At 55.2% G+C, this 264,747-nt stretch overlaps 12 protein-coding genes and 1 long non-coding RNA gene across 43 annotated transcripts; 5 read left to right on the top strand and 8 right to left on the bottom strand.

Annotated features, from left to right (window-relative positions):
• Positions 1-7,071: 7,071 nt before the first annotated feature.
• Positions 7,072-29,835, top strand: PLEKHH3 (pleckstrin homology, MyTH4 and FERM domain containing H3). Of its 3 annotated transcripts, XM_050934584.1 has the most exons (14): positions 7,331-7,388; positions 12,593-12,763; positions 13,736-13,791; positions 20,058-20,146; positions 20,799-20,993; positions 21,386-21,543; positions 21,846-21,969; positions 23,055-23,352; positions 25,098-25,305; positions 25,696-25,832; positions 26,392-26,512; positions 26,870-27,319; positions 27,763-27,954; positions 28,371-29,835. In XM_050934584.1, the coding sequence occupies exons 4-14, from the start codon at positions 20,080-20,082 to the stop codon at positions 28,566-28,568; spliced, it is 2,148 nt and encodes a 715-aa protein (XP_050790541.1). In that variant the 5' UTR covers positions 7,331-7,388; positions 12,593-12,763; positions 13,736-13,791; positions 20,058-20,079; the 3' UTR covers positions 28,569-29,835. The 3 variants fall into 3 exon arrangements, with proteins under 3 accessions (XP_050790540.1, XP_050790539.1, XP_050790541.1); XM_050934583.1 differs by lacking the exon at positions 12,593-12,763 and having other exon boundaries at positions 7,072-7,388; positions 25,696-25,823; XM_050934582.1 differs by lacking the exon at positions 12,593-12,763 and having other exon boundaries at positions 7,072-7,388.
• A 2,411-nt stretch (positions 29,836-32,246) lies between these two features.
• TUBG1 (tubulin gamma 1) lies at positions 32,247-42,411 on the bottom strand. Its single transcript, XM_050934625.1, has 11 exons — positions 42,252-42,411; positions 41,745-41,857; positions 40,683-40,850; positions 40,332-40,400; positions 38,864-38,943; positions 38,158-38,284; positions 37,343-37,429; positions 36,697-36,846; positions 34,585-34,737; positions 33,894-34,055; positions 32,247-32,997 (listed from the first exon to the last, which is right to left on the bottom strand). The coding sequence occupies exons 1-11, from the start codon at positions 42,370-42,372 to the stop codon at positions 32,800-32,802; spliced, it is 1,428 nt and encodes a 475-aa protein (XP_050790582.1). The 5' UTR covers positions 42,373-42,411; the 3' UTR covers positions 32,247-32,799.
• Positions 42,412-42,462: 51 nt separating this feature from the next.
• Positions 42,463-62,237, top strand: RETREG3 (reticulophagy regulator family member 3). Of its 3 annotated transcripts, XM_050934627.1 has the most exons (11): positions 42,617-42,862; positions 48,838-48,944; positions 51,101-51,131; positions 53,102-53,228; positions 54,068-54,152; positions 54,594-54,731; positions 55,285-55,364; positions 55,987-56,119; positions 58,101-58,548; positions 61,024-61,109; positions 62,139-62,237. In XM_050934627.1, exons 1-10 carry the CDS (start codon positions 42,669-42,671, stop codon positions 61,079-61,081), a joined length of 1,401 nt encoding a protein of 466 aa, XP_050790584.1. In that variant the 5' UTR covers positions 42,617-42,668; the 3' UTR covers positions 61,082-61,109; positions 62,139-62,237. The 3 variants fall into 3 exon arrangements, with proteins under 3 accessions (XP_050790585.1, XP_050790584.1, XP_050790583.1); XM_050934628.1 differs by lacking the exon at positions 42,617-42,862 and adding an exon at positions 42,463-42,539 and having other exon boundaries at positions 61,024-62,225; XM_050934626.1 differs by having other exon boundaries at positions 61,024-62,225.
• A 1,098-nt stretch (positions 62,238-63,335) lies between these two features.
• On the top strand, positions 63,336-76,080 carry PSMC3IP (PSMC3 interacting protein). Of its 2 annotated transcripts, none has more exons than XM_050934666.1 (8): positions 63,336-63,596; positions 64,384-64,490; positions 64,948-65,037; positions 65,728-65,839; positions 66,071-66,216; positions 67,025-67,078; positions 67,979-68,038; positions 74,788-76,080. In XM_050934666.1, the coding sequence occupies exons 1-8, from the start codon at positions 63,563-63,565 to the stop codon at positions 74,875-74,877; spliced, it is 693 nt and encodes a 230-aa protein (XP_050790623.1). In that variant the 5' UTR covers positions 63,336-63,562; the 3' UTR covers positions 74,878-76,080. The 2 variants fall into 2 exon arrangements, with proteins under 2 accessions (XP_050790623.1, XP_050790624.1); XM_050934667.1 differs by lacking the exon at positions 74,788-76,080 and adding an exon at positions 68,219-68,769 and having other exon boundaries at positions 63,487-63,596.
• Positions 69,125-78,280, bottom strand: MLX (MAX dimerization protein MLX). 2 transcript variants are annotated; one of them, XM_050934661.1, is made up of 8 exons: positions 78,192-78,280; positions 76,284-76,320; positions 75,632-75,721; positions 74,675-74,781; positions 73,952-74,051; positions 73,114-73,213; positions 72,401-72,602; positions 69,125-71,179 (listed from the first exon to the last, which is right to left on the bottom strand). In XM_050934661.1, exons 1-8 carry the CDS (start codon positions 78,234-78,236, stop codon positions 71,123-71,125), a joined length of 738 nt encoding a protein of 245 aa, XP_050790618.1. In that variant the 5' UTR covers positions 78,237-78,280; the 3' UTR covers positions 69,125-71,122. The 2 variants fall into 2 exon arrangements, with proteins under 2 accessions (XP_050790618.1, XP_050790619.1); XM_050934662.1 differs by having other exon boundaries at positions 69,125-71,214; positions 78,192-78,252.
• A 484-nt stretch (positions 78,281-78,764) lies between these two features.
• On the bottom strand, positions 78,765-79,989 carry LOC127040481 (uncharacterized). Of its 3 annotated transcripts, none has more exons than XR_007771444.1 (3): positions 79,729-79,989; positions 79,255-79,368; positions 78,765-78,834 (listed from the first exon to the last, which is right to left on the bottom strand). It is a non-coding gene; the product is annotated as an uncharacterized LOC127040481 (long non-coding RNA). The 3 variants fall into 3 exon arrangements; XR_007771443.1 differs by lacking the exon at positions 78,765-78,834 and adding an exon at positions 78,939-79,008; XR_007771445.1 differs by lacking the exon at positions 78,765-78,834 and adding an exon at positions 79,041-79,110.
• Positions 79,990-90,509: 10,520 nt separating this feature from the next.
• On the bottom strand, positions 90,510-95,126 carry LOC127040469 (coenzyme Q-binding protein COQ10 homolog B, mitochondrial-like). Of its 2 annotated transcripts, none has more exons than XM_050934664.1 (5): positions 93,720-95,126; positions 92,536-92,697; positions 92,104-92,296; positions 91,299-91,400; positions 90,510-90,992 (listed from the first exon to the last, which is right to left on the bottom strand). In XM_050934664.1, the coding sequence occupies exons 1-5, from the start codon at positions 93,794-93,796 to the stop codon at positions 90,825-90,827; spliced, it is 702 nt and encodes a 233-aa protein (XP_050790621.1). In that variant the 5' UTR covers positions 93,797-95,126; the 3' UTR covers positions 90,510-90,824. The 2 variants fall into 2 exon arrangements, with proteins under 2 accessions (XP_050790621.1, XP_050790620.1); XM_050934663.1 differs by lacking the exon at positions 93,720-95,126 and adding an exon at positions 92,984-93,100.
• Positions 95,127-96,296: 1,170 nt separating this feature from the next.
• COASY (Coenzyme A synthase) lies at positions 96,297-105,881 on the bottom strand. Of its 4 annotated transcripts, none has more exons than XM_050934615.1 (10): positions 105,801-105,881; positions 104,214-104,882; positions 102,974-103,188; positions 101,630-101,761; positions 100,725-100,914; positions 99,036-99,100; positions 98,637-98,721; positions 97,876-97,973; positions 97,640-97,786; positions 96,297-96,972 (listed from the first exon to the last, which is right to left on the bottom strand). In XM_050934615.1, exons 2-10 carry the CDS (start codon positions 104,875-104,877, stop codon positions 96,925-96,927), a joined length of 1,644 nt encoding a protein of 547 aa, XP_050790572.1. In that variant the 5' UTR covers positions 104,878-104,882; positions 105,801-105,881; the 3' UTR covers positions 96,297-96,924. The 4 variants fall into 4 exon arrangements, with proteins under 4 accessions (XP_050790572.1, XP_050790575.1, XP_050790574.1 ...); XM_050934618.1 differs by having other exon boundaries at positions 105,809-105,830; XM_050934617.1 differs by lacking the exon at positions 105,801-105,881 and adding an exon at positions 105,707-105,735.
• Positions 105,882-116,605: 10,724 nt separating this feature from the next.
• On the bottom strand, positions 116,606-122,081 carry HSD17B1 (hydroxysteroid 17-beta dehydrogenase 1). 2 transcript variants are annotated; one of them, XM_050934650.1, is made up of 6 exons: positions 120,964-122,081; positions 119,961-120,122; positions 119,158-119,337; positions 118,591-118,684; positions 117,339-117,522; positions 116,606-116,884 (listed from the first exon to the last, which is right to left on the bottom strand). In XM_050934650.1, exons 1-6 carry the CDS (start codon positions 121,058-121,060, stop codon positions 116,714-116,716), a joined length of 888 nt encoding a protein of 295 aa, XP_050790607.1. In that variant the 5' UTR covers positions 121,061-122,081; the 3' UTR covers positions 116,606-116,713. The 2 variants fall into 2 exon arrangements, with proteins under 2 accessions (XP_050790607.1, XP_050790608.1); XM_050934651.1 differs by having other exon boundaries at positions 119,158-119,240.
• An 89-nt stretch (positions 122,082-122,170) lies between these two features.
• Positions 122,171-130,810, bottom strand: NAGLU (N-acetyl-alpha-glucosaminidase). 2 transcript variants are annotated; one of them, XM_050934602.1, is made up of 6 exons: positions 130,431-130,810; positions 127,339-127,486; positions 126,734-126,880; positions 126,288-126,373; positions 125,421-125,677; positions 122,171-124,881 (listed from the first exon to the last, which is right to left on the bottom strand). In XM_050934602.1, exons 1-6 carry the CDS (start codon positions 130,808-130,810, stop codon positions 123,665-123,667), a joined length of 2,235 nt encoding a protein of 744 aa, XP_050790559.1. In that variant the 3' UTR covers positions 122,171-123,664. The 2 variants fall into 2 exon arrangements, with proteins under 2 accessions (XP_050790559.1, XP_050790560.1); XM_050934603.1 differs by lacking the exon at positions 130,431-130,810 and adding an exon at positions 128,937-129,669.
• Positions 130,811-145,651: 14,841 nt separating this feature from the next.
• Positions 145,652-164,527, top strand: LOC127040458 (serine/threonine-protein kinase 17A-like). The gene is made up of 7 exons (XM_050934634.1): positions 145,652-145,927; positions 155,206-155,418; positions 159,216-159,360; positions 159,599-159,725; positions 160,064-160,112; positions 161,578-161,757; positions 162,053-164,527. Exons 1-7 carry the CDS (start codon positions 145,833-145,835, stop codon positions 162,342-162,344), a joined length of 1,101 nt encoding a protein of 366 aa, XP_050790591.1. The 5' UTR covers positions 145,652-145,832; the 3' UTR covers positions 162,345-164,527.
• An 8,160-nt stretch (positions 164,528-172,687) lies between these two features.
• ATP6V0A1 (ATPase H+ transporting V0 subunit a1) lies at positions 172,688-217,073 on the bottom strand. 9 transcript variants are annotated; one of them, XM_050934568.1, is made up of 23 exons: positions 217,010-217,073; positions 215,054-215,214; positions 214,652-214,730; positions 214,189-214,286; positions 212,467-212,595; positions 206,319-206,422; positions 205,257-205,383; positions 203,669-203,751; positions 202,782-202,875; positions 201,085-201,297; positions 199,204-199,354; positions 197,406-197,545; positions 196,432-196,589; positions 195,716-195,806; positions 194,704-194,822; positions 194,039-194,255; positions 193,098-193,205; positions 192,290-192,364; positions 189,223-189,330; positions 188,423-188,440; positions 185,164-185,281; positions 182,988-183,159; positions 172,688-173,161 (listed from the first exon to the last, which is right to left on the bottom strand). In XM_050934568.1, the coding sequence occupies exons 2-23, from the start codon at positions 215,168-215,170 to the stop codon at positions 173,068-173,070; spliced, it is 2,613 nt and encodes an 870-aa protein (XP_050790525.1). In that variant the 5' UTR covers positions 215,171-215,214; positions 217,010-217,073; the 3' UTR covers positions 172,688-173,067. The 9 variants fall into 9 exon arrangements, with proteins under 9 accessions (XP_050790525.1, XP_050790527.1, XP_050790528.1 ...); XM_050934570.1 differs by having other exon boundaries at positions 206,319-206,404; XM_050934571.1 differs by having other exon boundaries at positions 206,319-206,401.
• A 13,780-nt stretch (positions 217,074-230,853) lies between these two features.
• Positions 230,854-261,606, top strand: CAVIN1 (caveolae associated protein 1). 9 transcript variants are annotated; one of them, XM_050934644.1, is made up of 4 exons: positions 230,854-231,460; positions 257,851-259,579; positions 259,751-259,775; positions 260,049-261,606. In XM_050934644.1, exons 1-2 carry the CDS (start codon positions 231,041-231,043, stop codon positions 258,514-258,516), a joined length of 1,086 nt encoding a protein of 361 aa, XP_050790601.1. In that variant the 5' UTR covers positions 230,854-231,040; the 3' UTR covers positions 258,517-259,579; positions 259,751-259,775; positions 260,049-261,606. The 9 variants fall into 9 exon arrangements, with proteins under 9 accessions (XP_050790601.1, XP_050790598.1, XP_050790599.1 ...); XM_050934641.1 differs by having other exon boundaries at positions 260,008-261,606; XM_050934642.1 differs by having other exon boundaries at positions 259,751-259,781; positions 260,015-261,606.
• The last annotated feature ends 3,141 nt before the right edge of the window (positions 261,607-264,747 follow it).

Here is a 264,747-nt window from a genome sequence, read left to right as displayed (position 1 = left end):
TGTGTGTGATTCTTCGTTAACTCCCCTGCTCCAGCTGCCCAGCTGCAGTGTTGTGGTGACTGGCCCTTTAAAGGGAGCCGGTTCTCATGTGCTCTGCCTTGCTCTCTCCTCTGGGACAGAGAAGGGAAGGGAAGGCAAGGCAAGGCAAGGCAAGGCAAGGCAAGGCTCGGCTCTGGGCCTGAGAGATACATGGGGCTTCTGCAGGGGCCTGGAGTGTGCAGAGGACTTGACTCCAGCCAGGTGGGGCTGAGAGCAGCTTCTGGGGAAGGAGCAGGGAGTGACCCACTGGGGCCAGGCTGGGAAGAGGGAGAAAGGAAAAGGAGCCTGGGGAGACCAGCTGGGCAGAAGGGTGTGAGGCGATGTGTGACTGGCAGAGCAGTTCCTCAGACTGGAGGTGTTGGGTGCAGCTGCCCAGAAGACTCTGTCTTGTGTTTGTACCTGTACACCCCAGCAGACCAGACAGCCAAGTCACTGAGGGGAAACTGAGGCAGGGATGCTGCATGGCTGTGGCACAAGGGGGTGTTTGGAGGTGGTGACCCTGTTACATGCCGTCTCATGGTCAGAGCCAAGGACCAAGAGTCAGGGAGCTCTGGACAGCAAGGCCCTGAGGCCTCTAGGGCCAGGACAGGCAGCTGGCCAGATGCTCTGAACCGTTCCCCCCGTGTCTGTTAATGGTCTATGGCAGTGTCAGCAACAATGAAGGATGGGGCCACATGTTCCCAGCCCCCTGGTACCAACTGCCCCTTTGCCAGCCAACCTGTGGGCCGGGGCTGGGAGTAACTGTCGGTGGTCTCACTGGAGCTGCAGCTGCAAAAGGGGAGTGGCGGCAGGTGGGATGGGGTGGCTGGCTGGCTGGGCAGGGAGGCTGCTTAGAGGCTCTCAGGGGGGCTAGCAGTGGTCTCATCATTCCCTTCCAGGACCTGGCGAACCTACTGGGAGCCTCTCTTGTCTCTGCCCCAGGTCCTGGCGGGCAGGGGGCAGAGTTGGGGCATCTGTGCTGTGTCACTTTGCCCCCTTTGATCGCGCTGACCCCTCGTGGCCCTAGACACTCAAAGAGCTTGTCCGGTGCTCCCCCGCCCTGGGGCCTCTGGGTGGGGCCAATGCTTGGTCGAAAGAGAGGGTGGCGCTGGCAGGAGAGCAGTGGGCTTGGGGTCAGGGTGAGCCTGGGGGGCATGGCCAGTCCCACGTGGGGTTTGCCACTGGGGTGAATGTCTCTGAACCTCTGGCCAGGGGTGCCCTGCAGGGGGCAGCAGAACCAAACTCTTCAGCCCAGACCCTTCCCGCACCCTGTGGTTAGGGGCCCAGACAGGAGAGTCAGTAACATGCGGGAGCATCTTGCAGGGGGAGTCCAGCCCCCTGCCCAGGCCTGTGCCCAGCCTGCTCCCGTTTGTCTCCTCTGGCCCCATCCCCCAGGGCTGGCAGGGGGAGGGTGTCCTCTTCTGCCCTTGATCCCTGGCTCTCTGCTGGCAGACATGGCTACCCACACCCGTCTATGGGAGTCACAGCTCAGCTGTAGTTCCGTCCCCTCCCCCTCCTTGCACGTCAGAACTTGCCCTGACAACCCGTCAGGCTGGCAGAACTTCTAATCTCGGTGCAAGCCCCCCGCGTCCCTGGGGAGAAGGGACAACCAGCCAAGCCTCCCTGCAGTCCTATGCTCTGAGTCAGCCAGGTTGGGAGCCCAAGGTCTCTCCCTGGATGGCAGCACTGGGGGGACTCCCCCACCTGAGGTGACCAGTTTCACTCCCTCCTGCCCCTTTGGGACTGCACTGCCCGGCTGGTCGGTTACTCTGCAAACGCCTTGCGATAATGGTGGCACTGGGCTAGCAGAGCCCCAACGCCCTCTTTCAGTGGCAGATGTCACACCATGCTCCTGTGAGATGCACCACAGGCACCCATCCCTGCTGCACCCTCTCCTGGCACCGGGGCTGGGCACGGGACCTCCCAACGGGAGTGGCACCACACTGACAGTGCCACCCCTGCAGCAGCGGAAGTGAGCTCATGGCTCAGTTTCCTGGGCTGGGCATTGGCTCCTGGGGTGGATTTCTGCTATTGTCCAAATCTGTGAGGATTCCCGGTTTGACCAGGGCAGGGGCAGCATCTCTCCTGCCCAGCAGGGCAGCTGGAGACCATGGTCACACACAGACACTTGACACAGGACTGCGCTTCTCCCTTGGCTTGTGGGCAGCACCTGGGATATTGGCAAACACCCCTCAGGGCTGGGGGTGGGGCAGGAATGCCACAGCCTCATGGGGGGGATAGGCCAGCTGTGGTCTCCACTCCCAGAGCGTTCGGGGCAGATGGACCCAGCAGGGTCTCAGCCCCCACACCCACCCCACAAAGTCACCATGGCCTAAACCAACCCCTCCTTTGTGATGCTGCTGGCGGGTTCCCAGCCCTGCAGCCTAAACTTTCTGGTCACCACCTCCTCCAACCACCAGGACAGGAAACTCCCAGCAGGACCCTGGCCATGGGGATTCCCCCCAGGGAAACACCCACTGCCATCACTGTCACCATGGAAACCCCCCTCCCAGATGGAGGCTGAGAGGGACTTTTTGCTAGTTTCACTTCCTGGATCCCTCAGTCCCACAGGCAGCACTTCCCAGTTGCCCGCAGATGCCATCCTGGGCAGCCTGAGAGACACCTGTTCACTCAGCCACCCCGGCTGGCACACCCAGGCAGCACTACGCTGTGCCCTGCGAGGCACTTGGAAGGGTCACAGCCTCCCAGGGGGCATTTCCCCTCTGCACGGCATGACGCTAGCCAATCAGGGCTGCAGCAGTATCTGTGCCAGCTGGAACTGACACAATTCCGGAGCCAGGCAGCAGTGCAGGGACCAGCTAGGGGCTGCGGGGCTGACAAGACAATCCCTGCACTGCGATTGTTTTTCCTTCTAACTTTGAGCTGGTGCATGGGGCAACTGCCAGTCCCCCAGCCAGGCCTAGTCCAGGGGGGATGGTGCTGGACTAAAGACAGAAAACAACTGGTGGCCACGTCACCGTTCCCCTGCCCGGCACAAACCGTTCTCCAGGAAGCTGTGCTGCTGGGCCTTGCACGGAGGGGGCAACACCAGAGGCTGCTGGGCCCTGGCACAGTAGCAGGATGGCAGCTGCCAGCTGGAGGGCAAGGGGTCCAGAGGGACAGGGCACTGAGCACCAGCAGGAACTGGGCTCTGGCCCCTCGCACGAGGCTCCTGCTGCAGCTCAGCAACTGATGAACATCAGCGAGCAGCTCCGGCAGCACCCGCCCTTTTACTGAGCCTCGGGGGGGAGCTGGAGCCCAGTCCCCAAAAGCATCCTCCCCCCTGCAGACACACACGTGCACACGCACACACGTGTGCACACACTCCCCCCCCACGTTTCCCCCTCACACACTCGGCTCCCTCGGGCTGCCAGGATTACTGTAGCTCTGCTGGGCCCAGACCCTTCACCTAGTTCTTGGCAGGAAACCAAATACAGCTGAGTCAGCAGATCTGGCTGATTATTCCTGGGCTGCTATTCACAGAGCAGCCAGGGCCTTGGTTCTCCCAGCCCGGCACTTCCCCGGGCTGGCTTCTCTGTGCCGTTTCCTAGCCACAGGGGGGCACCTGGCTAACAGTAAGAGGAGTAGGTAGCTGGCACTGGGAACAGGCAGCTCGGGGGGTGTTGCCCAAGGGGGATAGGCAGCCAGAGCGGGGGGCTTCCTGCAGAACAGCCTCCCTCAGTGTTGTAGAGCCTGGGCTGCGTGTGCTGCGCTGCACAGAGCAGCAAGGAGGCTCTATCGCCCCAGGACGGGTGCCAAACGCTCAGAGGGGGGCGGGGGCAGGAGACAGATCCTCTTTGGACAGCAGGTCCCCTTCCCCATGGCTCAGCGTGGGCTGACGTGGAACTGAAGGTGTGTCTTTCACTCGGGTTAAAGGAGCAGCGAGGACATGGCCACTAGCCTCTAGCTCGGGGTAACAGCTTTAACTCACACTGCCAACCCAAGTTAAAGCCAAGTTCCACCGTGTCTTCACCGCTTTAACCCCTTGTGTGTAGTGCGGACCTGGCAGCCAGAAGGGGGGCATGGCACTAGCAAGGCAGCAAGCGGGTTAAAGTGCCTTTAGCTGGTTATCATGCAAGCTGGTGGCTGGAGACAAGGAGAAGACCCAGCAGCCTGTGCACAGCCTATTCCCCAATGCCCTCGAGTCCCACTCCCTGCCCCACAGCCCCTAGCAAGAGCCGAGACCCCAGCCCCTAGTCAGTGCCCAGCTGCTCTGCACAGCCCCAGCCTGTCCTGTCTCTGCAGCCCATGGGAGTCTGCTGCACAGCTGCTTAGCTCCCTGCCCCACAAGCGAGGCAGGATAAAGGCCCAGTGGCCCAGGCTGGCTCAGACCTGCTGGGAGCCGCATCTCCTGAGCCGCCTGGGAGAGTGGGAGGAAAGCTGGCAAGCCCTGCTATTTCCTGTGTGTGCATCCCGGCCCCCACTGGCTGCTCCCAGAGACATTTCTGACCCAGCAGCTGTAGGAAACCCAGTGCCAGAGGCTGAGGGATTTAACCCCTTCTGAGCCAGTGCGGGATTCGGGAGGAATAATACAGCTCGGAGACCAGCCGAGCACACACAACCCAGGGGTTCTGTTCAAGGAGGCCAGCCCCAGTCACAAGGCGCCACAGCCTTAGCTGCTGTGTTTGCTGCAAGTGGATCCTGGAATCTGAGCACCATTTTGGTCCCTAGGGCCCAATCCAGCTGAAATTCACGCAACTCAGGGACTGTCTGCTTGGGAGGTAACCCAGGGGTTGCTGCCTCGCTGCAACCACCAGTGTAAACACCTGGCACCAAGGCAAAAAGGGACTTGAGCTGTTGCAACTTACCCTGGTGTCAAACTGCTTTACCCCGTGCAGGGCATGTACCCTACAGTCTGTATTACCATAACAACCCCTGGAGGTGGTCTCAGGATCCCCGATCTGCCCCATTGTATTGCTGACTCAGTCACTGCCCTGGAAAGGAACTCTGTGAACAACCCTCAGAGGCCTAGGCAGAGATAACTCCTTCCTCTTCACCTGCTGGGGGTTCTGGGGAGAGTTCCAGCCTCTTCCAGTGGGAAGGGGGGAGAATGAAGCATCTTCGCTGGAAACAATTGTGTCTCGCTGGGGGTTTGTTCTCGCTAGTGTTTCCCACTCTCGTTGCTGCTTGGAGCTTGTGGAGTTGGTTCTAAACTGCCCCAGTGCACGTGGGAACCGGTCACTGCACCTCCCAAACATGTCCGGTGCTAGCTAACATGGTAACAGATGTCTTGCAAAAGACGCTTAGCTAGAAAAGGGCCTGGGGATGGACAGAAGGGGTGTGTGGGCCAGGGACAGATAAGAGACCGATTGTTGTGTTTTGCAATATTTTAGATTTGCTGAATATTCCTGCCACTGTCTGGAATCTGCCAGTTTGTCACATTGGGCAGATCTTTGTGATGATGTCCCTGGCAGAAGAACTGGGTTGAGTTTCCTTTACTCTGGGTTTTCAGAAAGTCTTTTCCTTCAACTGGACCTTTGGAAAATTGCTGCAAGTGTTTGCTTGTTACACATGAACACATGCTCACACACACATATGCACACATACACCTGCATTTAGATGACACTAAGGGGCTGCTGACAGGAATGTAGAGTGAAAGTAGCTGCTACCGTCTATCTCAACATAGAGTAACGTGGGTGTTTGCTGCCCCAGTGAGAGGTCTGACGGACCCTGCTACCCCTAGGTACCGCAGGGAGAGAGCAACAGTATTGCGGGGTCAGTTTACATTGGATTTGACATTACTTCAAGAATTTTTAGGATTTTTGCATGTTGATTAAAGAGTATCTTGGTTTTGGGTCTGGGTCAGCTAGTAACCCTCTCCCCTGCCATCTGGTGCACCAACAGCCACAATTCTTCTCCCATTGTTGTGTGTCTCCTAGCTCTGGCCCAGGCAGAAATCCCACAAGCTGCAGCCGGAGTCCCTGCTAACCCACAACTTTCCCTGACAGTGCTACAGGCAGAAAAGCATGTAGCTCTGCTGAGCGACTCAGTCAGCTGATTCTGGCTCCTGGGGTCAGTGTTGTTTGGTTCTTGTGCACAATGTGTATTTGAAAGCCATCCAGAGGTGGGGGGTGGCTTACAGCAGTGGGTGGGCGAGGTTCTGCGGCCTGCAGGTCAGACTGATGATCATGATGGTCTCTGCTGGCCTTAAAGTCACTGAGTCTCTGAAAGCAAATAAGCACCAGCATCCAGTGCTCTCCTGGCTGCACGAAGCATTTTGGGAATGGTCACTTTAAACAAATGGATTCAAGGGAGCCAGTGAAGCCAGCGGGATCAGCAAAGGAAGCACTTTGTTTGTTTCTCTTGCCTCTTAAGCCATAACCTTCTAACCAGGGGCTGCTGAGAGTCTGGAGGGGGCTGGATTTCTCCTCCCCTTTGATAGCACCAGGCCCTTTATGGGAGTCCAGCATCCTTCTCCTGCCCAGTGATGTCAAAATCCTCTGCCTGTGACATCAGTCATCTCCATGGCAACCAGCAGTGAGGTCACAATAAGCGGATTGTGGCCTCACACCAGCAGGCCAGGGGCTGAAGAGACCTTTGCACAAAGCTGGGGGAAGGAGAGGGCTAGTGGGTGGCTGTGAATTCAAACCCTGGCACCCTCTGCTCTGCAGGGCTCTTAGGGAGCGGGGAACGTGTCCCCTTCCGCCCCAGGGCACCTGCCTCTGGGCGCAGGGGGCGGGTAGAAGGGCTAGTGCTGGCTTAGGGGGTTGCTATGGCAGGGTGAGCTGCCCGGGGGGGTCCCAGCGCTGGGAGCCAAGGGCCCTACCCAGGACCAAGCTCGCCCCCTGCCTGGAGACCCCGAAAACTCAGAGGCTTTTTGCTTGGCCCGGGGTGGGGGTGTGAATCACAGACACAAGTGCCCAGATTTTCCGGCGGGGAGCGCGCTGGGGGGCGGGGAGGGGGTCACCATCCCCAGCAGGCGCAGGGCGCGGCAAGTCCCCGCTCCGGCGGGGCACATGATGCAAGAGGCCGCGGCGGCAGGCGGGGCTCCTCGGGCACCTGCCGAGCGATTGGCCGGGTCCCGTGACGCGCCTGCCCCCTCCCCGCCCGGGGGCGGAGGGAACCGGGCCGGGTGCCCCCAGCCGGAGCTGGGGGAGCGGCCCGCGAGAGGCCGAGGGCGCCCGGGCGGATCAGGGCTTCGCAGCGCGCAGGGCTCCCCGGCCCGACGGGCGCGCAGCGGCTGCGCCCGCCCTGCCCGGAGCGGCTGGTGCCCGGGCGGGGGGATGCCGTTCCCGGGCGGGCTCTGGTGGCTGGTGTGCTGCCGGCAGGGCTTCACCCTGCTCCGGCGGGACTATGGCGAGCCGGACAAGGAGCCGGACGGGGAGGCCGAGGAGGAATCGTCCTTCGAGCTGCGGAGCAAAGGAGCCCAGGTGGGTGCCCAGCGCTCTGCGGCCCCGGGGCTGGACGCGGCTCCTTCGGGCGCTTTCCGGGGGCAGGGGGCGCAGCCCCGGCCCGGTTCTCCGGCCCTACAGTCCCGCACGCTGGGGCCGGGACGTGGGAAGGTCCCGGGGCCAGGCCCCTTCCCGCTGCCCCCGCCGTCGGTGCGCGCTGCTGGCTCCCTCCTTTGGAACGTGTCCTGGCCCGGGATGGGGGCGCGGGGGGAAGTCCCGGGACGGCTCTGCCCCAGAGATGGGCCCGGCCAGCCGCAGCGCAGGGCTCGGGTGCCCGACGCCCCCTGCACAGCAGGGCTTGGCCCCAGAGGGGGCTGAGCGCGCGGTGTCTGGGGTCCCTGTGCTCTGCAGGGAGATGCAGCCCCGGATCCCTGCCGTGTGCGGCGACCCCCAGCCCCGGCTCATGGAATCCAGGCACCCCCGGCCTGCCCCGTCCATGGAGCCTGGCGCCCTCAGCCCTGCGGTGCTGTTAGCCTGACAGCTCCTAGCTCTTTGGGGAAGGGGTAGCACAGATCCTGGGCCATCCCACTCCCAGCACCCCTATGAAAGGGAGGTGGCATCAAACTGTATATCAGGAGAGTTGGGCGTCCGTTGGGTCCTAGCTTCCTTGAGCGCCTGCCACTCCAATAGCGTGGCTCGTGCCACCCTGTCAGGGGACCCTGCTGGGGGTGAGTTGGAGCTCAGAGGTCTCCCCAAGGCTCTGTTATGCCTGTCCCATCAGAGGTGGCCTAGGAAGGGTCATGGGCCCTTCTGGCAGGTGGAGCTGAACGTACAGACCCTTCACCCTGGCTTCTGGCACCAGCTGTGGCTGCAGGGAAAGTCTGGGGCTGTCCCAGCGCCCCTGGGTTGGGCATGCAGCTCTGTATGCTGCAGTTCCTGCAGGCAGGTCAGTCTGGCACTGAGCTCACTGCTGGGGGTTTGATTTGCCCCCAGATGGGTTACACCATGTTTCTTTCAATTGGTTTCCTGTCCTTTCCCAGTAGCCTGCACTAGAGAGCCCTCTTCACACCTTCCCTGGCAGGCAGTGCCATTCCCACCCGGCTCCACAGAGCCGAGGTGCTGAGGCGTGCACCCCTGAGCTGGCTGCAGGCTTTCAGCAAATGTTGCTGAACTTCTCTCAGTGGTTAGAGGGGCTGGCTGGGCCCTGGGGGCCCTGGCTCGATTTCCTGGCTCAGCCCCAGGCTCCTAGTGCCACCCTGGATAAGTAGCTCCTGGCCAGATTTCCAGAGAGCCCCGGGGCAGATTTCCATAGGCTCAGCCCCAGCAGATGGGGCCGGGTTTACAGCCTGCTGCTGAACTCTCCTGAAAACTGTGGCCTGTCTCTCTCTGGGCCTTGGTTCCTGTTCCTGTGCCTGCCTTGTTCCCGCAGACAGGTCTTCGGGGGCAGGGCCTGTGTCTCACTGTGTCTGTGCAGAGCTTAGCTCTGATCTGGGGGTGCTGGTAGCATGGCTGAATCCTGCCCCCCTATCTCAGGGGGGTCTGTGCAGAGCCTGGCACGACAAGGCCGGGGTCTGTCTGGGGTCTCTGGATGGTACTGCTGTTGCTCACTGGCAGTTTCCCTTCCAAGAGCCCAAAAGGGGAGAAGTCCCAGGCCTGTTTCCTTTGGGAGGGACCTTGGCCCAGGCTTTCTGGAAGTCCGTGTCTGCTGTCCATTGATATGCCCTTGGCCATGGGTTAGCCGACCCCCTGGGGGAATTCTCACAAACCGCCGAGATAGAGAGGCTGTATGCAGGGCGGCTGTTATGCCCACCTAAGATCACGGTGCCCTCCCGTGATGGGGTGTGCAGAAGGGGCACGGGATCCTGGCTGTGGCTCTTGTGGTTGGTGCGGTGTGTGTGTGTGTGTGCGCGTGTCCGTCCGTCCCCAGGACCTGGCCCAGCCCAGCAAGGTGATCTCAGCGGAGATGTGTGTGGTGCTGGTGATGGGGTGGGGAGGGGAGCCCTGTGCTGCCACCTCTCGTCTGGGGTTCCCCAGAGACCTGGCTCATCCTGGGCCTTAAATAGAGGATTCTGGGCTGTCAAAAGGGGCCAGAATCCTTCATGTAACCCCAGAGCAAACAGTGTCTCCCCCTTCTAGCTGCCAGCACCCCAGTCCACACCAGACAGCTGCCCCCAGCCAGGGGAGGGGGCGATGGAGGGAATTGGGGCCAGCTCTGGAGGATAGAGAGGGCTGGTCTTTGTACCCTGAGTTCTGTGTTCCAAGCCTGCGCTGGGCCAAGCCCCCGCCCCTGACTGCTGCTCACTGGCTAGGGAGACTGGGGTCTGTTCTGCGTGCAGGGGGAGTAGGAGCTGCTTCTTCCCTCCTGGAAGGACCCAGGTGATCCTGCCCCTTTAATGCCACTTGGTGCTGTAATTCGGAGCATGTGAGAGCTGGCTCGGGGGCCCCAGTGCTGGGCCCCTGGGGGCTGAACGCATGAACTAGGAGCTAATCCTGGACCCAGCGACGCTGGGGAGTGAGCAGCCCCACATTGCCCATCTGATCACCCCATGCGGCCTCCTCTCAGTGCACAGTTCTATCTGCCCGACGGAGGAAGGGGGGTGGAGGGGAAGGAGGGGTGCCCCTGCTGCCCCAGGGCTGCTGCTGTGAGGTGCTGGTGGATAGAGCCAAGTGCCCCTGCAAATTCCTGGCTAACCAGAATGACCAGGGGGCGGCGCTGTGCGTATGAGTGGGCCCGGGGTGGGGAGGGGCAGGGGGCATGTGAGTGGGCCCCAGGGGGGGCAGTTGTGGTGCTGGGCATTTGAGTGCGGTGCGGGGGATGGCGCTGGGCGTGTGAGTGGGGTGGGGGAACGGGTAGCTCTGTCCCTCTTGGCCCAGACCTGCTGGGCCCAGCAGCTGGAGAGTGCTGGGAGTCCCAGGTACTGAGCCAGGGTTCTCCCATTCCCCAGCCTGTCCTGGGGTGTGAGCCCTGGGCTGGCGTGTCTCTCCCAGCGGGGTCCTGGCTGGGCCGAGAGTCCCTGCGTGCCAGCAGCTCTCTCCCACGGTGACGGCGGGGCTGCCAGCAGGGCCCTCGCCAGGGTGCTGCCATGGAGGCTCAGGATCCGTCAGACGCCGGGGCCCAGAGTGGATTTGCTGAGGCCTTGGCTCCGACAGACGAGGCAGAGCCTGTAGGAGAGGGGAGCTCACTGGAGAGCTGCCCACCCCACTCTGGGGCAGGGAGCAGCAGGGCTGGGGTGCCAAATCCCAGGGCAGAGGCCCATGGTTGTGGGGAGGCTGCCCGCAGTGCAGCAGAGAGACCGGCCAGGCCTGTGAAATGCCAGCAGCAACCAAACGGCTTTGCAGGGTCCCAGTGGCTTTACGGTGCTCCTGGCCCTTGGGCTGCCCCCGGGCCATTCGTGGAGCTGCCGGCTCCGGGGGGTTGACAGGCCATGAGGCTGTTGTTCCTCGTTGCCATCAGAGCATGGCAGGGTAAGGCTTAGTGCCAGTGCGGGCGTGGCGGGGCCGTCCCAGGGGTGCGTGGAGACAGGTCGTATTGCAGTGCAGGGTCTGGCAGCGCCTGCGGCTGCTTCCGCTGAGCCTGGGGAAGCTGCTGCTTTGCCCTGGGGCTGCCCTGTGTGGAGGAGGCTGATAACACTGGGGACTCCCTGCTGTTTGATAAGGAGACTTAGTGCTTCCTCTTCCCCAAGGCCTGTGCACCTCCGCGGTCTGGGCTGAGTAGCACACCAGGCTCTGCCCCCCCGTGCGGTCTGTGGTGAAGACTTTATCAAACCACGATGGGTCATGTGCTGCCTGGGGCGTGGCTGCCCGCGCTGCCCTGCCGGGGCCCCCGTGAGCACGTCTGTGCACAGGCTGATACATGTGGGGCTGTTGCCTGGCACACAGGGCTGGGGAGCTGGGGTCCAAGGCTCCCTGCTGTGCAGCTGGCGAGGGTGCAAAGGAAACTGGTGCCCCTCTGTTATACACACCTGGGTACCTGCTACCGTTCAGCTCCCCAGGACTTGCCATCGGTATGGGCCATGATACTCCTCGTCGCCCCGGGGGCAGAGGCCAGCAGCAGCTGCCCAGATGTGGCTGGGGGGTGGTTTTAGAGGGAACTGTATCTGTAAGGTGGTGGGGGGGGGGCTATGGGTTTGTAGGGGCCATTTCTCTGGGGCTGATGAGTGTTTGCCCAGAGCCAGAGGAGTGACTCCTGCCTGCCCTTGGGGAGCTGGGCTGGATGCTGTGACTGGGTCTGGGCAGCAGCCTCGCCAAGCAGCCCATGGACCAGCCCCAGCTGTGTTGGGACCTCCCCCCCATGGTTGGAGCAGCTGCCCCAGCCCTGCACGCTGAGGCCTGGCTCCTGCCTGTTATTTATATCGCTGGAAAAGAGCCCGCGGCTCCCCCGCAGCTGGGAGGCAGCCAAGGCCCCGCGGCTTGGCCGAGGATCTTCCGGGAAGCTGTTCAGGGAGCGGGGAAAATCCTCCCCTGCTCCGTGGCTGGGTGCAAGGGGCCCCCAGACAGATCCCTCCAGTGCTGCTGGGTGGCTGGGACTGAACCGAGCCAGGCTGTCAGTGCAGGGGCTCCGCTTATATTGGTAACAGGTGCTGCTAATGCCACAGGTCAGCCGAGCGCTGGTCCCCCAGGGCCACCGCTCAGTACCTGCTGGAGCCCCCCCCCCTTCTATTTTTAGCTGCAGCGTCCTTTGCATCCAGTCGCTAGTTTGCGCCCCGCCCCCCAAACTGTGAATGGCCCATTGTCACGGAGTCCCGGACGATGCTCTGGAACTGCTCCCCACAAAGCCAGGCAGGACTCTGGGGAGCCTCCTCTCCCTCGGAGCAGACTGTCTGCAGGGCAGGAAGCTCACACGTCTTCACCTCCTGGGTCTCTCCTTGGAGCATTCAGCATCCTCTGCCCCTCCGTGCGCTTCCCACAGCGAGCCCACCCCAGCGGGGTTCTGGGGAAGCCACAGGGTCCTGCACCCCCACTTTGCAGTCAGACGTGACAGCCAGCCAGCCAGAAAAACAGAGGTTTATTAGCTGACAGGAACGGGGTTTAAAACAGAGCTTGTAGGTACAGCGAACCGGACCCCTCGGCCGGGTCCATTCTGGGGGGCAGTGAACCAGACCCCCACGTCTGCACTTCACTCCTCGGCCCCAGCCGGCTCCAGACTGAAATCCCCTCCAGCCCCTCCTCCTCTGGCCTTTGTCTCTTTCCTGGGCCAGGAGGTCACCTGATCTCTTTGTTCACCTTTAGCTATTCCCTTACAGGGGGGAAGGGCCCCAGCCATTTGTTGCCAGGAGACAGAGTGTCGGCCATTTATGCACACTGGAGACTTAAGAAATTCACAGGGGAAACTGAGGCACCCACATAGTATTCAGAGGAAACATTAAGAACAGTCCCACTTCGTCACACCCATCAACTCCTCCCTTGCAGACAGGGTAGGGGGCTTCCTCATGGGGGTTTGTTCTTACTCTATCTACATCTGCCAGTACCTCTCCCTCCAGACCTGCAGCCCCCTGGTGTCCCAGCCCTGGGCTTCCCCCTCCCTCAGCTCTGACTGGACTGGTGCCCCTCATTCACAGCCCAGCCCTGGGTTTCCCCCCCAGCTCTGCCAGTGCCCCCCAGTCCTGGCCCACAGGCCATTGGTATCTGAACCCTGGCCTTCCCCCTACATTCCTCCAGCTCACCTGGTGCCCCTCAGTCCTGACTTGCAGCCCCTGCTTTCCCTGCCCCTCTCCCCCTCCACTTTGGAACAGTAGGACTTTCTGGTCTGGGGAGTGCCCTCCAGCTGAGCTCTGCTGATGCCCCTTGGTGCTGCCGGCAGTGTTGTTTTCCCACCCGCACATCTCAGCCCAGCAGTCTGGGATGTCCCAGGTCCAGAGCAGGGAAGGATGGGGCATCAGTAAAGCCAAGCCCTGCAGATGAGGAGGATCCAGCACCTGTCTGGCTGCTGGGCTGGGGACTCTGCCGGTGGCTCTTGCTGCGCGGAGCCCCCTTGCTGCAAGCGAGAAGTTGATGGCCCCAGTGACAATGGGGCTTTGTGCCGTCAGGTCAGCGTCTTGTGCAGTGCTGCATGGGACAGAGCCTGGCTGGGTTGGCTGAGGATACTGGGCCAGCTCACCTGGCCGCAGCCTGCAGGCCTAGCCGGGGTGCGGGCTGATGGACTGGCTTTGTGGGTCACTCATCTCCTTCTTTCATGTGGAAGTGGCTTGGGGTGGGGACGTGCGGGCTGAGTGTTGCCTGCTCCCAGCCACCCTCCTGGGAGGGGCAGGACCTAGGGCTGAGACCTCTGGCAGATGCTTGTGTGAGGCCTGGTGTGGGGAGAGTGGGGGGGGTAGGTGGTGGTGGGGGTGTCACACACCTGGCTGGGGATCTGGAACTCTAACGGCGCCTCTGCCTTTGCTCCCCAGGGGCCATTGCAGCTGAGCCTGACCCAGCCTGTCCGCACCAGCAGCGGCTCCGAACGGTGAGTGACCTGGGCCCGGCAGCCCCCATCTCTCAGGCACCCAGCTTGGCTCCTGCTCCCCTGGAATGGCCCGGCAGTGTCAGGAAGCTTGGCTCGGGGCCCAGATTAAACGCAGCCAGGAACGGGCACTGGGTTGGCCCCTTGGCTCGCGTGCTGCTTGAGCACTGGTCCCTACTCCCGCGGCCCGGCCCTGCCGATAACCAGCTGCCATGTGGCTGGCCCCTGCCATGGTGCCCCCTTCCCAGGAGCCTCGCAGCCAGGCTGGGGGGCTGGTGGAGCAGAGGGGGGCTAAGGCCCTGCTCCTTGGCCCTGGCCCTGCCCTCTAGTGATGATAATCTTAGCCCATGTCTGCCATCCCCTCTGGGCCCCTCTCCCCAAGGTGGAGCTGGCTTGCTGTGGTACCGAGCCCTGATCCCATGTGCCTCCATCCCGGGCAGATCTCCTGGCCTGTGTCCACTCCCAGGTGGTCTGAGCTCCCCCAGGCTCTGTCCTTGCTGAGCTGGAGCGGGGGTCACAGGGCACCCGGCGGGCACTAGCTTTGCCGGAAGGGGAGGCTATCGCGGGGCAGTGCCCAGGCACTAGCCCATCGGCACTTGGCTCTGCGGGCAGCCCAGGCTGTCTGCAGCGGATCCCGCTGCCGGGCCCTCCGGAAGTGACTCACAGCTCATCTGGGCCTTGGCTGTGTGTGGGATGGAGGAGGGGAGCAGCTCCTTATCCAGATGGCAGGCTGAGGGGGGGAGAGATAGGGCCCTGCGGTGGGAGGGGGGGTCTGGTTTGGGTGGCAGGGTCAGGGCCCCACAGTGGGGTGGGGGTGAGGGGCGGGTGGAGGGCTATGTCAGGGCCCTGCGGTGGGAGGGGGGGGTCTGGTTTGAGCAGCAGGGTCAGGACCCCACAGTGGGGGGTGGTGGTGGAGGGCTATGTCAGGGCCCTGTGGTGGGAGTGGGGTCTGATTTGGGTGGCAGGCTCAGGGCACTGTGGGGGTGGCGTGGGGGGCTGGAGGGCTGTGTCAGGGCCCTGCAGTGGGAGGGGGGGGTCTGGTTTGGGCAGCAGGGTCAGGGCCCCACAGTGCGGGTGTATCACGGAGTCACTGGGCGATGCTCTGGAACTGCTCCCCACAAAGCCAGGCAGGACTTTGGGGAGCCTCCTCTCCCTTGGAGCAGACTTGTTCAGGGCAAGAAGCTCACACGGCTTTACCTCCTGGGTCTCTCCTTGGAGCATTCAGCATCCTCTGCCCCTCCATGCGCTTCCCACAGCGAGTCCACCCCAGCGGGGTCCTGGGGAAGCCACAGGGTCCTGCACCCCCACTTTGCAGTCAGACGTGACTCTCAGCCAGCCAGTAACACAGAGGTTTATTCGATGACAGGAACAGGGTCTAAAACAGAGCTTGTAGGAACAGAGAACCGGACCCCTCGGCCGGGTCCATTCTGGGGGGCAGTGAGCCAGACCCCCACATCTGCACTTCACTCCTCATCCCCAGCGAGCTCCAGACTGACCCCCCCCCAGCCCCTCCTCTCTGCTCAGCCCCTTTCCTGGGCCAGGAGGTCACCTGATCCCTTTGTCTCCAACACCTTCAGCTGGCACCTTTGCAGAGGAGGGGCCCAGGCCATCAGTTGCTAGGAGACAGAGTGCCAGGCATTTAGGTGCACTGGCCCTTTGCTCTGCCAGATACTTAAGAACTGCCATGGGGACACTGAGGCACCAACACAGTATTCAGAGAAACATTAAGAACATTCCTAGCGAGGTCACTCCAGCCAGTGACCTGGGGAAGTTCAAACCCACCAAGGTTCCCATGGATGCCCCAGCATCTCTCCCATTCCTCGGTGTGAGTTACACCAGGACAGTCCAGTCTCACGCCCTCCCTTAGGTCGGGTGTGCTTGATGGCACTTGCAGGCCGCATGTGGGAAGGTTTATGCGGCTTGAACCCTTTTGCTACCCCAATACCCCTGGGGTTCAAACTGGGACGGGGTCTTCTCCCAGCACTCAGGGCTGCGATTCGGGCTCTCTTGGTTAAGAGCCCCCATCTTGGCCTTGGCCAGCTCTGGGCTTGGGAAGCTGCTCCCCACCTTGTGGTCCAGATACAACACCTCTGCCATCCCCACCTTACGCTTTCCAGCTTTTACCGTCAGACCCACCTCCTTGAGGCAGCCCAGCCCCCTCTTCACCTGGGACACCTGTTCCTCCCAGGTCTGGCTAAAGATGCACATGTTATCAGTGTCTGCCCGGGCCAAGTTCTCCATCGCCCTTTGCTTCTCTAGAAACTCCCCAGGCCTAGGCATGGGGTCGGCATCGGACACTGTGATGGCTTTAAGCTTCTAATAGCCCCCACAAAACCAGATCATCCTGTCTCCCTTGGGGATTAGCCCAGCTCCACGGGTGAGGCCCATGGGCTGTAAAACGGCTGGATCCCATCTAAAGCCAGCATGTTCCTGACCTCTCTCTCCAGGATCTGGGCTGCTTTCCCAGTGCCTCTGAACGGGCAACACCTGATGGGGAGATTGGCTCCCACCTCAGGGAAGAGATCCCCCAGGGGGTCTTCCCCCTTCTCCTCCCAATCCTCCCCCTTTCAGGTCCAGGGGTCCCCTCATTCTCCTCCCATCCAGCAGCTCAAATGGGAAGAACCCTGTGGATTCCTGGGGCACCACCAGCTGCCTCCTGATTCCCCCCGCAGTTCTACTTTCCATTGGCGAGCCCATTCCCGGGACAGGAATCCCTTCTCCTGCAGGACTCTGTCCCTGCAGCCTTCCCCAAGGGGATTTGCAGCCCTGTGGCCAGCAAGTTCCCTCAGCTTCTCCAAGGAGGGATCCCTCTGCAGCTCGGTCTGGGATTCAGCTGTTGGGGCAGGGAATGGGACCTGCTCCCTCTCGCTGGCTGGGCCTGGGGTCACAGCCCCCCTGAGCCTTGTCCCTGGTAGCTCCCTCCCTGCTGTGTAATCACTTCCCAGCAGCACGTCTGGACCAGGCAAACCTGGCTGGCAGCCGACCTGCCTTTCCTGGGTATGTCCCCACTCAGCTGGGGTCTCAGCTCCCCCCGTGCTCAGCGCTGCCCTTGCTGTCCCAGTGGGGGCAGGCAGTGAGCTCTCTGCTCTGGTCACAGCATCAGAGCCTGTGTGAGCCCCCTCTCCGGTGTGCAGGGGGCTGGGGAGCATCTCTTCCTCCCACTCAGCCCCAGGGGGCTGGTTACAGGTAGCCAGGTATCCTGAGCCCAGCAGCCCCTCCCCACTGCCAGCCAGGTCATTTGCATTTTCACTGACCATTTCCATCCTAGCCAATTGGTTCCCTGGATTTGAATTCAAACCCTCGGCCGTTACAGGAGCAGGGCCTGGATCCTGTCCCAAAGAGACACAGTCACCCCCCAACAGGGTCTCCCAGCTGATATCCTGGAGAACCCCAACGACCAGCCAGCCCGACCCCTCCTGGGTCTGCACAGGGATCTGGGCGATAGGCAGGGCAAGGGGCTTCACCCCAGGGACCTTCACCCAGGTCCCACAGCCCCTCAGCATCTGCGGCTGCACCACCACAGTTCTCTCTGTCCCAGGGTCTCGCCCCCGCAGGCGTGTTTCCCCACTGACCCCTGGGCAGCCCCCTATGTCTCTCCGCTCCACCATCGCCAGTCCGTGCTGCTGCTGCTTCTCCTGCAGCTTTTTCTCAGGCTCTTGCTCTCTGTCCTCTCGCTGTCTTGGGCTCTGCTCCCATCCCATCCGTCTCCGATCCCCTGATGGGGAACCCGATCGTGAAGACCCTTGTCTGGTTGGGGACCAGACTCTCAGGGATGCCTGACTGCTGCTCCTGCGGCTCCCAGATCCTCTTGTAGCCCCATCTGGGTCAGGAATCTGCTCCTCAGAGCGGTCCTCCTCCTCCAACTGCAGAATTAACTGTGCCTTGGTAAACTTCCCCATGCGTAACCCTCTCTTTGTGCACAGGATCACAATGTCCTTCTTAAGGGGATGGTGATAGGCCATCACTTCACCATTCCCAAGTGGCTCTGGACTCACAGGCCTGTGTGCTCTTGGCTCCCCCATGGTTTCCAGGAAGAACCCCTGGTGTGCCAGCCCTTCTCATGATCCCCACCTCTTTGCCAGGGTCGAGCTGCAGACTCCTCCACCCCTGGCACTGCTCCTGCAATCCCCAGGGGAACCCTGCTACTGCAAAAATCCTTCTCTCTCCCAGGGTCAAGCGGCAAGCTCCTCCGCCCCTGAGACTGCTCCCTGCAGTCCTCAGGGGGACCCCGTTACTCCAACAGTCCTCGCTGGTCGCACACTCCCAGAGGTTAACCGCCCCCTGAAACCGTCCCACTCTGAGCCTTCAGCATGCCTGGTCCTCATTATCCCTCCTTTGTTTTACTGCTCTCCAGTCATTTACTGCAAGCAGCGCCATTCACGGGGTGCAGTACATCCCGCCGCTGCCACCAGTTGTTACGGAGTGTGGAGGAGTCTGGTCCTGCACCCCTCTTCCTGGGACTCACAGAGACTCTCAGCCAGCCAGTAAAACAGAGGTTTCTTCGATGGCAGGAACAGGATCTAAACCAGAGCTTGTAGATACAGTGAACTGGACCCCTCGGCCGGGTCCATTCTGGGGGGCAGTGAGCCAGACCCCCACACATTTGCACTTCACTCCTCGTCCGCAGCCAGCCCCAGACTAACAACCCCCTCCAGCCTGTCCTCTCTGCTCAGCCCCTTTCCCGGGCCATGAGGTCACCTGATCTCTTGGTCTCCAACACCTTCAGCTGGCACCTTTGCAGAGGAGGGGCCCAGGCCATCAGTTGCTAGGAGACAGAGTGCCAGGCATTTAGGTGCACTGGCCCTTTGCTCTGCAGCAATCACACACCCTTATTCCACCACCCAGATACTTAAGAACTGCATAGGGGACACTGAGGCACCAAGACAGTATTCACAGCAAACATTAAGAACATTGCCAGTTCATCACTGGATGTGTGTGGAGGGCTGTGTCAGGGCCCTGCGGTGGGGGTGGGGTCTGGTTTGGGTGGCAGGGTCAGGGCCCCGCAGTGGGGTGGCATGGGCAGGTGGAGGGCTGTGTCAGGGCCCTGCGGTGGGGGTGGGGTCTGGTCTGGGCGGGAGGATCAGGGCCCTGCAGTGGGGTGGGGTGGGGGAGTGGAGCGCTGTTTCAGGGCCCTGCGGTGGGGGTGGGGTCTGGTTTGGGCGGCAGGGTCAGGGCCCTGCAGTGGGGTGGCATGGGGGGGTGGAGGGCTGTGTCAGGGCCCGGAGGTGGGGTCTGGTTTGGGCGGGAGGATCAGGGCCCTGGGGTGGGGTGGGGTGGGGGAGTGGAGTGCTGTGTCAGGGCCCTGCGGTGGGGGTGGGGTCTGGTTTGGGTGGCAGGGTCAGGGCCCTGCAGTGGGGTGGCATGGGGGGGTGGAGGGCTGTGTCAGGGCCCTGCGGTGGGGGTGGGGTCTGGTTTGGGTGGCAGGGTCAGGGCCCTGCGGTGGGGTGCGGTGGGGTGGGGGAGTGGAGCGCTGTGTCAGGGCCCTGCGGTGGGGTCTGGTTTGGATGGCAAGGTCAGGGCCCTGCAGTGCCGGCGATGCTGCCCACTCAGCTGCTGCCACCAGCATTTTTCTGGTGGTTCATTGTCCAAATTCCTTGGCAGGCCATGAGTGTGAACGGGTTATTTTTAGCCGGGGTTATCTGCATCCGACGGCTCGGCTGCTTTCCCACCAGGCGGGAGCGGGGGCGGGGGGGTCTTTCCCCTCTGGATTGGACTGGGTCACCCCACGCCCCCGCATTGCTGCGTGTGAGCCATGCACAGTCACTGGGGGAAGGGGGGGTTATCAGGGGCTAAGGGCCCCTCTTCTAGTCTCGGCAGAGGCCAGCTGCTTGGGGCTAGACACCCCCCCAGGGTGGGGCTAGCTTTGCAGGGGTTTGTTGGGAGGGCTGGGATGACGTGAGGTATGAATCCCCCTCCCGTGCCAGGGCCCGTCCCAGACTCCTTGGTGAGCCCTTGGGAGCTGGGGTGTTGGCGGGTCTCCCAACGTGCCCATTGCGCTGCAGTGGGGGTGCCACCTGTCTCCTCTCAGGCCAAGGCGGGCTGCTGCCCCCTCTGGGGCCGGTGCTGCCCCCTGAGCTGCTTTCTCTGCACCCCCTGCCTGCAGCGCCAGCCTAGCCGTGAGCCCCAGGGGCTGAGTGGTGCTGCTGCCACGTGGCCTGTGCCAGCCTGGTACCCCCAGGCAAGGGAGCTGAGCCCTGGCTGTGCCAGGCCGGGTGTGCGGGAGCCTAGGGGACTGGCTGGCCCTCGCTCAGCCCCTGTCTTGGTCCCAGGTCTCTGCCTGTCTCGGAGGAGATGCGCAGCCTCATCACGGAGAAGGGACCGGGGCCAGTGGAGGAGGAGCCAGATGCCATCGTGAAAGGTGGGTGAGGGGCTGGGGGGAACTCAAGGGGCAGTTCCCTGCTTCCTGCAGCGGGTCCCTGCGGGCGGGGAGGGCTCCACCCTGGCCCAGACCCTGAGCCAGCCCCACTGGGATTTGAACTTGGGGCTCCAAGATGCGTGGGGTCTTCAACCTGCTGTTCAGACACTCCCCCTCCTCACGGCTCCCATTGCTCTGGACTGAGGCTGCAGGCGCTGGCCAGGGGCATGGAGGCCCTGAAGGCCCCAGCACGGCCATGTCATGGCCCAGGACTAGCCAGCTTCCTGTGGTTGCATAAGGTGCTGGCCAGACATGAGCAGCGGCTCCCCAGCTGGAAACCCCCCCCCACCCCCCGGAGCTGTAACGTGGAGAAGCCACAGCCAGGCCGGCTCTGCCTGCACCCTGCCCCTGCCCCCCAGCTACCTCAGGGGCTGGACTGTGCAGTGGGTACATGGAGGGTGGGTCCTGGCTGCCCACTGCCCCCCAGGTCAGCTCAGTCCCTTCCCCTGCACCCTCTCCCCAGAGAGCCCCCTATGTGGCAGGGGCCCGAGGGGCTGCAAATGGCCAGAACTTCCCTGGTGGGGGGGACAGGCCGGCGGGGAGCTGGGGCAGTGCTGGGCCCTGGGGGAGCTCACTCCATTCTCTGTCTCCGCAGGCTGGCTGCAGAGGGAGGTGCGGGGGGGCGTGAAGGGCCCGTGGATCCGGCCCCGGAAATACTGGTTTGTGCTGACCCAGGACTCCCTGGATTACTACAGCAGCAGCGAGGTGGGAGCCCGGCGCCTGGGGACCCTGGTGCTCACTAGCCTCTGCTCTGTGCTGTGGCCCGACAAGCAGACCTACAAGGAGACCGGTATGGGTCCCTGCCTCCGGGCTAGTGGCGCAGACGCCAGGGAGGGGTTGGGGGGAGGGCTCATCCTTAAGAGGGGCTCGGGAGGGCGTCAGTCTGGAACACAGACCTCATCAGTGTCCCCGTGCAGAGCTGCTGGGAAAGGCCGCGTCTGGCTCGGCGTCCAGTGCTTCCTCCCGGGTTGCATGTGGCTCCCTGGCGGGGGCTGCTCTGGATGCTAGCCTCCACCCCTGGGCCGAGCCGCTGGTGCAGAGGGCCAGGCCTGAAGGGTGCATCCTGCTTTCTGGAGCTGGCTTCTGGCTGGGGGGAAGCAGGAGCTGCCTGGTGCGCGGGAGGGGGCTTGGGGCTGGTGGCCTGGGGCCCCGCGGCCTGTGTGAGCGCTCTGCCCTTCGCAGGCTACTGGAGCGTGACAGTGTTTGGCCGGAAGCACTGCTACCGCCTGTACACAGAGCACCTGAATGAGGCCGTGCACTGGGTGTGCGCTGTGCAGAAGGTGATCCACAGCAAGGCCCCCGTGCAGACACCCACGCAGCTGCTCATGCACGACATCGAGGTAAGGCCGGGAGGGGACGCGTTTGGCCAGCCCATGGCTCCCCAGGGACCCTCCCTCCTCTCTCCTTGCCCGGAGGCCTTGCCACAGCCCTGACCGACTCCCAGCCCTTGGGTGAGGAAGCTGCTGCTGGGCGATCACTGGCTCCCGTGACCCCCCCAAACCATGGCCTGCAGCACATGGTGCCTGGCTGCAGAGCAGAGTCCCCTGGTACTGGAACCCAGAGCCCCAGCACCTGCCTTTGCTGCAGCCGTCTGTGCCCAGCCACCTGCCCTGCATCCCCGGCCGCTCCTTTGTCTCCCCAGGAGAACCGCGGGAGCCCGGAGATCCTGGAGCAGATCTATCGTTGCAACCCCATCCTGCGCTACACCAGCAGCCCGCTCTACGCGCCGCTGCTGCCCTTCCCGTACGGCTGCTCTGACCAAAGCGGTGAGCGGGTGGGGGCAGGGCTGAGCTCTGCGGCTCCCTGGGAGGGGGCTGAGGGCTGGATCTGCTGCCTGGGGCTCCATGGACCGGGATGGAGTGTCCCTGCCCCATGAGCACGGGGCTCCGTGGATGGGGGGGCGGGGTGGGTCCCTGCCCCATGAGCACGGGGCTCCGTGGATGGGGGGCGGGTCGGGTCCCTGCCCCATGAGCACGGGGCTCCGTGGATGGGGGGCGGGTCGGGTCCCTGCCCCATGAGCACGGGGCTCCGTGGGCGGGGGGGCGGGTCGGGTCCCTGCCCCATGAGCACGGGGCTCCGTGGGCGGGGGGGCAGGTCGGGTCCCTGCCCCATGAGCACGGGGCTCCGTGGACGGGGGGGCGGGTCCCTGCCCCATGAGCACGGGGCTCCGTGGACGGGGGGGCGGGTCCCTGCCCCATGAGCATGAGGCTCCGTGGACAGGGCAGTGCTACCTCATGAATGGGGGGGCTCAGGGAGTGGGGGGTGCCGCGGAGGAGTCTCCCCCTTGCGGGCCCAGCAGACATGGCTGCCATGTGTCTCCAGGCTCTTGGCTGGGCTGCTGCCCAGGCCCTTGCGTGTCTGTCTCACGATTCTCACGTGGCAGCTCTCACGGAGGGTGCTGCCTGGGCCCTGCGCCCGGCAGGGGGGCAGAGTCCCAGCCAATGCTGCCCTGGGCTCCCTCTGTCCCTGGGGCTGGGCACCATGTTCCTGCAGGGTAGGAAGAGGCTGGGGTTGCTGCCAGGAGCCGAGCTGGGCTCTGACCCACCCACAAGCCCAGCTCTTTCCTCCCCGCTCTGAGCTGCTAGGGGAGCAGGCCCAGCGTCTGTGCCCGGAGCGTGCAGGGTGTTCCCCTCTGGGTTGCCATGATGACACTTGTGCCTGGTAGGGTCTGGGCGGGTGTCTGGTGATGGGAGGGATCCCCATTGTGCCAGGTGCCCCCCAGGTCCGAGCTGTCAGGGCCGAGCCAAGGCTCGGCGAGATCCAGGGACTGGCCCCTGGAAGCACTTGGCCAAGCGGGACCCAAACCTGACCTGCCTGGTTCCTGCCCTGTTAACCGAGCTGTCGCCTCCAGCCCCCAGCCCCCGCGGCTACATGACCCTGCGTGACGAGGCTGTGAAGCTCTTCAACTCTCTGCAGCAGCTGGAGTCAGAGCGAGACCCGGTGCCTCTGATCCAGGGCATCCTGCAGACGTGCCTGGATCTGCAGCCGCTGGTTGACGAGATCTACTGCCAGCTGGTCAAGCAGACCACGGCGCCGCCGGTGCCCGGGGGGCTGGGCAACCTGCGTTACTGGCAGCTGCTCACCTGTATGAGCTGCACCTTCCTGCCCTCCCCGCCTGTCCTGCGCTATCTGCACTTCCACCTGGGCAGGCAAGTGCAGGGGTGTGGGGCGTGCACCCCAGGGGAGAACGCTGCTGGTGGGGGTGTGCATGCTGGGCCCAGGGGAGTGGGGCATGCACCCCAGGGGAGAACGCTGCTGGTGGGGGTGTGCATGCTGGGCCCAGGGGAGTGGGACATGCTGGGCCCAGGGGAGTGGGGCGTGCACCCCAGGGGAGAACGCTGCTGGTGGGGGTGTGCATGCTGGGCCCAAGGGAGTGGGGCATGCACCCCAGGGGAGAACGCTGCTGGTGGGGGTGTGCATGCTGGGCCCAAGGGAGTGGGGCATGCTGGGCCCAGGGGAGTGGGGCATGCACCCCAGGGGAGAACGCTGCTGGTGGGGGTGTGCATGCTGGGCCCAAGGGAGTGGGGCATGCACCCCAGGGGAGAACGCTGCTGGTGGGGGTGTGCATGCTGGGCCCAAGGGAGTGGGGCGTGCTGGGCCCAGGGGAGTGGGGCGTGCACCCCAGGGGAGAACGCTGCTGGTGGGGGTGTGCATGCTGGGCCCAAGGGAGTGGGGCGTGCTGGGCCCAGGGGAGTGGGGCATGCACCCCAGGGGAGAACGCTGCTGGTGGGGGTGTGCATGCTGGGCCCAGGGGAGTGGGACGTGCTGGGCCCAGGGGAGTGGGGCATGCACCCCAGGGGAGAACACTGCTGGTGGGGGTGTGCATGCTGGGCCCAGGGGAGTGGGGCGTGCACCCCAGGGGAGAATGCTGCTGGTGGGGGTGTGCATGCTGGGCCCAGGGGAGTGGGGCGTGCACCCCAGGGGAGAATGCTGCTGGTGGGGGTGTGCATGCTGGGCCCAGGGGAGTGGGGCGTGCACCCCAGGGGAGAACGCTGCTGGTGGGGGTGTGCATGCTGGGCCCAGGGGAGTGGGGCATGCTGGGCCCAGGGGAGTGGGGCATGCACCCCAGGGGAGAACGCTGCTGGTGGGGGTGTGCATGCTGGGCCCAGGGGAGTGGGGCATGCTGGGCCCAGGGGAGAATGCTGCTGGTGGGGGTGTGCATGCTGGGCCCAGGGGAGTGGGGCGTGCTGGGCCCTGGGGGAGGGGTGGCAGGGTGCACTGGGCCTTGGGGGGTGGGGGTGAGGCAGTGCACGTGTCTCCGGGCCGTGTACTGGAGGGGTGACCTCCTGGTAAATAATTCACCTTGATTTACAGGCAGAAGGATATGAAAACCAGTAGCAATTTTTTTTAAAACGCTCTAAACTAGCCCTAAATTTGGAACAAGGCCTGGAGCAGGGGGCTACATGCCCTCTCCACGGGGCTCTGGCTGCCCTCCTCCCTACATCTGTGTCTGAGCCCCTGTAGGATCTTCTGAGCCCTCGGGCTCAGTGATCTTGTGTCGTGGGCTAACGGTGCTAGGTGCCATGTCTGCCTTCCCAGCTCTGGTGCGGGAAACCTGACTCCCATCAGCAGAGAGCAAATCTGGCTGCTGAAATAGCCTGTGAGCTTCCAGCCAGGCCGGTGGGTGAGGGGCACTGTAATGCGGGTGGGATCCGGGCACTCTGGTCCTGCAGCCCCCGGGGAACTGCTGGGGATGGAGTGGCCGTGAGGGCTGGGTGCCAGGTGCCCTTGGTGCAGAGCGAGGGGCAAGGTCCTGGCTCCAGGCCGCCCGTGTTACATCCCGTGGCAGGGCTCTGGGGATCGGGCGCGATGGCGGCAGGGCCCCAGAGGCTGGGTTCTGGGCAGTATGCTTGGTGCTGCTTATTCCCTAATGCTCCCGTGTCCTCTCCCACAGGACGGAGAGTGAGTTCCCCGGCTCGGAGATGGCAGAGTATGGACGCTTCATCGCGGCGGCCCTGGACAAGACCCAGGTGCGGGAGTGCGTCCCCTCGCTGGATGAGATCGTGGTGCTGATCCAGCGGCAGGACATGCTCTGCACCGTGCACTGCCCTGGCACCTCCGCCTGCACTGTGGCCATCAGCTCCCACACCACAGCCGAGGAGGTGAGCAGGGAGTGGGGCAGGTGTCTGGATGTGGGGGGACCAGCATGGAGGGGAGGCTCCCGATGTGGGGCCAGCTGGAACCACAGTGCCCAGGCTGGGGCACCAGGTTTGAGCTGTGAGGGGGCAGGTTTCTGCAGAGTGGAGGGAGCGGGTGACTTCTGAACACCAGGCCCTGTGTGGGGAGCAGTTGGGCTCAGGGCTGCAGAAAGCAGGCTGGGGGCTCCTGTGCAGACCTTGGCTCTGGTGCCCCGGGGCGAGTGGAAGGCGGGTGGGAGACGCTGGGGGAGCGTCTGGGATTTCTCGCCGTGACCTGTCTGTGTCCCTTTGCAGCCCTGAGCGCCGTGGCCCGGGGCGTGCAGTCACCCCTTGGTTGCCTTTGTCTCGCCCCAGGTGGCCCGGGAGCTGGTGGCTCGGCTGGGCTTGTCTCAGAGCCCCAACGTCTTTGCACTCTACGAGCAGAGTCGGAACCACGAGCGGCCCGTGGGCAGGGCCATGCTGGTGGCCGACGTCCTCACCAGGTTTGAAAAGTAAATGTCCCCTCATGCAGCTGTCCTAGTGGGGCCTGGGAGGGGAAAAGGGGTGGAGGGGGCTTGGGGAAGCCAGGGGGAGGGCGGCTTGGGGGGATCCAGGGGAAGAGAGGGAGGGGGGCTGGGAGACGGGAGCCCTGAGCTGGGGGGAGCCAGGGGGAGGGGGGCAGAGTGGGGCTGAGGGGGAGAGGGAGGGGGGCTGGGAGACGGGAGCCCTGAGCTGGGGGGAGCCAGGGGGAGGGGGGCAGAGTGGGGCTGAGGGGGAGAGGGAGGGGGGCTGGGAGACGGGAGCCCTGAGCTGGGGGGAGCCAGGGGGAGAGGGAGGGGGGCTGGGAGACGGGAGCCCTGAGCTGGGGGGAGCCAGGGGGAGGGGAAGGCAGGCGTGCCCATTGGGGCGGGAGGAGCCAGTGTGTGTGTGGGGGGGATGTCAGTTGCCTGGGTCCCATGACGATAGCACAGTTCTGCCTGGGCTCGGGTGGCTCATTTGCCCCCGGAGGAGGCTTGGGGGCTGCATGGCCTGGTGCTAATGGGCACTGTCTGTCCCTTTGGCCTCGCCCAGCCTGGCAGGGGAGGAGAGGACGCAGGACTCGACCTGGAGACTCTGCTTCAAGCACTACGGCTTCCTGGACACGGAGAACGTGCCCCGGGACAGCGTGGAGTTCGCCCTCCTCTTCGAGCAGGTAGGAGCCGGGCCCCGGCCTGGGCTGAGCAGGGCAGCTGCTCTTGACAGGGCTCCCAGTACCCTGCCCCAGGGTGCCAGGCGAGTGGGGCAGTGCTGCAGCTCTGAGCTCCTGCCACTGCATCACCCCCCGCATCCTGGCCCAGGACCCCCGGTGCTTCCCGACGCAACAGCTGCCGCAGCCCACCCCAGGGGGTGGGATGGGTTAATGCATGTGGGGTATGGAGGGCAGGCGAGTCACCCCCAGGGTGCTCCACGGCTGAATCCCCCCCCAAGCCCTTGTTCCTTGCTGGGTCTGCTCCCTGGCTCCCCCCTCCTCCCTCCGGACCGCTCCCTGGCTGACCCCCACCCCCCACAGGCCCACGAGATGGTGATCCGGGGCTACGTGCCCACGTCGGAGGACACGCTGCAGTCCCTGGCTGCCCTGCGCCTGCAGACTCTCAACAGCGACTTCTCCACGCACGCCCCCGTGCCCCGCCCGGAGGAGCTCTTTCCCGTCCACGCGCTGCACTCCCGCCTCCGGGCCTCCTGCCAGGGCCTGCCCAGGTGCCCCGGCGCCCGCCTCCGCGCGGGGCTGCTGGCCGGCACCCTGCCCTGGGGCCACTCGCTGGCCAAGCAGCAGGCGGAGCAGGACCAGAAGCTGCGGGGCCGCCTGCGCGAGGAGGGCGCCAGCGTGATGGCTGCCATTGTGGACAGGTGGAAGCTGCTGCAGGGCATGGACCGGGCCGAGGCCATGGCCGCCTACCTGGCGCTGGTGCGGGAGTGGCCGGGATTTGGCTCCACCCTCTTTGACGTCGACTTCCACACGGTGAGCCCCTTCCCTGGGCTGGGGTCCCTGGAGCAGGCCCTGTACTCTCTGCAGAGCCAGCACCAGAGCACAGCACATGCTTTCTGTAGGACCTACAGAAACAGGAGTTGCTCCGTGTGAAAGGGCAGCCATTTTAAATTTGCTCTCCTGGGGTTTTGCATTGGGGGTGGGTCACAGTCAGGAGATGAGCATTTCCTGGGGGTCCACCCCTCAAGCGGGCCCTGGCAGCCACCCCACAGGACACTGAGCCCCACTTGGGCTGGGGGCAGCTGCAGCATCCCCCCATCATTACCCTGAACTTCTCCAGGGGCAATAAGCAGCCTGACTGGGGTCGGGGGGGCAGGGGATGGAGCTGGGGGGTAATGGGGGATGCAGGACTGGGAATGTGGCTGGGGGGAAGGGAGGGGCCGTGGGGCTGCCCCTGACTCTCCATCTGTCTGCAGAGCCTGGAGGGCAGCTGCCCCCAGCGCTTGTGGCTGGGCGTTGGGGCCAAAGCCGTGTCTCTGTACAAGCCCGGGGAGGCTGAGCCCTTCGACAGCTTCTGCTACAGCCGCATCTCGTCCTTCAGGGTGTCTGACAGCAGCACCTTCCACCTCTCTGTGGGGGACAGGGACCTCCTCTTCGAGTGCCCCCGGGTAAGGCCCCGAACTCCCTCCCCTCTCCATGCAGACAGAACGCGGTCTCCCTGCAGCACAGGCTGGGAACCCCCCACAGGAGCCCATGCTGGTGGCTTGGGCTGTGCAGTGAAACCGGAGGGCTGGGGAGCGAGGGCCAGGGCCAGGGGCCGAGGCACGAGGGCTGGGGAGCCAGGGCCAGGGGCCGAGCGCGAGGGCTGGGGCCAGAGGGCCAGGGCCAGGGGCCGAGCGCGAGGGCTGGGGCCAGAGAGCCAGGGCCGGGGAGCCGGGCTGGGGGCCGGGGCACTGGGGAGCAAGGGCCGAGGAGCCAGGGCCGAGGCCGGGGTACTGGGCTGGGGGCCAGGGTCGAGGCCGGGGGCTGGGCCTAGGCTCCAGGGCACTTCGAGTGCCCCTGACTGGCCTTTGCTCCCATCCAGGTGGATGAGATCGTCCAGCTCCTGCACACGTACCTCACCAGCCTGGGCACCAGGCAGACACCCCTGCGGGAGGAGCTGGCCGACAGCTGCCACCCTGGGGACTCACTGGACTCGGGCCTCCCTCCCCTGCAGCAGAGACTGTGTCCAGCAAACGCGCCCTGGCGGGGCCAGCCCAGCGCAGGCTCCTTCCCCATCTAGCTTGCTGGCCCCATATGCCAGCCCAGGTGATGTGCCCTTTGGCGGGCCCCTCCTGCACCAGCAGTGGCCTTGGCGTGTACAGGGGGCCGGGGCTGCCCCGAAGCGGCTCGCGCCCTGCTAGCACTGAGAATCCTGCCCGCCGGCTGGGGAGCTGAGGTGTCGGCGGCTGGGGTCTGCTTTGGGCCCTAGAGTCAGAGCCCTGGAACTACGTGGTCCTGAGGAGTTGGACACTCTGTTCCCAATGTGGCATCTATAGCTCCTGGCTCTGAGCAGGGGGTGGAGGGCGGGGAGCGGGCAGAGACTTGCTCCCCTCACTCAGCTGTTGGGTTGCTAGTTTATTTCCTTAATTTATTTGTAGAAATGCCAGCTCCCTGCATCCTCCCTGGCACCCCCATCTGGGTGCTGTGGGTGCCTGGCCTGGCACGAACGTGCCAGACGCTGCTTGGCACCTTATTCCTGGCTCTGCCTTGGGGTGCTGGTGTACTGGTGTGTCATGCCCAGGCTGGGGATTCACCCTTGCAAGTCCTGCTCGGCTGCTGGGAAACGTTGGGGTGCCCGGCGGGATCTCCCATGCAGCCCCTGGGGTCTGGTGATGACCTAGGCACCAGCACAGGTGGGCCAGGCTGTGCAGCTGCTTGGGGGCCCAGAGGTTGGCCAGTTGCTGTAGGGGTGGGGTTGGCAGTCTGTTTTCTAGGACCAGGGTGGGAGATGCTGGGGCTGCTGTCTGTGCTGGTGCTGGCCAGGTGTGTCATCTCTGGGCACCTTGGGCTGGCACCACCTGATCCCAGAGACAGTCACTGTGGTGACTTCTCCCAGCACTTGAAGGGTTAAGGGGCTGCTCTCACGTCTGCCCGCCTGGGGCCGAGATCCCCTTGGGCAGGTGGGTCCCAGGTGCCTTCACGCTGCTCTGTGCCATGGCACTGGGCCCCCCGCGGAGCAGAGTCCTGCCCTGGGCCTATTGGTAACTTGCAGCAACTTTCCCCAGGGCTTGCGAGCGCTGGCAGCGGCAGCATCCTGCCTTCCACCCCCGTCCGTCTGTCTGTCCTGTGCACCAAGCACCTTCCTCCTCTCTGCCCCAGAAAGCTGCAGGCGGCCTCTGAGTGGCGGCTTGTTCCTGTATGGGCCTGTTTCTGTGCTGTGCTGGCCATGCTCCCTGCGGGCATGCTGAGGGCCAGGCCCATGTTGTGGCGGGGGCCCTTCATGAGAGTGGGGGCTCAGGCCTCTCTCTGTGTTCTTGTTTTTGTATTAAACACCCAAGGAAAGTGCAGTGCCTGCTCTGTTCTGACACGCCGCTGGGAGCAGGGCTCCCTCAGGGCAAGGGAGGGACGGCAGCCTGGCATCCCTGCTGAACTGCTGCTTGTGTCCAGAATCGGGGCCTGCTTTAGTGACTTCCCGTCTCTGCTTGTGATAAAAACGGGACCAGAGCGTAAGCAGCACAGTAGCTCCTGCCTGAGTGTGCAGAGAGCCTGTGCCACGCTCACTGAGAGGGAATTGCCCTGGGCTTCCCAGGCAGCTGGCGACCTCGAGCCTAAAGCTTTCAACATCCCATGTAGTGCCCTGGGTGTGCCTCGTGGCCAGACAGGACAAGGGGCAGGCTCCCAGCATGACAGTGGCAGGATCAGCATCTCCCCTGGGGGCCATGCGTGGGTAGCCCAGCCGGGCTGTTTGCCCCCCATGGGTCTAGGAGTCCTGCACCAGCAGGGAGTGCACTGGGGGGCAGGGTTGATGTGCAGGGGAAGGAGGGGTATTGCCCTCTCTGCCACCATGCTCAGTACTGGGGGCTGGGGCCCTGGCTCAGCCTGCACTGGAGTTCAGCTGCCCACTCACCCTGAGACTTTCTGAGGAAACTGGTGCCTTGTCTTGGGGGTCCTCCTAAGGGCTGCTCCTTGGGAGGAGGAGATGCAACTCCCCGCAGGCTGCATGCCCCCAAGGGCCCGGGCTGGCAGGGCCCATGGCCAGGTCCCTTCCCCCAGCCAGAGACCCCTGGCGTGGAGGCAGTGTGCCAGGGCTGCTAGGGACTGGTTCCTAGCCTTGCTTTGCTCTGACCTCTGGCATGTAATCAACGCTGCAGCCACCTCTCCCAGCCTTGGTTCCAGCTGGGTTCCTGCCCAGGGAGCTGGGGGAGGAGGCAGCCCCCAGTTTCCGCCTGTGCCCAGCAGGGCATGGGAGCTGGGCTGGGCACATGGCAGGGGAGTATTTTTAGCTCCCATCTCTATGCTGCTGGACCAGAGGAAAAGGCTAATTCTTCCCTGGGCTGGAGCCAGTGACCCCCTACCTGGCTCAGCTGCTTGCTCCCGGGGGGGCGGGCTCTGGGGTGAACCAAGCCCCTCCCTTTAACTGCAGGGAAATCCAGCCCCAGCTGGGGGCCTTGCTGGGGTGCCCTGGTACTCTCTGCCTTAGCCTGGCAGGGAGGGGGTTGGTGTCCCAAGGGGCCCCAGGCAAAGTGCTAGGAGTCAAGGCCATGGGGGTGGAGCCAGGCCCCTGGCAGGGGCTCTGGGAAGGAGGGCTGGCAGAATCAGCCCCCAATAGGGGTGCACTGCTCTGGGGGAGGGGAATGCTGGCTGTCAGCTCTTGCTGGTTGGGTCTGAGCCCTGGCATTTGTGGCTCTGCTGTGCTAGTCCCATCAGCTGGGCAGGTCTGGTACCTGTGGCCCCATGTCCCTTATTGCTCTGAGCTGGCTCCTCCTGCCCCAGAGCCTGCCCCCCTCACCTTATGCCTGGGCTGCTCCACCCTAGGGAAGGTGCAGGTGGGACGTGTGGTTTAGCAGTGGGGCAGGGGCTTTCACCACCCACCTTTGACTTTCTGGTGCTAGGCACATTAACCCTCTGCACGCTCCAGAGACTGGGACCTTTCCCCCCCACCCCAGGTCTGGGGCCACAATTCCAGATGGACGGTGATAAACTGGAGCCAGGACAGGGACACAAACGATTAGAAACCTGCCCTAGGGACAGACCCCAGGGGCTCGGTCTATTCAGCAGGGGTTCAGGGGAAGCCGATCAGTCTGTAAGTACCTCCCTGGGCAACGGATATTGAGACCAGACCAAGCAGAGCAAGGGCTGCTGTGGGCCCATGGCTGGAATGCAGGGGAGCATTTTTACAGGAGTAACTAACCCGTGGACCCCGCCCCAAGGGCGATTCTCTCTTTACATCAAGACTGCATGGTTTGGAAAGCTTGACTCTAGCAGGGGCAGGTCCCGAGAGGGGTCTGACCAGATGGTCGCATTGGTTCCTTCTGGCAGCCCCAGGCCACTGACAACAGCCTTGTGCGCTGCCTGCAGGGAGCCCCAGGCCTGCTCCCCTGGAGCTGCCACAGCCCCAGCCCACCCTCCCCATACACAGCACAGCCAGCTCCTGCACCGCCCTTGCGCCTGGGTTATACGCAGCGCTGGGCCCTGTTCACACTCCAGCGCAGTGAGCTCCCAGAAGCGAAGCAGGGCTGGAATCCCCACTCCCCAGGGTGCTTTGGGGCCTCTGGTTGCTGCTGGGGGAAAAGCCCAGGGCTGACCTCCCCTGGGCAGCTTGGGGGCAGCTGGCTCTGCAGGGCCCCCCCCGACCTTTGCCCCAGCATTGCAGGCCTGGGCAGATCCGGCTGGGGGGATGGGGCTGTTGTCACCCGCTCCATGCCCTTGTTCCAAGCTCTGTCATGCCCCGGCAGCAACAGCGAGAGCTCAGGGCAGCAACAGCCTTTATTGAAGCAAAATAAGCTACAAAAATAGATACAGCCCCTGCCAGCGCCTGCTGCTCTCGGCACCAGCTGCCCAGGCTAAGGACTGAGGGTAGCTGAGTGGCCCAGCTTAGCTCAGCCAGGTCCTACACGCTCCCTGCTTGACTGAGGTCTTAGCCCTGGCCCATTCGAGGCTGGGGCCTGTGGCTTTCGCCCTCCCTGAGAAGGGGAGTACTTAGGGCAAGGATTCCTGCTCCCACACACCACCCCCATGGGCGGCGAGCCACTGCCCCTGACCCCCGGCAGAGGAAAGGCCCCTGTACTACAGGAGCCACCAGCCCTGGGGCTGGGGTCCTGCTGGGAGGAGGGTCATACGGGCTCTGTCCCGCAATAGGGTGACTCCAAGGGTGCAGTGCTGCTGTGCCAGGGAGCCAAGCCCACACTCTCCCTCCTCATGGGGTGAGCAGAAGCCATGAGGACTAACATGTAGAGGGGTGGCTTGTGGCCCCTGAAGTTACATGGAAAGGGGCCGTGCTCTGTGTGCTCCCTCGCAGAGCCTGTGAGCCCTCACTGCTCCTGCGTGCCCCAGGAGATGTAGTCGGGGCGTGTGGCCGCGTGGTACTCGTCAATAAGCTGCTGCACGATCTCCCGGGAGTTGTCCAGCTCGTCGAAGTTGTCCTTGAAGATATCCTCCTTGCGGAACTGCTCCAGGAAGGCCTCCCTCTTGCGCAGCTTGTCGTACTGCCGGCACGTCCGCTCGAACAGCTGTGCCGGCCCCAAGTCCCCGTGAATATGAGGGCACGGCCCGTCCCTCACCCCACACGCCAGGGGAAAGTGCTGGATGGGCGCTGGGGCGTTCCCCTGGCCGTGGCTACCCAGGGCAGAAGGAGGGGCATCCCCATGGCTACCCTGGGAGATGGGATGTCCCTGTGGCCACCCTGGCTCACTCCCTGGGGGTGATGCAGAGCAAGCCCATGTGAAGGGCTCTCAGAAAACCTGCGTTTGGGGCTCCACCACAGCCAGGCTGTGATCTGGGGAACACCCTGCGCTCCCCAAGCTGCTTTCAGCAGAGGGCTTTCCAAGGGGCTAGGTGACTTTGTCAAGGTCCTGGAGGCAGTGGTAGAGGCAGGAAATAGAACCCTGGAGTCCTGCCTCCCGGCCCTGGGCTTTACTCTCCAATGGCAGCATGGCCCTGCAGGGCAGGACGAAGGGAACCCACTACTGGGTTAATGGACAAACCTAGCGGACACCGTCTGTTCCTGCCAATGGATTCAGCAGGCCAAGTTTATGGGGTCAGAGGCTGGGGGAGGGGCTGGGAGCTGCGCCCAGAATGACTTTCTACTGAAGGAAATGCTGCAGGACAACCAACTGGCCCCATCCCCCAATTCCAGTCACTGCCTTCTCTAGCCTGGCTGGGCCTCCGCTGTCTGCAATGCCACCCGCTGCCTTCTCTGGCAGGGCTGGGGCGGGAGGCAGCCATCGCCTTCCGCTCTCCTGCAGATCCCCCGGCAGATGCAGCAACAGCCAAGTCAAAAGGATACATGAGAGCAACTGAAGGTGAAAGCCCCTGCCTCCCTGCTAAGGGCACTCGGCAGCAGAGAGGGCAGGGCATGCCCCTCTGGCAGGTGGGTGGGGGAGCAGGGGGCCGAGCCCGTACTCACCGAGGAGATGTTGGTGTGGTTTGCCATCATCAGGCCGCTGACGCGGTGAGCAGATGGCAGGTACGGGGACTTCCTGGACAGCGCCACCTGGATGCTGGCAGGGCCCCAGGGGATGAAGTTGGCCAGTTTCCTCTCTCGGATCCTCTGCAGGCTCTTGTGAACCTAGGGAGACACGAGCAAGAGCTGGCAGTGGTGCACCAGCCCCCTGCCCTGGCGAGAGTCACAGCATCAGAGGGGCAGGGGCCTGGTCCCTCAGCTAACAACGTAAACCGGAACAGAGCAGCGTGAACTCCCCACTGCTGTCCCAGCTGCTCACCTAGGCGCTCTGTGCAGCCCAACTGGCAGGACACCGCACGCCCAGGGGCTCAGGCCCAGGGTTGCTCGTGGGGCAGGCGGTTCCTCCGACTGGCAAACGCCTGCTGGCAGAGGACGTGACGATGGGCAGCCTTTCCCAGGGCAGCATCCAAGCAGCTAGGCCCCTGCAATGTTAACCCTTTGGCTGGCTCTGCCAGCAGCTGTTTCCTGCATGGACCCTGCAAGCCTGGCTGAGGTGGGTGGGCGTCTGAGCCCACTCCCCACTGCAATGCCTGGCCTGCTCCCACGCCCAGCCCTATCAGCATCTGCCTGCAAGATGCCCACGGCCACACGACTCAGCCAGCCCCGGCTTGGGGCAGGGTTGCAGCTTCCTCACCTGCGTCGGGTCCACCTCACCCTGGATGATGTTCAGGATGGCGATGTAGCAGTGGTTGGTTTGTCTGTCCCTCCCCGTGGAGACCATGACGTTCTTAGGCTGCAACAATCTTCTCATCACGTCCAGGACTGTGGTTTTCCGCACGCTGGCCACCTGCAAACGCCAGCACGGAGCAGTCAGGAGGAGACCACCTCTGCGCCCTGTCCCCAGAGGGTGGCGGAGCCACACACACTGCACACGCATGGAGTAGAGGCTCTGCCACCCTTGGCTGAAGTTAGCAGAAGCAAATCCCTGGCCAGCCAGCGGGGAGAGAGAGAGAGACACACACACACACACAAGCCCTGTGGAACGGGCCAGTCACATGCACAGGCACAGAGCTGCATGCAGGAGGTCACAGGACAGCGGTGGCCAAGCCTGAGGGCTTGTAGTGATGCCCTTTCCATGGGGCACTAGGGAGCCAGCCTCGTCTCCCCTCCCCCTGCCCTGACAGCGGAGGAGTTGAGTTCAGTGGAGCTCAGAGAGAGCCAGCAAAGGCCTGGGAAGCGGCTACTGGAGACTCAGTTGTGTCCCAGACAGCAGTGGCAGGCTCCCGTGCAGGGCCTGGGCTCCCACTTCATGGGGGACTTGCTGGGAGCAGAGCAGCCAGGCTCCCCACAGAACCAAGGCCCCGCTCAGCCGGTCCCCAGGGCATATCACCCGGGCCTGTGCTGCCTGCTGCCCCCCTCAAGCACAGAGGGATGGGACGGGGCAGGGAGCTCGTATGCTTGGAATGCGGCCAACAAACCCTCCCCCATCCCCACCCTTCTCCAGAGAGTGCCCAATTAACCCCTGCGTGCAGCAGGCATGGCCGTAGCACTCCCTACCTTCCCATAATGCATCTAGTTTGGCTGCCGCTCTCTGCAGCTGGGAACATGCCCCAACGGGCAGAAACTGAAGGGTTAATGGTCGTCTGCTCAGGGTGAGAGAGGAAGCTGCATGCCAGGCCCTAGGCTGGGAGAGCTGCAGGTGGCTGCTCTGGGTGACTGGCGAGCGCTGGCCGGGCTGTTGTTAAATGCCAAAGCACCTGGGCACTAGGAAAGGCTGGCCCCAGTGGTGGCTGGCAGGGGGAGAACAACCAGCCCCACAGCTGCTGCAGCCGCTGAGCACGCTGGGAAGGCAAACCCGCTTTCTCGCTCGCTTGGAGGAATGTGAAGGCCCATCCCCTCCCACCCCCAGGCTGGACACGGCGTGCTCTGCTGGCCAGGCTTCCGGGGACTTGCAGAGAGGTGGCCCCAGGCTGGAAGTGGGGAGGTTAAGTCAGACACCTATTAACTACTGCAGAGTCCCTCCCAGCACAGGAGAGGTCAGAGCACACATTGGGTACCCGTTTCAGAGCCAGCAGCCTTTCCGATTTGCTTCTCTGAGCAACGTCCTGGGGAAATGCAGGTCGACAAGAGGAGAAAGGGCCCAGTTAGCTGAGCAGAACGGTGCCACGGAGCCAGTCCAGCAGCCTCTCCTGCAAACCCAGAACACTGGCCCAGCCGCCCTTCACTACAGCCCAATGGAGTCCTGGATCCGGCTGGGAACCGTGATCAGGGACAGCACAAGTGTCCTGCTCACCTAGCCCCAATGTAAAGCCCATGAACCCCTGCAGGAGGGGGCTGGTGCCTGTGTTTGCCGGGGGGCGGGGGAGGAGATCTCGGGGGCTGGTATCCAGTACTCCCACCTGGAGCAGTGCATGGCAAGGTACCACAGCGTCCCAGCGGGCTGGATCTGAGCACCTGTTGCCTGGGAATAACCCCACTGCACTTCCTGGGATGGACAGGGCTGCCGGCAGAGAGTGAAGACAACTTGGAGCACCCAGCCTTACCATGCATGGGAGAGGGACATCCCCTCCCCGAGGCATTCACAGCAGCTTGGGGGGGGCAGGCAGGGGTCCGGCCATGCCCAGGGCCAAGTGAGGAGGGTGGGGGTGCATGGTAGTGCATGTGAGGGGAGAGGCAGAGAGCAACTAAGCTGCAGGGAGCCTCAGGGCCACAGCAGAGGAGCTTGGCTGGGGTGCAGGAGGCAGCCAGGAGCCAGTGTAGGGATGGTGCAGGGCTGCCCATGTGCCTGGAGAACTGCAGCACCTACCGACTGGTCTGTGGTGAGTGGCGTGTACCCTGTCATCAGGAAGTGGAGTCGGGGGGTGGGGATGAGCGAGGCGATCAGCCCAATCAGGTCATTGTTCATGTAGCCGGGATACCTGAGCGTGGTGGTGCTGGCAGACATGATGGTGGAGACCTGGTGCAGAGAAGGGAGAGAGAGTCGGGTGCAGGCTCTGGAGGGATTCCCTGGAGCCAGAGCTCAGCTGTGACTCTCTTTCACTAGGCAGCAGAAGCAGAAGCAGGGGCGGCTCTAGTTTTGCCGCCCCAAGCATGGCAGGTAGGCTGCCTTCGGCGGCGCGCCTGCGGAAGGGCCGTTGGTCTCGCGGCTTTGGCGTACCTGCTGCCGAATCTGCGAGACTGGCGGACCTCCCGCAGGCAAGCTGCCGAAGGCAGCCTGACTGCTGCCCTCGCAGGGACTGGCAGGGCACCCCCTGCAGCTTGCTGCCTCAGGCACACGCTTGGAGCGCTGGCACCTGGAGCTGCCGCTGAGCACAAATGCGGCAAGGGAAACATCCCAGCTCCACACCCTAAGTCTCCCATCAGAGCTACTCATCAGCCAGCACTGACAGGAGCCCTGGCCCAGACATGTGACTAAGTCGCCAGAGTGAGCGCTCCCCAGTGGGGCTTCTCACCAGCTGGTTGATCTGGGAGAAGGACGGGTTTTGGATGTGCAGCCGGTCTGTGGCGATCCGATTCAGGGCTGTGTTGTCCAGAACCACCTAAAAAAAAAAGAAAGTCGGCCCCATCAGAGCAGCTCTGGGAGGCTGCAGAGAGGGCTCAGAGGAGGCCAAGCGACTGACTGCTGCCAGCTCCTTGGGTGAGAGCACTGATCCATACAGTCTCAGCTCAACAGGTCTGGATACCACAGCACAACGGGGCCAGCAGACACATGAAAGCATGAGCTGACTCATTCCTGGGGCTGGCTACCTCGGGGCGTAACTGACACTGTCAATAGAAAGCTCTTCTCCTCCCGGAGCCCTTCCAAGACAACGCCGGCCCCCAGGCCAGCACATCCATCCTCTAGACCCAAGCAATCTTAAAGTAGTTTTAAAAAAGGAGGGTAGGGAGAGAAGGTGCCGTCCAACAGGGACTGCTCTGCCAATGCAGCTGTGCCAGTTCCTCCGAGTGCCAGAGACGAGGAACGCCCGAGAGCAGGCATCCTGGTTAGGATGTGCCCATAGGCCCATGATGGTGCCTGCTGCTGGATCCTTGGCTTCAAACCCAGAGGCAGATTACAAATGAAGCTGCAGGAGCCCCATCCTCACCCATGTGAGTACGCCAGAGTAGCAGGGAGAGCAGAGAAGGCAGCCATGCCATGGAAATACAGAGGGTGATCTACTGACATGTCGGTCTGTGCAGGTTAGAGCCTCAAGGGCCCCCGTACTGAGTGGTGGGCCGTTGGGGCTGGCTCCAGGGGTCCCGCTCCGGCTTGCAGCAAAACTCTTACCACACAGTCAGCGTTCTGAGTCAGCCTCTTGAGTGTCAGCAGGGAGTTGTATGGCTGGACCACCACATCGCTCATCTCATCCTGGTTGGGGAAGACGGAGTAGGTCTGCACCAGCTTCTTGGGATACCTGAGTGAAGAGAGCGCCCCGACACTGAACTGGTTAATGTCCCAGAGCCACCGCCTAAGCGCTCCCCTCCCATGAGCTCCCCGGCAGTCTCCAGCATGCCGGGCGGCAGTGAGTCACCGCGCAGCATGCCAAAGTCTGCTCCCAGGGAAGAGAGGAATTTGTCCCAGCACAGGAGGAAGCTGCCAGACAAAACCATGGGTGAGGCTGAGCCATCCACCGGCTGATTAAGCAGCTGCTCACCAGCCTCTTCTCGAGGCTGCATGCTGGGACAGGCGGGGCGGCTGCACAGGGACCTTGGCTGCAGCCTCCTGCCTTGCCCGGCGCGGGCAGAGCTTCAGAAGGCAGCCATCCGATCAGAGCGGCTTGACAGGCGACAGGGAGGCTGCAGAGCAGGGGTCCAATTGCAGAGCCTCCCTGGACACAGCAGGAGCCGGCCCATCCCCTGGGCAGCCTGCCAGGGATTGCACAAGACAGTGTTTGGGTGGGGGACCGGGGCCCTGGCTCTGAGTCAGCGCTCTCCAGCTTCATGCTCTGGCAGGACGCCCAGGCAGGGCCAGCCTCCCCCAGTGGGGGACTCACCTGTCATTCAGTCGCTCCAGCAGATAGGAGCCCAGCCCTGAGCCTGTTCCACCAGCAATGGAGTGGCACAGCACGAAGCCCTGGAACCAAAGGGAAGGCAGCTGAGGCGGGGGGCTTCCCCTCACAGACAGAACGGGGCGAGCCACGCCACCGGCTAATGCCAGAGCCTAGGCCAGGTCAGATGGTGGCTGCCTCTCTCTGGATCTGCGCCAAGAACCGCTGGTGCGAACAGGCAATCACCAAACACCCCGAGCGTAGCCCCGTGGGCACGGAGAGCTGCAAGCCAATCGCAGCACTCTGGCCGGAACTGCAGGACCTCACTTCTCTGCAACCACTGAGAACAGCGCCAGAGCCAGAGCTTCCCAGGAGCCAGGCAGAGGCTGGAAGGGGCCCTCCCCGCCCCCCCCCCCACCTGTTCTGTTAAACAAAACGAGCTCAGCCCCTCCCCCCACCTGCTCCTTAGTACCCTGGCCCACTGTTATTTCCCAATCGCCCTTTCCCTTCCCCTATTGCGTTCAGCAGCCACATGGAAACAGCACAGGGCTCTCTCTGTGGGGTAAAGGTGCAGCTGACGACAGCCCAGGTGGGATCTGACGCCCAGAGTAACCCACTCAAATACTGAGATTCCCTCTTTCAAGTGTCACTGGGAGCAACAGAAAGTTCAAAGAGTTGGGCCTCCACCTCGTGTCTGACTTGCCGAGTCCCTTTGAAACCAGCTGCCACGGACTCTTCAGAGCCAATTCCAACGCAGGCAACAGCCTCCGCTGGCCCAAGCCCTCCTGAAAACAGCTGCATGCTGCCCCCCGCGGCACCAAACTGAACACCCGTCAGACTGCAAGGCCCAGACAGAGCAGGCAGATGGCCACTTCAGCAGAGCTTTTCCTAACTGAAGCAGGAGAGTCATTGGAGGCCAACCTGGAAAGACGGTTGCCAAGAGGTGCAGACAGCACAGGTACGGGGCTAGCATGTTCTCCTTTCGGAAGCAGAGAGAGGAACTGTTCAGGCTGATACTAGGGGAGACAAGCAGGAGAGTGGGACGAAATGACGAAAAGGTAAATGGAGGCCAAATATCACAAATCCTTCCTGGAGGTGAGCTCAGGTAAGTGCTGACCATGTCCCCTGGGAAGAGTCCAACGTTGGAGTTCTTTTTAACTGGATTTGGAAAACGCACCGTAAGGGTGACTCCTGCTTGCCTCTGGAGGGCCTGGAGTCGAGGGGAAGGTCAAGAGGACGTGGCAGAGATGGGAAAGGCCTCCTGTCTAGGATTAACCCTTTCCATGTGCCTGTTGCTTAGCACCTTGACCCCCAGAGGTCGTCACAACTGCCAGGCTTCCCTAGAGACTTCAACTCCATGCAAACAACACGGCAGAGACCTTAGATTGGGCTCCTGCTCCGAAAAAAACAAACAGTCTGGCTCAGAAAACAAACAAGCCAGGGAAGCCAGTCTGAGGCCTCTTCATTTCTTTACCTCTAAGCTGTCGCTCCCATCAGCCTCTCTGTCTATGATATCAAAGATATCTTCGTGGATTTTTTCCCCCTGCAAGATAAAACCAAAGCAGGCTTCAGTCCACGTACTTTCCCCAGAGGGAGCTGCTTCCCAGGCATAATGCAAAGCCATGTCAGCTGGGAGACAAGGCTTCCAGCCATACCAGCAGATCCTGCTGGTGGTGAGCTGTCCCCAGTGCGTCCCTGCCGAAAGGTACGGTGCTTGCTCCAGCAATCACACACCACCGCCTGCTGGGAGACGAGGCGTCCCTGATAAAATCTCAAGCCCAGGGATCTGAACTACGGTTGCACATGCCAACTCCAGCCCTGTTACCTGTGAGAAGCCGCTGGCCCAGTTGTTCCCAGCCCCGCCGCCATGCTCGGACAGGTAGATGTTTTCGGGGTTGTACAGGTTGGCGTAGGGGGAGTTCAGAATGGAATGGATCACTCGAGGCTCGAGGTCCAGCAGCACAGCTCGGGGGATGTAATGTTCATCATCTGCCTGTAACAGGGTAGGACAAGAGAGCCTAGGACCATGCCAGGGCACGATTCCAGATTGCAAAAGAGAGCGTGACAGAGGGTGCCCCCCACTGGCCGGAGAGAGGTATAACACCTCTACTGGATCCTGCCACAAAGGACAAGATAAAGAAACTATTATGTATTGTCTGTATTATGGGAGCACCTGGCTCGCAGCACACTGGGGTCATACCTCACAGAACAAAGAGATGAGCCCTGACCCAAACAGCTCACAATCAGAGAAATTATGTAACAAATATGAACTGATTCTTGAGTCCTCAGCACTCTGCACCCACCACGGCACACCAGGCTCCAGGCCACGACAACATGCTGTTAAGCAGTAGATCTCGGCCGAGATGCCACTGAAGGAGATGAGCTGGGGCTGGACTGAGCTCGCCAGCCCCTTTCACAAACTGAATGTGGGTTGCTGGCTAAACAGAGAAATGGGGTTGCCAGAGACTCCCCAGTGCGTCCTCAGCAAGAGGAGTAGCTACAGAAGGGGTTTGTTTTCAATAGAGGAGATAGGATCCATCAATAGAGAAGGATCCAGACTTAGGGATGGACTTTGTGAATTGAAATAACAACAGGGTCTTCCTACTGCTGACCCCAAGCGCCAGTCTGGGCTCCAGCTGCAGAGAACAGAGAGGAAATGTGAACCAGAAACTCTTGACTAAGGTCCCACCTTGACTCTGGGAGGCTTTTGGAGATACCAGCATTATGTCAGCGAGGCGGCTGGCAGTGCCAGACCTCCAGGGCTTTGTCCCTCTGGAGGAGGGATGCCTTCGGTTTGTCCAAGGGAAAGGACACCCGGCCCAGCCTAGGCTGGATCTAAGCGATGGGCTCCGGCTGTGGGAAGGTGCAGAGCTGGCGCCTGCTGTACCTGGTAGAAGAAGACGTCTTTGCGATCGGTGCCCTCGGTGGCAAACTCTTCGACGATGCCCTCGGGGCTGATGCCGTGCTCGGCACACAGCTGCTTCCAGAACTCGAACCCGACTGCAAGAGAGACCAGCCGGGGCTCAGGGGGGCTGGAGAAGGGGGGAGACCCACCCCGCTGCCCCCAGAACCCCCCACCCCAGCCAGGGCTCAGGGGGGCTGGAGGAGGGGGGAGACCCACCCCGCTGCCCCCAGAACCCCCCACCCCAGCCGGGGCTCAGGGGGGCTGGAGGAGGGGGGAGACCCGCCCCGCTGCCCCCAGAACCCCCCACCCCAGCCGGGGCTCAGGCGGCTGGAGGACGGGGGAGACCCGCCCCGGCGCCCCCCTGCTGCCGGGCCAGGACGCCTGGGTTCTATGGCCGGCTCTGCCGCAGCCTGGCTGAGTGACAGGGGAGGGGGCGGGGCCCGCTCTGTGCCTCAGTTTCCCCGCTGTACGCCCCGCCCCCGGCCTCACTCTGGTTGCCGCACTGGCCCAGCTGCAGGGTGATGATCTCTCGCGGCATCTCGGCCGCTGCCGCCCGGCTCCTCGCTGCTCCCTTTGCGTCCTCCCGCTCGCGTCCAGCGGAACTGAGCATGCGCGAGCTGCGCGTCCCGGGAACCGCCGTTAACCCAGCCCCCGGGCTTCATCCTGGCAACGCGCATGCGCAAAATAGAGCGCACGGACAGCTTTTTTTTTACGCATGCGCGGTAGGGAGACACTGCTTTTCCGTATAGTAAGATGGCTGCGCCCTGCATTTCCCCAGTGCGTTCCGCCATGCCAATCGCTGCGCGCGCGGGTGGCGGTTGGTAACCCCGCGACGAGGCAGGGCTGACCCGGCCCGCCTGTGACGTCCCGGCGCGGAGCGGATGTTGATCCCCTGACCGGGAAGCGATGGAGGCCGCGGCCGGAGGGAGCCAGGCGGGCGGCCCCGGCGAGCGGGAGCGGCGGGTGCGAGCGCTGAGCGCCGCCCTGCGGGCCCGGCTCGGGCCCTACGAGCCGCTGCTGAGCGCGCTGCAGGCGGCGCTGGTCTGGGAGCGGCCGGGCCGCGGCGCGCTGGGCTGGGCGGGCGCGCACGGCGCCTTCTGGTGAGAGCGAGCGGGGGGCCGGGCCGGGCCGGTGTAACGTCACCAGCGCCGGGCCTCTCCCCGCTGGGCCGGGCCGGGCCGGGCCTCTCCCCGCTGGGCCGGGCCGAGCATCTCCCCGCGCCGGGCATCTCCCCGCTGGGCCGGGCCGGGCCGGGCCTCTCCCCGCTGGGCCGGGCCGAGCATCTCCCCGCGCCGGGCATCTCCCCGCTGGGCCGGGCCGGGCATCTCCCCGCTGGGCCGGGCCGGGCCGGGCATCTCCCCGCTGGGCCGGGCGGGCCGGGCCGGGCCGGGCATCTCCCCGCTGGGCCGGGCGGGCCGGGCCGGGCGCCTTCTGGTGAGAGCGAGCGGGGGGCCGGGCCGGGCCGGGCCGGTGTAACGTCACCAGCGCCGGGCCTCTCCCCGCTGGGCCGGGCCGGGCCGGGCGCCTTCTGGTGAGAGCGAGCGGGGGGCCGGGCCGGGCCGGTGTAACGTCACCAGCGCCGGGCATCTCCCCGCTGGGCCGGGCCGGGCATCTCCCCGCTGGGCCCGGGCGCCCCCTCGCCCTTAGCAGCTCGGAGAACGAGGCTCGCAGGGGCCGAGCTCTGGCGAGCCTGCCGGAGGCGCGCCGGGCCAGGCTGGTGTGAACGTGGAAACCTGCCTGGCTGCCAGTACCAGGCGTGCTCCGTAGCTTCGGTTCAACGCGCTTGTTGCGGGTGCCTGCGCTTTATCCATTGCGGGTTTGATTTTTGCTGTTTTGTAGTGTTGCCGCAAGAACAACGTGTGCCGCGTTTCAGTTGTGAGTCTGAGCACACCACCTGTGGACATGTGCTAAACGTGGGTTTGTAGGTAGGATCCATTCCCAGTGGGAGTAGTTTTAGGGACTGACCAGGTCTAGGACCTTAATGTCCTGTACATACAGTTTTGACAGTATTTACTGGTTTCTACTTAAGTCTAAACTAAACCTAGTTTAATGTTTGTGTGATTAGAGTCAAAGGGTCTGTTGCATCAAGTGGATTCTCATGAAATGAGTAAACAGGTCGTGAAGTTCTAGAGTCTGGCAGTTGTGCTGGCTAGTTCAAGTAAGTAGCCATTTCCTCTTCTCCTACAGAGAAACAAGTGCATTGTCTTTCTCCTGGAGACAAACAGGAGAGTTTGAGCTGCTCTCATAAAGAGGAGCATGTAATTAGTTTAGGTCAGTGGTGTATGTTTCTGGTAGTCTGTGGCTCTATGGAACTACTTCCTTAACAGGGCCCTGTGCCAAGAATGGATGTTCAAGTGTGTTATGTTTTCATAGCTCTGGCCATGGGCTTCCAACAGCCTCATGCAGCTGGGGGAGAGGAGGGGAGGAGGCTGACTTGAAACAAAAGAAAAAGCTTTTGTGATGATTGTAGCACTGTTCTCTTGCTCCTTCCCCGCACCTCCCTGGGGATTTTCCACATCCTACATCAGTCACCAACCTTCTAATGGTGAGAGAATGATGAGGTCCAAAGGGAGCATGAGCCAATGCTAATAAGTTAACCAAAGAGGATTAATGTCTGGGTAATTATAAGTGTAGATCCTCCCTCCAGGGGCTGAGCATAAGAGTTGTGGGGAACCAGCCTTTCATGGTGAAATGGAGTACAACTTAGGCCACTGGGTCTGACTCTACATCTTCTAAATAACAAAGAAATGGGAGATTGTATTACTTTATCTCAATAGGTGAAGTCAAGCAAAGTTCATCTAGCTGTGTTCTAATGGCAAAGCCTTGGCCAGCTGGCAGTTTCATGTAAGAAACAATTCTCAAGTTAGACTAAAAGCAGTAAAATGCAGCAGTGTAAGTGTGAGTATTGTCAATGGGGGTCCCATTCCTGAGGTGCCTGGAACTCTTGAGTAGGCTCTGACTGGCCAAAGTCACACGATTAGGAAGAGGGAAGATTCAAAGTGGCTGACATTGGGAACCCTTTCTAGCACATAATGTTCGGGTCAAGGTCTCCACTGTGAAATAATCAGAGGGGGAGCCGTGTTAGTCTGGATCTGTAAAAAGTAACAGAGAGTCCTGTGGCACCTTAAAGACTAACAGATGTATTATAAGCGTGCGTCTGACAAAGTGGGTATTCACCCATGAAAGCTCATGCTCCAATACATCTGTTAGTCTTTAAGATGCCACAAGACTCTTTGTTACTTTTTACTGTGAAATAACATTCACAAAAAGTAGGGAATGTGTAACAGGGTTTCCTGATGTTCAGCTTGGGCTTCCAGATGTTTAGTTTGTTAATCAGAAGGCTGTCTCATCTGGCAGTTTTCAGAGTCTGTTTCATCTCCAGGCAGTGTTACAAAAGCAATGCTGTTTGAACTCCAGTTCTACAGTGGTGGTAGCAGGAGGATGAGCACATAAAAACACATTCAGAAGGTTTTATTGTACAATCTCTAACAGTACTGGGTAGTAACTTGTTTTCTGAGTCAGTGTGACTGTTCAAAATTGGGAACTGTTTCCAAATTAACTATTGAAATCAGTTAACTTGCTTCTATATTGACTGGTTTTTGCAGTGGTCTCAATATCCAGCTCCGGGGGCCCCACAAAGGACTAACTGGGAGTCATATGTATGGCAGAGAACGAAGTAGTGAGACACAGTAATTATTCAAAGTTGCCACTGCCTGGCGGTACCATTGTCATTCTCCAAACACTGACATGGACAAAGCAAGTAGCAGCTGCAGTGGCAGGAGTAGCTGTAGCACATTGTAATGGACAGGATAGTTGGGAGGGTAATGGGGAAGTAATTCCCAATGCATGTCTTGCGAAGAAGCTACTGAGCTTCGTGTTTGTTTAAAGCAGAGGTTCTCAGACTTTTGTACTGGTAACCCCTTTCACACAGCAAGCCTCTGAATGTGAACCCCCATACAGTAAAAGCACTTTCTAATGTATTTAATACCATTATAAATGCTGGAGGCAAAGTGGGGTTTGGGGTGGAGGCTGACAGCTCATAACCCTCCATGTAATAACCTTGCAGTCCCCTGAGGGGTCCCGACCCCCAGTTTGAGACCCCCTGGTTTAAAGTTCTAATATAAAAATGCCTAAAAGATAAGTTGTCTCCATATGTAACCATAACTCTGCTGGTGTTCTTGGACATGCTCTTGTTATGGTGTTTGTACAGAAAACGTGGCTATGTCAAGGGAGTTGAAATAATCCCTGATATTTAAGATGCAGGCAATTATCTTCATAGCTTCATGCCCTGTGCTTCTCAGTGGCATCCAAATGCCTCATTAGTTTGGTTTTACTCTTCCATTGCGATTTCCATCTGCATTGCCTCCAAGAGGGAATTGTGAAGTGACCTTAGCGAGGGGAATCAGCATGCACTGCGACTGTCAGGTGGAACTGCTTTCCTTGGACAATCAGCCACTTACGGTTATGAAGGGTCACATGCTCTTGTTTTGACAGCACTTAAGTGTGGTGTTTGTCTAATACCGGCCCTAGTAGGAAGGCTTATGTGAAATTACCTCTTCTATGCAGTATCTGTTTCTCTGAGTTTTCAACAAATAATCTCCAGATTTAAACCACCATTTGGGAAAGGGATAAACTGTTAGCATGTGCTCCTAATCAGATGGCTGCCTAGACCCACTTAGCTGTAGTTAATGATTGCTAGGCTATAATTGATGCTTTGTGTGTTTTCTGACAAAAACAAAAATACCCTGCATGCTGATGTTTGGCATAGGATGGCATATCTATGTCCTGCTGCTGTATTTTTGGTCATGTTCCAGTCTGATTCTTCTAGCCATTTAGCTAATCTTCAGAACAGAACCATTTCTGTTGCTCTCCTTTGTGCATTACCTCTTGCACTGTGTGTTTGTCTGGATGGATTTCAGTGCAGGCTTGTTCATGTTGCCTTATTGACTGCTGAGTATTTGAACCTTGGGCTGTGGAATTTAAAAGAGCCGCTCTTTTCCAAAGCTGGATTCACAGCTTACAAGATATCGAGGGGGTAGGGGAATCTAGTGTAGAACTGGGCCAGAACACAACATTAGAATGGCCATACTGGCCAGACCAATGGTCTGTCTAGCCCAGTATCCTGTCTTCCATCAGTGACCAGTGTCAGATACTTCAGAGAGAATTGAATGTGGGCGGTTATTGAGTGATCTGTCTCCTGTCATGCAGTCCCAGCTGCTGGAAGTCAGCAGTTTAGGGGGACACAGAGCATGTGGTTGCATCCCTGGCTTGATGGCCTATCCTCCACAAACTTATCTAATTCTTTTTTTCAACACAGTTATACGTCTGGCCTTCACAACATCCCCTGGCAATGAGATCCAAAGACCGGTTGTGTGTTTTGTGCAGAAGTACTTCCTTATGTTTGTTTTTTAAACCTGCTGCCTGTTCGTTTCATTGGGTGACCCCCTGGTCCTTGAATGATGGGAAGGAGTAAATAAGATGTCCTGATTCACTTTCTCCAGGCTAGTCATGGTTTTATAGAACTCTGTCATAGCCTTCTCCTTAGTTGTCGCTTTTCTAAGCTGAACAGTCCCAGTCTTGTTAACTTTTTTTGACTTTGTAGAGGGTTTAATTCTTTAGTCTCAAGCTACTGGACTGTCTGCTTGTTTTGGTTTGGATTTTAAACACTAACTGGCATTGTACCATAGTCTGGCCATGCTATTTGAGCACAAGTGGGAAAATAGCCATATGGAGATGAGCTGCACAGCACTTCTGAGTCCATCAGTTTTCTGTCCTTACTCAATCCACAACAAACTTTTTAATGCTCAATGTAACTTGTCTTTTTCTCTGATCTTTGCCCTGGGAATTCCCTCCCTGGGACCTGTCACTTGCTTGGCCCTACCAGCTGATGCTTGATGCTAGACAAACACATGTCTGGAACAGTCCAGATGACTGTGATTCAAAATAGATAAGAGCTTTGGTACTAAACCTTACTACTGTCATAACTAAGTAATAATCCCTACAAAATCAGCTAGTCTTACCATTGACTGATTTAGGTAATAGCCTGAGGGGAAGTTGAAGACTGGACAGACACTGAGTTTGTGAGCTATTTCAGCAGCTGAGAATGGGAATTGGGGGTACTGGTGTAAAAATGTTAATTACTTTTTTAGAGTCTTTTCAGCAGCGGACAATTCCAGATGAGCACCATTAAGTTCAGGATTCTGTGTAGGGAGTAGGAGACTGGTAGGGAGGGACCTGTCTGCAAGCAGAAAACCTCAATTCTCAAAACAAACTACGTTTTAAACTGGAGAGTGAGGAGGAAGGTGACAGTTTGTGCCTTGGGACCACTGATGGCTTCCATCAGACTAGCTATAAACCAAGGCCGTGTGGCACAGAAACCCTGAGCGAACATGAAACATTTCTTTAGGGTTCTAGAAGCAACTTGGTGTAAAAACAACCACTCCTCCTGCCCAGGCTAGCTGAGTGGAGGACTGGTTTGTCCTCCCTTCCTCCATCCTATAACTCTTTTTCCAGGCTGGCTGGTTAGTCCAAGGTGTAATGAATACAAGACAAAGAACACTCATGAATAAAGATATTTTGCATCTCCCAGTTCCTGATTAATTCAAAAACCACTTTGACTCGGAATTGGAGGCATCCGCCAGATCCTGAATAGTGCACAAAGCGAGGCATCTTTAATGTCAGCGTGACTTGTGGAAATGCTGGCAGACTAACTACAGTGATGCAAACATCACTCTTCTCATACTGCCGTGCTGCAGTTGTTAGTTGCTGCACTCCCTGGTCATTCAAGAGAGTAAGAGAAAGCTGATGTCTTTTAAGTAAATATAAAATTATTTTAGAAATAAATTGGGATAAGCGCAGAACATCTGAGTAACAGGAATATCCAGTTCTATGGATCTGATACCAGTTTTGATTCGAAATGTCTGCTGCCCCCAAAGACCAAATGAGCTATTTTCTTATTTCACCCAACCCAGTTGGTCAGTGCATTTAACTAGAGGTGCTCATTTGAGAGGCCTGGTACAACAGTAGAAGCAGACCCACGTGCTCACTGCTGATTCATTCTGCTTCTCTTTTGCAGTTTTTTGGCACTGACTTCCCTTCGGCTGGTGTTCTTGGTTGCATTTGGCCTGATAATAATAGTTTGTTTAGATCAATGGAAGAATAAAATCTGGCCTGAAATTAAAGGTAAGATGCAGCAGTCAGAACTGGCCCCTGAAAATGACACCTGTTTCTCAACTTCCCACCATGTGCTCTTTCTCTTCATCATTTGGCTTTAAATATGTCTCGAACAGAGTCACAAGGGGGTAGATTCACAAAAGGACTTATGTGGGCAAATCCCAGAACCAGACCCCATGGGGATTTGCAAAACCCCTGCAGAGCTGCTGCCAAACCCTGCATGTGTCTAAACTCGCTTGGCACCTAACCTTTTGCAGTAAAAGTTTGCTAGGTGCCTATGTTTTTGCCCCTGAGCATGTGCACTGCAGTCCCATGCTGGCATGTAAACGCCTTAGCCCCACTTCAATGCCTGAACTGGGGAAAGGAGATCTGCCCTCTGTTTAGCTTGCCTGTGGAGCCTGATCCATTAAACTACCTCAGAGTAGGCCACGAATGTGGACAGCTGGTGGAGGGCTTCCCTCATAACTTCTAGGCCAGTGGTTAGGCTGCTCACCTGGGATGTGGGAGAATCCCTGGTTCAAGTCCCCCCTCTACCTCTGGGAGAGAGAATTTGAAGAGGGATCTGCTACCTCTCAGGTGAGTGCTCTAATCTGTGGGCTGTGCGATCCTGGTGGGAAATGCACGCTCTCTCCCTCTCCTAATGAAGCTGTTCCACAGTGAATAAATAATGTAAAAAGTTGTTGGAACAGGACGACTGAATCCTGGGCCTCCCACATCCTGGATGAGTGCTCGGCCCACTAGGGTGCAAGTCATTCTCATGCCTGTGGACTTGTGTGGGCAGTTTTGTTGCTCTCTGGCCCAATGACTTTTTAATATTATTTTTGTACAGTGAGGTAGCCCCACATCAGAGTGTCCTGTAGCCCAGTGTTTATGGCTCTTAGTTCAAATCCCTTCCCCCCTGAGGTGGAGGGGGGACTCATCGGGGGTGTGGAGACCCTCAGTTCGAGGGCCCTAACCATTTGGCTAAGAGTTCTGAGGGGGGTCCTCGTCCTTCTCCTCTTCCTCTCCTTGCACAAGGTGCCTAGTGCCAAGAGCGGGTTTGAATCAGAGGGGCTGGGCTTAGCACAGACCCCCCCCTCCGCTTGGCATCTCCCAGTGGCTAGCTTGTGTGAGGAGCCTGTCAGTGACACACTTCGATATTCCAGTAGTGCCCACAGTGGATTGACTGCATAGAAGACACAAGTCTGCCCCAACGAGCTTCCAATTTAAGAAATCAGAGCTTGCAGGATAGGACTGAATGAGTTTTTTCACTTGAACACACTGGAAATTGTTTTCAGAGTGTTTGTAAGGTGATAAATGGTGGTTGTCAGAGACCCAGCCTCATGGAGATTCTGAGAGGGGTGGAATCTTCAAGAACTGTCAGTTACTTGAATACCAAAGTGTTTAGTAAATCACCAGCTCTAACGTAGAACTCCACCATCCTTGCCTTGAACACGGGATAAGATTTGATGCACAGCCCATTCACCATCTAAAAACAGATCGGTGTGTGATCTGCAGGCTCCCAAGGGGTAACTCCCTGGCTAGCTAGTTGAAGTTAGGTAGAAAGCGTTAATATTGTCTTCCAAGAAACAACACAAGCTGAGGCATAGAAGCTGGCAGTGATTCCTGGCATCACCTTTCTTTGGAAGGTAGGCAGGCTTATGGTGGCTGTGTGCTGCTAATTGTTTCTACTTATCTTGAGGGTTATATATTCAAATCCCGCAGTAACCCTGAGCTGTGCCAGTTCTCTAAGCTAGCTTGTCCTTGGGTCACTTATCAACTCCAGTCCAGGAAGTAAGGCTCTCCTGAATGTCTCCAAATTATGAGCAAATTGTCCATCCCTCAGCACACCCAGTACAGTAACAGGTGTGTAGGCTGTATGTTGAAACAGGACTGGTAGTTCTTGCTTTTGGTTAAGACTAAAATGAGCTATTAGTAATTTGCAGAACAGAATAGCCATCCACTCACTCTCTCTAATGGTACCTGTTGTGACACTGAGGGGAGGACTGTCTCAGGCTATCCTATGAGAATATGATGCAGAGCAACAGATTTTTGGTTAATCACCTTTATCAATCACACTGGTTGTTTCTCAACCTCATACAAGTTTTAGTTAAACTCCCATTAGCTAAACATTCTTACAGCAAAATTCCTTGCAACTAATTCACTGTCTGTTCTTAATATTTTAGTGGCAAGATCTGACGAATCGGACAATGAGAGGTACGGAACACTCATTAAATCCTTTTGTTTTGTTTTGTTTGCTGCTGTGTTGTTACTTTGTTATGATGACAGAACTTACTCATTTTTTGCACATGCTTGTCACATCTGCTCAGTTTCAGAGGAAGCATTGAGTGTGGGTTCTGTTCTGCCTCTGCCACAAGCTTTTGTTGTGACCTTGAGCCAGTCACTGAATCTCTCCCTGCCCCCACAGCCTCTTATGTAAAATGGGGATAATCTTCATGTCAGCTTTGTAAAAATCCCACTATGTTAAAACAGTTTTGTAGTGCCTTTAAAGTGTATTGAGAGTTTCCTTGCAAGTGACCGAATAACTCTCCTTGAAACAAGAGAAACTTGTCAAACTTCTCTGACCAGAGCTGGATGCACTGCAGGCTTCCCTGGTAGTTAGTGAGACCCTGAGTGCAGCATTAACAACAAAACTAGAACTCTCTTGGGGTTTTGTCCTCCATAACAGTTCTTTCCTCTCTCCAGGCATACTTACATAGGAATGGCCAGACTGGGTCAGACCAATGGTTCATCTAGCCCAGTATCCTGCCCTTCAACAGTGGCCAATGCCTGATGTCTCAGAGGGGATAAACAGGGCAATTTCTGTCAGTCCCGTGCAGTCTAGTCCCAGCTTCTGACAGTCAGGGTTTAGGGACAGCCACAGCATCGATTCTGTCCCTGGCCGTCTTGGCTAATAGCCATTGATGAATCTATCCTTCATGAACTTATCTAGTTTTTATTAATTGAATTGTACTTTTACCTTCACAACATCCCCTGGCAACGAGTTCCACAGGTTGACTGTGCAAAGAAATACTTCATTTTTGTCATTTTAAACATGCTGCCTGATAATTTCATTGGGTGACCCCTGGTTCTGGTGTAATATGAAGGGGTAAATAACACTGCCTTTTTCACTTTCTCTACACTGTTCATGATTTTATTGACCTCTCATATCTCCCCTTAGTCGTCTCTTTTCTAAGCTAAACTATCCCAGTCTTTTAAATCTCTCCTCATGTGGAAGCTGTTCTACACCCCTAATCATTTTTGTTGCCCTTTTCTGTACCTTTTCCAATTCTAATGCCTTTTTTTTTAGATGGGAGGACCAAAACTGCACACAGTATTCCAGATATGGGTGTACCATGGGTTTATATAGTGGCATTATATTTTCTGTCCTCTTATCTATCCTTTTGCTAATGGTTCCTAATAGTCTGTTAGCATTTTTTGTCTGCTCTGTTGTTCATGTGCACTAAATAGCTAAATCAATCTTGAAAAAGTTACATTTTAAAACTCCTCAAATGTTAGAAAAGCACCTCAAGTGTCAGAAAAGCACGTCTCTCTTGCAAGTGACCTGGCACAGGCACAGATACCATGTGACCTACGGTTAAGTGACAACAAATTTCTACCAACCAGGTCACAGGGTTCCTTGGAACCTTGGCACTGAATTCTTACAAGGGGTGGGGAGGTGTAAACACCAAGAAATAACTCTACTGTACTGGCTAAATCCCTGCCTCAGCCGTAGCTGAACTAAAAGGTGAAACTTCAAGCAGGGCTTTCCTTCATTTCACTGCAACTCATTCTAAACTGTGTTAGTGATCCCCCAAATCCTTGTGTGCTCTAGTCGGATGCATGTGATTGCTACGGGAGTTTGCACAACATGGGACCTGCCAGCTGCCTTTGACGTCCAACAACTTGCAAGTTCTTACATTCTAATTGCAGTACTCAGCTAATTGATTAGCTGTCTGTAATTTATAGAAAAATGGGATGTGTATTGAATGGCATATGGCTCTAGCTATTTGGTTTTTCCAAGTACTAGGTCTGGTCTTCCAGACTTTGGGCAGCTGGTGGAGGGGGGAGGAAGTGGTCTTGAAACAATGCTTCTGAGGTGAAGAGTGCCCTATATTAAGGTCAGTTTAGTAACACCGTGTGGCTCAGTAGACACCTGCTCACTAATTATTCTGCCTTCTCTGTAGCTGGGGCTATGTTCACCCTCAGTTGCTGAGTGTGCCGGAGCTGTGTCACCATTTAGCTGATGGATGGGTTACTGGGGTCACCTTCTTAAGGAATCTCTTCGTTTTCAAAAGGCAAAATCCCGGCAAGGTAAGAGCGCACTTGCTTGAGCAAACTAAACACTCGGCATCTAATCTTTGATGCAGACAGCCACTCTGTGTATTGCAGGAGCATCTGGAATGAGTAAGTATCCCAAACATAAGATGTTCCCTGCCCCTAAAGAGCTCCCACTTTGAAAAAGCGAGGTGGGAAGGGATCGAATGTAGGAGTGAGCAGGGCCAGGAGGTGGCAACTTTGCTTGTTAATTTCATTTTGTTTTATTTAGCAGTCAATGTAGCTGTTCCCTCTGTGGGTGCTGGTCTGAAGTGTCTGCTATTAACCTCACAGTTCTTTCCCTGAGTCTGGCTTTTAATAACTTAAAAAGCAAACCAGGAAGTGGTTTGAGAATCTTTTTTTCCCCTTGCGTCCTATAAAACCAGTGTTAGCCAAGTGACAACTGTGATTGTATGGGTAGTATGAAGAGGCTGAATATTTAGATGTTTGTTACTGTGATCGCAGCCTCATGAAACATGCCCCTAATCCCTCCTTTGGAGGGGACTGTCTCCCACAACCTTACATCTGCTTGTCAGCACAGACATTGTAGAATCCTACCCTGCCTATAGCAGTGAGCAGTAACTTAAGTTCTCTTTAAATTGCCAAGGTGTCTTGGGATGATAGACAAAAACTCTTAAAATAAGACTGTTTTGGTACCTATCCTAATGAAATAGGATCGCCTAAGAAGACTGGAGTATTCAAACAGTGTTGCTGATATTTGAGCTGTTATTTCTTGGCTGGAACTCTCTAGAAAACAATCCAGTTACACCAGCTGAAATCACCTGATTTGGTTATTTTAATGCTATGGAAACTCATACTTTCTCCTATGCCTCCAGTTTTGCCTTTTAGTGTGTGGAGTCTTTACATTCTTGGCTGTTCTGGGCCGATACATTCCTGGACTCTTGCTCTCATACCTTATGCGTAAGTACAATATTCCTCAGTCAAACGAGGTGTTGTGTACAGAGGGCTGGGGCAGTATCGCTAACGTAGACTCAAAGGTGCAGCTGATATGAAGGGCTAAAATTCTGACAAATATAATATAAAATGCCGTTGCTCTTGTGCTAGAATGTTAGTGTTAGGACAGATTGGCCAGCTAGCCCCAAACAGGCTGTATGTTCATGTCTGTCTAGTCAGATATATGCACGAAATGCTCTAGTGTGTTGGTTGCTATCTTAGTTCTAGTCAGTCGGCACAGATCTGCACTGCTCTCTGCCTAGCTTCTGATGCATTGAATTGTGTGCATACGGCAGAGCAAAACTGAGTCTTGTATTTTTGTACTGAATCCCAAAACATTTGATTGACAGATCTGTTAAGTTGCACAGGCAGGTTTCTAACCAGCTTCCCCATTTACATTTACCTCAGTGCTGTTCATCCTGCTGTGGCCTCTCGCAGTGTACCACAGCCTGGGGCAACGCATGTACACGAAGCTGGAGCCAGCTCTGCAGCGGCTGGACTTCAGTGTTCGAGGCTACATGATGTCAAAGCAACGAGTGAAGCAATGTAAGACTCCAAGAGTGTCTGTCTGAAACTAGCCAGACAAACAGCCCGCCCTTGAAATCTACAAACAGTTGCTGACATGAACCCCCAATCATGGGGCGTGACAGCAACCCCATGTGTAGTTCAGCATTCATTTCGAGTCCTCTTGTCAAATATTCGCAGCCCCTCCACAGAGATGAAACTGTGCAACTATACTGGGTCCCTGCTTCAGATGAGAGCTTTCTACAAATTCCCAATGGCTCCCAGCCTTTCCCCCTTTCTCAACTATGGGAACACAAGGGCACTAAGTGCTGCTTGTTGAAAGCTGATTTTTGCCTGTAGCATCTCTCTCCAGTGTGAGGTTGCTGCTGAGCATCTTCCATTTGGCACTAGATCCGCAACAGCCCAAACCAGAACTAAAGAGCCCACGTTTAACACAACAGCTTTTTGATCCGGGATAGATTGACACCCTTTGGTCTACATTTGAAGTGACTTTCTGCTGTGTCTAATGTTATGCTTAAATGTTGCCTTCTCTGCCCTGGCAATAATGGGAGATTTCTGCTTTGACTCATGGCAGTGCGCCAGCGAGCGCTGAACCAGGAGCCTGCTGATGCTGGGACTGACAGTGAAGAAGAACTTGCTGCTTTCTGTCCCAAGGTAACCAGGCATCTCTGCAAATTTCAGAATTCAGCAAGAAAGCCTCCAGTGCACTGATGGCTTTTGTGTGTCTGAATCAGGTTTGTGATAAAACTGCAGCCTTGGAATGCTCTCTGGCCCCAAACATAGGGTATCAGGTGGAGAGGAATATCTAGGCAGAGCCTGGCTGCAGGCTTTCAAACACTGTCAAGCCTTCCTGTGCTCCGAGATTAGTCTGCTGCAGTGCTCCCAGCCCACTTAATTAAACCCACATCTTTTCTGTGTATCTTAAAAGCTTGAACTTTCCAGTCCTTCAGTCTGAAGGACCCAGCTTCCAAAGGTACATCTGTTACCTTTTCCACACCCCTGCTACGAATCCTGTCCAAAGTCAGATGTTGCAGCTGTATTGGCCATCAGGGTATTGTGGAGCAGTGTTCTAAGTATCCCACACCCCTTCCTCTTCCAACACCGTAGGGACTAATGCCCCTCCTTCACCTGCCTAGGGGTAGCAAAGCAGCAAGCAAGTCTCACGTGGGAGCCTGTCATGCTGGGTCATCAGAATCTTTCTAGCTTGGAGCACAGAAACAATCTTAGCCAGTAGCGCTGATGTTCTTCTAACTGTATTTTCTTCTCTGCTTCAAAGCTGGATGATTCTGCAGTTGCTAAGGAACTGACTATCTCCGACTCTGAGCATTCAGATGCTGAAGTTTCCTACACTGAGAATGGGACGTTTAATCTGTCAAGGGGACAAACTCCACTGACTGAGGGATCTGAAGGTGAGAGAGAAGAAACAGCCTCCTAAAGGCAAAGGGACTCTACTCTTCCCTCCTCAGCATGCAGCCCCCTGAAATGAGGACAATAGATCAGATGTATTCCCTGAGAATTGAGCTCTGGTGTATAATGTTCACCTGCTACCTGCCACAGGATGACAAGCTCACTGTCCTGTCTGAATAGATCCAGTTTCCACGTACGGTGCCTAGATATAACACAGAGTGCTTGGGAAGAGCAGCATAACCTGATGCTGGTACCACGTGACGGCGTTAGCATGTTTCCTATTCACACCATTAGTGAATGGAGGCAGCTAATTCTCTGCTTTAAGGAATATTCATATTCTGTTTACAGCTACCCAAAGAGGGAATGTGAGCTGTCAGACTAGGCCTTCTGCAAGATGGTCTGACTAGAAAGTGTCTGCCAGGGCAGGCACACAGGTGATCTAAGTCAGTGGTTCTCAAACTTTTGTACTGTGACCCCTTTCACACAGCAAGCCCCTGAGTGTGACCACCCCCCCTTATAAATTTAAAAACTCATTTTCATATATTTAACACCATTATAAATGCCGGAGGGAAAGCGGGGTTTGGGAGTGAGGCTGACAGCTTGCGACCCCCTGAGGGGTCCTGACCTCCAGTTTGAGAACCTCTGATCTAAGCCTTTTCCATATGGAAATGTAGCACTGGTTTAACTAAAGGTGTCGTTTTAAACTAAGGCAGTTAAACCCATGCAAATTCCTGGGTAGATGCTTATTCTGGTTTACCTTAATCAGTTCCTAATTAGTTTGAGAGAAACTGAAGTAAGCCTGGTTTAAACCAAGATGAGTGTCCACACAAGAGTTTGTACCAGGTTAGTTAAATCAGTTCAAAATGCAACACCTATAGCAGTGGTTCCCAAACTGGGGTTCTTGAACCCCTGGGGGTTCATAAAATGTTACAGAAGGTTCTTGAGGGGGGAAAAAATTCCCTAATGGCAGACTGCTGTTTCTAGAGACCCCGGCAAGGGGCCAGTAGCCCAGAGCCCCTGGACTTCCAAAAGCTAAGCAGATCAAAGCAAACATCTCTATCTCACTGAGGAGATTTAAACTTCAAGACTCATAAGAAATGGAAAGGGAGTTGGATAATTTTTGCTGTTTTTAAAATTAAATAGGCAGTTAGTATTTTTTTTTAAATTATTATGAAGAACAAGTTTAAGCTTTGTTGTAACATGCATTGTTTGCCTGGACTGCTCAAGACCTGAATGCTTGTGTAGGAGGAACTTGAGCTGGCTTCTTAAATACCTTCCTGCTGTTTCACATCTGATGCTCCTTGATGAAACATAGGAGCCTTGTCTTATAATAGGCTTATTCAAAGTGATACAAGCTATGAAAGAGTGTTGCCGTTTTCATAATGTAATAAAAATACTGTCATGATAAATAATAAATAGTGTATAATAAGCATGTCATAAAAACAATTTTTATATTTCCAAGATCACTGCTTTTATAATATATACTCAGGTAAAGGAGAAAATCCCTGGAAATATTCATTTTTAGGAGGGGGTTAGCGAGACTTGACATTTTAGTGAAAGGGGTTCACAGGTTGTTAAAGTTTGGGAACCACTGACCTATAGTAAAACCAGTGCAATATACTCTTATAGCTGAGCCCTTAATCTCAGAGCATTCAACATCTGAGCACCCTCTGCTGACTGACGGTGAAAGAAGCCTGGAAGGACATGCTTTCTCTCTGCACTAGCTGCCCCTTGCAGTATCCTCACTCTCTTGGATAAGAAAGCAACTTTTGTCTGTTGTGCCTGCCAAAGGAAAGTGACACTAAGTGTAGCTTGGTCAGAGGAGGCAAGCGGGTGGTGTGTTTGGGGACCAGGATAATGGTTTCTTTCATCAAAGATGGCTGAACTCTGCAGGGGATCCATATGACACTGTCTGTGGCACTTGCCTGATGGGTTTGGATAGTCCGTGCTCTAAGCTTACAGATGTTTCTTTTTCCCTTCTAGATCTTGATGGTCACAGTGACCCTGAAGAATCTTTTGCCAGGGATCTCCCTGACTTCCCTTCCATAAATCCAGAGGTGACTGGAATAGATGACGAAGATGACACCAGCATTGGGATTCCCAGCCTTGCTTACCGCTCGCAGGGCATGGAAGATCTACGTCACCCATATGACCAAGAAGAAGCTGTCCCTGCACTCCTACTAGGGGCACTGCCCTCTGCGCACAATCTTACAAATAACTTAGCTGGATTTGTCACCAGAGGCATGATACAATTAGCCTTGTCAGGAGCCTCTCAGCCAGGCCCTGTATGCAGTGACAATCTGCAGAGAGGCACAAAAACCTATCTTAGAACCTCCAGCTCTGACTTGGACACTGATGCAGAAGGGGATGACTTTGAACTGTTGGATCAGTCAGAGCTGATCCAGCTGGATCCAGCTGGCTCTCGAGGCCAGTAAGCAATCACACTTCCTTTCCTTCTGATTTTTCTGTCATGAGTAGCAGAGGGGAATCTTCAGAAGAAAAAGCGTTGTACAGTAATCTAAATTTGTCTCCTGTGGGTGCAAGTAGTACGACAACCAATCCTGGCTGGCTACATCACTGTGATGTGAATTTGTAGGGTTAACTTGGATTTCAAAATAAACCATGCTTTGGTAATTCACAGGGCAGAGGCTTTTGATGCTATAGCCCCAGTAGCACCCACACATCACTCTGCATTGTCTACTGTGATGCTCCTTGCCCTAAACCAAACCTGCTCACTTGAAATGATAACTGCTGAGTGTGTCTGCAGCTCTAGTGCCCCTTGGCAGACAGACTTAATCTCAGTTAGGAATGTTCTTGCCACCAGCCCAGTCTCTCGCATGCAGACACTCAGCAGAAGGTGAACAGGACTGGTTTCCTCTTAGAAACCTGGATTATGCTATTTTCATTTAAAAAAAAAAAAAATTTCCCTACTCCTAAGTCATGCATAAAAACAGCTGACATTTCTCCCTCCTCCCTCAGCAGTATCCAGCTGTCTTGGGTAGAAAAAACAATCTAATGGCAAAAGCAGTTTCCTCACAAGTAATGACATAATTCATATTGCTCCCCATCAAAACTCAAGCTTTCCAGTGACACTAGTTCATAAAAGTCATAATGGCAATAACTCCTCTACTGTGCTGGTTCCAGTCCTTCGGGGAGCATCGTTGCAGCACCCGCTGTTGCATTGCCTTTCTAAAAGGAAGGGGCTTAGTGCTGGATTGACACTCTGCAGAACTAAATTCTCCCACTTTACTCTAGAGCAGCTACCACCTGGGCAACAGCAATACTACATTCCATACCCTGCCCTGGCATGGAACTCCTGAGCTGCTGTGGAGGGACTGCCTGAGGTGGGGGGTGGAGGGGATTCAGTCTCCATGGCCCATTTAGTTCTTGGCCTCTGTGACATTGCCCAGTCTGAGGCAGTATTGTGCAGGGAGGACACCTGTCCACTAGGCCACCAGCTCGTGTCACACAAGCCACCAAACAACTGGGAGATGGTGACTATTTTGGTCACTTTTAGACTTGAGCCAGCAACCTGAAGGGGAGGCTCTGTAAACTGACTGGCCTGAGCCATCCAGTCCCTAAATTTCCCAATGCTTTTCTAAGCCATAGAAATTGATACTGATTACACTTGTGCAGCAAGCAGCTTCTCTCTTCAGGGAAATTCTCTTGTTCAATTCAATTCTAGCTTTCATTTTATTTGCGCATTTTTAAGTCAAAAGTTAGGCTGAATGTAGACTACCTGTCTGGAAATCGTGGCCATATAGAAATGTAAGCTATAAAATGGACATGTGTTGGTATTGGATTTAAATTCAGGAATTGGGTGACCTTTCTTGGTTATGAATAAGAAAAAAACTAAGGATGTTTTATCCATAATTAGTATCAAATCAACCTGGTAGGATAAAAATCAACCTTAGCTATGGTGCAGCAAGGGCACCCCATAATAACCAAAATGGACATGGGCCTAAATTGGCATTGAAAACAAAATATAGAAATAGCTCCAACCCCAAATCCTTAATTGGGTTAGTTTGGACGCTGTATGTAGTTGGCTATTGTACAGTGTTAAAATTCTTATTAAAAATACAAAGATCTTGTTCACGGAGCTTTGAAAAGAATCTGTGCCCTTTACCTACGATCAGACCTGCTTCTCGCTGCCTCTGACGACACTCCTGCCTCAGTGCTGCGGTATCCAGTCTGGCTGGGGTTAGTCCAGTACCATGGATATGACTACAGAAAGTGCTCTGTGTAGGCTGCCTTCTCAGGAGTCTGTCACTGCGTACTGCTTTCATGTCAGTAAATGGCCTTTTCTCTTGGCTTGCAGGCTACATTAACACACGCAAAAGACTAGAATCTGCCCCATATCACTTGAGAGCAATAACTAAATGAGCCACTAACTAGCACTTTAAATTGTTTGAAACCATTAATCTGGGACCAGATTCTAAAATCTACCTAGTATAGTCATTCTGCTTACCTGCAAGGCTCTGATGCTGTCCTCCTCAGCTGATCTAGTGAAATTTTAATTCTTATTGGTAAGGGAATTTCTGGGAATAATTATTTAATGTAAGAGGAGCATATTGCAGGAAACTACCATGTTACTGGAACTGCCTTTCACCAAGGGCATGGAATGGGTGTAGAGAGCAGATCTCAATCTGTCACCCTGGACAGGTTGTCAGTCTCACTTTGGGGGTTGAGAGATTTCTGAACTGGTGATGGGAGGCCTGTGATATAGGGAAGGAGGAGCTGCCTATTACAATGTCAAGCATTAGATTCTGGAACAAGCACAGCAGGAGCCCAGGTATGCATAGCTTTAGTACAGCCCTGATGCAAAAGTTTTATTAAACAAAAGCCCTATGTGAGCACTTTGCAAACACTGAAATGAACCTTGTCATTAAGTCTTAATGTCTTGCAGGTTGTTTGAAGAAAATAGATTCTCACTGTGCCAAACTGTGCAGCTATTGCATGAGTAACTTACAGCATCAGAGGTTCAAACTTCAGGTACAACATGACACGTTGACTTTTTTTAATCCTGGAAAAAGTATTTCTCTTATGTGATATCTTGTTTTTCCTACTGTTTCCTCTTCTCTGCTGTGAGGAAGAACAACCGTGTATGAAATCAGCCTTTTACACGCCACATTGGTGTTAATACCATGCTGTAAAACTGTTCAGAAGTTCTGGTGTCCCTAAGTACTTAAAAACAAGATTTGCAGCTCCCCAAGTGAGAGGAAGTCCTCTAAACTCAGTTGGCTTTATTAGACACCTGGATAGATTAATTGTATCAAATCAGGGTAAAACAAGTAGAGAGGTGGTGGTCTCTGAAACATCCCTGTTTAATTGCATCTATTTGTAAGCAATCAGCATAATCAAAACTAGAACTGAAAAAACAATGCTCAGTGCTAATGATTAGTCTATTTTCAGATGCATCTACTAGCGATTTAAGAGTCTGTGAACACCCAGTTTATTCCCTGAAGCACTAACAACACTTCCTGTATCACGGACTCATTTCTTCAGCCATTCCTTTGACCCCAACCCCCCAGAAAGGCTGGGCGTTATAGGGGAGTGTTGTGGTACGAGCAGAGCTAGGACATGGGTGTTCTGAGCATGGATCTCCTATGGATGGCCGCCTCTGCCACTGGGCAAGTAACTTTACTTCTCCATACTTCATCATTCCTATTTAGAAGTTACTAGCCTCTTATGGGGGCAGTCAAGGAGGAGAAAATAAACCAATCCATGATGAGCAGTGTAGGTTTTCCCAGACTATTCCCACTGCTTTTACCAGTGCACCTCCAAAATGAAGCTTCCTACACACCATGTTGTGAATTTTTGGATCCATATTTCCATGCTCATTACAACCTTCCTTGTCCATTGTGTAATCACCACCATGGCTTTTAAGGCTGAAGAAGAATGCCATACTGCACTTAAATCTCTGAAAATTCTTATGAGTTATGCCTTTACTAGTTGTAACAGTGTTGGTCCAAGGATATTTTGTCTTTACTAGTGGCAGTCTACCTGTCTTTTCTCTTGTAGGGCCAGATAGAAAACCAACACCTTCTGCAGACTTTTGTGGCAGAACCCCTCCAAATGAGATATAACTATGGATGGGTGACAAGCATCTCTAGGTCAAAGTGCTTTCTTTGCTGCCGTGCAGAAAGGGAGAGCTAACCCATTGTAACTAACAGGGATGTCTATTCTCAGCTGTGGCACAAGTGATACTAGGGCTGCTTAAGTATAAATCTTTGGAATACTCCTGACCTGGCCAGTCTTCTTCCCCTCCCCCCCCCCCAAAAAAAACCCAAAAAACTATTGAAGTGCTGCTGCTTCCTAAGGATGGAAATGCAGAATCCTCTGCAGCAGTCAATGTTTGAAAATAGCCTCTGTTAACTTTTTAACATTCTTTCGGAGCAGGGCCTGTTAATTTCTAGTAGCATTAACAGATGCTGTGCCCCACATTAATGAGCTACTTTGAAACAGGTTGCTTTTTCTTAGTTGGTTAAAATATAGGGACCGCTGTGCTGTGGTCCCCACCAAAAATGTAAATTTGTAACTCCACCTAATGCCAAATCAGGTTTGTAGGCCCCCCCAGGAGCAGAGTTAATCTGGTTTTGTGAACAATGTGAGAGGTGGGGGAATCTTGTGATTTTAAATTTGAATGGCTCTCTGGGAGTTTCCAAGATCTTTAGTAACTTGTGAAAACGTGTAAATTTGCTTAACTGAAACTTTCTGTAGACCAGCATATCCACTGTGAAAGCATCTAGTTCCAGCTGAAGTTGCACCGTCTCTAGAGTTCATTAGTTCAGAATTTCATGACTTTAAAGCATAGTGTTTTAAGACAGATGATACCACCCTGCCCTTTTTTGCCAAATAATGTGAAGTCAGTAGTCACAAAATCAGTGACGTTTCTAGTGAAACAATGCCCCCCAAGGCTCGCCTAGGACAGCGTGCAGGGCCTTGTAACTTCTCAGTGGGTTGGGTTTGAGATCAGGGGTGTGGCAATATCATCCTGTGTTTCCAGTAGCCACCCTTGTGAACGTTTCTAGTCACTTGTCACTGCAGGTTTTTGAAGTGAGTTCAGTAAAATGTTGATACAAACTAAGCGTGTGTCTGGTGTGTTGGTTATTCTACGGGCCGGGGCAGGTGCAATCCACCAGCCGGTTCGTCCAAGGAGTGTCCCTGTGGGGCTGTGCCCGGGGGGCGGGGCTGGGCTCATGGGGGTCACGGCCCGGGCACCGCCTGTGCTAACCAATCAGAGCCCAGTTCTCCTGTCACACTGCTCACGTCTAGGCTCCGCCCCGCCCCCCAGCCGAAGCGCGTTCTGATTGGTGGAAAGGGGACTGTGGGCGGTGTACCGGAAATAGGGACGGTAACCATAGCAGCAGTCGAGCGGGCTGCTGGGGCTGCGTTCCTTCCGCTTCCGCCTCCCTCTCCGCGGGCCCCGCACAGAGACCGAGAGGATGAGCAAGGTCCGAGAGAGCCCCGCGGCGACAGGTGAGGAGAGGCCCCGCCCCCTTCCTCCACCGCCCCCCCCCCGGCCTGATCCTCCCTCGCTGAGCCGGGCCCCTTCGTCCCTCCCCCTCCCCAGGGACCCCCCCCCTCGGCTCCCTTCCTCCACCGCCCCTCCCCCCCGGCCTGATCCTCCCTCGCTGAGCCGGGCCCCTTCGTCCCTCCCCCTCCCCCTCCCCAGGGACCCCCCCCGGCTCCCTTCCTCCACCGCCCCTTCCCCCCCGGCCTGATCCTCCCTCGCTGAGCCGGGCCCCTTCGTCCCTCCCGATCCTCCCCCGCCCCAAGTCCGTCCCCCGCTCCCCAGGGACCCCCCCCCCGGCTCCCTTCTTCCACCGCCCCTTCCCCCCCCCCCGCCTGATCCTCCCTCGCTGAGCCGGGCCCCTTCGTCCCTCCCCTCCCCAGGGACCCCCCCCCCGGCTCCCTTCCTCCACCGCCCCCCCCCCCCGCCTGATCCTCCCTCGCTGAGCCGGGCCCCTTCGTCCCTCCCCCTCCCCAGGGACCCCCCCCCGGCTCCCTTCCTCCACCGCCCCTCCCCCCCGGCCTGATCCTCCCTCGCTGAGCCGGGCCCCTTCGTCCCTCCCCCTCCCCACGGACCCCCCCCGGCTCCCTTCCTCCACCGCCCCTCCCCCGGCCTGATCCTCCCTCGCTGATCCTCCCCCGCCCCAAGTCCGTCCCCCGCTCCCCAGGGACCCCCCCCCGGCTCCCTTCCTCCCACGGGCTGGGCCGCGCTCCCTGACGCACTGTGCCTCTTGTCCCGCTCTCTTCCCCGCAGGAGGAGCCGCCGCAATCCTGCTCCGCTACCTCCGGGACCAGAATCGGCCACACAGCGCCCAGGACGCCTTCGGGAACCTGCAGCGGGAGCATGGGCTGGGCAAGACGGTGAGAGACAGAGCTAGGCGCCTGCCCGGCTCTATAGAGGCTCTGCCTCTTCCCCCCTTGGCTGCTTGGAGCAAGGCCCCCGTGGCACCAAGGCGGGTCAGAGCCTTCCACCCAAGCGAGAAGCTGGTGGGGGGCATGTTAGTGACCCCGCCAGATGGGTGGGAGCTCACTCTGCCACTGCCTCCCTTCCCCAGAGATTGTCCCACAGCAGCACAAGAAACCCCCAGCCTTTCACTAACCCATGTCACAGGCAGCTGGGAGGTGGCAGCGACAGCCCCCTGGATAGATGCACAGATGGTTGGCTGCGTGGGCAGATACCATACCTGCAGCTATAACAACACACAGAGCCCTTAAGGCCTGTCTAGTTCATCTCTTCCCCTGCCCAGCTTAGTCCACAGGGTCGCTTTCTGGTGCTCTGTCCAGTTCTCATGTGGACTTCTGTTCCTCTTTGCATCAGGCTGTGGTGAAAGCATTGGAGCAGCTGGCTCAACAAGGGAAAATAAGAGAGAAGGCTTATGGGAAACAGAAAATATACTTTCCAGACCAGGTGAGATGAATCTGTTCAATTTCCCTAGGAGACAAAAACAATGTTGGGTGAAAAACTAAACAGACCAGCCCCAAGTAAAGCCCTTTGGCAAGGTATGGCCTTCCCTGCGGTCTTTGTTAATGTGCTGACAGCACTTTTGGTGCTGCATCAGGCACAGAAGAGACACTGGGAAGAAGCTTTTATTTACATAGTGGTTCAGCACAAAATGCACTAGGAGAGTCCAGTATGTGTGTTTACCTGGGCACCTGCGGCTTTCCTCACACTTCAAAGCAACGTGTTGTTCTGCGTTTATTCCGTTCAAGTGCTTTGGTTCTTCCTTTTACTTTGGATTATTTGTTTAAAGGAACCCAGCACTCTGCTGTTCAATAACATAAAACCTGCTGTGTCTGTAACATCCTAGACAATGTCACCAGTTTAGACTATAATGTAATAAATATGAAATTTTGTTAATATTAACAATGACCAAAGCTATGCCATTCTATCCCATTTATCAGCACTCTTCCCATCCCCTCTTAACCAGTGGAGATGATACCTTTAGGAGCACACTGTGTGTGGCAGATCTCAAGAACTGCAGCAAGCTGTCATGGAAACAAATGTCTCTAAGATCTCTGTCAAAAATGGGTGGTGGTGACTGTCCAGGGAACATCTGTTTTCTGTAATTCATAATGTGTCATCTTTCTTTTCTCTCAGGATCAGTTTCCCACAATGAGTGACTCTGAGCTTAAAGCCTTGGACAATGAAATCTCGGAGCTTTCTTCAAAAGTACAAACCCTTCAACAGAGCTGCCGCCATATGGAATCAGGTGTGTTTGAATTTCCACTTCTGCTGCCAGGTTTATTTCAAAGTAGAGTAGCTCTGAAGCTGAACCAGCATGGAGTGTGTGTGAGGCAGTGCAGTGTGGCACCAGCATGGAGCGTGTGTTTTGAGGCATCGCACTGTGGTGCCAGCATGGAGTGTGGCGTCATGCAGACATTAATGCTAGCTGTTGAGCTTTAGCTGTGGGCATCCTGGGTAACTAGCGATTCCATTCCAGAACTGAAGGATCTGAATGGCTCAATGACAACCCCAGAGATGATTAAAGAGATTGAAGAGTTAAAAAAAGATTGTGCCAGTTACACAGAGAAACTGGAGCGAATTAAATCTGCAGCAAACCATGTGACTCCTGAAGAGAAAGAGAAGGTAAAGAGCTGGAAGGGGCTGTGCCACTGAACACAGCAGCCAAGAGCCCAGCTCAATTCTACTTGTCTTAACAAAATGATGAATAAATTATCCTTAGATGTAGACAAGGAATAGCTTGTCCCTTCTGGACGAGTCCTCTATTTCTGTAAGCAGGTGGTGTGTCTGAATGTGAGGATGAAAGGCACCGTAGAATGCTGACAGACGTTTTGAATCTGACATCAAACGCTGAAGAATTGGAGGGGTTTGAAACTCCAGCGCAAACTGTCCTCTTCTCAATTAACTTCCCAATGTTCCTGTCATAGCTTAGGGTGGTGCTTTTGTGACCTCCTCTCTGAAGTCTGATCATGCTACCCCGGCATTACCTGCCAGGCATGCTGCAGTGCTGGTCAGCTTTAAGTATGGCTCACTCCAGCATGGAGCCAATCCGAGTCTGATGTCATTGGAAATGTCCTGCTCCCTAACGTTCTCAGCAGACCCTTCACTGTGTTCCTCCTTAGGTTGTGTGTGTATCTAGGGGGAGCAGCTATAAGGCTGGTTCCTGAGTGACTCTTGCCTGCAGCCCTTTGCTCTGGGTTGTCATTTTACTAATACAGAAATTCAACATTTTAGCCTCTCAAATCATCCATTTTAAAAGAAATCCCACTGCCAAAGAGCTTATTTGTCAGTCAGTTGCCTGCACTGTGCGATGGTCCTGAACACTAAATAAACATCTTGCTCTGGCCTGGCCTCCCCTCCTAGCAGTAGTTCCTTGGTTCACACTAGGGAGTGGTTGGGTTTAATGTTACTCACTCAGTCTTGTTGGTTGCAGGTTTACAACGAGAAAAAGCTGTACTGTAAAGAATGGAGGAGGAGGAAGAGAATGGTAGTGACTTTTATTATGAATACTGGGTAGATGGGCACCATTGGGTGGTGGCAATAATACCCAAGAGGCGACATGGTGTTTCATTCAGGGAAAAAATGCTAGTGATTTAATGATTTATGGAGCAGCCCTGGGGGCCTGTGCTAGCTGAGCATTTTGCTTCAATAGCCTGCTGCCAAGGTAGCCAAGAACTACTTGACGTATGAACCTCTGTAGCACACTCAGCTTATGCTAGTTTTGAATTGTGATGCCTGGGCCCTTCTGGTGTCACCCAGGAGGAGGAATCACAAGGCTACTTCTCCCCACTCTAATGCTGCTGTTCTCCAGCTTCCATCCCGTAGTTTCTAGTGCTGGGAGAGCAGCCATCCTGGCAGGGAGACCTCTTCCTGGGCTCCGATATCTGCTTTCCAATGTATGGACATATCAAGACAAGCTCCCAACCATCCTCTGGCTTTCCAGTGGCAGCTCCCTCTGTCACTCACCAGAGTCATCTTGTTTGGGGGTTTACAGTCTAATAGTGATGCCAAACTGCCACTTTCAATGGACCAGTGGGTGATTGCAGCAAAGCAGATTATCACTTAGAGCCCTGAAATATATGGGGTGAAAGGAGCCCCACAGCTGTCTGGTAGGAGCCATTAGCCTCTCATTAGTGTGTAATGGCTAACTGGGAGGAGACCTGACTTCAGCAGCCTGGGTAATGGTGTCTGTTGAGGAGGGGTGCATGGCAGGCATGCACCCTAGGAAGCCTCACTGCTTGTGACCATGGGGGCTAATGCTCTGGCCTTTGCTAAGCTGCATACTTAAGGCTTGTCCCACTGGTGAGCTTGCCCAAGTTTCACTTAATGTGTCTGTTTCCTGAAGAAATGTAACTAAATATTCTTTCAAATTATTTTGTCTTACCAGGCAACTGAGCTACTTGATGCAATTCTGGAGGGCTACCCCAAAAGCAAGAAACAGTTCTTTGTAAGTACGACCATCTCCACCTGCCTTTGACTAACACAAATCTGCAGTTATTCTGCTGCAAACCATCAGCAAGTCCCACAGTGCTGGAAATGGCCCTGTCTCTGAATTCTCTCTGTGCTGTACAGCCAGCTTAACTCTCCTTTGTGCTCTTGGTAAAGAGGCTGCATTGTTCTTGTGCAGGAGGAAGTTGGGATAGAGACGGATGAGGATTACAATGTCACTTTGCCGGTGGCTGTCTGAGTTGCTGACAGGGGCCACTGCTCCAAGGGAGAAAATTGGTCAGTGTGGAACCCAACAGAAGCTGCTTCTGAAACTTGCACTGTTTGTAGGGCTTGGTTTTGTCCTGTGTCTTTTATGTATGTTTATGTTTTAAAACGCTTTGCAGTCAGGAGGGTGGCTAGAGGGGTTGAGGCAGCTCCAGGCCCCATCATATTCTTTGCAGTGGAGTCCCGTTTTTATCATCCTTTGTTGCAATGAGCAGTTGGGATGGTGCCTCTCCATCGGGCTAGGGGGGTGTTGAATTGCCAACAAGTAGGTGAGTTTGTTCTAGCAAAGGGAGGAAAGGAGAGTCTAGGAGATGGGAAAGAAACTAGTTGTTCAACTGTGTAGGGATGTTCTAGCATCTCAATGTATTTAATAGAGAGGGTGGGAAATGCTTCCCCCAGCATCTACCATGCCGTAATGCTGCATACAGGGGTGTGATTCATTAAACACCACAGTATCTCATCTTAGCCCTGCTTCTTCCATAATTATTTCTCACCCTGCATGTCCTGGCGGTAGCAAGACTGGCTTCCTAACTGTTCTCTGGAGTCTTGGCTGCTTTGCTCTCACAAAAGGGAGGTTGTTTGTATTCCAGTCTGGTTTAACTACGGCTTTGAGAACAGTCGGAGTCAGGCACCCAGATAACAGGAGATGAGCAGGTGGGGAGGGCTGTTCCAATACAGCTGCCATAACACTGGCTAAGGGGTCACGCTGGGCATCCTGAAATCATTAGTCACTTCTGGAAAATTGGCCCTTGCCTCATCACCTCTCATAGCAAACCCAGCAATTCTGTGTAAGAAATAAACAAACTGAGGGGGACAATCCTTAAAATGCTTAGCAAAAATTTATTATAATTACTTTTCATGATAGAAAAATATTTCACTTCCACCTGAGTGAGGTCTGTAAAAAGCAATGCCCTTTGAGAAATACACAAGCCACTTATTAGTAAACAGCACAGGCTAGCGGTTCTGCAAACAGGGTGCTTTCCTTACAGCAAAGCAACATCTTACAAGAGTTACATGTCTGTGCTTGAATACAGGCCTAGCGGCAGCTTCCCCTGTTATGTGCAGTTCACTTCAGCAGTTAGACATGTCACTGCAAACAAACTCTTGAACTTCATGGGGCTGTATGCTGCATTTGGACTGACAGGGACACTCAATGCAAGCCTTGTAGAAGTGCTTTGTCTTATAATATCCCAGACCAATGAGAATATTTCCTTGATTAAATGGAAACATTATGCCCCTGCTTCAGTGTTAGTTGTCTGCCTTTTAAGCACCAAGAAACTACCATACCCAAACTGACAGAAATGCACAACAGCCATTAACATGGGATTTTTAGAGGCGTGGTAGGAACATTATTGAAAATTGACAAATACTGTTGTAAGAGAGTCACTTTGCTGGGGTAATTCCAATAGTGTCACCTTGTTTGAGTAGTAAAATGCCTTTGCTGCTTTAACAGACAGCTGCCATCTGCTGTTAATAGACCTGTAGGGCTACAGGGAAAGAAACAGGATGTAACTGATTTAAATTGTCCCAGACAAGCAGCTGTCTGCAAAACGTAAACTGGTAACATGTTAGTGTGATTTTTTTTTCAATACATTACAAAAATCAAGGCTTTATTAGATATAAAACTATCATTCTAAACAAGAGCAGACGTCTACTTAGAATTCACAGCAGCTCTGTGCTACGCTATTCTACTTTCCCACACAGTGTGACTTCATCAAAAAGTGCCAAGTCATATAAAGCCCGACAGAGATCAGCCTGTGTGCTGAGAAAGCTGGAGAAGGCTGCACTTGTGTTTGATTGTTTAGGAAACATGGCTCAGTCCAAAAGGCCAAGTCAGCGGCTGGCTCAAGCAAAGGTAGACGCCATGGAGTAAGTGCCTCTCCTTGTGGCAGTGAGGGGCCAGCCCACCAGCTTCCTTTGCATGGCTTTTTTGAAAGTCATTCTGCACCAGTAAAGGAAGCACCCTTCCATCCCTAGGCAGAACTAGACAATCAGGATTGAGACACACAGGAATTGCTAGACTAGAACCAGCTGCTTCAGAGGAAGGTGCAAGAAAGCCTGCAGTGATGGGAGGACCTGTGCCAAGGGAAGCTTCTTCCTAACCCCCCCTTTTGTGGAGGACAGATTGTTGCCTTTAATCTTAAGGTGGCAACTAGCTGTGGGGGGGGAGAGGTCGCCCTGCATTGCTCTGTGGAAAGGTGCCTGGGTAGCTGCAATGTCAGCAAGTGCTTACCTCGAAACCAAATAGCCTGTGTTCCATCTGTTCTACAGCTCACGCCCAGGCCCCGGTTTTCAGGGCATGCATCCCACCAAGCAGTAGATGTGCAGTGCTAAGATGACCAGGCAGTAGTTAGACTCCATGCCATCCCCCGCCTACAGGGAGCAGGACAATCTGACAGCTACAGAGCAGATCCCTCCCACCAGCTGAGCTACTGCCACTCTTGCAAAGAGTCAGGGGCCCAGGCAAGGTCCGTTCACTGCCATGCCAGTTTGGGTGAGAGCCTCTCTTGCCTTCCTTTGGGGCAACGAGAAGTGTATTTAATCATATCTAAACTCCCTTCTCTGCTGACTGAGTCCCTACACAGCCTCTAGTGCTACAGACTGCAACAGGGTCTGTGGAGAGGTACGTACGGCCCAGTTTTGGTTTTTGGTCAATACAATAAATAATCCAGAGAGAAGCTTTAAGAACAACCCCAAGGGAAACAGACCAGCCCTTCCTGGAGTCTGTTTCCCAACTCCCTCCCTGCTGGGCGGCACCCCACAGCAGTGTGGATGATGAGCGCAGGCCTGTGCTGCTGGGGCAAGGGCAGGGAGAGAGTCAATAGAGCTGATTCTTCAGCTGATGCAGAACCCCAAGCACGATGTCCCGCAGAGTCTGAGGAGAACAAGGAGGAGGCAGAATCAGTCACTCTGCAGGATGAAGAAACATTCACCTTGGCAATGCCTCTGTAGGTTCCAGAACAGGCCAGGGAACTCTTTTTACAGAGGGGACTGTGTATGTAGAAAGGCAGCTAGGTACCAGTTGTGTCAGCCACGCACAGGGGTCTTTATGGGAACAGACCTCGTGGTAGGGGGTACATGGCTTCAGTGCCTCAGTATTACTGGGAGTACAGCACCTGCCAGCTTGGATCAGACCAAGGGCCAGTTTTCTGTCTGACAGTAGCAGAACCAGCTGCTTTAGAGAAAAAGCCTAGTGCAAGAAGGTGTGGTATGACTACCTGCCCCTCAGGGAAGGTTCTCCTTAGCCCCCATGAGCTAGAGCCTCATTTATGCTCTGAAACTGGAGGGTTTCTATCCCCCTCAAAGCTTGTGTTTGCTGGTCTCATGCTGGGGCTCTTGTTCACCAGGGTATGTATCTCTATGCTGAGAAAAGAATGCCACAGCAGCAAGTTTCAGAGCCTGGGTCAGGTAACTCAGGCTTGCAGAGCTTGCGCTATGGGGCTCAAAATAGCAGAGTAGATGTGCCCACTCAGACTAGAGCCTGGGCTCTGAAACACCCCCTCTGCCGGTTTGCAGAGCCTGGGCTCTGAGCCTTGCTGCTGCAGGGGTTTTTGCAGTGTAGATGTACCCTTGGGTTTGCCTGATCTCCTGTGGCAGACAGCACTACCCTGCCAGCTGCACGTTGGGGGAAAGTTTCTCCCTCTATTCATTCTGAATTTGACGCTTTCAATTGCACACATGGTCCCTTTGCTCATTAAGAGACAGGGAGAACAGAAGTTCCCCATCTCCGTCCTCAGCTCCAGGCACTATTGTGCATCTCTTTATCATGTCCCCTGTTCTGCCTCTGGTAGATAGTCCCAGGCTTTCCAGGCGCCTAGTCATTCTCATCACTTGTCTCTGAACTGTCTCCTTGTGCTTCGTCCTCTTTGAGATGGGGTGACCGGAACTGCAGTCACTATCTCCATCCTGGTCTTTAAACCTCCTAACGTGTTTGGACTGCTGCCAGGTGCTGAACTGGCCCTGGTGCTAGTGAATTAGAGCCCAGTAAGGTGCAGGAATAAATCAAGCAGTTCCCTCCAACATGCACTGCTTTGCGTTTGTATCTACCGTAGCTATCTGGCCCATTGTTACTTTGTGTTTGGCTCCTAGTCCTTACCTGGGGCTTACAGTGCTCCTCAATCCAGCTGAAGACACAGGCTGAAAGTTCCTGAAAACTCGTTACCGAGATGGAGGCATTAAAGGACTGGAACAGTGAATCCATGATGCCTTGGAAAACATTAAACTTGACTTGGTCAGAGACCTGGTCTTTCCCCTCATTTGGATTATTCTGATGAGCTTTCACAATCTGCTCATAGTTTCTGAAACAAACCAAAGAAACCTGGATAAAATGGCAGGCTTGGGAAGCCAGCTCTGGCCTCAGACACTTTCCAGAGCTCTGTTTGAGGTGAGAGAGAGACCAAAGATGTGCCGCAGTGTTTGCTGAAGGCCCTTAACTTCGCATGCTGGGCCATAAGGTGACACTCAGACTGGTTGTATTGTTAAGGTAGCAGGCTCTGGGCTTAAATTCCTTTAGGGGAATAAATGCAGGGAACTCGCAGCCTCCCTTCCATGTTGGATAGGAGACCCAGGAACAGGCTGGGGCTCCTTGCTCTGAACTGGGAGTCCCTATGCTCAGCCCATGCCCTCACACTGTACTGGGATCTGCGTCAAGTCCAGCTTAACCAGCGACTCAGATACTAACCAGCCCTGGGATGGAATTGCACAGAACAGAGGGGGAGTATGGTGGGTGTCTGCTGCAGTATGTAAAACACAGGGTGTCCGTCTCCCTGGCCCCTCAGGGTGGGAGATGTGCGACAAGTTGCTCCTTACACTTTCATGATTTTCAAAGCTGTGACATCTTTCCTGAGTGTAGAAACTTCCTCCTCCTGCTTCTTCTTCTCCTTATGGAGGAACTGAATGTAGTCGATGGCTGAAAAGCAAAAGGAGGACGAGGATTTAGGATGCTCGAGACAGATAAGAGGTCACAGTGATGTTGCTCAGCAGGGGACAGAACTAGCAGACACTGGGGCACCTGCGGGATTGACGCATGGCCCTATATCTCATCCTCACAGGCCTCATGCATCCAAACTGATCAGGAGCCAGGCTCCCCCTGTGCCTCCTCTCCTCAGAGGGTCTCAGTGCTTCACAACCCAGCTCCTGGGAGGGGGAGCAAGGTGCTCTAGATCGTACGCTAGCAGTGGCCAAGCTGGGAGGAGTCTCAGCCTCCTAAGCCCTAGACAGTCTACTACCCTCAACCTAAGTGATTTTGATGCCTGTGAGCTGCAAGATGGGGGTGACTGGGCTAGGCAGGTAGTGCTTCACCCTGTAACCGTGTGCCTCCCTTGCACTCTAGGCTGATTGCACAAGTGTTACCTTCAGCAAGAGACCAGGACAGTGTTAACCTGCAGTGCCAGCTGGGAGGGAGCAGACAACTCAGTGAGGCCTGGAACATGGCACCTGCCATTTTAGTTTTGAATGTCTGCAGGGAGGGTTTAACAGCGAGAGGACTTTCACCATCGAATCCCCATGAACGGCTCCCATTCTGGCTGGCCAGTATCCCACTCAGTGGCCAGAGGAGCTTCTGTGCTGGACAGCTGTGCTATTTGTCACAGCTGTTAGGAATGCCAGCACAGGCCCAGAAATCACTCCCCCCGACCCCCAGACTCACTTTTCTGCAGGACGATGGCTTTGCTCAGTTTCTGGGAGCCAATGGAGAAATCCTGCTGCTGGCACGTGGGAACAATGGCCTGCAAATCATCGTAGCCTTTCTGTGGGGAGGGCAGAGCGGAAGTGACAGGGTGTTTAAGATTCAACAGCATGGGATGATGGCAGCTGGCTGGGCACATGGTTTAACCAAGTGGAAAGCTACAGTTCTCCCAGGTTGATACAACCCCCCTACAGCAGTGTTTCCCAAACTTGGGATGGCTGCTTGTGTAGGGAAAGCCCCTGGTGGGCCGGGCTGGTGTGTTTACCTGCCCTGTCCGCAGGTCCGGACGACTGTGGCTCCCACTGGCCGCGGATCCCCGCTCCTGGCCAATGGGAGCTGCTGGAAGCAGCATGGGCCGAGGGACATACTGGCTGCCACTTCCCACAGCTCCCATTGGCCAGGAGCTGCAAACCGCAGCCAGTGGGAGCTGCAATTGGCCAGACCTGCGGATGTGGCAGGTAAACAAACAGGCCTGGCCCGCCAGGGGCTTTCCCTACACAAGCAGCGTCCCAAGTTTGGGAAACGCTGCCCTGCAGCATCCTGAATGTTTGGGTGCACATGGAATTTAACAGCTAAGTAAATAATCCAAGGTACAATAATGGGCCCTCCTGGGTCTGATGTGAAAGGAAGGTGCTGTCTGAATTCTCATGCAAAGGAGCAGCCTGCTAGCTGCTCTGAGATTACCTTGATGGCATCTCGTCTCTTCTGCTCAGCCTGGGTGTGAGCGCGTCTGCGCCGGTCCTTGTATGACTCTTTGTAGGCTTCCTGGTGATAATCGCTGTCTTCATCATCTGCAGCGGAGGAATGGTCACCGTCAGCTCTGGGGGCACATGGCAGCTCCCAGAGCCCAGGAAGCAGAGACAAAAACGGATACCTGCAGTTACTGAGGCAACACGGAACCCACACAGTGTCTGGCCTGGGGATCATTTAGACACCTATGCCTGAGAACACCTCACAGGCACACCACTTAGCTACCGATTGGATGGACTAGCTCCAAACAGCTCTTTCAAAAGGATGGGACCAAAACACAGTAAAGATCCACCTGTCCAAGGGCATCTCTGCTGACAACAGTCCACAGCGTGAATGAGCAGCTGGGGAAATTAATTATAGCAAAGGCCAATAACAAAGATACTGGGTGCCAACTGGGCCACCTGCTTCTCCTGCAGGCCCCTGGGGTTGGGCCCTGGCTTGTCTAGGCAGGATTCTCACTAGAAGGGCTCAGCTGCATTCCGGATTTCAAGAGAGACTGGGTTTCTAAGCTGAGATCCCTTCCGCAGAGGGGCCAACTTTTTAGCACTTCCTGGAGTCAGGCCCCTTTAAGGTGTCTCAGAGTAGGCATCCATCACCACTCAGCACTCAAAAACCTCAGCCAAGAAGTTTCCTCAGCACTTCGGTCCAGTTCTCTTCTGTTCTACGTTACCAGGAGAGTCCCATCAAACTGCCCTGCAGGAAGCCAGGACACCATCCTCCCTACCCAAGGGCAGGGGAAGCTGGCAGAGGAAGCTCTTGCAATCACAGTCTCTTACAGAATAGCTACCTAAGGAGAATGAGACTGAACAGGAATATGAGTGAGAGTGTGGAAAAAGCCCCTATTAACTGAAGTGCTGGAGAAGCTGGTGGAACATAGAGAAGGGACCATACCTGTATTGGGGACTGAGGAGGCACTGGTGGAGCCAATGCTGTTAGCTCGGGATACTATGCTTCCTTTCCTAGTGCTTTCCACAAAGAGTGCTGAAAGAGAAAATACCACACCGTATTTCCTTAAGTCATGCAGGAGGCAGTGTCACTAACCCCCAGAGACACTGCAACTGGGACACAGAAGGGATCAACTCTGCAAGGCAAGTCACAGGGCAACCAGCTCTAGGGATTAGCAGCTGTTGCAGTCCCAGTCAGTGTGCAGATGGGTACGATGAATGCTGAAAAGCCACTGGGCCCAGACATGAAAGCCAACTAAAGCACAGCAGTGTAACTCTAATATCCTTTGCACCCGTTTCCCTGTCTGTAAAATGGGGGAAATACATTCTGGGAGACCTGTGAAGTGCTCCAAGAGCCTCTCATTAAAGGAGGAAAGAATACGTTGATGATCGCGACTGTGCTGCCTTTCCCATGAGTCTTGATTTAAAAGGCCAAAGGGTCCTATTAGAGCCTCTGGATTTGGGCCAAATTTGACCAGATTATCCCTCTCCTAAAAGCATAAGCTAGAACAAAGGACAAAAGTGACCAGGGCTCCCAGGCCCATTTAGTCAGCTGTGACCCGACAGAGTTTGGGACAAGAGGACACAAAGCTACTCACAGGGATCCAGTCCACTGTCACTGTATGCAGAATCCACCTGGTGCATTGTAGAATGAGCCAATTACAGCGTGAGAAAATGGGAAGAGAAGAGAGAAAAAGAAACCAACCAGTGAGTGAGGCAGTTTCCTCTTTAGCACATTTGCTTTTTTGCACAATAAACTATAGTGCCAATACATGATAGCAAGTGGGAACAATGTGGGTGGTCCCATGAGCCCTCACACAACACATCCACGTTCCAGAAGAACAGTGCTGCCCAATTCCCTTGCAGCCTGAAACACTGGTTTGTTCTTCAGTTTAACAAGGCTGTGACAGCAGGATTGATCTGGTTACAGTTTTACTACACTTTATTCTAGGAATACATGGTCAGATTTTCAAAAGCATATGCACATTGACGACAACAGGAGAAGCTGGGTGTTGAGCAATTGTGAAAATCTGACCCTGGTTCCTACACAGACTTTGGGCACTTATGGACAAATAGTCACACTTCCTCCCCCTGTTACGTTGTTACATTGATCTGAATGTTAACACTGAATACAAGAAAAGACAAATGACCAGGTAGCTCTGCTCCAGGCGTTCAGGAGCACAAAACATTCATAGAAAGTTAAAGCTCAGCCTCTAGGTATGACTCTCAAGATACACTGTTCCCTGGATATGCCAAGCAGGAAACCTAAGTGCATTCAACAGCCAAGTCCTCCGCTTGGCAGCAGTTATGTAAGGCCTCCCCCAAGGAACCAAGGATCAGATTTGTAAAGGTATCGAGCTGCCTAAAGAAGCAGATAGGCATTTAGTTGCATACCAAAAAGTGCCTAAGAACCTAAATCATGGGTCACACAAAATTCCATTGATTTGAGGCTGTGGGCCTTAGTTCCTTTGCAAAATCCCACTAGGCAGCTAAACACCTTTACAAATTTGGCCCTAAGTGTATTTAGCTCCTTGGACCTACTTGAGAGATGTTTTCCCAAGACAGTCAAGATTTTGCAGTGACAGAAATGTAGAACTGTGGAATAATCCACCCATATTGGATGGTTCCTCTCAAATCCCGGCCGCCCAGAGTTGGCTCGTGTCCAGTGCAGGAGGATTTCTGTCCCTTCCCAATGTCTGGGGGTGATGGGCAGAGAATAAGTCAGCAGTGGTATCTGATTCTCTTTATGCGGTAAAAGGCAAGATGCCCCAGGAGAGCCACCAGCCAGTGGCTTTGCGGCCAGTCACATCCCCTCAGAAATCTGCCTCCTCTGGCACAGAGCTGGGAACCTGCATGGTCACAGGGAGGCTGGACACCTGACCAGACCCCGGCCTCATCCCTGATGTGACTCTAGTCCTGACATAACCTCCCAATCCTGACCTGACCCCAATCCTGACCTAACCCCTGACCCTCAATCCTGACCTGACCCCATCCCTGACCCCAGTCGTGACCTGATCCCGGACCCCCAACCCTGACCTGACCCCAGTCCTGACCTGACATAGCCCCCGACCCTCAATCCTGACCTGACCCCATCCCTGACCCTGACCCCAGTCGCGACCTGACCCCGGACATCCAACCCTGACCTGACCCCAGTCCTGACCTGACATAGCCCCCGACCCTCAATCCTGACCTACCCCCGTCCTGACCTGACCCCCGACCCCCAACCCTGACCTGACCCCATCCCTGACCCTGACCCCCATCCTGACCCCAGTCCTGACCTGACCCCCGACCCCCAATCCTGACCTGACGTGACCCCACCTGACTTCTGCCCCCACAAGCCCCCGCCCTTGGGCTCCCCCAGCCCCGACCCACCCTCTCACCAGGCCCCCGCGCCCGCTGTGACCCGGCTCCGGGCCCGGGGGGCGGAGGGGGGTGTCGCGCTCTCCCGGGGAGAGGGGCCCCGCGGTGTGTCCCGCGCAGGCCGCCGTCCCGCTCCCGGGACTCACCTTCCCCCAGGGGTCCTCGGGCGAGGCGCCCGTCTGCTCCGCCATCTTCCCGCGGACTCAGGTCATGTGACCTCCATCATCAGCCAATCACAGCGCCCGACCATTGCAGCGAAAGGAGCTTCCGGGAGACGCCTGCCGCGAAGGCTGCTGGGAGATGTCGTGTCACCGCGGGGCTGATGGGAGTTGTAGTTCCACCGCGGGGACTGATGGGAGCTGAAGTGTGTCCCGGGTCCTGGCCCGCCTGAGCCACGAGGGGGCGCCGTGACAGCGAAGATCCTGCAGCGGGGGGGCGCCGCGAACCCCGAGTCCGGCGGGGGGAGGGGCTCTGGGGTGGGGGCGCACAGTGGAAACCACGTGTCAGGGCTGCGAACGCGGGGACACTGGTGGGGGCAACGGCCAGGAACACGTGGGAGAACTGGGCCTGTGACCTCACGTGGCCCCATTTGCTCCCCTGGATCTGGGCTGTGACCTCGGATGACCCCATTACTTGTCCAGTGTCCTCAGATGACCCCATTCACTGCCCTGGGTCAGGGCCTGTTACCTCAGATGACCCCATTACTTGACCAGTGTCCTCAGATGACCCCATTCCCTGCCCTGGGTCTGGACCTGTTACCTCAGATGACCCCATTACTTCTTCAGTGACCTCAGATGACCCTATTACTTCTACAGTGTCCTCAGATGACCCCATTCACTGCCCTGCGTCAGGGCCTGTTACCTCAGATGACCCCATTACTTGACCAGTGTCCTCAGATGACCCCATTCCCTGCCCTGGGTCTGGACCTGTTACCTCAGATGACCCCATTACTTCTTCAGTGACCTCAGATGACCCTATTACTTCTACAGTGTCCTCAGATGACCCCATTCCCTGCCCTGGGTCTGGACCTGTTACCTCAGATGACCCCATTACTTCTTCAGTGACCTCACATGACCCCATTTGCTCTTCTGGGTCTGAGTCTGTGACCTCAGATGACCCCATTACTTGTCCAGTGTCCTCAGATGACCCCATTCCCTGCCCTGGGTCTGGACCTGTTATCTCAGATGACCCCATTACTTCTTCAGTGACCTCACATGACCCCATTTGCTCTTCTGGATCTGAGTCTGTGACCTCAGATAACCCCATTACTTGTCCAGTGTCCTCAGATGACCCCATTCCCTGCCCTGGGTCTGGGCCTGTTACCTCAGATGACCCTATTACTTCTCCAGTGTCCTCAGATGACCCCATTCCCTGCCCTGGGTCTGGACCTGTTACCTCAGATGACCCCATTACTTCTTCAGTGACCTCACATGACCCCATTTGCTCTTCTGGATCTGAGTCTGTGACCTCAGATAACCGCATTACTTGTCCAGTGTCCTCAGATGACCCCATTCCCTGCCCTGGGTCTGGCCCTGTTACCTCAGATGACCCCACTACTTCGTCAGTGACCTCACATGACCCCATTAGCTCGTCTGGATCTGAGTCTGTGTCCTCAGATGACCCTATTACTTCTCCAGTGTCCTCAGATGACCCCAATCCCTGCCCTGGGTCTGGACCTGTTACCTCAGATGACCCCATTACTTCTTCAGTGACCTCACATGACCCTATTAGCTCTTCTGGATCTGAGTCTGTGTCCTCAGATAACCCCACTACTTCTCCAGTGTCCTCAGATGACCTCATTCCCTGCCCTGGGTCTGGACCTGTTACCTCAGATGACCCCATTACTTCTTCAGTGACCTCACATGACCCCATTAACTCTTCTGGATCTGAGTCTGTGTCCTCAGATAACCCCACTACTTCTCCAGTGTCCTCAGATGAACCCATTCCCTGCCCTGGGTCTGAACCAGTTACCTCAGATGACCCCATTACTTCTTCAGTTACCTCACATGAACCCATTAGCTCTTCTGGATCTGAGTCTGTGTCCTCAGATAACCCCATTACTTGTCCAGTGTCCTCAGATGACCCCATTACTTGACCAGTGTCCTCAGATGACCCTATTAGTTCTCCAGTGTCCTCAGATGACCTCATTCCCTGCCCTGGGTCTGGACCTGTTACCTCAGATGACCCCCATTACTTCCTCAGTGACCTCACATGATCCCATTTGCTCTTCTGGATCTGAGTCTGTGACCTCAGATTACCCCATTACTTCTTCAGTGACCTCAGATGACCCTATTACTTCTACAGTGTCCTCAGATGACCCCATTCACTGCCCTGGGTCAGGGCCTGTTACCTCAGATGACCCCATTACTTGACCAGTGTCCTCAGATGACCCTATTACTTCTCCAGTGTCCTCAGATGACCCCATTCCCTGCCCTGGGTCTGGACCTGTTACCTCAGATGACCCCATTACTTCTTCAGTGACCTCAGATGACCCTATTACTTCTACAGTGTCCTCAGATGACCCCATTCACTGCCCTGCGTCAGGGCCTGTTACCTCAGATGACCCCATTACTTGACCAGTGTCCTCAGATGACCCTATTAGTTCTCCAGTGTCCTCAGATGACCCCATTCCCTGCCCTGGGTCTGGACCTGTTACCTCAGATGACCCCATTACTTCTTCAGTGACCTCACATGACCCCATTTACTCTTCTGGGTCTGAGTCTGTGACCTCAGATGACCCCATTACTTGTCCAGTGTCCTCAGATGACCCCATTCCCTGCCCTGGGTCTGGACCTGTTATCTCAGATGACCCCATTACTTCTTCAGTGACCTCACATGACCCCATTTGCTCTTCTGGATCTGAGTCTGTGACCTCAGATAACCCCATTACTTGTCCAGTGTCCTCAGATGACCCCATTCCCTGCCCTGGGTCTGGCCCTGTTACCTCAGATGACCCCATTACTTCTTCAGTGACCTCACACAACCCCATTCACTCTTCTGGATCTGAGTCTGTGACCTCAGATGACCCCATTACCTGTCCAGTGATCTCAGATGACCCCCATTTCCTTGTCTGGGTCTGGGTCTTGACCTCAGATGACCCTATTACTTATCCAGTGACCCCAGATGACCCCATTTGCTCTGCTGGATCTAAGTCTGTGACCTCAGATAACCCCATTACTTCTTCAGTGACCTCACATGACCCCATTCCCTGCTCTTGGGGTGGGTCTTGACCTCAGATGACCCATTACTTGTTCACTGACCTCAGATGACCCCATTCCCTGCCCTGGGATCTGAGATGACCCCATTACTTCTTCAGTGTCCTCAGATGACCCCATTCCCTGATCTCAGGGTGGGCCTGTGACCTCATATGACCCCATTACGTGTCCAGTGACCCCAGATGATCTCATTTGCTTCATTGGATCTGGGTCTGTTATCTCAGATGACCCCATTACTTGTTCAGTGATCTCAGATGACCCCATTCCCTGCTCTCAGAGTGGGCCTATGACCTCAGATGACCCCATTATTTGTCCAGTGACCTTAAATGACCCCATTTGCTCTCCTGGATCTGGATTTTGACCTCTGATGACCCCATTATCTCTCCAGTGACCTCAGATGACCCCAATTGCTCTTCTGGGTCTCAGCCTGTTACCTCAGATGACCCCATTCACTGCCCTGGGTCTGCGACTTGACCTCAGATGACCCCGTTACCTGTCCAGTGACCTCAGACGACGCCATTACTTCTTCAGTGACTTCAAATGACCCCATTCCTTGCCCTGGATCTAGGCCTGTGACCTCAGATAACCCCAATCCCTGCCCAGTGGTCACAGATGAACCCATCCCAGCCCTAGGCCTTGACATGTGACCTCTGTTTACTCAGCTCCCTGCCCTGTGCCTATGACTGCAGGTGATTCCCCCCCACACACACACACAGCCCCCACTCAGGCCTGGGTCCAGGCCCATGAACCTAAGTGACATCACTCCCTGCACTCGTCCTAGAAGCCCCATCAGCTCAGACCCAGCCCATCCGGCTCCTCAGATCATGAGATTTTAATGTTCCACACAATAAACCATTGAGGATTTCAGTTTTTTTTCTTTTCTGTGCCTCCTGGGTCTGACCATTAGGGTCGTGTTTCCTACTTGTCTTCCCAACCAGGCATGCTAGGCTTGTATTGGTTTACATGGAAGCTGAGAGTCGCCTGTAATCGCAGGACTCCAGGAGTTGAGGCTTTCATACGAGGCTCCTGATGAAACTCATACGAGGCTCCTGATGAAACTAAGAGTTCACCACACTGTGCAGTTGGCAGGAGCCAGAGTTGGCTAGGAGAGCTCTGAGCCCCAGGGCTGGTTATTGGCAGGGGCAGGACAGAAAATCCCCAGAGTCTGCCTCCAGAGGAGCCAGTGAATCTAAAGTTCACTGGGGACAACCCTGCAAAATCCCTGGCCTCAGGAAGTGTGGATCGCGTGGGCAGTATTAGGCGGGAAGCAGAGTCACCTGGGGGATGGGGGCCAGCACAGGAAGCGGGGTCCCTGGGGGGTTGTCACAGAGGCCAGCACAGGAAGTGGGGTCTCTGGGGGGGGCAGTCACAGGGTACACGAGGTGTGTGGGCAGGTTGAGTTCAGTTCATTGTGCTATGTCCAGAGCAGCATTTGCCAGCTGTCAAGTATCAGAGGGGTAGCTGTGTTAGTTTGGATCTGTAAAAGCAGCAAAGAGTCCTGTGGCACCTTATAGATTAACAGGCGTTTTGGAGCATGAGCTTTCGTGGGTGAATACCCACTTCGTCGGACACAAGTAGTGGAAATTTCCAGGGGCAGGTATATATATGCAAGCAAGAAGCAAGCTAGAGATAACGAGGTTACTTCAATCAGGTAGGATGAGGCCCTGTTCTAGCCGTTGAGGTGTGAAAACCAAGGGAGGAGAAACTGGTTTTGTAGTTGGCAAGCCATTCACACTCTTTGTTTAATCCTGAGCTGATGGTGTTAAATTTGCAGGTGAACTGAAGCTCAGCAGTTTCTCTTTGAAGTCTGGTCCTGAAGTTTTTTTTGCTGCAGGATGGCCACCTTAAGGTCTGCTATAGTGTGGCCAGGGAGGTAGAAGTGTTCTCCTACAGGTTTTTGTATATTGCCATTCCTAATATCTGATTTGTGTCCATTTATCCTTTTCCGTAGAGACTGTCCAGTTTGGCCGATGTACATAGCAGAGGGGCATTGCTGACATATAATGGCGTATATTACATTGGTGGACGAAATGACAGTCTGGACCTATACATTGAATGCTTCCGCCGACGTGCACAGGCAGAAATTGTGGAAAAACAACATCACTTGCCTCATAACCTAAGTCGTGCAGAACGCAATGCCATCCACAGCCTCAGAAACCACCCTGACATTATCATCAAAGAGGCGGATAAAGGAGGCGCTGTTGTCATCATGAACAGGTCTGACTACCAAAAGGAGGCCACCAGACAACTCTCCAATACCAAATTCTACAGGCCACTTCCCTCAGATCCCAGTGAGGAATACACTAAGAAACTGGTATCAGAGCGGTAGCCGTGTTAGTCTGGATCTGTAAAAGCAGCTAAGAGTCTTGTGGCCCCTTATAGACTAACAGACGTTTTGGAGCATGAGCTTTCGTGGGTGAATACCCACTTCGTCAGATGCATGTCAAGCTCATGCTCCAAAACGTCTGTTAGTCTATAAGGTGCCACAAGAATCTTTGCTGCTTTTACTAAGAAACTGCACCATCTACTCAGGACACTCCCTACACTAACACCGGAACAAATCAACATACCCTTAGAGCCCCGACCAGGGTTATTCTATCTACTACCCAAGATCCACAAACCCGGAAATCCTGGACGCCCCATCATCTCGGGCATTGGCACTCTCACTGAAGGACTGTCCGGATATGTGGACTCTCTACTCAGACTCTACGCCACCAGCACTCCCAGCTATCTCCATGACACCACCGATTTCCTGAGGAAACTACAATGCATTGGTGACCTTCCAGAAAACACCATCCTAGCCACCATGGATGTAGAGGCTCTTTACATGAACATCCCACACACAGATGAAATACAAGCTGTCAGGAACAGTATCCCTGATGATGCCACAGCACAACTGGCTGCTGAGCTCTGTGCCTTTATCCTCACACACAACTATTTCAAATTTGATGACAATATATATCTCCAGATCAGTGGCACCGCTATGGGCACCCGCATGGCCCCACAATATGCCAATATTTTTATGGCTGACCTGGAACAATGCTTCCTCAGCTCTCGTCCACTCACGCCCCTTCTCTACCTACGGTACATTGATGACATCTTCATCATCTGGACCCATGGGAAGGAGACTCTGGAAAAATTCCACCACGATTTCAACAGCTTTCACCCCACCATCAACCTCAGCCTGGACCAATCTACATGGGAGGTCCACTTCCTAGACACTACAGTGCAAGTAAGTGATGGTCACATTAACACCACCCTATATCGAAAACCTACCGACCGCTATGCCTACGTTCATGCCTCCAGCTTCCATCCCAGGCACATCACACGATCCATTGTCTACAGCCAAGCACTGAGGTACAACCGCATCTGCTCCAACCCCTCAGACAGAGACCAACACCTACAAAATCTTCACCAAGCATTCTCAAAACTACAATACCCACACGAGGAAATAAGGAAACAGATCAACAGAGCCAGACGTGTACCCAGAAGCCTCCTACTGCAAGACACACCCAAGAAAGAAACCAACAGGACTCCACTGGCCATCACATACAGTCCCCAGCTAAAACCCCTCCAACGCATCATCAGGGACCTACAACCCATCCTGGACAATGATCCCACACTTTCACAGGCCTTGGGTGGCAGGCCAGTCCTCACCCACAGACAACCTGCCAACCTAAAGCATATTCTCACCAGTAACTGCACACCGCACCATAGTAACTCTAGCTCAGGAACCAATCAATGCAACAAACCTCAATGCCAACTCTGCCCACATATCTACACCAGCGACACCATCACAGGACCTAACCAGATCAGCCACACCATCACCGGTTCATTCACCTGCACATCCACCAATGTAATATACGCCATCATATGGCAGCAATGCCCCTCTGCTATGTACATCGGCCAAACTGGACAGTCTCTACGGAAAAGGATAAATGGACACAAATCAGATATTAGGAATGGCAATATACAAAAACCTGTAGGAGAACACTTCTACCTCCCTGGCCACACTATAGCAGACCTTAAGGTGGCCATCCTGCAGCAAAAAACTTCAGGACCAGACTTGAAAGAGAAACTGCTGAGCTTCAGTTCATCTGCAAATTTGACACCATCAGCTCAGGATTGAACAAAGACTGTAAATGGCTTGCCAATTACAGAACCAGTTTCTCCTCCCTTGGTTTTCACACCTCAACGGCTAGAACAGGGCCTCATCCTACCTGACTGAACTAACCTCGTTATCTCTAGCTTGCTTCTTGCTTGCATATATATACCTGCCCCTGGAAATTTCCACTACATGCGTCCGACGAAGTGGGTATTCACCCACGAAAGCTCATGCTCCAAAACGTCTGTTAGTCTATAAGGTGCCACAGGATTCTTATTTGCCAGCTGGGGGTCTTTGTGGGATGTTTCCTCTGATAACGCTGATGCCTCCATACCAGAAAGGAAGCTGCTTCCTGCTCAACATGATACCGACTCATGTGGGGTTACCTGGAGGCACTGGGAGATGGTGCAGGCACCTATGTCCCCCAGCCCCCTCAGCGCCCTGCCTCAGGGCTGGGGTGGGAGGCAGGCAGTGGCGGTGCCCCTCAGCCACGGCTCATTGCAATGGCACAGGAACCATGGTTGTTTCTGGGCCCCAGGGGCACCCTGCCACTCCAGAGCACCTCAGTCCAGCCAGGCCAACAGGGCCCTTTGCACACTGGTGGGAGAGGCTCTTTCCTGGCACTCTGGACACTGATTTTTATGCCTGGCTGCCAATGAAAGTCTTGGTCCAATCAGCTAGTGTCATAGGCGAGAGGCAGGCCCTGGCCACTCTGCCGAGCCGGTGCATGCCCTGGAGCCACCTCCTACCTGCTCCTTGCTGTCGCCCTACCCCCAGAGCTACCCAGCCCCATGGGACTCTGGCAAGGGGGCCTCCTGCCTTGGCTGAGAACTGCCCCCGCCTAGGGCAATTCCGGAGCCCCCTGCAGACAAGGCTGTGAGGCCCCAGCCCCTGGAGCAGAGCATGGGGCTGGGATTCTGGGGGCAGGCAGCTGAAGGGTTTCCCATCCACATGGGGAAACGTCCTGCCCTGCTGAGACGCACATCCCCACCGGGGCTGGGCAGCAGCGACCATCAGAGGAGGGGCTTTGAGCCTCCCGTGGTGACAGGGTGGGGGGAAGGTGCCAAGTGGGGACTGCAGCAGGCTGGCTCAGTGCTGTCCATGTGCAAATGCCCCTTGGCACATTCCTGCCTGGGCCACTGCAACGGGGCCCTGCTCTGGGCAGCGTTTGCTGCAGCAAGTTCAGTGTTTGGCCTGGGCTCTAAGCCTCTCCCGTCGCCTCTGCCACCATCAGCACCCGCCCGCTGGCTGCGCTGGCCTCCCTGGAGACCCGGCAGTCTGGGCTCCTGCTTCCGCCTAGGAGGATGCTCAGCTGCACTTACTCCCAGCACCAGCAGAATGCGCCAGCTCTGGCTGAGACTCAGCAGCGCCTGGGCTGGACAGAGCCCTGCAGCGTGGGAGCCGGAAACATGATGGGGGGGGGCTGGGGGGCACTCTCCCAGGGCAGCGCAGAGCAGACAGGGGAGCAGGCTGGGCTGGGAATGGGTGTCCCATGTGGCACTGCAGGGCACTCGCCTCTAGGCCATGAGCACTCCACAGCCCTGAGATGGAGCTGGCCCGGCCTTGGCACAGCGTGCTGTGAGCATATGGAAGTAACATGCAAACATCACCTTAAGTCCTAGCGTAGGTGAGGCCCTGAGCTCAACCCCTGCCTGGGAGTGCGACCAGGACCCCAGGCTGGAGCAGGCCACAGAGCCAGCAGTGCCACGTGTGACTGAGCGCATCACTCGAGGAGGTTCTGTCAGGGCCCCTGGGCTTGGCTTTCACGCTGCTCTCAGGCCACAGGCCTCACCCACCACCAGCTGCTCCCTGCTCCCAGCCAGTCCTCAGCCCCCCTGGGAAATCACCGCTATTCCTCCCCTGTGTGCAGAGATGCTGGGAGGCAGCTCAGCCTGGGCCTTCCTGCAAAGGGGCTTAGTCCTTCGAGCAAGGCACTTGGCTGGTCCCCAGCCGCAGCAGCAATGGGATTTACCCTCTCCTCACCATGTGGGGACAGGCAGCACCTGGGCGCAGGGTGGATTAGGTGACTTGCCCCAGGTCGTGGAGGTGTGCTGTGTCAGAGCCAGGAATCGATGCCCAGGGCTGCTGACACCAGTCACCACCACAGACCAGGCCACCCTTCTCCCCGGCAGTCTAGCAGCCTGCCTCCAGCAGCAGCCGGCACCCCATAATGCACCTGACCACTTGGGCAATTCTGCACATGGGGTGACCAGCTGGAGAGGGCACTGGCTGCCTTCGCGGGCTCCCTGGCTCCCCCCACCCCAGGCGTTGTTCAGCAAAGCCAGTGCAGAGCCCACTCGGTGTTGCCCGCCCCCCGCCCCTGCACAGAGAGCATGAGCTGCGATTGGGCAGCGGGACACACCCCCCCCAGGGCACTGGGGCACAGGCAATGTTGATTCAGTCAGGAGCTGGAGAACCAGCCTCCCTCCCATTGCGTCAGTGGGAGTCTCTGCCAAAGGGGCAGGCAGGTTCCCTCCCATCCCACTGCCAAGCCAGCACGGAGGGCAACCTCCACCAAGAACCCTACTGGACAGACCCAGAAACGGCTAGTAAAGCAGGGACCCCCAGCACACATGGAGACCCATCACCCCCCCACCTGCTGCAGACCCTGTGGCCAAGAGCTCAGGGCACAGCCCTGCCAGACAGGCTCCCTCCTCTCAGCCACAGCCTGGAGTAGGGGGAGTCTGCACCTGCTCCTGGCTTTGGGACCCACATGGCCTAGCCCTGAGCCCCTTGCCCAATCTCAGCGCACTTCCTGCCTGCAGCCCCCAAGCTCAGATGCCTGCGAGTGCCACTGAGAGGAGGGCACCCCATTCCCCAGGGCACCTCATGGCTCCTCTCCCTGCCCCCTCACCCTGGGATATCCTGACAGCACGTCATGTTCTCCTGCTTACGCCAGGTGCTGCTGGCGTACCCAGCCCTGAGATAACAGCCACCTCCTGTTCCCAGTGTGTCCCTCCTGACGCTGCTGCGGGGCCAGCACAAAGTCCATGCTGATGTGCCACCTGCCCTCCGCTGGCTGCAGCCCCAGTGGAGCCAGAGGGCACAGGTGCAAAGGCCCTTTGCATCACTCCAGCTATGTCCTGCTGGGGCTGCACGGTGAGACACACCTGGGCTGTGACGGGTGGACAGCACAAGCCCTCACTTCCCCTTGGGAGCTGCAAAAGGCATAGCCCTGGAACCCCGCTGGGCCCCACTGACCCATTACAACATGCCCAGAGCCTCTCTGTCACTGACCAGGCCCCACTTGTGCAAGGTGCTGTACACACAGACCCTTCTCTAGACACCCCCCCAAAGGCCAGCAGCTGCTGCCATTGGCTCGTCTGCAACAGACGTTTGCTTCACGATCTAAAATCCAACCAAGGCTCCAGGCCCAGGCAGGCCTAACGGGGGTTTCTACAGTGGATACCAGCTACATCCAGGAGGGACCCCTGGAGCCACCTACTCTGACCCCATCTGCTCACAGAGCTTCACCTGCTAACACCCGACACCTGCAGAGTGTGTGTGTCCTGCCCCGCTCAGAGCCTCCCACCAGAGGGGCCTGCCTGGCATCAGGTATTTCGAGGCAGCCTCCCCCTCAGCACCCCAGTGGCAGGATCTGGGGAGGGTATGAGGAACATTCCTGGGCCATGCAGCCCCTGGCCCTGGCCCAGCGTCTCTCTAGCTGGGCCGCTCCAGCACAGCACGGCAGGGTTGTTTGTGAGCACGGCTGTGACGCAGATGGGGGAGAGCACCGGGACTCGGCGACCTTTCCTCCCCCTGCCTGCAAAGGCCACACACCTCACTGGGCAGAGAGAAAACATTCTGTGCTTTCCCCCTGATCCTGGACACAGAGCCTAGGCCCCCCGCGCAGCGACTGGGGGGTCTGCTCCCCCCAGGCTCCTTCAGTCACTTGCCTGCATCTCCTGGTCTGACAGCCTGTGCAGCTCAAGGTGCGGGGGGAGGGGGGGTCCCCAGGCCAGCCCTCCCCTTAGCATGGTTTGGGCAGCTGCCTGCCCAGCCAGTGCAGCTCTGTGGGGGAGGCCAGAGAGCACAGAAGGGAGCTGTGAACCAGAAGCAGTGACCCCTGCACCCCAGATGAGCTGCCTGGTGCTCGTCCATGGGCTGGAGCTTATGAGCCTGAAATTGGTTCCTTCCTTGTGGGTCTGGTTCACTTCTGCCCACATGGGGGGATCTGGCTGCTAATAGGGAAGGAAGGAGCAGGTGGCCCCCAGCTGGACTGCAGCACTAACGGGACTCAGCTCTGCGAAGCAGGAGGGGGCAGCCGCTCAGATTCCACCTTGCGGTGGGAAAAGCCAGCCCAGGCCCAGACAAGACCCCTGAAACCTGAGCCCGAGCCCGACCCCAGGGGCAGGCTGTCAGCAGGGCCCTGGGCCCAGTGATCGGATTGCAGACCTGCCAGCATGCTGCTGGGATCACCTGCACAGAAACCCAATTAACAAGTGGCAGGTGCAGGCCCATGGAGGGATTGGAGCTTAATCAGTCTGAGAATGTGCCCCTGGGACTCAACCCCATCCCACTGGGCACTGCAGTCACACTGTCCCAGCACCAGCACGGGGCCGGGGCCCCTGCAATCAGCAGCAGCTCCACGGGGCCGCACTTTGTATTAATCAGAACACGCCTGGCCAGGGAGCGACATGGGGGGGACAGGCCATTTCGCCTGGACACCGACACACTGGGATGCAGAGACACCAGCAAGGGACGCACGATTCAGGCAGTCAAGGCAGCTGCCCCAGCACTCTCTTGCCCGGGCTGCACAGGGGCAAAGCCTGGGTTCCCCTGGAGCAGCACATCGAGCAGGCCCTGCCCTGGAGTGCAGGTTACAGGGCCAGTTCCCCAAGGGTGGGTTCAACTGTTCCACTGCCGGATGCTGCCAGTGCCAGAACACAAGCGCCCTACAAGCCTTTCTATACCCACCTCCCCCACAACCGATCGGGGCTGTGACGTGCACAGGAAGCTCGCACCACACTGGATTGCGCAGGCCCTCCCCGTTCCCATTTCCTGTTTGCCTTGCTACACTCCCTGCACTGACATCACGGTTACTTCGCTTCCCAGAAGCTGGGGAAGGAGGCTGCTGAGGAGCAATAAAGGCCCCAGGGCGGAAGTGAGGCTGATGGGTGAAAACATGTTCAGAACAGCATGACTTCATTCAACATTTTATTGAGGTCACATTAAAAACAGAACAGGACACAGAGTCTATTAACATTTGACATTGCAACAGACACACAGATCAGGACAATGGACTTTTGGTCTTTGTGGCACCAACATTAAATAGAAACAAAAAAGGATTAAAAAAATAATTTATCTCCAGGGTGTGTGGGTTAAAGAGACATAAATAGAGCAAGGGATCTGGGTGGCGTCCAGCCAAAAATCTGGACAGAATGAAACGAAGACAGAGTCTTCTGCTGAGCGCAGAGGGGTGTCTCACTGCGGCAGGAGATGCTGGTCCTGAGGCATCATCACATGCAGCGGGCTGCCTGCAAACACTTCTGGGGATGCACATCCGTCTGCGGGCCGTACGTCTTCTCCGCCCACCTCTCAAAGGCCGTCACCATCTGCTTCACCACCTCATCGAAGAACAGGTTGGCCAAGTGGGAATGCAGGATGGACTTGAACTCAAAGGAGACCTGGCAAGGCAACATGGCTCTTAACAGGAGGCTGCCCTGGGATCTCTGGCCAGGCAATTAACCGTACCACTGAGAACCAGCACAGGAGTTGTCACACTTTGCCCAGCCAGTGGCTGCACATGCAGATTGCAGCTGTTCTCAACTTCCTGCAGAGGGGTAGCCTGCCAGAACGGCAGGCTGCAGCGTCACTGGGGTGGCCTGTCTAAAGCATTCACTAACCGCACATGCCGACCCCCCCATGAAAGAAGGAATGCCCTGTGCAGGGCCCAGCCTGCCTCAGGGATTGGCACAGGTGGAAATACTCACATAGAAGTCTAACGTGCAGGTGTCTGGCTGCCCCGGCAGCCCTGGGCTAAACCGCCACAGCGTCTCCAGGTGGCTGAAGATGCGGCTGTCGTTGCACACAGCCTGCAGGAGGAAAGGGGGCTTGCGTCAGTTTCATCCGACAAGGCTCTCAGCTGATTTCAATCCACCCACACCCAGGAGTGCCCAGGAGCCAGTGACACTGAGCCAAGGTTGCTGGAGCCGGTAAGAACCAGGCTCCCTGTTCATACACGAGTTCACATCTGCATTAGTCTGTGAACGCGGAACCAGGTTACACAGGCTGTATGGTAACATGCGAGCCCCCATCCACAGAGAGGCTGGGGCTGCCAGTGCGCTCGGCCAGAGGTTCTTTAGCCGCACCCGTCCCAAGCACTGACTTCTTAGTGTGACTTCAGCATATCCTCAGCCCTGATCTGCCTGTACCTGGACCCACACAGCTCAGCACCAGATACAACCCTGGTTTTGTCTGGCTCCTTGGAGCCCAGCTGCTGCCTCAGCATGAGGGGTGGGGGCGTTGGGGGCTGCATCTCACACACACAAACTATTCGAGAACAGGGCAGCCCGGGGTCACAGCCACAAGCACATGAGGCCTGGGAACCACAGGAACCTTTTCCAAGACCAGCCTCTGAAGTTAGACGCTTGACGTGCCTTGGGCCAATTATCAGAAGTGTCGAGCACCTGCAGCGAGTTGTGAGTGCTCAGCACCTCCCAGCTAAGCCCAGGGTGTCAGGCCCTGGGCAGCCCCCCAGGCCCCTGGTGAGAATCTGGCTCCCTGGTGGCCCCTTACCCGGATCTGGTGCTGGGGAGTCAGGGAGATTTCAGAGACGTAGCGCTCCAAGAGGGGCGCGAAGCCGACCTCCAGCTCTGCCCGCGTCAGCCCTTTGCGGCAGGACAGGATCTTGGAGCTCTTGCACCACGGCACAAAGTGCTGGTAGCTCTCCACGTTGGCCACTACGTTGTACATCTGCTCCATGGAGTAGCTGGAGAGGGAAGACGAGACCTGTGAGCAGGTGCCAGGTGGGGTGATGTCAGACAGGTAGCGCTTGGCGAGGGGGTCGTCAGGCTGGGAACTCAGCCACTGCCCTGCACCCTCGCCCCTTCCCTGGGCAACAGGCCCCTGGCACTGCCCACCAGAGAGAACTCCCACACCCAGCCCCTTGCCAGGCCCCCACAGCCAAGGCCCCTTGGAGCCACCAGACCCACGACGGGAGCGACTCACCCCAGCACTCGCGCTTCCCCGTACTCCATCCGCTTCCCGCCCCGCCGGGGGGCTGCCAGGTTCAGGAAGGTCCGTGCCGGGGGCTGCAGCCCCCACGCTGGGGCGGCGGGAGGCCGCGTGGGGGGCTGCAGCGTGGCCAGGATCCCACAGGAACTGAGGTGCCTGGAAGACAGAAGGCCGGTTACAGGGGGTGAGCGTCGGGGCGCAGCCCCTTGGGTGGGGAAACCCCGGGGGCTCGGACCCAGGGCCCCCTCCCGCCCCCAGCGCAGGACCGGGGCTCGTCTGCGCCCGGCTGGGGCAGGTCCCGGGGTCCCCCCCGAACCCGAAGCCACGTGGGACGTTCGCTCCGAAGGGTCGGGCAGGGGCAGGGGCAGGGGCAGGGGCCGGGACCAGGCGGCGGCTCCGAGCAGCCTGGCCAGTGGAACCGGGAACCTGGCCCGGCCCTTACCGAGTTCGGTCCCCGGGGCGCGGGCGGCTCCCAGCTCCCCGCAGCGCCCGCAGGAGCGCGGCTCCCCGGCTGCTGCTCCCGGCCATGGCTCCGGCTCGCTCAGTCTGCGCCGGCCCGGCCCCCGCGGGGTGGATCCGCCACGTGCTCCAGCGACATGTGGGGAAACTCCCACGGGGCGGGGCGGCGGCAGGGACCGCCCGGAGACCGGCGCCCTGGGGCCTGGACGGGGGCAAGGAGCGGGGCCGCTGGGGCGGGCCGGAGCCAGCCCAGGGCCCGAGCTGGAGCCGTGTCCTGGGTGCGAGTCCGGTGGTCGCTGAGTGGGGGGCGGTAAGTGTGGAGGGTGGAAGCTGCCTGCAAACACCAGGGCTCGTTTAGCGCTCCAGCGAGACTGGCCTGGGGAACATCCCCGGCACCAGACAGACACCTGCTGGCTTTGCAGCCCTGGATGCTGGGAGTGTAGGCCAGAGGGTCTCAACTTTTCATACTGGTGACCCCTTTCACGTTGCAAGCCTCTGAGTGTGACCCCCCCCCCCCGATACATTAAACACACTTTTTAATATATCTATTTAACACCATTATAAATGCTGGAGTTTGGGGTGGAGGCTGACAGCTCCCAACCTCCAGTTTGAGAACCCCTGCTCTAGGCAAACCTCCAACCTGATCTACAGGCCTGCGGCTGGTTTTCCCCTGCTCAATCCTGCATGAGGGCTGGTTGTGTAACAGACACTTTACAAACCTGGCTTCCGTTGCAGATGACTCACACTCCAAGTATGTTGGCCAGCCCAAGGGAGCGGGAATGCAGATGGCGAGCATGGCCAGACCTCCTGCCCAGCTACTCTGTCACCGAGTCTGGAATTTAATTTCCTCTTTCCCTCAGCTAAAAAGTGTTGTCAGTTCCTGTGTGTCCCCTTGACTTCTCCCTGGGTGGGACATACCTGCAGCAGACTCGGGCCTAAGGAAGGAAAGTGTCTGCTCTCTGCAGTCTGAAAGTGAAATTCTAGCTGAGGTTTTCATGAGGCATTTCCACAAGCTCCAAGGGCTGGAATCTCTTGAGGCAGGAGTGGCAGCAGCACTGGGAGATGGTCTGAAACCTGCCAGTGCTGCTGCTCTGCAGCCAGCATCAGGAATCTATGTTCTCCTTCGCTGGAGGCAGAAAGGACAGGCCCCACCTGGGCCTGGTTCTGTGATGGGCTGAAGCTCCGTATCTCGCAGCTCTGCTTCCCCTCTGGGTATGTCTTATAAATCACCAAGCACTCAGGGACAGTAGGGTAGGACCATTCCTTCATTGACCCTTGGTGATGGACCCACCTTATCCTCAGAGATGAAGCTTCTGTGACCAGAACACAGCTTGGGGGGAAGAGTACAATAGGTTTGCTGGAGGGGAAACACCCTGATCTACTGTAGGGCTGAAAAGAGTGTGAACAGCAAGCCCTGCTCTGAGCAGTCAGGGTCTGTCTACATGGGAAAGTTTGACCGGTATAGCTAAACCAAGTGGTGTTCCAGTATAACCCCACATGGACCCTCAGAGTCCACTATCCAAGTGGCTTTTTCAGGTTAGCTTAAAACCCTTCCTAAATGTCATAAGCAACAATGAAAAAAGCCACCGGTACACTGAATTTCAATGGCCACAGGGAGGGGCATGGTATTACTATACTGTTACAACTATCGATACCCAGCTGGGAGGGGTTGCAAGCACAGGTGCCGACTTCTCCCGTATTCCATGGGTGCTCGACACTGAAAACATGACCTATAAGTGAAGATTGAAAAAACTGGGTTTGTTTAGTCTGGAAAAGAGAAGACTGAGAGGGGACCTGAGAACAGTTTCCAGTAGATAAAAGGTTGTTACAAGGAGGAGGGAGAAGAATTGTTCTTCTTAACCTCTGGGGACAGGACAAGAAGCAATGGGCTTATACTGCAGCAAGGGCAGTTTAGGCTGGACAATAGGAAACACTTCCTGTCAGGGTGGTTAAGCACTGGAATAAATGGCCCAGGGAGGCTGTGGAATCTCCATCACTGGGGATTGTTAAGAGCAGGTTGGACAAACACCTGTCAGGGATGGGCTAGATAATACTCAGTCCTGCCTTGAGTGCAGGGGACTGGACTAGAGACCTCTCAAGGTCCATTCCAGTTCTATGATCAGTTTAAATTCACACCTTGGCTTAAACCAGTATAACTTCCCTTCCCATGTAGACAAAGCCCCAGACTCTGAAGGCAGTGGGGGCACTTCTTCCCTCCATTGCTCTTTGGCCAGAGGGATGGGGGAGGGTGGACAGCTCTTCTGGGTTCTGCTCATCACCCGCTGAACCTATGAACACGGGCCTGGCACTGGAGGTGTTAGTGGGAGTAAAATGAATCTCAAATCATCAGCACCCACAAAAGTGGCATGGAACTTAGGTCCCTCTGCCCAGTGCAGTGGTGATAGCTGGTTGAATGAGCCGCTCCCCCTGCTGGCCACCTGGCACAACTGCTAGGTCTATTTTTTAAAAGTGATTTAAGCGCCTTGGTTACTGACAGCCGTACACAGTAGCCGGGGCTGGATCCTGCAAGCTGCTTTGGGGCTGTCTGTTGGGCCAGGTTGGGCATAATCAGCACTCTATTGCTAGGCTCAGAAGGGCAGGTCCTGAGAGGCTAATGAAGGATTCAGAGCTGGCTGGTTAGGGCACCGCACACTCACCCCTCACAGGGCCAAGCTGAGCATCTAAGCCATGTCCAGGGCTGAGAGAGACTGGGCATGAAACTGAACACCAACTCAGCCTCTGCAAATTCCAGTCCACTGGCAAAGCTCCTGCTGCAAGGACTGGTGATGGCAGCAGCACACCCAAGGGGCGGCTACATCACCCCTTCCTCACTGCGCCCAGGATCCAGGGAGGAGCAGAGGGGCACAGCTGCACTAGTGTTGTGCAATTTGGATCCGTTTCCCTGCTGCACAAGAGCTCTGCACGGGGGCTTTGTATCATCCCTATGAACAGCCTTAAGCTAACTTCAGTTCAGGCTCTGAAAACACCAGGCTGGCACAGGCAGTGCTCAGAGAATGGGGAAAAGCCCTCCTGGGTCCCCCTAGTTCCACAGACCTCTGGCCCGGTGCTGGCCCAGTGGCTCAGCACCTGTGGATGCAGGAGCCTGTGCTCCATGGGGTGACACACAAGAGCTAGTGAAGCTCCCATCACGACCTAGCAGGATTCTCCCCTACAGCGGGAAGAGCTGCTTTACCTTAGACCAGCAGCACAAGTGCAGCCTGCTTGGGGACAGGCCCTTGGCTCGAGGTGAACAGAAGAAATAGGCCTGGCAGAATAATTACCACACAAAGACAGACTGCGCAAACCGGACCTTTAACTGGCACATGCCCACAGGGTACAGAGTACACCCAGGTCTGGCAGCCTGTGCCACCGCAGCCCATCCACGGAGAAAGGGGGACAATCCAGTGATACTGATCATACAAGGGGGGTGACGGCGCTCATGGCCCCGCTCCATACAGCGTAGCCCGAAGATGTTTAGGGTGGCAAATGGAGCTGGGCCTACTCCTGAGACGTGCTGCGTGGCAGTGTCCTCTGGCTCTTCAGGGGGTGCAGGGGACATTGGTCACATCAGGCAAGTGCTGCCTTCTTGGCTGGTGCCCATGCTGCCAGCTCAGAGCAGCTGCCCCTCACTGCCCTCTGAGCCCACAGTAGGGTACTGCCTCTTGCTCAGAGCCTTTAGCAACAGTAAAGCAGGATGCCTCTGCCCCCAGCCCCTCCCCCTCAATCTAACCACCCAGCTGAGACCTGAACTGCACCCGGCTGACTGACGATGTGCCATGCTAGAACACAGTGTGAGACAGAGTGGGGCCAAGAGCACAGGCACTCAGCCCCTGGCAGCAGGGCCCAGCAGTGCTGTGATTCCCAGTCTGGCTGTGAATGAAGATGAGATGGGAGTGATGGGAAAAACCACCAGGTCCCAAGACTCTAGTCTTGGCCAATGCGCTGCTGCAGGAGGGCCCAGGCCTTCTCCACCTGCCAAAACAAACAGGACAGCAAGTCAGGGTTCAGAAGCAAAAAAGGGAACTAAATGCAGCTGAGCCACGGTGGGGGTGGGCACAGCCTGCTAGAGCACTGGCGCAGGGACGGGGGTGAACTCCACTTACAACGCAGAACGGACAAAGCCCCCAAACCTTTCACTCTTTCCAGGCTGTGTTTAGGACTCAACCCAGCCATGGGGTGGATCTGCAGCATAGACAAGACTTGGGGGTTCTCACTGGCCACCCACTAACACCCGATTCTGCTGAGCAGATGCAGCAATTGGGCATCTACCAGAACGCGCCGCTTTCCCAGGGGACGACCCTCATCCCGGGAAGGGGAGACCCGCAGCCACAGCTCCTCCATGGGGAGAGGGACGCAGAGCCAGCTGTAGGGACCAGATATTCCGTAAGCCCCATTCCGTTAGACAGGAACAAGGCTCTCTCCTGATCTGATCACAACCGGGCGAGCAGTGGCTGGTCTAAGGCCCTATGGGAAGCCCAGGCAGGACTCCTATCTAACCACATGGTACCTAGGTCCTTGGCTGGAGCTGCAGTGCAGGTGGGGCTGGACCCCAGTGGCTCCCCTCCATTCCTGCTGGCCTGTCCTAGGCAAGGCAGCAAGCACTCCTGGCTCCCCCACCGGGAAGCCCCTGGGCTCTCACCTGCTTCTGCGTAGCCTCCGGCTTCCAGAGGGTGCACAGCACGACATGAGACTGCTTCACCCGCTGGCTGTTGCTCAGCTGGCTCTGCAGCCTGTTGCGAGCAGCCTCTTCACTCAGCCCATCTCTGGCCATGATGCGGCGCAGAGCCTGAAAAGACCAAGAGGGGACATTCACCTCCACATGGGTGCACCAGGATCCAATTGCTAACCGCAAATGGCTGGGGCAGAGTCACCTACCTCCTTCTCTGGGACGCTGGCCATCCAGACCTCATGGACCATGTCTGTCCAGCCAGCCTCCAGCAGCACGGCAACATCCAGCACACACACCGCTTTACCTGTGGAATGAGGCCATTCCCCGTGAGTGCTTGGGAACCATAAGCACACACAATTCCCCGGGGCTGTTTATACGACCCAATCCAAGCAAGCCTGAAATGTCACAAGTTCCTGCAAATGGGCAGTGCAGAGCAAGAGAACCCTGTGCAGAAGAGAAAGCAGCAGGCCTCAGACTGTTTTCTGCTTAGCATGTGTACACAGGCTGGACCAGGTCACGGGGGCCATCTCCAGGAAAATGCCTGGCAGGCTAGCAATGCTTCAGGGGCACTCCATTGCCCCAGGAGCTAGAGGAGTTCTCTCCCAGGGAAACACACGCCGCACTCTCACTGCTGGGATTTGGTATTACAAACGCACTCGTGGCCTTTTCTGGAAACGGAGGGGGGCAGAGTATCCAACCATTTAATGCAAAGGCTTCAATCCAAGTCTGGCAGCAGTTTGGCCCCTGGCACTTACCCAACTGCAGGAAGATGCAGTGGACAAGCTCCTGGTAAAGCACAGAAAGGACTGAGCTGGGAAAACTGACCAGCTCTAGGCTGATCAGGAAGTAGATGCAGCTGCAAACTGGGGCTTAGGACAGCAGTTACCCAGGGTCTCTGGACTGCGTGGTGGTAATAGGATGATATGTCCCAGTCCCCTTTGGGTTCAGAAGGGAAGATCACGCTCACCCTGTGCTGCTGCTTCATTCAGCTGCCTCTTGGTCATCTTAGCAATCACAGGCCACATGATGTCCGTGAGACACTTTAACCGCTCCTAGCAAGGGCACATGGCTGGACTTCAGTTATTTGCTTTCACACGATCAAGTGACAGATTTCCCGGGTAACCCAGCAAAGGGAGTCACCCACAAGCATACCTATTGCCCCCTCCCACAAGGGCCCCATGTTTCCAGCTCGCTATGTTAGCCCCTGATGGAAGGTGGTGATGCTGCACTAGGAAGCAAGGTGCTCTCCTCCTCTTTCCTGCCCTGTCGAGGGAGCAGCAGAAGCACAGAGGGGAAGATACCGAGGCCCTGGCAGCAGTAGGGACAGGAGAGGTGAAATACTGACACTGAGCTGGGCGGGTTTTACCTGGTTTCCAAACACTTTGGCCCCAAGGATTTTCCTGTTAATTGTCCCATCTTCATTCATAATGTCTGGAAGACAAAGAACAGTAAAAAAAGGACTCAGTTCAGATCCTCATGGGAGAAGGGCTCCCAGGGAAGCAGGGGCTGCTGAGTGGGGTCTCTGCCTGGCACTCCCTTAAAGGGATCTGCAAACAAGGTTTCAAACCCTGGGCTTCTTTAAAGTGTAGCGAAGGCAGGAAAGGGCTTTTTCCTTCACCTTGAGAACATCAGGAATGTCAAGTCCAGCCTTCTCTGCTCTAGCTGGAGAACTTGCTGGCAGGCACAGAAATGTCCTTTTGCCCTACGGTTCATTAGGCGGTGGAATTCAACAGGAGTTTAAAAACAGTTCAATCATCTTCCTAAGAATCTCTCCCCCTCCACTGCTCAGCTTTCACCTATCATGTCGCTGGGTCTCCAGGCACCATCAAGACCTGAATTTCTTATGGAAAAGACAACAGATTTTTGGACAACCTTACAGGTCCGTCTCTAAGTCCCTTTCTCCTCACCTTCCGGTCACTTTTAAAGCAGAAGGGTAGCCAACGTGCTCATGGCACAGAGGCAAGGCCTAAGAATGCTACAGACGAACATGCTAGGTTTCATCTTAAATTAAGCACGTTCTGCTTGGTTCAAAGCAGAGCAGTGGTTCTCAACCAGGGGTACAATGCCCCTGGGGATACACACAAGTCTTCCAGGAGATACATCCACTCATCTAGAGATTTGCCGAGTTTTACAACAGGCTACGTAACAAGCACTAGTGAAGTCAGTACAACTTAAAATTTCACAGGCAATGATTTGTTTATACTGCTCTGTATACTATGCACTGAAATGTAAGTACAATATTTAAATGCTCATTGATTTATTTTATAATTATATGGTAAAAATGAGAAAGTCAGCCATTGTTCAATAACCGTGTGCTGTGACACTGCTGTATTTGTAGGTCTGATTTGGTAAGTTTTTAAGTGAGGTGAAACTTGGGGGCCCAGAAGACAAGTCAGGCTCTTGAAAGGGTACAGCAGTCTGGAAAGGTTGAGAGCCACTGAGCTGGAGCACTGTATGCTGGGACCTGTGTGCCAAGGATGAGGGCATCTGAAGTTGGCACTGTTTTCTGCCACTCACAGGCAGCCTTTGTACCACAACTCTGGATACAACACAGTCCGTAGCTCAGCGAAGCTTGACTGCCCTTGTCTTACAGGGTCCCTACCACGCAGTTTAGGCTTCCAAACCAACCTATGTCCAAGAGTTCTCTGCCAGCGGCACCCTCTGGATCCCAAAGAGCTGTTTGTTTGGGTCTGAGACACCACCGAGGGCTGAGTCAGCCAACAGACAAACTCTAGGTAGCCTGGTGTTCTGCTGCTTCCGTGGCAGGGAATATCCAGTATAGGGAAGCACACATTAGCGAGCATCCTGGGTCATGGGCCAACAATCATGGATGCTGTTAACAGCCAAAGATGTCAGTGGATAAGAAACAAACTACCTCCAGCACTTCACTTACAGACATTAGCTCTCCACAGCCCTGCTAGCTGGGGAAGTGCAGGGTACGCTGACTGCTCCCAAACCAAAGGAGGGAGAGATTTGGAACTCAGAAGTGACTAAGATGATGTGTCCCCGTCACCCTTGCTGCTCCAGCATTCTATGCAGAATATGCTCGCTGTACCTTCTCCGAACTCCTCCGCCACCTGCTCATATGCAGGGCCACCTGGGGCATAGGCTTCATGGCCCAGTTTGTCAACATCGATGAGGAAAGCTCCTAGGCGTTCCAAGTATCTGGCAATGGAACTTTTCCCACTTCCAGTTCCTCCAGTCAGACCGATCACGTAGGGACGAGAAGGCAGGGCTGGGTCTTTCTACACAAAGAAGAGTTACGGTGTCAGCGCTGGTGGGGGCAGGAAGGGTTGGGGAGAAGAGACCCTGATCGTGAATCCCTACGAGCTCCGAGGATGGATGTGAAAGCTGATGCAAGCTGACTGCTCCTCCCTGGGACCATGAGTAGAGACATGGTCTGGTCTTGGTATGTTCCATGGATACCCCTGAGAGGAAGACCCTGGTACACCCCAGTCTCCACCTCAGCAGGCTGTCACACCTCCCCCAAGACCTGCTCAATGTCTGGCTGCACTTCTCCCTGTGCTTAGTTATGGTCACAGGATCCAAACTAAGACCAGGAACGTCACTGTCAACCTCCTTCTGGCATCAGGTCAGTCCAGGAGGAGGATGCGGTTACAGGGCCCTGGGCCGAGTTCGTTTGGACAATGCCAGCTGACTCCAGCAATGGGCCCTGTCCAGGCCTCTCTACTCGGCGCTCCCTTCTGTTGTCTCTATGTCCCCACTCTCAGCGCCGCCCTTGTTATTTGACCCAGGACATGCAGTTCAGCTCCGCTGTCTGCGTATCACCCCTCTCCTGGGGGGAGCCATAGTTGTTTCTGGTCCCCACTCAGTGGAAGTCAAGTAGAGCAGCATCTCTCCCCAGGCCTAGAAGCCACACAAAACCCTACAAGCCGGAGGTTGCTTGGCAGATGGAGTGGAGTCATGACTGCAGAGCCTCCAGTTACTGTGTGTTCCTACCTGTGGTGGCTGCAGCAGTGTTCCAAGCAGCCTCTGCCGGATGGTGGAGGAGCTGATCTTTTCCTCTTCGTTCTCCCCATGCCCGGGATCTTTAACCAGCAGGATCTCATGGAGGGCCAGCTCAGAGAGCCCCTGCAAACAGAATGCCAGCACAGCGTGGTCAGAGTGTGGAGAGCCACTGGCAGCCCTTCAGTCAGACTGGCCCCCGAAACAGAGTCGCAGTGAAGGCAGCATCTTCACACCAAGCTCTGGAGGCCCCCTGCAATCAGCACGACTGGGGGCAGTTCTGCAAGGAGGCTGGCGGTTGCTGCCTCCCACCGATCAGGCACTGCCTGCGACTGGGCAGTGCTATAGGCCACTGCTGGGCAAGGACGGGGGTGACAGAAGGGGACGCTGGAGTCAGGTGGGAAAGCAGCCGCCAGAGAAGGGGAGGCTCCCAAGGAAGGAGCTTCTTTCTACCTACAGCTGCCCTACTATCCTTTGGGGCTAGCCCAATGAGTAACTGCCTGGGTCCAGGAGAGAGCTCCCCTGGGGCAGGCTAGTCCAGAATTGTCCATTAAGGGGATTCATGCGCTGGGCACCAGCTGCTGTTGGAGACAGAAATCGCCTGCAGGGTCCAGGGCCGATCTGATGGGGCTGGCAGTTCCTATATGTGACAGTGGACAGAGGAACAGAGCCTCAACAGAGACTGCTGAGTTCCCAGGTGCATCACCGGGGTGCTCTCGCTCAACCAGTGAGAGGAGATGATGGGAGGAAAGGGTCCCCCTTGGGTAGCTTCCCTCCACTGCTCCAGAGGGGGTATGGCTAGAGGGGCAGAGCTTTATACCTCATGGCATCAGCCACAGATCGGGGGAGGTTTCTGCAGAAGGCCAACCTCAAGGAAGAGGTACAGCCTTAAGGGGCAAGGTCTCTGCCATGGAGGGGCCATCTCTGTGGAGCTCAGAGGAGGACAGAACCCAATAAACTGTTTGTCCCATCTATCTCTTGCACTCTCTGCTCCCAGCTATCTGAGTTTTCATTCTTTTCCTCCGGAACAGCTGCACCCTCCCTTCACAACACACTTGGGAAGGACAACCAGTTCATGAGGGGTGTTGGCAGAGCTGAGCTGGGGGGGTGGGGGTGGGGAGGAAGCCCAGGCCTGGAACAGCAGGGGGAGTGCAGGTCACGACTACTGTTCCCTGGAAGAATCAAACTGAGGAGCTTGTACAGCAGCTGCCACCCTATGCCGGGCTTCGGCGAGAACTCCCAGGCCCTCACTTTCAGTGCCACCAGATTTCGCCACACAGTTAAGGAAAGAACAGCAGGAGGGGGTGTATTCCGCTAGGTCAGCTTTAAAGGCATTACATTTTCAAGTCTCTTCTTGTTCACGGCCACCCCTCCCTGGCGGGTCTCCTCACTGACTACTATACACTCCAGGCCAGGGTCCGTTATCGATGGGCCATAGGGGTCTACCAGAGGCACAATGTCATAACGCAAAGAGGGCTTCACGTCCACCAGGAACTCACAGAGCTTCTGCACTCGTTGCTCATAGGGCTGGATCAGCTCCTTCAGTATCTTATCTGGAAGGGACAAGAAACAGGGAGGAAGCAACAGCGTGCAGCTCTCCACACCCAGAGCTAGCAGCAAACAGTGACAGTTAAAGGAGGGGCCAACAGACATGCAAAAAGGCTTTAGCAACCTCTGGAATGACTTAAGCCCTCACTTCCCTAGTGCCCAAAGGGCACTGAGCTCCCCAGGTTTCTGTGCACTGGAGAACAGAGTCACTTTGACAAGACGACAGTGCTCCAGTTCCTTAGGTTTGCTATCAGAGGAGCATCATCTCTGCACAAAAAGCAGTGAGCACAGACAAGTGACTCAGCCTTGTGCTGCTTGGCAGGGAATATTTAACTCCAAGGGCAGCACATCTGTCATAAAAACACAGACAGCAAAACACACTCAAGGGACACGAGCAAGATACCAATCACTATGACAACCCTCCCCGCCGGGACATGGAGACATCTCATCTGTTCACCGGGGATGCCATTCCACCTTGGCTCAGGCAGTGGGAGTAGTCTAGTGAGTCTCACTTATCAGCTCTGGCCAGTTTTCCATTCTCAGGCACAAACCCAAGGCTACTGCTTGGGCACATTACTGCCAGGGAAGGGTTAGCAACATTGCTAATCCTATTAGAAAGTTTACAAAATCTCTTCATAAGAGCCAACAAGCCTAACTGCTGGGCCTAAATGACTCTCCTGTCTCGTTAATAAATTATGCTTTTCAATTACCACTGTGCCCACATGGTTTAAATGTGCTTTACATCTCCACGGATGTGAAACCTACTCTACCCCTTCATCCTCTCACAGGGTATCCCCTTTTCTGCAATTTACACACTCTACCTTTAAAGAGCCTAGATGCTTGGACAGCACACTCATTTCAGAGTCCATGAAGGCTGCTCCTAAGCTGGCCCAAGGGAAATATTAGAGAGTGATCTAAATGGCTCCCTTCCCTGCCATCGGGAGCAAAAGGACTGAAGGAGTGACGGCCTGAGGAGAACAAGCGTAATGGGGGTTTTGCTTTCTGGTTTGGGACTAGGATTCTCACTCACTCTCCAGAAGATCCTTGTCAGAGACACCAACCAGAAGCCGGTTCTCAGCCAGCAGGCAGCATGCACTCAGAAGGATCTTATGAGCATTATGGAGTCTGTCGAATGTGCCCCCTACAACGACATCACTATAACTCCGCAGAGCCCCGCCATCCAAGTCTGGCTTCCATGGGGGCAGCTCGCTGTGGTCCATCATGGGCTCATAGTCTGGGTACAGCAGCACAGAGATAAGATTGGGCCTGCAACTGTAACAGCTGGTGGCATAACGCTCCAGGCGCTGCTTCACTGGGTTGTACTGGCCCCCATCGCTGGTCTGAAAGTCGGTTAGGATCACCTCAGGCGGGTGGGAGAGGTTCTGCACCGAGGAAAGCAACTGCGGCGTCAGGTTCTGGTTGCAGATGTTTGTCAGCAGGACCCGCACGTCCAGGTGGCTGTGGGCGTCAGCATCCACATACAGCTTGTTGATGAGGCTACAGACCTCAGGTGTGGCTGGCACGTAAGTGGACCTGGGCTGTGAAGAGCCTGTCAAGCTGAGGCCTGGCTGCAGGTGAATGTAGAGCGTATTCTCTACAATCCGGGAGGCCGAGGCCAGGATGGGCACAAGGCGCAGAGACAGGGCAGAGAGTGGGGCCGTGAGCACCAGCAGGCCTGAGCGGAAGACAGACATGGTACCTGGAACAGAGACGCAGGAGCAAGGCAGGGGGTTACACGGGGGACAGCAAAGTGTGAGCTCTAGTGACATGGCCTCTGAGCTTCACTCACCCCCAACCTCATCCCCCAGTCTCCCTGCCTCACTGCCCTGTCCCCAGCCCCACCGCTCTCGCCACCCTCTGCCCCACTGCCCCCAGCCCTCACCACCCACTGCCCCCAGCCCTCACCATCCTCTGCCACACTGTCCCCAGCCCCCCCCACTCTCACCACCCTCTGCCCCACTGCCCCCACTCTCACCACCCTCTGCCACACTGCCCTCAGCCCCCCAGCCCTCGCCACCCTCTGTCCCCAGCCCTCACCATCCTCTGCCCCCAGCCCCCTCACTCTCACCACCCTCTGCCCCCAGCCCTCACCACCCTCGCCACCCACTGCCCCCAGCCCTCACCATGCTCTGCCACACTGTCCCCAGCCCCCCCCACTCTCACCACCCTCTGCCCCACTGCCCCCACCCTCACCATCCTCTGCCACACTGCCTCCAGCCTCCCACCCACTGCCCCCAGCCTCACTGCCCCATCCCCAGTCCCCCTGCCCTCACCACCCTCTGCCACACTGTCCCCTTCCCCCACCCCACTGCCCCCAACCCCCCTCCCCCACCACTGCCCCCAGCCCCCCATCTCACTGCCCCACCCCCAGCACCCCCACCACACTGCTCCCATCCCTCCTGCCCCCACGCCATTGCTCCCATCCCCACCACACTGCCCCCAGCCCCCCCCACTCTCACCACCCGCTGCCCCACTGCTCCCATCCCCCCTGCTTCACTCCCCACCAGCCCCAGCCCCACGCACCCGAACCAGCCCTGGCGCCTCAGCCGGGGGGAGCCCGCGGGGCATGCTGGGTAACGCCCATACGCCAGCGGGGGCGGGGCTCGCGGTCACTCACCGCGCGGCCGGGCCAGGTGCCTCCTCCGCGCCGAGCCTGACCCGGAAGCGCTACCCCCAGCCCGCCGGAAGTGTGTCAGCGCCATTTTTAAAATCTCAGTTTAAATTTCAACAACTTTTTATCGACTTCCCGGGCGACCTCTGACCCCCGGGCTCTCGCGAGAGGGGGCGCCACTTCTGGGGGGCGTGGAAGCGGGCTGACGAGGGAGAGGCGCACTGGGGGCGGGGCTCGTGGGAGGGGAGGGGATAATAGAGTGGTGGGGCGGGGCTCCTGGAGGGGCGGGGCTAAGGAGAGAGGTGGGGGAGGAGCTCACGGGAGTAGGGGCTAAGGAGAGGCGGGGGCGGGCTTCCGGGAAGAGGCGGGGCTAAGGGAGAGGTGGGGCGGGGCTCCTGGAGGGGGCGGGTCTAAGGGAGAGGTGGGGTGGGGCTAAGGGGAGTGGTGGGGTGGAGCTCCTCGAAGGGGAGGGGCTAAGGGAGAGGTGGGGCGGGGCTCTTGGAGAGGGAGGAGCTAAGGGGAGAGGTGGGGCGGGGCTCACAGGGGTAGGGGCTAAGGGGAGTGGTGGGGCAAGGCTCCTGGAGAGGGCGGGGCTAAGGGGAGAGGTGGGGTGGAGCTCCTGGAAGGGGAGGGGCTAAGGGAGAGGTGGGCGGAGCTCCTGGGGGCGGGGCTAAGGGGAGAGGTGCCCCCCATGTCACTAAGCATCACCTGTGGCCAGGAGGCCCCTGCCAAGTGGGATGGGAGTCCTGGGACCCATTTAGGGTTCTGAGGGCCTAACAGACCTTGGGCTCGGAGCTGGCGGTTGGGGCCCGTGGTCCCAGCTGCTCCACTGCAGCTCAGCAACCTGCTTGTGCTTGGCTCAGACTGACCACGACTAACTGGAAGCCCAGAGGGTGACACGAAGACTCTCAGCCATCTCTGGACAAGCCGACTTTCAGAGATCCCCCCTCTAGCCACGGAAAAAGAGAGGCTGTCTTGAGCCCTGCTCAGGAACCCCAGTGTGCTTGAGAACCCCTCAAACACCCTCTACAACAAAGGAACCCTAAACCCACCCCCAGAGAGTCTCACCCCCAGTAAACCCGAGTTTATAGCCATTTAGATGTCACAGCATTGCTGATAACCTAGAGGCTCACTCGTTTAGTTGCTTATGGAGCCAAACTCATTGCACACACGAGGGGTCCTTGTATGTCTCCATTTCCTCCCACAAGCTTCTGTGTCAGCCCCCCATACTCCTCTATTCAGAGACCACCTGCAGTCTCTCCCCACCCCTCCCTCAATCCCGGGGCTCTGGGTGCCCTCCCTTCTCTCATTGCCCTTCGGATACATGGAAGGGGCTCTTCACGCCTCCCTTCTGCCATGCCCCCCATACCAGGGTTCCCTTTCCCACCTGCCAGGGATGCTGTTGTACATCCCCATTCCTCCTACTATTCTTATTTCTTTTCTTTCTGCTCTGCTAACCAGATGCCAGGGGCTCCATGACCCCATATTTCTCCCCTTTGGTTCCCCCCCTAGTTTTTCCCAAAATCAACAGGGTTCTGCTCATCGATGCTTAGAACATTCCCTGAACCTTTGGACTTGATCAGACGCAGTATTCACAAGCTATCACATTACAGCCAGAGAAAGGCCCTGGAACCTCTTCACGAGGCCAATAAGACTCTAGGGTAAGGGACTATGTTGTCTAGGGCTTCCAGCAAACCTATGCAGCACCTACAGCAGCTTTTCCATCCAACTGGAGTTGTGAGCATTAAGCTTCTCTGCAGAATAGGCCAGAAGTGTTGGAGAATGGACTCTGGGATGGGACAGGATGCTGGGGTGACACTGAGGGAACAGGTTCTGTGACTGCCGAGGTGTCTCCATTTCTAACTACTAGATATGAGGCTCTGGGAACAGCCTTTCCCACTTCGCCTCAGCCCTTTCTGAAGCAGCTTCTTTCCACACTTAGGGCAGCTTTCTTCATTCTTCGGAATACCTTTCTTCTCCCTGCATGACCTGGGCCGGTCCTTGGTACCAGCAGGTTCCCCCCACATCCTTATTTCACTAAGGAAACAAAACCAAAATACGCCAGAAACCTCTTCTGCAGCACCACGTCACATCCTTGTGATGACAGGCTGTGGGACTGTGCCCTGCTTAGGTGCATGGGCCTTGGGAATTCCTGACTGCAGGTGCCTGGGACTGGGTGGGGGTTGCTATTTTGATTGTCCAGGGCAGGGGGTGAGATCAAGGCAGCAGGAGCTGTTTGGCAGCGGGAGGGGGAAGAAACCTGCCCCAGAGATGGTGCTCTCTGGGGCTTTGGGCAGAATCTGGTCTAAGTCCTTTCATGACAGCAGCAAAGACACTAAAGAAACCTACTTTTAAAAGGTCCAGACAAAATTTATGAGTTCAAGAGCTGAAGCAGGAGCTCTAGGTGTCCCCCAGAAAGACAGGGGAGGCGGGCAGTGACCAGATACTATGATGATGGGTGCATTATAAACAGTAGGTAGATTAGACAATTATGATGATGGCGGCTACTCCATAGCTGAGGATGCTGCAGCGTTCTCATTTTATAATACTAACGCTTTCTCACTCCCGGGAGGTACTCAGGGACAGGGGCTATGTCTCGTCATTTCTTTTCAACACATAATTTTGAATTCTCCTGTTTGTATGACAGACAGTGCAAACCCTTCTTGCCGACTCCTGGACTGGTCTGGGGGAAGGAGCAGGTACCTCACGTGCGGAGACACAGCCAAATGGCAGCTCATCTGCTGCTGGTATTCACAAAGAAGGTGACATGACAAGCATTAGAGCGTAGAATGTATTGAATCCAAACCCTACAGCACAGTATTGCAGGCAGAGCCCAGCAAATATAAAAAGGTCACTCCTGTGTGCGTGTGTGTGCGTGTGTGCGTGTGCGTGTGTAGCAGCACAACGGCAGGAGAGAGTCAGTGCATCACTGTGAAGTATTCAGAGGCAGAAGAGATCGTATTGCCAAGACTCCACCTAAACAGGAAAGGTGGAATCAGTCAGCGCTAGACTCCGGAAGGCAGAATGCTTGTAACGGAGAGTTATGGTACACACTGGAGCAGAGCATTGGCCCCTCTAGCCTGCTATCCCGCTTGCTGCCGTACCAGCTCCAACCCTCAGGCCCATAGAGCCTGTTATTCCCATCGGCTCCAGCATCCTGCCTCCTGGTGTGCTGCCCAGAACTTACACTCCTCTAATCCAGGCTCTGCTTCCAGCAACGGCTTATGCCTGTTAGCTCACAGTGGCATAAACCCCCCACAATGCACCTGGTCAGTCATGAAAATTGTCTGGAATTTTGCATATTTCGTTTCTTATAGAACAATCACCGGGACAAGGCTGGTGTGGGGCCTGGGCCTGGGCCTGCCCTCCCTTGCCCGGGCTCCCTTCCAGTCAAACTTGAGGGTACCAGTTATACTGCATGTGCTTGGGAAGCAATGCAGAGGTGGGGGCCGATGCTTGTCACAAGGCAGGGCTCAAACACTCCCCATGTGTGGCTGGGAAGCATACAGTGGAACAAGTCTGTCTAATTCTTGCTTGGGCTTTTCCCCGAGTGCTCTTTGTAGACATTGCAGCGTCAAGCTTCACCGCCCGGTTCATCATCCCCATCAGAGGGAAAAGGCCACTCTGCTCACAATAAACCTGCTGGCTCCTGGCTTCCAGTCCCATTTCCACTCCACTAGCCAATGCTACCTCTGCAGCTGTCCGGGCAACTCGGGCAAATGAATTACAGAGGGGGCAAAACTAACTGCCCATGGGATGCTCACGGGGCCCCCTGTGTCATCTGTCTTATGAGTACCAAGCCGGCCGGTCCTGAGCAGAGACAAGGAAAGGGAGCAATTACCTGCCATCAGCTCTTCCTAGTCATCTGCCCCCTTCTCGGGGGCCAGCAGCTCTTGTTCTTCCTGGTCCCCCTGGTAGCGATTCCTTGTGGACAGCACGAAGGCCGGCGCAGCCTTCTCTATGTTGATCCCTCTGCTGCTGAAATAGCTCTTCAGGGCACTTAGGAACTGTGGGGGAAACTCGACCTGAGTCGGCTGGTGCATTAACAACCTGGGTCCTGCTAACTGCTGGAGCCTGCTCCACAGAGTCTGCTGGGAGCGGCTCTCAGTCCTGGGCCGGAGGGGCTGGACACGAGGTGGAACAGGAGCAGCCTGCAGCTCCTGGCTCTGCAAGGCAGCTGGGAGTGAGCAGCTCAGGCCCACAAATCCCCTTCCCGGGCCCTTAGCCTCGCTGGAGCTCACATCCACCTGGAACAGCCAGCCCCAGGGCTCCGGTACCTCTGCACCTCGCTGTATTTGGAGCTGCGCGGCTCCGTCTATGAATGGTTTTCTCTGTCCAGCAGCAGCAGCCAGGGAGAACGTCCCAAGGGGCAGCGGCTCTGGGCTTGAGGTGCCAGCTGGGTCTGTTCTCATTCAGTCTGAAGGGGCTGACCCGTTCCGATCCCGGGGGCACCCCCCTCACCCGCTTTGTCTGGCTGAGAGCCAGGCGGACGGGACGCTTAGGGCTGTGCTGAGCTCAGAGTGCTCTCACCGTAGGGCATGGGCATGGGGGACCCTGCAGGGAGCAGCAGAGGGGCTCCTTGTGGAGTCGGGCTGAGGAGCTGTATCCGCTCCCAGCGTAAGGGTGACAGGCCATGGCCTTGCTCCCGTGTCTCGTACAGACACACGTGTTAGCCACGTGACTCTCTGCTTTTAGGGCCACATTGAGCCTGGACTCCCCCAGACAATGCCTCCTGCAGACCAGGAGCCGGGCTGGCCCTGCAGGACCTGTCGTGGTATGAGTCATCGTGGCGCGAGCGAATTCATCTGGCACCAGTATTGTGGCTCATTAGTGAGGCCCTAATGGGCACTTGAAATGAAGCCTCCTGTAGGGCACGCGGCTCCAGAGACGGCAGAGAAAGCCCAGAGGCCCCTCTCAAGGGCTTGGCTAATGTAACCTCAGCACAGAGGTATCTCGCTGCCTCCCCGCTTCCTTTGATCCCAGCCACCCACTCCTCAAACCTGTGTTATGGAAAAGAAAGAGTCTCCTTCCCCCCCATATAACAGCTACAAAGGGGACATGATCAGTTATTCATCAAAAGCCTTTCCACACCCCCACCTTGGGGGTAGCGAGAGCCGCTTCCAGCTTCTACGTCATGGCAATGCCTTGTGCAAAGAGCCTCAGCCCCCCGATCTAGGAGAGAGACCAGCCCCCCAGCTCACCAGCTCTCTGTTCTGCGGCAGGTCCAGCTCGCTCCATCTCGCACTCTGCAGGGATCTGCTCTGAACCCAGCCCTGCACCGGCAGGGACAGGAGACCGAGGAAGGTGACTTGAAGCATCAGGTTCATCTCTGGAAGTAGCCTCTGCTGGCTGTTAACAGAAGAGAACTTGCCATGTCACAGCCCCCGGGGGATCTCAGCCAAAGGCTGGCCTGGAGCAGCAGCATCACCCTCCTGGGGGTGCCTGCCTGGGCAGTGTGGAATTTGCACCAGGGGTAGGGACAAGCCTTTGGCACTGAAATCCTCGCACTGCCAGAGTGGGGCAATGCTAATAAAGCAGGCAGGGCTGAGCTGGAGGAATAACAGCAGCCCTGTGCCCTGCGCCAGCACCTCCCCTGCTGGGATACCTCCCAGCCATGGATGAACAGCTCTCTGTGACACTCTGGGGGGCCAATACGCAGCCAGCTGGTGGCAGGGTTGGGAGGAGAATCCAAGTCCCTGCTCTGGCCACTGCTCCCGACAGACAGGACAGAGTGAACCGAACCGAGGGCAGAAAGAGCCCCAGGTGCTCTCCAGGCCACCCATGGGCCTGCTAGGGGCTTTCACCAGGCTCTTCGCAGGCACTGTCCACATGGGACTCAGCCCTGACGTGGGAGAGATTTGTTCGATGGAACCTCGGGATTGGGACCGAAACGCAGCGTGGCCAGACTCTGCTGGGGGAGATGGGGCAGTGTGTTTTCAGCTGGATGACCTGGGCGGTTACTGGAGTGAACCTCAGGGCATGTCCCACTCAATCCGCAGACCTGGGCTGCGAGGCTCGCGCCAGCACGCTAAAAATAGCTGTGTGACTTGACATTGCGGCTTGGGCTGGAGCCTCGGGTGGAGGTGGGGGCATTAATGGCAGGTCATTTCTGCCAAGCATGAATTCCATCCTCAGTGGCCGCGGCTTTGCAGAGAGCAGGAGATGGTGAGCAGCCCTGCATGGACAGCGTGTGGACAGTGGCTATTCCTATGGCCAGTCCCCTGCCTAACGGGGTGTGGGTAGGTGTAGCTCCCTGATTTTTCATTATTATCCTCCTGCGGCTGCTTGTGGGATCTGCCTGCTTCCGCCTTTCCAGCCTGCGGGCATTGCTGTCAGCATGGCAGCTAGCCCCACCACTGCCCCTGGAGACCCCTCATGAAGGTCAGCCCAGTGACGTGGTTTGTATGAGGGGCTGCAGAAGCTCTGCTGAATTATTATTAGTTCTCAGCATCTGATCCTGGAGCCTTTTAGTGGGAAAAAGTCCTAAAGTTTCCTAAGCACAGAATCCCTGCTAAACCCTGCAGCCAGCAGCAGATTTGCCTCTGGGGGGCCCTAAATGTCAAGCGGCTGCTTTGCTTTAAACAGTGGTGCGAAGGACAGGGGCCGTAAGACAGCAGGGAGGTAGCCCTGAAAAGTAGCCAGGAGACCCGGCCCCCCTGTAATTTGAGCACTGCTGTGGGGTTGCTAGAGCTGGTCCCAGGAGTCCCTCCTCCCTCCTTTCCTAGGGGAGCATGGGACTCAGGTGCGCTCTGTCCCCATTACAAATAGGAAACACAAAGAGGGCACTTACCTCTGCTCTTTCCTGGCGCTTGCGGTCCTGGCTGCTGATTGAAGTGTCAGGCAGGCAGCGCTTCCCCTCCTTATATACAGCCCTGCCACGCTGCCACCCACTGCTCAGGGAGGTGGTGGGTGGACACATATTGTTAGCCAAGCAAGTTGTGTTGGCCTTTGGGAGGACAGAGACGAGGAGGTCCTGCAGTTCATCTTCCACGCTCAGGCTGAATAGGAGCGGGTCACAGGCTTCTTCACTGAGCTGGGCAGCCAGAAAACGTGAGCTCCCAGTCCCCTGGCCTGGGGAAATCAGCCTCCCGGCCCAGAGCAGACTGGGCCCCTGCTCAGAGAGCTTGGAGATGGGCTTTGTAAGGTAGGTGCAGGTCATCACTGCCCTATGCAGCCTGGTAGCAGAGGGGACCAGGTGCTCTGGGTGGCTGCCCTCTTCTCCACGCCCCGAGAGACTTTGGTGCTTGTGAATGTGAGGAGCCCAAAGCACTAGCAGGAGCCAGGCACAGCTGGGCAGGGACTGTGCAAGCTACCCACCCCCGGCTCTGCTGGTGTCCCTCAATCCCGACCCGCAGCCCCGTTATCGCAGCCCTGGGCTCACCCTTCCCCACAGTTCTGCCAATGGACTTAGTTTATGCAAACAGGGAGTGAAGCTGCTCCCATTGACTCAGGCCCAGGGGAGCGTGAGCACTTTCTTGCCCAGTCCCACAGGGAGGGGGCTGGTTACATCTGTATTGCTGTAGGAAGACCTGAGCCTTAGGATTGTGGTGGCTCCGGGGTGCCAGCAGAGCTGCTGCACCTGCCCTTGCTGCCCGCCAGCAGCAGGGGCGGAGGCAGGCGTGGGGACCCAACACACCTGAGAAGGTTGTTCTGCGGGAGAACCGCACCGGGCCTGGGGTCGGGCCCCAGAACAAACAATAAGAAAAGCAGGAGAGCGCCCAGGGGCCAGATCCTGCCCTGCTGAGGGTGGGGCTGAGAGCTGTGGAACAGCCTCTTCTGCCCAACCCCCAGACCCTGCGCTCTGTTTATGGAAACCCAGCCCCCACCCGACCCCTTGAACTGGGGGGGACTTGCCGCCCTGGGGGGTGCAGGAGCTCAGACTGGTCCCTCGGGCCTTGCACTCCCCAGCCCTGTGTTGCTGCCCTTGGAGACTCTGAAGCATCCTGGCTCAGCTCTGCCCGGCTGGTTGAGCGCACGGCCTCGCTGGAGAAGTTGTTTGTTTCCATGTTCCCCTCCCATGGCCTGTATCACGCAGCACTAGCTGCACCGGCTGCTCACGAGCACCAGCCTCTTGTCTGAGAGACAAACAAGTGGGCCTGGGACATTGGCTCCTTCAGGGGAGCTGCTGGAGCAGGGTGCTAATTCGCCTGCAGCAGCTCCCGCGCCCATCGGCCCTCTGCAGAGCAAGTCCTGGCTGAGCCCACACCCAGCTGAGCCCAGCAGCAGGATTTGCACAGCTTAGCCTGGTTCTGCCTAAGGCCAGGAGAGTGCTGTCTGCCAGGACAGGGCTGGGATGGGCCTGGCATTAACGAGGCATCAGGCAGGACTGTCAATGTTTGGCACTGAGGCGCATGGAGGTGAAAGAGGGACCGGTGAATATCCCTCCCTGCCCCCGCTGATAGGTGAGTCACATAACAAAACTTCCTCCCGCACCTCTCTGCTTCAAGGACCCAGGTGACTCCGGCCCCTGCAGCCCCAGCAGGCAAGTGGGAAGATGAAAGTGCCAGGGCAGGAGGCTGGAGCCAGGGGTGAGCTAGGGATGCAGCTGGGCACGAGGTGGCCAGAGCCTCACTGCAGAGGTGGAAGCAGACATGGAATGGGGCCAACACCGTGCTCAGTTAGCACCAGCCCCAGCCTGCGGTGCCAAGCTCACCAGAGTGTAATGCAACTGCCTGGCTGGCTTTAGGAGAATGCACGTGTCTGGCAGCAGAACACACCAACAATGCCTAGTCATCACACCGCCGCCTTGCAGCTGCAGGTGCCAGGGCTGCCAGGGGGAATGCCCCCACCCTGCTGGTGTGTTTGCTCTGATGCTTGTGACAGGCTGAACTACAGCCCGCACTGCTGCCAGGGCTGGTGCCAGGCAATGGTCGCTCGGCCTTCAGGAAGAGGGACCCACTGGTAAATTCTGAGTTGTCCCAGGACATGAGCCCTGGGCCCCTGCACTGCCTTCCCTGAGCCAATTCTAACCCCACAGCCACACAACGAGGAGCAACAGCCCCAGCCCCATGGAGCAGCCAGGCCAGAGCGATCTGCTCTGAGCTCATCTCTGATCCAGGGGCTCATGAGTCTGCTTCTCACGGGCCCAGTAATAAGCAACATCTATTGCCGGAGCACCTGCCATGCAGCGGGAGCCCCGTGCGCTTTACTGACTCCAGAGATGCAGCTACTGCTGGGGTGGGGCAAAGCGGCCATTCTGCACCCAGGGCACAGCACCAGATTCCATAGGCGGAAAGCCAATAGTGACTGCTCCAGCCTTGGTGTGAGAGGAGCTGATGCTGCTGCACTGGGCAGTGGCTCCCACACAACGAGGAAGCGCGACAGGATCTTCAGAGCCCAGCTATGGTGAGGACCCAGCTGTAACAGCTCCTCTGACAGAAGGCAGCTCCAGCATCAACCCCTGCTGGGCTGCCAGTCATGCCACCCACAGGCAGCATCTCACCCGCTTGGTGCCGCCCATATTCAGCACGTGACATCTAGCCCTTCTGGTGGTGAAGAAAACCCTCAAAGGTGATCATGACAGCTGCCTGCGTCTGCAGAGAGTCTGAACCAGTAGCTCAGCGAGGGGTGAGTTCCCCCATTGCCCTCCGAATCTCAGCTGTGACACATCAATGGAAGCATCACTGAGCCCAGGCCTAGAGGGAGTGGATGTGGGTTGGACTGAAGCCCATGTGGGGGCAGATGGGAGCTGCCATGGGGGAGGAAGGGCAGAGGGAAGAGAGGAGGAATGACGCACAGGACAGGGGGCTGGAGAAGGGAGAGAAGCAGCGAGAGCAGGAGCTTAATGCTGGATGGGACAGTCTGGTTCTGGAGCATTGGAAAGGGCAGTTCTCCCCTCGAACCTGCCATGGGTGCCAGCGCCGCTCGGCGGGGGGAGAGGGGGCTAGGAATGTTTAGTCCCACACCTGTGGCCAGCCCTCAGGCCCTAAGGAGAAATGAAATACAGCTCCCTGCACCTCCCCCCCCGTTCCACTCCTGGGCCCTGCGCCACGCTGGGGGAAGGAGCCCAGTGCCTGTTGCACCAGCCCCCGCTGCAACCTGGAGGGTCTCCCATGGGGGGCACAGAGAGACTAGGGTCTCTGGGGGAGCAGAAGAGACAGCAGCTAGTGCTGAGGCCTCTCCGGTAGCACGGCTCACGCTGGTGAGCTGCTGCCCCAAGCTGACTGGCGCATGAAGGCGGCTCTGCCCACTGGGCTTGGTGCCACACACAAGGGCCAGGATTCCTCACACACCAGTCTGGGCAATGGGTACAGCCCAGCGGCTGCTGGCACAGGGAAGATCGAGGAGCACTGGCAGGTTGAAATGCTCCTCACTTTAAATGCCCTGGCGTGGCCTCATCTTCACACCCTGCTCCAGAAGGCAGAGGGCAGGACCTCAGCCTGGCAGGGGAGACTCTCTGACCTGCCTTTTGGGGATCAGGTTTAGCGTAGAGACCAGCAAACTACAGCTTGCCCTGGCAGAGCAGCAAGAGGTGGGGGTACCAGGCCCCACCATGGCCAAGCAAGGCCCAGTGCTGCCCCAGGCTGCCGTGGGGACTAGAGTGGCTGGTGGGTTCAGCATGAGCCTCCCCTGCCTGCTGGGGAGGTGCATGGGGACAGCCAGGAGTTCCCTTCCCTTCAGCGCAGCGACTGTGACACTTAGCAAGGTGGGCTGGGGTCCTAGCCCCATCTCCCCCCAGAGCAGGCACAACCTGAGCAGGAGGTGCTGCCCCAGCTCCCTCCCACATACCCCCCCAGGGCAGTGCAGACTGCAGGGCATAGCGCTGGGGTGGATAGAGCCAGGAGCCGTGCTGGGAGCAGACATTTATTGGAGCTCCATGGCAGGGTCGTATCCAGCCCCCCTGTACAAACGCAGGGCAATGCGGGGGCTGCTTCCCGCCAAGCCTGCTCCTCGCTCTGGGACAGCCGCGCTGCTCCTCCTCACGTCCGGTCGCCCTGGGCCTCGCCCGCAGAGAACACAAACTTGTGCATGGCGCGGACGTACTCCGAGCCGTCGGGGCTTGTCAGCTTGAGTCGGGTGAGCGGCATGAAGACCTGGGTGGTGAAAGAGCGCAGAGGGGGGCAGGGGGCACAGATGGCTTCCAGGAACACCTGGGAAAAGCAGACAGGGTGCGTGTCAGGGACAGCTCCAAGCTAGCGGTAAGACAGGGGACCCCTGGGGGCTGGGGACCCTCTCGCTGATGGGAAGAGCAGGGCCGCCTCAGTGTTACAGGGCCATAGACCTGCCTGGGGCTGTACGGCCCCCACCCCTGCCCGGGGAGCAGCCCCCACCTCAGGCCCTTGTGGGCATAGAGGGCTGGGCGGGGGTCCCTGCCCCTAGGCTCCCCTGGGAAAGGGGGGCAGAGAATAGGCCCCAGCCAGTCCCCCTTGCCCCAGCTGGCAGGGTGAGGTCAGGGGGCAGTGGCACCAATCACTGCTAACTCGTGGCTCTTCTCCCCAGAGCTAGGTAGTGCTCTGCCAGGACCCGTCTGCGGCAGTCTGACTGCTCTCAGCCCCTGGGCCTGCCTCGCTCCCCTGGGCAGAGAAGCACGGAGCTGGGAGCGACCTGCAGGACCTCCTCGGTGTCCTGGGCCACATCACGGAAGAGGCTCTGGCAGTGCTGGAGGTACTGGCTGTACAGAGTGCGGGTCTGCGGGTCCAGGCCTTGCAGCGCGCTGCCCTCGGTGTCCGAATGCTGCAGGTTGGCCAGGAAGCTCGTATTGACCGGGCCGCACTCGATCAGCGTGATGCTGCAGGAAGAGAGGGCAGAGACGGGGAGCTGTCAGGGGGCAGGTGCCTGCGCCCCACCCTGCCCAGGGGCAGAGCCCCGAGTGACACCCTCCTAGCATGCACAAAGGGGCTTTCACCCCCATGCCCTGGGTACCGGGCATCTTGCACCAGTTCTGCAATATGGCATCTCTGAGCCCATGGCCCCCAGGAGCTGGAGGGGTGTGAGAGACAGGGACAGGCCCAGCGGCAGGGAGATCGCAGCCATTACACGCTGATGGCACATTGGATGTCTGCAAGCCCCCCCGGATTTCCCCTCTGTAGCCGGCCGCGGTGTGAGCGGTGCTGGAATGCTGCCTGCAGGCCTGGGGCGAGCATTGTGTGGAGACGCTGGGGAGGCTGCAGGGAAGAGCCACAGAAGCGATCCCGGGGCAGGAGATGAGAGCAAGGGGTCAAGCCCAGGCTGGTCAGCTTCCCAGAATGGCGACTGAGCGGGGCCTAGGACAGCATGGGTGGATCTTCCCAGGGAGGAAATACCCGGTGCTAACGGGCTCCCTAAGCCAGCCGAGAAAGGCAGAACAAGAACCAGTTGCTGGAAGCAACAGCCAGACAAATTCTAGTTAGAAATAAGGCCGCGGTTTGTAACCGGGCAGGTGATTGACCACTGGAACAAGCTCCCCAGGGCACGGGTGGGTTCCCCATCTCCTGGGGTCTGCAGGTCCTGACTGGTGCCTCTCTGGGCGATGCTTTACTCAGAGCCCAGCTCTTGGGCTCAGGGCGGGGGAACCGGGGGGAACTCTCTGGCCTGTGCCATGCAGGAGGCCGAGCAGACAATCTAACGGTCCCTCCTGCCATAAACTCCAGGAATGGATGAACCCCAGCAATTCGAGTGCTTCCATCCTCTTGCCTGGAACTCCCCCTGCACTGTCAAGTGGCTGCAGGATTGTTCTTCCCTTCCTGTCCTAAACTACTGAGCCATAGCACCAGGCTACAGCTGCCTCGTTCCACCCCAGAGGTGGCTGCAGGGCAGCGAGTGCGAGTGACAGGCGTAAAGCACTTTGTGTGGCCTCAGGCCCGTTCACGGTACTCACTGCATGTTGAACTGCTGCAGGATCACAGCCAGGCTCTCACACAGACCTTCCACTGCAAACTTGCTGGCGCAATACACGGCATTGAAGGGGATCCCTAGGGCACAGCAGGAGGGATGGGTGAGAACCGGCAGGGGGAGCCTGGCCAGCTCCTCCCAGACTGGCCCCTGCAGCTCAGACGTTACGCTGGGCCCCACATTTCACCCCCAGGAGGAGGGATTTGCAAGGCCACGTGGGTACCCACAGGCCATGGGGTGTGGGCAGCATCACAGAACACAGGCGTGGCTGTCCTGGTGTGTGCACATGTGCGGGGAGCTGCTCCCCAATCCCCACCTAGCCACAGCAGCTGCTTGGCTCCTGGTGCAGTCGCTCATTGTGAGGGTCCCATTCTCCGCAGGGTCCTTGGTGGATGGTGAGGCCATGTATGGCCAGAATCTCTCCAAGAAGGGCGAGGCCAGCACCCCACAGGCTGCAGTGAGGGGCAGACAGCTCTGTGCAGTGAAACCCAGTGACCCTGCTGACTGAGCCTGGCCTGGGAGGTACCTCCCCCATCGGGAAGGGGGGTCTCACCTTGCAGCGCCCCCACGCTGCTGGAAATGATGATCTTGCCGGCTTTGCGACGCTTCATGCCGGGCAGAAAGGCCTGGATGGTGCTGATGGTCCCAAACACGTTCACGTCAAAAATGTTCTTCATGGCCTGGTAGGAGCAGGTCTCCAGGGGGCCCATCAGCCCCACCCCGGCATTGCACACTGGCAGGGCACAGCAAGGAGCCACCACTAGAGGGGTGCAGGGAAGGGAGCTCCCTGGGCCCCCCCCCCCCCGCAGTGCCAGCCCCACGCATTCACAAATTGGCGTGAAATCTGAAGTGTGGGGATCTGGTCACTGGCCTTTGGGGCCAAGCCCTTAGGGCTCGCCCATCCCAGTGGGCGCCCCGACACCAGGGCTGGACACTTCCGTCTCTTTCGCTGTGAGAAGCACGATTCTCGCCCAGTCACAGGGCTCCAGGTGCTGGGGCTTTATGAGAAACCCAGGGACTGCGGGAGCCGCAGGACTGGACATTATCCCCTTCTGAGATGGGGGCCTCACTGACCCTCCCCCCACTGCTCCGGGGGCCTCCCTTTCCCTCAGCAGCTCTGCAGGCTCGGCCCAGGGGGAGCCCCTCGAGGAGCTGGCTAGTGGGGTCTGAGCTGTGTGAACCCCTGGACCTGTCACACATGGCAGATCTGCCTTGGTGCCCAGCAGGCAGGGAGATGCAGCAGGCTGGCTGGGAACTAGGCCCCCCTCCCAGGGCTGGCTCGGGGGTGCGGGAAGAAAGCTGACACAGGGCCGAGGAGCATGGGGCTTGCAGAGATGCCTGGCCAGACTGGCTCACCCAGCACGTCGACGCGCTGCTCCTGCACCTGCTGCACGGCTGCAGCGAGCGAGAGCGGGTCGGTGACATCCAGCTGCAGGATCTCCAGGGTGCTGGCGTGGCAGCCCCGCACGCACTCCAGCAGCCGCTCCTTCTTGGCCAGGTTGCGCATGGTGGCGTAGACTAGGAGAGAATCAGTGCCCAGCTTTGGAGGGGAGGGGGGGCTGGTTGCAATCCCCTCCAGCCCCTGGGCACTTGGTGGGGATCTTTGCCTCCAGGGGAGCTCCCCACTCTGGGGAGTACAAAGACCCTCCTGCTACAGGTGGCTCCAGCGGAAGGCTTTGCTGTGGCTTGCACCATGCAAGTGTCTCCCCAATGTCCCCCCAGGAGAGACCTGGAGCCCCCGCTCCCCTCAGACTGAAGGCTCGTTCCAGTCCAGCTCAGCCAGTCTGTTGGCCCCCAGGAGCCACCTCCCTCCAGGACCATGTGGGCGCAGAGCAAGCAACTTGTCTCCCCCACCTCCTGGGAAGGAGTGATCTCTAGGGAGCCCCATCTGCATGGACCAGGAGCCGCTACTGCCCCCCAGATGCTCAGGGAGCTCATGACCAGCCGCTCCTTGTCCTGCCTGACACTACACAGCTCCAAGTCACCTTTCCCCCCACCCCCCGAGCCTGCGACCTGCCCAGGACAATGTGCTTGTCTCCTCCCATCTGCCCCGTGGGCCCCAGGGGATTCATTCTGCTGAGATTGCTTGGAAGGGAGTAGCCTGGACCCCAGCCCCCGGGAACCCCATAGCTCTTTCCTAGAGGGCCTGTATTCCACGACGTTTAATGGAGTGTGTATCCCGTCGGCCCCAGCCCCACAGCATCCCCATCTCCAACCCACAGCCGCTACTCCCATCTCCTGGGGCTGCAGAGCCCGGCTCCTTCCCAATGGAAGAACACACATCTGCCAGCCCTTCGTTCGCCCCAGCCGCTGGGTCAGGACCAGCTCCCGCTCTCTGCTGTACAAGCCCTGGCAGTACCTTTGAACCTGCGGGAGGCATCCGAGGCCAGGCGCACAGCCAGCCCCAGGCCGATCCCCGAGGAGCAGCCTGTAATGAGCACCACAGTCTTCTCCATCGCTGGCTCCAGCTCTGAGACAGAGCATCCAGTGCTGTGCAAGCCCGGTTCCCGCAGACAGCCGAGGGGCTGTGGGCTCTGCTATTTTGTCTACTTTCTTATCTCAAGGCTGCGCTCTTCCCCGTCCCCCCGACAGCTTCACTCTCCGCCGGGCACTCGGCAGATAAGATTCCAGCAGAGAGGCCACGGTGGAGGCGCCGAGTGGGGAGGGGTGTGGTGGGGCAGGAGCAGCCTGTTTGCAGGAGGTGACAAACGGCCTCCCCCCAGCCCAGGACACGGGCTTAGGGCTGTGGCAGCCTCAGGGAAGGAGTTTCAGGCACCCATGGCGGGCAGTGGGGTGGGTGTTGAGAGGTAGGAATTGGGGCCAGCAGAGACCCCTGGGCTCAGCCTGATCCTTCCCCGAGGGGCAGGGCCAGCACAGGATCACTCCCCGTGCGCTCGCCACCATTTCATCCAATCCCCCACTAATGCCAGCACCCCAGCAAAGGAGCTTCCACTCCTCCCCCTGGAGCCACCAAAGCCCGGCTGCTACTTCCCTCGGCCAGTGACCCTGCAAAAGAAGGAAATTCAGCTGGTCTGGCAAATCCAGGCTGGCTCGTCCTCGTCATCCACCAGGTGCTTACACATGCATTGTTTAGTCATTTGTTCCCGTCCCTTTCCAGGGATCGAAGTTGGGTTGACTGCCCTACAGTGCCTGGGGCGCCACTAGTCCCCTTTCTGCAGATGGGGAATGTCAAACCTTTCTCCAGTCCTCTGGGACCTGACTGGAGGGAAGTAGCGACTGCTCCGGGGCATCCAGGCCCGGGCAACAGCAGTTGCTCATTTAAGACCCACAAAAGGGTATCCTGGCCAGGCACCTGCAGCCAAACTCCACCGGCATGAAGCCCAGTGCAGCCCCCAGGGCTGAGCCCGCAGCGCCAGAGAAGCTGGCTGGCTGCATAGCCTGGCTGGGATGTGGCCATGTTATGACTGCGGCAGCTGTGAACTGCACCCCTGGCTGTTCTCAGAGACCCGCTCTGATTCACAGCTGCCACTCTCTCAGCCCCGTTATGCACAGCACCAAGAGCCACACCCCGAGGGGGTGGGCAAGAGACACCTCCAGATGCAGAATGAATGGACTCCAGGTCTTTAATTGGCATGCACAGTCCGGGCATCAGTCTCCAAAAAGTGCTGCCAGTTCAAACCAACGTACACAAGCATATAAAAATCATTTGGCTAAAAGAGAGAGACTCCCATTGCATCCCAGAGCCACACTCCGGTGGCAGCCCTCACTCCCCAGAGCCAGAGAGGCTGGCAGCGACCGGAACCAGGTGCAAGGAGGAATTCAGACACTTGCCAGTTCTGCTTGAGAGCTCACATGCTGGTGCGGGAAGGGGGCAAGGCACAGAAGGGGGGGGCGAGAGGGGGGTCCCTGGTGTAAAAATATACTGTCCTTGTAAAAATATATTCCCAATGTCTGTTTCTGTTTAGTCCAAAGGCACACGGGGGTACAGAGTGGGGAGCCGGCCCCCATCTGGGCAGGCCCTGGCACTAGAAATAACCCCATGTGGGTGAGCCGCTGTTCTGAGACCAACGCCGAGGGCATGTGGGAAGAGGAGTGGGGCCAGCCCTTGGAACAGCCAGGGGGCTGGGAGGCAGTTTCGGGGGCGAGGGGGACAAAGGGGGAACAGGAGAAGTTGAGGCAGCACCCCTAGCCAGGAACAGATGGGAGCTGCGGGCGATGCAGTGCCTCCTCCTAGCCTGGGCAGGGGCTGAGATATGCAGGGAGCCGGCCGCAGCACACACTTTGCAATGGCACCAAAGCAGCAGGATTGGAGCTTTCCGGCCTCCCTGATTTTTGTTCTTTAGAGCCCTGAATAGCAGTGTGTTAAACTCCCCTCCCCAGACCGAGAGCTTGGGAGGGTCCCGCTGCATTTCCTGCCCCTCAGCCTGTTCAGAACTGATTCCCTCCTCAGAGCTCCCAAAGCCCTGGAGCTGCCAGTGGCAGGGAAACTTCCCTGGTTGTTTTTCAGCCTATAGCAGCGAGGGCATCACCTACAAGGGGGCACTACCCACATGTGCCCATTTCAGGTCTGCACCCAGCACCACGGTATCCCAATGTCTGTCCCTGCCTCCTCCTGCGAATCCCCTGCCCGAAGGGATCAGCATTCTCAGCCTCTGTCCCGCCTGCCCCTGCAGCAGGCCTCATCCACCCTCTGCCCCACAATCCAGCTGTCTCCCCCAGATGCTGGGATCAGTCTCCAAGCCGCAAGGAGACACGGGTCAGGTCAGAGCATCCCAGCGCCCTGACGGCCAGTGCAGAATCAGTCCCTCTAGTCCTTTCCCCAGGAGCTCATTCCCCAGCTCACTGCCCTCCATGGGCAGGTCCAGCCCGGTCCTGCTCCCGCCCACACGGCAGCGTCGCTCACACGCAGCACAAGGCTACCTGCTCGGTTTCCCTTTGGGTCCATGGCCTTGGTTCAGGCTCTGGCAGAGGCTTTGGGGGGGAGAGGGGGAGAGACAGAAGCTGGGGGCACCAGCATCTCCAGCGTGGAAGAGACCGGGCCAGCCGCAGAGCCGCCATCCCATCCCCGGAAGGTCCCTGTGACGCAGAGCCGCCGGCCCTCACGCAGCTCCTGCCCGGCCGCGCCGCATGGCGTGGGGATAATACTTGAGGAAGATCTTCCTGGCAATCTCCAGCGTGTTGCCAGCTGGCTGGGAGGGGTAGCGCTTGCCATTGTAGACGAAACCCCTCTCCAGCTGGAAGACGGCCTGGTTGAACTGCTCCTGGTGGAAGGGGGTGCCGGTGTTCAGGCTCTCCACCAGCGCTGAGACAAAGAGGCTCCAGCGCACCCGGTAATAGTCCAGCACCAGCCCTCCGAGCTGCTTGTTGGCATAGTCCAAGATGTTGCCGTTGGGCCCCCACAGCGTCACCTGGTTGCGGGCGTTCAGGTCGTACAGCTCGGCTTCCCTGTCACTGGTGGCTGTGGCCCGAGCCTGCTCCAGCCAGCGGCCCAGCAGGAAGTGGGGGTCACTGGCCAGGAGGCCGTCCAGCTCCGGAAGCAGGTCGTACAGCAGCACCCCGCCGGCAGTCAGCAGCTCCAGCAGCGAGCGGCTCTCAAAGGCTTGTTTGATCTCCAGGTAGTACTCACTCACCAGCTGCTGCATGGCTTGCCGGGTCACGTCCACCAAGTCGTAGCGGAAGGTGGGGCTGGCCCCCAGCTCGTCAGCGGCGCCCAGCAGCAGGCGCCAGGCCTCGTAGACGTCGCTCTTGTTGTACCACAGCTCCGTGGCCATGCGCAGGGATGGGCGGCGCACCAGCGGGCTGTGGTTGTGGTTGACGCAGGGCCCCGAGCAGTTGTAGACACTGCGGAGCAGCAGCTGCCAGGCGCCAGCGGCCTCCGCATTCCTGGTGCCGTAGCGCCGCTCAGCGTAGTTGGCAACCCACTGCTGGAGGTCAAGCGGCTCCTGGTGCCAGCCCAGCTCGCTCATCAGCTCATAGACCACGTCGTTCTGCTCGATGCCCTCCGGGGCCAGGCCGGTGCCCACCAGGGTAGAGCTGGGGAAGTGCCGGGCGTCGAAGGGGCCCCGGTTGATGCTCTCCATCATGCCGAAGAGGCCGTGGTTGCCACCGAAGTTGTGCAGCATACACCAGATGAAGGGCTGCCCGTAGAAGGACTCTGTCCGCTGGTACACGGGCTTGGACTCCGCAAAGAGATCCAGCACGATCATTCTGCCAGTGGGCACGCCGCGCAGCAGGGCCCGCACCTGGGCCGGCTGCCAGAAGTCAGGCTGGTGCTGGAAGAGCCAGCCCTGCATGAGCCAGAGCGCGTCAGGGTCAGCTGGGGACAGACACACACAGAGCTGCTAGGGACATCAGGACACGCTGTCCTCCCCCGACAGTGCTGCCCCACACCTGTCACTCCCTAGAAAGCCCTTTGGCTCTGAGCCTGCCAGCCCAGGGCGTCCAGCCCCTGGAGCTCACTGTACGGCACACACAGCTGGGTGGGTGAAAGGGCCTGGCCGGGTGGCTGCAGTCCCCAGAGCCGGTACAGCCCAGGCAGGCTCCCCCGTGCACTGCCCTCCTGGTCTCGCTAATGTCCCTACCCTGCGGAGCCCTTCCCACGCCCCTGCTTTGTGGAGGCTGCCCAGAGCCTCACGACTGGCCACCCATCCACCGACCTGCAATGACCAGCTGTAGCCCCGGCTGGGAGGAATCCAGACCAGCCTTGAGCCAAAGCCCTGGGACGAAAGGTTCCTGGCTCCCCATCCCTGAGCCATCCAAGCCCTTCGCTGCACAGGCCCAGGCCTGACTGCACAGCGAAGGCTCCCCAAGGCAGAGCCCCATTAGGAGGAGCCTGGGTTCCCGCTAGGGTCCTACCTGCGGTCATGGATTTGAAGACGGCAGCGCTGACCCCCGAGAGGTAGGCAGGGTCGGAGGACAGGGGGCGCATCTCATTGAAGGTGTCTGCATTGTAGATGTGATCCGTGCCGAACTCTCTGATCAGCTCCTTCAGGAAGAGGGTCCCGATCACCTGGAACATGGGGTCTCCGGGGTCCAGGAGGTAGGCGCACGAGTACGTGCAGTCGAAGTTGCTCCAGCTCCCAAGCCGAGTGACGTTTATTCGAGGGAAAGCCCTATATTACAGACCAGCAGCCAGGAGTCAGCGCGGGGGTAGAGTTCCCCCAACTCACCCAGCAATGCAGAGCTCTACACGTGGGTGCAAGGAGCTGCCAGGGGAGCGCACAGCTACTAGGGATGTCGATAGCCGTTAAAAGGTAATCGGTTAACTCATTACAATTATATCGTTTAACTGGTTAGCCGTTAACCACGGTCACTCCGGCGAACCAGTGCAGGGTGGCAGGGCCTGGGGTCCCAACAGCCCAGCATGGCTGGGGCCACTCCAGCTGCCTGCCCACCGGGGATGGGGTCCTGCCATCCCACTGCAGCCAGGGATGGGCTCCCACCTGCGTGCCAGGCCCCGCCTGGAGTCCCACCCCAGCCCACCCGGCCGGGGTTGATCGGGCAGGCCACCGGGGTACATGGTTAAGGTCCGGTTAACGGTAAGCCTAATGCTGACTGGTTAACCGGTTAACCGTTTACACCCCTAACAGCTGTCAGTCCAATGGGTCTCTGCTGCTTCCAGGCACGTGTGGCTGAGTCACATTCGGTGGGGAGAGCCGCCCTTCAGGGAGAACAGGTCTTGCCCAAGCCCCAGCCTTGACACGCTCACACAACTGCATCTACCTCAAGACACCCCTGGGGACGTGCCCCGCGAACGCCGGCAGCACCGGGATCATTCCCAACGACCGCATCCTCTCCAGGATCCTGTACTGGGAGAAGGGAGGAAAGGCCGGATAAAGGGGGCGCATGGGCCGGGAGACGCAGGCGCGTTGTTCTGGAACCCACCATTCTCAGGGACAGCCCCGCGCCACGTGAGCGTATCTGTACTGGAGTCTCCAGCCCCCGGGCGTAGCCTGAACAAAGCTCCGACCGAGTTCACGGGCACCAGAGAGGGAAAAGAGGCCCGGCTTGGAGCTCAGCACCGGGGCGGCTCTACATCCAGAGGGACTAGGATGATGGAGACAATACCAGGCCAGTTCAGTGTCCCTAGAGCACGTTTCCCAGGCCCTTCCCCTGGGAGAGCTGTGGGGGGAGCGTCTCCACAACCTGCAGGCCCCAGCCGTGAGTACCTGCAAGTACAGCTGCTTTAGGCTCCAGGACAGAGGCAAGGGCCCCGCCCAGGCGTGCAGGTTCCCCATGCGGTTCCAGGCGAGGAAGGCAGGCCCGGTGACGTACTCGTCTATTTCAGACTGGTTCAGGCCCAAGGACAGATACACCTGGAGTGAAAGAGGGGAAGAACACAGGGAGCGACATCAGCTGCTCAAAGCAGATGGCCAGGTTCAGCTGAAGCCCTTTGCTGCTCCCTCCTGCAGGTCCCAGCTGCTGCCAACAGGGAGACAGACACTTCCCTGTTGAGCAGGACGCTCACCCAGCTCCCGGACGTGCCCAATGCTGGGAACGCTCCCCTCTGGCCAATCCCAGCATTCGCACCCCGGGCTCAGCCTACACAGCAGTTCTACCTGGCCACAGTGAACAGAGACTGTGCTGCTGGTCAGCTGCTAATGTCAGTCAGGCATCAAGGTCACTCCCCAGATGGCAGCCCTCCCCCCAGAACGACCTGTTCTGTGCTGTCCCAGGACAATACATTGAACGTGTCTCCCCAATCTCCTGAAAAGCCCCAGCCAGGCCCTGCATGCAACACGGCTTCACTAGAGACACTAATCAAATACTCAACCCGCTGCCAAACAGCCTCCTGTCCAGTAAACGCCAGCGCCAGGTTGATGCCGTTGAGCGCCATCCAGTCGATCTCTCTCTCCCAGCGAGGCCAGTCCCACCACACATAGGAGTAACTCTGGGTGCAGACGTTCTGGTAGTAGCGGAACCTGGGAGTGGAGAGAACAGATGCTTCAGAGAACACGCTAGACTCCTCACCCCACCCTGGGAGACCACAGCTGGGTTGGTGCGAGCGAAAGAAATTGGGATGCAGGCAGCTCCTCGCAATGGAGCTTAATGTGCATCCAGGCGTCTTGTCTACTCCCGACCAGCGCTGGCCCCGTGGATGCTGGAGAATAAACTCAGGCAGCCTCTTCCCATGGGGACAAACATATACCCCTAATGCTACACACAGGGACTTGGCTTTGTTTTTCCAATTGAGACAGTTTTTTGTGCCGATTTCAACATCTCCCTGTGTGTTTTGCAGCTCAAACACCTGCAGCTCATGCAAACCCTAGCAGGGAAACAGACCCGGTCACTTGCAGCAACCCGAAGGGCCTGTCCTCCACAGTAGACAGAGAGGAACGATCATTGTCCAAGACTAATGAAGTGCAAGCAGCACACAGGACAGCAAGGACCAGGCGCTGAGACACCCTACAGTGCTCAACGGTAAGGCAATATCTTTGCCCAAGAAGAATTTTAAATTAACACTTCCCCTTTAAGCTCCTGCTGCTTGGAGGAAGTTTCCAGCTGATCACAAGTGTGAGCCACAAGATTTCACAAGTCGTTTGACTGTATGGTGATGAACCATGCCAAGGCCCTTCGCCTGGCTCCAGCTTAGCCACTAGTGGGAAACACTGCAGGGCCTTGCCTTCTGGCTGAAGGAGCACTAACCAAAGCTTCCTGGCTAGCTGCACCAGATCACAGGCCGAGCGCCAGGGTGGCTTTGTAGGAAGATTGGTGTCCAAGGACCTGCATGTGCAACCCCTCTGCTCCAGGATTCTTCCTTCGCTTTCATGTGGCAAAACCAACCAAGCCACGCAGCCCCCTGCACCTGCCAGGACCTTACAGGCCACGGGAAGGCTCCCCGAAGGAGCCCCAACGGCTGAGCGCATTGAGTCAATCTTTGCTGGCATGAGCATGGCGTGTTCAGGACCCAGCCAAGAGCACTAGTGCATACGAGCAGCAGTGAGGATCCAAGCGACTCTCAGTCGGCATGGGGGCCGCTCCAGGCCAGGGAGGGGCTTCCTCTTGCCTGGGAAGGCTGCAGAGCTGAGTGAAGCTCCCTGTTAAATGAGGGAGTGCCCCTTCTGCAGCAGAATCCTCTGGTCCCGTCCCAGGCCCACCCCAGAGCAGCTGCAGAGTGAGCAGAACAGATGCTAGAGCCAGATACTCATCATTCTCGCACCCGGGGTTCAGTGATACAGGACCAAGGACATCCCTGGTGTAAGCTCCATTAACTCCACTCCCTTGCACCAGCCACAAGCTTGGCCCATGACATCTACATTCCAGGTAGGGCCAACATTCAGGACGTGAGCGCGCGGGGGGTGAGAGAGGCCCCCAGCTGCAGAAACATGCCCAGGCCCTGGCAGACCCAGATCGGTGGTAAATGAACCAAACCTGTCCATGGCATCTCCAGCTGCGTCAGGCCCGGTGGGGGGCCCCGACCGCTGGAGGGAGCCCCTTGTTACATGGAACTCAAGGGCAGGAAGGGCTGGGGAGTTCTCAGCCCCAGGGCTTGGGAAGCAAATGAGTAACAGGTGTTTTCTGAAGTAGCTTCCGGGGGTGAAACCATCACAAGGAACAGCATCCCTGGGTCCTCGCCTGCCTCAGTAACCCCAGCTAGGTACCGGCAGCACGTGCAACAGACACAGAACATGAGCACCCTCAGTGCTTGCTTTCCAGGCGCGGTCCCTTGCCAGGTGGAAGTCTCCCCCCGGCAGAGTGGGCAATGGACAGCGTGTGAGAGCCTGGCACTGCACCTCGCTGCCCAGGCCCCGCATGCACGAAGGCAAGGCCAGGAGCATCCCTCTGCCTTCTGCTGTGCCTCCAGCAGCCACCAGCCCCCGTCAGACTCTCCCCGTCCCCAGGCTCTGGGCATTCAGTGCCCAGCCCCAGGGATGTGGGACTCCGAGGACCGTTCCTGGCCCGGGTCTGACTGCAGGAGAGCCGGGGCCAGTCAGCTCCAATCACCGCACCAGGCCCTGCCTCTGGGGAAAGCAGCGGCTCCCCCCTGCCCAAGGAACGAGTCTGCCTGAGCCAGCCTGGCCCTGCACCGGGAGAGCCCAACAGGCTATAGCCAGGGCCCGGGGTAGGGCAGGGCGCGGCCTGGCACCGACTCCATGTTCAGGCACAGGTAGGAGCCGGTCAGTGCCCAGGCCTGGGGTGCCCAGGGCGCCCGGGGCAGGGTCCCAGGGGGCGGGGGCAGGCCGGGAGCCCGGGGCAGGGTCCTCCGGGGGGGAAAGGGGGGCTGGCTGGGCGCCCGGTGTGGGGGTGGGGGGAGAGGGCAGGCCGGGAGCCCGGGGCAGGGTCCTCCGGAGGGGAAGGGGGGCCAGGCCGGGTGCCCGGTGTGGGGGTGGGGGGAAGAGGCCAGGCCAGGAGTCCGGGGCGGGGGGTGGGGGGAGAGGGCAGGCCGGGAGCCCGGGGCAGGGTCCCGGAGGAGAAGGGGGGGCAGGCCGGGCGCCCGGTGTGGGGGGGGGAGAGGGCAGGCCGGGAGCCTGGGGCAGGGACCTCCGGGGGGGAAAGGGGGGGCAGGCCGGGCGCCCGGTGTAGGGGAGGGGGGAAAGAGGCCAGGCCAGGAGTCCGGGGCGGGGGTGGGGGGAGAGGGCAGGCCGGGAGCCCGGGGCGGGGTCCCGGGGCAGAAGGGGGGGCAGGCCGGGCGCCCGGTGTGGGGGTGGGAGGAGAGGGCAGGCCGGGAGTCCGGGGCTGGGGGGGGAGAGGGCAGGCCGGGAGCCCGGGGCGGGGGTGGGGGGAGAGGGCAGGCCGGGAGCCCGGGGCGGGGGTGGGGGGAGAGGGCAGGCCGGGAGTCCGGGGCTGGGGGGGGGGAGAGGGCAGACCAGGAGCCCGGGGCGGGGTCCCGGGGCAGAAGGGGGGGCAGGCCGGGCGCCCGGTTACCTGTTGGGGCTGGTGGCGCTGATCACCCCGGGCACCGCCGGCAGCGGGTCCGGCAGCCGCAGCTGCGCCCCGGACCAGGACACGTGGCAGCCGCAGAGCTCCCGCAGGTAGCGGTAGAGGCCGGCGGCGGCGGCCACCCCGCTGGACCCGGCCACCCGCACCCGCTCCGCGGCCCCGCGCGGGGAGCTGAGCCGGTAGGTGTCCAGCCCGCCGGCCGCCAGCGAGCGGTTCACCGAGACGGCGAAGCCGGCGGCCGCCCGGGGCCCCAGCAGCCGCTGCAGCAGCTCCCGCACCGCCGCCTCCTGCCGCGCGTCGGCCGCCTGCGGGGCCGGGGCCGGGGCGGCCGCCAGCAGCAGCAGCAGGAGCCCGGCGAGCGCCATGGCCGGATCCAGCTTCCGCCAACCCGGGCCCGGCCAGCTGGGGGGCGGCCCTCCCGGGAGCCAATCAGCGGCCGGCCACGCCCCCGATGGAAACAAATGTTACCGACTGGGGTGGCGTGGAGCCGACCCCGGGGATCGGGCACTGCCCCCCAACCGGCCCAGGGGGCCCCTTCCAGCCCCCCCCCACCGGCCCAGAGGGCCCCTCCCAGACCCCCCAACCGGCCCAGGGGGCCCCTCCCACTCCCCGCCCCCTCATACTGACCCAGGGGGCCCCTCCCAGCCCCCCCACCGACCCAGGGGGCCCCTCCCACTCCCCACCCCCTCATACTGACCCAGGGGGTCCCTCCCAGACCCCCCCAACCAAGCCTAGGGATCCCTCCCAGACCCCCAACTGACCCAGGGCAGGGGATCCCTCCCACCCCCCAAACTGACCCAGGGGATCCCTCCCACCCCCAACTGACCCAGGGGGTCCCTCTCAGACCCCCCAAACCAAGCCTAGGGATCCCTCCCACCCCCCAACTGACCCACGGGGTCCCTCCCAGACTCCCAAACTGACCCAGGAACGTGCCTCCCACCCCCCCAAACCAGACCCCCAACCGACCCAGGGCAGGGGGTCCCTCCCACCCCCCAAACTGACCCAGGGGATCCCTCCCACCCTCCCAAATTGACCTAGGAGATCTCTCCCAGCCCTCCTACACCACCTCCAGAGCCACCCCGATCCTCAGAAACTAACTCCAGCCTTGTCCAAGTTAGGATTTCTTATCACTGACTATCACTCTGACAGTTCTGCACTGATGTGTTTATTTATTCTCCATGCAGTGGGTAGGGCCTGTGGACCTCATCACAGATCAGGACCCTGTTGCACACACAGAGCAAAGATATGGCCCCTGCCCCAAAGAGCTGACAGCCTCAGCATCAGGCTTGGTTGGCTCTTAGCAATTAGCTCAACCTCGCTATATCACTCAGAGCTGTGGAAAACATCATGCTCTGAGGTAGACCTAACCCCCAGTCCTGACAGCTAAGTTGACAGAAGAATTTTTGCAGCATCAACCTAGGCTGCGTCTATACAACAGACCATACAGCAAAACTGTATCACTCCCGCTGTGCTGCTGTAAGGTCTCCCGTGGTGTAGACGCTCTAAGCCAGTGGGAGAGAGCTCTCCAGCTGGCAGAATTAAACCACCCCCAACGAGCAGTGGTGCCTATGGCACTGTCCACACCGGCGCGTCTGTCAGTGAAACATGTCGGGCAGGGGGGTGGCTTTTTCACTTCCCTGAACGACAAATGTGCCAGTGGAGACATAGCCCTAGCTACTGCCTCTGGGAGAGGTGGATTAACTACAGAGATAGAAAAAAGCCTTTGTGTTAATGTAGGAAGTGTCTACACCACAGCAGCAAGGCTGTACCTGCACAGCCGTAGTGTAGACGTGCCCTAAATGTAAAAGTGTGATTTAAAGGTGCATCGATAGCATGTGCTACTTGTGTTAACCAACACCGGCTGCTCTGCTGGTCAGAGGTCAGAGGCTACAGGCAGCATTGTGGAACTATGTGGCTCACACTTTGGCTACTCCAAGATTAGTGGCAGTGCATTTCTTCCTGCTCTGGGCTTCATTCTCATCGCCCAGAGATCCTGGAAGCAGGCTGGGGGTCTTGGCTGAGCGCACCAGGGAGTAGCAGAATGGGGCCCAGTCTGCACACAGAATCACAAGCCCTGCAAATCCCAGTGCAAGTGAGCGTGTGGGCGAGTGTGTGGGGCGCACCTGTGTGGCTGATGTAAATGCAGAGCAACAGCTGTAATGTTACACTGGATGGTTAAGCCAGAGAATTGTGTCTGGAGTAGTTGAGTGTATCGCTGTGAAGCCTCCTTCCTACCTGTGAATAGGGCACTGAGCTGTTCTGTGGGCCACGCTCTGTCCTGGGTGACCACAGACACACACACACACGTCTTTAATTTTCCATTTGTGCAGCAAGTATCTGCCTCTGTCTGAACTGTGCGGTTCGCTGAGTGTGTTCTCTCATCCCGAGAGGCATCTGTTCCTCCTATTTCATTTTCCATCTGGGTGGGCTTCTCACTGGAATTCCCCCTGCCGTCAGCAGGGGTGCTGTGGGAAGAGAGTATTTATATACACCCTGCTCCCCAGGAGATCACATGGCGAAATGTCCCTGGGATACAGTCAAAGGCAGCTGATGGCAGAAATAACAGGTCAGGGTAGATGAGCCATCCTGGCCGCATGGAAGTGACCCAGCCCTCTCCAGAGAACGGAGAGGCAAGTGTGTGTGTGATGTGTGGCCAGAAAGGGTTAAACATCCTGCTGAATAAATGACTTAAATTCAACCCTTAAAGACATGTGGGGAGATAGGTAATAGTCAACGATATAATCAACAGACCCTGTCTATGCTGTATTCTGATAATTCAGAGATCAAAGAACATCCTCACATCTCCATGAATTGTAAACACGGGATATCGCTGATTCACCTCTCTTTGCAATGTGGAGCAAATCATCTGTGAATATGGTGGAAGAACAGGAAGTTGCCTTATGTTAATTCGTATAGCTAAGTACCAAGGATAGACTGCCTAATGGATAAATTGCCTTATGCTAATCTGTGTGAATAATTAACGATGATGCTTAGGAAATAAGGGCCTATTGTTCCCTGAGGGACTCCAACTTGTCAAAGAAGACCTGAAATTGTATAAAAGATCTTTGGGTCCTGATCCTTTTTATCTCAGATCTACTTATGCTTCACCAGGGGAAGTTTGAGTCTCAAGATGAGATCCCAGTTCAGCTGGTACACCCTGAATATGATATTGGGACATTGGACTCTAACCTATGGACTAAATTCTAAAAGAACTCTTTGCAGCTACAAAGCTCCCCATCTCTGCTATGAATCCGAACCTCAAGAATTGAACTCATGGCTGTAGGTATACTGATCTTTTAACCATACTCCCTCTCTTTTAATTTTTTCATACATTTTAGTTTAGTTAATAAGAATTGGCTGTAGCGTGTATTTGGGTAAAATCTGGAATACTCATTAACCTGGGAGGTGATGTGGCTGATCCTTTGGGATTGGTAGAACCTTTTCTTTTATATGATGAAATAAGATTTTCAGAAATCTTCATCATATTTGACTTGGGTACCTGGATGGAGGCCTGAGGCTGGGTTACTTTAAGGGAACTGTGTTGTTGGCTTCTGGACAACTCGTGAGATAATGAAGAAGCTGTTTTGTGCTGGCTGGGTAAATCTAAGTATTGAAAATGTCCACCATCTTTTGGGGATAATCTGCCCCATTCTTTGCAGTTCACCCTAATTGAGTGACCTCAGCTGGCCCCACTGGGACCCCGGTCACAGTGAGCCAAAAGACTGTGTCTGCGGGACACATCAAACCAGCGGAGGGAGGTTGGCATCTGGTTGTTGGAAATGGGACTGAAAGGGAAGAGGGAGGGGTGGATGTGTATCTGCTGGTCAGTCAGTGTCTGTGTGGGTCCATTGCCCTGCATATGTCCCTGGGAGGATGTCTAGCCAAGTCTAAGAAGCACCAGGCTGGGAGAGCTGAGTTCTGAAAACAACAACTTTCCATACAGCAAAACCACACACCGGCAGCGCAGAACATCAGTCTGGCTTGAGACGAACCAGCTGTTCTTCAGACTCTCTGCACCCTGCTCCTGAGGGCCCTGCAGGATCTCCCCGCAGCTGGTCAGACTGAGCCAGATTCTGCCCTCTGTTTCCGTGGGGAGAATCAGGAATGAGCACAGTGCTGTGCATGGGGTTGCTCTGGGTTTACACCCTGGGAACCTGGCCAGGAGTCTGCTAGAGGGTGAGTAGCCTCTCCGTGACACAGCTGGATGCCATTTCAGCCCTTTGAGCAGCACTGCGGCTTGCCCGGGAGAGGGATGGGATCTGAGCCTGGAAATGGAAAGTCCTCACTGGGATCCAGGGGCAAAATGCCCAAGGAGCAGGGGAGGAGTTGTGACGAACTGGGAATGTTCTTGTTTGCTGTGACTACTGTGTTGGTGCCTCAGTGTCTCCTCTGCAGTTCTTAAGTGTCTAGGTGGTGGAATAAGGGTCTGTGATTGCTACAGAGCAAAGGGCCAGTGAACATAAGTGCCTGACACTCTGTCTCCTAGCAACTGATGGCCTGGGCCCCTCCCCTGCAAAGGTGCCAGCTGAAGGTGTTGGAGACAAAGGGATCAGGTGATCTCCTGGCCCGGGAAAGGGGCTGAGCAGAGAGGAGGGGCGGGAGGGGGTTGTTAGTCTGGAGCTGGCTGGGGACGAGGAGTGAGGGCAGACGTGGAGGTCTGGCTCACTGCCACCCAGAATGGACCCGGCCGAGGGGTCCGGTTCGCTGTATCTACAAGCTCTGTTTTAGACCCTGTTCCTGTCATCGAATAAACCTCTGTTTTACTGGCTGGCTGAGAGTCACGTCTGACTGCAAAGTGGGGGTGCAGAACCCGGTGGCTTCCCCAGGACCCCGCCTGGGCGGGCTCGCTGTGGGAAGCACACGGAGGGGCAGAGGATGCTGAATGCTCCAAGGAGAGACCCAGGAGGTGAAGCCGTGTGAGCTTCTTGCCCTGAACAAGTCTGCTCCAAGGGAGAGGAGGCTCCTCAAAGTCCTGCCTGGCTTGGTGGGGAGCAGTTCCAGAGCATCGCCCGGGGACTCCGTGACAGGAGTCATGGGACCAGCAGGCTGTTATGTGTCTAGTGCCCCTTGCTAGCGGTTTCCCATGGGGCCATTTCTCCCCCCCACCCCCGCAAGCTGCTGAAAGGGTCAAAGGTGCTGTCCAGAAATACAGCCCCTGGCTGAGATCTTAGCACCGTGCAGCATAGCTGGGGGCAGGGGAGCGCGATGCAGGCAGCCGCGTCTGTGAAGTGAAACTCCTCAGCTGATGGACTGCAGGGCTGCCTGTTCTCTCTGCAGGCTGCTGCGTTCCCAAGTCACCCGGACCCGGTGAACGAGACAAACAGCAACACACCAAGGCCACTTCCTGGTTCCGCCCCGGGCATCCCCATTGACCTCAAGAGCCCTGCGGGGCTGCTCATGTCCTCCTGACAGTCACATGGGTCAGCTCTCCTGACAGCGACGCTGCCGCTCACGCTGTTCTGTCCTGGGCCCAGCACATCTAGGGACGTGGTCCCTGAGGAGAGGGGTCGGTGGTGCGCACAAACAGCAAACTGGGCACACAACCCTTCCCCACCCCAAGGGCTCCCAGGAGCCGCGCGGGGTCAGACACTGAGACAGGCAGTGCCACCATAATAGCACTTCTTCGACTGTCCCACAGCGCACTGGGGCTCCCAGAATCCACTGCCGCTGGGGGCTGAGCACCGGGAGCATTGCCGGTGCATTGCAATGGTGGGGTGGAAGTGTTATGGGTCAGCCCACGAGCCAGCCCAGTGAGCGCTGACTGTCTGGGCTGGCTCAGTTCAGAACAGCTCAGACTCGGCTTGGTGGCGTGAGGCCCGGTCCCCTGCACTGCTGAGCAGGGGACTCACTCGCGCAGAAAGGGCCCAGTGCTGCTCTCAGAGGCAGTGGGAGGATGAACAGCGGGACGGCCCCGGCCCCGGCCCCTGCCCGGCCTTGCTCAGCCCAGGGACTCGCCCGCGGTTCAGGGGCTCTGGGATGGGGAGCAGCAGCTGGCCCAGGAAATACTGTCCCGGGGTGGCAGGGAATCTGCGTGGTGCTCACATGCCCCCTGCTGGGAGGCTGCAGGGTGGCAGGAAGAGAGCCCATGACGGGCCCCTGCCTGGGCTGTTCCTGCTCTCTGGGAGCTCTGCACCCAGGTCGCTCTGGCTCCAGTTTTCCAAAGTGACCTCCAGCTTCTGGCACCTGGGGCCTGGTTGGCCAGAGACACTCAGAGCCCCCAGGTCCCACCGCTCTCAGCAACAGCTGCGGGCGGGCGGGTGCTCCAGGAGTCTGGAGCTGGGCACCCCAGTCCTCCTCTCTGATCCACAGGCCAGTGCCTGGCCAGGCCAAGGGCAGCAGAGCACACTGGCCACTGCGTGCTCACTGACACCCCCAGCTCGCTGGCCACAAGGAGCCCTGAAAGCCCCACTGATGCAGCCCCCCGCGATCTGCAGCTCCTCCCTGGGAGGCACTGGCCAGCTGCAGCGGGTCTCAAGGGTGCTGGAAGGGAAAGAGGTGCTGCAACAGATCCCTCGGTGGTGAGCCCTGGCTGGCCAGCATGCAGGCAGTGAGCTCAGGGTGGAACGTGCTGAGCCGGTCCCAGGGAACCGCAATGTGATTCTCCCTTTTGCAGAGTGATTTGTTTTCCAGGAGCCACGTGAGGTTGGAGCTGCCCATCCCGTTGCACAGCCTGGAGGGGAAGCTTTGCTGTCCCAGGAGGAAGCCAGGTTACATAACAGAGCTGGTATTCAGCTCCAGCAGGCAGCTGGAGCAGGAAGCCCTGAGATACATGGGGGAGGGGCAGGCTGGGTGCCCCAGGACCGGGGGGGGGGGGGGCAGTGCACAATTACTCCTTGAGACATGGCATATGCAGGTGAAGAGAGACACATTGCTCTGTATGGCAAAGTGGGATCCAGCTTCCCCCAGGGCTGCAAGGACCAGCTGGGGGGTGCAGGCTGTAAATCCCACCTCCTCCACCATGCAGAAAGGCCCCAAATGGCTCCACGCAGAGCCACCTCCTTCTCACTTTCCTGTTTATTTTGGCTGTTTTCCCTCTTTACCACAAACAATGGATGGGAAGGAGAATTTGGTCTCCTCTGGGCGGGCCTGGAGCAGGGAGGACCAGGAGCCAGAACTCCTGGGTTCTATTCTCATCTAGGACACGGAGTCAGTCGGGCTGAGTCCATGCCTTGCTCTGTGCCTCAGTTTCCCCTCAGTGAAGTGGGGCTGCAGGCCCTGCCCATCTCCCACTGGCAGGGGGTGGGTGAGCATCTGTCCATTAATGCTGGTGCCAGCTGCCGGGAGATAGATGCATCTGCTTGTGGAGATGCTGAGCAGGGCCTAGGGGAAGAGGAAAAGTTAATGGTGTTTTGTAACTGCTTCCTGCTGGGGGTTGCCAGGAAATTCAGTAACACTCAGGGAAGGCACCCTGGGCAGGTCTGGGTGTGCTGCAGATCAGGGTGCGAAACACCCAGAGTGTCTCCCAGCAGAGTCCGGTCCCGCTCGGCCCAGCAGGCCAGGGCTGAGTCTGGGCCCATGGAATCACCCTCGGGACTTGCCTGGCACAGCTGCTGTGTGAGGCCCTGGGGTCCAGTTCACCCAGGACTTGCGCACCTGGGGTGGAGTTTGAGGAGGCGCTTACCCTGCCTGTGCTGACTTGTAACAAGGCCCTGGGGGAACCTCACCTCCCCCTGCGAGGGAGGGAACTGAGCCCCTGTGAAAATCTGTTCTGTCCCCAGGCAGCTCTGGCTGGCCACACGGACAGTACTGACACTTGGTGCCATCGGCACCTTCTTTGGCGGCCCTTGTGGCTTGAGCGAGAGGGGCCGCAGTCCGCTGGGCTGGCTGGGCCATGGGCACTGTGCTGTGGTGCCGGGGAGCCTCTCACCGCTCCGAGGATGCACAGAGACCCTCTATCTCCAAGGCTGGTGCCCCAGCCCCTGCCTCCCTCCAGCAGACTGAGGCGAGTCTGGGCAGGCCCTGGCTGGGCCAGTCTGGGGCGAGGCCATTGGGTAATGAATGCCGATTAACATTGTAACATGTGGATTCTTCTCAGGTAACAATTCCTCGGGGCTGGCGCCTGCTGCTGTGCTGCCCTGCACCTGCCTGCGGGGCTGGAGCTGGGGCACCTGCCAAGCCAGCCGTGGCACTGGGGGGATGGCAGGGCAGGCGTCAGCAGTGCCAGAACTTGCTTCTCGTGGGCTCTGTGCTCCGCCCTGGGAGCAGCAAAGGCTGAAGTTACCAGCCTGGGCTGGGAAGCACAGTGCAGGGCTCGGAAACGGGGAGGCCCCTTGAACAAGGCTGCTCTGGGTGGCAAGGGGCTGAGTGCTGGCTGGTGTCAGCCAGAGAGGCAGGATCCTCAGGCAGCCACCTCAATGCATCCAAGCCCCCAGCTATCCCAGCCCTGGGCTCCTCACCCCCAGCTCTGCCAAGGCCCCTCAATCTTGATCTGCAGCCCCCCTGGCACCCCAGCCCTGGGCTCCCCCCCAGCTCTGTTGGTGCCCCTGAATCCCAACCTGCAGCCCCCCTGCTAGCCCAGCCCTGGGCTCCCCACCCCCAGCTCTGCTAGGGCCCTTAACATTTGAGTTGAGGGAGACCTGGCTGAATTATTATTTTCCTCTGGGAGAAAAAGTATTTTCTAGCCTGAAGGTCCCTCTAGGGTCAGGCAGGATCTCGTTAAACCCCCAGCACAACACCCTGCCACATAACTCATGGGCCTTCTCCGCTGGGGGGAAAATCAGAGGGGCAGGGGCAAATAGCACATCTCCTGCTCCAACCACTGCGCCCCTTCCAGCTGGCTGTGCCCCAATCCCACCAATTCCCGGGGGGGGGCACATTACGGGTGGCAGCCTGGCTCCTGGGGAAGGGCAGCAGCTGGGCAGACCATGGGAAGGCTGGCCCCAGCCTCAGGCAGCCTCCTTCCCATGACCCCAGGGCCAGCCACTCCCTCAGGTCACGCCTGGCAGGGCTCTTATCAGTTTGGCCCCCTGCCTGCTGGAAACACGAAGGCTGGGGGGCGATTGGCATCTCAGAGCTAGGCTGGGGATGCTCAGCCCCCCAGCCAGAGACTTCCCCAGTCACACCCCCATAGAGTTCCCAAGCTCCCTGAGCTACGGTGATGGGAAATGCAAGCCCCAGAGGGGAACACTGCCCACTCCCGCTGGCTTCACTGCCCTGGGATCATTTCCTCTCTGAGCTGCCTTTTCCTGCCTGATTTACCAGCTAGGGTGAGGCCACCAATTCACCCAGCAGGGTTGGGGGGGAACTGGGAGCCAGGACTCCTGGATTCTATCCCCAGTTCTGAGAGTGGGACAGGATCTAGTGGGTTAGAGCAGGGGGGCCTGGGAGCCAGGATACCTGGGTTCTATCCCTGGCCTGAGCAGTGGCAAGTCAACCTCAGCCCTGGTGTAGCCAGAATTCCTCCATCAACCTGGCTACTTCCTCTTGGAGAGGTGGGTTAGCAATGCTGATGCAGAGTCCCTCCCTGGTGCAGACAGTGGCTGCATAGTAGTGCCACTGCACTTCAAATGCTACAGCGTCTCTGGGTCAGTCCAGAGTCAGGATGGGGATGGGGTGTGACTCCAGAGTGACCGAGACCAGAATCTGGCCTGTGGGCTAGTCCGGGCCCATTTCAACCCCCCTCTGTGGCATCCCTTGTTTGGAGGGTGCAGGGGCCTTGAGCCAGGGCTCCCAGGGAGATTTGTGGAACTGGTCCCGTTTAGGGACAAAGCAATGCGGCCCCAGGGGAGGGGTCTCCCCCAGGAGAAGGTGGGGGCTGAGCTGGGGGCAGAGCTGTGGGCCAGCCCGGAGCCAGTCACCACTGCACCGCCACCCACAATAACACATGAAAGAATTAAAGTGGAGAGGCTTTCATGAGATTTGGGGCAAGTGTGCCAGGCAGGAAATGCCTGAGCATTGCCAGGGGAATCCGGGTCAGCTCTGAGCCCGCCAGCTCCTTCCCCATGGGGAGGGGCAGCTCAGGCCCGGGGCCAAGACCGAGGCCAGGACTGGCCCCGGCCCTGCTCTTGCTTTGGAGGAGGAGCTGCAATGGCCAGGACATGCAGGTCTGGTCTCTCCTGGGCTCTGCTGGGGGTCCTGTCCCAGCACCAACATTGCTCACTCAGACCCAGACCCACAGGCCTGAGCCCACATGGCAGACAGCACGGCCTATGCCAGCCTATTCCTGGGCACTGGGGGGGAAGCTTGCCAGGGAGTATCTGCTCTTTGTCACCCCAAGACCCAAAAGAACCTCTTGCTCCCTAAACCAAGCTGCAAGGTCACTGCTGAGTCTGGGCTCGTTCCCTCATCGGTTCAACAGGGATATTGATCCCCATGTGGCTTGACCAGAACCCCAGGGCCAGTCAAGTTACAGTCTGGGCATTTCAATCCTTGGCAAAGCCCCCCAGATCCTTGTGCTGCCCCACTGCCCAGCCATCATGCCATGCCACTGCCCAGCCACATCACTGCCTGCCCGTCACACTGCACTGAGCTGTTTTGCTGATGCTAGGTCCCATCCCAGAGGCAGCTTGTGATGGGCCATCAGCCTCCAGTACACACCCTGGTGGCCTTGCCCATGCCAGCCCTCAGCTCCCTGCCAGTCCGATACTTAGAGCCAGGGTCTAAGAACAAGAGGCCTCCTTGGTGGGGTTTCATTAGTTAACTCCTTTTACAGGGTACAACCCCCCCTCGTTAGCCCCTCAATATCCAGCCCTTCTTCTGGCTGGGGGCTAATGCCAGCCAGTGTCACCTCCCACATGCAGGCCTTGAATCCTGCCTCCCCCCAGAGCTGGGTGACGCATCAGGCCCTCTCTAGCCCTCAAGCAGCTTGTCCCCCCAGCCCCTTCGTACTCACTTCTCTTCACCAGCCAGCAGCTCCTGTTAAGGTCCCTGGAGCTCTTATCCTTGAGCCCCTCCTCTGGCCGCCACCTGGCAGCCTTTGCCAGCCCCAAGTCCTCGTTAGCCAATGAGCTGCCAGGCAGCCCCCTAGCCAGGTCATTGCTCACAGGTGGGCCAGGATGGGCTCCAAGGGTGGCTACATGCGACATGGCTGCACTGCGTGGCAGAGGGAGTGAGGCTGCATGAGCACAGCCTGGGGCCGACCCTCCTGGGAGGGTGAGGGCCCATGTACCTCTCAGTGCAACACTTACCCCAGGTCAGTGAAGTTGTCAGGCAGCATATAACGAGCCCTGTCGGAGATCAGCACTAAACTCCTCCAGCCCCCAATTATCCGTCATTAAACCCACTGCCTAATCACCCTCAAGATGAGCTGAGGAACGCCACGGTGCTGCTGGGCCCCGATTACCGGATCCTCGCTCTTCTAAGTGCAGAACCCAGTCACTGGATCCCTGGCCCCAGTGCAGGCCCTTGGCTGGCTCTGTCGGCCTCAAGCCTTGGGATGTTTCTAGCGGACTAGGGAGCGTTCGTTTCCCCATTTGGTGCTGACCTCACAGAGCCAGATTCTTTATGGAGCTTTATCCCCCGGCCAGCCCCCAGGCCACAACTCTGCCCCACGGCTGCCCTCCGAGGCTCCATGGCTAGTCCAGGGCAGAGACTCCCCCTTTTTCCTTCACGGTTGGACAGGACCATGACTCTGGGTTTGGCAGGGGCCTGCTGGGCCGCCCAGTCCCTTCGCTCTCCATGCTGCACAGGGACTGTCCTCTCCCTGGCTGTGGCTCCTACCAGCTGGGCAGCGGGGAGGGGGTCCCCAGCTGGGATGGGCTTGGTGTCTCTTGATGGGCACTCAGTGGAAGCTGGGCCTCCCAGCCTGGCAGCCAGTTCCCTGCATGGCCCAGTGCCACAGGCCAGTGGGAAGGATGTGGGGGGGGGTTGGAGCACTGCGCCATATGTGAAACAAGCCCGTGGGGCTGTATTGTTCCCTTCTCCAGTCGCAAACGAGTCCAGACAGGCAGCTCCATCTGCAGCAGCAGCAGCCACTCACCACAAAACTGCAGGAGAATTGTATTGAGCAGCGATGCCAGCAAGCGTGCGGGGCATGGTGCCACCAGCCCGGCAACCCAGCCTGCAAGGGGCACCTGGAGACACTGCAGGTTGGGATTGAGGGACAACCAGCAGAGCTGGGGGGTGGCAGAGCCCTAAGCTGCACAGATCAAGATTTGCCCTTGGAAGCAGGGAGTGGCTAGTAGGGAGCTAGTGATAGGCAGGGCCCTGTGGGGCTGATCCGTGGCCCATAATGTAGTGGGGCAAGGCTTGTGCCCTCCCTGCTGGGGGGACAACGTTCCCATCTCCAGGGCCATCCATCAGGCACCAGCACAATGCCTCTCCCATGATCCCTCCTCACTGGAGCCCCACTTCACAGCATCCTGCCCCCTAGCAGAGGCCGTGTCCTACCCCAGAGATGGGACCGTTTCATTGATGGAAAAGGTGGGTTCTGTGCATGGTAGCAAAGCCCCTAGGGAGACAGGTGTCCTAGAGGTGCCAGGGTGATTCTCCATCTGCACCTCTGGTTGGCTCCTTGCTCCTCTCCAAGGCATTGCGGCCAGTCACAGCCTGAGAACCGGCCCCTCTGATTCCTGCCGCATCCCCTGGCAGGTCTGGTGCTGGAGGCAGAAGCTCAGATGGTAACTTCCCTCCAGCAGGCAGCACCAGGCAGGCCCGACCGGCTTTGCTGAGGTGAGAAGCAGCAAAGTCAATGTGCACCAGCGCTGAACACCAGCCCGGCCAGGTCCCAGGGGGCTCAGCCTGACCCCAGCGGAGCAGCGTCTGTGCGTGGTTCCCGGAACTGGGCAGAGCCTTGCTGGGGACAGTCAGACCACGTGGCTGCACTTTGCTCTGATAACTTGACTCAGGGAAACAAACGGGTGGGACCTGGAGAACTGGAGGCAGCAGCTGGTGGGACTGTGGTGGAGGATGCTCCAAAGAGGAGCCAGACTAAACTCTGCCCCTTGCCTTGTCCACTGGCACTTGGTGTGGCCTCTCTGGATCCAGATCCTCCTGCTGGGCCTTGCTCTGCACTGGCTAGCTCCCTTTGCAGCCTGGGGGCAGTGCTGACCCTGTACACACCCCTCCTTGCTTCCCTCCCAGCTACACTTGGCTGGGAATGGAGGAGGGCACAGGGCTGGCATGCAGAGCTCTCACCCTGGGCACCAGACAGATGGGCCCATGAGATGCCCTATCACCATCCCTGGGAATTGGGTAGTTACTGCGCAGGCTTCTAAGCAGCAGGAAGGCCAGGTGGATCCCAGTTGGGCCTGCCCAGGGCCGCTCCAAATGGGGTAATGTCTGCGGCTGACTGGCTAAAGCCACAATGACATCATGCTAGGTGGCTGAGACCCTGCCTTGCAGAATGACATCAGAGCAAACTGATTCAGAGCCTGGCTGGAGCTGGATCCCGTCTGTAGGACTGCGGTTAATACATTCCTGGAGTTTAAGGCAGGAGGGACCGTTAGATTGTCTGGTCAGCCTCCTGCATGGCACAGGCCAGAGAGTTCCCCCCGGTTCCCCCGCCCTGAGCCCAAGAGCTGGGCTCTGAGTAAAGCATCACCCAGAGAGGCACCAGTCAGGACCTGCAGACCCCAGGAGATGGGGAACCCACCCGTGCCCTGGGGAGCTTGCTCCAGTGGTTAATCACCCGTGGCCCTGTTTCTAACTGGAGTTTGTCTGGCTTTAGCTTCCAGCCATTGGTTCCTGTTCTGCCTTTCCCTGCTCGATTCAAGAGCCCGTTGGCACTGGGTATTTTCTCCCTGTGACACGTGCTGTGCCCAAGTCCCCACTCAGTCTTTGCTCTGAGATGCTGACCAGCTTGAGCTCTTTGAGTCTCGCTGTACGACGTTTCCTCCGAAACCCTTCAATCGTTTCCTCTTCTCTGAGGCTTCGCCTCGGAACCAGGCCCCCCTACAGCTGAGCTGTCGGCCTGAAAGGGCCCAGAGATCCCAGTGCTGGATGCAGGGTCCCACAAAGCTCTGCTGCCCAGCACCTGTGTTTGCAGGGTGATTGCAGAGGGTGGGTGTGTCTCTCACGGGTGCTGCTCCACCCACCCAGCCCCCACTCAGAGTCATTTCCTCTGTTAGACTGCAGCTCAAAAGCACCCTTCTTCCTCCCAGCTCTGTCTGGAGCAATCCCAGGCAGTGACAGAGCTTTATAAATATCATCGCGATGACGTCCTTCACGTCCTGTAATTAACCGTGATCTACAGGGATTCCCAAGTGTGGTGTCAGGTGCCGGTTTCCTTATGGATTAGTAACTGGGGAGGAATTCTGAGCACGTGGGGTGAAATTCACCCTGGGTGTAGGCAGGTGGCCAGCCTGGGTTGAAATGCAGTGGCAGCTGTCCTGTGAGGGCCTGCTCCAGACCCATGCAGCCTGTCAGGGCTTTGCACACTTGCCTCAAAGGGGTCATCTGCTGCAGCTCATTAAGCACCAGGATCACAGAGCCAGAAACACATGGGCAGTGCTGCAGGGGGTGGTGATGGGGGAGAACCCAATGCAAACCTTGCCCCACCGGTGCACCAGCCGCTCCCTCTCCCCAAGCTCCATTAAAGCGCATGAGAGAGGGAGTCTCTGTAGCTTGTGGTGCAAGAGAAGGGGAAGAGGGCGCTGGTGCTTGTTCACCGGCTGTTTGGATGCTGCTGAGGGCACCAGAATTCCTCTCTGGAGGAATGTCTGTGAAACCTCCCTTCTTAGCTCTGGCTTTGCCATTCCTCTAGCATCCCAGGAGCTTGAGCAATGCCTGATTCTCAGTGAGGCCTGGGCTCCTTAACACAGCACATACTAAATAGCACGGGGTTGTTATTGTAGGGTGAGTGCAATACACCTAGCAAACAAGGGTTTGTTACTGCAGGGCTGCTCCTGCCTGCCGGACTCAGGCCTGTTCCTGTTTTGTGTAGAGGCGGGTGCCCGTCCGGGTTGGGGAGTGAGCTGGGGGCAGGGGCGGGTGCCAGGTAGAGGTGGTGCTTTTGCGGCTGGCCTGTGCCCAAGAAGGGGGCGAAGAGCTGCCTCTTCCCAAGGAGGCCTCACCTTGGTGCCCACGTCCCAGGGTCCCCAGGTGTGTCCCAGCCCCTCCCGGGGTCCCCAGGTGTGTCCCTGCCCTCCCCCCCGTGGGGGCCCATCCCGTCCCAGGCGCGGTCTGCAGCACGGACCCCCCAACCCCAACGAGCCGCCGCCGCCGAGGCAGGGGGAGGGACCGGGCGTGGAGCCGCCCCCGAGAGGAGGAGACACCGCCCGTGGCACCCGGCTGAGCGGCCCCCACCGCCCTGCCGAGCCAGACTTCGCTGCAAGCCGCTGGCCCGGCGCACAGAGCTGCCCCCGGAGTCCGGACCGACCCGTCCAGAGCCGCTTCTCCCCGCCGGGCCGCCTCGCCTGGGACTGGGCCAGCACCGAGCCCCGGGCGCTCCGCACCAGCCCGCTCCAGGCTTCGGGCTCCGGGCAGCGCCGCCCGGGCGCCCCGTCCAGCATGAGCCGCCAGGGCATGGCCGCCCACACCCAGACCCGCATCCGCACGGACCGGTTCGCCGACAGCTACACCCTGCTGGGCAGGGAGCTGGGCAGGTGAGCCGGGCCCCGGGCCCCGGACCAGGAGCCCCTCGCCGGCCGCGGCAGCCGGAGCGGGAGCGGGGCTGGCAGGTGCGGGCTGGGTGTCACTTTGTACCTGTGTCGGTGCCTGACCGCTCAGCTCGGGCGGGACTTTGTTGAGCAGTGTGTGAATAAATGGGGGGGGGGGTGTCGCTGTGTGTGTGTTACTGTGTGTCAGTGGCACGGGTGTCACTCCGCATGTGTTTGTGTGTTACTGTGTATCAATGGCATGGGTGTCACTGTGTGTGTGTCACTGTGTGTGTGTTCCTGTGTGTCAGTGGCACGGGTGTCACTCTGCATGTGTTACTGTGTGTTCCTGTGTGTCAGTGGCACGGGTGTCACTCTGCATGTGTTACTGTGTGTCAGTGGCACGGGTGCCACTCCGCATGTGTTTGTGTGTTACTGTGTATCAATGGCATGGGTGTCACTGTGTGTGTGTCACTGTGTGTGTGTTCCTGTGTGTCAGTGGCACGGGTATCACTCTGCATGTGTTACTGTGTGTTACTGTGTGTCAGTGGCACGGGTGTCGCTATGTGTGTGTTACTGTGTGTCAGTGGCACGAGTGTCACTCTGCATGTGTTTGTGTGTTACTGTGTGTCAGTGGCATGGGTGTCACTCTGAATGTGTTTGTGTGTTACTGTGTGTCAGTGGCACAGGTGTCGCTATGTGTGTGTTACTGTGTGTCAGTGGCATGGGTGTCACTGTGTGTGTGTTACTGTGTGTCAGTGGCATGAGTGTCACTCTGTGTGTATCATTGTGTGTGTATTCCTGTGTGTCAGTGGCAAGGGTGTCACGCTGCATGTGTTACTGTGTGTCAGTGGCACGGGTGTCGCTGTGTGTGTGTTACTGTGTGTCAGTGGCATGAGTGTCACTCTGTGTGTGTCACTCTGTGTTCCTGTGTGTCAGTGGCATGGGTGTCACTCTGCATGTGTTACTGTGTGTCAGTGGCATGAGTGTCAGTGTGTGTGTGTTACTGTGTGTCAGTGGCACGTGTGTCACTCTGCATGTGTTACTGTGTGTCAGTGGCACGGGTGTCGCTATGTGTGTGTTACTGTGTGTCAGTGGCACGGGTGTCACTCTGCATGTGTTACTGTGTGTGTTACTGTGTGTCAGTGGCACGGGTGTCACTGAGTGTGTGTTACTGTGTGTCAGTGGCACGGGTGTCGCTGTGTGTGTGTGTGTTACTGTGTGTGAGTGGCTCAGATGTCACGCTGTGTGTGTTACTGTGTGTGTGTGTTAGTATGTCTGAATGGCATGGGTGTCGCTGTGTGTTTATGTTACTGTGTGTGAGTGGCTCGAGTGTCGCTCTGTATGTGTGTGTTATTCTGTGTGTGAGTGGATCTGTGTGAGTGGCTCGGTGTCGCTGTGTGTGTGTGTGTTACTGTGTGTGAGTGGCTCTGTGTGTGTGTTGCTGTGTGTGAATGGCACGGATGTCGCTGTGTGTGTGTGTTACTGTGTGTGAGTGGCTCGGGTGTCGCTCTGTGTGTGTTACTGTGTGTGAGTGGCTCGGGTGTCGCTCTGTGTGTGTTACTGTGTGTGAGTGGCTCGGGTGTCGCTGTGTGTGTGTGTTACTGTGTGTGAGTGGCTCTGTGTGTGTGTTACTGTGTGTGAGTGGCTTGGGTGTCTCTGTGTGTGTGTTACTGTGTGTGAGTGGCTCGGTGTCGCTGTGTGTGTATGTTACTGTGTGTGAGTGGCTCTGTGTGTGTGTTACAGTGTGTGAGTGGCTCAGATGTCGCTGTGTGTGTGTGTGTTACTGTGTGTGAGTGGCTCGGTGTCACTGTGTGTGTGTGTTACTGTGTGTGAGTGGCTCGGTGTCGCTGTGTGTGTGTGTGTTACTGTGTGTGAGTGGCTCGGGTGTCACTGTGTGTGTGTTACTGTGTGTGAGTGGCTCGGTGTCGCTGTGTGTGTGTGTGTTACTGTGTGTGAGTGGCTCGGTGTCGCTGTGTGTGTGTGTTACTGTGTGTGAGTGGCTCGGGTGTCGCTGTGTGTGTGTGTTACAGTGTGTGAGTGGCTCGGGTGTCGCTGTGTGTGTGTGTTACTGTGTGTGAGTGGCTCGGGTGTCGCTGTGTGTGTGTGTTACTGTGTGTGAGTGGCTCGGTGTCGCTGTGTGTGTGTGTGTTACTGTGTGTGAGTGGCTCGGTGTCGCTGTGTGTGTGTGTGTTACAGTGTGTGAGTGGCTCGGGTGTCGCTGTGTGTGTGTGTTACAGTGTGTGAGTGGCTCGGGTGTCGCTGTGTGTGTGTGTTACTGTGTGTGAGTGGCTCGGTGTCGCTGTGTGTGTGTGTTACTGTGTGTGAGTGGCTCGGTGTCGCTGTGTGTGTGTGTGTTACTGTGTGTGAGTGGCTCGGGTGTCGTTGTGTGTGTGTGTTACTGTGTGTGAGTGGCTCGGTGTCGCTGTGTGTGTGTGTTACTGTGTGTGAGTGGCTCGGTGTCGCTGTGTGTGTGTGTTACTGTGTGTGAGTGACTCGGTGTCGCTGTGTGTGTGTGTGTTACTGTGTGTGAGTGGCTCAGATGTCGCTGTGTGTGTGTGTTACTGTGTGTGAGTGGCTCGGGTGTCGCTGTGTGTGTGTGTTACTGTGTGTGAGTGGCTCGGGTGTCGCTGTGTTTGTGTGTTACAGTGTGTGAGTGGCTCGGGTGTCGCTGTGTGTGTGTTACTGTGTGTGAGTGGCTCGGTGTCGCTGTGTGTGTGTGTTACTGTGTGTGAGTGGCTCAGATGTCGCTGTGTGTGTGTGTTACTGTGTGTGAGTGGCTCGGTGTCGCTGTGTGTGTGTGTGTTACTGTGTGTGAGTGGCTCGGTGTCGCTGCGTGTGTGTGTTACTGTGTGTGAGTGGCTCGGTGTCGCTGCGTGTGTGTGTTACAGTGTGTGAGTGGCTCGGGTGTCGCTGTGTGTCTCCCTGCCCCGGGAAGCGTAGCCCAAGTGCTGTTTCGGGGCCTCTCCCCCGGCTGCGAGCGCCCGGGGTGGTGGTGGGAGGTGGCAGCGGGCTCCCAGCGCCCCGGGGGGCCATGCGTGTAGGGTTACTTGGGGCCGCACTGCTGGTGCCCGGAGGAAGGCCAGGGAGGGGTGAACAAACCTGATCTCATGAGAGTCACAGCCCAGGGCCACTGAGGCAGGGGACGAGCCTGGGCCGGGCGGGTTGTGGCAGCAGCGCTTGGCTGAGATCCAGGGATGGGGGGTGAAGTGCCCTTGGGGGTTGTCTCTCACTCTGCCGCCTGGAGCTGGGGTGGGGAGGCTGCCTTGCTGGCACCACCAGTGTCCTCGGCTGACCCCGGGGCCAGGCTTGCAGCAGGGAGCCGGCCACAGCACGGACTAGGGGGTGGGGGGATGCCACTGAGATCTCACTCCACTCTGGGGCATCAAATAACCCCCTGGGGGGCACGGGAAGGACCTTCCCTGGCCCATCTCCTCCGTTCGCTGGTGCTTCTGGCACCAGCCCAAAGTGCCCAGATCGGGCTGGGAGCCTGGGGAGGGGGGGGGAATACAGTAGCTTCTGGTGAAGGGAGAATCTCTCTTGTTGCACACACCGCAGCCACACATCGGGGCAGAGAGCCCTGCCCCCCAGGGCAGAGAGCCTGTAACCCCCACCCCCCCGGGTAGGGAGCCCTGCACCCCCATCCCCCTGAGACCATCCCCTGGTGCCTGGCTTTGCCAAACTCTGGTTTTCACGCCGCTGAAGTGCAGTTTGGTTGTAGCTGCCCGGTGCCAGGCGGGGGGGAACTGGTTGCAGGGGGGGCCCCCAGCATTTCAGTGCTCTGCAGTTGGAAGCCGAATATGGTGCGGTTTCTTGCTCAGAGCGAGTTGCTTGCTACCTGCTGATTTCCTGCTAGCCAAGACGAGACAAATCTCCCTGACCTGGGCCCTGGTGGCTCTGCACAGATCAGGGTCACAGGGTGCTGAGCAGGTGACGTGCCCTGTGCATAGCACGGGCAGCCACCGGCATGGGGTAGCGCTCTGTGGTTTGCAGGCTGCTGGCGCTCTGAAAGCAGCCCTGGATTCCCCAGGGCTGAGGCCGGAGCCGGTACCCACCCTGGCTATCTTTAGCAGCACAGTCTGTCTGGGACAGACGGCGGCTGCTGGGTTCTTGTGGCGGAGGCTATTTCTGAGCCAGAGCCTGGTGCCCTCGCTGCCTGGAGCCTGGGCCAGGACTTGGCATTTCACCGTCTGAGCCATTGTGCCAGCCGCCTCTTATCCTGGTCCACACTGGCTGCTGCCTGTCCTCACCAGGGGGATAGTAGCTCGCTCCCACCTTCCGACCCTGAGAACGTCACCCCGAGGCTTCTTTCCATCTGTGCCTGTGACCGGTGCAGCCCAGACGTGGCCCCTTGTTTCTGGCAGAGCCACATGATATGCCCAGCTGCCCCACCCCAGCATCTGAGCCTCACAATCCCCCGTGGTTTGTGTCCCCCCAACCTCCGTGCAAAGAAGGGAACAACCACCCCCATGCTACAGCTGGGGACTGAGGCTCAGAGGGATGAAGGGACTCAGCCAAGGCCACACGTGGAGTCTGTGGCAGAGACGGGAACTGACCCCAGGTCTCCAGTGTCCAGCCCAGTGCACAGTCCTTCCACCGCCGGGATGAACAGCCAGAACCCTAGTGGGGGCTGTGCAGCCAGCTCAGCTCCCCTCCCTCCAGGGAGCGACGCCTGCGGGAGCTCTTGCCCTCCGTGTGTTTTTTTTTCAGAAGAATTTAAGCATGAAGTTCAGAGCTTGTGAGTGAGAGACAAACTGCCCATGGCTGTAGCCAGGCCCGGTCCTGGGCAAACTTCCTGCAACAGCTCTGCGGTGTCCCTGTACCCCAACCTGCAGCCCCTGCAACCCCCCCAGGCAACCTAGACCCAAGCTCTGCGGTGCCCCTCTACACCGACCCGCAGCCCCCGCTACCCCCCGGGCAACCCAGACACAAGCTCTGCGGTGCCCCTCTACCCCGACCCGCAACCCCCACTAGCCCCCTGGGCAACCCAGACACAAGCTCTGCTGTGCCCCTGTACCCCGACCTGCAGCCCCTGCTACCCCCCGGGCAACCCAGACACAAGCTCTGCTGTGCCCCTCTACCCCGACCCGCAACCCCCACTAGCCCCCTGGGCAACCCAGACACAAGCTCTGCTGTGCCCCTGTACCCGAACCCACAGCTCCCACTACCCCCCTGGGCAACCCAGACACAAGCTCTGCTGTGCCCCTCTACCCCGACCCGCAACCCCCACTAGCCCCCTGGGCAACCCAGACACAAGCTCTGCTGTGCCCCTCTACCCCGACCCGCAACCCCCACTAGCCCCCTGGGCAACCCAGACACAAGCTCTGCTGTGCCCCTCTACCCCGACCCGCAACCCCCACTAGCCCCCTGGGCAACCCAGACACAAGCTCTGCTGTGCCCCTCTACCCCGACCCGCAACCCCCACTAGCCCCCTGGGCAACCCAGACACAAGCTCTGCGGTGTCCCTGTACCCTGACCTGCAGCCCGCTACCCCCCTGGGCAACCCAGACACAAGCTCTGCTGTGCCCCTCTACCCCGACCCGCAACCCCCACTAGCCCCCTGGGCAACCCAGACACAAGCTCTGCTGTGCCCCTCTACCCCGACCCGCAACCCCCACTAGCCCCCTGGGCAACCCAGACACAAGCTCTGCTGTGCCCCTCTACCCCGACCCGCAACCCCCACTAGCCCCCTGGGCAACCCAGACACAAGCTCTGCTGTGCCCCTCTACCCCGACCCGCAACCCCCATTAGCCCCCTGGGCAACCCAGACACAAGCTCTGCTGTGCCCCTCTACCCCGACCCGCAACCCCCACTAGCCCCCTGGGCAACCCAGACACAAGCTCTGCGGTGTCCCTGTACCCTGACCTGCAGCCCCTGCTACCCCCCTGGGCAACCCAGACACAAGCTCTGCTGTGCCCCTGTACCCGAACCCACAGCTCCCACTACCCCCCTGGGCAACCCAGACACAAGCTCTGCTGTGCCCCTCTACCCCGACCTGCAGCCCCTGCTACCCCTCTGGGCAACCCAGACACAAGCTCTGCTGTGCCCCTGTACCCCGACCTGCAGCCCCTGCTACCCCCCTGGGCAACCCAGACACAAGCTCTGCTGTGCCCCTGTACCCCGACCCACAGCCCCCACTACCCCCCTGGGCAACCTCTACTTGTGCCCCTCAATCCTGACCTACAACCCCCCTCCACCCCCCACCAAGCCATTCCTGTTCTGGGTCTCTCGAGCAGGGACAGTACATCAGGCTGGGCTGGGATGTGCATAAAGAGGAGCCAAGTCCATTCTGATGGGGAAAGACCTGCCCTCCCCCCAGAGTGCTGGGTTCAGAGCAGCTGGGCCCTGTTGGGCTGTGCAGCCCCATGCCCGTCCCCTGGCACTGTCTGAGCTGAGCGATAGTTCGAGGACCCACCTGGGAGTCCGGCTGAGCACAGAGCTGGGAACTTGTTGGTTCCTGCATTTCCTGGCAGGCCCTGCCCTGGGCACAGAGGGAAGCAGGGCCTGGGAGGGCTCCTTTCGGGCACCTAGCCCCTGGCTGCTCGCTGCACTTGCCCTTCTGGCTTTGGGAGCACAAGCCATGGAAGCAGGTGGCGCATTTCCTCCAGGCAGAGCCTGTCTCATCTGCCCCAGCTTAGCACGGGGCACCCTGGGGATGAGCCCCACAGCGTGGGACTGAAGAGTGGGGGCTGGGCTCTCCCTCAGCTGCCCTGGCTGCTGGGGTCCAGTTAGGAGCAGGTGGGGGGTTGTCCCTGCTGCTTCCTGCGGCGAGATGCATTCATGTCCAATTTCCGCTCGCTTAGGGGCAACGAACAGGCTCCCACCCCTGGAGACCAGAGGCCGGGAATCCTGGGCCAGCCCAGGCCATGCAGCCCAGGCTGGACACACTGGAGAGACAGCAGGCTGAACCCCAGGGAAGGAAGCACCTCTAGCTGGGTGGTGGCTGGAGCAAAGACCTCTGGGGCTGCCGGGAGGGCATCCCTCTGGGCTGGAGGTCCAGCGTGGCAGCTCCAGGGTAGCCGCTCCTGCTGCTGTCTCGGGGCAGCCCCTGCCCTACTTCTCTGTGCACCTGGTCAGGGAGGCCAGGAGCTCCCAGCTTATCACAGGGTCCCCAGGCTGTCTGAGAATAAACTGGAGGGTTCAGCCTGGAGGAAGCCTCCTCCCCCTACTCCCCAGCTCCCTTTATTATCAGTGCCAGGCTGGTGGCATGTGTTCGTGTGGGGAGCTGGCAGGGGTGTTTCTGCTGTGGTGGCAACCAGGGCTGGCTCCGAGCACCAGCCCAGCAAGCAACTGCTTGGTGCCGCTGATGGCATGTCCGGGTCTTCGGCGGCGGGTCCCTCAGTCCCTCTCGGAGGGAAGGACCAGCAGTCGAATTGCTGCTGAAGCAGGGGCGGTAGAGCTGATCACAATCACGGCTTTTTTTCCCCTTTTTCCTGCTTAGGGCGCAAAAGCCCTGGAGCCGGCCCTGGTGGCAACAGCTGAGCTGGGCCCCAATCCAGCAAGGCTGCAGCCTGCATGGAATGCCCCCCAAAACTGCTGAGCCCAGCCTGGCCTGGCCCGGGAGGGTGCAGAGCTGCTGCTGCCCATGTCTGCAGGCATTCAGTGACCCTGCAGGGAGCCTTGGGCTCAGAGAGGGGAGTCCTGCCATGCTCATGCCAGTCGCCAGGTGCCAGAGTGGCTGGGGCTAGCTGATCAGTGCACTGGCCTTGCCCATGCCCCAGTGTTCCCCTGAGAGCCCTGGGACACAGGGCAGGTTGTGGGCTCCTAGCGGAGAGCCAGCAACCCTGGGCCAGCTTTTAAGGGTGACTCCCAGCTGAGACTGACCTGGGGTGTGTGAGAAAAGCGCACCAGGGCTGGGCTGGCAGGGGGCTGGGGGTCAGGATTGAGGGGCCCTGGCAGAGCCGGGGGTGGGGAGTCCAGGGCTGGGCTGGCAGGGGGGTGCAGGCAGGATTAAGGGTTCGGGGTGCGTGTGTGGAATCTTCCAGCAGCGTCACTGTCTCTCCATTTTGCAAATTCCCTTCCTGGCTATTTACAAGTAGCCACCCAGAAGCTGTTGGAATCTCTCAGTTCTGGGCACGAAGTTCTGAGTCGGGGCCATTTCCAAACTTTCTGGGGCCAAGCGGCTGTCGCCAGAGGTCGCCCTGAGAACAGCCGAGCGGCTTGGGGCTGGGCTGTGACTGGCTTATGGGGAGCCAGCTCTCCAGTTCTGTCCAGTGGTGCAAACAGGGGCACTGGGGGAGCAGCCGGGCGAGGGGCCTGTTGTCTCTTGCTAGCTTCATCCAGGCCACTTGTCTGTTTGAGCTTATGGGGTCAGGGTGAGGAGGAGGTGGCTGTGATCCTGGGCTGCAGAGGGTTCTGGCTCGCAGGAGGGGCGGCTGCTGTCTGGATGTGTCTGGAGCCATGTGGGTCAGTCGGGACCCACATGTGTGGCACAAACAGCCTGTGGGGGAAGTGCTGGCACGTCTCTGAGCTCCTGCTGGCTGCTGCCCCAGGCTCTCCTGGGGCTTGGCGGGCGCAGCGCAAGTGGGCCTGTGCCCGCTCCCCTCGGGGCTGTGGTTGCGGCGCTGTATGCTGGGGTTCTGGGGTTCCCCCAGCTGCCGCTTGCTCGGGAGCTGAGCCTGGTGCCCAGGCCACATGGTTCCCATTAGACGAGGGGCTCCTGGAAATGGCAGCAGGGAACGTCTCTGTTTACATGGCGAGATCCCAGGATCCTGGCTCCTCCCTGCTGTGCCTGCCCCTTCTGCCTGCAGGGTGGGAGCTGCTCCTGCCCCGGCTTGGTGACTCCTTCCCCCAGGTGCAGATCTGCAGGGCACTCCCCTGGCAGGGGGACTGGGGACAGGCCAGGGAGAAGGAGGCCTGGGCTCTGTTCCTGGACGTGCTGTGGATAATGGGGGTACCTGACCTGACCTTACCCCTGCTCAGGGGGCCTCAGGGGAGCTGTAGGGTCTCCACAGTGCTGGGGGCTGGGTTAGCTGTTGGGGTGCATGACACTGAGGAGGCCCGTGCACCCCCTTCCCAGCAGCATGGCTGGTTGCCCTGAGTAGAGCCATCTCCGCCCTCCCTCTAACCCCCCCACACGCTCCCCACTGCCGGGCCTCCCTGTCAGCACCAGGTCCCTGAGTCGCGGAAGCTGCACCTTGTGACTCTCACAGCTCAGGGGTTCATGGGGGGCTGGCTGCAGAGGAAGGGAGGGAGGGCAGGGGGGCCGTGCTGCATGGGGAAGGGGCATGATGATGGAGGGGCCAGGGCCAGCCCCTGCTCAGTTCCCTGATGGCTCCTCTCCGCAGGGGCAAGTTTGCGGTGGTGAAGAAGTGCCTGGAGAAGGCCACGGGCCGGGAGTTCGCAGCCAAGTTCCTGCGGAAGCGGCGCAAGGGCGAGGACTGCCGGCTCGACATCATCAACGAGATCGCCGTGCTGGAGCTGGCCGCCCGCAGCCCCCACGTGGTGGATCTGCACGAGGTCTACGAGACTCCTGCCGAGATCGTGCTGGTGCTGGAGTGGTGAGTGCCGGGCAGGGGCTCCTCGCTGCCATGGGCCTGGGCAGACGGGGCCCCCTCGCTCCTCGGCCCCACACTGAGCCCAGCGGGGTCCCCACACTGCCTCACCCCTTGGCTGGTCTCGGCCCCAGCCCCTCCATACACGCCCCTTGCTCTGCAGGGTGAAGGCTGCAGGCTGGGTCCTTTCCCTGGTCCAGCCAGTGGGGTCAGCAGGGGCAGGACCCTCTACAGAGAAGGGCATGGTCTCAAGTTGCAGTGGGGGAGGTCTAGGTTGGATATTAGGAAACACCATTTCCCTAGGAGGGTGGTGAAGCACTGGAAGGGTTACCTAGGGAGGTGGCAGAATCTCCATCCTTAGAGGTTTTTAAGGTCAGGCTTGACAAAGCCCTGGCTGGGATGATTTAGTTGGGAATTGGCCCTGCTTTGAGCAGGGGGTTGGACTAGATGCCTCCTGAGGTCCCTTCCAACCCTGAGATTCTGTGATTCTCCTTGGGGCTGCAGGGGAGTGTCTCTGATCAGGGCCCTGCAGCCTCCTGTGGCCTAGAAAGTGCTTTCCGGGGCTCTAGAACAGCCTGTCCATAGAGCGCGGACAGTGAGTACCTACGGGCTGTGCCAGGGCCTGTGTCAGGGCACCAGCTCCCTGCCCTGCCCAGCGCCTGCACTTGAAACCTGCTGCCTCGGCTGGCTGCATGGCTGGGGCTGAGCGCAGCAGGAAGTGACTTAACCAGAGCGTGTCTGAGAAACAGCCTCAGCCCCGTTTCTCAGCTCCCTTTCCGGGCAGCTGCTGAGCTTGGGGCCGCATCCTGCCCACACGGCTCCACCACAGGGCCCCAGCTGGATCCCCAGAGAGCACGGCTTCCTGTCTGGGGCCTCTCCACAAACCAGGCCAGGCTCCTTTACTGGGAAAGAGACTCAGGTGGTGCCGGGACAGTGACGTCAGGACGGGAGCGGCAGGAGAGAGAAGTGACGCTACAGGGACCCCCCCTGCACAGACCGCAGGGCTGAAGGGACCGTGGGGCTGACCATGGGGTGGGGACCCTGTGCTGCTGGAGGGGGAGGGCTGGTTCTAGGAGCCCAGCTGCCCCACTGCAGTGGGAAAGAAGCCTTCACTACTGGCAGGGCCTCTGGATGGGCCCTCCAAAGGCTGGTGGGGTGGGGCGCCAGCCCAGCCTGCCCGAGGGAGGAGGGAGAGCTCGGTCTTCACGGACCAAGGCCTGGGGGTATTCCTCACTCAGGCCGGGTCGGAACCAGTGACCCAGAGGTGCTGGGACACATAATGACACTCCTGAATCCCCCCTCGCTGGCCCTGGGACAAGCGGGAGGGGCTGGGCTGGCGCTGGCTGTTGCCGACATGGTGCCATGGGCACGTGAGGCAGGCTGGGCATCTGGGTAACCAGCACGTTGGGCGTGGATGCTACCCTGGACCCTTGTGCCAGTATAAACCCCAGCTAATTACACAGCCCTTGATGTGGTGCTGGCAGCAGGCACCTGACCAGACAGCTGGGGGACCCTATGAGACCTGGGCCTTCCTGGCAAAAACACCCCTCCTCGCTGGGCACGCGAGCGGAAACAGAAGCTTGCAGCCGCTCTGGGTTTTTTCGGAAAGCGCCTCGCTGGCCCTGTGGGTCTTGGGTCCCTTTGAAAGTCAGAGGGATTCTGCTCTCCCTTGGCCCCTGCCCACCGCCAGCGCGCTGGGTGGCTGCGAGGAAAGGCGCGTGGGTGGCTGTCTCTGAAACGCGACGCTAGCTCGGCGTTGAGTTCCCAGAAGCAGCTCATGGTTTTGTGCATGTTTTCTGTGCTCAGAGCGGGGCTGTCATCTGCTCTCGCTGTAACCACAGCGTGAGGTGAGCAATGCAAACCTGCCCGTCAGCATGCTCCCTCTGCTCCTACAGCAGTGCCGACGAGCCCTAGCCGAGATCAGGGCCCCATGGTGCACACATGCAGCACCTAGCACAGTCCCTGCCCCACAGGTTACAAGCTGAATAGACAAGACAAGGGTGGGAGAGGACCAGAGAGGGGAAGGGACAGGTCTAAGGTCCCACAGCAAGTCAGGAGTAGAACCCAGGTGTTCAGACACCCAGGCCAGGGCCCTCACCACTGGGCCTTGCTGCCTCTGATGTCACCTAGCGAGTCCCCCCAGACATGGGGAGCAGCTCAGCCTGGAGTGACCCCCTCTGTGGCCTGGCCCACACTGGGAATTGGCCCCAGTTCCTGCAGTCGCAGAACCCACGGCTCCCTGCCTGTGCCAGCTGCTATCACGCACACAAAGCCACTGCACTAGGGAGCCGGCCCCTTGCAGCCCAGGAAAGCCACGATCTGTCCCTTCCCTTCCCAGCATCAGGTGGGTGCCACGGGACGTGGCTACCTGCTAGCCTCCCCTGCTGGCTGAGCGTGGCACTGCAGGCACTCCCTGTCTCAGGTTCACTCCTCCAGCTGCCTCAGTCACAATTCAGTCCCCTTCCAGGGTAACAAACCTCCAAACAAAACCAAGGTGAATTCACCCCACTTGGGCTCCCTTCGGCTAGTCCCCTCAGAGTTACCTCACCGTCTCCAGAGTAGAGCCCTGCGTCCCACGCCCCTTCCCGGAGCCCCCGACAGCCCAGCCCAGCTGCTCTCTGTGGTTCCTCTATGCAAACTGAGGTCTCAGCCCCTGCGGGCCATCACCGCTCTGATCCCAGCCAGCTGGGGCCAGCAGCGAGCCCAGCTCCCTTTAAAGGGCCAGCCAGCCTGCGCTGGGGTTAGTGCCAGTGATGCACATTGTGAAGTCTGGGAAGAGGCTCCTGGGGTGGCAGGTCCGGGGATGGGCAAAAACCCACCTGTCTTGCTGAGGCACCTGGATTCGGGCCTGCTCTGAAGCCATATCCACCCCTTCATGCCCTCACTGGTCCTGTGGGTGCAGGCTCCCCAGAGAGGTTTCTGGCTCTCCCAGTTCCTGCAGGCCAGCCCCTGGCTCCCTCCTGGCCTGGGCACGCCTGGACCCGTTGCCAGGAGGCTGGGGAACAGCCCTATGGGCTTGGTGGCACAGAAACAGCCCCTGTGGCTCCTGGTTAATTGCTGGCAGAGGCTGGAGGGCATCCTGTGCAGAGCTGCGGAGACACCCCTGGCATGGAACCAGCCTGGCTGGCGCCCAGGAACGTGCAGCATCCTGGCTGCTTGGGGGCACCTAGGGGTCAGCAGCATGGGCATGAGCAGCTCCACGGGACGGTGCCGTGCACCCTGCACGCCCTGTTGGGGCTGGGCCCGGAGCCGGGCACTGGGACGGGCATGGCCCTGCCCTCTGGGTGCTGGGGCTGCGGTTACGTAACCAGCGAGGAACAGGCCAGGTGTTGGCACCAGCGGCTGGGCAGGAGAGTGACCTGCCAAGAGCTGTCTCCTGTGATCCCAGCGGGGACGGGGATGGGGCCCCAGGGTGGCTGTGCTGACGCAGGGAATGGGGGTGGAGCCCTTCCCTGAGGGGTCCCTGCCCACCGGCCCTTTGTGAAATGAGCAGGCAGTCCGGATGCCTGGGTTCGACTCCTGGCGCTGGAGGGGAGCGGCCAGGTCTAGAGATTAGCACCAGGGTGGAGGGGGAGGCTGGGAATCAGGTGGCAGAGCTAGGCCTGCACTGGGGAAAGAGGGGTTAGCGTGTGCTGGTGCTGGGGGGTTAGCATGTGCTGGGGGAGGGAGGTTGTTAGCGTGAGCTGGGGGGTTAGCGTGTCCTGGGGAGGGGGGTTAGCGTGCGCAGGTGCTCGTGGCTGCGGGGGGGCATTTGCCGGCAAGGCTCCGTCCCCGCTCACCTGCCGTCCCCACCCCCCCTTCAGCGCAGCTGGCGGGGAGATCTTCCAGCAATGCGTAGCAGAGCAGGATGAGGCCTTCACCGAGCAGGACGTGATCCGGCTGGTGCGGCAGATCCTGCGCGGCGTCGCCTTCCTGCACCAGCACAACGTCGTCCACCTGGACCTGAAGGTACCGGCGGGGCTGGGCTGTTACTGGGAGCAGAGTCTGTCGGGAGGGTGGGACGGGTGGACACAGCTCAGAAAGGGCTGGTTCCCCCAGGACTCCCGGAAACCCTCCTTGTCCCTGTGGTGGTGGAGTCCCTCCCACCCCCCATCGCTGCAGAGGGAGTGGAGCACCAGCCCAGCCCTGCCTTGCCCCAGCACCAGCGTCCCGGCCCTCCCCGCTCACACCTTGCCTCTGCCCGCAGCCCCAGAACATCCTCCTGACCAGCAGCAGCCCCCTGGGCGACATCCGCATCGTGGACTTCGGGCTATCGCGTCGGGTGGACGCCGTGCGGGAGGTGCGCGAGATTCTGGGCACGCCGGAGTATGTGGGTAGGTGGCACCGCGGCGGGTATCAGAGACCGGGGACAGGCTGGGGGGGGCACATCCTTGTTGGGCTGCAGACATTGGTCGTGACTCCACGGGAGTGAATCTGTCCCGAGCGCCTGGGTTCTGAGCCGTGGGCCCAAGGGCTCCAGCAGAGCCAGGGACTGGGCATGGGTCTCGCCCCCTCCCCGAGCCCGTTCAGACCTGTGCTGAGCTTGCTGCCCAGCTGCTGCCCCCTCCAGCACCCTCTGCTCCCACCGCCAACCTGGGCACCCTCTGCAGCCGGGGCGGAGGTTCTGGCACCGGCGGCAGGGCCCGTAACTCCCCTACGTTTCTCTTTGCAGCTCCCGAGGTCCTGAGCTATGAGCCCATCAGCACAGCCACCGACATGTGGTAGGTCTCTGGGGTCCCTCTGCCCTCCTCTAGGGGCAGGCGTCAGCTCTGGCCTATGCGGGGCAGTGGGGTCTGTCCTTTCTCCTGGGGCGTGGGGGCAGGGTAACGGTGTCACGGAGTCCCTGGGTGACACTCTGGATCTGCTCCCCACAAAGCCGGGCAGGACTTTGGGGAGCCTCCTCTCCCTCGGAGCAGACTGTCTGCAGGGCAAGACGCTCACACGGCTTCACCTCCTGGGTCTCTCCTTGGAGCATTCAGCGTCCTCTGCCCCTCAGTGTGCTTTCCCCAGCGAGTCGCCCCAGCGGGGTCCTGGGGAAGCCACAGAGTCCTGCACCCCCACTTTGCAGTCAGACGTGACTCTCAGCCAGCCAGTAAAACAGAGGTTTATTTGATGACAGGAACAGGGTCTAAAACAGAGCTTGTAGGTACAGCGAACGGGACCCCTCGGCCAGGTCCATTCTGGGGGGCAGTGAGCCAGACCCCCACGTCTGCCCTCACTCCTCGTCCCCAGCCAGCCCCAAACTGAAACCCCCTCCAGCCCCTCCTTCTCTGGGCTTTGTTCCTTTCCCGGGCCAGGAGGTCACTTGATTCCTTTGTTCTCCAACATCTTTAGCATCCCGTGGCAGGGGGGAAGAGCCCCGGGCCATCAGTTGCCAGGAGACAGATTGTTCGCCATTTATGTGCACTGGCCCTTTGTTCTGCAACAATCACACTCCCTTATCCCATCACCTAGAGACTTAAGAAATGCACAGGGGAAACTGAGGCACCCACACAGTAGTCAGAGGAAACATTAAGAACAGTCCCGTTTGTCACAAACGGCACATGGGAGGCTGGTGCAAAGAGGCAGGGGGTGGTGTTCCCTTGCTGCAGGTCACCAGGTAGCTGCAGCGTTTGCTCGCAGCGCGTCATCCGTGGAACTGAGTTCCTGCTTGTCCTGGCACGGGACACCCTGGGAGATGGGGCGAATGTCCCCTGCCCCTGCAGATACACTCTCCCCAGAAAGCGCTGTGCCCTGCCCCCAGCGTCCTTGGCCCTCACCCAGCTGCAGTAGAGGAAGGGGAGCCCACAGGGTGGGTGCAGTGCCCGCTCATGGCACAACCAATACTGCAGTTGAGAGCCACTGAGGGGGGTACAGGGCTACGTCCCCTCCATGCCCCCAGCATCAGCCCCCACAGGCCCTCTCCTGCTCTGGGAAGGAGTCTCAGCCCATGGTTGTGAACCTGCCAGTGTCCGGGAGAGGAGCAGGGGTGAAGCGGGGTCCTCAGGCTTCCCTGGACACAGGGGCCGGGCTCAGCCTGGGGAGGGGCTGAGAGGTGAGCACAGACTGAGTCTCATGGGTTTGGCCTTGCCTGCGGGGGGCTGTGCCTCCTCCCATCACTCACAGACCAGGCGGCTTGCACCGGTGGGAGCCAGGCCCTGGCCCGCTGGGCTCCCCGCTGGCTCTGACCCCAGGGGCTCTCCCCAGGAGCATCGGGGTGCTGACCTACGTCATGCTGACGGGCGAGTCGCCCTTCCTGGGTGACACCAAGCAGGAGACCTTCCTGAACATCTCCCAGGTGAACGTGCAGTTCCCGCCCGATGTCTTCCAGGGCATCTCGGACCAGGCCATCGACTTCATCCGCTCCCTGCTTGTCAAGAACCCCAGGTACCCGCTGCTACCCCCCGGCCTTGTCACACCAGCCTCGGGCATGTGGCGCCCGGCCCAGAGCCTCCCGCGCCTGGGAGATCGGCCCTGGAACTGGCCTCGCACGTGTCCTGGGGAGGGGGCTCGTCCCAGCTCCGCTGGCTGCCGGGGTGTCGCCCGATGTGAGCGCGGTGCGGGAGGAAGGCTGGACTCTCGGAGGTGGCCCTGGGGTGGCCATGCGGGAGGGGGGCAGTCGCAGGGGTAGGGCCGAGGACTCCCTGGCTGAGAGCACTAATCCCCTCTCTCCTGCCTGCAGGAAGCGAGCCAAGGCTGAGCAGTGCCTGCAGCACCCCTGGCTGGCCCTGGCCCCAGCCCCGGCCCCGGCGGTGGAGCTGGCGGCCCCAGTGCGGGCTGATCTGGAGCAGGCCCCGGTGAGCGAGGGCAGCAGTGGCCCTGAGGAGGACGAAGAGCTGGTGCTGGTGGCCTCCTACATGATGCCCTGCCCCTGCCGCCAGCTGAGGGGCCTGGAGGTGCGGGAGACGGAGCTGGCTGGGGTGCGGAAGCCGTTCCCAGCCCTGCAGGAGATCGCCCAGGAGCTGGTGTTCTGAGCCGGCCGCCCGCAACCCCTTTGCCTGCTGCCTTGGAGAGCAGCGCGGCGGACTTGCCACAGGCCTGCCGGGCACATTTCCAAGCCTGTCCCGGAGTCGGGGCCCCTGGATGCGAGAGGGACGGGCCCCCGGAGTGGGGGGCTCCCAGGGAGCAGGAGCAGCTTTGCCTCGGTCCTGGGGGAGCCAGTCGGGCACCCGGCTGCTCAGCCCTGCAGCCATGGCTCCTGTGTACATAGCACTGCAGGGGAGGACAGAGCCTGTCAGACGGGATAGGGTGGGTCACTGTAGGGGAGGGGAGCCCCCCAGTGTCAGTGATGGGGGACGGGAGCACCTGTTACCAGCGGGAGTTTGTTGGGGTATCACTGCCCCGCACAGCTGGACCAGGCAGTGGCTGAAGGAAGAGACTGAACCCCTGTGGCCTCTACAGGAGACAAACACCATGGAAAAGCCCTGGGGGTCACCCCAGAGCCCCACATTCAAACTGCAACCCGAAATCTGCAGCAGCTTCCCCCAGAGCAGCTGCCAGCGGGAGCACAGGGCCCAGCGGGGCAGAGGCTGCTCAGCTCGGAACCCGGGAAGCTCCATTTGGGGGCTGGCCCTGCCTGCGGTCACTGCGGCATAGGGATGCCCCCCTCCATCCTGTTGTGGGGCATGGAAGGGCCCCACTGCCTGGCCCAGCCCCACCCAGGCAGCTGACCCATGTTTTCCCTCTGGTTTCTGAATTAGCAAATTAGTTACTGGCCCATTTGGTCCGGGGGGAGGTGGAGGGCTGGCTGCACTGCCACACTGTGCTGGCCATGGGGCGAGGCCTGGGGAGGGCAAGGGGCGGATGGCACCAGGAGCTGGCAGTGCCACCAGATTTCTCTGATGGTCCAGGTGCCAATTGCAGGGTAAAGTGGAGCCGCCCCCGTTCTGCTGTGTTCACACCTTGGCATCAGGCTGCCAGGCAGGGACTCGAGGGGGAGCCCCAAACCAGGCACTCCTGCAGCGGGTGCCTGGCCCAGCAGATGGCGCCATTGGGTTCCCCCCAAGTGAAGCCCATGGGGCAGCCGCCGCGTCTGGCACTGGGCTTTGCGGCCGCCCCGGGAGGGACCGTGGCACCAGCTGCCACGTCTTTGCCTGGTTTTTTTGAACTAAAGGATTAAAGTTTATATCTATAAAAATGTTGGCTCCTCCCCAGGGGGTCCCCAGGGGCCTCGTGCCCCACATGGGCCCCACTCTCACCCAGACAGGCCCAGGGCCTAGCTCTCCTGCCCAGGGGCTGTGCTGCAGCCAGCAATGGCTAAGGCAGGCTGCCCAGGGGACACCTCTCCCCACCAGACAGGAGCCTGGGCTCCATGCAAGCAGCTTGGGCAAGGCACGGGTGCGGGGGTGGTGGCTGGGAGGAGCGGGTGTCCCAGGCCCCAGTGACCTGCTGCCTGGGGCCTCACACTTGCCGGCTTTGAAGTGAGCAGGTCACAGGGGCTCCCCGGCCTCTAAGGACTGAGGCCCCATCGGGGCTGCAGTTCCAGCCAGGCAAAGTTGCGGTGCGTAAGGCAGGTGCTGTGTCCCCAGTGTGACGAGCTCCCTGGAGAGATGGCAGAGCAGGTGGCAAGTGACTTTTAGCCCCCATTGCCCACATGGGGGGGCTGAGCCCTGCAGCTTCTAGCCTGCCGTGCCAAGCACCCAGCTCCCTGCCAGGGGCATGACAGCCCAGCGCCCTGACTACCTCGCAATCACACCTGGCCAGTCTGGTGCTGCTGGGCACAGGGGAGCTCAGCAGGGTTGGCTGCTCTGCCAGGCAGGCACCAGTTCACCCCCTTGCCCCGGGATGCACCCAGGAAATGCTGGGTGTCCCTCAGGACATGCACATGGCAGCGCATGGGGTGCCCCCATCTCAGCTGGCACTGGTGGGACATGGCCTGACTCATGCCCAGCCCTGCAGCTCTGCTTGTGGCTGCAGGAGCTGGGACCTAGGGCAGAAGGAGCAAACCCAGGTGCCCACCTCCCTGTCCTCCCTGGGGCTGGCTCTTGCCTCCAGCTCCTGGGAACAGGCGGAGGCTGAGCCCCCTACCCCCAGCTCGGTGGGCTTGCGCAGAGCAGCTTCATCAGGCTCTGCTCCCACATAAGCTGCAGTGAGAAGCCCTGCCCAGCCCAGGTAGGCAAGTCCTGCTAGCACCGAGTGCCTGCTGGGCAGCCCGTCTCCATGCACCCGCCTCATGCCAGGTACAGGCACCCAGCGCCCACAACACCCCTCCCCCAACAATCCAGGCAGCCAGCATGGGGGCAGTGCCCCACAGCACTCTCATGGCCACATGCCCTTGGTGACTGGCCAGTGCTTCTGCAACGCCTCCTGGGGGGGCTGCCACTGAGCACAGCGGCTCAGACCTGCTTTTGGGGGCTCCGCATGGCACCAATGGCCCCCGAGCACTACAGCTGTCCCTGGGGAGTGCCTGACTGTGGGAACCCTGCCCAGCCCCATGGGGCCCAGCCATGTGGCCACGAGCTAGTTGGATGCCTGCCCGCTCTGCCAGGAAGGCCGATGCTCAGAGAGCAGGCAGTCTGAGGCCCTCCAGCCCCCCGAGATTTAAAAATCCAAGTGTGCGAGGATGCCCCTGCTCCAGGGAGCCAGCCCCCAGGAGCTCCCAGCGGGTCTTCACTGTCCTGTCTCCTCTCCGCACCCCCATGCCCAGCCACGCCCTCGAGGCTTTGCCCAGCGCTGTCTGCCCTGGGCCTGAGTCCCAGCTCTTCCTGGGGCCATTTTCACCCCATCCCTGCCCTGCAGCCTTGGTGCTCCCACTTGGATCTGCCCCCTGTGTAAGCCCCTCAGGGCAGCTGCCCCTGCCTCTCCCACGGGGAGCTGGATCCCTGGGGGTGGGGCAGCTCTGCGCCCCAGGCCCCTTTGCCCAGCCCAGCCCCAGGCCCTGGCCTGCTCTTAAGAGGCTGCATCACTCCTGTCACCTAGCAAGCGCTCAGCGGTGCACGGGCCTGATCCCTGCGTGCCAGGCCAACAGCCCCTCGCACTCGTGCCTGGCCTAGCTCCATCCTGCTGCCAAGGCAGCCGCAGCCCCTGGCCCCAGCCGAGGCGAGGGGCTGCAGCCAGGGATCCCAGGGTGCTGGTGGGGCGTTAGCACTGCCGGTCGGTCGGTGCAGGCAGCCGGGCCTGGCGTCTGCGCCCGGAGCAGAGCTGGGCAGCAGAGGGCAGTGCAGCTCCAGGCTGGGATGGGGCACAGGCAGCTCCCCCCTCCTCTGCCCTGGGCATGTTCATGGGAACCTGCAGGGCCAGCATCACTCCAAGGGCAGAGCCGGTGCACGGGAGCCCAGCCCCACAACCCTCACTCCCCTGGCACCCAGCCCACCCCGCCCCCAGGGCAGGGGAATCACGGGCCCCAGGCAGGAGCTGGCACCGAGCTCTCTGGGCAGCCACTATTCCAGGGAGGATGCCAGGGCTGTGGCCATGCCTTGGCCCAGAGGAAAGGCCAGGCTCCCTGCTGTCTCCCTGCACAGAGCTCAGGGCTGTAGGTGCATGGGCAGCCGGGTGCCATGGGGTGGGCCAGGTAAGCAAGGGGGGATAGTGAGCAAAGCCCCAAACCTGTGCCTGTAGTTACAGCCTTCGTGGCTCTGAGCCACACACCTGCCTCCACCTCCTCCCTAGCTCAGGCCCTTTCTGTCCCCAGAGCCCAGGCTGCAAGGTGGGGTCCTGGCCCTGTCACTGGTTATCCCCATGGGCTCGAAGGCACTGCACCAGGTTGCCCCAGGTCTTGTCCCTCCCCCTCGCAGTGTGCCACCCCCCCAGCTGTGCCCAGCCCCCCAAGGGCAAGGAAAGGTGGATTGATCTGCCAGCCTCAGGAGCCTCCCTTCATCTCTGCCTTTAGCAGCTTTTGAAATGGGCCCCTGGGTGCAGCTGGGGAATAGGGGTGGGAAATGGGAGGGCAGTGGTTGAGATGCAGGAACCCTCCCTGCAGCCCAGTTAAGGGCTCCTGGGGCCTGTGGTACTGAGGGCAGGGTGAGGAGTGCACCCCCCTCCCCAGCATTAGTGGGGGCAGGGGTGAGGGGGGGTGTTGCCCATTGGGAGGAGTAGGGAGCAGGGCTGGAGGAGATGCCAGTGCCAGGGGTTGAGTGCAGGGGCGGCTCTAGGTATTTTGCTGCCCCAAGCACAGCAGGCGGGCTGCCTTCAACGGCTTGCCTGCGACCGCAGGACCAGCAGACCCTCCCCAGGCAAGTTGCCAAAGGCAGCCTGCCTGCCGCCCTCATGGCGACCGGCAGAGCGGCCCCCGTGGCTTGCCATCCCAAGCATGTGCTTGGCATGCTGGGGCCTGGAGCCGCCCCTGGGCAAGTGGCACTGTGCTCCAGGGAGGGGCCTGGGTGCAGCATGTCCTGCCAGGGGCGGTGAGCCCAGGGAACAGATACAGACTGTCCTGCTCTCTTCCCCAACCAGGCTCCTATTTCCCAACGTTGGGCTCCAGGCCAGGGGATTCCTCACAGGCCCAGGCTTTGGGCAGCGCCCGCAATGGGAGGAACACGACAAGGGGAGGCCTCAGGACGGAGCAGGGTTCGGAGCAATGGCAAAAGAGGCTGCTTTCACCCACAGCTCCTGGCCCCCCGGCAGTGACTTATGGGGCCACTCCCCCAGGTCCATTACCCAGGGGCCTGGCTAGAGCAGAGCTGCTGTGAGGTTAATACCACAGGCAGCATTCCCAGAATGGTGGGGCAGGAGCTAGAGAACTCCCCTAAGGAGGGGCCAGACGCACCCTGCCACCCCCCCGCAGCCGCTCCCACCATGCCCACCCCAGGGCAGCAGGGCGCTGTGTCTCCAGCTGTGCAGGCCTCAGGGCTGGCCGGGTGGATACTGGGGTCTCGCCCAGCCCAGAAAAGGGAAGGCACTGCCAGGGGCCAGGCCTAGACACACCTGTGGGCTCAGGCCCTGCCAGCGGAGGCTGTTTGAACACAGCTGGTGGAGCGGCCCCCCAATACGATCAGCAGTGGCCCTGCGGGGGGCTCAGCCTCTGGCTGTGTGGGGCCTGTGGTGCGAGGAACATGGCCCGAGGAAGGCGGGGCGACCATTAAAGACGGATGGGGGCATGCCCCAGGGTACAGGTTAATCTGGGAGCTCACAGCTGTGCTGCTCCTGCCTGCAGCCAGCAATCAGCTGCCAAGAGGGCTGGTGCCCCTCAGACAGCACTAAGGGGAGGGGGCAGGGCTCCGTGAGCAGGAAACAGCTGGAACAGAGTAAAATTAAGCAGGATCCTTCCCCGGGGAGCCAAGCACTGACCTGAGATCCAAGGAGATGGGTGAAAATCCCAGTTCCACGGGGCCAGCAAGCACCAGCCCCACACAGCCCCACACTCTGGTGCTGCTGCAGCAGGAGGGCGAAGTGGCCGATGCAGACAGGGCTAATCAGCCTAGGGGGAAACAAGTCCCCGGGGAGCAGCTTGCCCTGCTTTAGCCAACTCCCCCACTGGACAGCAGGGGTGGGGGCATGGCCAGGAGAGACCGGCTGGACAGCAGGGGTGGGGGCATGGCCAGGAGAGATGGGCTGGACTGCAGGCCAAAGGGGTGGCCAGGAGAGACCGGCTGGACAGGAGGCGTGGGGGCACGGCCAGGAGAGAGCGGCTGGCCTGCAGTTTTCTCAGCCACTGGCCACTGCAGGACCTGCTGGCTGTGGGACAAGAGGTGATGGGGCTGGGCTTGGAGCCCACAAGCCCAGAGAGAAGGAAACGCAAGAAACAGCAAACTTGGGGGGAGGTCAGGGCTGCCCCATGGTACCGATAGGGCACATCTGGCTGCAATAGCCCAGGGTGCACTCAAGACCGACTGACCAGTTCTGGGCAGAGCCCTGGCCAGAGGCTTCGCTCTGGCTTTCTGGACAGGCTGGCCAGGGGCAGAGATTCCTTGGCTCTAGCCCGCACTCAGCCCTGTCAGCACCCTGCCCTGGCACCAGCTGCGGCTCCAGCACCCCCAGCAGGGCACGGGAGGCGGATGCTGGCTCAGGAAGCCATCGCAGCAGCATAGGCAGCACGACTCTCCGGGCCCGGTTTCTGGGGCGGGTGTTCACTGTTAGAGAAGCAGCTGGCTGGTGGGTTTTGGCTCCCAAGGCTCCCCCTGCCATGCCTTAAGGGGAGTAACCCCCAGCGCTGAGATGCCAGCCAGCAATGGGCTCAGACTGCAGGCAACCCAAGGCCCTTCCGCAAGGTGAGCGCGGCCCAGCTCCCCTCAGGAGTCAGACAGTGAAGGGGGGCACAGACACTGACCGGCCCCTGCCCGTCATCAGACCTATCGCTCCAAAGCAGTGAGAGACTGGCACAGCGCTGGCGCCAGGCAGAGCTACAAAACCACCTGGGTACGTGGACCAGAGGCGTGAAAAGCTGACGCTGCTTGGAGGGGGATGCAGCAAGAGTGCAGGGGTCAGAGTTACCAGGAGGAAAGGATCTGGGCAGGGCCCTGCCGGTATCCTGGGCCAGGTGCACAGTGAGCGAGAAGCCCCTTTCCCAGCCCCATTCCAGAGCTCCCAGCTGCACCCCCTGGGCCAGACCCTCCGGGCTCACAACAGCCAATGGCCAGCCCAAGCTGCAGCATGTACTGGAAAGATCTCAGGCGACAGCAACACAAACCCAGGGCTCAGCACAACTCAGCCCTGCCCCTCCGTGGAATGCAATGCAGCCCTGCCAGACTGCACCAGGGGCTCAGGAGAGCCTGGAGGGGAAACAGCCCCTCCCAGCTGCCCTGTGCGCTGGGAGCCCCGATCAGCTCAGCAGCCCCAGCAGGGAGGCACTGGGCTCAGCCTAGAGAAGGATGCCCTTGCGGGGCTGGGGCCCATCTGCCCTTCGAGGAGAACAGAGGGAGCCACTAGCTGGAGCTCGAGTCAGCCCCAGGCCTGTTAAACACCAAACCCCACGAATCGCGTCCCAGCAGGATAGAAAAGTTGGCCTTTTGCCTCCCACAGCTAAAGGCTTGTTGGCAGGGGCTGGTCTCCCTGCCTAGCGACGGTTCAAATAGCCCCAAAAGCACTGGCTGGGGAGGGAGGGGCAGAGTGACACTGTGGAAGTGGCCGGGTCTAGAACAGGACTGACTAGTGCTGTTCCCTGCGCTGGGCCTGGCCCGAGGCAGATCACTGCTCTGCGAGCTCACGCTCTGGACTCCCAATTTGGGCACTGTTAGATGAGTGCCATTTTATTAAACAGCTTCATCTGTCGTACCAAGGGCCGGTGCAACCATTTAGGCGGACTAGGCGGTTGCTTAGGGCGCCGAGATTTGAGGGCGCCAAAAAGAGCCCCTAAATTTTTTTTTTAAAATGGTTGAGCAGCCACTGCTGCTGGGACAGAGAGGGAGTCTGAGCAGCCAGCGGCAGCCGGCAGCCCAGGGCGTCCCCCGGGTCAGGGCGCCGCCGCGGCAGCCGGCAGCCCAGGGCGTCCCCCGGGTCAGGGCGCCGCCGCGGCAGCCGGCAGCCCAGGGCGTCCCCCGGGTCAGGGCGCCGCCGCGGCAGCCGGCAGCCCAGGGCGTCCCCCGGGTCAGGGCGCCGCCGGAGGGGGCAGCAGGCAGCTCCTGTGGAGCTGCCGCAGTGGTGCCTGCAGGCGGTCCGGTGCTCCGCGGCTCGGGCGGAGCTGCCGGTTTTGCCTGCGGGCGGACGGTCGGCTGCTCGCACAGCTCCGGTGGACCTCTTGCAGACACCACTGCGGCAGCTCCACCGGAGCCGCGGGACCAGCGCATGGGGCGGCGAAATTGCCGTCCGCCTAGGGCGCTCAAAACCCTAGTGCCGGTCCTGGTCGTACCCCTCTTGGGTTCCATCGCTCACTGCGGGATGGAGGCAGCGCTACCCAACTGACCCTAACCTGGCCCAATGAGTGCCTCCGGCCTCTGCCCCCAATGCCCGGCTAGGCTCCAGGCTGAGAGGAACCGGAAGGCCCTGCCTCAGAACCAGTCGCTGGAAGGAATAGCTGCAGACAGCTCAGGTTACACACAACTCCAACCATGTAATGTGTGGGGTGCGTCACAACAAAGCCAGCAGGGTAGTTAAGTGTTACTGCTTCGGCTGCACACCAGACTTCATTTCACCTTACACTTCGCACAAGACAGGATTGTAAACACAGTGATATCAACATGTAAACAGAACTCGGCTCAATTACTGCAAATCCCCACACGTGTCCCACACGGGATAGTTACACAGGCTTGGCTAGAAACACCCGCCTGTACCTGTCTGCCCCACCCAGCCTCACTCAGACATTCGGGCTGTTCCTTTTAGTGCTTGCTGTGAACTTTCCTCACACCACGTTGGAGAATCCTGCATTTCATGCCATTTTCCCATTGGATGGCCAGTTCTAAATGATCCAGGCACGATCTCACCCCCCGCCCCTTACAGTGCATCTATTTCAGCAGACTGTGCCACCCAGAGGGCTTAAACACACATCTCCACTCCCGAGGCTATTTCCAACAGGGAAGGCAAGCAACTAGTCACACCCCACACACGGGAACAGGCACCTGCCGCCCTCCGAGCGACTATATTTAAATCCTGTTCCCACAGAGGCCATTGCAATGGGTCCCAGACTTTGCCCCTTCACAAGGTGACTCTTTGGATAGGACAAGTGCAGCTGTCAGGTCAGACAGCATAACATTGGCCGTGCCTGGGAGGTTCTCTGGGGCAATTATCTGCCATCTAACACTTGATCCGATGTCAGACTGTGTGGTAGTTACTTAGCACGACCAACCCTCAGAGTCCCTGGAATATCGGCTTTTACTAACTCCGGGTGCACAACTGACAGCCCGGAGCCCATCTTTCAGCCACACCAATCCAGCAGGGAATGCAATGCCCATGTCCTGAAGAGTGGCTCCTACCACTCCCCTCCACTCCATTGGGAGGGAAAGAATGTGGAGTTTCACATGGGTCTGGTATCAGTACCAGCCACTCCTGCACTTGGTGTCCAAGTCCCAGGGACAGTATCAACAGCCCAGGCCGAGGGGCAGAATGATGAACAACGGAATTTTTGGAACACGCTCCTTGGTTGCATGATTACTAAGAATAGGCCAGCGTTGGCAGACAGAAAGAGAAAGCCACAATTGCAATGGAGCCTCTGAGACCAGAAGAAGTGACAGGTTCCACGATAGCAGATGCAGTTATCTGTGCACACGTACACGTGTGACAGAGAAGGGAGAGAAACACCTTCATGACTACCGGCTGCAGCTCCCGTAGGGACCAAATAAATGCCCAGGATGTCCTGCTTCCACCACTCCGGTCCATTATGGACTGACGACAGCCCAGCCCTCCCACACCACACGGACCGTCCCCAGTTCAAAGCAGGACCCTGGCACTGATCTAGTCACAAGGTCTCTGAATTCAGGGCCTTACTCTCTGGGTCAGCCAGAACTGGGAATTTTGTGGAGGTCCAGCGTTCGGCCCTTGAGGGAACTGAATAGCCCAAAGACCCTGCCCAGTTCTTCACTTTGCAAACAGCCCAAACAGCACTGACTGATTCTGTGGGGAAGGTCACTGACCCCAGTCCCAGAGAGGAAACAGAAAACACTCCCTGCCCCACTGCACCAGCCCTGGGTTTGTTTCGCTTGCGTGCCTGGGGCACATGTGGATCTGGGCTGTTGGAGAGTTGCGGGAAAGCAGGTAAGTTCTCTTTGCACAGACAGCAGGGCAGACAAACTGCAGCCCCCATGACAACACAAACGTGCAGGCTGCAGGGTCAGGCTGTGCCAGGGTAAGCCGGTCTCTGCTGGCAGGCTCTGCATCATGCTCCCCAGGTTACAGTGGAGCATGGATGCTCGGTGCTGTTTTAGGTAAGTTCGGTGCAGACCATGGTGGGCACATGTCTGTGTCGAGTTTGAGAAATGCTGGGCCATCGCTGAGGAAACAAGAGACCTGGCTCAACGGGCTGAGAGTACAGGCAGGGCTGGAAAGTGTGAGTGGACCCTTCCACAAAGTGTGCCAGAACCCATCCACCCAGCTCCCCCAGCACCAGGCAGTGGGAAAGAATGCTGCAGGCTAGAAATTGCAACTGAAGATGGAAGGAGGCTACAGCCGAGGGAGGGAAGTGTGCTCTGTTGTCCCCGGCTCCCTGAGCTAGGGCGCACGCAGCAGTATGGTGTGAGGAGAGCACCATTCACAAGAACACCTCACTCAAGCAAAGTAAGAATACTGCATGTGTGGAAGCAATAGGGACTGCTCTGGGTTGCACATAGCCCCAGCTTTCCTCAAGACCCCTCTGTGCATCAGCGGATCTCAGTTTGTTTAAACAGAGGCAGCAAAGACATCAGACTCTTCCCTCTAAATGCTTCCCTCAGATTAGCTGGGCTACAGGCAGGCCGAAGTTTGCACATCCTGTTCCTTATGCAATAGGAGGCTGTATTTTCCCTACAGTGCTTTACGGGAATCTGCCAAGGAGCTACTTACTGTACAATATCATAAACCGATACATGATTAAATACACCAAGTCCAGACAATTCCTATGCAACCCCCACTGTAAACACGTCCAGCACTGAACAAGCTGTTTGCTTAGGGCGGAAAGGAGTGACTCTGAAGCAATGCCAGCTAAGCCTGCTACAGGACATCACAGCTCTCCACTTAACAGCCTCAGACAGATACTTCGGGCGCTGCAGAAGAAGTTATTTTCTCAGAAGCAGCACATCATGGCAGGGGAGCTACACACAACTTCACAACACAAACACACAGGGGACAAGGGCTAACCACAGCACAACACACCAGCATTTGAGTCTAACACTGCTCAGTTAGGCTGAGGGAGAGGGTCTAATCATCCAATTTTCCTTCACGGATGTTGTCAAATGAGAACGGGAGAAACTTGAATCCAGTGCCACTGTAGAACTTATTCTGGAACTCAACCCTGCAAAAGAGACAGAGAAAGAATGATCAGCAGCAGCTACTTACAGTGTCAGAAGCTAAGTGGGGACTGCCTACCACCTCATTAAATCTGCACATTAGGACAGGCAGATGAAATGAAGCTTTCAGCAGGAGGGTAGGGATCAGGACCCAACTGAACTATTATAGATTTCTCCTCTCCCCCAGCTCCTGGGCAGAAGGGAGAAAAAACTGTCAAAATGCTGCTTTCACGGAGAAAGATCAATTTTACACAAGCAACAAACATGGAGAGAAATCCATGAAGCTGGTGTCACATGGAACTATTTAGATGACAACGAAAGGAACACGTGTCTCCTACACGATATTGTTTCTAAAAAAAAAAATCACATTCTACAGATTACATTTATACACACCCTGATCTCATGGTCTTATGCTGGGGCTTCCCATGGTAAAAAGACAACCCTCAAACCCCACCAGAACGTTGAAAGAACAAACAAGTGAAAACCATCAGCAGTATACGTTTGCATTTCCCTCGTGCTGGGGGCTGTAAGAATGCCTGCTGTCCTCGTCTCTCATTGCATTTTTCTTGAAAAATTAAAGATTGCCTCTGAGTGTTGGTTCAATCTAGAGACCCGCTCTGCTCCAGCCCTTGGGAAGGGCCAGGATGGTTCTCTGCAGAAGATTCTTGAGGGCTTTGCCCAGTTACGCTTTAAAACATCCCGTGCAACTGAGTTTCCACCAACATACCTTGGAAAACTGATAGACACGTCATTAGGACATTATCCCCAGACAAAACTTCCCTCCTCGCACCCTTTGCCCGCATTGGATGGAGCCTTGCACCCAGGGGGAGCCTGCTGTAGGGTCAGGGCCTTAGATCAAGCCTGGCACAATGGGGCTCTGATCTCAGTTGGGGCTTGGAGGTGTTTTGACCTGAACTAGTGGTTTTCTCAGAAATCGGATCTAGACCTGCCCAATTCTCCGTAAGCTGCAAGTCGTTGTATTGGGAGCCCTCGTAAGCTTCAGGCACAGTTATCACTGGAGGTTCTGACACTGTTCCCAGCAGGTTATAAAATAAAGCCATGCTCAGTGAAATGGCCTTTCCAGGCTCTGACACCCTCCCGGAGCATTTGGTCTCCCACAGATTGATGCCAACATGCTGTAATGCCAGTAAGTCCACATGATCAATGGTGGCTCTTGCTAAAGTCAGGATTATTTCAAAACGGTACAAAAGGGGACAGGAATATTACACAGTCCCCTTCTCCCCCAGGCTACAGAAAATGTGCTACAGCGAATGAAACACTTCATGTTTGAACTTTTCTTATTAAATACTTTAGAAAATGCGGGGGGAGGGAGAGGGAAGTTCTAGAGCCCCCTCAGTCAGTCGTCTGTGTTTAGCTGTTGAAGCACATTTTCCCTGTCCCTCACAGGGTGCTCCTGGAGAAACAGAGATATACACGTTATCTCAGAACCTCAGCAGTAACTTCGCTTTTTCGTTTGTTTTCCCTAATAAATAAAATTGGAAAGGAATGACCCTGGACAGCTGCCTGAGGGTCAAAACACTGCCAAATATGGAAAGAAAACCCATGATTCATAATGAAAACAAGTGCAGTGTTTCTGTGTGTCCCATGAGAAACACTTTCCATTCTCCTGTCCACTGGAACCAAATTGGCACTCTGAGGAATCAGCTGACTCTCTCAGGAGCTCTAGCAGAATAATTTTTCAGCATTATTTTAGGACACATTTTACATGATGAATATTTTTAAATGGAATAAACTGAAAAATGTCACAAGGACACTGGGAACATTCTTTGGAAAGCGACCAAATTCTAAAAGTCCTGAGCGACTACCACGATACAGCTCACAAAGTCACTGACGGCCTAGTCTGCAAAGATGACTCTCCTGACAAACACTTTACTGATCGATTCTCCTGTCTGCATGTGCACACAGGGGCAGAGTTCCCTGCTAAGGAATCTCTGGGATGAGCAGCAGTTTCCGCGTGGGAGTGAAAGCTTCGTTGCCAAGGTCCTCGGGTTTTACAGGAACCCTGCCAATAAGCACCCTGTGACTAATTCCTATTCTGGAAGCACGGGGAAATAAGAGGGAGAGGGGTGAGCATTTGGGTCCCACAGAGAATCACAAGTAGATGAAATTGTAACCATGACTGCTAATCTTTCTGATCCCCCTGCTCAGGCAGCTCCTATCAGGCATGCACAAAGTCCTTCTCACCACCTCAGGTACCCTGAGTCTAAGAGAAGCTGCTGCAGCACAGGAATAGCGGGTGAAGTAGATGGGGATACCAGGTCCCTTTCATTTAACAGAACTCCAAAGCTGAACGAAAGAAAGTTCCTGACATGCTTCTTTGCATTTGCTCCCAGGAAGGGCCAGAGCACACAGCTCTGCTTTGCAGCAGTGGATGCCTGCTGCTCCCGGGTGTGCTTGCATAACTTTGTAGAGTGTCTCTTGTTTCTGATCAAGCGCCATGCAAGAATTCACTAAATCATTAGCTCTGCACTTCAAGTAAACAGGGACTTTTTCGGTTTGCACCAAAGCCCCAGGACTTTCCATGTCAGTTTTCATATTAACAGGCCTCTCCAACCAACTGCTCGTTGGCACAGCACGAGATCCCCAGGAACTGCAGGGTCACAGGTAAAGTACTTTCCCCAACCTGAGATCATCTACAAAGGCGTTTTGTTAAGCCATGAAGTCAAATTTTTATGCTTGTGTATAAGCTGCATCCTAGCACCTAAGTGTGCTGAAGTGTTGATTTAGGAACCTAATTCAGGGCCTGCCCTTGAAAGAGGCGCCTGCTTTGGTCTGAAGTCAAGTGGCCCTTGCCTGTGGTTAGATTAGTCAGGATTATTCGGCCAGGCTTTATCTTCAGCATGGCTGACCACCCTTCCTGCACATAAGCAAAATGGCGATACCCTTTTAAAGCCATTGCACGCAGCTTATGGTCACGAGATTTGCCTGGAGCTCAGGGCCTTTTACAAAACTCAAAACAACAAATAGTTGTTGAGCTGGGTCTCACTACACCCACGTCTGCCCACTGGATTCCAAGCCAAGTATGACTCGAAGCCCATCCATGCCTCCTGGAAAGTAATATTCCCTCTCTGGTGATGAAACACCAAGAGCTTTGCAGGGCAGTCGGTGTGTGCCTGCCCATCCGTCCCAACCTCAGTTCTCAGTTTACAGCTCAGAACAGCTGGCCACAAAGCAGCACATACATATTCCTTTTCATTTCTTTTACACAGCTGTCTGCGGCTCACCAGTCTATTCTGACATCTCCATCCATCCAAAACTGTGACCCTCCCCCACGGGGGCCCCTCCATTTGGAGCGATCCAGACATTGTGAGACTTAGAAGCAATTAATGCTTCACGGCCAAAAGGGATATTTAAGATCCATGTCACTGTCCTCCAATGGGTGAGCAACAGCACATTCTATGAGCATTTGTGAATCAGTGGCACACAGCTCAGGCAACACAGAGCACAAAAAAAATCCTCTCCACATGCCTGGAAGATAAGCACCCTGAGCTGCAAGCATCTGCCATTCGGGTTGTCTTATATACTCAGAAAAAAAGAAAAATACACACTTGGTGAACAAAACCTTCCCAAAAATTCGGCAACAGCTGCCAAAATGACATAATTCACTATAAACTAGCTGACCTTCCTCAACTTGGACTAGGGCCGGGTTCTCAAACTGGGGGTCGGGACCCCTCAGGGAGTCGTGAAGTCATTACATGGGGGAGTCACGAGCTGTCAGCCTCCACCCCGAACCCCGCTTTGCCTCCAGCATTTATAATGGTGTTAAATATATTTTAAAAAAGTGTTTTTAATTGATAAGGGGGGGGTCACACTCAGAGCCTTGCTGTGAGAAAGGGGTCACCAATACAAATGTTTGAGAACCACTGGGCTAGAGTATTGCTGGGGTGATGGAAATGGGTCTGGGACTCCAGCATGGAAATGAATTGGAATCAGCTGCTCAGGCAGTGCCTGGTCATTTTACTGAGTTCCTGCAGCACCAACAATTAGGCAGGTTAAATATCGCTCAGAGTAAAAGTCTGCACAGCTGACTCCATCTTTAATCAAGTTTCCTACAATAGTTGCAAGGACGTGGAACCTCCCTGTTCTGTAACTTTAACAATACATCTAATACATTTGAGATGGGGTGCAGATGCGTGGCAGCTGGTTAACGGATGAGGTGTGCCATCCACAGGGTGCTGCATGGGATTAATTCACTGGAGTCAGGGATGGGTAACAGGCTGGGAAAAATGGATGCTTGAGTGACCTAAGCCAAGTCCGAATTGCATGGTTCCCCTGGAAAATTAGCAGGTTGCAATCCATTAGTTCTAGTGCTTCCCACACCCTCAGCCTGAAGCTGACAGCATGGCTGCTGAGATAATCCTCTCCCCTGCAACAAATGCCAAGCCAAACTTTCAACACCCCGCCTCCACAGCTGACCTGACTTCTCCTTCTATCTGAGACATGCTGCTACCCATCCATTCCACACTGAACCCAAGGAGTGCTCCTAACCCTGGTTAACAGGGAGCTTCCACACATCCCTCCCAACTGGAACACACCAGCATCCTTCAGTGACTTCCTGGCCTACTCCACAGCCACCCCTGGCATTTTAATGGGTGGGAAGGGGAAGCTCTCATTTAGCAAGGCTAATTTATAAATGCCAGGTCCATGGGGGTTGGCTGATCACAGGCCTCTGTCACTAGATAAGCTCTGTCTCTCTCCAAGGTTTAGGAATAGGGCTTTCAAGGAAGTGAACAACATGCCCGGCTGGGTTTAAACCAAACAGAGATGCCACAAATTGTATTAATGAAAAGCAAATACAGATATAAAAGAGATATTTAAAACAAGCATCCAAAGTTACTAGCCAAAGGGAAATAAAAGTTATAGCCTGCATTTTCAAAACAGCTGAGTCAGCAGCTTTTCATGTTGCAACGAAGATCTCCTAATCATAGAATCTCAGGGTTGGAAGAGACCTCAGGAGGTATCTGATCCTGCTTTGAGCAGGGGGTTTGACTAATCCCCAACTAAATCATCCCAGGCAGGGATTTGTCAAGCCTCACCTTAAAAACCTCTACGGAAGGAGATTCCACCACCTCCTAGGTAACCCATTCCAGTGCTTCACCACCCTCCTAGTGAAAAAAAGTTTTTCCTAATATCCAACCTAAACCTCCCCACTGCAACTTGAGACCATTACTCCTTGTTCTGTCATCTGCTACCACTGAGAACAGTCCAGATCCATCCTCTTTGGAACCCCCTTTCAGGTAGTTGAAAGCAGCTATAAAATCTGTCCCCATTCTTCTCTTCTGCAGACTAAACAATCCCAGTTCCCTCAGCCTCTCCTCATAAGTCATGTGCTCCAGCTCCCTAATCATTTTTGTTGCCCTCCGCTGGACTCTTCCCAATTTTTCCACATCCTTCTTGTAGTTTGGGGCCCAAAACTGGACACAGTACTCCAGATGAGGCCTGACCAATGTCGAGTAGAGGGGAATGATCATATCCCTCGATCTGCTGGCAATGCCCCTGCTTATACAGCCCAAAATGCTGTTAGTCCTCCTGGCTACAAGGGCACACTGTTGACTCATATCCAGCTTCTCGTCCACTGTAATCCCCAGGCCCTTGTCTGCAGAACTGCTGCCTAGCCACTCAGTCCCTAGTCTGTAGCAGTGCATGGGATTCTTCGGTCCTAAGTGCAGGACTCTGTACTCGTCCTCGCTGAACTCATCACATTTCTTTTGGACCAATCCTCCAATTTGTCTCGGTCTCTCTGTATCCTATCCCTACCCTCCACCGTAGGGATAGGATACAGGGGGAACTAAAGATGTGCAAGGATGATATCACTGCCAAAGTTTGGGAGCTTTATTGTTTCAACAGATAGTTAAACATTAGTCAAAAACATAGTCCAGGTTACTGATGGAGGAATCTGTATTTTCTGAAAAAGTACAAAATAAATCTTCTCCAACTGGGCGTGACAGGCAGACCTCACATTAATCTGTTTTTCCACAGCAAGGCATATGTTAAATGACTTCTCTATTCCATGAAGACTGAATGACCCACCCACCAGACAAAATTCCAGATATGTGACTCCTCTTCCCCAGCTACACACAGCCAACTAATCTGACACAAAGCTCTTACAGAGCCGTTCCTTTGAGTTTCCCTGTTAGAAAAGACAGCACTGGAAGTGGGTGGATTTAATGGTTAGACTACAAAGGAACACTCATAGATTATTTGGAGACCAAGAAACTTATGACTGTTCCACAGGGATGAGAGTAACCCAAGTGACAGTCTCAGTATAGTACTTGAGATCTCATTTTATCTTGCTAAATTGCTTTTCCCATCGTCAAACTTTTACGAGCAGATTTGCTCTTACGGAGTTTACAGGTTTAAGGCACTTATGTTTAGGGGAAATACGACTTCACTCCAGAAGTTTCCTAGTAAATACTCTGCAGTTGTTCTACACAACAACTGTGTTCCATGTTGTTATGGCCATTTCTTGGCTCAAGAAGCCCCACTGTCTCCTCTCAGCTTGTCTCCTACTGGGATGGGGCCACTTTCCCTGCAGTGTTTCCATGAGCTTAATATTTTTTAAAAATTGTACTTAAAAACTAGGCATAGCGCAAAGCTCCATTTCAGCTACGTTGTGGACAATATAAATCACACCTGGTCTGACCCACTGATTGCAGGGGGCTTTCAATCAGGCCTTACCTGCGTGCGCTCCGGGCATACATACAGAGGCTATGACTGTTCAGCAGAAGGGGTGTCCATTTTAAAATATACCTGCTTCGCTTATTTCAGTCCATACTTTCAGAGTATTTTTCTTGTGAAAAATCAGTTTTTTTTAATTTTGAAGGAAAAAATTGTAAAGATTTTTTAAATAATCTACCACCTCTGTGCAAATGTGTGACCGAACGTTACAGCTCAGAGAGGAGACTTGGGCCTGCTGCTAATTCAAAGATGCAGTTAAACATCTGAAGAGTCAGAACATCGTGTACAAGCTAACGCTCTGTTCACCGTCTGGCCCTGTCTGCTGAGAACTCACTACAGTGGGTGCAAGATCAAAGTTCTTTTCACTGGACTTTGCTGCTACATATTGTCAGTGACCGTTGTGTGAGGACAAGGAACACCAGCTAGAAGCAATGGGCTCTAACGTAACCAATGTGAAATTTTCTAGGCTGGATGCCAGGAAAAACAGAAGCGCCATCCAACAACCATTTTCAGGAGTTGCAGACAAGTGTAGCAGAGATCCCCTCCCTACACAAGATGGCTACGCTTTAGAATTCATGTATGAATCATGACTGTGTGGTTTGAATTCTGAAGATCCCTGAACACACTGGAAGGCTTCAATATGCACCTGGAGACTGTGCCATTAGGGGGTGCAAAAGGACTAAGTTTTCATCCCAAAAAGATATCAGAGGAAGTCCCAAAAGCTGCAGTCGTCATTACCATCACATTTGATTTCTTACTGGAAAAAAATTAAAATAAAAAAAAAGACTTCAAACAGTTTTATTTCTTCTCCCTGTCTCGAAGACACACTGGGTTTGGCTTTCCAGCCACAGGACTGCCAAGGTACCCAGGGTAGAAAAAGTGGTGCTATGTTAGGTGCTCCTTGCAAATAAAAGAAGATCCTCGTGCTCTTATTTTCAGACTGTAAGTGCCACATTTCACAAAGAAAACGGACAGAACCGCAAGCAGGTGAGCTCGGAGCAGGACCAAACACGGCACAAGCTACATTCGCAACTTCGCTTCCTTCTTTTGGCCAACCATGAAAAACTCAGAATTGATGCAATAAATTACTGCAGGGGATGGGAGAGGAGGAGAGAGTTACTCACAGGCTCTCCTGTCTAGTTCTAGGTGTAGCTTGAGGGGAACCCAAACGCTAGCTCTATCAATTCCTGTTTTTGTCTTGTCCCTTTGATCACACCAGAGAGAGCCAGTCACACTGGAAGTCCAAGGGCAATAAGTGCTCTTTAAAAACAGGGACAAGGAACTCCCTCCACCCAGGTCCAGAGTGAAAGTGATTATGCTCCACTGAGTAATCTCACTTCTCTTCACTTATTGACTCCCTGAATATACACAATCTGAACTGCTAATAAAGAGCAGCGGCGAATGTGTCTTCTCTAGACGCACAGAAGGGTAACATTAAGGCTTTGTCTACACTGCACTTTCGTCAGTAAAACTCAGTTGTTCAGGTGTGAACCTCCCACCCCCTCAAAAAACACAAAAAGACAAGTTTTACTGCCGAAAAGCGCTGGTGTGAACAGTGCTTTGTCGGCGGGAGAGCCTCTGGTGCAGGTGGATTTATTTTGTTGTTGGGAGAGCTCTCTCCTGCTGACAAAGTGGCTACACTGCACACCTTTTAGCAGCTGTGTCACTAAAAGGTGCGTAGGGCAGACACAGCCTTTCTATGTTCTGAGCAAGTTAAATGTAAGGAAGGGTGTGACATAAAGAACAATGGACAAGTCATTTGGTAGCTAAACAGAGGAAACAGCAAAGAGAAACTGGGTACACTGGCTGTATAAAATCTAGTTACTGGATTGAACCAATGACCTACAGCTCAGAGAGCTCCTAACATTAGATTTAAAAAATTTGAGTTGAGTTCCAGGAAGAAAGTTTTGTAGTTCCAGATTCTGCCTTGAAAGCCACAAGGCAGCAAGACAGCACAGTCAACACACCGAATGTAAGAATAAACTTTCTTAAGACAGCCAGGCCCAGTTTAAAGAGCTACTGCACTGCCCATTAAAATGGGTGAAGAAGCAAATCTGCAGTCAGGGCTGACTGTGACCCACCATTGTCATTTGTTGCTGGGAGTAAGGTGTATATCTACGATAACCACCACCAAGCTCCTGAAAGAGAAACCCCTCCAGGTTCTCCCGCTGCAATCCTCTGCATCTGTTAACTGCTACAAAGGGATCAGTAACAGCCTTCTTCATCCCACCTGCTCGCACTGGCTGCTGTGTAAGCAGGGCTTTCTTTCACTTTAAGCTGAACGGAAAGGCACATAACGAGTTACTCAAAGAATCAGGGTTTCAGCCGTGACCTCTGCCCAGACCACTGGCTTAATCTCTCCTATCTCAAAACACAGCTGTCCTTTCTGGAAACAAGTCTACTTCTCTTGCAGAAGAAAGGGCCAATACAGATAGTTCTCCTGACCCCAGCACAAGATCTGGATAACCAGATCTTGATAATGATCCCCTCAGGCTGAGGTGTAACTGCTATTGTTCTGTTTTCCTGAGAAAAAGGATGGACTAACGATATTGCTGGCCGCACATGGAACTGCAGTTATCAATCACGATGTAACAACATTAAGGAGACAAGAGAAACAAATGCCATTATCAGGCAACACAGAGAAACTGCTGAAGGGCCCAAACGTTCCATACCTCAACAAGGCTGCCAAGAAAGGTTTAGCTGGTTTCAGTGGAACTTCTGTGTGGCATAGAACGGTTATGCCAGCTACTTTGCAGTAATGCCTAGTGACTTAACTGTAGAAGATGGGAGTGAGGACTATTACTGGCACCACCAAAGCAGAAAATAAGGTTCCTAGCCTCCATGAGGTTTGAAAACCCTCTTGCTGCTAGTCTGCCACTGTAGAACAAGCACTTAGTTTAGTTACATTCAGTACTATTATGCACACAATGTCCCAGCAGCACCAGACAACGCCGGTTTCAGCACATCATTACCAACTCTGAATTTTATAACTGAAGCCTAAACTTTGCTTGGGTGGGGTGGGAAGGGAAGTGTATATAGCTTCTTAGGAGATAGCATTCATGGCGGCGGTGAATCATCAGTAATCATCTTGCTTATAGCAGCTTTAAAACCACTACGTTCTAGGAAACTTACCAGTGCAAACGGAGCGCATGAAGGAACGCCGACAGGCCCTCCATGATCAGAAGGATTGCCACAGTCAAGGTAGCGAAAGCAACAAATATGAAGAACAAAGCAAAACCTCCAGCCAAACTTCTCACACTGAGGCCGAAGTGGATCACCATAGTCCAGAGCACCTCGGAAAGCTCTGCAGGAAGAAGGGCGGGAAGAATGCTGCTTATTTCAGGGTGGTTGTGAAGGGAAGTTTCATTTCATAGAGAGTGGGCTTTAGGTAACATTCCGAAATAACCGTTCCCACCCCGCTGGGACGTTTCTAGCACTGCAGGAGCCGGAAGGATGCTTCCACTTGAACAGGAAGTGCCTGCAGCCGGGTAACTCAGGACCTGAACTCCAATTCCCGGCACAGGCTGCAAGGCCAGAGCTGCCACTTGCCCAGTGCTTTAAATTCCACCCACCCCTCCTGAGCCCAGGATGCTCTTCATAACCACAGCTTGCACACGCAGACTCTGGGCAGCGACCACTCCTGCCTCTTACTACAGATACAGTCACCCACACAAGAATGGAGCAACCCTGCATCTGCCGCACTACATGAGAGCAGCAGGGAACTTACCAATTAAACTTGACCAAGGACATTTTTTGGTAGGCTGAACAATTTTGGTCTATGAAATTAACACATGAAACTGATTCTTCACACACAGACCATATCACAGGTTGGTCAAAGCACAGCCCATGAGCCAAAGGTGGCGGCATGGAGATCTGCAATGGATTCCTCATCCAGCGTGCAATACTTCATCCTGGGCTTTGTACTCTAAAGAGGTTGCAACTCTGCGTTAAAATGTGAAGGAAGCTGCAATCTGCTCCATTTTATGCAGATTCCTTTGGGCTCCTGACAAGTTATTACTGCAGCCTCCACCACTGAACTCAATTTGGGTGCCATTGTCACAAGTGCCACCAGTCTATACACACTCTGACACACCAAGGTTCAATGACAAGCGAAGGCTAAAATCCTGATTACCCCAGTCAATAACGCCCGCCAACCATGAGCCCAGCACAGCCTGACCCTATCACACTGACCAAACGCACTCCTGTAGTCACACCCTCCATACTAGTGTAATCATCTTTGTACAAAATATGCCTTGTGAGGTATCATTTGAAAAACTAATAATATCATGGTGAAATATGTACAGCAATATTACAGAAAAAGTCATGAAGATGAGCTGAAATAACTGAAATATGTTTATCAGACAAATCTGAGGAGGGGGTAAAGCTAGTTTCTCAAAGACAAAATACAAGCTGACCCCTCTCGCCACGTGTCAAAGTTGATTGGCCATCACCAGGCAACTGGCCTTGCTTTGGCAGCAAAGCAGGGCAGGAACCGATCGATTTTCATTTTAACCAACTACATGAGACTCCATGCCTCCATCTGGAAAGAACTGGGGACTTTGTGAAAGATCCTAACTTGAAAATTTGCAGGGAACGTGGTAAGGACAAGCTAGACTTGGTTCAAGGTAAAACCAAGTCTTCGCTACTAGGAAGTGTTTTATCTTTCTCTCTCTATTTCTGACTTTAGCACCTAATACTTGTACTCACTTAAAATCTCTTTGTAGTTAAACTTGTTTTATTCTTTAATCAAAAGAAATCCAGCGTTGTGTTTAAACAGAATTGTTTGGTAACCCCAATTAAAGTAGCAGACTGTTGTACACTGACCCCTTATAAGGGCACTGGACCCCCAATATCTGAGCTGTCCAGAAGGCTGGGCCATGCAGAACACACATTTTGGGGGAAAATCTAGGACTGGGAATGTGCTGAGATCACCCTACAGGTAGTACCCAAGGCTACGGGAAGCCAGAGAGTAGCTGGTATTTGCTGACAGGCTGCTGGGCTCAGAGTGGCTGGAGCAGGACTGCAGATACACACACTCAGGGTGTGACCTGCATACTGTTTGGCTGTTTGTGAGCAGCTCAAACCGGGAGCTACATTAGTGAGACACTGTGAGGCACCCAAGGTTGCAAGGCAGGTGGTGACAACCCCTCACTGGTCCGGCGTGCATCCCAGAATACATGACACACACACTAGGGCAGTTTCTCTCTGAGGCACATACACACATGCCTAGGCCATCTCCCCAGGACATTTTTGTCCAGGTTGATCTTGAGACACTGATCAAACCTCCAGCTTTGGGAAAGATACTTACGTGCATGGGCCAGGCTGAGCGCCCAAAGCCGCAGGTAGGATGCTGTGTTGGAAATGCACCCCAGGCAATATTCAATGGTATGGATGGCCTGATGTACCACCGTATCCCCAAAATCAAACTGCAGAAAGAACAACAGAGCAAAGAGGGAGTGAGACCAGCTGCAAGGCAGCTGTAATGAGCAAGGGTTGGCAGATTAGGGGAGCGGCACCACTGACTGGGGCTATTACACGGGCACTGTTTGGGCTCTTACTGATCATTTCTTCTACTGGCCATTTGGATACAGATCATTTAGGAAGAATATCAAATAGAATTTCACAATTGCAGTGAAAGTTTACACTTTTTCCTAAATCTGAGAAACTAAATTAGAAATAATCATTCAACACATTCAACATTCAACAACAAATTGCAGTGTTAGACTCTATGAGTCTAACACTGCAATTTGTAGACTAAAAAATGTCGACTTTCACATGACAAGCAATGAAAACAGTTATGATCGGACCCAGGATTTTACCAGGAAAACACTGTTCAGTAAAAAGTGGTTCTGTACGAACACACTGGTAAGGAGTATCTATTTCTACAAGAGGAGAGGGATTACAAATACGGTTTTCCTTCTCCACAGGAATGAGATAAATGTATGGAAAAAAAAATCAGACAAAGCCTGAGACAATACTGCATCTTTCGCACTGCTGTGGAAACAATGGAAGCAATCTTGTAAGAGCAGGAACTGGCTCTCTGTGAAAGAAGAAATAACGCACAAAAAGTTATCTTGAAAATCTCATCTCTGCTTCACTTTTTCCATCTGCAGTCTCTATGCCTTTCAAGCATTTTGGCAATCAATTCAAAATGATTTCAAAATAAATGTAGGATAGTTTGCCCCACTGCAGCTTGGAAAAGAGGCCCATGTTTCTGCATCTTGGCGTTAATCCATGCGCCGTGAACTTCTCCAAAGCACGTTAAAGGGGATGAGAATTTTCCGACACCGAAAGGAATACAGCATGCTATTTTTATTCTTGTTCCCCCTTTAAATAGCCAAAGCAATAAACATTTCAAACAGCTATGTCAAACTAGCTGTCGAGAGCCCAGATCTCTCTCTTCACAGGAGCATAAACTGCAAGAATTCCTCAGTAAAACCTGCTCTGGTAAACAGAGTCCTCTGCCCAGCATGTACAGCAAGTCAGTGCAAAATAAACTGAAACCGACAAATATTTAAACAATAAATACAGCACATGGCAGAGTTCGTGAATAACTGCCAGGGAGACGACCACTTCTGTGCTTCAACCCAAAGGCTCTCGTGGGATGGCTTCAGCAGAGTTCCTGCAGCCTTATGGTTATTTTTCACTCTGCTTCTTTAAGAAAAAGGTTCATGTGCCTTCATGTCATTCAAACGTGATCAGATATATCTGCATTACGCCTATTTCACCAGCTCTCGGATTTATCCCTAAGGGCAACAGCTCTCTTAAAAGATCCATGTTCAGCAAAATGAAAAAAAAAAAAAAAAAAAAAAAGTGTCTCACTGCAAAGTTTCCACAATTCCACGACTTTTATGCACATTGACAGTTGTTTCAGAATTACGCATTCCAGGTTTACGATTACACAGCTGTTCCAGCTCTGAGGCCCTACCCTCATAAGGTAGTACAATAAAACCAGCAACTTGATAAAGGGGAGATCTGAGAGTACACCATGGTGGTATGTTTAGAATGTCACCACTCCCCGTTCTAGGAGACTTCGCCCCACTCAACACATTGAAAATTCACCTCAGTCATACACCTGAGATGCATAGGACCAAATTCTGCTTCTAGTTACATGTGTGAACTGCACTGACATTACTGGGTTACACACAGGGAACTAGAAGCTGAAGTCTGACCCTTTAGGGCAAGTCTTGAAACAAGCCAACAAGTGCCAGTGTAGGAGGAGGTTATCCACTTAGGCTTCTCTGCTGTACTGTTTGGATGAACTGAACATCTTTGTTCTTGAGGGTTGAGAAGAACTCTATAGTTATTTCACCATCAGACCAACTTCTGTCATTGTATCAACATTAGTTACCAGAGCCCCAAACGTTATAGAGCTAGATAAAAATGTAATGATCTAAAAGGTCTTGTGGGAACTGGAATGGAAAAGGAATGTCTATTTTTCTTGGCTGTGTGGAGATGGAGCTACACTAGTACATTCTATCATCATTTGTTGTTATGAAGACCAAGACCCGCCTATAACAAAAAAAAATCTGAGGAAGGTTTTGTTGATGGTGAAGCAACCCATATCTTTATCATTGTATGCACCAGCTTTCTTGGAGAAGAATGTGCAAGGGCCTTTTGCATGGACACCCCACATACCAGTCTATTTCACTTAAAGCTAAAACAAAGGACAAACAAAGCACCCAGGTACACTAACAGCACAGACCCACGAACAGAACTACTGCTCTTAAGGTTAACAAACTGCTTCCCAAGAGACAACCTCTTCCCTTGGCACCGCTACAGTCTGGAGCCACACCCACCCAAAAAGCGTAACTTAGCATATCAACTCTAGGACCAGGGCAGGTAAGAAGAACAAGAAGAATAATAGTTTCTCGCATCAAGAAGAGCAGCGAGGCTGGTTAGATTGCACAGTCTGTTCCCAAATGGTATTTGATACTGCTCCAACTCTCCGAGAGCCTAACTATTTGTGTTTGAATATGAGCAATTCTCACCCCTCTTTTAAAGAGAAAAATATTGATTCTCTAAGTCATCAGCTAGTCCAATTGTGTGTGTTCCAATATTTGGCTGCATGTGTTTAGGGCAACATTCAGTCAATAAAATACCTAGCTCTGGATGATACCTGGGTGTGTGTGTGTGTGTGTGTGATCTATAAGCAGTTTGCAAAAAACCCTAGACATTCCCATAGACCGTTATATCTGTTTTGTAAAAGTGTTAACAAATTGAGTCTTGCTTCTCTGGCAACTCTATAATGAACATTTAGAAGCCCCTTGTAGATCTTTTGATCGACAGCTTTGCAGGTCAACTGAGAAGGATTTGCAATCTAAAAATCAAGGGAGATAAGAAAGCAAACAATTTAAGAAGAGATGCAGCAATTCAGACAAGGTATTTTAAAATGGAGATGATATTGTATGGAGTATTAGAAGTGGCCCATACATGTAAACAGCTAGACCTCATGATAAAACAAGTCACATGGCATGAAAAAAAATCATGTGTTAATTCAGCAGATGATTTACATCGATGGGAAATGGCACAGATACATATGAATGCAAAGCTGGCTGTCATCTTACCACCTCATCCTCTGCAGGCTTGTAAACATAAATTTACATTTAGTGCTGAGTCTCACAATCAGAACATCAATCATGAACATGAGTTTAACAAATCCCTTATTCACATGCCATAGTTAAGTGGTAGCACTTGGTTAGCACACACTGTGCCAGCTGCGTAACGCCCAAGAACAGCAGTCCACTACCCTGTCCAAATAGGCAGCAGAATGTCCCCGAGATGACAAATATCACTCTCCCTTTTTCTCCCCAGGTGTGGTAGAAAAAGCAGGGCAGTTAGGAAAACATGTTAAAGTGAATTTGGAACAAGAGTTGATTACTCAAGAAATACAGCACTTGGATTTATTTTAAACACAGGCTTATAATGCCAGAGAGAGAAATAAATAAATAGGGTAACTCAAATAATAAATACACAATTACCATTTCAACTGGAGAATAAACTGGGTAAAATGCATCCGTGGCAACTGACTAGATGTTACTGTTTAGCCTAAGGGGACGGGGGACAGGAGGGGGAACTTGCCTATCAGATAGGCATTCCTTGTAATAAGAATTCAGACAGAAAGGGCCACATATGTTCCTTGACGTGTGCCAAGAACTGTCACTGATGTTAACAGTCACGAGGATGAGTGGAAGGCAGCGTGAGGAAGCAGGAAATTAGAACGGATATTGATTTCTACTGTTCCAGTTCCACTGGCAATGTTGGTACTGAGTTAGGATCTTAGAAGCTAGTAAATATATTAAGCAGGAAATAACCCCTTTCATTGCCAGCTTTATAGTTACGAAGCAAAGGATGATCAGACGCTTACCTCATCCCCATCTTCAGAATGGGTAGAAAGCTGGTCATGCTGAATGATCTCTGCATCCTCCTCAGTTGGTCCATTGCCCACCCGGATCCCACCGAAGTTGTGAGTTCCCTAAAATGTGAACAAAGAGAAAGAGTAGAGTGTTGCCGTGGTTTAGTGAGACGCTTGTGGAAGGGATCAGAGAACGCATTTTGTACACCTCCAGAAAGCAGCAGCAGCTCAAAGAAAACCACATAGTAAATGTTAAGAGTCAAGGCACAAACATGGTTCACAAATGGCGTATACTGCTCTTCCTGACTGAGTGGGAAACGTGCTCATAACTGCTGAGTCTGAAAAACAAACCAATTTTGAATTAATTTTTGATGTTATAAAGCTTTACACAAAATAATTTCACCTTTGACCAAGAGCCACATTCTCTCAAAGTGACAGATAGGCTGAAATTGATGGAAATATTTAACAAATTGTTGCTCAAAACCCAAGAGCTTTGGGAACTCCTGGAATTTTTGACAGAAAGACAAGTACTGCTGTATATTAAATAAATCACTTACTGGCAAATAGCGAAGCAGCATTATCCCACATGCTAACAACATACATATATGCTTGCTCTGCACCAATTTGTACCAGGCATGCCCACACCACACATTGCCACGGATGGGGTTGGGGTGGGAATCAGACCTTCTTACATGGAAGTTCTGAACTGTGCAAATGATTCCTTTGATAAGCATTTGTTTAAACATTCAGTACTTAAGACACAACCGTTCTTTGGTTTCTCCTCAAACATTAAAGGTCATACTTAAAAAACAGATTCTGTTCTAACTTCACTTGGTCTTAACTGATCAAATTAGTAAAGTTAGGGCTGCTTCATTTTGCACGTTGAAGCGTAATCATTGTTCAGTTACATTAAACCTGCTACAGGCTTCATACTCCAAGTATACAACACACACCATCAATAATGACACAGCCCATTCACTGTTTGACAGGTTCTCTTACAATAGAGTTTTCAGGCATTGTAAGTGGAATTTAGAAAGACGATGAAAATCTAATTTGCACTTAACCTTATTTTCAGGATTCTAAACTGCTAGCAACCAACCTTTGCACACTGTAGATAGATTTCTATTTTCATTCAAAAACACCCAGTAACATGGAGTAAAATACTTATTGGCAATCTGAGACTCTACTTTATATGTTCAGAACTTTAAAATTTGACGGACCTAAAAGGTGCAAATATAAAATGCAGTGAATATATGATGTGACCTACAACATTAGCATCTGCCCTTACAGAGTGGTGCATTTAGCAGTTATAGGTGTGCATATACTAGAGCTGATTTTGGAAAATTCCCATAGAACAGGTAACAGGAAAAGTCAATTGGATATGATTTATTCAGGTGCCTCTCTCTATAATACCTAGGTATCAGAAGCATTTCAGTGTTGACACAAACAAATATTTTGGGGGTATGAAATGTAAACATAGCTTTAAATTCAAAATATTATAATTTAAGGATGACTGTGAAAAACAAAGAAGATCAAACTTAGTGTCCTCCATCTCTGCTTTCATAGTTCATCAGGATTCTGGCGATACGGAGCAACAGTCTAACATGCTTGCTTTTCTCACATTAATGCACTGATTATTAGTACAATGCACTTATAAACAGACTGGTTTTCAAAGCCTTGTTTTTGTCTTGATACAATTTATTGTCAGGCCAGGTGTCAAACTTGGAATGGATTTATTTAACTCTTGCCAGATTACCTCCAAATACACTCCAGACATTTTACTTGAAAAAAAAAAAAAAAAAAAAAACAGAAAACAGAATACAGAAAAAAGTGACACACATTAAGATAGTAAGAAGTATACTTCAAGGTAAGAGCAAAAAGGCTTGTGTTTGGGTTCTGTTTTTGAAACTCGTATCAAGGTGGTGTTCTGCTAGTCACATTTCTAGGCACTGGAGATTTGTGGACACGAGTTATTTAATCAAACACAAGATTAGCTTACAGCTTTTTCTCATGCACTTGGCTAATGTATATTCTCTTTGGGCTGGTGTCAATTGCTTTAGCTCAGCTCATATTAATAGAGCCACGACATTTTCCATCACGTGGGGATCTGGCCCTCTGCTGTGCATTGGATAGGATTGTGTTAGAAGAGGTATGTCAACAGCCTCATTCACAGCTGGCGTTTTTACACACCTAATACATTTGATGGATCTCACACAAATGCAATTATCCAGATGTTTCTTAACACTCCTGAAAGCTTCTTGCAAGGCTATTATTAAAGATTTGTTATGGAAATGTTTACTATCTAAATATTAAACCTGATTTTCAGTTGGTCACATAGTATAAGGCTGAATGCAAAATCCAATTCAGACAATTTATTTGCATGATTTAGTCTCTTTGGAGAAAGGCCACATTTCATGTTTGTGACAACTTGAAATGTGTCCTTCTGGTGAAGCAAGCCATGAAGGCTGCTTCACTCACTAGCTGGCCGTGGACTCTGGACATGGATGGTAGTAGATTTACACACAGCTCTGTTTGGTACACAGCTATTTCACAGTAACATCAGATTCTACAAGTCCCCATAAAGAAGCAGACAAAAAAAAAACAACCCATTAACTGTTGATGTGAAACCACAGGGCTAGTGCTGCTGAGAGGACCACACATATGTATGACTTTTTGGAGTATGGAATGTAAACAGAAAGATTTCAAAACAGAAGAGGTCAAATCTGGTTTGTAAAAACAAATATGCAAGAAGGTAAAACAAGGGGATTTCATCTTGGAGGTCTGAAGACAAGGCATTCTTGTGAGCTAGGATCTCTCCAGCACTTTCCAGAGAAGGGTCTTTGCATTACAGGGCCACTTAGTTATTCTCTTTCATTTGTGTGTATGACTATTTAGGAATGCATCACAATTATATTGAGGGTACTGGAATGTATCTTGCCGAGACAGGGACTGCTTTACCACAGGGGGATCTCGTTAACCACTTAGGAAGTGCAGATATGTATATAATATTCCAGAGGTTATGGAGTGTAATTCCAACTCCCCTTCTTTAAATCCGTCACATGATTTTAAAGCCACTCACTGTTGCAGCTGCTGCTGCCTCCAGTGCCTGCGCGTTCTGGACTGTGCTGACTTGGCCCTCCATGGGTTGCCCTTCCTGATAGTGAATGGAAGAAAGAATGGGAAAGAGGAAGAAAAACAAAAGAGAAAGGGAGACGAATGGAGGGGACATGGGAGGATGGAAGATGGTCAGAGAAGGGAGAGGGAGTGTCTTTAACTGAACTGTACTTTGACGGACTGTAACATCCTAACAGTTCTCTGCCGTACATGCAAGGAGAATTTTCAAGTAGCCTCAGTGCATGTATGTCAGGTGCCTACATTTTATAGATATATTTAAGTACAGTTGCATAGCCACAAAAGACAAAGATACCCTAAGAGATAAGCTCCCACATTCACAAGCAAAGATTAGTCTAATTTTTAGATCTAAACTCCTTTAATCAGGTTGATGACATTACTGTTGATCAATTCACTATTAATTGTATCTCTGCTTCTGCACCTTGGCCTCCAAGGAAAGGCACAGAAACAAGTTCAATAATCAATGGCTTCTGTGCTCCTATATGGACCGAGAGTACCCAAGCAGGATGTATTTATTTTACAATGGCATCTACACAGGTTTTCTAATGCAGAATCAGAGCTAGATTCAGATCTCAGAGGCAAGCAGGCAACACCTCATGTCTGGTAAAACCCACTTGTCTTCGTGTGTGCACACATGCAAAGGGGTTTCAGAGGTCATGCCCCAATGTGAACCTACGTATCCAAGACCAAGACAGAGCCAACAGCTTTTGAACTACTAATAGTTGTAACCAGAAATACCAAAAACAGTCACCCACCAAATGCTTTCTTCTTAAATATTGATGGCGAAGGACCAAGGGTTTAACTACCAGCATCCATGGCACACACAGCAGCGCGACAACCACCAGGAAGCACTGAAGCCCTACCTGTGGAACAAACAGACATGGTACAAGGTGATGCAGTGAATGTTCCACTCCTGTTAAGGTACTTTACAGAACAGGTCTCATGCACATTGCAACTCTCAACTGTGAATAACTCCCATATACAAGTGTTTCCCTGGTACACAGATCCTTCAGTCTGCTGGTTGGGAAGCAATAGTTATAACAGGAGCTGAACCGTTCTTAGTGTTTGTCTGAAGCTGTGTCACCTCAGGCTGTGTTCACATCAGACTGTACACCCCAAGCAAGGGAGGCGTGGTCATCACTCGGGTTAGAGACCTCCAAGGGAAATCTAAGTGGATTTGCAGGCAGAGGCCGTTTGTCAGGTGGCAAAGGGAGTGGCTCTCGAGTCTGTCGTGACTAGTGTCTTAGCACAGAGTTAGATGGCACTACGCTACTTTTTTTTTTTTTTTTTTTTTTTTTTTTTAACGTCCACTTCAATAAGTCCTAACCACTTCTGGTTTCTAAAGAACCCATGGTACTTTGTGATAAAAAGGGTAGGGCGTTTGGTGTCTTGATCATGCTCAAGATCTGATAGTTACTTTCAGAAAGACCTGGATTCTCTGCTGGAGAAGTTACTCTTTGTAATGTTTTGGTTCAAAACTGTTTGTGTTCCTACCCTAGGAGTGAAAACAATTGCCACAAAAAGAGTCTCTCTAACACCTCAGGATGCTTCAGGATAAAGCGTGCCACCCTAAATCATTAGGTTCTTGTTTCATATTTTATTTCCTCTGCAGTAGTTAAGCTCTTAGGAGTGAAAGCTTCTTTCTCATATTACAAACCATCAATCACCCTGTATCATTGTAGTGAGAGACACATACCTGTCCTTTATAAAGCATCTTGTTACTGGGATCGGCATAGGAGAAAAGAAACATGTTGATAAAATGGATTAGAAGGCTTGGCGCATCCTTTGAAGTGTGAACATCATAGGCTGACCATTTGTAGAAAATTAGGATAACAAGGTAGCCAAACAATGACGACATGAAAATCATTTCAGGAATAAACCCAAGATAGATGTTCAGTGGTTTCTTGAAATAGCTACAGAGAAAGAGGAATCAGAGAGAGTTTGACATATGTTAGAGCATCACCACATTTGATGAGTTAGATAAATTGAATGCAGATTAAGACAGTGAAATTAACTTTTAACAGATAATACAAGAGGAAGAGTCTTTCAGAACAAATGAATTGTCAGTTTCTGCATTTCTAATCATCTTTAGAACTAAAAGTTTGATCAGAAATATTTGATATGCAAATATAGTCTCGCAGGATGAGAAATATCCATAATGAAATGTTTCCTGACTAGTGAAATAACTCATGTTGAAATCTCTCCATCTTAAAACCTGCTGCAAGATTTATGGTCTTAGAGGCATTAAGGAGCTAGATCAGAAAACCTAACAATCTAATCTCACCTGATAAATCTCATACAGACATTCTGCACTAGTGGAAGTGTATTGTCCTAGTAAAAAACAGACCAAAGAGCACTCACATGTGGTTGAGAAGGCTCAGTGTGACACCAAAAAGCATGTGGATGATGCCAAGAATCACAGACATCTTCATCTTAAAGGAGTTGAGGAAGTTCAGCTTGTTGCTTGCAATATTCCAAATCTGTCACAAACAACATGGATTCAATCCGAATTAATTAGCAAAAGGAAGACAGTTGAACCAAAGCAGCATTTACAGCACAAGAAGCTAACCAGGAACTGAAAATAAGGACACTATACATTTTACAAACACATTTTAAAATAAACATTCGATCATCTTGTTTCTTCACTTACCAGCCAACCTCAAATTCAGGGATTGTGGTTTCCCTGATCTTACCAGCACCTAAGCAGAGCAAGGTCTGAGCCTTGCTCACTTCCAAGGTGGCCAGCTGGAGTTCTGAGTTTTCCTCCTGCCACAATCTGTGCTGTTGCTTGAGAAAGAATCGTGCAGTTCCCTTTTTGAACAAAGTGTCTTCTGGCCTCTAATACCAGCAAACCCCTCTAACGTCAAATACAGGATCAGTTCAAATGCAAATCAATTCTTAAGGGCAGTTTTCCGAATCCAAATAGCTTATAAAGAGACAAGTCAAATGGTGTTACCCGGAAATATACATTTCCAAGGCACGTGGGTGGCTTTTAGCAGAAGATAATACGACAAGTTCACTAGGAAATGCATGACAGGCTCTCAAGCCTAATACCAAACTTAACTCCAGTGCTGTTGAGATACTGCAACCCTAAATACCTAGGGAAAGGGGGTCAACAAAGAGAGACCTTCAGAACTCCTGCTGGTCACCATTTCAGTACTCAGAAGCCATCACACTAATCGACGACATAGTAGAGATAAGTAATGGAACCCACTCCACCATCCATCCCAGTGTTTTCCTCAACAGTTACTGCCCTGAGTTTGCTATGATAACACACACACCCTTAGCTTTTTCAACCATGCACCAGAAAGTCACAGTTACATAAGCCAGAGAAATGTCTAAGGCCACATGTATCGGAAGGAAGAACTCTTACCGGGTCGATGCCAAATGGATATGGTCCACCAAAGACCCCTGCCACGGCAGGATTCAGCTGCAGGACAGGGGTGTTCTGAACCAACTCTGCTCTGTTTGGGTTCAAATAGATATAAAGCTTTACAAACTGTAAAAATTGTACTCAACAAAAAATGAGACCATAGAACACCAGTTTCCTCCTGATCCATGAAGGGCAAGTACATCTCAGTACAATGAATGGGAGCATTAGTAATCCTTGTGTCACTTGGGAACCTGCCTAAGGAACCAACGTTTCAGCCTCCATGTGCAGTTCAATGCCCATGTGAGACTTTGGCAGGACCTTCCTGCCTGAATCTGAATAACCAGGCTCTTTGGCAAGACAGTTAAATAACTATTTTGGGTGTTAAATGCACACACAGGAGGAAGGGAGGAGAACTACAGGCAATTTGCTTCTTTCCATGCATTTTAATAGTGCGTCTAAGGCTCTGTTGAGGGAGCTAGACCAGGAAGAGCCAACTGACATCCAGTTTATCCAAAGGTCATTTTCACTTAAACATCTGCAGCTCTTTGTATTTCTTTACACAGCATGCGGCTTCACTCCCCCAAGAAACATTTCCTAAAGAAATAACACTGCTGTGGTTCCTGCCATGCATACATTCCTATGCAATTACAAACCCTGAAAAACGGATTCAGGAACTCAGCCCTATGGTTTTACTTCTCAAGCACCTAATTACTTACGTCCAGTTGCCTTTCGAGAACATCGGCCGGACGCTCCATGATGAGCCAAACATATTAAGCGCTTTGGAGAAGCAGTCATTGTAGATAAGGCCAGTGTACATAGAGAACACTCCCATTAGCAGAATGATGTACCGACCACTAAAAATGGTGTTGAACATCTGTTTAATAAAAAAGTCTGTGAGGATACGCGCACACAAAAACAGAGGCTGAAGTCACCCAATTCCAGGGCCCAGGCTGCCAGTCCTGGACTAAAGCCACTGAGCCTTTGCCATTCTATGACAAGAATTAAGGCTGCAGGGGTTACAACTGCAAGGATGACACAAACTGAGCCCGGAGGACAGCTGGCAGCCTACCAGAGTGGGTTAGGTGGGACTGTCTCACCTTCCAGCTCAGGGGATGTACAGAAAATATCACATTTGATGAAATTTCTTAAAATTTCAGTGTGAATAGGTGCCGGGAAGATAGTCAGAGCCTGGGCAGGTACTGTTAACAGCTTCTCCCATGCTCTGCCCATGTGTTTCAGTCCTGACAGATCTGTTCGTCAATCCAAGACCTAAGCGAGCACGACCAATTTAACTAAGTTATGGGAATGTTTAGGACAGCGGGCCGTGAGCGAGAACACATTTGACTGCAGCTTAGTCTCTGGTTTACAACCACTTATCACGGGAACTGGCACCCCCAGTGGTGAAAACCTCACAGATTAACCATCAAACCACGTCTGTCTGAATCATTGTTTCAGACACTTAAATGCAAACCAAAGGAATCCCCACAATTCTAAGAAGGGCATTACTCATCATCTTGTGGTCTATGGACTTTTGTTTGCTATTAGTTTGTTCATATTCTTGACAAACTGGACACGAAAAAAAATTGTTGTACTATTGGCAGTTTGCAGGGTCGGGGGGGGGGGGGAAGAGGGGAGATCAATTTAGGTCTCTTTGCTCTAATACAGAACTGAGCCTGACCTAGCTCTTTACCTCATTGTCATTCTTCTGTGACAGAATGCGACTTTCCCTAATCACCATCCACACGGCAATTAACGTCATCAGGATTCCATGACCAAAGTCTCCAAACATCACAGCAAACAGGAATGGGAAAGTGATAATCGTGTACGGAGCTAGAAGGGAGAGGAAAACAGACCAGACATCTCTGTTTGGCTCTCTGGTTCCACTTATTCCATTAGCAATACAATTCATATATTCATTCCCATCTTCCAAACAGGATCAACCTTCACTGGAGATACTGGAAGAAACTACGTCACCTCATGGGACTTATAAAAGCAGCTCTGTTCATGTGTGGAAATAAGCTTCTGACAACATTTAACTAAACTGAAAAGGAAAGACATTTATATCCTCTCTGATGCTGGCAATTGCTAGCCAATCTCCCATCCTCCTCAAGTCTCAGTCTGTGCCCATGCTGACTGCTTCTTCTTTCCCAACGCATCCATGATATTTCACCTTAATCATCTTCCCTGTGGAATCAGTGGATACACCACCATCAAGACACTGAGAAGCAGTAAGACTGAAGACAGGTACTAGAAAACCCAGCTGGAACAACTGCGTACTGATCACTAGCCTGGGCTGCGCAAGAGAGACTGAACTGTGACCTCAATCACCTCCACCTCTCTCAAATGGTAAGAAATGCTTTTCTCTATTTTCTGGTCCAACTGGTTCCCAGATGACCTGACCGCAAGGTCTCATTTTGCGGCTTTTTACTTCTTTAAACCTAGCACATTAACAAGTATCCTCAGTTGCCAAAAAAAAAAAAACACACACTACTTGTGCTACTTATGGGAGATCATGGAAACAGATTGAAATTGCCACCTTCACACAAGCCTGCAGCAGCTTGATGGGATGCAGTTGCTCAAGTATGCAGAAGCTACAAGGTACTAAACCTTTTAATCTAAAACACAAATATGACTACAAGGGGACAGGAGAAATTAAGTCATTCAAACCTTTAATTTACAAATTACGACAGATTACTTTTTTGGAGTACATCTATCAGGAATGCAAATTTAGAGTTATTAAAAAAAAAATCAAGTTTAAATGCTCCAATGAGCCCTATCAGCCAGTCAAAAAGGTCAAGCACCTATTTATACTCTATCATGTCTCTGATGGTTAGATGCAGGTTTGATGGTAAGAGCAGGTTAGACAAACACCTGTCAGGGATGGTCTAGATAATGTTTAGTCCTGCCATGAGTGCAGGGGACTTGACTAGAGGACCTCTCGAAGTCCCTTCCAGTCCTATGATTCTATGACCTATTATTACTGCTGTTATATTCTGATCTGCTAAATCTACACTGGCCGTGAGTCTGCATTTTGTGGCCCAGTACTCTTGTAACATGACCTGCCTGCATAAAGCAGACTACCATCATGACAACTTAGCCTGAAATCAAAAGTTTTCTGATAAGACTGATCTCTCAGAGCACTTCTGCATTCGCCACTCCAGGAAATGCATTTTACAGCTGAAAGGGAGTCATCCTTGCTTTGAAATCTACCTCTTGGCTTAGTGCCCAGAAAATAGCTCTTCGCTGGCAGCAGTTTATCATTAAGACAATTTTGAGCACAATAGGGTAGGTTCTGCATTAACATACAGATGATTGGGCATATATATTTTCAAAGATGGCCAGCAATAACGTTTACAATTCACGGTAACAGAGGCTACGCTTGCTTAGATTGCTGGGTCAATCCTGTGTAAGGGCTTTGAATATCAGGGGAGACATCAGGCCACCCAGTCACCAGATCAGAGGGATGAACAGGCAGATTGTGTGTTTACCTGGATTTATCTCCCGGTAAGTTCCAATGCCATATGCATCTACTATATTCTGAAAGCCAGAAGTGAACTTGTTGGTTTTGTTGTAAGTTGGCGGGGTCTGATTGGTTTGCATCCTATTCAGGATGGATGGAACAGTGGATCCGCTGTGCTCCTGTATTAAAAACAGACAAACTGAGGTTAGCGACTCCTCCTTCCCTAGACAAGCCAAGAACAGAGGGGCAGGTTTGCCTCTCATTGGCATCAGGACAGCTACAGGGAACTTGCGTGTTTGCGGTCCACTTACACAATGCAGGAACACACTGTGGCCCTAGGAAAAAGTTTCCCCTGCCTTCGTGAGCCCCCTGTTTGCCTCCCACTCCTCCAATATTCTCCACTCCGATTTCTCCTGACTGGGACATAAAGTCACAGGCATTAACATTTAGGAACTGTACTGGGAGGATGGGCAGCATCGGAGGGTGGGTGGGGGGGCATATGTGGGAATTTATTAATGACTCATCAACTAGTTCTTTGATCTACAGCCAATTACAGAGGTGGCTGCACCTGCTGGCTCTGCTAACCAGATGCCAGGACTCTGTGTGTTCCCTCTTCTGATTTTCCAATTTTCCCCAAAACCAATAAGGTTCTCTCCTGATGCCTAAAACATTGCCTGAAATTTTGGAATGGATTGGATGGACAGTCAAAAGTTATTGCATTGCAGAGTGACAGAAATGCTGCAAGAATGGAGCTTGGCCAGACAGGTCTGTAGGAGAGTAAGTGTGCTACTGTGCCTGACATGGCACTAGTCATATCTTGTCAGGTCCCCGTTTTCACCACTCAGACACAGTACCTACACAGCATCTGATTTGCTTAAGAGGCAGATCTGACGGACGAGCCATTATTTGAGGCTCAGTGCCTGCTGCTAAGAAGCATAAAAGCTTCACTTCAAAACTGTCTCTCTGAGATAACAGAAAAGCATGTCGATACTGGGAAATGATTTTGCACAAAGGGTGTGTTCCTGTTTTATCATGAATCAAGACAAGTACCCTAGTCATATGAGGAGAGAGAATACAGGAATCTAGATTAAAGATCTTGTTTGCTTTTATGGTTGAAGGACTTCATATCAAAGAAAGATGGTGCTAGCATAGGGGAAGGATTCAGAACAAGGGGAGCCAATTATCCAGGGCCTGATCCTCAAGGAATTTAGACCCCAAAAGCCTGTTAGGGTTTTGCAGGAGGGCGACCAATAGGTCACGAAGTAGCTCAGCAACTGATGGGGAAGGTGGGTTTCATAAAAATGCCGATGACAGGAATCGTATTTCACTGCTGGACTTTGCATCTCCGAGGAGGGACATGTCCACTGTGCCAGCTGCCAGGTTCCCTCCAAGCATTTCTGGAGGGCAGTTGGTGCGTGGGCTCCTTGTTGGGCTTACCAACCTGCAGAGCTTGCCAACTTGCAGAGCTCTAGTCACCTCTGTCCAATGAGCAGAGTCAACCCAAGCTGCAAGCAGATCAGCAATCAAAGGAAAAAGCACAGATATTGTTCTGGACAGGTTATCTCCATTTTTTCACTTTATGGCATTACATGCCCCTGCCTAGGCAAGCAACCAACTCTGAAGTATCCCCAATGTTCGTTCAGTCCATCTCTCCAACAGCCAGTATTCCCTGGATCTCTGGGTGAGTGCTTTTCTGGTAACCATAGTTGCGACAGATTAAATGTATCCTCTATGAAGGTTGCCATTTTTATATACAGCCTAAGAGACGCCTTTCAAAACTCCAGTCCAGTCTGGCTCCTCAGGTGCAATGATTCATCAGGGTTCAGCTGGCTGAAGGGGGCTGGTCTGCTGAGACTTGCAGGGGGGGTAAGTGACAACTGCTGCAGTTCAAAAGCAAGGAGATACTCACAGTGCCTCTTCTGAGAGCAAACTGGATGGAATCGAGGTCAGCGACAGGGCACCAGACTTCAGCAATCAAACACTTCTGGGTCACGTCAATGTTACACAGGTTCAGGGTATGGTAGATAGCCTTCATCTTCCGCACTTTGATGAACCAGACACGGATATTTTTAGCAGCTGCCTGCAGGACCCGCTGGCGATGATCCTCTGTTTGGTTCAGCACCTTGCACGGAAAAAGTGGGACAAAGACAGCAGTGAGGGATTCGGTTGCAATTTGTAGCACACAGCAGGGCACAACACAATAGTGGCTAGTGGTCAGGGCATATGGACAAGCCTGAGTCAGTGTAGGGCTGAGAGCCCAACACCCCCTCACTGCTGCATGTTTGGAACATGCTCTCCAGTTTCCTCACATGCACCCTAGTTTAGCCAAAATACACTCCTGGAAAGAAATGTACAGAACAGCTCTAGGCCATTCTCCTCCTGCCCCACCTCACCCCAGCAGAGAATTCCAAGAGGAAAATGGAAATGTTCAGGTTCCCAAGGGGAGATTTTTTTCTCCTCCTAGCTTTAAGTGACATTTGCTTTCGAAGCTGCAGAGAAATGACTGTGTGCTGTGCACTGCAAGAGCTCCACCTTGGGTGGTAGGGGACGCAGGGAGCTTATGTTTAAAGGGTCAGAATTCATTCACATTTGGCTCTCAAAACTGGCTGAGAGGAGGGAAAAAGAAAGTTCTTTGGTGGGGTCTGACTGGAATATGCCTCCAGATCCGGCCAAGACAGTTTCAGAGACTGTAAAGCCTCTCAAGTTCAAGTGGGAATGGCAGTATGTGACAAAGTGATCAGGTGCAGCTTGAAACTAGGCTGCTCCTGCATTCTTGCCCATTTTCTGATTGCTAAGCAGCTGGTCTCAGCAGCTTCATGCTAGGAGAGTTGGCACCTGTAAAAGCAGGGCCCTGCATTCAACACCTTTTGTTGTAGCGTTTGCATTTGATTCCTCTCAACATTTTATTTCCATAAGTCTCTCATTCCATTAAATCCCTTTCTATCTTCCTGATGTGCATCGTGCTTCCCTTTCCCTGGTTTCAGCGGTGACAGAGCTGGCGCCAAGCAGCTTACAGGTTGCTGATTCAGCTCTTTGCTAACCACTTGTTTATTCATTGCTTTCACTCACACCCAGAGCTGCAGCACAAAAGAGATCAGTTTTTAACACAGCAGACCTCCAGGGCACCGTGATGTGAAAGTACACAGACAGACATGAACTACTGTTGGCCTTTTAATCAATCTGTGAACACAGATTTGACCATTTTCATCTACAAAGACCCTAAAGAAGAAGGCCTCAGACCATTTTGCTTCTAGCTTTGAAGACATACATGTCTCTCTGACTCCCTTGCCTGCTAGTGTGAATTTCAATACCAAGGCTAGTATTTACACAGAGGGTTAGTCACTCAGCCTCCTGGAAAAATTAAACCTAACTAGGGAGCTGAATGGAACCAAGTAGAGAAACAAAATTATTCTCAGCTCTTGCAACTGTTTAATCTCACAGCAGATTCTTGATCTCGTTTAACTGGAAACTTTTAGCACAAGCTGTATCTACATCTAGCCTGGCCAATTAGTCTCAGACAAATGGGATCCACCCTTCAGGTCATGTGAGTCACCCAGCATTCCACAGGCTAATGCAGCACTGACCCAGTTTGTTCTGCGTTATTACCATTTGAAGATCGTCAATCCTCGTATTGACTCCAGAAGCCATTTCCTTCCTCTCCTGTGGTGTCTCTGGGCAAGGGTAGAGGGAGGCACGGAACCTGAATGGTTTAAGACAAAGCCAAATCGATACATAGTGCTCAGTGAAGGAGTGTTTTAAGATTATGGGCTTTGCGAGTGAAAACGTCTCGCCGTCATTTACCAAGGTAGATAGCTACAACACAAGTTTGCTCAAGGCCAAACCATTATCTGACCACACTGGCTTCTATATCCAAGTCAAGCCCTTGACATTAACATAGTCCTTTGTGCAGGTGTAAAACTCATTCTGAGCAAGAGAAAAACTGAGAAAAAAATATGTTGAGAACTTGGGCAACAAAACAAGTCTCAGCAGCACTTTTAACTAGTAATCAACGGGGCATTCGACAGACAGCTATTACACCAACATAACTGCCCTTCAGAAGCACTGGCTTCCACCAGCAGGAAATCTTTCATGTTTCTGATGAGAAGCACAAGTTAACTTCAGTATGTGATAACTTGATTGCTTTCACATTTTTGCTATAACAGCAAAAGCAATTCATCCACTTTAAGGATTAAAAACTGGGAGTGGCTAATTTAGTTGTCCAACAACCTTCAGTAACACATATCATGCGCTGATGTTTATTAGGTTTACTATGTCAAGGACAGCTAAGGATTTCTATTACGCTACTCTTTGCATCATCCTAGATTTTCTGACTAATACAGGCTTAAGGAACTGTTAAAGTACATATTTAGACACTCAATTTGTATTTCAAGATGCATTACAAATATAATACATGAACAACCTGATTTTCAGAAGTGCTGAGCACAGCTGAAAAAATCAAGCCACAAGTGTTTTTAAGTCTGATTTCTTCTTACCCTTCACAGATTTTCTTGACTCTATTTTTCAGTTGATCACCTTGGAAAAAAATAATAAACACAGACTTGTGCACGTAGTCTCCCTGGAATAGACAAACACAGATGAAGTGCAAGACCCAAGTACTATACAGGAACTAGCTATTATAGCAAATAACCACACAACTCTGTATTTTCCCTGTTGCATGCACGAATATACAGGAAATTATAGCTGCACGTTGAGTCAAGAACATACCCTAACACAGTCACAAAAACCTCACTTTGAAAGGAACTCTCTCTCAGCCTTGGTCTACACTGGGGGTCGGGGGGAGGAAATAAATCTAAGTTATGCAACATCAGCTATGTGAATAACGTAGCTGAAGTTGACACACTTAGACCTACTCACCACAGTGTCTTCACTGCAGTGAGTCAACTGCTGCTGCCCCCCGTCGACTCTGCCTGCGCCTCCTGTGGCAGTGGGCTACAGGAGCCAACGGGAGAGTCGACTAGACGCGATGAATTGACCCCCGCTGGATCGATGGCTGCCCGCTGATCTGGCAGGTAGTATAAACATACCCTTAGCTTAGTGGTCTCTTCGTGCTGGAGCTAAACGGTCTATCTGCTTATCAGATCTATAAAATCTGTGCAAGAATAAACTGAAAAATCACGCGGAAGTTGGAAGTTTTTATTGCCCAACATTTGGCTGCAGTTAGGTGCGTATCGTCAGCTCTTCCAGCCAGCCCCACTCTGACTAAAAGCAGCAAGTAAATGAATGAATGGAAGTGAGGTGATGTATGTGGTATATTTAGTTACAAGAATGCCCAGGGGCCTAAAAACCTGGGGTTCTCCAGGGAGGTTCACAGCACATTCTCTGTGCAGCTGTTTGGATTTAGATATCTAACTCCGCTTTCCTGCATTTGTTAATAAGATGTTGTTCTACCTTACATAGGAAATTTAGCTTCATGCTTCTCAGAATAACACTAGATGTAACGTCATTGTCCAACACTTCCTTAAATTAAGAATATAGCCCCTCTCTGGCAGACAGCTGGTATTCAGTTCAGCTATCAGTAGAGCAACACAGCAACCAAATTCATAGGGAAAATAGGAAGTAACAACTCAATGTTTCAACAAGGCAAGAGGTTGCTCAGCCTCTGTTGCAGACAGGAATAACTTACACAGTACTGTAGATGGGCATGGCACTTTACTGAAGGAGGAGTCCCTATCTCAAAGAGGTTACAAGTGAAGGCCCTAATTCTGCAACTCTAGCCCTAAGACAAGAGGGGATGACTAACACAGGGAGCAGGCAGGGAGGACCATAGTGAAGACAGTGCAGTCATGCACGTCTCAAGAACATGCAATGTCGGTGAACATACAATGCAGGTGAAAAACAACTCTGAACTCAGGCTGTTTCAGGGAGAAACCACTTCTCAGATACAAATGCCTTTGTTATTTCAGGACCTGATCCCGCAATGAACTCCATGCAGGTAGATGAGGTGAAGAGGCCCACCCTCACAGAGCTCATTGCAGGATCAGGACCCAAGTCTGATTGTACATTTGTTATTCATTTGAGATCTCATAGTATTTTGCCTCCACGAAAAGCAATTCATTTTACCGTCACAGGATCTTCCAGGGGGGTTTCGATTTCAGCCTGACGCAGGAATACGTTTCCTCGACACACTCGCCACAACATGCGCTCAAAGGTAGGGATTCGCTCACGGTTGATCACGCCGGCCACAAATCTGCATGAGGTGGAAAAAACTGTGGATTAGGTTGCTGCCCCTAGTAACGTTTGTAGAGCACAAAGAACCTGGAGCTCCAAGAGGTTAACTGGAGGCTAGCTGATAAATCAAGGTTTAAAGCTACGAACTCCAGCTGACTTGTTTGTGGTTAGTTCTATAATCAAAATGGGACACACACACGAAACAGGTAGAACATGTCAAAGGCTGTACCCTCCATCCCCTTTGAGAGCAAGCCTTATTGTCTGCAGACTAAGTACCATACTTACAAAGTAAAAAGCACTTTACAGTGTGAATGCATTAGTTTCCCCTTCAGTCATAGAACTTCCCTGCCTGTTGCTGTCAATTTCACACTGCTCCTGTAACTTCCACGCCAAAGACTGTACAAGGAAGAAGGGCAGCAACAGGCTACACAGCTTTCAAAGACCATAGGCATTTGCTTTAGAGGAGACCACTGGTGCAAACTCCTAGGTCCAGGTAAAGTGGTATGAAAAAGGTGCCTGTGGCTTCTACATTTCTGTTTCAAAGGTGACCCGGAATCAACTAATGAAAAGGGATAAAAAGAAGTGGCCTTATTGTCAAAGATGCTACGCTCCTATTGACTAATGGAAGCTCTGAATTTTCTGTAAGTTTGAAAATCAGGCCTCAAATGCTTACGGAATAGGCTAGCTCTAGGTTTCTGTGCTGCTATGCAAGACACCAGAGAACGACTTCCTCTTTCAGCTACTTTCTCCCTGGGCTAGCAGGGTCTGGAAAGTTAGCAGATGCGGGACGGGGAAGGATGGAGACCCTTACTAGTTGATTGTGGATTGACCCTGATAGGCCGAAGGTCCCAGTGTGGAGGTCCTCGGTGCTGTGTTTGAAGCCCTCTGGATTCCAGATGGGAGTGAACAATTAAGGCAAACAGACAAAACGGAAAGTATAAAAGTTGCTGTTACCCAAGTCGTAGAGGGGCAGCTCTTCCGATCTCACTCGGCTCCAGGAGCGAAGAGGATTCCTCCAGCAGGTCTGGATCCGCCATCTGCTGATGATGCAATTCAGCCTGAATTCACAAATCAATTAATATCTAATGAAACTAGTTAGTGGCATGCAGGGAACGAGGAACCAGAAGACAGTTTTCAGGAGAGGAGGAAAAAAAAAAAAAAAAAAAAAAAAAAAAAAAGGATACCTCCAAAGGACACCAAAAAAAGAAAATGAAACAACAGAGACCAAGGGTCACACAAGGGAGGGGAAAAACAAGAGGTAAGCAGAATGGCTCAGCAAAGCTTCTGTGGAAAAGGGTCTGGAAATTGCAAAAGAAAAACAAGATGCTTGTGGGATATATAATTCTGCAGAGGGGTGGAAGTTAGATTTTACCCAAAGTTATGTTCCCAAAAATGTTCTTAACTTTTTGAATATGGTGTAGAGTGACCCAACATGCTTCCATCACTACTTTCTGAACTTAGGGGAAATGGATGAAGAGAGGTACAGAGAAATACTCATTCATGTACCATAATACCGCTGTGTGTGTCTGTGCGTTTTCAATATATTTATCAGCAGCCATGGGCGTTGCAAACATAGGTTGCCTTTTTAAGTGGAACAGGCGTCAGGATTCTTTCACTCTCTCAAATTCAGTCCACTCTGGCCAGATTCAGAAGAATGCTGCCCAGGCAAGATTTCGGTAGTAGGTCCAGTTGACTAAAACATAAGGAAAGCTTGCACTTCTGCTACACCCATGACTGCATGCTTTACAGATCTTTAAAACATCACAATATCCCACTGAGGAGCACAGGTAGCATCATTTCATTCTAAAGATGGGTGACCTTAACCTAGTCCCTTCATCTCTCAATGCTAAGTCAGTGGAAGAGCCAGCAATAAAACCGGAGAGTCCCAGCTGCTAGATGTCCTGTCTATCCATGACGCTGATTCTCCCTCCATAAATGCACAATGCCTATAGCTTGAAGAATGCACTTTTGAGAGTGAATACCCTTTTTTTTTCCCCTTGTAAGATATTTTTATCTAGGTGCTGAATATATGCCAGTGATGTACATAGACCTAATACCACCAATTACGCCAGTGCTACCAATTCAAACAAGCACATGACTTGACTTGCTGGTCATCATGGAAAGGGTCACCCAAATACAGGAGAACCTGCTTCAACACAGGAAAAAAAAAAAACCTCACTGACTGCACACTCCGAGTTGCCACCTACCATTCCACAATGGAAGCCATGCGGTGTATCAAACTACAACTCACACCTGAGGGGGGGCCACATCTGAAAAGAAATCTTTCCCGAGCTCTTCTTGTCTTTGAATAACCCCTCAACTTCACCACGCTCATCATCAGAAGCAAGCTCGCTCCCCAGAAACCAAGACGCACTCAAAGTGGCACCAGACCCAATCAGAGTAACAGATACAAAACCTGCAGACACATCTCCACTCCCACAATGATCAATACCCCCACAACACATCTTTCCAGATTCATGGGTCCTAGGCATGCCTGTCACAACATGCAGTGTACCTCATCGAGTGCCCCAACAACTATATGGGTGAAACCAGACAATTGTATGCTCTCAAATTAACTAACTCCCACAGAACAATGACAGAAGACAACACCACCAGATCACTGGTGGGTGAACACTCTTCACAAACCAATCACTCCATATCCGATCTTTCAATACTTGCCCTCAAGGGAAACCTGCACAAAACCTTCCAAAGGTAAGCCTGGGAACTCAAATTCATAAGTCTGCTAGACACCAAAACCCCAGGGACTTAACGGGGACAATAGTTTTATGGCTCATTACAACAATCTGTGAACACACCACACTTCCTACTGCCCTTAATGGCCCACTTCAAACCTTTTATGCATAACAATCTAATCCCCAACTGCCTGCTTCATTTCAAGTGACCAACTCCAACATTCATTACCCCTTCTGCTTGTCTGACCTTGTATTTAGCACACTCTGCTTCTTTCCCAAGACCTGAAGTGCTCTGAACAGCTTGAAAACTTGTAATTTACAGTACTGGAAGTTGGTCCAGTACAAGATATTACCTCACCTACCTTCTCTCTCTCAGAAGGTAAACTGAGAAACTGTAAATTACTTTCTATTTATTGTGACTAATTTACAGGCTGAAATTCCTGGGAACATAACTTGTAAATCTTAGTGATTCAAATTAGGAAGGATGTTAATACCACATCCTCTCACAGAGCATTAACACAATGCATCAGTAGGGATTCTGTCCCAAAATTTCCACCCCTGCAGTTTATAAAAGGAAATGGAGAAATTAAGGAACTCTTCTGTGCCAAAAAGGACCCAATGCTACCTTGAGATGTGCACAGGTTTCCAACTGATTTCAATGAGTGGTCCCTCCACACACACGAAAGCAGAACTTGCCCCTAAAGATGTAAATTGTGTGTACACTACAGTCTTGTAAAAATGTTATGCAAGTTTACGAGTGCAGGCACAAAATCCATCTGCCCACATATTCTCATGATGAAAAACCCTGGAAAGATATTTTACTTGCCAATCAAAAAAGGCCACTTGTTCTGGGAGAGAAGTTTGCCAGGCTGATGTACCACACACAAGATACAGCTCAACTGCCTGCTCATGAATACTTAGCTACAGCTTACAAAAAGTAAAAATAAAAAACATTAAGGTAACCATTAGTGTACGTCCAAAGAGCGATAAAGAAATGGTTTTCCCTTATAAGCCAATCCATTCCACCCTTTTAGGCATTCAATCCAAATTAAAGTAAACTGCATGGAAACCTTAATGTTTCATAGAAGAACATAACCAAAATAGACAAGGGCCCCAAATACACACCCACCCACGAAAAGACACCCACCAGACTGAATGACTTTAAAATTACCTTTTAAAATTAAAATGGCAGAATTCCTAGCTCTAACAAAGTTATGGAAAATTTAAGATCAATTCTACCAAAGGGGCTTGTATTGCATTTGTTAATAAGATAATATTTACTGTTGCTAGATTTTTTGTAAGGTATGTGTTAGACTAGATGAGGCCTGTCTCATTCCTGACAACACATTTTATATTTCAGAGTATTTGTCAAGGCAGAAGAATAGTTTCTTGCTTAAACACATCTGTGGAAACAGCTCTAGTGCTTGACTATTAGCTAGGCTAGTCTGGGACGCAGACCGATGCTTTGGTGTCCCTGAGCCTCTGACTGCCAGATGCTGGGATACAATGATGGGGATGGATCACTTGACAAGTATCCTGTTCTGTTAATCTTGATAACAATTCCACTTTCTGGCAGGGTTGGTTATTACATGAAATGTAACTGTAGCACGACTATTCAGACTACTGGGAGTTTGTTAGGGAAGGTGAGAGCTGTTCAGACACAATGTAGGAAGATGGAGGACTGGCCATCCCATAAGGTCTCTGATCATAATTTTCACCAGCTTGCAGCAGAGTATCACAGAGAATCAGAACTCCAAAGAGGTTTTTATCTTATTCTGAATAACAAACTCCCAGCCTACACTCTGTGTATATGACTATATAAATCAGAAAGATGATGGGAATGACATCCAAAATTGCTTTAAATGATTATTTGAGGATCAGGCTCAGATTAGGAGTACCTTAATGTCAAGGCCCAAAATTAGAGATTTAGCCATCTTCCTTCCCTTGGATTACTGAGAAAACCAAATCTCGAGAAACAGCAAGAAACAAGAAGTTCTGCTCTGCAAATGTGCTCGACAGATATAAATAGCGCACACAATTCAAGCCCCTTCACCTTCATTTTCACAAGCAATGAAAGGGATTCAATTCACTATCTAATTTATTAATCCAGAGCCCAGAGGGGGATGACAGATGCAAAACAAACTAAAGAAAGCAGATGGCAAGAGGAGTTAGAGGAAAGGAAGACAGGGGACTGCATGCCATTAACCATTACTTTTCCAGTCTTCTTTACGCTCTCATTCTAGGATGCTTATGGTAAAAGATTCAGAGAAATCTCTCCAGTTCATACTGCTCTTCATAAGCAAAGACAAGAAGACTGAGAAAAGGATCATCATCATTATCATCAACAATAGAAATAGATATATGTATGTGTTATGTAATGGACAAGAAATGGCTTCATTGGAGACGTGTCATTTCATTCTTTTATGACTAATATTCTATTCATTCTCCCTCTCCCACTACCGTTTTTCCAGAATGCGCAAAGATTGAGTACAAAGTCATTTCAATTGTGAGCCATTTCTTGTGTAACTAATTACTACAAATAACTGAGAATATACAGACTTTTAGTTACAGATGGAAAATGTCTTCAAGTGTTGAAGGCACCGTGCAAAGATCATATTTTCAGTGAAGAAATAAAACAGTGATTAGTGATAATAGCTGGCCTGCACAATCTTAAGAGTCTCACAAAGTCTCTCCAAAGGCAGATACCAGCCATTGGGCCTAGTCAATGTGTGCGTGGCATAACGTTCCATACACTGTAAATAGAAGTAGTTAGCTCTAAATGTAATACATTCAATGGAAGGTAACATGATAAGTATTTATTCCGAGACCATATTACAAATCTCAATGTGTTATTGCTTTGCTATAATCTGTACGCTGCTGTGTAACATCTGCTGCTCCAGTTGGCTGACAGGAGGGATAAATATTGATATTAATTTTGCCTGGTGGAGAAGGTGAGCCTCATGGGAACATTTGTTACAAATGCCTTAAAATGGGCAGAATAACCCACTGTTTTTGTTTCAACATTACATGGATTTTGATCTGATTAAATTGAAATATGATGTTAATTCTGTACCTGAAGAAAAGCATTAGCTAGGTGTTATTTACTATATACTGTGTCAGTGTAAGTACCCTGAAAAGAGGTGCATTAGTAATGATTTTAAACAACACTAATTGCACTTGCTGTTTTTTCTATGTTCAGTTAGAACAGGCAGGTAATAACACTTGTTACTTATTGCAATCAAGCAGTAGATCATCAGGTTGTCATTGTCCAAACAGACTCACCCAATGGAATCAGCAACTTGCAAACTGACATTCAACACTTGAAGAGACAATCATATAGTACCAGCCTGTTGGCCGATCACAGCCAGTAGCTCCCATGTTATCAGTCATGATGCATGTGAGAGTCTGGGCAGGACAGCCTTAACGGTAACTCTTTTGCTCATATAAAAACCATGCCTGCGCCAGAGGAGAACAGTTAGATAAAGTTTTCAGGAGGCCAACTTTGTGCCTTTACAATCAGCAGGGCACAAAGCTCTTCAGCACTCCATGGCCAACTCTGGAATGCATCACATACTGTGCAAAATATTTCCCTCCCCCTCTAAAAAGGTACATGGCCAGTTCCCTTTCCTGAGAGACAGCTAGATTGTAAGCTGCTTATATATGTTTTAATATGACTTAAAGGCATTTTGTAAAGATCACCTGGGCTCTTTATTGGGACGTCTCAGTTTTGCTTTGCTGCTGTACCCTGGGTGACAGCAGGGCAGCATTTCATTGTTCTGGAGAAAGTGCTTGCAGTGCTCCTGTTAAGCACTGGTCAAAATGAACATCAAGCCAAAGGCCCAACTGTACTTCTGCATGGTAGCACTGCTCCAAAACTTGCCACTGAGCATTTTAGAGCTTGAGCAAAACCTCACTACATTTGACAGGAGTCTTGCTATTAACTGCAAAGGATTTTGGATCAGGGCAATAATGACAAATCTACAGAATCCAAGTTTTATATTCATCCCTCATAACAGAGGATTTCTGGTGTTTACTTACATACTTGCACCAAGCAGAAAAATGCATATTGGAGGGGGAAACGGCCTTAGTCTCACAGTGATGCTGTCATCTACTGACCTGCTTAGGTTTTTCAGAAGCCAGGAAACAATGATTTATTCAGAACCTGTCTCCACACAATTAATTCTATGTTTTTACTGGGAACACACGCTGCAAATATAAATAATCAGAAAATGTAAACGCCATGATTGGCTGTGTGCACATTGCATGAAAAACTGAAAATGATTTGAGAAAGTTTCTTAAACCAAAAAAAGTATAGAAATGAGTCATCCAAAACAGCAACTGAAAAACAACACTCTTGAAAATAAAAATGGCAATTTGTGTTTCAGTGCTAAACCCCCTGATATTCTGACCTCATCAAAAAACTGCTGAGTTTTGCGCAGTATACATTTTAATTCTGTCAGCTCTAGGAAGTTTCTCTTCAGAGCTTCCTGGTTTGTGTTGATCTCTTTAAGCTCATTTTCAATTTTTTCAAAGTTGGCCTGAGAAAAAAAGGAGAGGGAAAAAAAATGTAAAGTGAACCTAAAAATAAATGCTATTCATCCCTAATTAAGCACACAGTTCAAAGTGTGCTGTGCAAGGTCTTGTCTCAACTGCATTCAGGTTACCCATAATTACTAGATGCTGCCTGCATCCTGTCTTCTTCACAATGCATCTTAAAACATTAGCATCAGATTATAATGCTGCTCTATATAAAAAGATTAATAATTAGATTCTTTATGGATTGAGGAAGGCTTCCACAGACTTCCAACACAGTATAAACTGGTGCAAACCCAGCAATTTAGAGGAGTTGTACAGTAACTCCTCACTTAAAAGTTCTCCTGGTTAATGTTTCCTTGTTACCTTGCTGATCAATATGGGAACATGCTCTTTTAAAGTTGTGCAATGTTGCCTTATAACCTTGTTTGGCAGGCACCTGCTTTGTCCATTGCTTGCAGGAAGAGCAGCCCCTTGCAGCTAGCTGGTGGGGGCCTGGAACCAGGGTGCACTTGGATGGGCATCCCTCCCCCTTCCCCAACCCCCCACCCAGCAGGCTATCAATTGCCAGCAGTTCAGCTGTCCCTCCCTCCACTGCCATGTGCTGCTCCTGCCCTCTGCCTTTGAGCTGCTCATGGGAGCCTCCTGCTTGCTGTGCAGGGGAAGAGGAAGAGGGGGGCTAATGTCAGGGTGTATCCCAGCCCCTGTCCTTCCCTCCCCGCTTGCCCCTTCTTCATATAGAAGAGGGTGGGGACACTGAAAGGGAGGGAGAGATCTTGCTGCCTGCAGCTGCTGTCTCAACTTCCTGAGAGTGGTGTGCCTGTACTTAAAGGGGCAATGCGCATCATTCTCTCCCCCACACACAGGGTGTGTGTCTGTCTGGCTGCCATGCTGTTTCCCCTCCCTCCATTCATGCTGCCTTGCAGAGTAGAGTGTGAGGCTACATTAACAACAATGGGTTAGCCCTTGAGGGCTCAACTGAATGCTAGTTCATCACTTAGCAGTAAGGCATTCCCTGGGAAATATCCCGCCCTCTAACTTCACCACCTCAACCAAGCTTCACAATACTGTGTACAAATTGTTTAAAACTTATACTGTGTGCATGTATTCATTTGCATCTTATACATACAAAGAAATTACAGTAAACTATGCAAACCTCAGAATGCTTATGGGCAGATCCTCAGCTGCGGTAAATCAGTGCAGCTACACTGAAGACAATAGAGCAGGGGTTCCCAACGTGGTGCCATCTAAATGCACCCGTGTCCTAGCCAGCAGTTAAGCATCCGCCGAAATGCCGCCGACGCCTCTTGATGGCATCACTTGCCGCTGACAAGCGGCATCATCAAGAGGCGTCGCTGGCGAAATTCGGCAGCATTTCGGCGGATGCTCGACCACCGCCACGGTCCTTCGTCTGGTGCCCGCCTGACGAAAAGGTTGGGGATCACTGCAATAGAGCTTTGTTGATTTAAACCAGGTGGGGATCTGACCCTGTATGTTCTTACTACTAAATTCTAAAGAACTCAGTTATTGAGACTAATTAGCACAACTACTGCTATCTAGACTGAGACACTAGTTCAGCCTTAATGAAACACTGTTACCTCTAAATCGATCATGTCCCGTGGGAAAGGCACCTCTGGGTTCTCACCGGTGTCCAGGATTGGGATGTTCGCTTTTTTAATCTCCTTCTCAACAAACCCTAAAGACAGAAAATGTTTCACGAAACAAAAGCAAGAAACTACATCAGTCTCTCTGCACCTTCACATTCCTCATCACCTCACCTGACCAGCAGCTGCATATCCCTCCCCTACAACCATCCATCCTATCTGTAGCTGAACTCCATCAGAATACAGCTCATGTGGTTGCTTTAAAAGATCCACAAGTTCTCTTCTCCACAGGAAACAAACCTTTCCAAAAGCAGCCTAGCCTACTGGGAAACTAATGTAACCTTACCACTAACACAACACTTAGCTATGGCACATAATTTCAGGAGTTTAGGGTGCTTTCTTCCCTTAAAGCTAGTATAGAATTAGAAGCATGCATCAACATAAAGCAAGGACATACTGAGTTTCCGGTCCATCTCCTCACATCTCCTGACTTCGTTAACAAATTTACGCTGGAACACATTCACATCAGGGTTCAACTGCAAACAGAAACACACATTTCCTTAGGAGTGTTTAAATGTGAAGGATCATGATTACTAGTTTATCAGGGTTGCGTGGGGGGGGGTTTGGCGAGTGGTGGTTTGTTTTTAAAGAATGATGCAAGGAAAGTGTACAGCAGATATGATTGTTGTGCAGCATAACCCACTTTACTGATAAGTAACAACTAGCTGGAATATACGTGCCTGGGACACAAGTGGACACCGAGATAGCAAAGATGAATTATGACACTTCGCCATATAAACAGCAGCCAGGATCTTAATGATCTGATGCACTTTACTGACACAGGAAAGTAGCCACTTACATCACGAAACTGAACCTTCCCAAGCTCTCCTAACTCGCTGACACAACAGTATGCAGCTTCCGACTGGAGGAAAAGCTGGGCCAGGGTCATCTCCTCACTTCGGAAAAGCTCCCCCATGATGAAAGGCAAGTGTCGGTCAAACCAGGAGTGGAATTTTAACCCTAAAATTAAAAGGTTGTAGGTCTGAGAATGTACAGCACAGTCTGAATCCCACTTCTGTGAAAGGACAATTTGCCTCCTACGGTCAGAGGAGAAAAGGTATAAAACACAGTCCCATGGAATAATTCTACATACTGCATGCAAATATCTTGACTTAAAAAGAATACAAGAGGAAGTGATGATTCTTTCCTAAGATGCTTGAGAGGTCATGTAGTTCTTCAGCACCTTCTGATAAAAGGCTATTTCATAACTTTCTAAGGAAACACCTTAGTGAATCATGACAGATCTTACTCATTGACCCGTGGTACAAGGGAGGGGAAACTTGTTACGTCACATGGTCTGCAAAGCACCACGGATAGTTAACACACTACAAACAATTCTTTCTTCAGCAATCTAAGAACTCTGCTCTTCCAGGGCCATCTCTTTCTGCTTTAAGCATTGCACTTAAAGTACAGCTCTCAGAGGCAACCCAGCTCACATGGTATCTAAAGGCCAAAAGCTGCCTATTGAAGTGTCATCCTGGAAGCAGTCAGCTGACAGCATCCCTGAACTGGCAGGGAAGAGTTCTCCCAGGAAGAGACCAGCATCACCATCACATGACACTAGTGCAGTTCAGGAAATGCAGCACACCGATAACTGAGTTATAGTGCATCACTGTTGGGGCAGAGAACACGTTCTTTTGCTCTTCTCTTCATTCGGCTGCTAGATTTTATATTTCCACCCTGCCCACTACAGTCTATTTGGAGGTCTGTCAAATTATCCTAACGAGCAGGGTAGTGCTTCACTCAACACAGGTTTTAAAACACAAGAGAACCTGGCACCATCAGTGGTCCTGAATTATTATTGGCTCAAATTAGCTGAGCCTATTAGACCAAAACTGAAATGAATGACACTATTTCAGTTCCAGCCACACTGATTTCCGACTTCACGCTGCTGAGTGGAATTAGCTGCTGGTAGGACACATTCTCTGTGTGTGACCACAGGTGGTGTTTGTCTCTATGCCCAGATGCTGTGTGAACATGGGCATGTAATTAAAAATCCATCCACAAACACTGTATTTCCATTTTGAAATCTACAAAACAACAAGCCTTGAAACTGACTGGATGATTTGTTTGCCTCTGGGTTTATCCATAGTATGTTTTTAAATGGAATAATAGACCTTACAACACAGCTATGTAAAGGAGAATGATAAATATGTATTGACAGCTAAATCGAACAAAAACCCTACAAAAAGCAGGTGCGATCCTCCAAGTAAACAAGATGCTCAGCCACTAGCACCACCTGCTTATCAGCCTCTGGAAGGGTCTGCTGGGGACGGCAACGCGGCGGCGCCTGGGGAGGCCCAGGCAGAAGCAGAGCTTCCAGAAACGCCGCAGCTGCCCAGTCCCGGCACCAGCCGCGCAGCGCCCTTGGGTGCAGGGACACCCACTGGGAGCCAGGAGCGGCTCTGCGGGGCCGTGACTCCCCAGCTGAGGACAGCGCCGGACACGGATTAATTAGCAGAGCCCCCGCCCCCCCGCAGCAGGGCAGGCTGGAAAACGGGGGGGGGGCAGCCTGAGGGCTGAGCGCCCCCCTCCCCACAAGTGGGGGCTCCCCGCGGCCTCTCCCGGAGGGGACCCCCCCCAGCGCCCTGCAGAGCGGGGTGACCCCAGCCCCGCCCCGCCGCTCTGCGGGAGGAACCCCCGGCTCGGGGCGCCCCCAGCTCAGCCACAGGGGGCGCTCGCCGCAGCCCGCCCCGCCCCGCCCCCACTGCTCAGCGCCACCTGCCGCAGCGAGACCCCCCCGGGCCCCCCTTACCTGCTGCCCACTCCGGCCCCTATTGCGGCCGCCGCAGCATTAGCAGAGCCGCCCCGCCCCGCCCCGCCCCCTCCCTGACGTCACCGCGCACGCGAACGTCCTCCCCCCGCCGCAGCGCCGGATCAGGCGAGGGCGTCTCCTAGCGACGGCCCGGCGCCCATCTTGTTCCCCTGTGCGCGGCTGGGCCCCTCCGACCGGAAGTGCCCGGAACGGGGGAGAGGGAGACACGCTCCCGGCCCCGCGGCCGCAACGGCTGACGTCACAGCAGGAGCCCATGCGTCACGGCACAACCTGCTGATGTCGCCATGGGCACAGTGATGTTCTGATGCAAGATTGATGATGTCATGACAGAGCAGAATGTGCCCTGCAGCGTCTTGGAGTCCAATATGGCACTAGGGAGCCCTGCCGCGTCCGGGTGCATTAGAGCATCCCCACATGCGGTGTCAGGCCGACGGCTCACCAGCGGGTGTCACCAACTCTCACCACGGCGCACCAATGTATCACCATGTCACACCGACATCTCACCACGGCGCACCAATGTATCACCACGGCGCATCGCCACACAATGTCACACCAACATCTCACCACGGCGCACCAATGTATCACCATGTCACACCGACATCTCACCACGGCGCACCAATGTATCACCATGTCAGATCACGATACGATGTCACACCAACATCTCACCACGGTGCACCAATGTATCACCATGGTGCATCACCACACGATGTCACACCAACATCTCACCACGGTGCACCAATGTATCACCATGTCACACCGACATCTCACCACGGCGCACCAATGTATCACCACGGCGCATCGCCACACCATGTCACACCAACATCTCACCACGGCGCCCCAATGTATCACCATGTCACACCGACATCTCACCACGGCGCCCCAATGTATCACCATGTCACACCGACATCTCACCACGGCGCACCAATGTATCACCATGTCACACCGACATCTCACCACGGCGCACCAATGTATCACCATGTCAGATCACGATACGATGTCACACCAACATCTCACCACGGTGCACCAATGTATCACCATGTCACACCGACATCTCACCACGGCGCACCAATGTATCACCACAGCGCATCGCCACACCATGTCACACCAACATCTCACCACGGCGCCCCAATGTATCACCATGGCGCATCACCACACCATGTCACACCGACATCTCACCACGGCGCACCAATGTATCACCACGGCGCATCGCCACACCATGTCACAGCAACATCTCACCACGGTGCACCAATGTATCACCATGGCGCATCGCCACACCATGTCACACCAATGTATCACCATGGTGCATTGCCACACCATGTCACACCAACATCTCACCACGGCGCACCAATGTATCACCATGGCGCATCGCCGCACCATGTCACACCAACATCTCACCACGGCGCACCAATGTATCACCATGTCACACCGACATCTCACCACGGCGCCCCAATGTATCACCATGTCACACCGACATCTCACCACGGCGCCCCAATGTATCACCATGTCACACCGACATCTCACCACGGCGCACCAATGTATCACCATGTCACACCGACATCTCACCACGGCGCACCAATGTATCACCATGTCAGATCACGATACGATGTCACACCAACATCTCACCACGGTGCACCAATGTATCACCATGGTGCATCACCACATGATGTCACACCAACATCTCACCACGGTGCACCAATGTATCACCATGTCACACCGACATCTCACCACGGCGCACCAATGTATCACCACGGCGCATCGCCACACCATGTCACACCAACATCTCACCACGGCGCACCAATGTATCACCATGTCACACCGACATCTCACCACGGCGCACCAATGTATCACCATGTCACACCGACATCTCACCACGGCGCACCAATGTATCACCACGGCGCATCGCCACACCATGTCACAGCAACATCTCACCACGGTGCACCAATGTATTACCACGGCGCATCGCCACACCATGTCACACCAACATCTCACCACGGCGCCCCAATGTATCACCATGTCACACCAACATCTCACCACGGCGCACCAATGTATCACCACAGCGCATCGCCACACCATGTCACACCAACATCTCACCACGGCGCCCCAATGTATCACCATGGCGCATCACCACACCATGTCACACCGACATCTCACCACGGCGCACCAATGTATCACCACGGCGCATCGCCACACCATGTCACAGCAACATCTCACCACGGTGCACCAATGTATCACCATGGCGCATCGCCACACCATGTCACACCAATGTATCACCATGGTGCATTGCCACACCATGTCACACCAACATCTCACCACGGCGCACCAATGTATCACCATGGCGCATCGCCGCACCATGTCACACCAACATCTCACCACGGCGCACCAATGTATCACCATGGCGCATCGCCACACCATGTCACACCGACATCTCACCATGGCGCACCAGTGTATCACCATGTCAGATCGCGATACGATGTCACACCAACGTCTCACCACGGCGCCCCAATGTATCACCATGTCAGATCACGATACGATGTCACACCAACATATGGTGCACCAATGTATCACCACGGCGCATCGCCACACGGTGTCACACCAATGTATCACCATGGTGCATCGTCACACCATGTCACACCAACATCTCACCACGGCACACCAACCTCTCACCACGGCGCATCGCCACACCATGTCACACCAACATCTCACCATGGCGCACCAATGTATCACCATGGCGCATCGCCGCACCATGTCACACCAACATCTCACCACGGCGCACCAATGTATCACCATGGCGCATCGCCACACCATGTCACACCAACATCTCACCACGGCGCACCAATGTATCACCATGGCGCATCACCACACAATGTCACACCAACATATCACCACAGCGCACCAATGTATCACCATGGCGCATTGCCACACGATGTCACACCAACATATCACCACAGTGCACAAATGTATCACCATGGCGCATCGCCACACGATGTCACACCAACATCTCACCACGGTGCCCCAATGTATCACCATGGCGCATCGCCACACGATGTCACACCAACATCTCACCACGGTGCATCACCACACGATGTCACACCAACATCTCACCACAGTGCCCCAATGTATCACCATATCAGATCACGATACGATGTCACACCAATATATCACCACAGAGCACCAATGTATCACCATGGCGCATCACCACACAATGTCACACCAACATATCACCACGGCGCACCAATGTATCACCATGGCGCATCACCACATGATGTCACAACAACATATCACCACAGCGCACCAATGTATCACCATGTCAGATCACGATCCGATGTCACACCAACATCTCACCATGGTGCACCAATGTATCACCATGGCGCATCACCACACGATGTCACACCAACATATCACCACGGTGCACCAATGTATCACCATGGCTCATCGCCACACCATGTCACACCAACATCTCACCACGGTGCACCAATGTATCACCATGTCAGATCATGATATGATGTCACACCAACATATCACCACAGCGCACCAATGTATCACCATGTCAGATCACGATACGATGTCACACCAACATATCACCACGGTGCACCAATGTATCACCATGGCGCATCGCCACACGATGTCACACCAACATCTCACCACGGTGCACCAATGTATCACCATGGCGCATTGCCACACGATGTCACACCAACATCTCACCACGGTGCACCAATGTATCACCATGGCGCATCGCCACACAATGTCACACCAACATCTCACCACGGTGCACCAATGTATCACCATGGCGCATCGCTACACGATGTCACACCAACATATCACCATGGTGCACCAGTGTATCACCATGGCGCATTGCAACACGTTGTCACACCATACATATCACCACGGTGCACCAATGTATCACCATGGCGCATCGCCACACGATGTCACACCAACATATCACCACAGTGCACCAATGTATCACCATGGCACATCACCACACGATGTCACACCAACATGTCACCACAGCGCACCAACGTATCACCATGTCAGATTACGATACGATGTCACACCAACATTACTCTGATTGGCTGCAGATTGCCCACCACTGCCCTATCCCCTTTGACGGACAAGGACCGTACCCTCTAGGTCTGCTTCTCTTTTCATGCACCGTTATATCAAACAGGTGTCATCCTGCTGCAGTCAATGAAGCCCACTGGTGACAGTGAGAGGATAATCAGGCTTGTTGTTTTGAATCCAAGCGATAAAGGGAGTGTGTTTCAGTGGAGGTGCAATTCCATCCAGCAACAGCCACATTAATCTCCACACAGAGATTTGCATAATGTGGAAATCTGACATACAAGAAACTTCCCTCCAAGTAAGAGTTCATAATGTCCTCTGCTGCTAGACTGTTAAATGGAAACATGATTTCCTAGGAAGGAAGCCAAGCCCCACAAATGAAATTAACTTATTTAAAATACACGTAGCTGCTAAAAACATATACTTCTTATTGACAGAGTCTTTTGGTAAACATTGGCTCTTTACTCCAGTTAAAAAGTTTAAGTTTGAGTTTAAAGAGGGGCTTTGGCACTACGGAAAATGTCAGATCTAATCATGGAACTGTTGACTCTTTACCTGCTTTTGTTAATTCCTTGTCATTTGTGCTAATTGCCACAGAAAGTAATTGATTCCAGTGGGTGAATTTGGTGCACACTTCATTCTGAAGCAAGTCACAAAATATGCATAGCGCTACTTATATGCAGCCACTCTGGGGAGGAAACCATTAGTTGCCACACTCTGCAACAGTAGGGGTAGAAAGGAGTATAGGCAGGAAGTCAAACATTACCGGAGGCTGGAAAGAGGTGTAATTCAACAGACATTGTGGAGGGACATATCACCTCCTCAATGCTGCTTTCCTGACCCCCAGAAGATATACTGGAGCAAAATCCAGCTTCTCTGGTTAGAGTTCAGTGCCAAGATACCAGATCAGTCCTTCCCTATCATCCTGTGCTTGTAGCTGACTCTGTATGAAAGGGAGCCTTGTGTATATTGTAGCCCCTTGTTTTGCCTCAATTTGCACCCTGTACGGTGCAGCGTCTCCACTTCTAATTTTTTATAAATCGTTTCTTTTTGTTTAAATCGCCTGACTGGGTTGTGCGCAGCAAAGCGGAGCTGTACATCTCCCAGGCAGCCTGTCAAGGTGCTGAGTTCTGTGTCAGGGAGATAAATTATACTATTATTAATTATGATGCAAATGATGGGAGTGCCTAGGAGCCCGAGGCATGGCCCGGGACCCCAGTGTATTCAGAGTTGCATAAACACAGAACAGAAAGCTGACTCCTGCCCCAAAGAACTGCCGATCTACGGGTAAAACAAGAGCCAACAAATGGCTGCAGACAGATGGGGGAGCGGAAGAAAACAGTGAGATAAGATTGTCAGCATGATAGGCAGCAGTCTCAGCCCACCAGCAGCCTAAGCTAATACATACAGCACATGTGAGTGGGACTGGGGCCTCATTTTATAGAAAAGGCAGAAGCATTACAATGGCAAGGCTCTAGTTTTCATTTGTATCCAGGTATCTGACATAATCCCTCCAATGGCCCTGGGAAGATGGAGAGAGCTGGGAGAATCAAATACTAGAATGGACCGATTTGTGCTGTTGAAATGCACTACACTGAAGGCAGCCCAGGAGACAGGACTGCACGTTTCCATGGAACAGAGACAGCAGCAGCTGCAGAAGTCCATGTCCCTTCCACCCCCAGTTACAGCCAGCCGATTTACCTCCTCCCTTTATCGAGAGGCTCTCCTGGGGAGGAAAGGGTAATTTATCTTCACTTAGGCCTGGTCTACACTACGCGTTTAGCGATTTTAGCAGCGTTAAACTGATTTAATGCCGCACCCGTCCACACTACGAGGCCCTTTATATAGATATAAAGGGCTCTTCAAATCGGGTTCTGTACTCCTCCCCGACGAGAGGAGTAGCGCTAAAATCGGTATTACCATATCGGATTAGAGTTAGTGTGACCACAAATCGACGGTATTGGCCTCCGGGCGGTAACCCACAGTGTATCACTGTGACCGCTCTGGACAGCAATCTGAACTCGGATGCACTGGCCAGGTAGACAGGAAAAGCCCCGCGAACGTTTGAATTTCATTTCCTGTTTGGCCAGCGTGGAGCTCTGATCAGCACAGGTGACCACGCAGAGCTCATCAGCACGGCAGCAATGCAGTCTCCTGAGAATCGAAAAAGAGCTCCAGCATGGAGCGCACGGGAGGTACTGGATCTGATTGCTGTATGGGGAGAGGATTCCGTGCTAACAGAACTCCGTTCCAAAAGACGAAATGAAAAAATATTTGAAAAAATTTCCAAGTCTATGATGGAAAAAGGCCACAGCAGGGACTCAGTGCAGTGCAGAGTGAAAGTTAACGAGCTCAGACAAGCCTACCAGAAAACCAAAGCAGCAAACGGAAGGTCCGGGGCAGGGCCGAAAACATGCCGCTTCTATGCTGAGCTGCATGCAATTTTAGGGGGCTGCGCCACCACTACCCCCCCCCCCGTCCGTTGATTCCGAGGTGGGGGTTGTAATCTCAACCATGGCTGAGGATTCTGCGGAGTGGGAAGATGAGGAGGAGGAGGAGGAGGAGGAGGAAAAGGAGGACCACCTTGCAGAGAGCACACAGCACTCCATTAGCCCCAACAGCCAGGAGCTTTTTGTGACCCAGACGGAATTACCCTCCCAGCCCTCACAAGCCACTAGCCCAGACAGTGAAGCCATGGAAGCGACTTCTGGTGAATGTACCTTTGTAAATATAAAACATGGTTAAAAGCAAGCGTTTTTTAATGATTGATTTGCCATGAGGGCTTGGGATGCATTCGCAGTCAGTAAAGTTACTGGAAAAGTTTGTTAACATGTCTGGGGATGGAGCAGAAATCCTCCAGGGACAGCTCCATGAAGCGCTCCTGGAGGTACTCCAAAAGCCTTTGCAGAAGGTTTCTGGACAAGGCAGCCTTGTTCCGTCCACCATGGTAGGACACTTTACCACGCCATGCATGTAGCAAGTAATCGGGTATCATTGCATGACAAAGCATAGCTGCGTATGGTCCCGGTGATTGCTGGCATTCAAGAAACATCCGTTCTTTATCTCGCTGTGTTATCCTCAGGAGAGTGATATCGTTCATGGTAACCTGGTTGAAATTCAGGAATTTAAGTAAGGGGACAGAGATGGCCATTCCTACTGGGCTGTTTGCCTGTTGCTGAAAAGAAATTCTTCCTTGCACGTAGGCAAGCGGGGGGATGGAAATAGCGCTGAGCTTTTTCGCGTTTGGCTATCAGGGATCTTCCCTGATACTAGCCACGCGGTGGGGGGGGGCAAGGGGGGTGATTAGCAGTGATCTTCCATGATACCAGCCATGTGGTGGGGGGAGGGGTAAAGCGATCATCCCACAGAATTGGAGTAGGGGGTGGCTTCTGCTGCTGCATGTTAACAGGAAAGAAGCATCACTGAACAAGATTTGCTTGGTTTTTGGGAAAGGAGGGCACTGTGTCTATGAAGGCTGCAGAAGCCGAAAGACAATGGCTTACCATGGCCACATGCAAGCTGAATTCTGATGCCCGGGCCTGCGTCTGTGAGATCTGTAACACCAGAGCTGCAGGCACTCAATATTAAGATGCAAAATGCGACATTGTAGTGAAATCACATGTGCTATGTAAGGTAAATAGTGTTGTTCACTGTGAAAAAGTATAACCATTGTTCTGTAAAATGTAGCTTTTTAAATACTTCTCTCCCTTTTTTCCCTCCCTCATGCAGCTGCACATTTTTCAAGTCTCCCTACTCCATCCCGAAGGCTATCTCAGATAAGGCGGAGGAAAAAGAAGATGCGAGACGAAATGTTCTCGGAAATAATGGAAGTGACCCGCAATGAAAGAGTTCATCTGAATGAGTGGAAGGACGTGGTATCAAGTTACAGGAAAGATGCTAGTGAACGTGAGGACAGGAGGGACATTCGAGATGAGAAGTGGCGCCAGGAAGATCAGAGGTGTAGGCAGGAAGATATGCGGTGGCAGGATGCAACGCTGGGGCTGCTGCGAGATCAAACTGACATCCTCCGATGTCTGGTGGAGCTTCAGGAAGAGCAGCGGGGTCACAGAGTGCCGCTGCAGCCCCTGTGTAACCACCCTCACCACTCACCGTGTTCCATATCTTCCTCACCCAGATGTGTAAGAACGCGTGGGGGAAGGCTTCGTGCACCCGCCCACTCCACTCCCGTGGATAGCCCAACCAAAAGGCTGTCATTACATTGAAATGTTTTTAGTAGCCTTTTCCTTCCCTCCTATCCTCCTCCCAAACCACACCCGGGGTACCTTGTCATTTCTCTCCCTCTTTTTATAATGACTTTTTAATAAAGAATACATGATTTTTAAATGATAGTGACTTTATTTCCTTAAGCAAGCTGTAATCGAAAGGGAAGGGTGGGTTGCTTACAGGGAATGAGTCAATCAAGGGGGGGGGTCATCAAGGGGAAACAAACACAACAGTTACACCGTAACCTGGCCTGTGATGAAACTCGTTTTCAAAGCTTCTCTGATGCGCACCGCTTCCTGGTGTGCTCTTTTAATCGCCCTGGTGTCTGGCTGCGTGTAATCAGTGGCCAGGTGATTTGCCTCAGCCTCCCACCCCACCATAAAGGTCTCCCCCTTACTCTCACACAGATTGTGGAGCACACAGCAAGCAGCAATAACAAAGGGGACATTGGTTTGGCTGAGGTCTGAGCGAGTCAGTAATGTGTGCCAATGCGCCTTTAAACTGCCAAATGCACATTCTACCACCATCCTGCACTTGCTCAGCCTGTAGTTGAACAACTCTTGACTACTGTCCAGGCTGCCTGTGTATGGCTTCATGAGCCATGGCATCAAGGGGTAGGCTGGGTCCCCCAGGATAACTACAGGCATTTCAACATCCCCCACTGTTATTTTCTGGTCTGGGAAGTAATTCCCTTGCTGCAGCCGTTTAAACAGACTAGTTTTCCTAAAGACGAGAGTGTCATGAACCCTTCCTGGCTATCCCACGTGGATGTTGGTGAAACGTCCCTTGTGATCCACCAGGGTTGCAGCATCATTGAAAGTACCCCTTGCGGTTTATGTAGTGGGTGCCCTGGTGCTCCGGTGCCAAGATAGGAATATGGGTTCCATCTATTGCCCCCCCACAGTTAGGGAATACCATTGCTGCAAAGCCATCCACTATGACCTGCACGTTTCCCAGAGTCACAACCTTTCGTAGCAGCAGCTTAATGATTGCTTTGGCTACTCGCAACACAGCAGCCCCACTGTAGATTTTCCCACTCCAAATTGATTCCCGACTAACAGGTAGCTGTCTGGCTTTGCAAGCTTCCAGAGGGCTATTGCCACTCGCTTCTCAGCTATGAGGGCTGCTCTCATCTTCGTATTATGGCGTTTTAGGGCAGGGGAAAGCAAGTCACAAAGTTCCGTGAAAGTGCCCTTACGCATGCGAAAGTTTCGCAGCCACTGTGAATTGTCCCACACCTGCAAAACTATGCAGTCCCACCAGTTTGTGCTTGTTTCCCGGGCCCAAAATCGGCATTCAATAGCTAGAACCTGCCCCATTACCAGCAGAATCTCCAAAGCGCAGGGGCCCGCGGTTTGAGAGAATTCTGTGTCCATGTCCTCATCACTCCCGTCGCCTCGCTGCCGTAGCCGCCTCCTCCTCCTCACCTGGCTTTGCTGGTCCCTGTTCAGCATAGACTGCACGAGAATGCACGAGGTGTTTACAACGTCCACGATTGTGGTATTGATCTGAGCAGGGTCCATGCTTGCCGTGCTATGGCATCTGCACAGTTCACCCAGGAAAAAAGGTGCGAAATGGTTGTCTGCTGCTTTCAGGGAGGGAGGGGTGAGGCTGTACCCAGAACCACCCGCGACAATGATTTTTGCCCCATCAGGCACTGGGATCTCAACCCAGAATTCCAAGGGGCAGGGGAGACTGCGGGAACTATGGGATAGCTACAGGATAGTACCCACAGTGCAACGCTCTAGAAATTGACGCTAGCCTCGGACCATGGACGCACACCGCCGAATTAATGTGCCTAGTGTGGCCGCGTGCACTCGACTTTATACAATCTGTTAAAAAAACCAGTTTATGTAAAATCGGAATAATCCCGTAGTGTAGACGTACCCTCAGAGACTAACAAATTTATTTCAGCATAAGCTATCGTGAGCTACAGCTCACTTCTTTGGATGCATAGAATGGAACACACAGACAGGAGATATTTATACATACAGAGAACATGAAAAGGTGGAAGTATGCATACCAACAGGAAAAGTCTAATCAATTGAGATGAGCTATCATCAGCAGGAGAAAAAAAACTTTTGAAGTGATAATTAAGATGACCCATAGAAGGTGTGAGGAGAACTTAACATAGGGAAATAGATTCAATAAGCGTAATGACCCAACTGTTCCCAGTCTCTGTTTAGGCCTGAGTTAATTGTATCTAATTTGCATATTAATTCCAGTTCAGCAGTCTATCTTTGGAGTCTGTTTTTGAAGTTTTTTTATTGCAAAATTGCCACTTTCAAGTCTGTCACTGAGTAGTTAGAGAGGTTGAAGTGTTCTCCCACTGGTTTTTGAATGTTATGATTCCTGATGTCAGATTTGTGTCCATTTATTCTTTTGCGTAGAGACTGTCTTGTTTGGCCAATGTACATGGCAGAGGGGCATTGCTGGCACATGATGGCATATATCACGTTGGTAGATGTGCAGGTGAACGAGCCCCTGATGGCGTGGCTGATGTGATTATGTCCTATGATGGTGTCACTTGAATAGATATGTGGACAGAGCTGGCATCTGGCTTTGTTGCAAGGATAGGTTCCTGGGTTAGTGTTTATGAATCTATTTCCCTATGTTAAGTTCTCCTCACACCTTCTATGGGTCATCTTAATTATCACTTCAAAAGTTTTTTTTCTCCTGCTGATGATAGCTCATCTCAATTGATTAGACTTTTCCTGTTGGTATGCGTACTTCCACCTTTTCATGTTCTCTGTATGTATAAATATCTCCTGTCTGTGTGTTCCATTCTATGCATCCAAAGAAGTGAGCTGTAGCTCACGAAAGCTCATGCTGAAATAAATGTGTTAGTCACTAAGGTGCCACAAGTACTCCTGTTCTTTTTGTGAATACAGACTAACACGGCTGCTACTCTGAAACCTGTCATTATTCTCCACTGCCCACTCAGTCCTTAGCCTTGTTACTTCAGCTACCAACAAGAGGAGCAAATGTGCCAATTGCAATTGGGTTTTTTGTATGTGGCCATTTGTCCCGTACAAAGAAGCTGACGCCGATCCTATACAATTAACAGGTGGGCTATAGAGAGAATCAGTCACATCCACATTCAGGTCCAAAAGAGGAAGACTCAGGTTGCCACCTATTGGGCCATCCTGGTATGTCCCTCCGAGAGGAAGCAGAGGCCATGTGCCAGGCAGCCATTCATCACATTTCAGCTCATCAGGGCATGACAGCTCCATGCAGAGCGAGTTTAGAACAGCCCACTTAGCCTGTTGTAGGAAGCAGCCAGACCAAAAATATAGACCTATACGTTTATCTTCCTGAGAGCCTTCCACCCAGCTTTATAAGTTCAACCCCGGTGCATTCAGAATTGTTATTCCCATATTACAGACAGGAAAACTGTGGCACAGAAAGGAGAAGTCACTTGGCCAAAGTCACGCAGTGAATTAATATCAGAACTAGAAAGAGACAAAGATCTGCTGATTTCCAGTGCTTTGTGTTAACAACCACACCATGCATCCTAGAGAGCAGCTCTGCTCTGAAATTGACCTCATGTGAATAACAGCTGCAGAACCACAGCGTGTTGTGGCCAAAATCCATGTTGTGTGTCTGTGTTCATGTGCATGGAGCACTGACTTATCAGTTGCAAACACTGGAAATGGGGGGGGTGTTAATCCTCAGGGAGGAGGGAAGCCAATTAACCGAGAAACGCCAGCGTATAACAAATTACACTATTTTTAGCCTGTGACATAAAAAGTGCGTTGTGGACTTCAGACAGGGCACCCAAATCTAATTCAGTACCCTGGTGTGGGTCCAGCAGCATGTCACATGACTGGGAGCACTGGGGCAGGGAAGTGCTGACGGTTGCCATAGATATCCTAGTGGATGGTAGGCTCCCCAGCTGGTACATGATGAAACAGCCAAGACTGTCCTAAGGTGGGTTTGAGACCAAATGACTGGAACACTATGAGGGGCCCTTCTTGTTTGCCAATCTGTGGCCAGACAGAGGGCTGACCCCCAGCTGTAGGATCCCCTCGCCTGAGACAAGAGTGAACCCCGATAATCCAAGACCCTCAATGAAAGTCCAGCTGTGACCCTCCTCCGGCTGAGTCTACAACCAGTTTCTCCTGGCCCAGCACTAGAGTTGTTGCTGCTGGGGGTTGCTTCCCTTTGGCTGGGACCAACGGTGAGCTGGTCTCAGCTGGGAGTCATCCATACAGTCCTAAGCCTTCCCCTTTGCAGCAGCCTCTTGGCTGGTAACAGGCAGGCTTCAACCACTGCTCTCAAACATTCTACCCAAGCCAGCTTGCAGATGATCCCATGGCCATAAACAAAAGCCAAGGCAATAAACAGGCAGCCTGTGAACCATTTTTGATTAATATTTAACTTGTAAGTTCCTCAGGACAGGGGCTGCTTCTCCTCTATCTTCAGCCCGGCAAGGAGCAGGATACCGGCGTGATGTCATTCACCATTACCACTCATAGTCAGCTGTGTGGAAGGCACCATCTCCCCTTGGGGCAGTGCTTTCGGCACTTGTACCCTGGCGTGTGCTGGGAGCATGTATTGCGCTTACAAAGCAAGTAGCTAGATCCTGCTGATGACTAGGGGACTGCACAGCCGAGCTGGGTGGGTCCAGTTCACTGCACGCTGCTGGGTTTAGATTTACTCCTTTTATTTCAACCTGCATACAGATACGAGCACAAACACAGTAGTAACTTGTCAACACCGATCTCACCTATGTACTTGCACGTGTGTCCACATGTATGTAAATAGACACAGACAGGTGCGTGCAATTCAATCTCATGAATGATTCATAGATTCATAGACTCATAGACTCTAGGACTGGAAGGGACCTCGCGAGGTCATCGAGTCCAGTCCCCTGCCCTCATGGCAGGACCAAGTACTGTCTAGACCATCCCTGATAGACATTTATCTAACCTGCTCTTAAATATCTCCAGAGATGGAGATTCCACAACCTCTGTAGGCAATTTATTCCAGTGTTTAACTACCCTGACAGTTAGGAACTGGGACATGCCACAACTAGTAAATAGGGAGTATAAGCCTCTCTAAAATAATGACAACCCGCCTGACGCAGACCTGCAAAGCAATACTAACTGGAGGCAAAGGGAGTTGAATGTTCCAGCTGAGTTCCTGTGCTCCTATGTGCAGTTGTTTCAACCTTCCTTTCATGTACACAGCTGTGCCCAGAAGGGGCTTGTTTCTGTCAAGCCGCTTCCCGCGTAGCTTACAGCAGGGTTTTGTTTTTTCCTTTCGGCCAGATTCCTTGCAGTTTTGCACAGAATGCCTTTGAACGTATGGCAAAGAAGAGGCTGTTGGGAGTTTCGGAGTTTCACATTCCTCCATGAGCCGTGCCTGGGCTCGCATGCAAAAGCCATCGCCTCCCCTCCGCTCCAACTATTTTAATAATTTCAAAAAGGGTGGGTCATCAGGCATTTGGCAGTGGCTCTTTTTCTATAGCGAAGGTGGAGTCAGCCAATGGCCTGCGAGCCTGGAAAATTTTGCAGGGCAGTTTCCCTGGACAGCTTTGCAGAGCTGTGCCATTTGAATTCAAGCACACACACACACACACAGCCACGCACTGTGCTCTCCATTTCTGGCTTGCCTCCCAGCACAGAGAGTTGAGCTAGAGCTCGGGTTCACTTTTTTCTTCTCACTCTCCTCCCAGCAGCGACAGCTTCTCCAGGCTCTGCTAGTCGGGACTCCCAAGCAAGCATGACGGACACCCCTTTGCAAATCATTGAGCAGCCTGCTCCTTCCGAGACCTCTGAGGAGCAAGCGGCCGAGGAGCCGATTAAATCAGATCAGATCAATGGCGTGATGGTGCTCACCCTTCTGGACAAGATCATCGGGGCGGTGGATCAGATCCAGCTGACCCAGACGCAGCTGGAGGAGAGGCAACAAGAGATGGATAGTGCAGTGGCCAGCATCCAGGGGGAACTGACCAAGCTCACTAAAGCACACACCACCACCAGCAACACCGTGAACAAGATGCTGGAGAAAGTACGCAAGGTGAGCGTCAACGTGAAAACCGTCCGGCAGAACCTGGAGAAGCAGGCCGGACAGATCAAGAAGCTGGAGGTCAACGAGGCGGAGCTGTTGAAGCGAAGGAACTTCAAAGTCATGATCTACCAGGTAAGGAGACATCCTGCAGCTCCTCAGGCACCGTCAGTGTGCATTTTCAGTGCTAACTGTACCACCATGATGGGTTAGAAGGATGGTGCATTGCCTCACATGGCTTCTCTACACTCATCTACCATCCAGTGTCTAAGTGTGCCATAAATAGGGCATTCCAATTCTAACAGCACTGGCTTCTTCATAAGGCAGCAGGTTTAACATAATTATTTATTGCACTTAAAAAAAATTAGTACAGGAAATTTCATAAACATGGTGAGACTGGCCCCAAGCACCCCACTGCAAAAGACCAGCAGAATTTGGTTACCTAGCAGAGACTGCTGTTTAACTAAAGGAGGAACTGGGGAGGAGTATTTTAAATCAGGCATTTCAGACGGAGGATTTACTATGAGGGATGAAGTCCTTAGCACGACAAAAAGCAGTGATGTTAGTTCAGGTTTATAATATGCATCCTACAGCAATAACATGGAACAATAACTCCAGAGACATGTTTAACTTCACTCTCACAGGGGACATAGTGGAGACATTAAACAGAAAACACAGTCCGTTCCACTGAATTCATTAGCACCTCCTTTTCCCGGGATCCGCCTCTACCACAGTGCTTGTCAGATTAAATATGATCCAGTCTATGTTACCAATTCCTTCCCCAATAACCTGCAGGGCCTGGGCATTCCGGTCGCTCAGAGTCAGGGACAGGCTGCATCTCTCTGCTGGAGGCTCAGCACCCCCACTAAGAGCTGGACTTGCCTTTAATCTTTTAATACCAAACAGGCGAACAAGCAAAAGAAAGGCAGCCACAGGTTTCCGCCTTCCCTTCCGCTGCCTGTCTGGGTTTAGCTTCACTTTGCAGGGGAAAGCGGGAGAAAAACCCAATGGGCCAGTTAATGAGATAAGGATAGTCCGAAGCATCTGGGTTAATCATAGACTGTGTGAGGGATTCACAGAGAAATAGCCAGTGCAGCTCACAGGGAAAAGGGGAAGAAAAACCCCACCAAATCCGCAGCACTTCTTACTAGCGTAGTGTGAAAGGCGAGCTGGTCAGGCCAGGCTGAGGAATCTGGCAAGTAGCGGGACCGATATAGGTCTCTGATTCACAGCTTAAGCATTTCGAGTTCTGTCATGGAGGCTGAAACACTCACGTATATTAGGAGCATGTCAGCCACCTAACCAGATTTATAAATATATTTATCGGCAGCTCTGGGCACTGGGCCTGCACAGAGGACTAGAGCCAGCTGTGGAAAATGGTGACACAACCCCTGGGAAGGGAAGGGAGCGAAAAGGGAGGCTTGGGGAGAACACCCCCGGCAGGTGTTGCGAAGTGGTAGGGAAATGGCCAGGTCCTGATTCCTGCTGGACTGGCACTGTGAGAACCTGCTCTTTATTGTGTGCTGTTGGTTATGAGCATTGAAGATTCCTCATGCAAAATAAACAAGTCATCGGTCTCCCCTTTCCTGGGGACAAAGCTTTCATACGGGACTCGATCCTGCTTCCAGTGCAGGCAAAACTCACCTTGATTTCAATGGTGCAGGCTCGGCCCCTGAGTTAGAATCAGCAGAGAGAGGCCATGAGGTGAGACTTTCTGTGGCTCAAAGATCTTCTCTAGGAAAAAGGCCGAATGTTTTGAAATCCAGACTGAATTAGCCAGTGTGGACTTCAGCATGAGACTCCCGAGCGTTAAAGCCCAAGGGAGATGTTCAAGGGCTGCTTCATGGAAAAGACAGCTGTGCAAGGACTTAGGAAAACACACGGCCTTTCATCACACTGCAGAGTTTGCACAATTCTCCCCCCTTGCCCAGAGGAAGCCGCAAGAGTAAGAGAGTGAAGGACGTCTTGGGGCAAGGGGGCAGCCTTGTGCCCCAACACCACTGCAGGAATGAAGCTCCTTTGTGGAGGAGAAGCTGTGCACAGTGTCCTGATTTAAAGCATGGATTGGAGAGTGAAATCCATGAGAGTCCCTGACTTGCAGTGGCTGAGAGCTAGGATGGGATGGGCAGCAATGATAATTCTATATTAGCAAACAAAGACACCCCTCTCTATTACTCCACGCTGTGTTAGGTGATCCTGTACAATGAGCATTGTGACTGCTACTAACAGACCACAGGGAACTCCCTGGAAGAGCTGGGTGTATTTTTCCAGTCCACTTTCCCCTGCATACAATGGAAAAATAGCTTTGCAGTCAAGAGAGAAATTTTCACAGTGGTGTCAGCCCTTACTGTCTTTCTGGATGCTTCGGCTGTCCCGTGGGGCTAGCTTCGAGCCATTCGCAAGGCAAAAACGATCATTTGTTGACACAGGAACTGATTGGTTAGTAAGGAGTATCGTTAGTCTGTGCTCTGCCCTGCATTAATCATGTATCATTTCTCATCCACTGGGCAGTAACCGGGGCTGGATGGTTCTGAAGCTGCAGTTAACAGGCAGTGCTAACAACATATGCCCCAGGAATGTACGAAGAGATGATCTTGGGCTGGTTTTGGCTGGGCAGGTTTCTGTTTTAGGAAGTTGTGCCGCGGTGTAATTACCCATGTATAGGGCTGAGGGTCTTCAGCAGTAACGACCACAGGCTGCTTGCATGATGGAGACTGAAAATATCAGGCTGCAGGGTCCAGTCCTGTTTACTCCTTTGAGTAGCCCTATCAAAGTCAGTGGTTCTACTCCTTTGAGTAAAGGGAGTGGGATTTGGCCCAGGGTGTGTGCGAGGCATGCCAGGATTAACACTTTTAATAAATTAGTAAAAGGATGAACAATCATCTAGATATCTAAGATCCAGCGACATTTATAACAAATCATGGAGCAGATTCCGCCCCTTTGCGTGGGCTGAGACATGCTGTTCTTGCCAGAAGCCCTGTGGATTCCAGTGGGTTTACTCATGGACTGGGCACTTCTTCGGCTATTTAGTAACAATTATTGTGTATTATTTGCTAAGCGCCAACCATGTGTAAGACACAAACATCCCAATAATAATCCCTGTCCCAGGGAGTTTACAAGGGGGAACCTCTCTCCCAAGCCTGGCTGTAGAAAACCAGTAGTGAACAGTTACCAAGTAGTCCCCTAGTTCTCATGCTCAGCGCTTTCCAGAGTGAACACTCAACGGAGGGTTAGTCTAGATGCTGCCTTGACTAGTTTTGTGCTTCTCATGTCTATGAACAATTCCGTTATTAACCTTTAACTGCATTTGTGCTTTAAGAAACTGTGATGAACTTTCCTGCTCTCTTGTGGCTTCAGTAGCCAAGGGAAAGATTTCAGAGTTTGTTTTATTATGGGGGACAATGTGCCTACCAAAGCTGCAGGATTAGCCGAGAGGAGGAATGGCCTCTTTCCCAGGGGATTGCCAAGCAGGGAAGGGGCTGCTCCCCGGCTGCATTTAGTATAGAAGGATGCTGTGCCTCGGAGAGCCCAAAGGACGAAGACGAGAAGTCAGTTTTAATAGGTGAAGGATGCCTGGTTGGCTCTTCCAGTGCATCTCGAGAAGTTATGGACAGAATGACACCCAGGGTGCAAGCGAGATCCCTGGGACTGCTTGTGGGTGGAAGTCAGGCTAAACGCAAGCACCCTGCATCGGTATTTTACTTATCCTAGGAGCACAGAGAAAATCGAAGTGGGTTCCTCTGTGTCTTGGCAGCTGAATTTTGGTCTGGAGAGTTGAGCATAAAGCACATCAGTCTTGTCCGCCTCAGAACTAGGGAGAGAACGGGCAGTACTAATAAACAGCCACACCCAGGGAGGATTTGTACAGTGACTTTGATGGGAGCTGGATCAGGCCCCAAGAGCAATGTTGAAAAGAAGCCAGCCCCGAATGAAGCCGCCCTGGAGAAGACGTGATTCTTTCCCAAAGTGCTGTGGCCAGAGCTGTGACCTCCGTGTCACAGAGGGGAACGTTCATGCCCAAGAAGCTGGATGGCAGAGGGATGGGCCCTTATTTGCCACTCGTATCCCCAGAGCTGCTGTCAGTGCATCCAGTTAGAAAAGCCATTGCCTGGGTAACTCCCCTAGCACGGGACAGCTGGAGAACCGCGAGTAGCTACGGTTTCACTAACGCGCCTTGTTCCTCCAAACATTCACATGCCCATTCATCCTTCAAAATGCCACGGACCTGCTTTTTGTAGGGTCAGGCTTTGAAAAGTGCGTCCCCCCCAAGCACCCAACTCTGCCCACCACTGTGGTGCCTGGCCCATGCTGCACGGTGCCCTCTTTGTCTGCCTTAGGTGGCTCGGGGCAGGGGGAAGCAGGTACCCAGCGCTGGCAGGTGCAGACCCAGCCCCCACTCCACATTCTGGCCACATGGGCGTGGTGGGGACTATTTTTCAAACCTTTCGGCAGTACCGGGGAGGCCCCTGGCCCGTTCCTTTGTGTGCAGGGTCTTGTCTGTTCTATTGGGCAGAGCAATTGTCTGGGAGGCCCCCGCAGAACTTCGTCTGCCTTGCCGATGAATCAGAGCAGCCGCTCCAGGCCCACCAAGAGGCTGAGCAGCACCGAAAAAGGCCAGGTGGCCATGGGCTGGAAAACAGATCCCAGCTCCACAATGTGTAGGGTAGGTGGGGCTGTGCGAGGAGTATAAATAGCACAGCTTGGCGGTGGTGCCTCCAGTGGGCCTTATAGGGCTCCGAGCAGCCAAGGGCCTGCAGCAGGGAGGGGCGGACTCCCTGCGAACCCACGTGTCACTGTGGCGGGTCTGGAAGCCAGACCCAACGCGGCCATTGCGGGGTCCATGCTCTGCGAAGGACCGTGTGAAAAGAAGCCTAGTGGGGGGCAGGGGAGAGGAGAATACAACCATCACACTGGGGTGGGAAACGGAGCAGAGAGCGGGGCAGACCCCCAACGAGAGAACACAAAGTGCAGCCCCGGCGCTGGAGAAGGAGCACTTGTCCTGCCCAGCTGAGCTGCAAGGCCTTGTACCCCTCTGCCGCAGAGCTGGGCTGCCCCAGGGCGTGGACTCAGGGGTTTAATGACAAGAAAAGACTTGGGAATTCCCAGGAGATCTGCAAACTCAAAACCAGCTTGCAAGGGGTAGAAGCCCAGGGACTCCCCAAAGTTTGCCCAGCTACAAGCTTAGAGGGTGAAGAGCAGCGTCCTAGTGCGGGAGATTGGCAGGAGCACTAGGTGCTGCATTTATGCCTTTCTTACTAGGCTGCACGCTGTGGCCAAGAAACTCAGGGTTTGCGACTGGGGACCCCAGCTGGAGCTAGGACACTGGTGTATGCGGCATCAGCATTTCCCGGGACTCACTGGAGGGATGGTCCTTCCCCACCCGCTGGTTTTGGTATTTCTTTTTATCACTGTACATAACAAAGCAATTACTCCTTGCTGCCCTGGATCCACTCACATGCAGCGCCTTGACAGCCTGGGGGTTCTGCACACAGCCCCAGGGCAGTGTATTAGGGTTGCTCATTGTCCCCAAAGTCCCAGGATAATCTCTGGTTCCAAAGCATGTCCCATGTCCCAGGAGACTGATTTCTGGGACTGTTAAGAGCCCTGGGTTTGCTGCCCAGCACCTTGCTGGGCAGTAACGGTGTTCAGCAATGAGAGGACACATCAGCATAACATGATAATGCAGCTTCCCAGCACAAGGTGCCTTTGCTGCAGGGGAAATACAAATTCCCTGTACAGCGCAGTCGAACGCCAGGCCTGGCTGATTGCAGCGCTGCAGTGTTTGGTCGGACGCCCCACTAGACGTGAGTTCTCCTGCATCAAGAACATCTCAGCCCCAGAATGGGATTCCGTTTTGAGATACACCTTGGAATGGGATTTGGCATGAGAGATCCTGCTCCGGCCACGTACAGGGGCCTTGGAATAGGCAGGATGATTATTTAAGATCTCTATACAAATAAGATTCAGGCCTGTTCTACATTTAATGTTTAGGTCAATATAGCCACGGCACCCAGGGCTTGAAGACCCCACGCCCCTACGTGCTGCAGCTATGCAAACTCCCTGGTGAGGCTGCAGCCAGCTGGGTGGGAACAATGCTGTTGACTTAACTACCCTGGCTTGGGGAGGTGGTGTTCCTACAGCGAGGGAAAAAGCCTTTCCATCCTTGTCGGCTGTGTCTGCACTGTGGGGTTGTGCCAGCAGAGCTCTGGTGCTGGAGCTCTGCCTCTGTCGTTTGCATGGCCTGGGATCCTTACTCTCTCCACGGTGTCGTTACTCCTGCGACTGCGCCTGAAAGGATGCTGCTACCTGTTCAGATAAGTGTCTAGCACAACGTTGACCTGGATGTCCCTCCCCCCGCCGCCACAGCGCGCTCGCGTCCCCAGGAACGCCTGGCTCTTTCTGCAAAGGAAAAACAAGTTTCAAAGAAACCCTTTGATTCAGAGGCATTTACAGTCGTGCTGTGCACGTGCAGCTTGCCTCATGGCCCCTGGGGGTGACAGTGTCTCTGAAAAGGGCCTCGACATTGACAGGCATCAGGCCAGGCTGACCGGTTTGGATAAAATGAGAACCGGCCTAACGTTCGCTCAGTTTTCAGCCCAGAATCTAAGCGTGGCTGGAGAGCCCAGAATAGTGGATCTCTAGTTTTAGTTTCATTTTCACATCCCTCAGTGCTCCCCAAGATTTGTGGAGGAGCAGAGCCAAGCCATGGAAATACCCCAGCTGTTCTTTGCAATGATTCAAAGTCCCAGGAGAAAAATCAATTCTGATTTTCCAGTCTGATTTCTAGACCAATGTGGTTTGGACAGATTGGAAAAGCATCTCAGCTTCAATCAACCCTCGGGCTTTCCCATTACTGAGATATATTATATATCTTCTGGTTGCACAAGCATGTACATATTGTGCCTATATATTGCCTGTTCTGTATGTGTATTTGTATGTTGAATATCATATCAGACAGCTGTGTACTAAGCACCAAAGGTTTAGCAAGCCAGGGGGTGCAACGCAGAATCAGACCTCGCCTTCAAAAAGTGCATTTCATTCCATAGATGTCTGAATTTGTGAGGTCATGAACAGTTCCGTATCGCATTCTTTTCGATAAGACAGGGCTCATCCTTTGCCAACCTTATGCCACTAGCTCTTCAATATGAGCTTGTTAATAGGAGTCAGGAGAGGGGTGAACTAGGGATTGCTTTTACTTAACATTAGTCAGTAAAATGTTCCACGCTGCGCCGCCGGGGTGAGGCCCCAGTCTGATCACTCAAATATGCAGTGGTCTCAAGAGGTTAATCTGGGCTAGGTGTTTTCTTTCCTTGGCCCACAGCTGCTGTTTGGATAAGAAAACCCCAGCGGGACTGATAAGATCACTGCCTTCCTCTTTGATGGGAGAGCAGCACTGGAGACCAGCCCTACAGCACAGCTGCCAAGAAGGGTTGGGGAGGGCTGCTGTCCAGGAGATTGTTTTCCGTGCACTGATCTGATTTTACTTGTCCCACCCCATAGCTCACATGAACATGTGGTTTGAATGGATAAAATCCGCCCCCCCTCCCCATCTGTCCTTTCCTTTCCCAGTGCTTGTGTCCCCGGCAGGAATTCAGGGGGCGATTCAGGGACCCAGCTGGTCACCCCCTGGCTGCTCCAAGTAGAGATGCAAACAGTCCATGCAGACTGGGGAAGACAAGCAGGCAAATTAACATGCTGTGGTGGGGAGCCCACTTTTGACGCAGGACAGTGCGATACTTTGGGTGATGCTGAACAGCTTGGCCAGAGGAAGGGGGCTCACAGCTGAGACCAGTTCAGAGGACTTGCTCATTACTATGCAATTCAGCTGGGTGTCCCCCTCCTCTAGCCAAGCCACTCAGGGCGACTGTGATGTTGTGGCCTGGGCTCAGTCATCTCCATCTAATCTCACCCACCTGCCTCCCTTTTCAGAGCACTAGCACTGCTCTGCGAAGCCCAGCTAGCATCTGGTCCACTCCCACGCTGCCAGACCCAACCCGGCTGCAAGTTTGGCAGAGTCCTGGTCTCCACGTGTCCCCAGGACTGTGCTGTTTCCAGTGTATCCATGGTCCTACACTGTCCCAGTAGGGTGACCAGAGAGCAAGAGTGAAAAATTGGGATGGGGTAGGGTGACCAGATGAGAGGAAGAAAATACTGGGACACATGGGGGGGTGTCACCAGCGGGCGGGGGGGGGGGGAAGCCGAGTGCCACAAAATTGCGTCCTGACCAAACATCGGTCGGGACATGGGACAAACACCTAAATATTGGGACATCTGGTCACCCTAGGATGGGGTGGAGGGGTAATAGGAGCCTATATAAGAAAAAGACCCAAAAATCGGGACTGACCCTATAAAACTGGGACATCTGGTCACCCTCATCCAAGCCTCTCCTCACTCCAGGGTTTTGCAGGGAAGGACCATGTGGGCCCCTCGTGGCTACATTCACGCATCAACACGCGGGGTTTTCACCCGGCAAAATCCCAGGAAGTGCCTGATGCAGTGACAAGCCTGGTTTGTGACAACGGGGGGACCAGAGCAATCCCAGGGGAACTGGGGCAGGACCCGAGAACCCTCAGGCCCAGCATACTCCCAGGGACAAGCCGTTAGTTCAGGGTTTTCACACTATCTTTAAGAGCAATAATGAGGAGTATTAAATGCAAAATCGTGGTTAAAACACCACACAAGCTGAACTGTGCAGACTGAAGTCCAGGAACCAAAAGCTTGCACTGCTCTGTTCTGCACCTCTGGCTTCTCTGCTGTAGTACAGGATCTCGGTCAGCAGGATGCTGCAGAGTCACTAAATGAGTTCTGCTTCCACTCTGACCCTCCTGCCTTTGGCCAGAGAATGGTTGAAGTTAGAGATGGAAAAAGCACTATTAGGTCACGTCTGGCCCATCCCTTGGGAGCCAGGACAGGCTGTTCACTCAGACTATTTTCGGTTTCACTCAGACCCTTAGGGATGCAGTTCCACAGCAGTGCAGAGAGAATTCAGCTGCATGATTCCCACCATGCTGCCAGCCCCCATGCACAAGGAGCCCGTACCCCTACCAGCGCAGCCGTTCACTAGCCGAGTCTCAAGCTAGTCGCCCACAGCAGAGCGCGGCCCCAGACCAAGTCCAAGGAGATTATTTAGCACTCAAGACATTTCCTTGGGGCACGCAGTCAGTTCTCCCACCCATAGCCTCTTCTGAAGCGTGGCTCTCTCTGGCGCAGGCTGGGACCCAGTGCATCAATGTTTCCTGGCTCAGCTCTGATTTATGAGCTGCCAGTGCCTGGGCAGTTTGTTTTGCTGAAGTGCTTTTGTATTATACGGACATGCTGAGCCGTGCAGCAACAAACTCCCCCCGTGCAAAGAGGGAAACAAAAGGCCTCAAATAAAAAGAAATGTGAGATCGCTGCTGATTGGCTGGTGAACTTCAGGCCAAAAGGCTAAGCCACTTTCATTGCCTCCCTCTGGATCTGTCACGCATCCCTCATGTGCCCAACCCATAGTGTCTAAGCAGCAAGTGGCTGCCCTGCACCACGTGGGTGTAACTGAGGGCAGAATCTGGCCCCGGCGACTCGCCAGGCCAGGCAGCCGGCCGGTTTGTTCTTGTTTCCAGGGCTTCCCCATCCAGTACACAGAGCCTGAGTCCTCTGGTGTTAATGGGGGTTTGAAGTGGCTTGAAAGGAAATTCTAGAGCAAGATCACAGGCCAAACTCATGCCCCAGGTTTGAGTTTGGCCCCATTGTCTTTATTTAAATAAGGAACAAACCACCGGAAATGCGGCTCTGCGGTATCAATATGAGCAGGGCCAAGCCAGAGCATCAAACAGCCCTGGACACGCTCAGCATGCTGAATCCTGGTCAGCTGCACAACACCTGGCTATTGTCTTCTTGACTAGACAGTAAATTCCACAGGTCACAAAGATTCCAGAGCCCCCGCCCAGCTGCGTTCTAGGATGAAGCCCAGAGCCAGAGGGGAGAGCTGGTGACTGGAGAAAGACAATCCAGCTAAACATTTAGAATAAAATGCCCCCGGATGTTTAGTCTGCACCTTCCGGAGGCTGCTGCTAATGTCAATTAATGCCAGGCACAGATCTCCCTGAATAGCATCTGCAGCGCAATCTCTGCTGTTCAGAAATAGCCCTGGGGGTTATTAATCAGCCATGGCAGGGTAGCCGGGAGGGCAGCCCGGAGAGCTACACAAACAGGCTGATAATGGCATTCAAACATTCTTTCTGCCAGAGGAAAAACGATGATTTCCCCCCTTGCAATCAGTTTACTTTCCCGTTTCCTAGGGACCTGCCTTTCATCGGATTCATTTCTGAGCAAAGGCAGCCTTCCAAACATGGCCCCATGGTTTATATTCACTCCCTCGCCAGCCCACCCTTTGCTAGGTTCCTGTGCTGCTTCTTCTTCATCAGGTCCGAACTGGCGGGCACCAGGACCTTTTACAGGGGGTTTAAAGCACCGATCTCCTTGTCCCCATCAGCCTAGGAGAGGGAAACAGCCTTTAAGGGCACAGTGCCCAGGACAGTGAGAAGCTAGACACGCTTGGGAGACTCCCAGTCTCAATGAGATTGGACATTACGGGAAGTTATTTGAGGATGGAAGGAATTTTGCTGGACGTGGAAAGGTCACATGAGGTCCAATAAGCCCTTTAAGGTTTATCTGCATCTCCCTCCCTGCTTTTGCACTAGGGTCTTCGAGATCTTTTCTTTCCGTCTCACGGAGACAGGACCAATAACCTCTTGCTACAATTTTTTACTGTGTTCTACAAAGAGCTGCTGCTTCTCTTATTCTGAGCCTCCTCGTTTTAGCTGCTAACCCTGGAGGTGGAGACTTATACTGAACTTTCTGAACATTTAGGCATGAACCCTGGTTTATGTGGCACTCGTGAAGAGGTTAATTTGTAAAGCTGGCTGCTCAGAGGCCTGGCCTCGGGGTATAGTCGGTAGTGTTTGGCTGAGGGTGTTGTCTGGATCCTCCTGGGAGAGTCGTATGGATGGAGGTCTGGAATGAGCCACATATTCCTGATCCCTCTTTCTCACGTAGTTGAGTTTAGCTCTCAATAAACGTAGCATTTATTTTTCTGCTCACATTCCCTGAAACTCTCAGAGACTTTGAGAGCCAATTTCACTGATGTAAATTGGGAACAACTCCACGGAGTGAAGTGGTGTCACTGCAGATTTACATCAGTGAAAATGAGAGCTGAATTTGGCCCTATGACTCAATATAACACAAACATCCATTATTCCAGAGCAGGGACATTGTATCCTCCAAGCCTTGCAGAGAGTTAGAGAAGCTAGACTCCCATCCTTCTGGTCTGTCTCTGTACTTGATATCTCCACTCACTAAACCATTCCGATAGCATTCCCCTGCCTGTTATCATGCTAAGCCGCCCTATATCTGGGCCATGTCCTTGTTTTCAGCAGTTAGTGGGGGAGAGGAAATTCTTCCACTCGGATTCCTTTCTGCTGGCCATTTAAATTCCTTTTCCTCATCTCAGCCTGAGAAGACCCTGAGTGTGCCCTCTGATCCTGTGCGCAAGAATCCGCCCTCTGACCCTGCACCTGGGAATCTGCCCTGGCCCCAACCAGCAGCGGACGTGAAGGGAGGCAGCAGATTTAGGGCATCAGAAGCATCACCTGAAGACTGTTTTGAGCCTCTTCTCCTGAAATTCTAAAAGCTGCCGTGGCAGTGCCAGGCGCTGCTGCTGCCCACTTCTTGGTTGGCGCCTTCGGCAGTATGGCTAGTAAGGGAGATATTTATAGTTGGCGTAAATGCCTCAGTGGATTGAATAGTCTGTTTGCTGCATGACAATGGTGCTGTCATTTCGGGGCTGTGCAAGAAACCATGATCTCCTCTCCAGCCCGCAGGAAGATGCCTTGTTCCTCCTTGGAGACGGTTTTAACTGGGGGAGGGAAGGGTGGTCAGATGGTTAAAGCACAAGGACGCGGGAGGTCTATTCCTAGAGATTCATTGTGTGACCTTGGGCAAGTCACTTGCCTTCTCTATGCCTCAGTTTCTCCATCTGTAAAATGGGGATGCTGCTGCTGACGCCCCAGGAGTTGTTGTGAGGTTTAAGTCACGTCTGTACATAAAATGGTGTAAGCATCTCCAACGGAGCATGGTGGAGGCTCATCTCAGACAGCATACGGGAAGGAAGAAACACAAGTGCTTGGCTAGAAAAGGCAGATCAGGTTCAGGTCAGCAGGTTACATTTCTGTAGAGGGTGGTGCATCTGGCTTCTGTATGCCCTTGAGACGCCTAACCACAGTCTCCTAGAAGATGCTGGCAACAAGCTGCCTTCCCCTGGCTAGAATGCAGCTAAATCCCAGCCCACCTGCTTTGCACTGGTCCAGCATCGCCAAAGTGCTGCAAGGAGCCTTGCCAGGCTGCGGGCCCAACTCTTGCCTCACCAGCGTGAGATCGGAGCCAGGCCCCTCCGGATTGTGGTCTGGAGCCTACCTCCCTGACAGCAGCAGCCAGGTGCTTGTCCTGCATGTGCAGATCCTGCTAATGTGTGTGTGTAAACCTAGAGGTGTGGAGGGAGGTGCTGGGGGGTGGGGAGTTTGTCCCCTTGGTTCCAGCAGTGCTGAGTCCCAGAACCCCCCTGCTCAGCAGAGCAACCCTCAGAAGGTGCAGCACCATGCAGGGAGGTTCAGAACGAGGGTTCAGATTGGTCCTTATTTTATCCAGCATGGCTTCCCGCAACCCTACAGCAGAGACGGTGCGACTGTGACCCCCTGAGCTGCCCTGAGCCTCACCGAGCATGTACCCAGCAGGGAGCCCTCCGCAGCACCCAGCGGGTAACGGCGTGGCCCAGCGTTAGTGACGCGGTGCTGCCACACAGGCATCAGAAAGAACATGCTATGTACATGCAGCCCCTGTCATCCCAAGCACTCTGCAGTGATGGACACAGAGCATGGCTGAAATGCAGCCACCCCGGGGGAAGGTGGCACCTGGAGATGGGGGGGGGGGCTTTCGCCAAGAACCTGGGGAGAAACCCTGATTCTTATGAAAAGTACCCGCAGGATCTTTACTAGCCAGCCCAAGCCTGGGTTCAGAGGTCTTGGTGAAGAAGCCCCACACCGTGCACTGCCTGGGACTCGCTGAATGTTACCCAGAAGCCTGAGGGGCGAGTCCTCCCTGCCAGGCTTGGTGAGAGCCGTTCCCTCTGTTTGCACATACACTGAGTTCGTGGTGACATGTACTTTTAAACCAGAGCCAGAAGAGCTGGGTCACTAGCCCTGGCTTGTTACACTCAGCATCCCAGCCGAACTAGAGAAAGCAGCATTGCCGCTGTCACTGCACTGTCCTTGGCAGTAACGAAATCACCTGGTGCAGACCAGGGAGGATCCTGAGTCCCTGGGTCAGGGCAGGAGGATGGTCCCTGGCCCATGGACACAGCTATCACCTCACAGGCTGAGTTCCACCCTTAGATGCTAACTAGACCCACGGTCCACGCGAGTAGGGCCACAGAGCACGGAGTGCAGCAGAGCACTTCCAGTTAATGAGGAGCCAGGAAGGTTGTTAATTACACGCTCCCTGCTACCTTGTGCACAGCAGGCCCGCCAACGAGGGGGCAGGGGGCAAAGGGAGCAATTGCCCAGTGGCCTGGGTGATTTAAAAGGGCCCGGGGCCCCCGGCCACCAGCAGCGCAGCAGGGCTAAGGTAGGCTTCCTGCCCGGCCTCGCTCTGCACTGCTCCCAGAAGCTGCTGGCACAACCCTGCAGCCCCAGGGGTGTGTGTGTGTCTCGGTGCGCCGCCCTTGTCCTGAGTGCCGACTCCGCAGCTCCCATTGGCTGGGAACTGCAGCCAATGGGAGCTGTGGGGGTGGTGCCTGCGGGCAGTGGTACACGGAGACCCCTAGGTCCCCTGCCTAGGAGCCACAGCCAGAGGGGTGTGCAGGTCGCTTTCTGGAGCCACCTGAGGCAAGTGCCAAACCCCTGTTCCCCAACCACGTGCCCCAGCCCAGAGTCCACATCCAGCACCCAAACTCCCTCCCAGAACCCACACCTCTCACCCCCTCCTGCACCCCAACCCCTCGCCCCAGCCTGGTGAAAGTGAGTGAGGGTGGGGCAGAGAGAGTGACGGAGGGCGAGGGAAATGGAGTGAGCAGGGGCGGGGCCTCAGGGAAGAGGCGGAGTCTCAGGGAAGGGGCGGGGCAGGGGTTTGTGCAATTAGCCCAAGGGTCAGCAACCTTTCAAAAGTGCTGTGCCGAGTCTTCATTTATTCGCTCTAATTTAAGGCTTCCCATGCCAGTAATAATTTAAATGTTTTTAGAAGGTCTCTTTCTATAAGTCTATAATATATAACAAACTATTGTTGTATGTAAAGTAAACAAGGTTTTTTAAATGTTTAAGAAGCTTCATTTAAAATTAAATTAAAATGCAGAGCCCCCAAGACCAGTGGCCAGGACCTGGGCAGTGTGAGTGCCACTGAAAATGAATTTGTGTGCTACCTTCAGCATGCGTGCCATAGGTTGCCTCCCCCTGGATCAGACAGTCGGCAGCCCTACCAGGGGGGCATATGAAACCTGTGCTGGAACAGCGCACACAGCAGTGTAGCCGGCAGCTCGCTGGACACCAGCCAGTGCGGGCACAGCATGGCCCAAATGTCAAGCGGAGGGCGTCTGTGTGGGCGCAGCTCGTACGTGCATGGGGGCCCATTGACTGTTCTGCCCTGGGCCCGGAATTGCTGTTGGTGGGCCTGGTGCACAGCCACATCATTCCTGATACGCTAAACGATTGTGCTAATGAGTTCGCCTCTTTGTGTCACGGTTCTTGGCACAAGGAATCCTGGGGGATTTCGTGAACCAAGCATGGAACAGGCCAGGAAGCTGAAACAGACACAAACTCAGTTAACTTGTTAACTGGGTGGCTACTGGGGAAAATATCTTAAATTCCCTGCAAAGGGCCCGAGGGACCATTGCCCTGATGCTCAAGGAATTGCCCACCCCAGTGCAACATGGGTATAAAATGCAGGCAAATCAAAATGGCAGCACTCCAGCCACTTTGCATTGCTTACAGGGTTCCACAAGGAGCAGGACATTGGTGAATTGGATCCAGATAGTTCAGCACTTGGGAAAATTGTCCCCGTGGCTTTCGAGATGGGTGAGAGAGGTGGAAAAGGGGGTTGGGTTACTATTATATTTCCTCTTCCTTTTGCCCTAGAAGTTTTAGGAACATCAAGCTTGGTTTTTCAAAGACCCGAGCCTTGCATCTGGATCCATGCAGCCAGGGCACTGCATGTGTGCGGATCTCCACTGGGGCCCAGCTGCCTGGACCCAGGTCCAGGGTCAGGGGCCAAGGTTTGCTGGAAGACTCTTTGGAGGCCTTACATTTGGAGTGGAGGTTTTCTCAGTTTGAACAAGGGGAGCTGAATCTTTAACACAGACATTTGCTCTGCCAAGGGTCACAGGTGCTTTTCAGATCAGCAGGGGCTGGGCAGGCCAGACCTGTATTTCTAATGTGAAGAGGGAAACCTGGTTAAGCCTTCTCCAACATGGAGCAGGTAAAAAGCACAACCCCCATTTTCTCTATGCAGCTCACCTGAAATCCAGGAGTTTGCTCCTTCCGTGGTTGCTTATCAGGTTTTCTGCTCTTAGTCTGTGGAATAGTGGAATGCGTCTCACCCCAGCCTTGGGTTACAGTTACCAGAGGACGTGGCGCTCTTGGGCCCTGGCAAAGCAAAGACACGATTGTGTTGTTCTAGTGCAAGCTGGAGCTTGGGGTCTTTGCTTTCCTGGCTGGGCAAAACAGGACTCAGAAATGCTCCCTCCTGCCCAGCTGCTTCTAATTCCTGCTTCAGCCTTTCCCCCGGCTGAGCCTTAGCTGAGTTGCACCTGGCGGCTGTAGGGGGGCCGCAGCCCCTGAGTGCTCACAGCAGTGGGCACTCAGCACCTGTCAGGATCGGGCCCTTGTTGGTAGTGGGGAGTTGGTCGTGTTCTGTGTCTTGCAATCGCATGTGAAATGAGCCCCTGCTTTCTCCCCCAGGCAGAGACTGGGGGTATTGCAATGATGTAAAAGCAACTGCACCAACTGCACCACAGATGTGGTCAGCATGTGTGTGACCCAGGCTTCATTAAACAGTCACCCCGGAGAGCAGATCGCTGGGACTTTTGCTTTTTTAAACAAACTGAACATTTAAAAAAAAAAAAAATCCCCCTAAACACCGATCCAGGAGCTCCTTGGAGTCCCTGGGGCATTCTGCTCCCAGCTTTAGGGAATGCTCCCCGCTTTGGCAGTGATTGTGGAGAACGTGAACAGTTCCAGGCCTGGCTAGGGTGGGAGGCAGCTCAGCTGTGCAGTTCACGGGCCCTTTATACAATGAGGAAAGTGTTTACATGTGTTGTAGCAACCCGGCAGTATGTACATGACCATAAAGGGCACAGATCCAGTGACTCACTGGAACGGAACTCAGGCTCCAAAATGTAATCAGATAAAAAACACACCTAGGGGAGGAGAACCGGGGCAAGTCAATCCAAGGGACCTACCAGCATTGGGTCATTTGAAATAGAAAAAACAGAGGTGTCAAACCCCCTCAATCAGTCTGTTAGCTCTGGGTTTCACAGCTCCACGAAAAGGACCCTGGTCTCCTAGTGGTTCCCCAAGATCTGCTGGACAATGTTCCCTGGTCATGGAGGGGCCCTCACACAGTGTTTGCAGCTCAGTTTGCTCCTCCTGGGGGTTCAGTGCAGCAGAGGGCAAAGCGGATCTACAGAACAAGGACGGATACTGTCCAGTCGGGTCACCCCATCCAGTACATGGGCTCCAGGACAGGAAAACCAGATCATTCATGGACCCCTCCTGTGAAGCTTAGCAGAGAACTCCCCCTCACACACACACACTTTCCCTGGGTACCCATCCTCTGTGCTTCCTGCACATGGCAGGGGCTGGGACAGATGTCCAGTGGGAATGCCTGTCTTCCCGCTGTCCCTGAGCCAGCTGGATTGAGGCATGCTGGAGCACACAGCTGCAATTTGGGAATCACAGTTTGAAGACCCCCAAGTTCAGGGACATGGAGAGCCAGGGTTTTCGGGACAGGCCCATCTGGGCAGCTGGACTCACCCGTCACCAGCCTTGGTGCATTTCCCAGTAAACAACAGTGTGCTTGAAACGCCCGGGGCTAAAAACAGTGGTTCCTGTGAGAGCTGGGAGCGAGCTGCCCCAGCCGGGGCTCATGGTCTGCGCATGGAGGGGGATCTGTGTAACAGCCAGCCTGCTCCTCGCTGATTCCTGGCTGTTCCTGCGCGCTCCCATTGTCTTTTCACCGCACCCAGACTATGGCTGCATTTGCAGCACATTCCCTCCATGAAGGGTCCTGCCACAGCAGACTGCCCATCCTACACATGCCTGTCGCAGGCAGGAGAAAACCCTTCCACTGGGCAGCTCCCCCCACCCGCCCATGGGCCAGGCAGCTCCTGTGAAGCAGGGAGGAGATCCCTGATGGCCCGAAGGCAGCATACAGGTGTGGAGACCAGCCAGGGAGCAGAGTCCTCTTCCCTACCAAGGCTGCTCAGGCACTACCCTCCTGACCCCGTGTGGAAACTGAGCCGTTCTGTTCTTGCGTTGCCTACGCAGGGCCTGCTCCAGCCAGCGAAGCCAGGGGAAGGCTCCCTCTCGGCCGGTGGGCTCCCTCAGAGCCCTCGCAGGACGTGTGGCCACGCTCCGGTCTCTGGCAGGCCCTTCCCTTAGGGCACAGCGTATTCACTCAAGCAGACAGCTCCCCTCTGCCCACCACAGGCTGCAGCTCTGGGAGGCTCTGTCCCTTGCCTTGCTCAGTGCTGAGCCGAGGATACGCCCTGCAGCCCCCCACTTCGGGGCCTCCTGCAGCGCGAGCTGGAGCCACTCCTCCAGCTGAGCGCTCTCAGCCCGCCACAGAAAAGGGAGTCAGCCCCCACATACAGCCCAGGCTGGGCAGACGCAGCTCCTGGGGCTCAGTGCTGCACTCTGCAGACATGCGCCTTTCCCAGAGACCGGGTCCCAGCGTGCAGTGCTCCAAAGAGCCATGCGGCTTTGTCTGCTGGGAGCTGCACTGGCCCGTCTCTAGCACAGAGGAGGGGGGTGCAAGCTGCTGCATTTTATGCCGAGAGCCATGGAGGGCAGCAGCCCCCTCCGCTCCCACGATGGAAGGGGGTAGGGGACACCTTGGTGACGGAGCTGGAGGCTTTGAACAGGCCTCTGCTTTGTGCCCAAACCCTCTGGAGTCAACAAGGGCTGATAAGTATCTGAGCCTGCAGGATATGGCCCCTTTCCAGCACAGCCAGGCCAGGCTGAGATGGGGAATGCCTTTGTTCTTGCTGATGGTGTTGACTCAGAGGGAAGGAAGTAGCTGGAGTTCCTGCAGTTCAGGGTCCCCAGGAGATGAGGGATTGCTTGGGCAGGTGCTGTTGTGGAGAGGATGAGTAGTCTTCACAGGGGCTGTGGACTTGCGCTTGGTGGTTGTGATCTCCCGAGACGGCGTCGGTGGTCTTGTTCTACGGTTGCTAATCATAGTAGCAAAGCAGATGTTGGCTTCTCCAGAATGCAGCACAGCAAAGATTCCTAGTGCACAGCTCTCTGTCCAAAGAGCCCCAGGAACCAAGCCCGTCGGCCCCTCCTGCAAGCTGCAAACCTTTCCTTTGTGCCAGGTATTCCAGATTCCGGAGCCAGGCGCTGGATGGAAGCACACACAGTTGCGCTGTTAATAGCTGTGAGATGGGAGGGGATTTGGGGCAGATGCCATCACTTCCCTCAAGAGCGAGAGTTTTCTTGGGTTCAAAACACAGGGAGGAGTGGGCAGGACGTTCTGCATTGGCTCTGGGTGAAACTGTACTGACCTGGCGGGAAGTTGGATCAACTGAATCTGCTATGTCTCCCTTGGGGGCAAGCAGAGAGAAATGGAGGGGAAACCACACTGGCATTAGGCTCACTAGGTCTGCCGCTGCACAGCATCCTGTCCTTCATCGGCGTGCGGCTGTGCTGGGGAAGGGCTGTGCACTGGTGGTGACAGTCATGTCACTGCTGCCTGGAACAGCCAGGATGACCATGCCACCAGCTGTACCATGGGCTGTCGTGAGCACGTAACAGGGACTCCTTCCTCTCCAGTGCTGGAGGGATGGGAATGTCCTGGGCCTAGGGGCATTTTTGTCAGACCTGCTCCTACTGGCTGCCTGGACACCAGGGCAGTTGTGGAGCCGATGGCTGTTCCTTTGGGTCCCGGGCTGAAGAGGCCAGCAGCTTGACTGGGCCTTGCCACCTGCTTTGCTCACCAGCTCTGGGCACCAGGCAGTACCCAGACGTCACAAGTGAGCTGGTGGCCTGGATATGTGGCCTTCAGCGTCCCAGAACACTGGGCTTGTTGCTGGTCAGATCAAGTTCCTGAGCCCTCCTGCGGTCCATGTGGGACTGAGGGAGCCCAGCTGCCAGGAGGAGCAGGAGGCTTTGTTATTCATTTCAGATCTTTTCCAAGTGAACCTAAGCCTGGACTGGCACCCTAGGAATGGCCGTCCTGACTTCACTAGGCCCCACTCACTCCCAGAGCTGGGAACAGACCCAGGAGTCCTGGCACCCAAACCCTGTTATTCTAACTATGGGTCCCCACACACTCCCAGAGCTGGGAATAGACCCAGGAGTGCTGGCATCCAGTCCCTGTTATTCTAACCATGGGTCCCTGTCACGGAGACCCCGGGCGATGCTCTGGAACTGCTCCCCACAGAACCAGTCAGGACTTTGGGGAGCCTCCTCGCCCTTGGAGCAGACTTGTTCAGGGCAAGAAGCTCACGTCTTCACCTCCTGGGTCTCTCCTTCGAGCATTCAGCATCCTCTGCCCCTTCATGTGCCTCCCACAGCGACCCCATCCAGGCGGGGTCCTGGGGAAGCCACAGGGTCCTGCACCCCCACTTTGCAGTCAGACGTGACTCTCAGCCAGCCAGTAACACAGAGGTTTATTCGATGGCAGTAACAGGGTCTAAAACAGAGCTTGTAGATACAGCGAACCGGACCCCTTGGCCAGGTCCATTCTGGGGGGCAGAGAGCCAGACCCCCACGTCTGCCCTCACTCCTCATCCCCAGCCAGCTCCATACTAACAACCCCCTCCAGCCCCTCCTCTCTGCTCAGCCCCTTTCTGGGGCCAGGGGGGTCACCTGATCTCTTTGTCTCCAACACCTTCAGCTGGCACCTTTGCAGAGGGGGGGCCCAGGCCATCAGTTGCCAGGAGACAGAGCATCAGGCATTTAGGTGCACTGGCCCTTTGCTCTGCCAGATACTTAAGAACTGCCATGGGGACACTGAGGAACCAACACCGTATTCAGAGGAAACATTAAGAACATTCCCAGTTCGTTACAGTCCCCACTCACTCCCAGAGCTGGGAACAGAACCCAGGAGTCCTGGTGCCCAGACCAACCCCGCCCTGCTTTAACCCAGGATGCAGAACTGCTTTCAAAATGAATTTGTGAAACCGAGGCTTTTCCAGGTCTCTTCACCACCTGGTTCATGAAAGACAAAAGCTGACCCATCTCCACCTGCTGCTGCCCGGCTGCCCATGGCTTGGGTCTCTCGGAGAGTTCCCACTTCCTGCTTTATGGACTTTCACAGGCTTCTAATGGGAGGTCAAATGGGCAGATCCTTGGCCAGGCCAGGCAAGTGCTGCGGGCTCAGGCCTAGCTTAGCTGGGATGTTGCTTGTTTCCAGGGAGGTGCATGCAGGGTCAGCGCCTGTTTTCCTTGGCATAGCGGCTGCTAGCTTGGTGTGGCTGGCTGGGCCATGGCGCCGTGGGAGAGGCAGCTGCTGAGGCATGCCCAGGGGCCGACAGAGCCCTGTCGAGCTCTCGTATCAAACCCATTCACTGCTCTTGCTGGCTTCCTGGCGGTTGGCTCATCCCAGAAGCTCCACGCCTCCCCCTCCCAGCTCCTGAGCTTAAAACCCCTCGAGTAATAAATCCCTGAGCTTCAGGCTGTGGCCCGGCAGCTGTGACGCTTCGTACAGTGCAGGGCTATTTCCAGCCTGGGCCGGGAACACAGAGAGGATTCATTGCACGCGATGTGCTGCTCAGCTGAAAACCAATCTCATGCCAGCCTGTTCTCCCTCCCGCCCACGTTTCCCTCTGCGAGGGGACTGCAGGCCTGGCTGTCCTGAATGAGTCTCTCTCTGCTCCCTGGGGCACTGAGGACTCCAGGGTTCTGTCCCAGGCTCTGAATCCCCAGGGGGGGAGGTCGAGGCAGAGGGAGAAACAGTGGGGCAGAGGGGAAAAAGCCACCACGATAAAACATTTCTAAAGGGGAAAGAGTTTAAATGCTGGAGGTTCGCCCTGAATTGGAGGGGAAAGTGCCCAAGGCAATGCAGCCACTGACTGGACCTGGGAGCCGAGCCAAGCCACTGTGCCTGTGCTAGTAGGAGGGATGCCGGGGCCAAATCCAACCTGAGTGGCAGGGATCACAAGGCCACTCCAGCTAAGAGCCCCTCCTCCTGCCGGGAGATGCAGATCCGGCTGCAGCTCTCTGCGCCCCAGGAGAAGGTGATTGCAGAGGTGACATCAGCATCTGCTCAGCAGGAGCAGGGCTGGCTGGGCATAGCAGTACAGGCTGGGTTTCAGGCTGGGTTGCATTCTGGCCCCATGGGGAGAAGCGATTGGGAGGAATATGGAGCATCAGATGGGGAAGAGCAGGGCCCCTGGTTTCTGAGCCTCTAAGGGTCACGTCTCCCACCTCCCCATGCCAGCCATGAGGGTTAAAACGTCTATTTTCTTTTACGTGAAAAACGGAGAGTATCCTAATCACCTGACTCCAGGAACTGGGGCTGGAAACATCAAACGTCACAAGACTCATGGCAAGGCTGTGAGAGCTGGCAGCGCTGAGCTGGGGCAGCAGTGCCCCAAGCCCCCCGCCGGTGCCTCGTGCTGCCCTGGGCCAAGTACAGGGGGCTGAGGACTCTGATTTGGACACATTTCACAGCAGCTTTGCACTGGGGGAAGGCGCCAGGGTGGGCAGAGTCAGCCCTGTGGGGAGAGGAAAGCGCCTGCTAAATGCCACAGTGGGAGGCTTCTCCTTCTGTCCCCCCCCACCCCCCCGCGCACTAGCAGCCCAGGCCCCACCCTTGCCCTAACCCTGGTGGCTTGTTGTGCAGGGCCATTTGAGCAGGGGGAAAGAATGTGAAAGCAGGGCCCGAGGCTAATTGTGCTTGGCCGGGACAACAACAATAGGAAAGTTCTGATTGTCTAAAAAGATGTTGACAGAGCCTATGGCGGGGCAGGAGCCAGGGGAGCCATTCCGCCTCTGGCAAACAAAGGCAGGATGGCCACGCTCCAGTGTACATGGTGAAAATGAGGTAATGCCCCTGGCCGGCCCAGGAGGCCAGGGGATGGCCCTGGGACCCCGGCCAGGCCCACAGCCCTAGAGGGGAACCGGCCAGGAAGAACAGAGCCTAGGGGAGCATGTGAGGCAGGGGCCTATCAGGCTGGCCAGGCTATGGTAAACCAGGGGAGACGCTCAGGTGCCGCTTGCCCCTTCTCTGCACCCACGCCCCATGCCCGGCGCTGGATGCGAAGGTCCATCTGCAGGGTAAGAAGCTACACCCCACACACTGGCTGCCTGGCCCCTGCAGGCAGCTTAATACACGCCATGCAGAGAGCAGAGTGCCTGTCTGTCCTGGGCACGGTGCTCAGACCCGGCTGAGGGGGGTGCGGGGGAGCCACCTCATCTTCATTTCGACCAGGGCACATCGATGGCCCCCAAAGAACCTGCAGCTGCTCCATCTGCCTCCGGTTCCCCGCTTGCCTGAGCATTGTCCGGTCCTGCTCCTGGCTGGAGTCGCTGGGGACTGGGAACTCGCAGCCTAGGCTGGCGATGGAGGAATTGACCAAAAAGCTCTTTGAAGCAGCCTGTGCGTGATCAGTTCCCTGCTTGAGAACAGGCTAGGCCGGGTTATTTTTGTCATGGATTTTGGGTGTATTCAGGCTGTGAACAGACATGGGGCAGGTTGGTTGGACCGCCCAAAAGAGAAGAAGGCTGGGGGGACATGAAGCCCAAACTCCTGGGTCCCATTCCTGGCCCTGCCGCTTGCTTGCTGAGGGACCCTGGGTAAGTCATACTGGGATTCCATGCCCGTTTCCCCAGGGAGCTGAGAAAGCTCACCCACTTCACGGGTGTATTAGTGTGAAGCAGGAGGGAGCGGGGCAGATTGACCTGGGAATGTCTCTAGTTTTACTGGGACTGTCTGCATGGGGGATGGGAGAGCAGGGGGTGACTTTAGGTGAGGGATGGTGCCTGAGCTAGGAAGTGGGGTGGGGAAACTGGACAAAGGGAGAGGGGGAGTGGGAGGGGCTGAGCCTGCTGGAGGGTTTTTGGTTTCAGCTTTGGGCTGGCTGGGAAGAGGCAGGGAACCCCAAGTCTGGGGTCTAAGCCCCTTGCCCCCCAGAGGGGCCTGGCTGGGGGGTCCTGGCTGTACCTATAAGCCCTGCTTGGGACTGTGTTCCTGTTGTCTAATAAACCTGCTGTGTTACTGGCTGGCTGAAAGTCCCGGTGAATCACAGGAAGTGGGGGGTGCAGGGCCCTGACTCCCCCACACGCCGTGACAATTAGCTCATCAGTATGCATGGCCCTTTCCCAGAGGATGGGAAGGTCATAGGGCAAGTTTGTCCTTAAGCACTTTTTGGGGTCACGGCCTCCCATCGCCTGTCTGCTCGCTGCCGGGTATAACTATAACCAAGTCTGAGGGAAGCAGGAGTTAATTCTGGCCGGGGAACACAGAGCAGAGGGCTCTGCAATAAAAAGGGGACTAATTATGGATAGACCAACTCCAGCTGCCTTCCCCTCAGCCAACCAGCTAAGCACAGGCCCCACTGAACAGATGAAGAAACCGAGGCACAGAGAGGGAAGTGATTTGCCCAAGGTCATGCAGGAAGCCAGTGGCAGGGCTGAGGATAGAACCCAGGAGTCCGGGCTCCCAGTCACCCCACTCTAAACCCCACTCCCCTCCCAGAGCTGGGAACAGAACCCAGGCATCCTGGCCCCCAATCGCCTTTCTAACCTCCCTGGACAACACACTGCTCATGGGCCTTTGCTGTTACAGCTGCGGATTTACTGCCATGTGCAGCATGCTCACCTGCCCATGCTGGGGCATCAGCTGCCAGGGACACATGCTGAAGCTCCTGCCCCATGCCAAGTGGCACCCCCCTCAGCGCCCCACTGCTGCTCTATTCTGTTGGGATGCCCCTCGCCACGCACCAGCGGGCACTTGGAATCTTTCTCTGTAACTCAAAACAAGCCCCAGGGAAGGCAGCTGTCTCTGGCTGTGCTGCGAGGCCGGGCGCAGATCACCTCTCCGGGAAGTGGGGAAATCTCCCTAGCTAACTTCCCCTTCCCCCACAAGCCCCGGGGCCAGTGCCCAAGGGGAAGGGCTCCCGTATGTCGGCATTGTGAGGATGGGGCGGAACGCAAACCTTGGGGGCAGAAGCCCCTCCGCTCCCAGCCCAGCTGCCGCAGGCCCAAGGCCATACGTGGGGCTTTCCCACGCTCAGAGTAGAGGCCTCGCCCCAGGGGAAAGCCCAGCAGATGCCCTCGATGACAGCTCATGGGTGATTTCTAGGGGGACCTGAATTCTTGTGCTCCCAGGGGAGCTGATCTCAGTGGTCAGCCAGTTGAGTCGCGGCTGTGTGAGCGCTGGGAAATCGAGCGAGGTCTCTGCCCCTTCCCAGGGAGGGAGCCGGTGCTGGCACGCTCTGTTCAGCGTGGCTCTGGGGAATGCACAGACACCGCCCCCAGCAGCGTGGTGCAGGGATGTTATTTCACCAGCAGCCTCGGGAGGAATCTGCTTTGGAGGTAGTTTCCCCAGCGGTACAAGGGAACAAGCAAGCTGCTGGGTGTGGGCCGGCCACGGGGAGGGAATGGGACAGGGTGAAAGGCAGGCAGGGGACAAATAACTAGCAGAAACACTCTTTCCTCCGGGGCAGCTCCCACACACCAAGGCAACAAGGCCATGGGTGTTTTATCTTGTTTCTTCTGAATGGAGTCCCTCTTGCTCTGCAGAATGAGCCAGAAACCCGTGTGGGCGGCTCCAGCAGAGGGGACAAGACACCAGCTCTGCTCCCCGGCTGCTGCCTGGCTCTGTTTGCAGTGTGCACGGCCCCTCAGTCTGGGCGGCGGCGATTAGATGCCAGCCTTGTAGCCGGGATGAGAGGCAAACGTGGGGACTTTGTGGTGTGTCTTTTGCTCTGTGCACAACAAGAAACCACTAGGGCATGGCCGAGTGCAAATAACTCTGTGCAGACCCAGCACTGCTGTCCTGGCTGGCTTGTAAGAGATATAACACGGTGAGTACCACAAGAGGGCTCACAAGCTATTTAAAGGGATACGACCCAATTCCGATACATTACTATTTGCACAGGCTGGAATCAGTCAGACCCCAGTTTGTCTCTGAGGCCGGTGTAAATCAGGAGTGGCTAACCTTGCATCAGGGAGGCTGTCCGTGAGTGAGAGGGGAGGGCTTGTGCCTTGAGTCGTGTGACTGTAGTGAACCCTGCGCTGTGAAAAGTCGGGATCGGTGCCGAATGCAGATGCCAGCAGCACACAGGATGCCCCAAAGGGGAACGGGGAGGGTCCCCAGACTGCTCAGCAGGGAGCTCGGGGCTGCATGGAGGGAGGGAGCCAGCCTGGGGAGATGAGCCCGAGGGCTGGAGGGGAGAGTTCCCTGGGAGCTTTGACTGGCGGGAGGGTGAGTGGTACAAGCAGTCCTGGGATGAAGAGGATGCTAGTGAAGGGCTTGGAGGATTGGGGAGGGGGCAGCCAGGACAGAGGGGACAGAGCTCCCATTGCAGCACCTGCAGGTCTCTCCTCTGCAGTTAAAAGCATGGGTGGGTTTGCCATCCAGGCCGGAGTGTGCAGTGCGGATAAGGCTGAGCTTGAATTTAGCAAGGGCCCCAAGCTGCTGTGGACGAGGGTGGAGTAATTTAGCGGGGGGCGGGAGGGGAAGGGGGAGAGGAGTCCAAGCCGGGGGCCGGCCACTGAAGGCAGGATTTGTCCCCAAGGTCAGACTAGCCGTGAATCTGAGACCTCGTAAGTGCAATTAGCTGGGCAGCGACTCTGAGAGCTGCTCAGCCCAGGTTCGATGGCTGGGAGCCGCGGGGGCAGTGTGGGACCAGGGGCAAGCCTGAGGCTGGGGGTAGCCAAGGAGTTTGTGGTCAGTTCCAGGCTGGGGTCAATACTAAGGGTCAGAGTCCAAGTCAGGAGGCGAAGCCCAAAACAAGCCGAGGTCCAGCCAGGAGTTCAAGAGCATGAGACAGGACCAGCCCTGGCAGCACCAGGAAATTCACCATGCTGCGGCCCAGACAGTTCCTGGACTGCCGCTTGGGTTTATATAGGGCAGAGAACCAATCAGGAGCCACGGGGCTGCTGCCTGATAACCCCTCGAGGCAGAACGTCCCGTGGGCTGTGTCCACAGAAGGTTGTGGGAAGTGGGGTGCAAGCTGCTTACAGCTGCTGCAGGGTGGCTGCCTGGCATGTAGCTCCGCAGGGCTGGGTCCTTACAGTGCACGTGTCTTACCGATTCCATCTCTTTGTTTTCAGGATGAAGTGAAGCTCCCGGCCAAGCTGAGCATCAGCAAGTCTTTGAAGGAGACAGAGAAGGAAGAGAAGGAAGAGGAGGGGGCAGAGGTGCCCGCGGATGAGGACCATGCGGACGAGGACCGCATCCAGCTCTCCTCAGATGAGGAGGTGGAGGTTGAAGAGATCATCGAGGAGTCCCGGGCAGAGCGGATTAAGAGAAGTGGCATGAAGAGGGTGGATGACTTCAAGAAGGCTTTCTCCAAGGAGAAGATGGAGAAGACCAAGCTAAAGACCAAGGAGAATTTGGAGAAGACCAAACACAACTTGGAGAAGACTCGGCACAACCTGGAGAAGAGGATGAACAAGCTGGGCACCAAGATCGTAACCACTGAGAGGAGGGAGAAGATGAAAACCTCTCGGGACAAGCTGAAGAAATCCTTCACTCCCGACCACCCCGTCTACGCCAGGTCCAAGACAGCAGTCTACAAGGTGCCACCCTTCACCTTCTACGTCAAGAAGATCAGAGAGGGCGAGGTGGAGGTGAAAGCCACGGAGATGGTGGAGGTGGGAGGAGAAGAGGCCGAGAACACGGAGCTGCTGAGAGAGGAGAGCCCTGAGATGCACACGCTGCTGGAGATCACGGAGGAGTCAGATGCAGTGCTGGTGGACAAGAGCGACAGTGAGTAGGACGGGCAGTGGCACACGATGGACGGCTGAACATGTAACTTTTCACACTGCAAGATCTCTCTTTGCCCCACGCGTCCCGGGTAATGTGTACCCGATGTATCATTATTCCTCTGGACGTCCAAGCCGATCCCCCGCCGTCCCGGACGAGGTGTCGTTTATATTTTAGTTTTAGCACACAGAGGAGTTAGGAATACAGAATGGTTTTTCATTGTGGAGACCATTCCTGCTAGTGGCGCTGTGAGAGCTTGCTAGCCACCAGGGACCCAGCTGGGACCGTGCTAAAACCAAGATAACTTCTGTACACCTGGGAAGATCCCTCTTTGCGCTCTCTGAGACCTGATGTTTAGAACGCTTTCTGCCTGGCAAACTGTCCAGCGCTGGAGATCCCCCAGTCCATTTGTCAGCCCGAGCAGCCATCCGCACAGGCAGATGGAAGGGAATGCAGGAGCCCAGCTGGCTAGTAGCAGCAGAGAGACATTTCCCACCCCTGCCCGTACGCCAGCTCCTGGGGCCATGTGGTCTGGAAGATCTCCAGTGGAAGGTGGATCTCTGACATGTCTTAGCATGTGGTGAGGGAAGGGTTAAGCCAATCCCACTGGTGGGCAGAGCACATGTGAGGATGGGCAATGCCATGTCAGACTGGGAGGGGCTCCCTGACACTTCCTGACCCCAGAGGGCTGAAACAGCTAACGGGCCAGTTCTGGGGAAGCCAGCATTGTGCACCTCTTGGCTACCATGGGCACCACATTACCTGGGTGGCAGCGAGATCCCCTGGCAATGCGGGTATCCTACACACACACACAGGACCCTGCCACTGCTGCCAGTTACACCATGGCCACTCCAGGCCTTCCTGGGACTGCCCCAGAGTCATGGAGAGCTCATGTGCCGCACGCTCGTGTGTGTGTCTGCAGTGCCTGGAGCGGTAACCGTCTGCCTGCTGGAGCCCAGAACCACTTTGCTCCAGCGGGCTCATGGTCACCTGCAGGGAGCTGCGTGGAGTCAGGTGTCCCACCCCGTCACCAGAGAGCGAGCCCCGTACCATGTGGCATCAGCAGGCCAGGAGGTGCACGCTCGCTGGCCGGGGGACGGTGCAGGCTGGGAATAGGGCCCAGCAGGTTGTGAGGTGCACGCTCACAGGGGTGCATGCAGGGGTGCTGGAGAGCCCAGCAGACCGGGAGGTGCATGCTCACGGGGGTGCAGGCTGGGGGCACTGGAGGGCCCAGCAGGCCAGGAGGTGCATGCTTACTGGCCGGGGGAAGGTGAAGGTGAGGGGTGCTGGAGGGCCCAACAGGCCGGGAGGTGCATGCTCACTGGCTGGGGGAGGGTGCAGGCTGAGAGTAGGGCCTAGCAGGTTGTGAGCTGCACGTTCACGGGGGTGCAGGCAGGGGCCCTGAAGGGCCCAGCAGGCCAGAAGGTGCACGCTCACTGGCTGGGGAAAGGTGCAGGTGAGGGGGTGCAGGCTGGGAGGTGCACGCTCACTGGCTGGGAGAGGGTGCAGGTGGGGGGTGCTGTAGGGCCCAGCAGGCCAGGAGGTGCACGCTCGCTGGCCGGAGGAGGGTGCAGGGTGCTGGAAGGCCGCTGTGACTCATTTCCAGGAGGGCTAGAGGATGTACTGATGCCACAGAAAGGGGACAGAGCGAGGACGGCGCCTGGCCAGCCAGACAGCAGTCCTGACACGGGTCTGTGGGCCCGATCTTGAACAGCTGAGTCTCTCCAGAGAGTCCCGGCACGGCGCAGGCTAGGGCCCTGCACATCCCCCCAGGCTCCCCGCTTGCTGCCATTCTCGCTTTCCTAGCTGGTGTCAGATGCCCGGCACAGTTCTAGGATGGGGCACTGCTGCTTGAGCGCCAGCTTTCCTATCCGCATGCACGGCCGCTGCTTAGCAGGCTCCCAGCAGGACGGAGCAAGGACCGCATGTGCTGGGACACAGAGTGTCTACCTCCTGGCCAGCTGAGGTCAGCTTTGGGGCTGGCAATTCCCAACCCCAACCCCTTTGCAGCCCCCAGCTGGCAGGGGACACGGGGAGGTTTGGCTTGTGTTCATCCTTCCCTTAGTTCCTACTCGCTGGGCACAGCCCAGCCCCTGGCACCTGCGGCCGCCGTCCTGACTGCCATGTGACACACGGGAGAATGGAGGTTTGTTGTTAATGTAGCCACAATATATAAACATGCTTCTTTGTTAAGAGCATTTTCTTTCTTATTGCCCGTCCCACTCCCACCCCCAGGGTCCTTCCCCTGCAGCAGAGCTCCCGGCCTGCCCAGGCCAAAGTGGGCACGGCCCCAGCGCCTGGGCTCTGTGCCAAGCTCCCTGGTGGGTTCTCTCTAAGCAGCGAGGAGACGTCACCGGACCCCTGTGCTGCCCCCAGGGATAGGCAGGAAGAGATGGGGTTGGATGGCCTTTTGCCATGCTCTGCCCTTCCCTGCCAACCCCACGATGGCACCACCACCGTGGGGGGATGCCAGGCCCCAGGCAGTGGCGGTCCCTGGGGGGCAGGGGAGTCTTGCTTGCCTTCGGTTGGGATCTGTGCTCACTGTTCGCCCCGGGCACCCCGCACAGCAGGCGGAGAAACCAGATGTTCTGCAGCTCCCCAGCCCTGGGCAGGCCGAGCCCTCACTCCTCCCCCTAGGGCCATTCCCTCAGCATGTGCGTGGGGACCTAGTGCCTGGCTGCGCCCCGCACTCCCCTGCGCCCCCCGTGCAGCCCATCCCGTGGCAGGGGAGGTGCTGGCTGGCGGAGGAGTGGGCAGGGCAGGGGGCTGATCACATTCTGTCTGTTTCCAGGGGCCCGTCTATTGTTTTTTACAGATCTATTTTTCTTACACAGAAGCAGTAGCTCAGAGTAAGCGACTCCCAGGGCATGGGCGGGCACTTGGCTCGAGCAGCCCCAGGCCACCAGGGTTTGGTGCCATACTAAGCATCTCTGACCTCGGAGAGAAGGAGCAGAGCGTGTCCACGGGGCAGAGAGCGAGTCCTGGGCCCTGCTGTGCCCAAGGTGACGAGCTGGGGGCCATGGGAGCTGGGTGGAGCTTTATCCATTTTCTATGACTGCATCCTGGTGAGCAGCCCGACCAATAAAGTTTCTTTTCTAAAAGGCCAAGAGTGGAGCATGTTTCCCACGGACGGGGGCGAAGGGCACCGGCTGCTGCTGGGTGGAAGGGAGCCAGGGCTCTGCCCCACAAGCAGGGCAGGGGGCTCCAGCTGCCAGAGGGCAGCACCGTTTGCTCCCTCACCCAGGTTAAACTGGTGCCCCAGCACAATGGGGGAAACCTTCCCCTTGTTGGAGGGACAAGACCTGCGGCAAACAGGCCAGGGGGGCCATAGGTGCTGGAACAGCGGGGACTCGGGGGGATGCAGCACCCTGGCCTTACAGTTTGGTCCAATGGCTCTCAGCACCCCCACTAGACACATAGGTTGGCCGCGGCCACCCCCCAGAACAAGGGCATGTGCTGGAGGGCCCGGGATTTCAGAAGCCAGGAGAGGCGATGCCCCATGCAGCAGGCACAGCTCTGCCAAAGCTTGGTGGGAGGGGAACACGGGAGCCCTGGGCAGCAGTAACCCCCAACACTGGGCTGAGCAAGGAGACGCTCATCCCCCCCACCCCCAGGCCGCACTCAGAGAGGGGGAACAGCAGGCACCACGTGCCCAGGCTGGCACCCAGTGAGCCCGGCCATGCCCAGCCCTCACGTGGCATCAGAGAACAAGGCCGTGCTGGGCAATGACTCACCAACGATGAGCGAGTGTCTGCGACCTTGGCAGCAGGACTAGGAGTCTGCTGGTGTCCAAATAGCCCTTCCCCTGCCCCAGTGAGCCCTCCCGCCCTACACCTGGCTCCTCCCCACTCAGGGGACAGGGTTCCTGCTCCCAAGGGGGCCTGGGACATCACTCCGGGCCACTCCCATGTTCTGCCAGGCCATGCTGCACCCCACAAGCGACCCCAGGCTCCAGTTGCAGGGACAGAGGCCCAGGGAGGGCCAGTGACCCCCAGAAGCCCCAAAGGGAGTCAGTGGTATAGGCAGGACCTGACCCATATTCTGGCTCCAGCTCTTGGGAGATGGATGCGGCCAGGCAGGGAGGTGGGAGCCGAGTGTGCTCTCCATATGTGCCAGTTCCACGGGGGGGCGGCAGTTTAAAAAAGGCTGAATCAAAGTTTGCTGGAGAGCATCGAGGGGCCCCTAGGACCAGGCAACAAAAGGCACCTGCTCCTTGTGATTTCATCCCAATAATGTAGGTCCTACATAAAACCAGGGAGGGTTTTGTTTTGCTTTCTCAGGAAGAGGGCTGGGTATTTAGAACATGGCAGAAGCTGGACAACCCCTCTGGGGGAAGGCAGCTCGCTGCGAACCCTGACTCCCTCTGTCACTGTGTGCCTAGCTCCCCCATTCCTGTACCCAGACCCAGCAGTGACCCACCCCAGGCTGGCTGGACACCCATCTCCACGCTCCCCCCCACCCCATCCCGCAGGCCCTGAGCCTCAAACACATTTGTGGATTCACCCTGCCCCCTAGTGGGGCAGGTAAGCGCCATCACTCCCATGTTACGGGGGAAACCGAGGCACGCAGCAATCACATGTCCCTCCCCAGCCTGGCCCCTGGGGAATCACTGCTACCAGCACAGTGAGTGCCCAGCATCCCTCCACTAAGGGTGGGGGATTCGGAGTTGGGAATGCTGGGATGGGGGTGGCCTTTCAGGCTGCACTGGCCCAGTGGGTTCCGGCCTGGCCCCAGCTGAGGGAACCGTGGCTTAGCAGCCCCTCCCTGCCCTCTCCCTGTTTTCCCAGCACAACCACCATCCAGCACACAGGCTTGGGGGGGTCGAAACAGGCTGGCCTGGCCCAGCTTCTCCCAGCACCACTTCCCCCAACAGACCCCGACAGGCAAACACCTTAGAGCCTGCAGAAGGGGGAGAAGGAACCAGCACCAGCCCAGAACGGGGGGTTCTCAATGCCATGCTGAGATGCAGGTGGGAATGGCGAGATCCCGGCTCCCAGTCCCTGTGGGTCTGTGAGAGCCCCTGTGGAGCCGCTAGCCCCAAACCCTGGAAAGGGGAGGCCTTGGCCACTAGCAGGAACTGCCCCATCCTGGCCAGGCCTCTCTACCCCGCCGCTGCTGCACACGCGCTCACAGCGGGGGCACCCTGGGAAGCAGGCTGGGCTGTGGGGAGGGGCTCAGGGGAACCACCCAGTGTTCCCCGGCCCGGCGCTGAACGCTGGTGTGGGCAGGGGGGAGGAGGGGAGCTCTGCCTTGAGGTTTCCTCCCAGCACTGACAGTGCAGCTGTGCGCTGCCTCAGCGCCCTGCCCACGAATGAGCGGGGGCAAGAGACAAAGCCGCTCCAGCCCCAGGTGGGGGCTGGGGAAAAGGTCACCAGCTGGGGACACTGCCAGAGAACCGGGGTGGGGGGAGCCACATGGGGCAGAGAGGAGCTGCCAGCCCGGGGCCCCTCTGCCTGTCTGGCAGTGCCCAGCGCCAGCTGCTGCCAGAAGGGAGCTGGAAACCCTGGGTCTGGACGCAGCTGCACCAGGCAGCTCCGCCTCATCTGCCAGGGGCTGGCTCCCAGCAGGGACAGGCGTTTTCAGGAACCTCGCAACCTTTTCTGGGTCTTGTTCAACCCTAGGGAGAGTCTGCAAGGGGACGGGGCAGGGACAGCCCGGGCTCGGCTCCCAGCAAGCCTTGGCTGGGTGGGTTTTCCTGTGACATCACCAGCCAACATGCGGCAGCCCACGGGGATTCTCCTCAGAGTGTGCTAGGAAAGCCCAGGGCACAAGGGAGCGAAGGGCACCCAGCCGGCTGGCCCCCCAACGCCTAATTGTTTAGCTGGGAAAATACATCCCCACCCCTGCAGAGCCCGTCTGAGCCGGGTCCCAGCACAGCCCGCTGCCCACACGACTCACGCAAACAATCCCAGTTCTGCGTCCCAGGTGCGCCCCGCGCCCTCACTGCAGAGCAGCAGCAGTTGCTGGGTTGCCTGTGAGGTTAGTGGGTACATGCGTCCGAAGGGCCAGGTCAGTGGGGGACCTGCCCCTAAGGATCAAGGGGCATCGGCAGAGCTGGGGGGTGGTGCCAAGGGCTGGAGTGCCGTAGCAGGGGGTTGAGGGGCCTCACAGTTGGAGAAATAGCATGGCTGGACCTGCCCTGCCCTCTGCACTCAGCTGGGGCTCGTGAGGCTGCACAGACACAGAATCTAAGGGGCCATTTCCCCACCACGGCAGGAGGAAATCGTCTGTGCAAAGGAGCC

Source organism: Gopherus flavomarginatus, chromosome 25 (genome assembly GCF_025201925.1).
Source record: "Gopherus flavomarginatus isolate rGopFla2 chromosome 25, rGopFla2.mat.asm, whole genome shotgun sequence".
Classification (NCBI taxonomy): Eukaryota; Metazoa; Chordata; order Testudines; family Testudinidae; genus Gopherus; species Gopherus flavomarginatus.
Note: the sequence above shows the minus strand (reverse complement) of the source record. Positions and strands in the feature narration are given on the sequence as shown.

What these genes read in the sequence shown, in the direction of transcription:
- PLEKHH3 (XM_050934582.1), top strand. Translation starts at nt 7,242, where the DNA reads ATGCCGTTCCCGGGCGGGCTCTGGTGGCTGGTGTGCTGCCGGCAGGGC. An exon ending in GCAGACCTACAAGGAGACCG is followed by an intron (nt 20,994 to 21,385) that starts GTATGGGTCCCT and finishes TGCCCTTCGCAG; the next exon opens with GCTACTGGAGCGTGACAGTG. An exon ending in CTGCACTTCCACCTGGGCAG is followed by an intron (nt 23,353 to 25,097) that starts GCAAGTGCAGGG and finishes CCTCTCCCACAG; the next exon opens with GACGGAGAGTGAGTTCCCCG.
- TUBG1 (XM_050934625.1), bottom strand. Translation starts at nt 42,372, where the DNA reads ATGCTCAGTTCCGCTGGACGCGAGCGGGAGGACGCAAAGGGAGCAGCG. An exon ending in GGGCCAGCGGCTTCTCACAG is followed by an intron (nt 40,401 to 40,682) that starts GTAACAGGGCTG and finishes TTTATCTTGCAG; the next exon opens with GGGGAAAAAATCCACGAAGA. An exon ending in CACTCACCACAGACCAGTCG is followed by an intron (nt 34,738 to 36,696) that starts GTAGGTGCTGCA and finishes TGGCGTTTGCAG; the next exon opens with GTGGCCAGCGTGCGGAAAAC.
- RETREG3 (XM_050934627.1), top strand. Translation starts at nt 42,669, where the DNA reads ATGGAGGCCGCGGCCGGAGGGAGCCAGGCGGGCGGCCCCGGCGAGCGG. An exon ending in GACGAATCGGACAATGAGAG is followed by an intron (nt 51,132 to 53,101) that starts GTACGGAACACT and finishes CCTTCTCTGTAG; the next exon opens with CTGGGGCTATGTTCACCCTC. An exon ending in CCAGCTGGCTCTCGAGGCCA is followed by an intron (nt 58,549 to 61,023) that starts GTAAGCAATCAC and finishes AATGTCTTGCAG; the next exon opens with GTTGTTTGAAGAAAATAGAT.
- PSMC3IP (XM_050934666.1), top strand. Translation starts at nt 63,563, where the DNA reads ATGAGCAAGGTCCGAGAGAGCCCCGCGGCGACAG. An exon ending in CTCCTGAAGAGAAAGAGAAG is followed by an intron (nt 66,217 to 67,024) that starts GTAAAGAGCTGG and finishes TGTTGGTTGCAG; the next exon opens with GTTTACAACGAGAAAAAGCT. An exon ending in AAAGCAAGAAACAGTTCTTT is followed by an intron (nt 68,039 to 74,787) that starts GTAAGTACGACC and finishes CATCATCTGCAG; the next exon opens with CGGAGGAATGGTCACCGTCA.
- MLX (XM_050934661.1), bottom strand. Translation starts at nt 78,236, where the DNA reads ATGGCGGAGCAGACGGGCGCCTCGCCCGAGGACCCCTGGGGGAAG. An exon ending in TGACAGTGGACTGGATCCCT is followed by an intron (nt 75,722 to 76,283) that starts GTGAGTAGCTTT and finishes TTTCTCTTTCAG; the next exon opens with CACTCTTTGTGGAAAGCACT. An exon ending in GCTTTGAAAATCATGAAAGT is followed by an intron (nt 72,603 to 73,113) that starts GTAAGGAGCAAC and finishes GGTTTGTTTCAG; the next exon opens with AAACTATGAGCAGATTGTGA.
- LOC127040469 (XM_050934663.1), bottom strand. Translation starts at nt 93,069, where the DNA reads ATGGCCGGGAGCAGCAGCCGGGGAGCCGCGCTCCTGCGGGCGCTGCGG. An exon ending in GGGGAAGCGCGAGTGCTGGG is followed by an intron (nt 92,297 to 92,535) that starts GTGAGTCGCTCC and finishes TTCCCTCTCCAG; the next exon opens with CTACTCCATGGAGCAGATGT. An exon ending in CTCCCCAGCACCAGATCCGG is followed by an intron (nt 91,401 to 92,103) that starts GTAAGGGGCCAC and finishes TTCCTCCTGCAG; the next exon opens with GCTGTGTGCAACGACAGCCG.
- COASY (XM_050934616.1), bottom strand. Translation starts at nt 104,952, where the DNA reads ATGTCACTAGAGCTCACACTTTGCTGTCCCCCGTGTAACCCCCTGCCT. An exon ending in CCAAAGTGTTTGGAAACCAG is followed by an intron (nt 98,722 to 99,035) that starts GTAAAACCCGCC and finishes TGCCCTTGCTAG; the next exon opens with GAGCGGTTAAAGTGTCTCAC. An exon ending in CCAGCGTCCCAGAGAAGGAG is followed by an intron (nt 97,787 to 97,875) that starts GTAGGTGACTCT and finishes TGGTCTTTTCAG; the next exon opens with GCTCTGCGCCGCATCATGGC.
- HSD17B1 (XM_050934650.1), bottom strand. Translation starts at nt 121,060, where the DNA reads ATGGAGAAGACTGTGGTGCTCATTACAGGCTGCTCCTCGGGGATCGGC. An exon ending in GCAGCGCGTCGACGTGCTGG is followed by an intron (nt 119,338 to 119,960) that starts GTGAGCCAGTCT and finishes GTGCCCTGCCAG; the next exon opens with TGTGCAATGCCGGGGTGGGG. An exon ending in CAGCGTGGGGGCGCTGCAAG is followed by an intron (nt 118,685 to 119,157) that starts GTGAGACCCCCC and finishes GCTGTGCCCTAG; the next exon opens with GGATCCCCTTCAATGCCGTG.
- NAGLU (XM_050934602.1), bottom strand. Translation starts at nt 130,810, where the DNA reads ATGGCGCTCGCCGGGCTCCTGCTGCTGCTGCTGGCGGCCGCCCCGGCC. An exon ending in AGGAGGCTGTTTGGCAGCGG is followed by an intron (nt 126,881 to 127,338) that starts GTTGAGTATTTG and finishes CTTTCACTCCAG; the next exon opens with GTGTATCTGTCCTTGGGCCT. An exon ending in GTCCCCAGGGGTGTCTTGAG is followed by an intron (nt 125,678 to 126,287) that starts GTAGATGCAGTT and finishes TCTGTAATATAG; the next exon opens with GGCTTTCCCTCGAATAAACG.
- LOC127040458 (XM_050934634.1), top strand. Translation starts at nt 145,833, where the DNA reads ATGAGCCGCCAGGGCATGGCCGCCCACACCCAGACCCGCATCCGCACG. An exon ending in CTGGGCAGGGAGCTGGGCAG is followed by an intron (nt 145,928 to 155,205) that starts GTGAGCCGGGCC and finishes TCCTCTCCGCAG; the next exon opens with GGGCAAGTTTGCGGTGGTGA. An exon ending in GGGCACGCCGGAGTATGTGG is followed by an intron (nt 159,726 to 160,063) that starts GTAGGTGGCACC and finishes TTCTCTTTGCAG; the next exon opens with CTCCCGAGGTCCTGAGCTAT.
- ATP6V0A1 (XM_050934568.1), bottom strand. Translation starts at nt 215,170, where the DNA reads ATGGGGGAGCTTTTCCGAAGTGAGGAGATGACCCTGGCCCAGCTTTTC. An exon ending in GTCAAGAAAATCTGTGAAGG is followed by an intron (nt 202,876 to 203,668) that starts GTAAGAAGAAAT and finishes TAAACCATTCAG; the next exon opens with GTTCCGTGCCTCCCTCTACC. An exon ending in ATTTAAGAAGAAAGCATTTG is followed by an intron (nt 192,365 to 193,097) that starts GTGGGTGACTGT and finishes ATTCACTATCAG; the next exon opens with GAAGGGCAACCCATGGAGGG.
- CAVIN1 (XM_050934638.1), top strand. Translation starts at nt 231,041, where the DNA reads ATGACGGACACCCCTTTGCAAATCATTGAGCAGCCTGCTCCTTCCGAG. An exon ending in TCAAAGTCATGATCTACCAG is followed by an intron (nt 231,461 to 257,850) that starts GTAAGGAGACAT and finishes CTTTGTTTTCAG; the next exon opens with GATGAAGTGAAGCTCCCGGC.